At 37.8% G+C, this 243,793-nt stretch overlaps 2 protein-coding genes and 2 pseudogenes across 2 annotated transcripts; 3 read left to right on the plus strand and 1 right to left on the minus strand.

Moving 5' to 3' along the window:
• Positions 1–39,554: 39,554 nt before the first annotated feature.
• Positions 39,555–40,418, minus strand: HS6ST3 (heparan sulfate 6-O-sulfotransferase 3). Its single transcript, XM_022576915.3, has one exon. It carries the CDS (start codon positions 40,416–40,418, stop codon positions 39,555–39,557), a length of 864 nt encoding a protein of 287 aa, XP_022432623.2.
• Positions 40,243–41,570, plus strand: LOC149746824 (uncharacterized; annotated as a pseudogene).
• A 36,543-nt stretch (positions 41,571–78,113) lies between these two features.
• On the plus strand, positions 78,114–242,956 carry UGGT2 (UDP-glucose glycoprotein glucosyltransferase 2). The gene is made up of 39 exons (XM_089899419.1): positions 78,114–78,351; positions 85,517–85,599; positions 90,231–90,361; positions 90,830–90,942; positions 100,553–100,727; positions 106,153–106,249; positions 108,836–108,908; positions 111,244–111,344; positions 117,652–117,751; positions 120,180–120,240; positions 133,253–133,344; positions 138,221–138,371; positions 147,721–147,840; positions 148,715–148,800; positions 149,349–149,484; positions 159,305–159,436; positions 166,408–166,572; positions 166,925–167,048; positions 167,141–167,239; positions 169,396–169,487; positions 177,401–177,607; positions 180,949–181,080; positions 186,197–186,321; positions 188,078–188,173; positions 192,754–192,856; positions 195,071–195,150; positions 197,470–197,653; positions 201,903–202,061; positions 202,411–202,496; positions 210,470–210,554; positions 215,749–215,831; positions 218,245–218,364; positions 219,472–219,556; positions 222,805–222,987; positions 225,280–225,440; positions 226,058–226,172; positions 233,405–233,521; positions 237,990–238,116; positions 240,982–242,956. The coding sequence occupies exons 1-39, from the start codon at positions 78,200–78,202 to the stop codon at positions 241,002–241,004; spliced, it is 4,554 nt and encodes a 1,517-aa protein (XP_089755545.1). The 5' UTR covers positions 78,114–78,199; the 3' UTR covers positions 241,005–242,956.
• LOC111176451 (2-iminobutanoate/2-iminopropanoate deaminase pseudogene) lies at positions 155,856–159,304 on the plus strand (annotated as a pseudogene).
• Positions 242,957–243,793: the final 837 nt, after the last annotated feature.

The raw sequence follows: 243,793 nt of genomic DNA on the forward strand, positions 1-243,793 counted from the left end.
TCAAAACATCTACAAACAATAAATGCTGGAGAGGGTGTGGAGAAAAGGGACATTGCACTGTTGGTGGGAATGTAAATCGATACAGCCACTAATGAGAACAGTATGGAAGTTCCTTAAAAAACTAAAAATAGAACTACCATACGACCCAGCAATCCCACTACTGGGCATATACCCTGAGAAAACCATAATTCAGAAAGAGTCATGTACCAAAATATTCATTGCAGCTCTATTTACAGTAGCCAGGAGATGGAAACAATCTAAGTGTCCATCATCGGATGAATGGATAAAGAAGATGTGGCACATATATTCAATGGAATATTACTCAGCCATAAAAAGAAACGAAATTGAGCTATGTGTAATGAGGTGGATGGACCTAGAGTCTGTCATACAGAGTGAAGTAAGTCAGAAAGAGAAAGACAAATACCGTATGCTAACACATATATATGGAATTTAAGAAAAAAAATTATGTCATGGAGAACCTAGGGGCAAGACAGGAATAAAGATGCAGACGTAGACAATGGACTTGAGGACACAAGGAGGAGGAAGGGTAAGCTGGGACGAAGTGAGTGAGTGGCATGGACACATATACACTACCAAATGTAAAATAGATAGCTAGTGGGAAGCAGCCGCATAGCACAGGGAGACCAGCTCGGTGCTTTGTGACCACCTAGAGGGGTGGGATAGGGAGGGTGGGAGGGAGACGCAAGAGGGAGGAGATACGGGGATAGATGTATATGTAGAGCTGATTCACTTGGTTATAAAGCAGAAACTAACACACCACTGTAAAGCAATTATACTCCAATAAAGACGTTTTTTAAAAAAAGAAGAAAAACACTGACTCACATAGCTTCTGTTTCTTTAGGCATTTCCTCTCAATCACCCAACCCCGTTAGGATGGTGAAAACACTAATATGAACAGAAGGTAGAAAGCAGGCAGGAAAAGAAGAGAAACAGAGGATCTGAATAACCTACAAACTGGGTAAGCACCTTGCAAACAATCAGGAGTAAACTGCATTAAATGGTTTGTGCAGGGTGCGTCTAGAAAGGGAAAACAACTCATTTTCAATGCAAAGCAGTCTTCATTATTTTTTCAGTAAACTGTACTCATTTTGAAAGTGAAAAATGACCTCCAGTAGTTCTTAAATCCTACTATTTTTTTAATACATCTCTTCAACTTAAATAATTTAGGGGTTCAATTTTAGTCACTTGGCAGTAAACCACATCCAAGTATTTAAGGTTATTCTTGAAACTATCCTGTCTGTTAACGTATACATATAGGATCATCTACGTAAAGATAAAGCAGTTAAGGAATATTGATGTATCACTATTTTTACTCCAAGTTTTTGTTTTGACCTGTGAAAAGTCTGTGGGAGCTCTGTACATTCTGAAAGCTCATTATCTTATTTCATAGTGATATTAGCTCCATTATGCAATGAGAGTGAAGCATTCAATCGTTGCTATCAATAGGATCTGTGTTCATCCACACAGACGTTTCAAATGAAGTGAAAAACATCTGCAGACTACATTATGTTATGATAGTGAATGATTTTAAAAGATGTCAAGTTCTGCTTAAGGAGTTTTATATGAAATAGCATTTACATTAGAAAAAGGTTTGGGGGAGGTGAAAGATATAAGTCATCAGATTTTCATTTATGTTTAAATACAATTAAGCTCTCAGAGAGCATCAGTAGTTTAACTCTGAAATATCTTTTTTTAAAGACATTACTGAGATATCGTATTCCTGTTTCTTGATTTTCTAATGCATCCTTCAAAATGAGTTCAGTTTAATAAGTGGGAGGATTTGTGAAGAAAACCAGACCAGAAGCACAAAGGAAGGATAAAATGTTTAATTGCATTGACTGTACTTTCATGATATGCCTTTGTTTCTGACATATATCTTTACCACATTTATAAACTCCCAGAACAATTCTATAAGACGTGATCATTTGCATCAGAATTGCCCATAGTCATGATTCACACACCTTATTGCCACAGGTAAGGGGAAGTACAATACATACCCTTCCGACTGTGCAAAGTATTGGCCATTTCCTTGTGTGTATTACATTGTGTGTAATATTGGTTTACACTTTGGTTGAGGACTGAAATAACTGCCTTAGGAGTTCCTGACCTGATCCCAGATTCAGTCTTGTTTTACCTATACTAATCTGGAATTTGGATGCAAAATAATAAATTATTACTCCTCTGGAAAAAGTGTTTTCCAGAATGACTTACCCAAAGTAGTAAATAATAACACTACTAAAAATAAGTGAGTAAAAAAATGTATTGTGATTTTCATTTATTTTTTTATAGAATACATTCTTTTTTAATGACCTAAACACTAAATTTTAATAGAAATTGATAACTGTATTGATATATGCTGTCACTTTTCACTTCCTTCTGGTATACTAATGGATGAAAATAAGACTTGTAAATACTCATTTTCTTCAAACTCAAAATAGATACTTGGCTTAAAGCCTAAGTACGACACCCAAAAGAATACACTAAATTTTATGTGTCTTGTGACCAGGGACACTAGTTGCTCATTTTTATAATTTTCATAGCACTGAGTAGAAGCCTACTAACACTTGATAGGTAATTACTAGTTTGTTAAATAGAGAAGTAAAAATAAATATACAAACTTTATAATTTTTACTTATGTTACACATCCTATAAGCCCTATGGAAAATTAAAGAGGAAAAATTACTCTTTACTACAAACATTATTTATAAAAAAATGATAATTTGCTTATGTCTAACAACTTATTTTAATTTATATGTGCTTTTTTTTGCTGAATCTTTCAGGATTTCAGGAAAAAAGTTTTTATTCCCAACTGACAATCAGAAACAGCAGCTCATAATTAATTCATTAAGTGCCATTTTTTACCTGCTTACATTTGTCAAATTATAGGATTCATTATAACAGGGATGTAGAGTTACGGCTTTAGCTCTTTTTGTTCTAATCTTTTTTCACATATTCCTTCTTTTGATTTGTGACCTTCATTACCAAAAGAGCTCACTTAATGCTTTCAGTTCACTTCCAGGAGGATAAGCAGTCAGATACTGTAGGAATTATTTTACGTACCATAGTTATTAACATGATTACTCAGAGAAATTATATTAATATGCAAGGCACTCCAATACTTCCAGGAAAAAGAAAATGCTCTTTACCAGAATTTTTCCTTTAGCATAGAGAACACAATTTCAACTATTTACAGTTTAAATCCCTAAGTAAAAGCTTACTCAGCCAAGCAGAAATGCATTATAGAGTTCACTGGAGACTCAGATCACCTTGTTCATAGATTTCTTTATTTTGACTTTATTCTCACTGTAAAATAATGTATTCTGATTATACTAAATTTAGAAAGTAGACAAGTAGTATAAATTAAATAAAATCACCTGTAATCCCACACACCCAGAAATAACCATCTCATTTTAATGTTTCTTTCATCCGTTTTCTATTCATGTTAAAGGTATTTTGGGTGCGTAAATTTAAGATGATTCTATATTTATAATTTTATATCATTTTATCACCTAGTTTATGAGTACTTCCCCTATAATTAAATATTCTTCAAAAGCATTATTTTAACAGAATATAAATGTACCATAACTTATTTTAACAACCTCTTACTAAAACTCTATCAAAGGCAAATTAATATGTAGTGACAGAAATCTAATCAGCGGTTACTGAGGGTAGGAGAAAGATAGGGCAAGAGAGGAAAATTTTAAAGGGGCACAGGGAAACTTCTGTAGATAATAGATATGTTCATTATCTTGGTTGTGGTGATGGTTTCATGTTGCAAACGTATGTAAAAATGTATCAAATTTCACAGTTATTCACAGAACTAAATATTCACAGTTATTGTATGTCAACCATGCTCAATAAAGCTGATAAAAATAATTTTTATAAATTCTCTTATTGCACAGTAGGTTGGTTCCATTGTTTAGCAATTATAAATAAAGTGTTAACAAATATAACTCACCACTTTATTTCAAAGAGAACATAACTGTGTATATTTAAAGCTTATTCATGGATTTGATGAAGAGATTTCAATTCCTGTGCAATTCGCAAAGGATTTTATTAAACTTTTCTGAGACTTATTTTACTAACATATTTACTACACCATTAAAGTTTAGGACTAAAAAGTATTTGGGGCAAAATTAGGTAAACTGCTAATTGCTGTCACTAGAGCTCACATTCATTAAAGACTTTCCATAAGCTAGAGACTGTTTTAGCATTTTATATTACGCAACAATTATCTTGTTTCTTTCAATAAAAATAGCCAAAATGAAGTAAAAATATGACAATATTAAGTAATGAGGTCAGGAGGAAGCTTACTACAGAATGCAAAGTCTTCTGGAAATGTTCAACATTGTTCCTCCAGGTTTCAAAAAACAGAATCTCCGGAGGAGCAAATGGTCAATGAAATACAATAAAAAGGAACAAACTATTGATCCTGTATTAACACGAATGATGGACCTCCAAAACATTATAGTGAGTCAAGAAAGCCAGACACAAATGGTAAAGGTTCTATGACCCATTTATATGAAGCCCTAGAAGAGGCAAAACTACAGCTACGAAAGTCAGAAAATGGTTGATCTATGGGAGTGAGGATGGGGAAGAAATCAATTAAAAAGGGACGTGAAGGAATTTCCAGGAAGTGGCTACACAGGTGTAGACAATTGTCAAAATTCATCACACTAAACATTTAAAATCATGCGTTTTATCATATGTTACTTACCCTCCTTAAAGAAAATTGAGACAAAATAAATCTCCAGATAGCTAAAGATTAGCTCTAAAATTATTCCAATCCAATGCTAGTGTCTTTTCCCTCGTATGACCTGAACTTAAATTCAATGCATCCTACTGGATATCAGGACAACGACCACAACCTTGGGGGCATAGAGCCAGTGATGATGCTGAGAAGAAAGATTTCCTCCTCACTAACAAAAAAAATAAAATTAGATGAGGAGGGACTTCCCTGGTGGCACAGTGGTTAAGAATCCACCTGCCAATGCAGGGGACACAGGTTCAAGCCCTGGTCCAGGAAGATCCCACATGCCGTGGAGCAACAAAGCCCATGTGCCACAACTACTGAGTCTGTGTTCTACAGCCCACAAGCCACAACTACTGAGCCCGCATGCTGCAACTACTGAAGCCCACACGCTCTAGGGCCCGTGCTCCACAACAAGAGAAGCCACCACAAGGAGAAGCCTGCGCACCGCAATGAAGAGTAGCCCCCGCTCACCGCAACTAGAGAAAACCTGCGGGCAGCAACGAAGACCCAACGCAGCCAAAAAAAAAAAAAAAAAACAAATCAGACGAAAAAACCTATTTCAAATTCGAATACTGTGTTTGAAATAAGCTAATCAGATCATTTAAAATCTAATTTAAGGCCAGAGGTAAAAAATGAACATAAGGCCAAAGAGTCACAGAACCTTCTAACTTCCCTCTCGAATTAACCTGTCATGATCCATTTTGAAGCAGTATGGTGTGTGGTTGAACAGTTTCCATATTTAAATTGTTTTCCTTCCACAAACACAGTCAAAGCTGGCTCCCTGTAAATTTCACCCACTGCATCTACTTCTGCCCTAGTTAGCAACCCCTTCTTCCATGGCAGCCCAGGGCTATCTGCCAATAGCAGGCAAATCTCCTTTAAGTTCCTGTTATAATTAAACTAAACAACTCCCTCAACTATTCCTCATGCAGCATGCTTTTTAAGTCGCCTCACCATTCTATTTAAAGTATATGTCCCAGACCAGATTTATGATTCCATATATGGTCTAATCAGAACATAGAGCAGTAGAGTTCTATGAGACTATCCAGCTCCTTCATAAACAATTGGCCAATATGAGATTCAAGGAAAGAAAAACTTACTAATTTTAATGTAAAATGAGCCTCTTCCATAAGGAGGATCATTACTGCCTTTGGATAATAAATTTATCATATGCAATTTTGCAGGTATCAACGATAATACTATTTTTCCTGGAGTATCAACACTGAAGGGAAATGGGGAGATATTCTACGAAGGCAAAGGAGCCACTATTAGGGACAGTCAGAAGAACAACATCCGAACTCTGATTACTAAGAAAAATTTCTTAGAATTTTTGTCTCCAACAAAATGCTTATGTGTCTGTAATTTTTAAAAAATAATAATAAAAGAAATTAAAGTACTATAATAGGAAAATAAGAAATAGACAAATAATGTGAAAGGATTTGGAAGATTACAATGCAAAGAATTGCTAAAATTAAAATCTATAAAATAGATAAAATCAAAACCTCAAAATAAAAAGAGAAAGAAATATTACACTGCTAAAAATACAAATGGGTAAAAAAGTAATAATCAGGAGAAAAGAGCCAAAGAAAAAAGTATCAAAGATACAAAATTAAAGGAAGATAAATGACAAAAAAAACCAGAGCACCAAGAAAAGAGGGGGTAAAAAATAGGACAAGTGAAATATAATAATTATATAGAGAATATTGAAAGAATTTAAAAAAGAAATTCAAACATTAAAAATACATAAAACCATAAGCTGAGGCATTTAAGAGTATAAACGTGCTAAGCTAAATATAAAAGAGATTTTGACTTTTTAAAAATTAATATGATAAAACTCTCAGCAAACTAAGTATAGAAGGAATGTACTTCAACTTCAATAATAAAGGGCATATATGAGAAGCCCACAGCTAACATTATACTCAATGGTGAAAAACTGAAAATTTTTTCCCTTAGATCAGGAAAAAGGCAAGGATGCTCGCTCTCACTAGTTCATCATTGTACTGGAAGTCCTAGCCAGAACAATTAAGTAGGAAAAAGGAATAAAAGGCATTTAAATTAAAAAGAAGAGGTAAAATTGTAAAAAAGTAAAATATACATATGTATCATATGATACGTTAGACATATGACATATGATATATATGATATGTACAATGGAATACTATTCAGCCTTAAAAAAAATGAAAGGTCTCCAATATGTGATAATATGTATGAACCTTGAGGACATTATGCTAAGTGAAAATAAGCCCATCAGAGAAAGACAAATACTGCATGACTCCACTTACATAAGGTATCCAAAATTGTCAAATTCATAGAATCACAGAGCAGAATGGTGGTTTCCAGAGGCTGAGGGGAGGAGAAATGGGGAGTTACTAATCAATAGGCATAGTTTCAGTCAAACAAGAGGAATAAGCTCTAGTGACCTGCTGTACAACATTGTACCTATACTCACCAGTAATACATTGTACACTTAAAATTTGTTAAGAGGGTGGATCTCATGTTAAGTGTTCTTTCTACAATAAAATAAAATAACCAAAAATTAATATGATAAAGAAATAAAAAAATAACAAAATGGCAAGAAGATTTTTTAAGTTAAACTAGGAAGGGTTTTTTTTAATTTTTAAAAAGAAAACATCATAAGCATTAAGTGAAATAATTAAGACGAACAATGCTAAGGGGAATAAACAGAAACAGTTTAGACAAATAGAAGAGGCTCTTTACTAAAGTAAGATATACACTTCTCTTGGATGCAGTTTAGAACATGTTTTGAGTTCAATGCAACGGCAGCAGGTATCCTACAGATTTGACTTTCCAAGACTTACAGTCCCTGGCAAAGGATTTCAAGGTGGTTTCAAGGGAAAGCTGAGGTCAGTGAGCTATGATGAAGCATAGATCAGAAACAACACACTTCACTGCAGATGGTGATCCAGGCCCCGACGTCATCTGCCCCTGAAATACCCTGCTTGGGGGTAAGAAGAGGGAAATGAAGGAATGACTTTTAAAATTCAGGGAGCTGAGATGGGCTGCAGGGAAGGTGTTTTGGGGTTTGGTAAACTTGGTAAAGCTTGAACATTTTGAGTAACTGCAGGGAATAAGGCACCAGAGAGGAGAAGGTTGAAAATCTGAGAGCAGTGATAATTGAAGGAGGAAGTTCCAGACTAGATTGGATAGAGTAATGAGCTCAGTGAAAGCTGCAGAGAAATTCATTAAATGTAAATCCTTTTATAAGCAGTTTTTTATGCAATACTACAGAGCTCACTGAAAAGCACAAGGCTTAACCAATAGGGCCAATAATGAATGAAGATTTGGGGATATACTTGCTCCTGGCATAACTTCAAGAAAAAGGAATCAAAGAAAGACAAGTTCACAATGATCGGTTAGTTATTTCTCCCCATGATATTCACCCCATGTTTCAAAGACCCTAAAAGCTTCCCCAACTAGGATCTGGTAACCCCTCCCCCATTATAGCATATATAATGAATCGCTTTCCCAGAAATAATATTTTGCCTATAGGACAATATAACTTGTTTTAATGGCAGCAAATCCTAACCCATGCAAAGTCTAATTAACCCCTCAGGCAGGGTTCCTTCTGGGTCAATTCAAAGTAGTAGCCAAGCGAAGTCGCACTGTTTCTTTTCTTTTTTTTTTTTTTTACATCTTTATTGGAGTATAATTGCTTTACAATGGTGTGTTAGTTTCTGCTTTATAACAAAGTGAATCAGTTATACATATACATATGTTCCCATATCTCTTCCCTCTTGCGTCTCCCTCTCTCCCACCTCCCTATCCCACTCCTCTAGGTGGTCACAAAGCACCGAGCTGATCTCCCTGCGCTGTGCGGCTGCTTCCCACTAGCTATCTACCTTACGTTTGGTAGTGTATATATGTCCATGCCTCTCTCTCACTTCGTCACAGCTTACCCTTCTCCCTCCCCATATCCTCAAGTCCATCCTCTAGTAGGTCTGTGTCTTTATTCCTGTCTTACCCCTAGGTTCTTCATGACATTTTTTTTTCTTAAATTCCATATATATGTGTTAGCATACGGTATTTGTCTTTCTCTTTCTGACTTACTTCACTCTGTATGACAGACTCTAGGTCTATCCACCTCATTACAAATAGCTCAATTTCGTTTCTTTTTATGGCTGAGTAATATTCCATTGTATATATGTGCCACATCTTCTTTATTCATTCATCCGATGATGGACAAAGCCACTATGGAGAACAGTATGGAGGTTCCTTAAAAAACTACAAATAGAACTACCATATGACCCAGCAATCCCACTACTGGGCATATACCCTGAGTAAACCATAATTCAAAGAGTCATGTACCAAAATGTTCATTGCAGCTCTATTTACAATAGCCCGGAGATGGAAACAACCTAAGTGCCCACTGTTTCTTAAAAGGCCCAGGGTTCCAGATTGCTTAATGGGGAGAGTGGAGTCGGGGGGGCGGCGGGGGGAGGCAGGGGGGAATCACAACCAACCAGCTCCCCCCCGATACACACACATGCCCTTTCAACCAAAGCTAAGCAGTTCTGCTATTATATCTCCTTGAAAGCTCTTAAAAAAAAACAGAGATTCTCTGCCAATAAACTTTAGAAAATCCTAGGATAAGTTACTGAATTTACCGAAATTTCTCCATCCTTCTCCCCCAAATTACATACCCTTCATTTTTGGTGGAAATAGTTTTAAAACTTTGTTTTTTCCCCCCTCTCAAACTACAGAGCTAGATTAGGCCATCGAACATTCTGCGTAAGGAACCGTAATTTCAGCCATCCTCTGTTAGTCTGTTAGGGCTGTCATAACAAAGTACCAAAAACTAGGTGGCTTAAACAACAGAAATCTATTGCCTCACAGTTCTGGAGGCTTGCAGTCTGAGATCAAGGTGTAGGGAGGGCTGGTTCTTTCTGAGGGCTGTGAGGGAAGGATCTGTTCCAGGCCTCTCTCCTTGGCTGGCAGATGGCCGTCTTCATGATCACATGGTGTTCTTCCTGTATGCAAGTCTATCTCCAAATTTCCCCTAATTATAAGGCCACCAATCCTATTGGATTAGGGCCCACCATAAAATAACCTCATTTTAACTTAGAAAAGACCCCATCTCCAAATAAGCCCACATTCTGAGTCTTAACTGGGGGGTAAGAATTGCAGTATCTGAATTTTGGGGGAGACACAGTTCAACCCGTAACTATTGTACATATGACTATTACTACTACTCGTGATATTAGTTCAGGTGAATTTTTTAAAGATAGAACTAAATGCTCCAAATTAATTTTGATGCTTGCAGTCATTCTTGGTTTCATACGAACTAATGAAGACACAGATCCCAGGGACTTTAAATGATTTTACTGTAACATAACCACAAGAATCAGAATAGACTGTGTTTCGACAAATCAAACTCCAAATTATGTAAAGCAAAACTTCATGCTGCAGCTTCCACCCTCTGTAATTTAGTCATCAGATTATCTGGATGCATGCTTGCCTGCCGTAGCATCCTCCTTGAGAAGTAAAAAATGAACTTCCTGCAGAAATGGAACAATCATGGCCAGAATAAACCACTCACAATATTGGCTATAACACCACTACAGTTGTCATGTTTAAGAAACAGCTCTGAAGGAGATGTCTTAGAAAGTGAGAGAGAGAAAATGTTATTTCCAGAATTCCTCTTAGAAAGAGAACAGGAAAAAAAAAAAAAAACTCTGAAAAGCCTTTTAGGATGAAGGGAAAGTCCCAAGCACACTCAGATTTTTAAATGACCATTATTAAGCTGCATTGAACAAGGAGGGGAATGTGTAAAGCTCTTAGCAGATAGATGGAACAGGATTAGGGGAAGACAAAGAAGGGAGAAAAGCAGGGAAAGGGGAGAACTGGGAGATTAGAAAGGCTGCAGGGCACAAGATGGAATTCCCACCTGAACCCCCAAATCACCAGTGAACTCGCAAAAGCAAGCAGGGGCTCTGGAGCTTGAAAGGAGCTGAGCTTTGCACCCACGTGGGGCAAAACCATTCAGCACTTTCCCGGAGGAGCCAGGGAGGTCAGAGTTCTTCAGCTGACTTCTGGGTTATGGGAAATAACCATCTAGTTATCTCTGGATGCACTTTAAGGCTAAGCTACCCTGGGTGCATCATGATCCAGCACTGCTCCAAGTCAGCGATTGTCCGTGAGAGGACATCTATGGGACAATCAGAAAATCCCTCTGTCCTCGAAACATTCTGGGACACCATACTGCTAGTGCCTCATGACATAGAATCTAAGACTTAATCAATTCTACTAGTTATAAACACATTCGAAACCGGAAATGGGAAGAAAGGGGGATAACCTTGATGGACCTGATTTTCTTGATGCAGCAGTAAAATAATGTCGTTTACTGAGTGAGAGGTAAGAGTGAGAGGGAGAGGTTGAAAGGGGAGCCTGAAGGGAGAGGTAAGACTTTGGGCTCATTATAAATGACAGAACAAGTATGGATGATTTGAAAACACAGAGGCTCAGCTGAGACAGAATCCCATGATAATATCATGGCAACAGCCTACACAGTTGTGTGGTTTTCTCTAACAGGGCTCAGCATCAACTGTAGCATCAATCCTGATTCCAGATTTTGCAGTGCTGGGTAAGTCTAAGTCTACTTATACATTTTGCAGAAGGATAAGGATAGCACAGCTAAAGTTGCTGGTGAAAGAATAGCTTGGATGACAGAACACATGGCCTGTACTAAGCTGGAAAGGAAGAGAGGTCAAGAGGGAACTGATTGGTAGGTGCAGAGAAAGGAGAGAAGCTAAGAGATTAATGGTCTACTTGAAGTCAAGGAGCAGGCATAGCGGGAGTGGAATTATGAGAGATCAGGAAGGAAGGAAGTACACGCCCTTTCAGAACTAAAAATAAATAGCCATGGTCATTGGCCAAAATGGCCTAACAGAACATTGACGACATGCTGTTACCTGTGTAATTTTATAGTCAATTATAAATGACCACATTAAATGATTCTGCATACATTAGAAAAACTGCGATTGAAGACCCTTCCATCATGTTGCTTATCTTTATTTTGTTTACACTGTACCTTAGGCTATGAGGGATTTGGATGGTTTATAAAAAGTTATAAAAAGCATAATAGATAACTTTAAGATAAGTAACAGAGATAATAGCCACTGGACCTTTACTTAAAACTGCCACCTCCATAATTAATTTCATACACTAAAAATCATTTCTCAATTTATCCTATTCTAAAATCTTTTTTCTTACCTTTCTACATACAGCAGAATGTGACATGGTGAAATACCCTGCATGAGTCTAGTTTGGCGTATCACTACACTTATCCGTTTATTTTCAGAAGTGGAGTATCACTGATAACATACTATACATTAGACCTACAATAAGTTGTGCTGCCTATCAGCACTCTATACTACCTGCCACTATTTATCTGTGTCCTGTCATCAAAAGCAAGAATCTTTAATAGCTGGTAGTAAGACAGGTGAGTTAGGAAAGGAAAGTGCTTATTTATACCATCTCTTAATACGGATGACTCATTAGATCAGCAAAACATGTTCTTTACCTGGTTATGCCCCCAGCGTGTAACCCACGGGCCTCTGGCTCAACAGCAGAAATCCAAGGTAACCCCCAATACTATACCAAAGGATTATCCATCATCACTGCCATTAGATGCTTACAGGCCTTGTAAGTCAAAGTTCCTTACACATTCCATTATTAAAAGGGAATAAAACAATAGCTACTTTATTTTTTCTAATTTTAGTTAGTTATTTTATTTTAGTAATTTTAATGAGCCAATAACAAAGGACCACATTAAGTGATTCTGCATTTGCTATGAAAACTGCAGTTGAAAACCCTACCATCATGTTGCTTATTTTTATGTTGTTTACACTGCATCTTATGCTGTGGAGGATTTGGATGGCTTTCACATATATTCAATTAAACGAGAAATGAGAAGTGCCCAAGTTAGGAAGCAGACTGGTGGGGCCCCGTCTGCCAAAGAAGCCTGGCTAAATGATATTGTCCACTGGGACCTTTAATGCCTGAAACCAGTTCTCCAATTCAAGTCCTCAGTGGTCTCCTTGTCCTAAAGGATAGCCCTCTTGAGATGGTTAATAACTTCACACCTAAAATCGCTGTTCCTGGCAATTCAGTGGAACAATGGGCTAGAAATTGCCATCAAGAGGGCAATAAGCTCCACTTCTAAACACTGTTAAGGTAAAGCTCCTGAACGTTTCACTCTCTTTTCTTTTTAATATCTGGGATGATTCAGTCCCTGTATGACAAATACGAGAGCTTAAATCCATGATCTTCAACAGGCTTAACCTTATGGTATCAGCCAAACCCCCTAATCAGCCCGGGTATGCAACAACTAATATTTTGATAAGCTCTGCGCTTTTAATTTTCTAAAACAACCAGGTGGTCCATTTCTATAATGTTTCCAAGAGGGAGGCACAATAAAGGATCCTTATCCACACTATTTTGAATTCTCAGTAAACCAGCTTTTCTGGAATAAGCTTCAAAAGGATTTTTCCATATAAATCTTTTATCTGCATCCTTCACTCGTGAAAATTAAGAGATAGCTAGGTATAAAGGCAATCAAAGCCCTGACTGCCCTTTTCATAAAAGCTGTCATGCCAAAACTCCTTTGGTAATAAAACCCAGTTGATAATTCCAGACCCCTTCAAGGGGAGAGAATTTATATGTACTCTAGTTATACTCAATGCCAGATTTCCAGAAATGTTTTTCCTCAACAATCAAAACTAGTTGAGAAATTTCTTTAACAGTTGTATAGCTTTCAATAAGGGGGACAGAAGGTTTTCATGAGTTGACATGAAGCAGTTTAAAACAAACTAACCAGTCTGAAGAGCCTAAGAATCGGCTCCAATTCTCCTTTTGCAAAACCTTTTCTGATATTTCCACCAAAAATACCGTTCATTCACAAGACCATTTGTCTAATGTTCACTCTGTTCAAAGTACTTTTTACTCACCAGCTGACGGTAGGAGAGAAAATCTATTGCAGTTGAAGAATATGTGCTTGCCCTATTATTTAAGAATACTCAATTCTTCTAAAAAAGACAAGCAAAGCAAGCAGAATGTATGGAACTCAAGAAATGTTATGCATAGAAAATAAGTAAGCTAATAGCATAAGTGAAGAGGCAAAATTCAGAGGATGCACTAAATAGAGATAATGAGGCGCTTATGAGACACAGGCATATGATGACATAAACAGGAAGTTAGTAACCTGTAAGACGTGTTAAAGACAGAATAAATGGAACGTACGATGGAACAAACAAGAGTGTTACTTTTGGACTGGAAGGTTCAGAAAGCCCAAGTCTTAAGGTAAAATCACACCATTCTGGTCTAACAACTATGTTATCCTTAAATCAGCTGTCTAATATGGTTCAACTCTAGCCCCACAAGTGTTCTCCCCAAAAGAACACAGATAAAACCCAACACTGTTCAGCAGGCTAACTGGCAAGCAAAGTTGTTTGCAGGTGTACTTGCCCTTGTGTCTCTTTGACAGAGCAAGTTGTGTGCCCCCAGACACCTTCCATCTGTCTGTCAGGGTCCCTTTCTCAAAACACACTCATCCTCATTAACACACCACCAGTTTGGAGGCTGATTCAGCAAAGAAAGAGATAAGATATATGAACATGGTGTAGCCCCGAATTCAGGTTGTGGATTTCCTTTCACCCCAATTGAATACTATCCTAAGTGCATTAACTTACCCCACCTTTTTCCTCTTGATTCTCATTATTTATTTTATTAAAATTTTTATTTATTTTATTTATTTATTTTTGGCTGCACTGGGTCTTCGTTGCTGCACGTGGGCTTTCTCTAGTTGCGGCGAGCGGGGGCTACTCTTCGTTGCGGTGCGCGGGCTTCTCATTGCGGTGACTTCTCTTGTTGCGGAGCATGGGCTCTAGGCGCGTGGGCTTCAGTAGTTGCGGCATGCGGGCTCAGTAATGGTGGCCTGCGGGGTCTAGAGCGCAGGCTCAGTAGTTGTGGCACACGGGCTTGGCTACTCCGCGGCATGTGGGATCTTCCCGGACCAGGGCTCGAACACGTGTCCCCTGTGTTGGCAGGCGGATTCTTAACCACTGCACCACCAGGAAAGCCCTGATTATTTATTTTAAATTGATTTAATAAACCATGTGATTGCATCATCTTAATTTTTATCCATGAACCTTTCTGTTCAGTGGTCTCTGTAGTGTATTGAGAGGCTACAGTGTAATTTCCCATACAACAATGTGAGGGGGGAAATAATGAGGTTAAGCGGAAAATATATATAATATATTTGGCTACAGGGTTTGTAAAAGTATAATCATGAGATTATGTTAACAGAAATATTTATACTATAATAATAGATTTAGAAGAATACGTCTATATCTTGTAACATCAGAAGATGATGGTCAAAGACATAATTGGATAGAAACAAATACATATAGCTAAGTTTCTGGGCTATTAAGATGAAACGCAAATGCATATAGGTAAATGTACAGGCTCCTGAGCTCAAATCCTGGCTTCACCACTTCCTATCTTTTATGGCCTCGGGAAAATTTCCTCTCTGTGCCTCCATTTCCACACCTGCAAAATAGGGACAATGATAGTAATGAAATAAATAATAGTAACCCTACCTGAAGGGATTATACTGATGATTAAAGGAATTACCAGCATGTAAGTCTTTACAATAGCCAGATCATGGGAAATGCTTTGAATTTTTTAGCTATTGAAAACGAAAGGGTGAAAGTTAGAATGTGACCAAAAGGAACAAAATCTTGGCTGACAATGGGTTGCACAAACATGACTTCCCATTGACAAGACCCTCTTCTCATGCTAATGTCATTGTAATGAGTAGAAATCACAGCATATAACGCAATAGTAAGAAATCAGTACAGAGTAACATGTAGTCTTGTGAGTTCCTCTTCAGGGTTGGGTTGAATTTTGGGAGAGCATGAGTACCAGACAAACAGTAAGTTCATTTGGGGAAAAGCTTGGGTGGTAAATGAAAGGTGATTCAGGGAGTCTAGCATCTGGAAAATTTGGGGGCCAAGGGCCAGCTGCTTCTCCAAATAGAGTGACTGCAGCCAATAAAAATAAGCCAAGTTTTCATGAATATGTAATGCCCTACTCTTAACCATTGCTACCAGGAAGGGACCTTGGACTGGAGGAGAACTGAGCTCACTCTTTAGGTGGCTGTTATGAACTGGCCTGCGCCATCAGCGGTTGTGGCCACCGGCTGCCTCATTTGTTTTCTCCATTTCTTGGTGGCATCAAAGAGGTTCTAGCTGCCCAAAGGGAAGTAGAGTGGCCACAGATGTCACCGTACATTGTAGCTGAATGACAGCAATAAGAGTATGCCTTTTCTACAGACATGTCCATTCTGTACCCCTCAGGGCAACACTCACCTCACATATCCTAGCTTCTCTTTGCATGTGCTTGACTCCTTAATGAACCTCTTATAAACTGTACCAGGAAGTCCATAAAACCTACCTACTTGGAGATATCTCAATTCAGCTAAATTAAATTGGTCCAAATTCAAAATGTTAGTAAATCAGTAACTCTGAAATGGCATACATTTAAAACCCCAAAGGGAAATGAAGGCATTTTTAAAACCTTAGGGTGGTTGGGAACACACTTAACAAATAACTAAAAATATTCTTCAGATAGGTGTGCAAACGAATTTAAATCCTCTGTGACCAGTTTTAACAGTATCTATTTTTAAAAGGTCTGGGGTTTGGAAAATGAAATTCTTGGTGCCCAAGTTTTATTAGGCACTTTTCCTATCCAGCCCAGGCCGGATCATTTCATTACAGGCCAATCAATCTCCATTAGTTTCAGAACCTCCCATATTCATCCCAAACTTACCCAGTTTCCAGACAAGACTGACCTGCTACGTCTTAATGTATAACTTTCTAACTTTTTTGGTAATACATGTTCTTTAGATATGTCAGCTTCCTATATTTTATACATTCTAAATGATTTGTTAGTGTTAGGCCTCCTGCGTGCCTGAGCTGGTAACAGCTCTGCTAAGCTCCATGCATAGAAATTTAAATTTTAAAAATTGCTTATAGTTGTGTATTTTTCATGAGACAGCACAGTTGCCTAAGTCACAGAAAGATAATACCAAGTAAAAAACATTTTTCTTCAAAAAATTAACACGTACAGATTCTTCTCTCCTTATAAAATTTGAAAAATTCAGAAAAATATAATGAAAAAAATTGCCCTAATTGCCCCTTATCAGAGAAAACAAGTTTTAACAGTATGATGTATAGAATACAAACTGGAGGAATATACATAATCCATTTATGTATTTTTTAGACAATAGGAGTTAGAGCACACAGAATATTTTATAAACTGCCTTTTCAGTGATTAATATATTGTGATCATTTTTTCATATCTTTAAAATATTCAAGAATACGCTTTAAGTGACTTCAAAAACTAGTCCTTGAATTTGTTTCCTAGGGCTGCTGTAACAAAATATCACAAACTAAGGTGGCTTAAAACAACAGAAATCTATTCTCTCTCAGTTTGGGAGGCTAGAAATCTGAAATCGAGGTGTCAGGAAGGCCATGCTCCCTCTGAAACCTCCAGGGGGATCCTTCCTTGCCCTATCCTTAGTTTCTGGTGTTGCTGGGAATCTTTGCCATCCCTTGGCCTGTAGCACTGTAACTCCAATCTTTCCCTTTGCTGTCACATGTGTGTCTGTCTTCACCCAGCCATGCTCTCATAAGTACACCAGTTACCCTGGATTAGGGTCCCACCCTCTTCCAGTATGACCTCATCTTAACTAACTGCATCTGCAACCACCGTATTTCCAAATAAAGTCACATTTTGAGGCACTAGGGGTTAAGACTCCAACATATTTCCCAGGAGAGAGGACACGACTCAAACTTTTAAAGTCTGCTATGGTAGAACACAATTTCCTTTTTTTTTTTCCCGCTATTATATTTAATGCAGCTAATAGTCTGTGAAAGTAATTTTAATCATGATGTAATATTTCAGGGCTCTTTAGTCCTCACAACAACCTCATCGCCATTTCATAGAGTGAAAACTGAGCAGAAATATTAAATAACTGCCCAAGGGCATCCAGGTAATACATGGAAGAATTGCCAGGCTCTCTGGTTCCATAGACTTCGGGATTAATCATCCTGTACAGTAGGGAACGGAATAGATCCAATGCAAATCTCATTTAATCAAGGAGTCAAAATAATTGATCGCTGAGCAATCAGGCTTTCTTTTTTTTTTTTTAGATTATCTAGGAATCATAGTGGGGTTTTTTTTATTAATTTGTATTGGCGTATAGTTGCTTTACAATGTTGTGTTAATTTCTGCTGTACAGCAAAATGAATCAGCTATACATATACATATAGCCCTCTTTTTTGGATTTCCTTCCCATTTAGGTCACCAGAGTACCTTAAGTAGAGTTCCCTGTGCTATACAGTATGTTTTCATCAGTTATCTATTCTATACATAGTATCAAGAGTGCATATGCGTCAATCCCAAACTTTCAATTCCTCCCACCCCCCGGCTTGGTATCCAGACATCTGTTCTCTACATCTGTGTCTCTATTTCTGCTTTGCAAATAAGATCGCCTATACCATTTTTCTAGACTCCACATATATGCGTTAATATACATTTGTTTTTCTCTTTCTGACTTACTCCACTCTGTATGATACTCTCAAGGTCCATTCATGTCTCTACAAATGACCCAGTTTTGTTCCTTTTTATGGCTGAGTAATATTCCATTATATATTTGTACCACATCTTCTTTATCCATTCCTGTTGATGGACAGTTAGGTTGCTTCCATGTCCTGACTATTGTAAATAGTGCTGCTATGAACATTGGGGTGCATGTGTCTTTTTAATTATGGTTTTCTCCAGGTATATGCCCAGTAGTGGGATTTCTGGGACAGCCACTATGGAAAGCAGTATGGAGGTTCCTTAAAAAACTAAAAGTAGAACTACCATATGACCCAGTAATCAGGCATTCTTACTTATTTCAATCCTTAAGTATTTTAGACCATTTTAAAATCTACTTTCCCCTAAAAGTTGTCTTAAGTCTCAATTTTGATATCCTAAATTCTAATGATGAAAGAATATCTAGCATGCAAATCTTTATAATTTATAAAGTGCACCAATATCTGTATCTATTACTATATTTAATTCTATTTAATGAAGAGATATTACAATCATTAGCATACTTAGTAAGATCATTCTGAAGTAAAATATTACTCTTTTCTCTCCAGTTTTTTAAATGTTTCCCATTATTTTCAATTCCTTTAAATAGCTTTCATATCCTGGATTAAATTGATAGTTATTTAATCCAATTTTACTATTTATAAAATGATTAATTTTTACCACATTTCATAGGTGTATAAAGCACTAAAATCTATGGATTTATTTTATGTTATAATTATACTGAACTCTTATTACTATAACAGTTATTAGTTGATTTCTATATATACAATGATATCTATATTTAACAACATGAGTTATTCATCTGGTCCTTCATATTTTTTCCACTCATAGTCCTGTAGCAAGCATCTCTAAATACTGTTAATTAGGAGTATTGATAGAAAGCAGTTCAACACTTTTCCTAGTTCTCCTTTCATAATTTCTCCTTTTCCAGGTTAGAAGAAGTCTCTACTTCCTTCCTACGGTTTTCATCATCACTTTTCTTTTGGTGTCTGTATTGGTTTGCTAGGGCGGCCAGAACAAAGTACCACAGACTAGGTGAATTAAACAACAGAAATTTATTTCTTCACAGATCTGGAGGCTAGAAGTCCAAGATCAAGGTGTTGGCAGGGCTGATTTCATCCTATGGCCTTTCTCTTTAGCTAGTAGATGGCCATCTTCTCCCTTTGTCTTCACATTGTCTTCTCTCTGTGTGTATCTGTGTCCTAAGCTCTTTTATAAGGACACCAGTCATATTGAGTTAGGGCTCCCCCAATGACCTCATTTAACCTTAATTACATCTTTAAAGGCCCTATCTCAAAATACAATCGCACTTTGAAGTACCAGGATTAGGACCTCAACATATGAATTTTGGCGGGGGACATAATGCAGCCCATAATAGTGTCCCTATTCTTTACAGATTTATCTCCATCTATTTTCTAGATTCATGCAGTCTGTTACATATTTTTAATTCAATCACATAGTGTTACCGTTTATAACTAATGTAATCTGTACTCCAGTGCTCTAAGCCTATCCTTTGCATCCTGTCTTGTTTTTTTGGTATTTCTGCAGCATTTCCATGTGCTGCAGTCTTTCATCATCACTACATGTTTTTATAGATATTATACCTTCTTTTCTGTCTTCTCAAGTGGATATCATCATTCAATCTTGTCTCCTTGTAATTTTTAATATTTGTTTTCCACCTCTACCAGTGCAAATACCTGGTCCTGCAAGTATGTTCTTCCTCTATGGTGTTAAAATATTTTCACAGTGAGATATGGTTGTTTTTAAAATTTTATTTTAAATTTTCATTTATTGTTTTCAAAGGTTATTTTCCCTCCATGATACTTGTTATGATTTTTGTATTTCTTTTGCTATTATTTTGATATGCTTAGACCACAGGGGCATCTTACCATGTTAATCCTTTTAGCATTTTCCTGCAAGTCCTTGTCTTATGAAATATTCAGGCCAAAACAGTCTCTTTCATGCTACAGAAATCAAGACTCTTAAGACTCCTTTGAGAACTCTCAAAGCACTTAAGAAGGTAAGAAGCAAGGAGAGAGAAAGGGAAGGGAATTAAATTACTAACACCTACTACATCGTAGAAAATTCATTTCACAATCTCATGTAACATTCAATCCTAAAAATTGGATTAAATTATCTATTTCATTTTACAGATGAGTAAATTGAGGCTCAGAGAACTTAGTGACCTTCTCAAGTACATATATGTAGTAAATGATAAAGCTCAGGTCAAAATTAATTTGTATACTCCAAAATCCATGCTTTTCCCATGACTTCATACAAACTCCCTTAGATCCCTAAATACATTTTGACCTACCTCCAAGTTCCCCTAAGCCTTTCTGCATCAGGGGAATGATTAGAACACAAGTCAGGTGCACCAAAATCACAACAGGACAGGGGTTCTGCCACCTGCACCTCTCTAGATTTCTTTTTTTTTTTTTTTTTTTTTTTTTTTGCAGTACGCAGGCCTCTCACTGTTGTGGCCTCTCCCGTTGCGGAGCACAGGCTCCGGACGCGCAGGCTCAGCGGCCATGGCTCACGGGCCCAGCCGCTCTGCGGCATGTGGGATCTTCCCGGTCCGGGGCGCAAACCCATGTCCCCTGCATCGGCAGGTGGACTCTCAACCACTGCACCACCAGGGAAGCCCAGATTTTTTTATTTTTAAACTTATTAATTAACTTGATAAAAAACTTACAATATTTATTCTTCCATTGAGGAAACATTTCTCCATTCATGTTCAAGTATATATCCAATGAAGTGCTGTAGTTTGCTTCACATGGTTCACAGGGATCCCTAATAAAGCTAATTCCTAAGTATTTTATGCCTTTGTCAATATAGTGAATAAGATTTTTTCACTATATTCTTCAGCCACTTACTGCTGATATACCAAAATCTTTGTTTTATAGAGTTGATGTAAGTAACGGCCTTTTGAAGACTGTTCTGTATCTTCTGCAAAACTCTTGTGAAAACATTGTTCTTGGTGTCATCACATGTCCCTTTAAGCAATAAGTTCCTTCCAGAGGTCAGAAAGAAAGGTTTTTATCCCTGAGACAAACTTAACCCAATGACAAAAGCTCTCTAAGTATTTTGGTTTTTGTCTTAGCAGGAAAGATATTAAAAGCTTAAGTTCATGTTTAACTGCACAAGTGAACTAAACTTACATACCTGACACACACATTTTTCTGCTCCTTCTAAATTGTTTTGGTTTTACTCATATTTTTAACTGTCCTATTTCAATTCTGTAATCCACCTTAAATTGTCTTTGGAGGTAGGCAGTTGGCCTAGGAAGGTTATTCACATTCAAAAGTAATTAAGCTATATGCCAATTGAACAGTATTGTTCATCTGTTCCTAATTGTATATGCTAAAAACGGAGTAATCAACCTTTTTCCTTCAGGACGCACTATAAATCTACCCCTTTGTATCCTGCTCAAGAAAGTATTACAGAATACGAGAGTAATCCCACGGGTCACCTTAGGTCCTCTGTAATTTAAAAGAAAAATATAATCATTTTTCATAAACTTTGGTACTTCTAACATTTTGGGTAATAAATCACTTATGTAACTGGTCGACGTGCAGCAAACAGCATGTCATCAAGACACATCTGGACACAAATAGGTGAAGAATGGTGAGAAAATGATTTTGGAGAAGTTCCTTGACAAGGTAAAGTAAGCCGTGTGCAGTTCCTGAATCATAACTTGTGAAGTCTTCACTGTCCCCTTTAGGCAAAATCATCCACTCTTTATTCTGAGTTCTGATGACTCTTTATAGTTACTCCATTCCCTCCAGGAAAGCCTTTCCTGCAGTGCAGGCTGTGCCTTATCCCTTTACTGTGCTTGCACTGCACCTACCTTACAGCCCATCCCTCGTTATATTACAATTGCCCACCTTTTAGTCTGTCCACGGTAAGGTCCTTGAGAAAAGGGACCATGTCTCAGTCATCCTTTATCTCCAGTGCCCAGCACAGGGCCTAAGCACTTCCCACCTACTCACATTGTATCCTAGTTGTTCATACTGTTGTCTTCCATCAGGAAAGAAAGATAGAGACCTTTTTTTTTTTTTTTTTATCAGCAGGGCCTTAGCCACTTCTACATGCCCAAACCTGTCATATTACTGAACATCAAGGGGAAGGGCTTAATAAATACTGAGTGCTGTACCCTCCACCATTTCTACCTTCCTATTTAAGCTTTCTTGGGCCATTTTTGGATCTTATTCCTAGGCCCGTCCTTGGTCCCTCTAAACCTTTCTGATGCCTCAAAGTCATTAACACCAGTGTAACTATTGTACCACCTCCATCCCTTCTCCAAAAGAGACCAAGAGGATAACAGATTCTGAACAAATGTCGGTAGTTCTCCAAATGGGGAAAGAAATCAAGCTTTAGACAAAACACAAGCCAATCTATCTATGAACAAGGCCCCTTCCACGTATAAGCAATGCGTGATCTTTTGGAAACCATAATAAACATCCCTTAATGCACCCTTCTCCCAGTGCATCTCATCAAAACCTCTAGTGGGGGCTTCCCTGGTGGAGCAGTGGTTGAGAGTCCGCCTGCCGAAGCAGGGGACACGGGTTCGTGCCCCGGACCGGGAAGATCCCACATGCCGCGGAGCAGCTGGGCCCGTGAGCTATGGCCGCTGAGCCTGCGTGTCCGGAGCCTGTGCTCCGCAATGGGAGAGGCCACAACAGTGAGAGGCCTGCTTACCTCAAAAAAAAAAAAAAGCTGTCAGACAGCTTACTTCCCTAGGAAATTTGTTTCCCCAACTTCCGAGATAATTATTCATACGTTCTCTGTTCTCCTCAAATTTCCAACATTCCTTCCTCTCCTCCCCACTCTCAGCTAATGACCTTGCTTCACGACTCACAGAGAAAAGAGATGCAATCAGATTAGAACGACCTCACCCTTCAACTATCAATTCACCAACCTTCCTGTATCTGGTACTCAAATGCTCTGCCTTCGTTTCTGTTAAGAAGGGAAGAAGATAGATGAGATCCTGTGTCCTGTAATCAGATAATCTCTCATCTTCTTAAAAACACCTCTCCTACCATCACCCCTCTTTGCTTTATCACTCCTGTGAGCATTCAAACAGGGCTCAGGGTCCCTCGCAAAGTTGCAGTCGAGCAGCTGGCCAAGGCTGCAGTCTCTGAAGACTAGAGGGGGGCTGAATGACCCCCTGCCAAGCTCACTCACAGGAGGTTTCAGTTCTTTGCCATGTGGGCCTCCCCATAAGGATGCACAGAACACAGCTTCACCCAGGACAAGGGATCCGAAAGAGAGAAAGAGGAACACCTAAACAGAAGCCACAGTCCTACAACCAAACCTCAGAAGCGGCATCTCACCCTTTCAGTTGTATTTGATTCCTTAGGATCAAGTTACTGAAGTCAATACTGGGCGTGAAGACAGGAATTAGGCTTCACCTCTCGAAGAGAAGAGTACCAGAACTTACAGACATATTTGTAAAACCATCACTGTTTATAAATTTAAAGTTGTTCTAAATTTGATACTCAATCAGAATCATTTCCTCAGCCTAGCATATATTCAGGGCTCTCCATAAACTGCCATTCAACCATTCCAGTATCACTCAGCTCTTCAGCCAATTCAAACTCTTTATTCGGTGCCTTATTCACTCCTGCAGACACTCACACTCTTTCTTTTAGCACACCTTCTTCAGAATTTCTATGTCTACTTCTAATTATAATACCATGAATTGACTTAAATGTTGTGATGTAAATGTTTCCAGTTCATTGTACCTATGACTTACATACACTATGATTTCATTCCTTGAGAGCCAGGACCAAGTCTTCTGCCCAATCTGCAACCTCTGCAGTGCCTGGTATTAGGCCATGTATAACCATGAATCAACCAACCAATCAAGATGCCTAGCTATAGAAAGAAAATGACCTCAAAATAAAATTAGATACGTTATATCTCTCTTGTCAACCAGGCAATGTTTTTACAACATTGTTTAAATTATAAGGGATTGGCTGTCTCAGGTTTTGCTTGGTGTTGCAACCCTTCCCTTCTCTCCCTGCCTCTGCCTACATCCATGTCCACCTATAGCTCAGAACCATTTGGCTTGAAGACTTGCTCCCATCTCTAGAACCAATCCGTGATCCTGACCATGGATGTGTGGGCACTGATTAGTTTAATCCTGGACCTCGTCTCAACTTGACCTTGCACCTGTACTCCGACAACTGGTTTCTACACTGATTCAGAATCCACTTTTTATCACTTGTGTGCTTCTGATTAAGTAGATTCATGGTCCTATGTCTGAGTTCCGTTCTTGGTGACTGTTTTAAGGATATCTGGGATTTGCTGAATCAGGTATGGTAGGACAAGCTGACACAGAAATGACTGTCACGAAGAAGTTGTTTATACTCACAGATACCTAGAAATAGGAGGCACAGCCTGCCACACAGGGCCACACAGGGAAGCAGCAGGGTCATTCAGGAGGCAGAGGAAGCAAGGGGGAAATGTGGGCAAGAGGCCTTATTGTGGATTCCAAAGGAAAGAACAAGTGTAAATGGGTTCGGGACTGGCTAGTTTGAATAATTTCTGTGGGCTTTGGGGAATAGGGGTTGTCCCAAGTTGTCTGATACCCGGCCTGGGGTGATTAGGGCAAGGGGGATAGTGGTCTGGAGTATAAGAGCTTGAGAAAGGAAATAGTTGGGCGTATGGGCTCTGGATTGGTTGGTTTGCATATGAAGGCATGCTCACAGTCATACTCATTTACTATCGCAAAAAATTAGCTAACCCTGGGAGGAGCAATCCCTCAAGCATCAGCAAGGCCCCACATGTCAAAGCACAAAATACAAAAACTAGAAAACGAGGCTATTATAATAGTAGCCCACCTAGGTCAACCTTGGTCCTGCGTTCCTCCTGCTGATACTCTTACTACCTACCCAAACAGCTGTCAGATACACACAGTATCAGCACAAGCTAGGGATAAGAGAGATGGTCCTAAAATCAGATACGCCTGGGTTAAAATACCTGACCGCTCCACCAGTGATGAGTTCTGCAACCACGGACAAGTCACTTAATAGCCCTGAACTTCATCCTCTCATCTGTACAACGGAGATGACAGTAGTACCCACTTAATGCAGGTACTTACGTCCATAAAGCACTCTGCCTAGAGCAGAGTAAGCAATCAAAATGTGTCAGCAATAATTACTATTTCTTCTCCCTCTGATTTCCCTAAAACTGGAGTGTGATTGATACATAGTAGATACTCAATAAATGTATGTTGAAGTTGACTGAACCAACAAAAGAAGGGGAAAAAAATCAATAAATAATCCTAGCTCTTGAACCAATCATAGAAATGCAACACTTTTAGCAGACATAGGTTAGAATACTCGACAGGCTAGAACTTGGAAGTGAGACCTGGGTTGGAAGTCTAGCTTTAATATTTAATCCCATGTGACTTTCTAGGACAGGATGGAGATGCTACTGGTAGCCTCTCCAACATCCATCCCTCCTTTCCCTTGCTTGGAGAGCCCCCATTTTGTTCTGCGGTCCACATGGGACTCGGGAGGGCAATCCTATCCCCATATTCAGGGACAAACCCTGGAGGGTCCATTCCTATTGCCAGTGACTGGTTTCCAGATGGGAATGTGACCCTTTCCACTGTAGTCATTGTTCATTTGGCAAGGAAATTCTGCCTGTGTAGCTGTAGCCTTCTCGCAACCATGAGGGAGGCATCCTATGGCCCAAGTCAGCAAGCGCAGGGTGGCAGAGTAAAGATGTAAAACCACCTGGGTCCTCAGTAAAATAACAATAGCTAACATTTAATAGGTGCTTACTATGCTTCAGCTATTCTCCTAAATGTCTGTGTGCATTAACTCATACAATCCTCATCACTGACACCTGGCACGAATGTTTTTATTACTGTTTTACACAATGAAAAACCTGAAGAATTTAGCAATTTGTGCAAAGTCTCGTAGCAATACGTGGTAGAGTTGGGATCTAACCTATAGTTGGGCTTCAGGATTTATGTTTTTGCTTACCTGGATCTGGAAAATGTTACTAAGACAGAATCAACCAATTCCGTCTGGGCTTGTTATGAGATTTTAAATGTCTTATTCAGGCAATTTGAAGAGTTTTTGCTAAATGCAGCTGATGGCATCCTAACACATATTCAGATTCTTCACCTTTAAAATGGAGATACGTCTCTATGTCTCTACGTCTCCTAGGGTTGCTGTTAAGATTAAGAAGAGTTCAATAAATGAAAATACCATCCTCAGTTCTTCTGAGGACTCCGACCACAGTCATCACACCTTTCGCGGTTGTCCATAGGTTTACTGAATGGAAAGTCTTATTCCGAGACTCCACCCTAGCCCAGGAGCTATGTGTGCTTCTAGGTCTCTGCCCACGCTAATGTATATATCCTCCTGGAAGTGGCCAGGCATTGCCTCATGTATAAAAACTAACTCATTACCAAGGAAAAATATTCTCCTAACAGGTATGTATTATAATGCAAACTCTAGACGCAGGAAGATTTTATTTTCTATTCCTTTTTCATAATTAGCTGCAAAATCAAGTTATGTAGTGAAGAGCTCAGTGGATTATCACATCCTAAATCAGCTCAAATGAAGAAGAGTTACATTCTGAGCTCACTGTCATGACATATTATTAACTGATAGCCATAATTTATAGCCATCATATGAAAATAATGAAAAAGTATGAATACAAAATTTAAAATATTAACTCCTGGATAACTTTCCCAAAAGGGTAAAGCAATGGAAAAGAAAGAAAACTTTCGTACCTTGATCTGTGCCAAATCCCTGGAGAAAAAGGTCTCCTGATGCTCTAAGGAAAAGACTTACACATTTTGACAAGTCTTTTAGGATATATTATGTCCTGTTCTAAAAGAAACTGCTCATTCCTTTAACAAGTTGTTCAGCTGAATGTGTATTCTGCATATTTTTCAACTGCATCTTTGTCATTCCCAATTTTTGAAGATGTCTATAAAAGGTGAATTATCTATGCATTGCACTTTCAAAATCCAACTTCCCCTCCTTTTCCATTCTATGTCAAAAGAATTCTCACTGTCAATGTAAATTTAAATTTGTATAGTACTTTATACTTTACAAAGTGCCTTAATAGTCATTTTCCTAATCCACAACAACTCTAAAAAAAGAGATAGGACATATATTCTTATCCAAATTGTCCAATAAATTTGTGAATTTATTTATGCTTGTTTTCATTTATTCATTTATTTGACAGCCATTATGTACCAGGTACTATTCTAGGCACTGAGGATGCAGAAAGAAACAAAACAGTCACCATCTTCAGGAAACTTAAATTTTGGCAGGAAAGCCACACAATAAACAAGTAAACAAATCAATGAGGAAGCCTAGATTCAAAACCTGGTTGCTTGATCAAAACTTTAGAGCTCTTTACAGGATACCAATCTGCCTCCCTGGTCCAAATTCTCTGATGCAAATGTTCTCCCTGCCATGAATTTTGGCAGTTTGATTTCTTGGACTTGAATCTCTCCGGGTTTCCAAAAGGTCTCAGATGTTTTCCACTCCCCTAAAGTAATCCAATGGACAACAGTCAAAATGGCATTTAATAACCAACACATTCAGAGCACTATTATATTCCCCCAAACAAGAGAATCGTGGACGGAGTTAAAATTGAATTAAAAAAGAAACATATGGGGGCTTCCCTGGTGGCGCAGTGGTTGGGAGTCCTCCTGCCGTTGCAGGGGACACGGGTTCGTGCCCCGGTCCGGGAAGATCCCACATGCCACAGAGCGGCTAGGCCCGTGAGCCATGGCCACTGAGCCTGCGCGTCCGGAGCCTGTGCTCCGCAACGGGAGAGGCCACAGCAGTGAGAGGCCCGCGTACCGCAAAAAAAAAAAAGAAAGAAAAAGAAAACATATGCACACATAATTGTTTCTGTGCATTAACTCATATGATCTTCATCGCTAATTCTTGGAGGTCATCTAAAGGATGCAACAGCTGGTTGACCCAAAAGCGGGCTCGGGCAATCGGAGGCTCCTGCCCCACTCCCCTGTCCTTGGAATGAATGCTCCGTCTACCACTCTCACACTAGAAGCTGTTTCAAGAACGCAGCCTTGAGAGAATAGGGCACTGTTGAGACCACCTGGAGAGCCTACATGCCTGAACCTCGTTAAAACCTCTATGTAAACTCCTAAGATTCTAGCAGGTGGGTGCAGAGGTCTACCTTCATGTGTAAGTTCCCTTGTTTATTACACCTGCCACCTACCCACTTGGACTGATCTGCGTCTTTCTTCCGTCCCTCCCTGCCCTCTGTGTACGGAGCTACCTTCACATTTCACCAGGGGAGTCCCCAAGGTTGCAAACCCACACTAACACCAGGTAGGAATGTTTTATCACCATTTTACAGATCGAGAACTGAGACCTTGGAGAATGCACGCAATGTGTGCGAGGTCACATAGTAATACATGGTAGAGTCAGGACTTAAACCCAAAGCTAGGTTTCAGAACTTAGGTTCTTGCCTCTATGCTTTACTGGATCTAGAAAACGCTGCTGAGACAGAATCAGCCAGTGCTAAGACCATTTTTTACCTGGAAAAATAGGTTCACGTTAAGTTTTGAAGTACAAATTAATATCCTGCAAGAGTCTGCTCATTTAGTTATCAGCAGTTGTCTGGCTACACAAGGTTTCTACAGGACAGCATCTCAAATGACTGCCCTTGCCTGTTTTCCATCTCACAGCACTCACGAGCAGGTTAACTTGTCCCATGTATCATTAGTAATTCATGACTTATTTGTGAAAGTGCAGGGACAGCACTACTACAGGCCTAATACAATGAATACCTTATTAGGAAGAAATTAACAAATGAATTGTTGCTGATCAATAAGTGTTGAAGAGAAAATTACAATGATAGTAAAGCCTAAATAATTTATACACGATATTGATTTTTTCATTACATTAATTATTCTTTACAGCACACATAAGGAACTAGGAGAATAAAACTTTCAAAGCAAAGAAATTTATCTACCGTGGTGTACTGTAGGCTTAAGTCTGAATTTAAAAGACAAAGGATGGACCAGGATAGTTGACAAATATTTTTAGACTAAAAATGCATCAGGTAATCAATTTGACACTTCCAATATAGCTAAGTTCCTTTGTGTTGCCCAACGTTTTTATACACAATACTTTTAATAGTTATTTATCAAGAGAAGTACTGATAGAAATGTTTATAAATAGAACTATTAGAAATAGAACAATCCATTAATCCACCTCTTTCGTGGCTTATATGAAAGGCACAACGACAAATTCGCTGAAGCCACATGGGAAAGAAAACGTTCTCTGAAACCTCTCCCAGAATCTTTAAGTTAACTGGACTTAAATCCAGTTGAACGGAGTGCAGGTTCCTTATTGCTAATACCTTTCATAGCCAGCAGAAAACAATTCCCTAAGGCCATTTTCTCACAGCAAGTAACTTTCATACGGAGGTAAGGGCCTGAAGATGACCCTCCTGTTTACACACTATTGCTGACTTTAACCTTGTCACAAAATGCTCTCCCAGAGAACAACAAAAAAGTATTGCGCATAAGAAGGGCTGTGAAAGAGGACGGAGGTTGCTGTGTTCTTCACGGATGGCGGTGTTCCCAGCAACTCAAAATCCCCTCCTATAGATGGGAGAAACGAACTGAACACATGTGCACCAATCCCAATGGATGTTCTAGGTACAGACATTGCACTCAAAATTGCTTTTGTCATTCATATGTTGAATAGCATCTTGCTCATGGCCTTTTGACTCTAGAAATTAAAGCAGTGAATTGATGGTTCTTTTCTTATCTTTTCTCTCGGAGTTTTCTCAGATACCAACTTCACTTAACTATTTTTCAGTATCTAATATTAGGAGATTCCAGGTTCATAATGTTTTATACAGAGTTGCATGAATATATACTTTCAAGCACATCCTATCTCCCCCCAAATAAAGATGGAAATAGTGTTTCAAAAGTCCTTTAAAATTAAAACTAAAAACGTGAGCATTTTTTCCTTCCCTCACCTGTTACCTTCAGTGACTTAAAGCCACATTAATATTATTTTTAATGTGCTTAATGTTCTTGGAAGAAAATCTAAGCAACAGAAAGCATCTCATCTCGTGAATATGCTTTTGCAAACTAGAGCCAGTTTTGCAAATTATTTTGTCATGTCTTAACTAATAGTTATATAACTTCAAATTTATAAAGTACCTCACACAGATAAAATGTATATTATCCACTCTGTATCATAATACAGATCCAACTGTCCAAATGTGTAACTATCAGCAGTCAATTCTGGAGCACTACGGGGACAAGACACCCGAATCTAAGATCACTTTTATGACTCAGTGAAAAGTCCCTTGTTATGGTGGCGGCTCCACTGCTGAGTGCCCTTTGCTGCATCCACCATTCTTTGGGTGGAGACTAATGGTCCATACAGAAAATATGTGGTACAGGTACTAAAAGCAAGGGTATTTGTTCTTAGTCTCATATGTAGGATTGAAATGGGCATTCATAAAATGAATTAGAGGAAACTTCAAACTATTTCAAGTCACTGTGCAAGTTCTTCTCCATTATCCTCCCTTCTACCCCTGCAACCCCAAATCCATTCTCCACGTTTCTCTGCCTTGGTGAGCCATGTGGAATGAGAAGCTCGCTTGTCCTTTAGCTTCCTGGTAAATCCAGCCACTGGAAGACAATGGGAGGAGACGGACAGGTGGGAGGAGAAAGGAGTCAAGATACTTCCTTCCCCCCCAGCCCCCTCAGCTCCTTACTGCTGGCAGTGGCTGTCTTCTACAAACAGCTCCTATGGGGAAGCCCTTCCTACCTCCAAGACTGTAGCTCCTGTCAGGTGCCTGCAGACATGAGAGGCTGACACTGCCTGCCTGGCTCCACCACTTCGTGCCCAGGGTGGTTAACTGCTTCCCTTGTTACTAGTTGTAAGGAAACTCATGTTCAATGTCGGTGCCCTTACTCGGTCCATACCTCTGTAACTAGTCCACTGGCAACACCAGAGGTGGTTGGTACCTCTGTTTGCTGCCAGGACCTACAACACAGCTACTAATGTTTGAAACAGCAACCTGATACAGAAGAATAATGTATAAGTAAATAAAAGAACATCAGCCACATTCAAATACACCAGCACTGCGAATCAGACAGCCTCTTAGATAGGTGATTACTTCCCATAAATGTACTAATGAGACAAACCATTGCATACAAGATGCATTTCTGACCTCAACTCTCAATATCACCATCTTTCTGATTCAGTTCTTTAAGGATTTCATTCTTCACCTTGACTACTTTTGTCCTTCTCCTCTCCCTCCTCCGTAGCATCCTTCTAATTTACTCTCTGCATTATCACTGTCTGTTCTCTCTTCCTTGACATGTCACCTTTTTCTTTACTGTGTTATATGGATCCTACCTGCAGATTTCCACACACAGGCCAAGTTACCACATACCTATGTTTAAAGTCATGTTTACTTTTCCTTCTGGATCTATGTTTTCATTTTTTTAAGAAAATCTATACAATTCTACAAGTTCCTAATTAGAGTCCACAAAATACAGAAGCTATCATCCAGGTTTACAGTCATACATCCATAACCTTGAATTCTTTGAAAGAAATACTCTGTAAAATATAATAAATAAATATGGAGGACATCAAGATGTTTAGCTTTTCTACCCTCTTATGCTTATAAAAAAACTAGAATGCAGGGGCAACTGTGAACATACGGTGTTAAATGCAAGCTTCTGACAATAAATGACCCAGTACTTACCAAAAAAGCATGGTACTATATTAATAATAGCAATGAACTACAAATATTTATGTGCCCACAGGCGACTAATTCAATTTCACTGCAGGACTGCTTCATTTATGAATTTAATTGTATGTGTTTAAACATTTTTGTTGCTGTTTCATTAATATCCCATAAAAAATAAAATGACATGCTGAAGAAAAGGAAGAACACAAGTTTCTATTCACAGCATTAATTAACTGCCCACTGAGTGCCCATGGCATCCCGAGTATTAACATTTACTTTTATCATTTATGGCTCTTCTTTTGCATCACCTTGCAAGTTCATTTTTGCATTGTTCAGGATGAAAAGTTCCAGATTCAAAGAGGGAAGTACAGCTTCACACATCATTTTATTTTCACACAAAACAATGCAGATGTGTAGGATGACTCCCATGAGAGAATTAAAATAGTGACTTTGTCTGTGTCGGGCTCTGTTTGAAGAGTGCCACAGGCATTCTTAGCACTCACCATGAGATAGTACTATTATTCCTCCCATTTTCCAGAGAAGGAAACTGAAGTACAGAGCAGGTAACTGACTCATTCAGGGTTACGTGACAGCAAGTGGTTGAACTGGATTAAAATCGAGCTACCTTGACTTCACAGCCCACGCTGTAAACATGACCCTAATCACATTCACAAACTGGGCATCAGCACGATTTTCAGGAATATTCAGGGGCTGATATATTTGTCATTTTCTCCAATTTCTGTTGAGGACTTTTTTCCTAACTCGGGGTCTCCTTCCACTACTCACCAATATCACAATCCTTAACCACAACCGCCTCGACCATCGGGCTTTGACCAGTAATAATCCAGAGTCTACGTTACTGGTACTTTTCTCATCCTCCCATCCTACATCAGAGTTCTCACGCTCTTGGTTTAGGCTGATTTTTCCCTGAAGTGAGAATGAATGATGAGATTAACCTTCCCAAGAGGCAAGAACATCTGTCTGTACCCAAATGAATGTCTGATCTGTGGCATACTAAGAGGAGAAAGCTTCTAGAATGTTCTAATAAACCTTGGGCTTGATGCTTACTTTGACACTTCTTCTAGTGAACAAGGGGAGTTGACATCTTGTTAATTATGAAAGGCAATTATTAACAATTTGAAATTGCACGACAAAAGAAGAGAGGGATGACACCAAATGTTTGATAATCCCATCTTTCAAAGAACCAAAGTCTTGTCAAGTTATGACGATACTTTTTAAAGGTAATCTAGAACATAGAGCATATTTTTAGCCGACACTGATTGAACATCTATAGGTCAGTCTCTGCACTGGGAACTTTGCATATGTTTACTGACTAACTGTATTTGCTAGAGGAAGATATAAACAAATAACACTTGTCTAGGTTCAACAAGTATTTAGGATAACTCCCAACACATAGTCAAATGCTTAGCTATAATTAAAACAAAGTTATATTAGCCAATTAAAATCATCAGAGACTTATCTGTGATATCCATAATTTAACAAACTCAAAAACAAGATAATTGATTACTACAAGATATTAATTTGGGTTCCGCATTTACTTGTTTTCATACTAAACCTATTTCTTGGCCTAATAATTTAGTTCATGACTCTTAAAATCACATTAGGATTTGCCAGTCTCAATTAAACCTGTTTAATTCATTATCCAGCATGAATAACTTTCAAATGGCATAAGCTTCTGATTGTCCTTAGTCAAAATGAGACGATAATAATTAGCTTTGGGGAATAATAAGAGTCTAAGATTAAGCAAATCCATATCGCTAGTGGCTAAATTTACCTGCCTTCCAATTATTACATGAACATTTCTATTTCTCTGAAGTCAACCCTTTCAAAACTCCCAAGGTAACCAGCAAGAAAAATGCAGAAAAATAAATCATCTCTTACCATCTACCACTTCCAGTTTTATCTTCACAACTCAAAAAAAAAAAAATTATGGGTTTAGTTCAACCTCCTTCTGATTTATAGCAAATATCAGTGGTTTGAACCAGAAGCAATACTTTAAGAGACCCTGTACTGAACATATAAGTGGATTTGGCATATAGACAGAATAATCTCTTTTCTCCTTGGTTTTATACTGCACACAAACCTGATGGTGAAAATTAACCTTCTTTGCAGTTCCACATTTCTAATTAGAAGAGACATCAAAAAGATTATCCCTTAGAAAGCAGTATGGGCCATAATATTCTAGATAGGCTTGAAACAGAGCTCTGCAGCCTCCTTATATATTTTAGCCTGCTGTCTAAAGGAAAAGCAATAACCAGATGGTGTTCCAAAGTGGTTATGGCTTTTTTGTGGCAAGTTGTGTTATATTTTCTCACCTTACCTTTTTATACTTATTATGAAGAAGGAGACGTTTTAGTATACAGGACCTATTTATTGCTTTTGGCCTTGAATGTGTAAAATAGTCTATACCATCAGACTGTGCTATACTAAAAGTTTCCTTGGTAGAAATGCTGACAAATCTCTGAGAATTAACTAGTTCATTTTTATAATCCTTTCGTGTGTGTGTGGTGGAGGTTGTTTTGTTTTCTCTGTACAGGGCAAGAAAGAGGAGAAGAAAGATACTGTGAACTCAGCTTAGATTAGAACACAGAACCTTAAAATAAAAGGCCACACAGGCTAAGCCCTTCCCCAGGAAGAAATTCCTTCTACAGCATCATTGGTTAATTAGCTACATCTAAAACGTTTACTGCTGGGGAGCACGCCACTTCACAAAAGAGTTCATTCTCATTGTAGACAGTTATAAATTTTAAGAAATTCTTTCTTACTCTGAGTTGAAATCCTTATCCCATCACTTCTATCCTACTTATCCTAATTCTATCCTTTGGAGAAATACAGAACAAATCTCCTGCACCTTCCACATCTTCCTTCTTTGAGTATTTGAAAGCAATTTTTATGTCTCTCCTATTTTTCCCATCTCCATTATTAAATATTACCAGCTCCTTCAATTATTCCTCCTACGACGTGATTTCCAGATACTGCGAATAAACTGGAGTAGTAGCTTGACTCAAAATTTTTCTTAAAAGTTTTTTAAAAGAGATCTGAAGGCTTATTTACAACTATAATCGACACAATTACAAGGACTATGCAGAACCCAGTGGTCTTACAGAAGCTGTATGCTAGCTCTCCTTCTTGTGATACACACACACACACACACACACACACACTACTGATGGGATGGTTCTGTGATACAAAGTGTGTCAGAGACCCTCATTTCCCTGGCCACACTGATTGGCTGAAAAAATAGTCACAAGTTCCAAGCTGGGCTAATCTGAGTCATTCCCCAAGGTTTTAAATTGGAACTCAGAGAAGGCCTGCTTTCCTCTTAGCTGGTGGAGCTATTAGATTTGATAGCCATTTACTCATTTCATGGAATAAGCCAATTTGATACAATGAGTTCAATATGAAAAGGGGTGTGGGGAGAAAGTCCCCAAATCTCCAGTTTCAACCGTTCTTAAAACCAACTCTACCCCTATCTTTCCTGTGTTCTGGTTATTAAGTCAATAATTCCCCTCTGCCTGAATTGAGCCTGAGTCAGGTTTGTATCGTCTGCAACACAGAGGGTCCTATCTAATACAATGGTCATAAGGTTCCAAGCACTCTAACAGGACCAACAGAATGCGGTCATAAAAGGAAACAATTGCCATCCTACCCTACAAAAGGTATGGATGGAATCTCTTTCCATCATTTTAAGAATGAGAGCGATACCCACTTATTGAAGAAGAGCAAGGTCCATCTTGCCTAATGGCCCAAGCTCACAGGGCTGACACTATTTGTTCAAAACTGTATTCCTAGACCTATCACACAGTAGGTGCACACAGTAGGTGCTTAAAACACTCTCCACTATAGTTGTCATTGTGAACAGAAGAAACAGTAGGCAAAACATTGAATATAAATTATCAAAATGAAGACACGGGTCCCCTGGGGAAACTTTAGACATATTACACCTCCTTAGTATTAGATAACCCATTTGCCATATAAATTATGGAACTAGATTATCTCTTCAGTCTTTTTTAGCCATAAAATGCTACGATTTTACCCACACTCAACAATGGTAAAGAAGAGTCTTCCAAAGACCTAGGTATGCAGACAAAAAGGGGAAACATACTGCAATAATGAAGGAAGGATAAAGATAAGGAGAAAGAATATCCTACCAAATAAATAAAAGAGAAAAGAAAGAAAAGGAATGGGAAGAAATCATCACTAATATGATAAAAGAGGTCATTCAGATAAGCCGTCTTCCTCTTAGCTTCCTATCTTACTCTAACCAGTTTCTGTGGTCAGAAATGCCCTCTGTACTGGATCCAAACTACCAGCCCCAGAGCCTTGCCCCTTCCCGGCCCCTTATAACCCCTATGACAGTTCCTTCCGCTCTACCACAAACCTCCTTCCAGAGTTGGCTCCCTGCTTCTGCCTTTGGTCCTAGATGTTCCCAACTCCTCTCTCACCATTCCAACCAGTTTTTCTTGTCACCAACAGAATGTGGACCCAGTTATACTGTGTCCTCCCACCCCTGTTTCCCATCCTGTCCTCTGCAATGACTGATGCCCAAATGACCATCCATAATTTTCAATTTATTGCTTAATGTTTTGAACTTAGAATTCTGTCTCCATACAAATAATCATAAAATGGCATCTCTACGAATTAAGGTGACCCATTTACACTGAGCTGCTCTAAGGAATTGACCTCACATCCTTTCGTGGAAGAAGGCCTTGATTAGGGGAAATACTGCTATTACAATTAGCAACTAATATTTAAGTATTACTATACACCTGCATAGTAAGTATTGAGTGCTGTGTACCAGCATATTATACTATGCACAGATACTATACCAAGTATTTTACATGCATTTGCTCATTTAATTCTCATAACACCTCTAAGAGGAAAGTACCAATATTATCCATATTTAAAGATGAAGAATCTGAGGCTCAGAAAGGGCAACTTACTAACTTACACAGCTAGTAAGCACAAGAGCCACGTCCATCTGACTCGATAATCCTTGCTCTTACATATAACATGACCCACAAGGACACTGATCCCTGTGAGAAGTGGGGAAGGAGGGGACATTGGGAGAACCAAAAGCAAAGAGACTAGGGCACCAAAGTCAACATGATCTACTTCTTGATTTTGCTCAGAGTCAGCCCTATTTGAAGTAGAATCTTGTTCCCATTACATAGCAACAGATTATCTGTCATTTTGCATTGTGGAAATGGACCCTCCATTATCCAAGCTAATCTAGTTGACTGTAGAATGCTGTACACAGACATTCTCATGACAGACAACTAATTCAATCTTCTCTGTGAGGAAGGTGCAGCTGAACATCTCTTCAACTTTTTCCCTATGGCTTTTGATGCAGGGCACTTCGCATAAACCACAGCTATTCATTCCTTCCTAAAGTATCCAGAGAAGAAAAGTAATTGAGAATACCAGGAAAGAAAGAGAGGGTGAGGACCAACAGGAGGAAGGATTATAAAAAATTGTCCCAAAAAAAATACTACCACAAAATTTTAAAAATTTTTTAAAAAGCAAACCAGTGCAGGTGATAATCTGATAACTTCTGATTCTGAGAGAAATGAGTCCATCACTAAACAAAGAAAAGCACTTGACTGTGCAATATAAACCATATGTTCAAATAGCCAAGGTGGCATTTTCCTACATCACACAGCAGAGAGATACTGAGTATTTCCTATAGAAGTAAGACCTCACTGCTGTAATCTGTGCAGGGTCTGTAGCAGCAGCAGCATTTCATCACTAAGCAAAAATCCAATTATTTTTAGATTCCATAATCTCTAATTCCTCTAAAATCTTCATCTATTCACTAACAGTTTTATATACATTGATAGAAAGTAATGCCAATCCCTACTGAAGAATCACTAGATGTTTCTATGTGATAATCAGTCTCTAGTTTAAGTGAAATGGAAGCTGGGAATCAGACTAGTAAACTCTTTGGGGTCATTCAGGAATTAATACATAAAGGTGTAAATACAAAAAGTACAATTTGGGGTGAAATGTAGCAGAGACTCTCTCTCATGAAATAATAATGTCTTTTGGTAGAAAGTTTGTAAGTAATTATCAATTGAAAAATTGTCTTAAACTAAAATAGAAGGGCAGGATCTAAAACACTACACAATTAGAAATCTTTAAAAGTAAAAAGTCCTTAAAACCTAAGGAAGGAGCCTAATGCTTTCATTCCAAGTCCAACCTGTTTCTTATTCTCAGCAATTTCCATTAAACAGGGAAAGGAGGAGAGAAAGTATCTGAAAAGCTGCCAGAGTAAAAAAATCCCATAATGAAATTTTGCTCATTCTTGGAGAAATGAAGCAGAATTAGATGCTTCAGTGGTGGTGAATTCCAGAATCTGGGTAGCTTCCAGTAAATGAAGCTTTTCCATAATGTCAGGTGCAAAAGCTATCTGATATCAACAGACTGAGCTTGAGTTTTTAAAGTCCTATTTCCTTGCACCAAATTGTTTGAAACCTTTGAGACAAAAACCTCAATAAACTAGTATTCCAAGCTTTTAATATTTTAGTCCTTTGAGCAAGCATGTCAGATTAATCTTCAAATTGCAATGGGCAGAAAGAACATTCAACCAAAATTCTTAAGCCCATGCGTCTCTCAGAGGATGTTAATAAGGTGTGCAGTTTCATTGGCTATTAAGATTTCAAACTTTCCTAATTCTCAGCAGCATTACTATTTAAAAGCGGGTGTGGATGGGGGGGGAGAGGAAGCTAGTCTATCCTGAAAGGAGGGGATTTTACTTATTAAATCTTTGAATCCACCTAGCATTTACCACACTTCCAGGCACACAGTAGGCATTTAACACATACTTTCAGAATGTGTTGATGGATCGGCCTGGGGGAGAGTGGAAATCTTGCTGAGAACAGCATGAGTCCAAACCCTGGCATTGCTCAGCAACAAAGCCCATCTCCAGAATTAGGGTTATAGAGGTAGAGCAGGAATTTGAACGTGTGTCTTCAAAGTGGCATCAAGAGGACTGTTTCCTGAGCTGGAGAGCAGCCACCCAAGAGCCACTAGACTCGTCTCTGGCTTCCCCAAGCCTGGAAAACTCCTGCCCTGCCTCTCTACCTTCAGCTCCCCCTGCCTTTTACCGGGTTTGAGTTTCCACTCACAGCACTTAGTACAGGATTCGACCTCGCTAGTCTAACCCAGGCCTCCTGGCCATTGCGCGGTTCTCCGAGCATCGGCTGGGAGGGAGGCCACACCGTGCTAGGCAAAAGGAAGGACACACACACGACGATGGTTCCCATCACCTTTGGGGGGGGGGGCGGGAATCGACGGGGGGGGAGGGGGGAGCGAGTTCAAGGCCAGGGCACCATCCAAAGGTTCCTTATCGCTCTCCTAGAGCCTCTGGCCGAACCGCTGGAAGAAGCTGGGGAACCAGCAGCACGCCGCCCAGTGAGCGCGGGGCCGCCGGGGTCGGGACTTGGGGGAGCTGGGAGGGGGGTGGCAGTTGGCAGGAAGCGAGACGCGGCAGGGGACAGTACCTGGTATGGCTGTGGTTGCGGGGACAGTCTTTCTTCTCCATGATGGCCGGCACACAGTTGGTGAGCTCCGTCCAGTCGGCGTGCAGCCCGCAGCTCCAGCCGGTGGAGAAGCGGGAGAAGAGCCACGTCTCCTTCTTGCCGGGCCGGTGGCAGGTGCACTTCTTCTGGCCGGCTTTGCAGCTGCACGGCTGCTCCAGCCGGATGTTCTTCACCAGGTGCCGCCCGAACGTGGTGCCCCCGGTCTTCTGGATGTGCAGGAACACGATCACGTCGCGCCCCTTGATGTTGAAATCCACGAAGCGGGTCAGGTCCTTCAGGGTGAAGTTGAAGCGCGTCACGAACCGGGGCAGTGACCCGTTCTCCGGGGCCTCGGGGTCCGGCTCTTCTTCCTCCTCCTCTGCCTCGTCCTCCTCCGGGTCCCCCAGCTCCTCGTCCTCGTCCTCCGGCGCCGCGGGCCCCCGAGGCCCCTCGGGCGGCCCCCGGGGTGGCGGGGGCAGCTGGGGCCGTCGCTCCCAGTCCTCGAGTGGCGCCTGTGCCGGGCGGGCGGGACCCGGGGCGGCAGGCTGGCCGGCCTCCCCGGCGCGGGGCTGCTCCCCGAAGTTGGCGCAGGAGCTGGTGCAGGAGGGGGACACGTACTGGTACATGATGACCACGAAGAGAAGAGTGAGCACCGGCGTCAGCAGCCACTTGTTGAACCTTTCATCCATGGTCCCGCTCTCAGGCCGGCAGGCTAAGCGGCGGCGGCAGCGACGCTGTCGGGCTCCCGCTCGGAAGTTTCGGGGGCTCCGGGGCGCGGCTCCGAGCCCGCCGCTCCTCCATGCCCCTGACGCTGAGGCGTGCGGCTGGCTGGCGGCCCCGCGGCACACCGGCGCTCCGGGGCTGACAGAGCCGGGCCTGCGAGTCTAGCGGGGAGGCGGGCGCCGACGCGCGCGGTGGCGGCTGCGGCGCGGGGCGCCCTGCGCTCCCGGGGGCGCCCGGCTCCGCCGGCTCCGCCGGCTCCCTGCTCCCGCCCGGGCGCGGCGCGCGCTCTCAGGCGGCGCGGGGCACCCCGCCGCCGGCGCTCAGTCGCTGGGGAGCGCGGCTCGAGTCCTGGACCTGCCCCGGGGCAGCCGGGCAGCCGGGCAGCCGCGGCCGCGAGCTCGGGGGCTGCATGAGGCTCTCCAGGGCTCCGGCCAAGGGCAAAGGCGCGGCCCGGCCGCCCGCGGGCCCTGTGCCCCGCACGCGCGCCCGGCGCCTCTGCCCTCAGGTCGCGAGGCGCCGGAGCCGCGAGGACGGACGGCGCCCGCCGCAAGTTAGCAGAGAAGCTCCCCGCCCCCGTCCCGCCCCGCCCCACCCCGCCCCGCCGCGGCTGCGGACTAGGCGCCGGTGCGAAGCCGCCTCCCCGGGCGAGGCGCACTGCTGCTCCGGGTCGGTCCGCCCTGGCGCGGGCACGCAGACACACTCGCACACACTGGCTGGCGCCGCCACAACCCGCCAGCCGGTGTGACAGGAGCCCTGCTACCCGGAGCGAAAACCTGCCCTAGGTACGGAGCATGCGCCAAACCCTTCCCCAGCCCCCGAAGAGTTTCCAGGGGAGGAGTCCGCGGCTCCGCGGGGCTCGGAGCAGGCAACTGGGGGTGGGAATCTCTTCAGCCTAGAGCCAGGAGAGATTCGGGAGAAAGGCAAAGGCGGAGCGAGGACAGGATCCGAGGAGATTGTCGCTGGCGCTGATCCGAGACATCCAAATCCTCAGCTTTCTCAATCTGAGAGTGGACAGAAATCTGGCCAGTCTGTCTGCAAGGATAACACCTGCCCACTGCTGGGCAGACTCACCTAGGCAAGACTTGGCAGGAGTTGGCTGGTCCCTCGCCGGCAGGGGATGTTGGCCCTACACTGCTTTTAATCTCGACACAAGACGTTGTAACTGGTGCTCAAGTTTTATTCTGGTCCTTCCGCACGTACAGACTCGGTGTGTTCAACTCTACAACTTTATTCAACCAGCATCCATTCATCAATTACCCATGAGGCGCCTACTGTCTATCAGGCTCTGTATTCGATGCACACTTCGTTTCTTCCAGTACCAGATAAGTCCAGCCCACAACCATGCAGCACTTAGATCATAAGAGGAGTTTATGGGTCACCTCGTAAAATTCATCCTACTAACACACGCTGAGCTCCTAGATGTGCGAGATTCACCCCCTCTCCCCGCCCCATTGCGGACAATAAGACCTCTACTTACCTGTATTTCACAAGCTAAAAAGCTCTTGATTATGTGCAGATTTTAACTTTATTCTTCAAACATCTAAATTTTGCATTTTTCTGAGAAACAAATCTTTAACAACAGTTTCTCTTCTTCAGATAATGAATGGAGTAAAAAATAGGAGTAACTACCCCTCCACAATTCCTGGACTTGCTTGACCCAGGTTTAGAGTGGCAGCGTATTGAAGGTGGACACGATGCAGTTTGATTCCCTGACTCAGGTCAACATGTCCCTCCTGGGTACCCTGCCAGTCCTAGTTTCCCACACCCAACATCCCAGTCTTCGTAGCATCCAGCCTTCCCACCTGGCCTCTTTATGGATCTATGCGGTATTTGTCTCTGTAATAAACAAACAAACAAATAAATAAATCACTGTGCTGATTTATTTCATTTGTCAGACTGTCCCCTTCACAGCCATTAGTTAAGATCCAGATTTCTTTCAAGGATGCTAACGCTTGCCCAAAGGAAGTTATTTTTATTGTTCTAGGCAGGTTGGATTCTTCTAAGAAAACGTCCCTCCTCTGCTTCCTTTCCTCTTTTCAACTCTATAAACAACCACCGTGTCCTTCCTGAAACTGTATGAGACTATATTAGTAAGAAAGGTGTTAGGTAAGATAAATCAGTTTCCTTAAAGCTTACTTGATTCTATTTCTCTTTTTCTCACTTAAAGTTTAAAATCCTATTAATGGCATCACATCACTCTCCAAAGCAGGAAACTGTGATAGAACAAAATCCAACAAAATCCAACCATTATTTCCTGAATGCATCTAGTTAATGGTGTTACTTATTTTTTTAAATATGCCTTTGCTTTAGCAAAGTAAAAATCTATTATACCTTTTTGTATTACTTTATTTGAAAAGTTTCTTGTTTTCTATAAAATCACTTGATATCCGATGGATAAATACAACCTCATTAGCTACCCAAATGTATAACCTGAGTACTAGCAGCAATTTGTATAGTGGAAAGCACTTTCCTAGCCATTATCTCATTTGCTCCTCAGAACAACACTCTAAGGAGATAAGAGAAGTACAGTCCTCCCTTTTTTATGGCTGGGGGGAAAGGGACTGGTTTTAAGATCCCTCTCCCAAATCCTGGGATGCTCAAGTCCTTTATATAAAATGATGTAGTAGTTGCATATAACCTATGCACATCTTCCCATATACCTTTAAATCGCTCTAGATTACTTATAAAACCTAATACAATGTAAATGCTAGGTAAATAGTTGCTGGCACACAGAAAATTCAAGTTTTGCTTTTTGGAACTTTCCGGAATTTTTTTTCAAATGTTTTCTGTCCTTGGTTGAATCTGTGGATGCAGAACCTGGGATACAGAAGGCCAGCTGAATAATATCCCATTTTAAAGGTGAGGAAACTTAACCAAGGAAAACTAGGTGAAAGCAGTGACAATTAGAAACCACTTACATCCTTCAAATACATTCAAATCGCCATTTAAGAAATCCAATGAACATCAACACAGAGCCCATAATTTCCGCTCTCCTCTCTTGAGATCCTTTGAGTCAAGAGGCAGGAAGAGACACAGAATTGCAATAGAACAATTAAATTATTTTCCCTCTCCCTCTGGCTTTACAGGCAAAGCTGAGAAATCGCTACATCCTGCATCGTTTTGGAACCTAGTCTGTGACTTTCCAGATAAACAGGGGAAAGACAATGACAACCTTAACATGATTATAATATCATTGTTAAATTATTTAGGAGAATTTCAGGAGAAGATATTATAGCAAACAAATATAACAGCTATGTTGCTAACAAAATGTATGTTTCCATAAATAAGTGCACTTTTAACTTTTTTCAAAGAACATTATCCCAGAAGATCTGTTTCTGCTTTCAGTAAAATAACTAATGGAATGCCATAATTTCCTTGAGGTAAACACAAGGAAAGCAATTCATAGAATCAAGCAATTACGTAGATAATTCAGGGATATACCCAAATATTCTTTTTTTTAATGATAGGTAACTTTGGTTGTGTTAACGGTCTGCCTCAGGTGTGCTCTTCCTATTATAGTTGTGGAACTTGGCGTGAACCTAATCATAGCTCTTAAATCACACGCGATAAACATGCTTCCTTATCTACAAGGGCAGACCTCATGTTCAGGTGAAAATGAATAGAAAGTTTCTAAAATTGAATGCTCTCCAGGTAAAAGGAAAAACATGTTTGCATTCAGCTCACTACAGTTACTCCACAATGACACCAGCAGGCAATTGTTTCTGGCTAATAGGTCGCAGCTACTATTATTCCGACACAAATTATTAAAATAATAAAAATAACGTTTTCAAAGAGCTTTCTTCCACTTCCTTTGCCAGTCTTGCGATGAGGTTGACGCTATCTGCGAAGCAATTTCTTCACCTAATTTTATGCCTTAATAAGCTGTACCACAATTACGTTCTTGCCTGATTCCTTCTCTGCCTTAACTTCAGTACTCTTCCTCCCTGTTCTTCTCAAATATTCTCAAACACATTAACAACATTGCACTCCCCTAGGATTCAAACTTTTGATTAGAATAGTCCCCATTTAATCAAGTTCAGTTGGGAGATGAAATTGCATCTCAACCTCTCCACTTTCCCTTTGGTGCCAGAAACTGCCTTTGAGAATGCTGAGGAAACCCTGGAGAGATTAACAATCCAAACAATCACAGAGAATAGTTTCGGATCCCCTACATTTGCACACAGGAGTATATGGATATGAATGCCCTTCAGTACAGATGAAAAACAAACTAGATTGTGTAAGTCATTGGCAGCGTAAACCTCTCCTTCAAGGATACAAAGTGCTCTTATACACTGAAATGACTTTCTGTTTTCATTTTTGTAGACAAACAAAAAAAAAGACCCCCAGGGTAAGCAGTTTTGCTAATAACCAGCAAAGCAGTAGCTTTCTTTTTCTAGAGGAAGTAAAGCAGAAGAGTCTGTATAGACAGGGCAAACTGCAGAAAGAATGGCGATATTTACTGAATGTATTCCAGCTCACTACATGATTGTAACTTTGGGGCAACCATAATCCTACATACTGCTTCCCATAAAGTTCTATTTATATGAACAGTTCATTCTTTGCTTTATTGTATGATACTCTTCATCCACCACAGATAGCCGCCTAAAAGTGATGGATGGAAGCTATGCTACCTGTATGCACAATGTATTCATTAAGTCAGTATTGTGTAAGCAGATACAATAGTCTTTTCATAGTAGATATTCACTTATTTCTTTAACAAGAACTTGTTAAGCACTTAATATATACCAGGTGCTCTTCTGAGTGCTTTGGATACTGCATTAAACAAGACCAATAAGTGTAGCTTACCTTCCAACGGTGGAAAGATAAACGATGAAAAAGGAAACAAGATTCATCCATTTACTTCAAGGACTTCAAGGATATTTATTGAGCCCCTACTATGTTACCAGGTACTTCTAGGTACTTGGGATAATTTAGTGAACACTAGAGACTATAATTTTCGCCCTCAAGGGTTTAAATGTAAGCAGGGTTAAATAGTTGGGCCTGTGGGCTACTGTACGACATTTACTGTGAAAGAAATGGGGAGGCACTTGGGGGGTTTAACAGTTTTTAAAGGGTCATTTTAACTGTTTTGTTGAGAATAGACTGTAGGAGGGTCAACATAGAAGCAGGAAAACCAGTTAAGTGGTGTTCCATAACCAAGAGAGACAATATGGCTCAGACCAAGACAGGAGGCACAGGAGACACTAGGAAGTGGTCAGATTCCGTCCATTTTCAAGACAGAGCCATCAGTGTTTCCTGCTGGATTGAATATGGGGTGTTAGAGGAAGGCAGAGCCAGGGATGATGCCAAGGTTTGGGGCCCTTGCAGTCAGAAGGATGCAGCAGCCATCAACCAGGATGCCAGCTGGGACCATTGCAAGTGCTTTCAGGGTAAATAAGGAGAGTGATGTTCAAAGCATAGATGACAGGGATGGAGAGAAGGAGGCAGTCATTTCCACTGGGCAGTCAGAACAGACTGTTGCTCTGCAGAGACCAAGGGGCTGAGCCCTGAAGGATTAGAAGGAACCAGCCATGCCAAGCATCCTGGAGAAGAGCTTTCTATGCACAACAACATGTGCAAAGGTCTGGAGTGGGAAAGACGTTGGCAGGCTCAAGGGAGAAATGGGATGTTAGGGACAGCGGTTGGGGCAGATCATTCAGAGCCATGACAGCGGTGCAAAGGAGCCATCGGGGAAATTTTACAGTAAGGAAATGATATGACTGATGGATGTTAAAAGCTCACTCAGTGTAGTTTTCCAAGCAAGAGATGATGGAGACTTGGAAGAGGATGGAAGCAGTGGAGGAAATAATTTACAGTCACACAAACTCAGTGTGAAAAGAAGTACCTTTTTTCATTTTTTAATAATAGAAAGAAATTTCGCCTTAAAGATTCCATTTCCTGAGATAGAGGAAAATGAAAGCATCCAACTTAACTCAGTCACTGCTCAGTTACCCTCTGTCTCTTTACGGTAAACAGTGAAGTTGGTCCTTCTCCCCTTCCCTTTCTCTTTGCCTCTCTCTAGGGTGGCCTGAGCTGCGGGAGTTTATGTAGTATCTTCACACTGGCTGCAGGAGATGTGGTCTGTGGGGAGCATCCTGTTTCCACAGCCTTTCCTGACAATGTATAGTTAGTCTCTCCTGGACGAAGTGTAGGTCTTGATTTCTGCTGGGTCTCCTGCTGCCCTTTTATGACCTCAGCTGTCATGTCCACACGATCTGTATCTTACTCAACTGTACTATGGGGCCCTTTCTGTCTGTCAGCCCCTTTGGCTCTTCTATGGCCTTTTCTCAGGGACACATTTGCATCTAAATCAGTGGTTTTCAACCCCACCAGACCCAGCACTCATTTTTATTGAGCAGATATTTTTAAATAATCCCTTTAATAATCCAAACTTAAATATCATAGATAATAGAATCTACCCACACACATAATTAACCAAACTAACCTGAAATGCCCTAACTGTAATGTTGAGATACAAAAAGAAAGTACTTAATAATACAACACTGTATATTTTAACATGTAAATACTCAGACCTGACTACAATAGACAACAGAAAGAAGTAGTCAGATGCTTGTGTCTCTTAAATATCTTGTTTGAATACAAGAGAAGTAAAATCAGAAGCCATCCCTTTCAAGAAGAATTTGAAAGAGCAGAGATGTTAGTGGATACTAGATTTAAAATAATGTTAGAATAAGTAAGAATACTCCTGATTTATAAATATACATACAATAAGAAAAAGAAGCAAAGATAATACACCAAGACGAACTGCAGATTTTTGGAGGGAGGAAAATAGGGAAGTATGGTTTTCATAAATGAGCTAGGTTTTCTTTTTCAATGTTGGGTCAAAATACTTCTCTATAATATCAAATATCTCAAAATAACACACTTTCTATCTTGAAGTCATGCTACACATCAAGGCTAATCCGATTTCTGAATGTAGTGGAATATTTAAAAGTCATGTGGAAGCAAGACAGTTCTATCACTGCAACCACCAAATAAATGCAGTAGTTTCCCCATCATTGTGAGAAGCCCAAACACCCCCCTAAGCCTTGTTACTGCTCCCACTGAGAATCTAGTAACTCCCTTTTCTTTCCTCTAACAATATGAATCGGTTGGGGGAGATAAAGAGACCAAATCAGCACTCATTTTTTCCTCACTCAGTCAGACTTTGGTTCTTGACAGGTAAAGCCACACTTTTAGAATTTTTTTGAAATGATACCTATTTTTTCTTCAGAAAGTATGGTTTTACATTTGAAACCAAAACTTGCAGACATTAATTACCCAGAGTCTCATAGCTAGTAAGTGACGGTACTTGGATTTGAACCAAGTGGTTTGCTTCAGCTGGAGAAAGTGACTGCATTCCAGATGGATGCTGGAAGCCAAATCAATAGGACTTGCTGATAGATTGCATAAGGGGGAGTGGACAGGGGGCGGCTCAGAGATGATTCTGAGGTTTTTCATTGGAGCTACTAGTAATGCTGACATTCTATTTACTGAAAGGCTAGACATTACGGAGAAACCAGTTGGGAGGCTGGGGCTTCAGGAAAGGTGAATTCTAATTTCAGCTTTGGATAAGTAAAGTGTAAAGTACTAATGAGACAGCCAAATGGAGATATTAAATAAATGGCTGTATATAGGATCTGGAGCTCAGCTATGACTGGACAGTAGATCAAATTGTGGTGGTTTTAATAACATAGGTAGCACATAGCCATGAGTGCTCTGTAAATATTTGTTGAAGGGATCTGTGAAAGACTAAGTAAGCAATTACTATAGTCCAAGAGAGAATTGAGACACAAACAAAAGGAATGGTAGTGGAACAAAAGAGCAGAAATTTGAGAAACATTTCCCAGGTAGAATCAACAAGATCTAGTGACTAAGTCTGAAGGTGTGAGAGAGGAGGAAATGGAGGATGACTGAAAGTATCCTAGCTTGAAAAGCTACAAGAATGGTAATACCATTACTATGAGAGCAGAAATAGATAAAGGATTGGGAGTGAAATCAGTGTAGATAATTATTAATTCCTTCAGCAAATTTAAGTGTTTGCATTTTTCAAAAGGGTTTTAGCCTCAGAACATTTACATTCCACTTTAAGGAAGAAGGTTTTAAAAATTTACTTTAATTTTTCCGCAGTAAGCCAGATAAACTTAGTTTAATTACTAGCTTTGGAAACTAAAGTCTAGATAGAAGTGTATTTTGTAAAGATTATTTTCTCTTTCCTAATGTTTCATATGACGAATCAGGATGCAATGCTCCTTTTTTCCACATTGGCAATGAATTATTATCTTCAAAGCATTTTCTTAAAACTTTCAGTTCTTCCATTATTGTTTTAGTTTTATATTTCATCAAGAAAGCATATTCTAAGTGCAAAAACCAACTGTTTAATGTAGCTACAAACCTGCCTACCGAAACCCAAGTCAAGGTCTTACACACAACCTCAGAAGTGCATATCTATTTTTTTTTTAAACATCTTTATTGGGGTATAATTGCTTTACAATGGTGTGTTAGTTTCTGCTTTATAACAAAGTGAATCAGTTATACATATACATATGTTCCCATATCTCTTCCCTCTTGCGTCTCCCTCCCTCCCACCCTCCCTATCCCACCCCTCTAGGTGGTCACAAAGCACCGAGCTGATCTCCCTGTGCTATGCGGCTGCTTCCCACTAGCTATCTATTTTACGTTTGGTAGTGTATATATGTCCATGCCACTCTCTCACTTTGTCACAGCTTACCCTTCTCCCTCCCCATATCCTCAAGTCCATTCTCTAGTAGGTCTGTGTCTTTATTCCTGTCTTATCCATAGGTTCTTCTTGACATTTTTTTTTTCTTAACTTCCATATATATGTGTTAGCATACGGTATTTGTCTTTCTCTTTCTGACTTACTTCACTCTGTATGACAGACTCTAGGTCCATCCACCTCATTACAAATAGCTCAATTTCGTTTCTTTTTATGGCTGAGTAATATTCCATTGTATATATGTGCCACATCTTTATCCATTCATCCTTTGATGGACACTTAGGTTGTTTCCATCTCCTGGCTATTGAAAATAGAGCTGCAATGAACATTTTTGTACATGGCTCTTTTTGAATTATGGTTTTCTCAGGGTATAATTGTGCTCCAGGCACCCAAATTCAATATACTTTTTTTGCAGAAAAAGCCATTTCAAAACAGTTGCTCTTTCATTTTCCTCCCTCCATGGCGTGGAACTGTCTACTGATGATTCTTTCCAGTGAATTGCTCTTAAGCATTTAATGCTAATTCTTCCCAATCATTGTTAGTTAAACGTTGTTCTTGTGATTTTATAAGGCAATAATGCATCACTTAAGTGTCTAACACTAAAGTGCTGTCCTATGTCCTAATGTAGCAAATGCAGAAACATCTCATTCCCCTGAAAAAAAACAAAATTAAAACATCTGTCTTTCTGGATCTTTGTTGTGAGAAGTTCTATTTGCTAAAAGCACAAAATGACAGAGCAAGATAAAACGACCATGTGCTTCACACGATGGCTCCTTATCCAAACCAAGTGCCTCACCCACGCTTTGAGAGGAGTGCGCTGGGAGCTTTGTTTGCTGTGGAGAGTGCAAACAAACACTAGCTCTTTGACTAGGGCTCTTCCCTGGGTCTGCTTTACCAGCTCCTGTTCTAGCACTTACGTGTTTACGTTATCTGTCTAGACTGGACCATCACCTCCCTTGTCTCACCTCCCCATCACACACACACACACACACACACACACACACACTTCCTGGCAAAGGTCAATCAGGAATACTCTTCCAACTCAGGATCCATCTCACCCTTCCACATTCAGCTGAAACATCTCTTCCATAAAGCGATTTGGACACGCCACAAGCCTTCTGTTGCACGTGAAATTAATTGTCCCTTCCTCTTTTCTACCTCACGACAATTTTGTAGCCCTAGTATTGTACCATTCTGTATTTAAATTATGTTTATATGGCTGACTTTTAAGTGAGATCGTGAACTCCTCGTAGGCAGGCACTGTTGATTACTGATCGCTCTATCTATCTAGTTGAGGTAGGCAGAATTCCAAGGTGACCGCCAATGACCATTGCCCTTGTATAATCCAGTCCTGTTGAGTGTGGGCAGAAGCTGTGATTCTGTTATGTTATACGGCAAAAGGGAGATATTTCGAGTTAGACCTGAGTCCTCTAAAAGCAGAAAGTTTTCTCCAGCTGGTTGCAGAGGAAGGAGTCAGAAAACCTCATTCCCACTGACCTGGAGGAAGCAGCAGTAATCATGTTGTGAATTGTCCATGAGGAACCATGTGGAAAAGAATTGCAGGCAACCTCCAAGAGCTGAGAGGGTCCCTGACCAATAGCCAGGGAGAAATCAGGGACCTCAGTCACACAGCCTTAAGGAACCGGATTCTGTCAAAACCTGAATGAGCTTGAAAGCAGATTCTTCCTCGGTCAGGACATCGACCTAGCTGACACCTTGATTTTAGCATTGTGAGACGCTAAGTGCAAAATCCAGCCTGGACTTGTTACCTACAGAACTATGACCTACAAACTGTCTTGTTTTAGGCCAGTATGTTTGTGCTAATTTGTTACATTGCAACAGAAAAGTAATACACTAGCCCAGTGCCTGGTACATAATAAAATATTGGCTGGTTAGTTATTAGGTGGATGGTTTCAATTAATGAATGAGGTTATGGAAGGAAGGAAGGAAGGGAGGAAGGGAGGGAGGGAGGGAGGGGAAGGAAGGGAAGAGAAAGAAATATACTAATTAGAAAAAGGGCTTGTAGGGACTTCCCTGGTGGCACAGTGGTTAAGAATCCACCTGCCAATGCAGGGGACACGGGTTCAAGCCCTGGTCTGGGAAGATCCCACATGCCGCGGAGCAACTAAGCCCATGTGCCACAACTACTGAGCCTGCGCTCTAAAGCCCGTGAGCCACAACTACTGAGCCCACGTGCCACAACTACTGAAGCCCGCGCGCCTAGAGCCTGTGCTCTGCAACAAGAGAAGCCACCGCAATAAGAAGCCTGCACACCACAATGAAGAGTAGCCCCCGCTCGCCGCAACTAGAGAAAGCGCACGCACGGCGACAAAGACCCGATGCGGCAAAAAAATAATAATAATTAATTAATTAATTTTTTAAAAAAGGGCTTGTATTGTGGCCCATTCAAGGACAAGTGAATTTTCAGAGAATGAATAAAGGAATTTCTTAGAATGATTGATGGGCCTTTCTGAGCCGAACAAGTGTGGCAGACATATTATGTCTGTTTAGATTAGATTTTTTTTCTATTTGTGTTTCCTGACTTCCATCCCATTCTTCATCCTTAATCTATCCTTGACCATTTTGTCACCCCTACCCTGATCTGACCCCAACTTGTCTGGTGAGAAAGAAAAACAGCGCTGAAACCTGTCAGCCGGTAGCTGGCTTAATTGCTACAAGCTAGGCCATGGTGTTTTCCTGTTTTATATAAACAGCTTCCCATAATATCATCGTCAGATGAGGACTCCGTGATTACAAACAAGACAAAAACAAGACCACCCCATAAACAAGCCTGAACAGAGATCAAAACAAAGACACCATGCAACCACAAAATGACCAAACATCTCCTTCTCCCAGAAAATACAAATGACAGCTGCTTCTTTTCCAGTGACAGCTCTCCCCTCAACTGCACCTGCATGTAGCCACTGCCTTCTCAATACTTCTATTTGGTTGTTTTACTAGTATCTCCAACTCAACATATCTATAACCAAATTCATGATCTTTCCCTTAGGGGTGCCCCAAGTCGTGGCACAATCACCTCAAGCCAGAAACCTGAGAGTCACCCCTGATAATTCTCACCCCTGTTATTCAATCCATTTTCAAGCCCTATAGACTTTACCTTTCAAATATTTCTCAGAACACTTTTGTTTCCATTAGCATAATAAGGTAAGGTACCATTATCCACTCCTTTGGTTCACAATTCATCCTAAATGGTTTTCCTGTTTCTGTATCTGTCTGACAATCTATTCTTTACCCTGAAGTCATAATATTCTCCTTATATATCTGATCGTATCATTCCCCTGTGTACAGTGCTTCAACAGTTTCTCATTGCTTTTAGGATAATGACCTAAATCTTTAAAATAGCCCTCAAGGCCCTTCTCATGCCCACCTCACTCACCCCCCTCATTATTTGCACTATAGTCACACTGGTCTTCTTTCATTTTCTAGAATGTACCATGGATATTGTATTTTGCCTCAGGACATTTGCATATACGGTGTCTCTTCTAGAACATGGCACCCCACCCCCAATTCAGCAAGTTAATTTCTGCTTATCCTTCAGATCTCACTTCAAGTGTCACTTCTTCAGAGAAGTTCTTCTGGATTCATTCCACCACCATATCTTCTAGCACCTCCTCTTCTAGCACCATGTATCTTCATTCCACGGCATTTTAGCTGTTTTTAATTGTACATTTATTTGTATGTCACTCGATTAATTTCCCTTTTCTTTACTAGACATATGTTCCAAAGGGCGGTGATGATGCTTTTACTCATCATTGTAACTCTGTTGGCTAGCACAGTGGACACTCAATAAATATTTGCAGAATGATTGAATCTAGACTTTCTGAATATCCTTACCCTGCTAGTCTAGAGAGACAACTTTTACTCTGTCTTGATGTACATACATTAGGAAGACTGACGTTCCCTTTTTTGGCAAGAGACAGCTCAATTCACATTTGGATGAAGGACTTTAACAAAGTCTTTCTGCATTTTAAGGATGACTGTTTCTTGTGTCCTAAAGTCTCCTTTTCCTTGCTGATGGCTCTTGTGTCTTAGGTGTGTTATCTGCCCCTATAAACTCTCCAGAATCCCTCACTCACTCTGCCAGAAGTGTCACTAGTATGTCACTTGAGAACTAGAGGCTGATTTATTACTGTATGCCCAGTAACCTCTAGGGGGCACCAAAAATAATAGCTATTTCAGCAAAGAACTCTAAAGCAATTTGCTCAGTGTTCTCTAAAATAACAAAAAGGAAGCCAGCTTGTGTACCACCATATGCTACAGGGTTATATTTATAAATACCCCTTTGCTGTGTTCTGAGACAAGGCACGAGTCTACTCTCCCTGCTGGCTCAGGGGACACACCTCTCTTTGACTGCTTGGAACTTCCTAGATCGTTCCCCTGCACCATCCAATACTATGGAGGGCAATGAATGAGCATCTCACGTAGTGTGGATGGCTCACTGCATACAATGACTTTCTTGGCAAGACTTGTATTTTATCTTTGAAACCTCATGCAAATGCTTTGTTTCGTTCCATAAAATATTCCAGTATACTTTCATTTGAAAATGTTTTGCCCGCAACACTTTGACTAGAAGTGATATTGCCAAATGCTATGTCGACGTTGTACTCCTGCATAACCCCTTAACACAACTCTCTACTAGGCTGCTATATATACACCAATTTTGCAACAGGGCTGTGAAGTTACAATATATATTTATATTTAAACATTAATAATATCATATACACAAAAGTGTACATAACATATAAGTATAGTTTTACAAAGCCACCCCCCAGCTTAAGAAAGAAAATATTATCTGTATCTTTGAAGCCCCATGTTATTCCCTCCTAAATTTACCTTCCCTTCCACCCCTTCAAAAAGGTATAAGGTTCACTTCTTCAACTTGGCATTCACATTCCCTATTTTCTAAGTTTTAACACTATAAATATATTTCTCAACAACATATTGTTTTGTTTGATCTGCTTTTTAACTTTGTGTACGGGGACTCATCCCGCCCATTTTCTTCTGTGATTTGCTTTTTTACTAATCAATGTGTTTTTGGAATTCATCTGTGTTGATATATATGGCTGTCGTGCATTCATTTTCTCTGGGATCCTATTATTTCTTCCAAGCAGTGTCTCAAGTCAGAATTTCTCTTCTTACTTTTTGCCAGAGGGCACAGGGACAATATGAAAATGGAGAAATGTGCACAGCCATAAGCATCCATTCTTTCCACAAGGGAAATATGAAAACCACCTCTAATTATCACCTCAGTTTACTTACATTTTCTGACTCTGGAGTAATTTGCATTTTACAGTTCTTCTTTTAATTTAAGACAAAGATAGATAACAGCATAAACCCCCTTCCATTCTCATAAAAATCTTTAGAATGACAGTTTTGCTGTCTTTCAGTTCCACACAATTTTACTTTGTAAATACATTTCCCAAATGGATGAACACCTATTATAATTTAGTTATTGAAATACAAATAGTATCGTCTAAAGGATTTCTTGATTATTTTTTCATCTTGCCGGTTTTAGAACTATATTGACTATTGCCATTTGTTATTGCCAATGTTACCTTTCAGGGTTGTACTCTGGGAAGGAAATTTCACCCGCAAAAGAGCTTTTAAAAAATACCCATATATTATAAAAGAAGATGCAGGCAAAAAACTATAGTTGGTGAACCAGGCATGTATTCTTTTATAGATGTTCACTGAGCATCTGCTAAGTGTACTGATCCAGGGTCTAGGTGGCACGTGAATGCATAGAACAGGATCCCTTCGTAGGAGGGGTTCACATGCTCAGCAGAGAAATGACCCACCCGTGTGGCTGTAATACAAGGCAATGGATGATGAGGGAGTTACAAGAGCTGCAAACGAAGGATAGGAATTAAAGAGGAAAATAATTTCCAGCCATGGAGTCAGAGAAGGCTTTAAGGGAAAGAAGCTATTTAAACTTTGTTAAGGTTAGTAGGATTTTGACAGCCTACTGGAACGGAAGTGACAGGATATTAAGGCTGAGAGCACAAGCACCAAGAGTGCAGAGGTAAGAAGTGGCAAAAAGTTCAGGAAGCAGTGAGTAGTCTCATTTGACTGCAGTAGGTAATTTAGAGCAGCGGTCCCCTACCTGTTTGGCACCAGGGACCAGTTTCGTGGAAGACACTTCTTCCACGGACGCGGGGGCGGGGGCGTTCGGCGGTAACGCGGGTGATGGAGAGCGATGGGCAGCGGCAGGTGAAGCTTCTCTCCCTTGCGCGCCGCTCACCTCCTGCTGTGCGGCTCCGTTCCTAACAGGCTGCGGACCGGTACCGCTCCGCGGCCCAGGGCGTGGGGACCCCTGATTTAGAGGACAGTAAAGGAAGGGATTCCTATTTTTAAATAACTTTTTCATACCGTCTTCCTTGGGTCTTAGTGGGTCAGCTCTCCTTTTACCTAATGCTTAATACCTAATGACATAACAGATACACACACACACACACTCCTCTCTCTCTCTCTCACACACACACTCACACACAAGCAAAATTCAGTAGTTTGGCTGGATATACAGATATGGAGATTACATCACACATTCCATAGCAACAAATCTTTACCATGCAGTTCCTTTCCCCCCAGAAGTCCCGTCTGCCATTTAGCTCCACACTTCTGTAGACCTCTGCACCTGAACCTACCTCTTCTTCCCTCTCCCTGCCTCCTGTTGGCCATCTCTCCTCTAGCCTTCAACCCCTGAACTAGATTTTCCCTTCTGAATTTCTCCTTCCCTTTTTATCATGAAGACCCATCTGGCTTTCATTTTCTCCAGGTTCTCTTCCCACCCAGCCACAAAGAAGGCCTCATAGCTTCAGAAAAAAGAAGAGGAAGATAAGTAGAAAAAAGAGGGGGAGATGGAAAAGGAAGAGAAAAGGAAGTAAGGAAAAAAGAAAGAAAAAGAGAGACAAGAAAGGTAAGTAAAAAGAAAGATGATAGAACAAGAATACAAAAACTTACACTTTCTGTTTTCTCTGAACAGTCACAAAACTTGGTTTCGTCTCCAGCGTCCAGACAATGTAGATGAATTGGAGGTCATCAGGGTCCTCCAAGTATCCAAAAGCACTCATTGATATAACTTCGACACTGGTATCAAGATTTCATTTTGTAAAGACAAGATTTCATTTTGTCTCTACCATTATTCTGGTTTGTCCATGTTTAATTCCTACCACTCCATTTGCAATATTGCCTTTGCTGCCCATTGCTTTCTACCACGTACGTCTCTTCTTGTTGATTTTTCCCATGGGTGGCATTGTTGGGCAGACCATGTTTTGAATATTCATGGCTCAACCTGTGCAATGAAAACATAGAACAAGGAAAACAGCTGTCAAGAACTCTACAAAATTCTGTTTCTTGGATTAAGACCGCAGGATGCACCTGCAGATAAATGTTATTACATCTGGTTTTTTCCCTTTGTATACACCTATTAAGCAAAGAGATATTGTAGTCATTGACTCCACAAACTCTGTTAATAACCAACAGCATCAGGTTCATGTAAGTAGAAGATAGTTAAGCACAACCTGCTCCTGCCAGCAACAGTCCCCTGGAGCCCCTCCTGCCTAATCGTTAACTCCAACAAACACACGAGACAAGAAAGTCAGTGCAGAACTAATGTAAAACCCAGGGGGCGGAAAGTAATAGGAAACTCAACTACTTAAGCTGCCTGGATCGCTGGAGAAAATCACTTCTAAACAATTACAGTATACTTTGTTAGCACCAACTCCTCCAAGCCAAGAAACAGAATCGTTTTTGATTAATAAGCAAAAGGAAAAGCGGATATGGTAAAATTAAAATAGCGAAGTTTGCACTACATCTGTTGATTAAATAATGATCTAGTCCTTTTTCTATGATCAGCTTACTAAGATTTTCCAAATTCAAAGGGAGTGCTTCATATAATATCAACTTTTAGATAGCCTCAATGGGATCCTTATCATGATTGGTAATCATCGTTTCAAAATACGTATCATCCAGCTGCTATGCCTAAAAAGGCATTCATTGGCATAAGCTGACTTGTTAAGAATATCAAAGGCACCTAGGAAAGTTGGAAATCACCAATTAGCAGATTATCACTTTTATGACTTGTTGGGGGGGGGGGGGGTATGTGTGCGCGCATGCGCATGCGTGCGCATGTGTAACTACCCTAAGAAAAGGGGTCTTAGCTGTTGCAAGATCTGAAGGGAGCAGGATATTTATGGAAATTGTTAAACAAAAATCATTTTGTCCCTGAATAAATATTCTCTTAATATGAGAGTCTGGGTGATGTACTAGAAAAAGCAACTGGCTTGGAGTCAGAGCAAGCCCTGTCACTGGCTGAGCGATCCTGACTCAGTAAACACCTTCGCTTCTGTAACATGGAGATACTCCTACTCCCTATATATCACAGTGAGACTGAAAGAATTACAAGAATTGACCTTTGAAAAATATCTGTTCCCCTTTTTCCCTCTCTTGCCTGTCCTTGACCAGTCATGCGCATTTCCTTGGTGAAGAATGAAAACCTTGTCTCTAGAGTGGGACTAATCTCTGCATAATGTGAGAAGATGCTCAGACGAGCACAGGAGCATTTAGTATAAGAATTTGTGTTTGTTGGCTTGTTAGTTGGTTTGTCTGCTATGGGGGCAAAAGTTACAGGTTGGTGCGATTTTTATTCTACCAAAAGAAAACTAGAGGATCCTTTATCTTCCCTTCTCCTCATTCAGGAATCAAGCTTATGTCTAATATTCAATTATATTTAAGCAAATGGGACATTCAGAGAATGGGACAAAGACAGTTCGTGACAACACTGAGGTTTCCACCTTTGTTTTGAATCCTCTATTTAAGGAACAGACTGGCACCAGGGATACATAGGATGCACATAGGCTAGAAAAGTTAGATTCTTTTCTCATATTTCATGTAAACGGATGCATATTTCAGGTAAACACTATGGAACTGAATTCTGTGAGTCGTTTTAGGCAAAGTATCAAAAAGTAAAAAAGTACTTGATTGTTATCTCCTTACGTCTTTTATAATTTCATTTCCCCCAATATTTCCAAAGTATTAGATATAGTAAGACACTCTCCATTTTTTGAGCTATTCTATAAAGATCATAAAGATTAGATTATCCTAAATTTTGTTCCATTCCCTACTAGGACATTTCAGCAAAACATGCATACTACAGTAATAAAACTTCCATAGAGACAAGTCCTTCATTGGTCCAACAGGTCACATTCAATGGAGAATATGAGGTCTTTGGCACAGATCTTGTTCCAAATTCAGCCTTAAATATTCACACATATAATCCTCAATACATCCTTTTGCATTTCAAATAATTGTTTTTCTTTACTTTTTTTTTTTTTTGCCTGACTCATAATAAGCTGTGCTTTTATTTATTTTTTTAAATTGTGGTCAAATGCACATAACATAAAATTAATGCGACCTTGAGCAACTCATTTAATCTCTTCTATTTCTCAGATGTTCTCATTATGTGGATTCCAAACTCTGCCACTTACGCCCTAAATTCTTACATGGAGATATGGACTAATCAGGAATTCAGCTGACCCTGCAATTCTACAGGCCTTTGGGACCTAGTCTTTGGAGTTTCAAAAGCCCTCAAAGACTTGCCTTTGGTGTACATATTATCTAAGTATCTAGAGATAGCAGGTTATGGCTTAATGAATTCTTCCATCACCACAGACTGCAGGCTACCAGCACTTCATCCATGATATGGAGGGAACTCTCACTGCCGTTGCCGTCCCTCTTCACCATAACCAGTTCCACGTGTCCTTCGTTTCCCATCAGCCTCTGTTGCACACAGCCCTATTCCTGATTCCAACTTATACTCATATTTTAGTTGCAAGGAACTTAGAGCCGTGTTTGATGGGATTCAGAAGTCAGACAACCAGTCTTTGTGAGAGGACAGGAAAATTGGCCGAGGTGACTCCAGGAGACCGATTGGTTTCCTAGGGCTGCCAGAACAAAGTATCACAAACCGAGTGGCTTAAAGCAGCAGAAATGTATCATCTCATAGTTCTGGAGACTAGAAGTCAGAATCTAGGTGTCTGAAACCGGTAAGGGAGAATCCTTCCTTGCTTCTTCCCAGCTTCTGTTTGTTTGCTGGCCATTCCTGGCCTTCCTTGGCTTGCAGCTGCAGCATTTCAATCTCTGCCTACATCTTCACAAGACAATCTTCCCTTCCTGTGAGGACACCAGTCGTATTAGATTAGGGCCCACCCTAATGACCTCATCTTAACCTGATTACATCTGCAAAAACCCTTTTTCCAAATAAGGTCACAATCGCAGGTACCGGGTGTTAGGACTTCAGCATATGTTTTGGGGGGGAAACACAATTCAACTCATCACAGAGTCTGACCTAGAAAGTTGGGTAGGACCAGCTTTAACAACTAACTAGCTTACCTTGCTGCCACCTCAGGGAACAAAATTTTATGGACGCCCCCCCTTGCAGTATTCCACTATTGACATGTTTCAGCTTCTTTATTCTCATGGTTTTAATAATTTTGTTCCACCTACCAACTGCTCAGCTTTCTCTGAATCTCACATTCAAAATCGAATATGATTATTCTAATGAGTTATCTGCTCTTCTCTTGTGCAAAACTCTCAATTCTAATCACCACTCAGGCCTTTGACAAGTCGATTCATTGTGGAAAGCTGGGTAGGGTGCCCACCCACCCTTTATCTCACCTGTGGCCAAGGGAACAGGGTCGAGAGATGTCGCTATAGCCATTTAAACTTATGCAGTCGTCTAGAGCTACTTTGCTTGGCAGGGGACCCTGTGCAGGAAATGATTGGCTGTCTAGGACACAAAGAAAGCCTGTAAATATAGAATAGAATTATTAAACATAGAAATCTATGCCTAATACTTTAGGAATGTAAGTTATGAAATTTAAAGAATTCACCAGCTACACCATAAATCCACCTTGCCACAGAAATGTATTGTGATATAAATTTAACAAACAATGCAGTGATTCATAACTGCAGGGAATCATAATTTTTAATTACCTGAACTTTACACATTTAAATTTGCATATATATTGTTACATTATTTCAGCTTTAAAGACTGTATATGTACTATATGTATATGTGAAACATTATAATGTGTATGTGTGTAATTATAATTGAACTCAAGGGATCCCTATAATGATTCAATAACAGAGAGGAAAAAAAAAATCAAAGCCAAAAGCAATAAATCCATTTTAATTATATGTTTAACAGCTTGTGGCTGCAGTTTTTTTATACTTATTCATGTGTAACTTTTATATTTTGCATTGATTTTAAAGCTGTTTCTTGGCCCCATGACCCCATGTAAATCAACTCAGTCAAAAATTTTACATATTCAAATTAATGGGAAAAGATATGACATGTTCATTTACATTATTGAAAAGTAATTTTTACATGTTCACCATAGTTATGCTCAGTATAAGTGATTGCATGGACTCAATGATTAAATGACTGTAACTTAAATGCTATGTTTAGAATCATGAAAATAAGTTGTTATATAGACTCAATGTTTTTGAGAAGGAAGTATTTCACTCAAAACAGATTTTTCAGTCTACCAATTTGAAACGTTATAATCAGAGTGTGATTTACTCTATTTCCCAAAGCATGAATCATATATCCTGATTGCCTGATAATGTTTTGGTCTTAGTTATCAGTATATTTTTTGGTTTTATCTTACTACATTTGAAATATATGAGGATTTGATTTTAATAGGGGTATGAGCCTCAATCCTCATTTAGTTAAAGCTGAATATAATATAAGAACTGGGGCAATATGTCTTTCTTATACTCACTGGAAATTCAGCACCCAGAAATCACAGTGGCGAATTGAATAGCAGCAAATGGAGAATGATGTTATTGCCTGTTTTTGCTTGAGTCTGGTTTAGTCTCCATTTATACATGGCATGAGAGAGCCATCTACAGAAAGTTAAGAAAAGAACTGTCTCCTACAATAAGACCAAAAAGTCTGAGGATGTCTGTTAGAGACATTACCTTGTGGTGACATGTTAAACATTCTGTCACACAGCGGACATAGAATTGGAGCCTGGAGTGGGCTCAGGAGATATTAGGTGGCTCTTAGAAGGATTTAAAACCACCATGTCATGGTAATACAGGTCAACATTCACGCTGGTCTAAAGTCCAGAAAGATCTGATGTCAGGCCAGGGACAGCAGGCGGTCACAAGGAGTCTGGGATAGTAAAATCAGGAAGCAAGTCATAGGTTTGACACAGGAAGCCCTGGGCAAGCATGAAAAGGACTGTTTAAGACTCCATCTTATCTTTGAAGCAGAATCCTTCTAAGATCAGGAAGCCCCACATTCTGAGGCAGTGCCACTTTGTTTTGGTGGAAATGTGAGTACAACTTCCTCGGAACGCTGGTAGCTTCTCTGTAACGTATTACCTGCTGTCAGCAGCTCTCTCCTGGTTCCCTGAGACATTCAGTTGGGTTTTGGAGAAGTGACTCTGATCACATTTGCTTTATTAGTTATTTTTATCACTGGCTATTTATCTTTTACTCCAGCTGGACTGAACTCCCCGAAGGGAAGAGCTTTCATATTTCTTTTTGTTTGGTTTGGTTGTTAGCTTGTTTGTTTATCTATGTGGTTGGTTGGTTAGTTGGTTGATCATTGAATCCCCATGGGTTTGCTCAGGGTTTGTAGTAGGGACTCAGTAAATTTTGAATGAATGAATCCTTGCAGCACACGATGGAGGTGGCTCCCTAGTATGTCTAAAGCTCGAGTGATCCAGGACATAGACAATTTCACAGGGTAGGCATGATAGCAGTGCCAGATAAACTAAAAGCTAAACACACACAATGCCTGCTCTGTAAATTCATCTTCATGTCCCCTAGTTCTGCTTCCAGCCAGATTGCTGTCCCTCTGCCCCTTCTATGTAGAAACTCTAGAGGGGCAGAAATAATCAGAACAATGCTATTTATTGTAAATGATAGTGAACACTTAATGAGGTTTATGTGCTTGAGGTAGCAACTATTATTTTGCCTATTCTACAGATTCATTCATTTGAAAAGTATTATGTGATGTAGATTATGCATTTTTCAATGCTATTTACCTGGTTTGGATCATTGTGCTATGGTTTAATAAGAGGTTAACGTTTAAGGATTCTTGGTGAAAGGGTAAATGGAACTCTATTATTTTTGCAACTTCTTTGTAAGTCTGAAAAATTTTCAAAACTAAAAGTATTTTAAGTATTATTTGAGCACTCTCTATGGGCCAGGTGTGTTCTAAGCCCAGGGGACACAGTAGTGAAGAGAACAAAGTCCTTGTTCATGGAATTTAGAAACTGAAACAGAAAACTTACTCCAGAGCCCGCATGCATAGTCATTAAGCTACAGTGCACTCATAATACCGTATAAGAAAAATTTAGTATGCCTGTGAAGGAAAATTAAGTTGTGCAAATAGAATTCAAGAAATAACTGGTATGGATAGATGTTATGGTTCATTTATAAACATAATGAGACAGAAATGGCACCAAAATGATTTTGTTAGGATCAAATATCATTTTAAGCTCTCTCCTAGTTTATAATACTTAAAAGTTTTATTTTGAAAAATTTAATCATACAGAAAACTTGAAAGAGTAGTGCAATGAACTCCTATAAACCCTCAATTTCGTTTCAACAGTTTTGCCAAATATATACACCTTCTTTTGCTGAATCATTTGAAAGTGTGTCACAGACATTTTAAACGTCATGCATCTCCAAAGAATAAATCTATTATCCTATATAACCACAGTTTCCTTATCACAACTAAGAAAATTAACTATTTTACAATATAACTAAATATCCAGTTTATATTCAAATTTACTCCCAGTTTTCCCCAAAATGTGCTTAATAACTATTTGTTTTTTTAACAGGGATCCAATCAAGGCTCACACATTGTATTTTGTTGCTGCCTCTCTTGAGCATCTCTTTTAATCTAGGACAGTCCCATCATTTTTCCCCATAAGGCATTAACCTACAAAAATTCAGGCCAGTTTTATTGCAGAATGCCCCCTCGTCCTGAACTTGTTTGATTGTTTCTCACAACATTGTTTAACTTGTTCCTCTCTTCCCTGTACTTTCTATAAAGTGGAAATTAGGTTGAGAGGTTTGAATAGGTTCAGGTTTAACATTTTAGCCAAAAATACTCCATAAGTGATGTTGTGTACATCTGATTGCACCTCATCAGGAGGCACATGACATCACATTGTCTAACTCTGTGAGATGCTAAGTGTGATCACTCAGTTAAGGCAGTGTCCCCAGATCACTCTTATAAAGATACACTTTTCCCTTTGTAATTGATAAGTAAACTCTGGGGTGATACTTTGGCACTGTTCAAATACCACATTCTCCAAAATCATTTTATGCAGTGGCTTTAGCACCTCTTCATGAGTTGGGTCTGAATGGAATATTACACTGGGGGTTTAAAATGTTGGTTTTCTGATGTTACCATTCCTTTTACATTTTATAGCTTTCTTTCCCCCACCACTTCCACTCCTACCTCTTTTCCCCTTCTCTCTTACTTGAGAATCATTGTGAAGCTGAGGGTATTTTTTATTCAATCTACTACTATTAATTACTGTCATCTTTGACCTCAGGTTATCATAAACCTGTCTGGTAGGAGCCTCTCCAAGCTTTCCTGCCTATTTGAATTCCCACTCATCTCTCTACCCATATCTCATACCATTTTATCTGTCACGTGTTCTTTACTGGGAGTGTTACGTGCCCTCTTCTTCTGTTCTCCTATTGTATGTTGCTTGTATCTCTGTTAACATAACTAATACTTTTGCATGGTAATTATTTATAGGTTTGTCTCTCCACTAATGTATATGGACCCTGAGAGAAGAGACATATTTATACTCAGCATAGTCTCTATGAATATGAATTCCGACTAGTGGAATGAATCAGTGGTTTCTCTTCTTCAGTTTATCATTCCTCTCCAAGTTTGTTCTTTTTTTCCTTTTCTTTTTTGCTATTTCTTTTACTTTAGTTTTATTGATGTATAACTGACACATAAAATTATAAGATATTTAAAGTATACATCGTGGTAATTTGATATATGTATACATTGCCAAAGGATTCGCCCCGTCTACTTAATTAACACATACATCACCTCACATATTTATCTCTTTTCTTTTGGTGAGAACATTTAGGTTCTACTCTCTTAGCAAATTTCAATTATACAATACAGTGTTAAGCTATAGTCACTATGTTATACATTAGATCCTCAGACCTTATTCATCTTATAGCTGAAAGTCTGTACTCTTTTACCAACCTCTCCCTATTTCTTGTGCCTTTTGGCAACAACTTTTCTCCTCTCTGTTTCTATGAGTTTGACTTTCTTTTTCTTTTCTTTTCTTTTTTAAGATTCCACATACAAGTGATACCATGCAGTATTTGTTCTTCTCTGTCTGGCTTATTTCACTTAGCATAATGCCCTCAAGGTCCATTCCTGTTGTTGCAAATGGCAGGATTTCCTTCTTTCTCGTAACTGAATTTTATACATATATATATATGTACACATATATCCTATATAGAAATATCCTATACATACATTTGAGGTCGGTCTAAAACAACTAGTGATGTTCTTACAGAGATTTTTCAGATTGTTCTATTTAGTCCAAGCACTTCAAACTCAAGCACTACACTACTTTCTTATTGACGCTTCCCTGGTTTCCAGGTGAATCACCAGGATCAGAAAATGAAGGTGACAACAATGTCCTATTCTTAGTTTTTTGTGACATAGCAAAAACATTTTTTTTTAATAACAGAGTTTTTCACTCTGGACTATAGAAGAATCCTCAGTTCCAACAACTTACTGGCTCAACTACAGGCATTTTCTAGTGCCACAGTTAATAGTAACCAATTTTAAAGAATAAATTAGTATCCCTTTCTTACGGAATTGAATTGCGTCACAGTTAAAATTTAGGTGAATAATTTCTGACGAACACTGGCTAAAATGGCTTCTAAGACTGGCACGACGCCATTGTTATCGGTGACAAAATGCTGATGTCTTCTTTTACCTCCACAAAACCACAAATGATGTTTCTCTTCCAGCAATTAATCATGGACTGGACTAGTTGGATATCACATTCAGAGCCTTTTTAAACTGCGTCAACAAAAAATAATAGCCAACAGCAGTCTGTGGCGCACGCTATACTTTCCAGAGTGGTTTAAAATATCTTATTTTAATCTTCAAAAAATAATCCATGTTTCAAGCACAGATCTATATACCCAACTACCCATATCCTATCTTTATTTGGATTCCTCCCAAATCCCTCAAACGCAGCATGTCCAAAACTCATCAGTTCTCCTGGCTCAGTGATTGTCAACTTGCCCAAGCCAGAGTCCTGAGGCTCAGTGCTCACATAGTTATTTCTTTAACGTGTTCTCCCACACACATTCAACCAACAAAGATTTTGCATTCTAACATCCTAATATCTTGAATCCTACACACCTCCTTGCCACATTCCACTTCAAATTCAACATGTCCAATACTGAACTCGCCTCTTGTCCCCTAAAACCTGCTCCATCTTCTCAGGTGACTGGAAACCCCTCCATCTAGTTGTCAGAGCTAGAAAACTGTAGGTCAGTCTGGATCCCTCACACTCCACACAAACCGGACACCCACCCTTTTCCAGCCCTACTCTACCGCCTTGTTGACTCTTCATCCTCTCTTACCTGCACTATTTCAATCATCTTTTTCCTGATCTTTGGGGCTCAAGTTTGTTCTTCATATTGCTGCAGAATAACCTTTCTATTACATATGTCTGATAATATACTCTCCACTTTAAACCACTCTCAAAAGTAGCATAGAATTATGTTCAAAAACAAATGAAACAAATGTACTGTGCAAAAATTCAGGTTAGTGGCTACCTTTGGAGAGAAAGCTGTGGGTAATGAGTGTTAGGAGGCAGAAGGGCTATTGTCAATATGTACTATTTTTTGATCCTGGTGGAGTTTCCATGAATGTGATAGATATATGAAAATTTATCGACCTGTACAAGTATGATGGGTGCACTTTTCTGTACATATGTTTTCCTTCAATTAAAAGTTAATAAAATTAAAAAATGATTAATTAGCCAGTTACCTTCCTATTATGGTTGAGCAATAGTTTCAGTTTTTTACAAACACCTTCATCATGGTGAGTTTCTTTTTTTTTTTTTTTTTTTTTTTTGCGGTACACGGGCCTCTCACTGTCGTGGCCTCTCCCGTTGCCGAGCACAGGCTCCGGACGCGCAGGCTCAGCGACCATGGCTCACAGGCCCAGCCGCTTCGCGGCATGTGGGATCTTCCCGGACCGGGACACGAACCCGCGTCCCCTGCATCGGCAGGCGGACTCTCAACCACTGCGCCACCAGGGAAGCCCCATTATGGTGAGTTTCTGTTTTAATCACACTCAGAATCAAAAGTGTTCTGCTCTCAATAGTTAATCATCAATGACCAGCAGAAAGTCAAATGCTCATTTATTATAGATAGTTGGGATCTACTGATTTGTTCCATGTCATTGTGATAACGCACCGCCTCACCGTGAAACATTCTCTCTTCCAACGGGCAACCGTGCATCCACTCTACGGGATGATTCTTATCCACTCCCTTTTGTCACCACACTGTTTAATGCCGATGTGCGGCAGTTCTGTGAGACAGAGAGACATTTTGGTGTCACTAGCATCAATATGCTGACGCAGGAACGTCAATATGCTGATACAGGCTCAACTCTATGCCAGCTGGTATTACTATTCTACTCTTCCAGCCTGGCTGAACTCGAGATAAAAATGAAAGCCAAATGCTTAAACATCAATCCAGACAGGACAGCAGAAAAACTGGTGGGCAAAGAGACACCTTCTGAGTCAACGACAGACATTATTCTGACATTTTGAATTATAGGAACTTGGAACATAAATTTTAGGTGAAGGTATGACTTAAAATTCTCAATAGGGTTTAATAAAAATCCACACTAATGTAACCACTGATTAGGGACATGTATGAATAGAAAACTCTGCTATGGGAACACGAAGTTATAACAATAAGAAACTGAAAGTCTCATAAAGCACCTATTAATGATGAAGTGATATAATGCATTATAACATGATATAACTGTAATATAATATGATAAATATATAATAGGATAATATGTTTACTTATATATTTGCATTTTCGTGTCTGCCATCTGCTAGGCATGCACAAGGCATTTTATAGAGATTATTTTATTTAATGAAGTTTTACACATACTTCTTGTGATGCATTACAATGAGGTAAAAAACAGTGAGAAGTTCTCCCAAGTCAATGCCATTGTTCTTAGAGTTTTTATCCGCTCTTTATTGTTTTTTGAGTACCCATACAGTGCTCACATTGGTAGTTTAATCTTCACTATAATCACATAAGTTAACATATTAACATAATGCACAAAAATACCTAAGTCCCCAGTAGCCAAGTGTTGGGAAATTTTGCCACACATGACTAATGGTCTCCACCCAGCCAGGGTGTACCCGCTGATCCGTATTTACCTACTGCCTAGCGCCCTCTTAGATGTTTCTGAGAAGTACATTCATATGCATCTCACCTATCTTTAGAAGTCCCAGCCCCACATGTTCTGGATTCAAAATGATTCAAAATAAAAAAAATTCTGGGGCAAAAGACAAAAGTGCTAGTCCACTGGGTGTTTATACAGTTTGCGAGGAGGAAGTGGGACCACTGAGCTAAAGGTGTTGATGTGAGGAGAGAAGCCTGAACTACAGGGAAAAGCGTATAGAAGCCAAGGATGGATGAAGCGGGGACCCTGTAGAGCAGAATAACCTGTGCCCTCTCAGTCTGTGTCCAGGTCCCTTTTTCTTCCAGCATAGCTGCGAGCAGGGGCAGTGAATGACCTTTGAACACACCGAGCAGCTCTTCCAAATAGCCCTCTGGCAACTCTAGCTTAGGTTTGGAAATGCATTCACACTCAATTAAAAATGAGTAATATCAGATTAACAGTAGAAGGGAAATGAAAAGAGGGAAGAGGAAAAAAAGACATGGGGCCCCAAAGTGGAATGGAGGTAAAAAAGAAAATAAATAGAAAGGTTAACAAGCCGAAAAGACAACCCTCAGAATGGGAGAAAATATTTGCAAACGAAGCAACTGACAAAGGAGTAATCTCCAAAATATACAAACAGCTAGTGCAGCTCAATATCAAAAAAAACAAACACCCCAATCCAAAAATGGGCAGAAGACCTAAATAGACATTTCTCCAAAGAAGACATACAGATTGCCAACAAACACACGAAAGGATGCTCAACATCACTAATCATTAGAGAAATGCAAATCAAAACTACAATGAGGTATCACCTCACCCCAGTCAGAATGGCCATCACCAAAAAATCTACAAACAATAAATGCTGGAGAGGGTGTGGAGAAAAGGCAACCCTCTTGCACTGTTGGTGGGAATGTAAATCGATACAGCCACTCCGGAGAACAGTATGGAGGTTCCTTAAAAAACTAAAAATAGAAGTACCATGTGACCCAGCAATCCCACTACTGGGCATATACCCTGAGAAAACCATAATTCAAAAAGAGTCATGCACCACAGTGTTCATTGCAGCACTATTTACAATAGCCAGGACATGGATGCAACCTAAGTGTCCATCAACAGATGAATGGATAAAGAAGATATGGCACATATCTTGGCACATACAATGGAATATTACTCAGCCAAAAAAGGAAACGAAATTGAGTTATTTGTAGTGAGGTGGATGGACCTAGAGTCTATCATGCAGAGTGAAGTAAGTCAGAAAGAGAAAAACAAATACCATATGCTAATACATATATATGGAATCTAAAAAAAAAAGAAAAACAGGTTCTGAAGAACCTAGGGGCAGGACAGGAATAAAGACGCAGATGTAGAGAATGGACTTGCGGACACGGGGAGGGGGAAGGGCAAGTTGGGACGAAGTGAGAGGGTGGCATGGACACATATACACTACCAAATGTAAAATAGATAGCTAGTGGGAAGCAGCCGCATAGCACAGGGAGATCAGCTCGGTGCTTTGTGACCACCTAGAGGGGTGGGATAGGGAGGGTGGGAGGGAGACGCAAGAGGGAGGAGATATGGAGATATATGTATATGTATAGATGATTCACTTTGTTATAAAGCAGAAACTAACACACCATTGTAAAGCAATTATACTCCAATAAAGATGTTAAATTAATTAATTAATTAATAATAAAAAGGTTTACCAAGTCGGCTAATATTGTAAAATCTCCTCTCACTTTCTTTCCATCCCTGTTCCCCTCTCAGTATCTCCATTGGACACAATATACACATAATATAAATCCCCTATTTGATGTGCTATTGGAAGTGCCTCCATGCTTCTTTCTTTAATTTTCAAAATCCTTCCTTCCTAATTCTAGAGCTGAATTATACACTCAGAATAAGATGAGAAAGTAAATGGGAAGAATGAATTTCTCTGGTCTTCCTTTAGCTAGGCAAAAATAATCCTTTTGGCTTTTGAAATAAAACAAATTGTTATTTAGTTATATCTAGATTAGTTGCTGGGTCAGGAGGATTTTAAACCAAAATAACACAAATGACGTAAGTTTTCTTGGCTCATGATACTTGATACAACTAATTTTAGACAAAGTGATTTTTTAGCACTTGCAGCTGCAAATATAACCGATTCAAGATAAAAGCACTAAATTTTGATATTTTGTTACTTTTCAATTGTAGTATTTTTTAAATAAAGGCATGTCTTAACTTACTGCATTTGACTTTCAAGTGTTTCTTCAACAAATTAAACCCACATTATGGTACTTATATTAGGCTAGAAGGTATTTACTTAAGGCAGACCGTCCATTTCCTGATGTTGCCTTACAACTTGTCCTTTGGCTTCTAGAATCTAACTCCCCATAGTTTCCAGGTTAATCCATTGCCTCAAAATGAAAACAGAAGGGATACATGGTGTAGCAAACACAGCCAGCTGTCGACAGGATACATATGATGTTCTGGTTCCTTTGTAACAGAATCCCAATTTAGTTGGGAGAAATAGGGAAAATGTGCCCAGCATTTCCGACACCAAGGTGTGACCAGGTGGCAGAGAACTAGTTAATAGAGGTCAGAGAAAGTCATTTGCTAGGGCTTCCAGGAAAGTTTATTAAATATAGTCAATTCTGTTGGCATCCAGGTTTTACGTTTTGTCCTTTCTCTTTCTTCTTCCTCCTGCCAAGAAAATATAAGTGATGCCTGGAGACATAGGAGTCATCTATGACGGGTTAAAATCCACACATTAAAAATGGCAGAACAAAAAGACACAAAAGACTGGACACCTTTCAGCTGGCAAGTAGCTCTAGATTGCCTACTGCCAGTTTTATGAGAAAAACTATGATCTCTTACTGCCTTAAGCTACTCTTTTGGAGTTGTTGATATTGTCAGCCTAACTCAATCTCTTAGGTGATACATTGAGAGATAATCTGAGTGAAGCATTGACAGAGGGACAATAACAAAGGAGAGTGTCTTGTGCTCACACAATTATGGAAGTTACTTACTTGGGTACTCCTAAATTAGCTCTCGAATTAGTATCAAAACTTATATTTCAAAAATACTTTGACCAGTTAGTGAAATGTAAAACAAAACCTCAGTGAGTTATCACCTCATCCTCATTAGGATGGCTACTATAAAAAACAAAACAATCAAACAAGCAAAAAACACAGAAACCTTTGTGCACTGTTGGTGGAAATGTAAAATAGTTTAGCCACTATGGAAAAGAGTATCAGTTCCTAAAAAATTTTAAAATAGAATTTCCATATGATCCAGTTATTCCACTTCTGGGTATACATTTATATGTTCAAAAAAATTAAAAGCAGTGCATCCAAGAGACACTCATGTTCGTAGCAGCACTACTCACAAAAGATGAAAGCTTCCCAAGTATCCAAAAGATGAAAGGGTAAACAAATGTTGCATGTAAATACAATGGAATATTATTCAGACTTTAAAAGGTAGGAAATTTTGACACATGCTGCAACATGGATGAACCTTGAGTACATTAATGTAAACCAAGTAAGCCAGCCATAAGATGACAAATACTGCGTGATTCCACTTATATTAGGTATCTAGAGTAGTCAAATTCACACAGACAGAAGTAGAATGGTAGTTGAGAGGGCTTGAGGTGGGGGAGAAATGGTGAGGTGTGTTTTAATGGATAAAGAGTTTTGGTTTTCCAAGATGAAGAAGTTCTGGAAATGGGCTATACAACAATGTGACTATACTTAACGACTGAACTGCACACTTAAAAATGGTTGAGATGATTAATTTTATGTATGTGTATTTTACCACAATTAAAAAAATACTTTTACCAGTTGTAGCATCTGATAATGTACATATCCACTGAAGTGGACTTTCTAGGAGGTTTGTTTAAATAGGAAAATTCTGGAATGTTTGTCTGAAAAATTAATTTAATTGCTTTATGGTCATTTTGTGTAGTTATTTCATTGAAAGCACTGAGAATAATTGACCAAAAGAAAACTGAAATATTCTAGAGAAGTTATAATTCTAATCCATTCCTCACTTAATATTCAGGATATATTAGTTGAACACTTATTATCAGCTAAACCCCACGCAAGGAACTGGAGATACATGGTGACTAAGACGTTATCTCTACATCCTGGTATAATAGAAAAGGCATGGGCTTTGCTGTTACACCAGATGCAAAAGAATGAAAGTGAATTTAGCTAAAAGGTATAACATTCACATTAAACAGAGTACACAAAAGGACCCAGTAAGCTAAGGAAAGGGAAAATAATTTTAAGAATAAGGAACATGGTAATGAGATTGAGGACACAGGTGTATGGGTACATGGGATCAGAGTGTTAAATATTTTTAAATGTTTGTTTGCTTTTTAAACACAAGGAAAATAAAATAGCCATAGAAAGATTCTTTAAAAACTTAGCCATTCCAACAGAGGGTATTTCTAAAAAACACTGCAAGATTTAGAACATCAGCAGAGGATCTTCCAGGAAATGAAAAAACCATAGCCAATATTCAATTAAACATTATAAAAATCTAAAGTGTTTCAAGCAGTATATACATAAGGAATTTCATCTTAATTTTGTAGGCAGTGGAGAAGCGTCAGGGTTTTTTAAGGAAGACATGGACATAATTCATTTTGTGGCTTTTTATTTCACTTTGTAAAAATTATGAACCACATCACCGGCAAGTAAGTTCCATGTACCCACCACCTTTCCTAAGACTTAGACTACTACCAATATCTTTGAAGCTCTCTGTGGGTCCATCTTTGATCTCATCTTTTTTCCTTACCCAGAGATAATAAATATACTGAATTTTGTGTTAATCATTCCCTTACTTTCATTAGAGTTTATATGTCTCCCTAAAGTTTATATCATTTGGTACTATCTCTTTTTGAACCCCATGTAATAGGTTCCTAGTACACGTATGCTTTCGTGACTTGCTTTTTCACTGACATGTTTTCGAGATTCATCTATGTTTATCTATATAGCTGTGACTATTGTCACTGCTGTTAGTATTCTACTGAACGAATAAACCACAATTTATTTTGTTATTCTACTTCAATGGATATTTTGTTGTTGGTGTTATTATTATAAACAATAATTCTACGAGCTTTCTTGCATAGATTTCCCGCAAAACTTTCTTAAAAGCAAAGGTTGGCATACTATAGCTCATGGGTCAAATATGTATAGCCCGAGAGTTAAGAATTTTTTTTTTAATTTTAAAAAAAGCAAAAGAAGATTTCATGATATGTGAAAATAGGGAATTGGTGTCCTTAAGTAATGTTCTTTGGAACACATTCACATCCATTTCTTTACATATTGTCTATGGCTGCATTCATGCTGCAATGACAGCGCTGACACCTAAGTCATCTATACTTTCCTCAAAGTGTAGTCACACTACCTATTCTTTGAGGCTTTTCTTAAGACAGTCTCCTCCTTTAATTCCTCTCACAGTTATTGTACTGTGGCAGACCTTCAGATCTTGTCATATAAAACTTATGTACTTTTTATGTACTGTACTACCTTCCTAACCAAATGACAGTGTCACTTAGGGTTTGAGACCATGTTTCATGACATAAATGTAAAGTAGCTGCTTTACACATGACTATTTTTGTGGTCAATAATCATGACAGTATTTTTCAGATGCTTCCCTAGGGATTGAAAGAATTTGTACAGCTTCTCAAAGTGCTAGATTTAAACTCAGGAAATAATTTTAATTAGAAAATTTGCCTTTCATTGGTTTATTGGTTCAACAAGATTTCTTAAAAATGTGTCTTCTTCTGGACTTTTATAGAACTTTATTAACTTTTCTCTGTAATAATATATTGATATAAGTTCTTATGTTCTTACTACACTCTAAGGCCTTTGAAGACACTAACCATTTTATCTCAGTATTTTTCCCAGTTTTTGATACAGTCTTCTTCCCATAGATGATATACAATATATTTTGAAGAAAATAATGTTTGTGCACATAACTATACAAACTTCTACTAGAAGATGTAAACACAGAATATACTTTACTTTGTCTTCTACCAACACATTTCAATCCTGGGTGTTTTGCTGAAGAAATAAAACAAATAATAAAAGCAGCAGAATAGTGACTTAGCAGCTTTTGAATGCATAATTATAAAATACTGACCATGTATATAAGAACAGAAGGTTGTTACATAGCAGATTTAAAGTTCTAATATCATTCCAAATGATTAATTTAAAAATTATGTATTTCACATAGTTAATTTGCTATTTGAAAATTTCATCAAACATACCTGGAATTAAAGATTTGTGAGGCATTTGTAATCTATTTTAAATAAAATACGCAAACCTAAAAAATCAAGGTTACTGCTGATACGTAAAGGAAACTAAACCATTACTCTTTGGTTATGATTTTGGGGTAATCCGGCTAAGGGAGGAAAAGCATAACAAATTACTTAAGCCTATAAATTCTTCCCACGTGGAATGAAGAGCAGGATTTTCGTGTCCAGTAGCCCCCTCTTAACTGTGGTTTCACCTTCTGAGCTTTCAGTTACCTGCAATCAACTGTGGTCCAAAATATTAAATGGAAAATTCTAGAAATAAGCAATTCATAAGTTTTAAATCATACTCCATTCCCAACGGAGGGGTGAAATCTTGAGCCATCCCACTGGAAAAGTGAATCATCCCTTTGTTCAGTGCATCCACTGAACAAAGTCACTTAGTAACCATCTGTCTGGGTTATCAGATCAACTGTTGGGATATCGCAGTGCTTTGTGTTCAAGTAACCCTTAGCTTACTTCACAATGGCCCCGAAGCACAAGAGTAGTGATGCTGGCAAATCAGGTATGCCAAAGAGAAGCCTTAAAGTTATTTTTTTTAAGTGGAAAGGTGAAAGTTCTTGCCCTAATAAGGAAAAAAAAATCACATGCTGAGGTTGCTAAGATCTACGGTCAGAACGAATTTTCTATCTGTGAAATTGTGAAGAAGGAAAGAGAAATCTATGCTAGTTTTGCTGTCACACCTCAAGCTGCAAAATTTATGGCCACAGTGCATGATAAACAGTTAAGATGCAAAAGGCTTTATATTTGTACAATAAGGTATTTTGAGAGGGAGAGAGAGACCACCTTCACGTAACTTTTATCATAGTATGTTGTTACAATTGTTCTATTTTATTATTAGTTATAGCTGTCAATCTCTGTGTCTCATTTATCATAGGTGTGTGTGTATAGGAAAAAAAATAGTACAGACAGGGTACTATCTATGGTTTCGGGCATTCACTGGGGTTCTTGGAATATATCCCCCGAGGATAAGGGGAAATTGTTGTGTTTAAGATACTCAAATTAAAAAATGAGAATAGGGTCTTTCTTAATAAGGGATATCTGGAAGACCTAGGGGTGATAATTTTTAAAAGCCATTGCAGCTGTGAGACTTTATTTAGGTGGAGAAAATTAAAGTTTTATTCTACTGCATGATAATTTGGCAGAAACAGTAACCACTATTCTCATTAAATAGTCTATGCTGTGCCTAAAAATAATTCAAGATGATTTATTCTATTAAACACAATATTCTTATTATAAAGCATTCATTAATCACTTCTTCCACATACAGTGAAAACTGCTATCCTCATCAATTTCCATTCATATTATCCCGATGTGAATAACTTTGAATAACATTTTGCTAAGAAATATTAAAGTGCAATTGTGTCCCTGAACTACATTCAGTTCACAGCCAATCTGTGCCAAAGGATTATGGATAATAGAGGTTGGAATACTTTGTTGCTCCACTAACTTGAGTGACTTTTACTGAGTCACTTAATTTTTGCATTTTAGTTTTTCTATCTGTCCTTAGAAATGACATATAGAAGAGACCTTAGTGTTGGTTCACAGCCTCAGGAGTTCCCCAGGTGAAATTAGAATCTGGCCCCCATATACAGATGGCAAAGAGAGACCAGAGAACTAGGAAGATTACTCCAGATTGGCAGGTGGCAGTTTTCATCAGCAAGGGAAACTTATACATGAGGCTTGTTATAGGGGGCTACAAGAATAATAGAGCTCTGCACCCACCCGCCAGAATCTTAAAAGTTCATATAGAGGACTTAATGGGGTTCAGGCATGTATACAGTCCAGATTGTCTCAATAACATTATTCTCTCAGGCTGCTTCCTTGAAGTGGTTCCTAGTGCAGAAGCTGTGAGTGAAATGTACATTCCAAAGAGGGAGTAAGGAGTCTCTGATGGCCCAGGTTCTGCTCAAGGGTCAGCCTGTGGTCATGTCCTCTCAGTGACCTCTTCCAACACTTAAATATCATTCAGTCCTACTCTTTCTTTTGTTCTGCAGTAGAGGATTATGCCCAGGGATGACCAGTCTGAGGAATATTTCAAACCCATTTAAATTTCTAGAAAAATACTATATAAGCTAAAATGTATAATAATTATGTAAACAAATAGCCCTGCATTAGATTAATTTCATTATATTTAAAAGAGAAATGTATTCCTCACTATTCTGAACTCAAATGTACTGGAATGTATAATAATATACGTTTTAGTAGTGTCCTTTAATAGTGTATTGCATGTGACTTTTTAAATGGCAAATCAACCCATCAGATATGCTGACATTTAAGACATTCACTGCTAATAGTTTATTTCCTTCATCCCACAAGCTCAGTCAAAAATTCAGTCCAAAAATAAGTGGAAATGAGGAGTTAATTAAAGTACATACCTGTGAAGGATTCATAATATGTTCTTTCTTATGCTCTATGGATAGAAATGAAGCTCCTTACTCATCTGCATTAGATTGCTGCCCACCAATCCATAAAACAAGGGCTCTTCAATATTTATTGAGCCTCAGTAACGTACTGTGCTAGGTACTGCAAGGGATGCTAAAAATGAATAAGGCATGAGCCCTCAGGGAATATATCATCTCTAGTAGAATAAATAAGCACTGTGTTCAAATTCTAAAGTGAGAATTATAAGTTGTATATGACAGTTAAAATCAAGAGCTTATGGGAGTTTAAAGGAGGGATAGATCATACCAAGTGGGAGCAATCAGGAAAGGAAGGCTAATCTCAGGAAGTGAGACCTGAGTAGAATTTCCTAGAGCAAGGTCTTCCAAGAAAAGGTATATACTTACTAAGCAAATGAGGGGAAAAGAAAAAGTGTAGTGGCCATGCTTCTGCAACTTGGAGAGACCCAGATTCCCTGCAGAGCAAGGGAGTAATGGGGGAAAAAAGGAATAGATCAGTGCATCCCCTAAACTAGTTTCCCCGGCTGCTGCGTCTCTTTACCATATATTTTAATATTTACAATAAATTTCCTCTCTTCTGAATAGAAAAAGAATTCCTGACTAGCAGCCAGAATCTTGAGGCTTCACCACTGCCCAGTTAAATAAAACTGAGTATTTTGAGTTGATGAGTCATATGTACTGGAAAACCAGTTAACTCTGTTCCAAGGTTTTGTTTTTGAACCTGATGAGTTTTCGGGTCAGACAGTCCTTGGACGAAATCGAGACCCAATCACAGCTGTGTCATTTTGGCTGATAATGACAAAAACAACTATCACTTTTCTACGCATTTTCACCTGTAACCTTCTAAAACAGCTCTTCTCAAAACTTTAACGAGCAAAGCTATCACGTGGGGTGCCTGTTAATCTAGGGGCTTGGAGTCAGTAGGGCTGGGGTGGGGCTTGAGAGTCTGCATTTCTAATAAGCTCCCCGGTGATGCTGAAGCTTCTGGTCTGTGGACCACTTTTGAGAACAAAGGCTAAAAGCATAATTCCCAGCCAGCAGTATCAGCATCACCTGGGAACTTGATGGATGTGAAATGCAAATTATCAGCCCCCACACCAAACCTACTTAATCAGAAACACCGGGATGAGGCCCAGCATCCTGGGTTTTAACAAGCCCTCCAGGTGATGTCACTGGTTTTCGCATACTCGAAGCACCTGGGGGGAAGGGCGGATTAAATACTATTGATGCCTGAATCTCACCCCCAGATATTGCCCTGTAATTGGTGCGTGGTGTGGTCTCGGCATAGGACTTTTTAAAAGATCTACCAGGTGACTCGAATATGCAATACAATTTGAGAATCCCACGAGGTAGGTATTTGAACTTGATAGGCCTTTTTTCCGCCTGTGCAATGTGGATAATAACCACGCTGGTTCGTGCCTTCGCTTCCAGATTTTGCCATCTCCAGCCAGCCTTAGTCGGCCAAAATCCCACTTCAGTCTCCTGGCCGCGTGCCCCAGAGCCTCTGTCCGAGAACCAGAGGTCCCAGTTGTGGACCCGCCGGAGCATCAGCCACACTCCGCATTCCGGCGCCGCCCGCACCTACGTGGCTCAGGGCTCAGTCCTCTGCGGCTCAAGGGACTGCGCCAGAGCGCTCGGCGCATGCGCTCGGCCCAAGCCAGGCCCCGGTCCGAGTAACGGACTCGGGCTCCCTCCACCGGAAGTGGGCGGCCGCGCTGCGGGAGGAGCCGGGGGTAGCTTAGTAGCTGTGGGCTGTGGGCGCCGGGTCCGGGGGGATCGCGCTTCCTCCTCCGCGCCATGGCGAAGGCCGGCGACGTGGTGCGGCTGCTCCTGGGCTCCACCGCACTCTGGCTCTCGCTGCTCGGCGCGCGGACCGCCTCCGCGTCCAAGGCGGTGACTGCCAACTTGGCCGCGAAGTGGCCGGAGACCCCGCTGCTGCTGGAGGCCAGGTGAGTGCGGGCCGGACCGTCTGCCGAGCCGGCGCGGAGGGAGGGTCCGGGGGATCCGGGACGCACCGGCGTCCGGGACCCCGACGGCGCCTGGGACGCCGTCTCTTAGCCCGCCGGCAGTCAGCTTCTTGCACCGCCGCTGGTGCTTTGACCCCCAGAGCATCACCTCCTCCCCTGCTACCCTGTGCGTCGCACTCACTTGCAGTTTCTTTCCCCCGCCTTCGTACTTTGCCTCATCCACGGGTTTTAAAACTTTGTTTAATTCGTTTGGATTTTCTTAGCGTTTACGAAAGAGGAAAGGAAGAATGGGAGGTAGACTGTGGCGTTTAATGCAAGCTCTTCAATTGATGTAGGCAGTTCTTTTTAGGAACCGGTATTTGAAGCACCTGGTTTCAAGATGATAACATTATTCGGTCAGCTCCTAGGCTTCCTGTGGAGAAGACAGCTTCGCAAAGCCATTACTTCTTTCTGAATCTCATTCACTGGGTTTAGTGCATAAGGTTTCATTTATTGTGGAGAAACAAAACTTGGAGCTATTGAATTTTCCTCTTAGTATTCCAGGAGTTAAACAAAATTTGAAAGTTTTTTCTTTTTTTAACCGGCATGAAGTTTTAATGCCGGTTGCATTTGTAGTTCACCAAAGCAACAGCTTTTGGTTCTAAAAAGAGTCTTTGTCGCCCTACGTGACATTACATGTGTAAGATATTGATACTAAAACAGATTTTTTAATTGAGCTATAATTGATGTAGCTTATTAGTCTCAGGTGTACAACATAATGATCTGATGTATTTACATGTTGTGAAATTATCACCACGTAAGTCCAGATAACGTCTGTCACCACACGTAGTTACAAAAGTTTCTTTTCTTGTGATGAGAACTTTTAAGATCTTTCTTGGCAGCTTTGCAATCTACAGTACAGTATTAAAACTATAGTCATCATGCTGTACATTACATCCCCATGACCTATTTATTTTGTAGCAGAAAATTTGTACTGTTTGACCACCTTTACCCATTTCACCTGCATTCCTGCTTCTGGCACCCAATCTGTTCTCTGTATGTGAGCTCATTTGTTTATTGTTTTTGTATGTGTTTTAAGATTTCATAGGGTATTTGTTCTGTCTGTTATTTCACTGAGCAAAATGCCCTCAGGTCCGTCCGCGTTCTCACAAATAGCAGGATTTCCTTTCTTATGGCTGAATGATATTCGTGTGTGTGTACCACATTTTTTGTATTCGTTCATTATTCAGTGGATTCTTAGGTTGTTTCCATATCTTGGCCATTGTAAATAATGCTGCACTGAACATAGGAGTGCTTACATTTTTTCCAGTCATAGTGTTTTCACTTCCTTTGCATAAATACCCAGAAGTGGAATTGCTGGATCATGTGATAGTTGCTTTTAAAAATTTTTGACGAACCTCCATACTATTTTCCATAGTGGCTGCACCAGTTTACATTCCCCACAACAGTAAACAAGGGTTCCTTTTTCTCCACATCCTCTCCAACACTTGTTATCTCTTGTCTTTTTTTTTTTTTTTTTGCGATACGCGGGCCTCTCACTGTTTTGGCCTCTCCCGTTGCGGAGCACAGCCTCTGGACGCACAGGCTTAGCGGCCATGGCTTACGGACCCAGCCGCTCCCCGGCATGTGGGATCTTCCCAGACCGGGGCACGAACTCATGTCCCCTGCATTGGCAGACAGACTCTCAACCACTGCGCCACCAGGGAAGCCCTATCTCTTGTCTTTTTGATAATAGCCATATTCTAACAGGTGTGAGGTGATGTCTCACTGTGGTTTTGATTTGCATATTTCTGATGATTAGTGATGTTGAGCACCTTTTCATGTACCTGTTAGCATTTGTATGTCTTCTTTAGAAAAATGTCTATTCAAATGCTGTCCAGTTTTTAATTGGATTGTTTGGTGTTTTTTTTTTCCTATTGAGTTGTATGAGTTCTTTACGTATTTTGATTATTAACCCCTTATCAGATATATGATCAGATATTTTCTCCCATTCAGTAGTTGCTTTTTCATCTTGTTAATGATTTCCTTTGCTGTGCAGAGGCTTTTTAGTTTGATATAGTCCCACTTGTTTATTTTCGCATTTGTTGTCTTTGGTTTTGGTGTGAAATACAAAAAAATCATCGCCAAGAGTGATGTCAAGGAGCTACTGCCTATGTTTTCTTCTAGGAGTTTTATGGTTTCAGGTCTTATGTTCAAGTCTTTAATCTATTTTGAGTTACTTTTTGTGTATGGTGTAAGATAGTGGTCTAGTTTCATTCTTTTGCACACGGCTATCTGGTTTTCCCAAAAGCATTTATTGAAGAGACTGTCCTTTCCCTGTTGTATATTCTTGGCTCCTTCATCATAAATTTCCCTGTTGTATATTCTTGGCTCCTTCATCATAAATTAATTGACCATATATGCGTGGATTTGTTTCTGGGCGCTCTATTCTGTCCCATTGATCTATGTGTGCCAATACCATACTATTTTCATTGTATAGCTTTGTAGTATAGTTTGAAGTCAAGGAGCATTTAGCTCTAGCTTTTCTTAAGATTATTTTGAATTTGGGGGTCTTTGTGGTTCCATACAAATTTTAGGATTGTTTGTTCTATATCTGTGAAAAATGGCATTGAAATTTTGATAGGGGTTGTGTTGACCCTGGATATTGCTTTGCATTGTATGGAGACTTTAACAGTATTCTTCCAATCCATGGACATAGAATATCTTTCCATTTATTTGTCTTGTCTTCATTTATTTGTGTTGTCTTCAATTGATTTCATCATTGTCTTATAATTTTCAGTGTACAGGTCTTTCACTGCCTTGGTTAAATTTATTCCTAGGTATTTTTTTGATGCAATTGTAAACAGGATTGTTTTTTAAATTTCTCTTTCTGATAGTTCATTATTAGTGTATAGAAACCCAACAGATTTTTGTATACTGATTTTTGTATCCAGTAACTTTACTGAATTCATATATTCTCACAGTTTTTTTTGGCGGAGTCTTTAGGGTTTTCTATATATAATGTCATGTCATCTGAAAATAGTGACAGCTTGGTTTCTTCCTTTCTGATTTGGATGCGTTTAATTTCTTTTTCTTGCCTAATTGCTGTGGCTAAGACTTTAAGTACTAAACTGAACAAAAGTGGTGAGAGTGGGCATCCTTGTCTTTTTCCTGATCTTGTGCCTGACTGTGATGTTAGCTGTGGGCTTGTTGTATATGACCTTTATTATGTTGACGTACATTTCCTTTATACCCACTTTGAGTTTTTACTCTTAATGGATGTTGAAATTTTTCAAATGCTTTCTTTTTTTTTGCATCTATTGAGCTGATCATATGATTTTTATCCTTAATTTGTTAATGTGGTGTTTCACATTTATTGATTTGTCGGTGTTGAACCATCCTTGCATCCCTGGAATAACTTGCTTATGGTGTATGATCCTTTTAATGTATTACTGTATTCAGTTTGTTAATATTTTGTTAAGGATTTTTGCATTTATGTTCATCAGGAATATTGACCTGTAATTTTCTTGTGGTGTCCTTTTCTGGTTTTGGTATCAGGATGATGTTGGTCTTGTAAAATGAGTTTGGGAGTGTTCCTTCCTCTTCTCTTTTTGGAAGAGTGTGAGGATTGGTGTTAATTCTACTTTAAATGTTTGGTAGAATTCACCAATGAAGCTGTCTGGTTCTGGACTTTTATTTGTTGGGAAGCTTTTGATTACTGATTCAATCTCCTTATTAGTAATAAATCTGTTTGGATTTTTCTATTTCATGGGTCAGTCTTGATACTTTGTATATTTCTAGGAGTTTATTCATTTCTTCTAGGCTGCCCAATTTGTTGTTGTATGATTGTTCATAGTAGTCTCTTATGATCCATTGTACTTCTGTGGTATCAGATATAATAAAACAGCTTTTATTAAATAAAGTATTCTAGTTTAACATATGTCCCCTTCCTCTACCTTTTCCCCAGTTTCTCACATAGCTTACATGGATATGATCTCATGCTCAGTTCCAAATCAGTCTAACTTCTCCCAGCATTAGGCTGATAGTTGCAGTGTTTCAATTTCTGCTTGCCTCAGGAGTCTTAGAACTGGAACTCCTGTAGGATGCTCTTTAAGGCCCTTCACAATCTAGCCACACTCTGAGGTACCAACCCCATTACTTTTAGTGGGTTGAATGGTGGCTCCCAAAAAGATATGTCTATATCCTAACCCATGGAACCTGTGAATGTTACCGTATTTGGAAAAAGTATCTTTGCTGATGTAATTAAGTTAAGGGTCTTGAGACAAGATTGTTGTGGATCTGGATGGGTGCTAAATCCAATTTCCTTATAAGATACAGAAGAGGAGAAGACACATACAAGGAGGAGGAGGACATCTGAATAGAGACAGAGATTGGATTGGTGTAGCCACAAGCCAAGGAACACCTTAAGCCTCCAGAAGCTGGAAGAGGCAAGGAAAGGTTCTCCCCTAGAGCCCTTGGAGGGAGTGTAACCCTACCAATACCTTGATTTTGGACTTTTCCGGAGCTGTGAGACAGTTTCTGTTGCTTTAAGTCACCAAATTTTTGATAATTTATTACAGCAGCAATAGGAAACTAATTTGATTTTGTACCTTGAAGTGGGGATACTGCTGTAACAAATACCTAAAAATGTAGAAATACATGTTGAATCTGGAAGGAGCTGGAAGAGTTTTGAGAAACGTAGAAAAAGCCTAGATTGTCTTGAGGAGACTGTTGGCATAAATACGGACACTAAAGGCGATTCTGTTAAGGACTTAGAAGAAAGCGTGGAGCATGATAGGAAAAAGCTTCTGTCATCTTAGAGAATACTTACATGATTATGAATAAAATGTTGGTAGAAATATGAACATTAAAGGCACTTTTGGCAAGGGCTTAGAAGGAACTGAGGGATGTGTTATTGGAAATAAAGAAAGATGACCCTTGTTATATAGGCAGAAATCTAGCTGAATTAGATTCTACAGTTGTGTGGGAAGCAGAACATGTAAGCGATGAACTTGGATAGTTAAGAGGATTTCCAAGCAAAGTGTTAAAGGATTTCCAAGCAAAGTATCACCTGGTTTCTCCTTGTTGCTGTAAAATGCAAGAGGAAAGAGAGAAATTGAAAAAGGAACTGTTAAGGAAAAAGGAAGTAGCCTTTGGTAATTTGGGAGGCTCTCAGCCTATCCAGATTGCAAAGGTTGCTAAAATTAGGAAACTCGGTGTTGGGAATGCATGCTCTGTAAAGAAGGCCAAATGTGTGGCTGGATATCTTTTGTTGTATAGATTAGGTGTGCGACTTGTGGATCCACTCAGCTATCTCAGCAGATGCCAGGAATAAAGAGGGGCTTATCCAGGAGAAGGATCTGGGGAGGATCCTTGTGTAATGGCATGACCCTGGTGAGATACGTAGAAGAACCCCAAGGATTTTGATTGTTGCATCAATAGAAACACTGCCTGCTTGGATCAAAAGGGACAGAGACATGATGAAGTGAGAGAAGGCTGCCAGACTTCCAAAATTCTATAGGCAGGAAGTTGGCTGATAGAACTACATGGCTGCAAATGTGTGCTACACTTCAAGAAAAAGAGAGAATGACGCTGAGGGCAAAGCCATGGCAGGCAGCACAGAGGGTGGAGCAATAAGCCACGGAGAGTTATGCTCAAGTCTTAAAAACCTAACAGGATCTTGTGCTGCAATTTGAACTTGCTTGGGATTGATGACTCCTCTACTCTCTACTTTCCCCCTTTTGTAATTGGAATATCTGTCTTTGGGATTTGGAACGCCTATCTCACCACTGCATTTTGGAAGCATATAATTTTTTAGTTCTACAGGTCCACGTGTGGAGAAGAAGTTTGCCTCTGGGTGGATCGTACAGGGCCTCACTCATACGTAGTTTAGATAATTCACACGATGAGATTTGAGACATCTGATGATATTTACTCATATGTATAAATTCTGCCATATGGAAGAAGTCTTTTACCTGTGGATGCACAATAAACGAGCATGTCAGTAGTTGTTTGGTCAAGTCAATTAGGGAATAAGTGTTGCGCTCTACTTTTCTCAAGGTTTTGTACCATCCCTGTCCTTTTCAGGTCACATCCTATTTAGTGTTCCCCATAGTTTCCTCTGCTTTTAGCCTGTTTGTTTGTTTGTTTCAATGCCATTGAGTTGGACACCATTAATAGCAAGAGTTGCTTTGAAGTTGCTTATTGCTTTAAATCCCTATGTCTGTCCTGTTTATGTTGATGAATTAATCAGTTTTTCTCCTTTTCACCTCCTTTTCCCCCTTTAGTGACCATCTCAGACTCACAAGAATTTATCACTCGGCGTGTGTCTGGAAGTCCTCAATACTTCCCATTTATATTAAGCATTAGTTTAGGTTTACTGAGGCTTAAAAGAAAGATAAGGTGGGCAGTAACAAAGTCTGTACTGTCTGTTTGGTGGTTGTGTCTCTTCTGGTTTAAACAGTTAAATCTACTTGTTTTAGTTGTCTTGCACTTTGTTTCATACAGGACCGAATAATCTTTCACTTATTTCATTATTTCCAAAAGGCTTTATATTGCTTTGGCTATTTTTTTTTTTATTACTTACACTCTGGATAAATGGAAGTTTCTTTGGGCTTCAAGACCAAAGACCTAATGCAATACACCAATTTTCTATTAATTTTTTGATTAAGATATTTTCTGTTTTAAATAATAAAAATATTGTCTACACAAATACGTAGCTAAATGAAAATAATCGATAATATGACTTTAAAAAAATGTTTATAAAACCAGATTTTGGTTGTGAAAAATAGGCAGTCTATTTTTTAACTTTTTACTTTTATATAACACTCTCTTTATTGCCATTAAATTATACTTCTCAGTGGCATTTCACATGAAGACACAAAATAAATTATCCATTTTTTAGCTGTAGCTAATAAAGAGGAAAAGCCAAAAGTAATTCCTCATGTAGTCTTTTCCAGTCATGATTATATGCTTGTAGTTAAGAACGATACCTCAGGGAAGAATCATCAATTTGTTCTCTTTTTGCATTATAGTAAATGGAAATCAGCGACTTTTATTTGAGGAGGTTTTTGTTTTTACCAGAAGTTGTAATTTAGCTCTAAAATATAGTATTGAAACCATTTTTTATTTCCATCGATTAACTGATTACTTTTATTTTTTTTAATAGTGAATTTATGGCAGAAGAAAGTAATGAAAAATTTTGGCAGTTTTTGGAAACTGTACAAGAATTAGCAATTTATAAACAAACAGGTAGGTGATGTACATATTTCAACTTTCAAGATATGTATCAATATTTATGTGCCTATATTAGATATGTTTATTGATTTTTTGTTTATTGTTTTTTTTGTTTATTGTTTTTAATGGTAAAGTTTAAGTGTAAATGCTTAATTGGGTTAGTAAGTCTGAATATTAAATTTGAAAAAATGTTTTAATGGAAACTATTCCAAGCATCCATTTCCAAAAATATAAGGCTCTAATACGTTGTTATACAAAAACTCATATGATTAGCAGTGTTTGGATATTTCATTATAATCAAGCAGGAATAGAAATTGTTGAATTATGGTTTTCTTTTTACCTAGATTTCTTTGAAATAGTATTAGTTTTGCATCCAGTAATACTAAAATTTTTTTGCCAGAATACGTTTACTCCTGAACTCTTACAGAGATTTTTAATACTTGCTCTTATTGAGTTAGGTAACCTGTGTGCTTTCATTTCATTATTTAGAAAATTGACTTAGTTATTCCTACTTTTTTTAATATATATGAGAGTATATATCTATGCATACATACATATATTCTTAGAATGAGCTAATGTTTATTAATGTGTTTCTTAAGGAAGATGAGATGCTGAAATTAGGTTTTCATGGCAGAGGCTAAAAGGTTAATTACTAATTATTATAAAGAAAGGTTAAAGAAAAAGGTTAGTTTCCTATCTCTACAGAGAATAGACGTTTTGAATGTTTTAAGTGTTCATTTACTAGAGCCTGTTTGGCTTAAGTGGCTTTGAAGTTCAACAGTTTTATGATTTTATGAGATAGGTTTAAGATAAAGGGAGCAGACATGACTTTAATGATATTTTAAACTGAAATATTTCTAAAAACAAGTAATTTGCTCTTTGAAAAAACTTTTACTAAAAAGCTTCATTATTCATTAATCATGATTTGAGTCACGAGAGACAGTATGCACTGCTTTAGATACTGAGAATACAAAGATGAGTAAATGTGATCTGTGTTCTCCAGACCGTATAATATGATAGAGACAGCAGAACACCTACATGTATTATTAGGTGATCAGAACTTTAATGGGGAGGGATAGGTATAACCCGGACGTGCGTTAAGAGGCACCCGTCAGTATTTCAGAGAGAGCAGGACAGCCTTTTCAGCGGTGAATGCTGGAGTGGAGTTTTGGATGATAGGATCTAACAAGGTCGTAGGGAAAGGAGACGGGTAGAAGACGCCACAGGAATAGATTATGTGGAGAAACTGTGACCACTTAGGAGTCTACCTGTAAAGCAATGGGTGATTGTTGTTCGTTGGTTTTGTATTTGTCCTGGTGATTTTACTTTTGGTATTTGAGGTAAAAATAAGCTAGATTAATATGTCAGGTTTTCATGAGAGTTAAAAAATCCAACACCAGATTTCCTGGCTCTCACCTAAAAATCCTGACTGTACCTTTCCCAAACCTGTTGTTCTCAGTACGTGCTTCATGGCCTTATTTGGTGCCATTTTCATTGGAGAAGCAATCTTGAAAATTACTCTTATAAATTTTGAACCCTTTAAGTTGTTCAAATTTGTCAGCATATTTTATACCTAACTAAAACAGCATGTCTGGACAAACTGGTGGCAGATCATCAACAAGTTGGAATATAAGCTCAGAAGTACCTAAACTCTACTTTAAGCATAGGAGGTGTATGTGTTTCAGGGTTGAACCTAAAATGAAGTGTATTAAATAAGAATTACTAACACAAAACTATAATTCTGTTGAACCTGTTCATAGTGGTGAGAGCCAAATGCATATCGCTGCCTCAATGCTGACCTTGTTAGGTGTAGGAAGAAACGGTATATATGAGGAATTAAATATGACACAAGCTGTCAGATTTTACTGAATTTGTTTTCAAGGCATTATCCTAGAGGAAACATTTAGAATCCTTAGTTACTTGTAATTTTCTAGGTTGTTGAATCTCCATGAGACTCTCTAAATACTCTCCACTGAAAAATAATTTCAGTGATGTACTTGCCTAAAAAAGTTGTAAAAGTTGAACATTAACTCTTTGAATTCAGGTGCTAGTTTTCCTGCCATTTCGTGAGGACAGTTTACATTATGTGCCAGCATATTCAGACCTTTTAAACATTGAATTGCCTGTTTTTAAATCATTTTGTATGGGTCTGCCACAGAGTTATATATTTATGGATGTCTCAAGATTCAAGTGGCATGGTATTAGCTAACCTTTGTAGTTTTGTGTGATGAATCAGAAATATCAATCAAGGTTTATCTGACTCCAGAGCCCCTATTTATTTCCCCTTCTCCATGTTCTCAGCATATAAAAATCTCATTCTCAAAGTCCTTCAAGATTTTAATGGTTTCTACACAAGTAAAGTTGCTCGTATATTTTAATGGAAAGATTTTTAGAAAATGCTATGACATTTCTAACTCAGTTACTTATAATTGAGAACCAGGTTTGGGGTAGGAAGATTGCCATCTGGACATGTCACATTTGAAATGCTTGTGGAATATCCAAGTGAGGATATCCAGTAAGCTGATGTAAGTGAGAGATTTAGGTATAAAAAAAAAAAAAAAATCTAAGCTAAAAGGTAGAATTTGGGGGTTATCAACATCAAGAAGGTAATTGCAGTTATAGGGAAAAGAGAATGAGAAGAGAATAAAGAACACCAGTATTTAAGAGATAACCAGAGGAAGAACCTGCAATAGAGACTAGGGAGCACCAGTGGAGGTGCGTGAAAACCTAGAAAGTGTGATGTCATGAAAGCCAGGGGAATATTAAGTGCTAAGTGATAGACATTATCAAATACTAAAGAAGAACCAAGTAATATAAATACTAAGCTTTTAACAAAAGAAAAATTAGTGGTGACTTTGAGAGCAACTTTTACTGGTATAGTAATAAAAACTACAGTAGGTTGAGGAAGCAGAGATAACTATTGTCGAGTCTTTCAAGATTGACTATAAAGCAAATAAGGTGAATCAGTACGTGACTCATCATGTACTGCTGCCGCTCTTTTTTTTTTTTTAAGATGAGAGTGATTTATGTATATTAAATGCCAATAGGTAAGAAATCAAGTGAAAGGTGAAAGAAATCGAAAGGGCAAAATCATTATCAGCAGGTTAGTTGGTAAGCATGGATTTAGTTATTTTTAGACATTAGCTAAAATAGTCCAGTGCATCCATAATTATCTTGCAAGTTAAGCCTAAAAATACATAGATTTGGGCTTCCCTGGTGGCGCAGTGGTTGAGAGCCCGCCTGCCGATGCAGGGGACACGGGTTCGTGCCCCGGTCCGGGAAGATCCCACATGCCGCGGTGCGGCTGGGCCCGTGAGCCATGGCCGCTGAGCCTGCGCGTCTGGAGCCTGTGCTCCACAACGGGAGAGGCCACAACAGTGAGAGGCCCACGTACCGCCAAAAAAAAAAAAAAAAAAAAAAATACATAGGTTTACTTTCTGTAACCCCTGAATCCTATATCCATTACTAGATTAGAGACAACCTTAACGGTGACTTTGACAAATCTTGGTGTCTGTGGTCAGGCACTACTCACATTTGTTTCTGTTGACCCTCTTCTCTGTTTTCATGTAAAACCAATGTCCTTTTGACTGATGTAGTCTTTGTTTTTGTTATATTGTTGCATTAATTTTGACTTTTGTTGACCCTATAGCTATTATGTCTTTTTTAAGATCCATTTTTAAGATAACATCTCTTCTCAGCTTGCTTTTGTGTTGCTTTTACTATTGAAGGCAAGTCTTGCCTTACTTTTTGATTCTTGGGGGGAAACTCACCATAACTTCCTGAGAAAATCACCTATAGTTTGTTAAAGTAGAAGTGAATGAGCACACCTACTCTTATATGATGACTCTTTGAAATTACTGGATTAAGAAAGTATTATTGGCCTAGAATGAAGAGGTCTATTCACTTCTTAAATATTAATTCCAGAAATGCATTAGATGCCTGTTTTGTGTGCCAAGAGTGGAAAGGTATAATTGAAAGGCTAGAAAAGATTCTTGCCTTAACAGTTTATAGCTTAATGAGAAGGACAGCATTAAACAAATAATTATACAAATAATTTTTCATTACTGTTTGAGAATTGATCTAGGGATGGTATAGAGTCCTTTGCTATTCTTAGTCTCCTCTTAAATTGTAAGTAGGGCCTATATCTTATCTATGTATTATAACTCTACAACCTTGGAGTGAATTGGTATATGTTGGCATCTTCCAAATAGATTTTTTTTTTCCCCCGGTACGCGGGCCCCTCACTGTTGTGGCCTCTCCCGTCGTGGAGCACAGGCTCCGGACGCGCAGGCTCAGCGGCCATGGCTCACGGGCCCAGCCGCTCCGCGGCATGTGGGATCTTCCCGGACCGGGACCCGTGCCCCCTGCATCGGCGGGCAGACTCTCAACCACTGCGCCACCAGGGAAGCCCCCAAATAGATTTTAATGGCAAGATTATTTTCATCTGGACTTGTATTGATTGCCTGGACTTCACTGGAAGATAAAGATGAATAGTAAACTGGAGATCTTGATTTTCCCTTTTGCTCTAACATCTTCTATTCCAAACTTAAAATATGACATCAATTTAATTAGCTATACAGTGAGAAATATGCCAATGTGTTGAATACAAAATACTAACATCCTTTTCTTTTGAATTCTTTTTGTAGAATCAGATTATTCTTACTACAACTTAATCCTGAGGAAAGCTGGACAGTTTTTAGACAATTTACATATCAATCTCTTAAAGTTTGCTTTCTCTATAAGGGCATACTCTCCAACTATTCAGATGTTTCAACAGGTATGTAAAAATACCCAAACTATATTTGACAAAGAAGCATGCTAGCAATGTACATACATGTATCTTAATGTGAATATCTTTAGCTAAAAATCTCCAAACTTGTAATACCTGCTTCCATAGCCTATCATTGATTATATTTTCATTGTTACCATTGATTATAGTATAATTGAGTATTTTAGGTAATTTTGTAGGTATTTGGGATAAGGCAGTTACGAAGACTAATCACCAGTGAAGTGAACTGTAGTGACAATTTTAACTTAATGGGATGTTTTCAACAATTTCAAAGCATGTTTTCCTCCTGTACAGTTGATTTTGTTAAAATGTTTGATTCTGTCTATGTATTTTTACTTTAATTAGAGCAATAACTTAATAGTTGGTAAGCTATTTTAATCAAAATAATGTGTAAGTTTAAAAAATGATATTGTAATTATCAACTACTGTAGCTAAGTGTAATCTTTGAAATCTTAGATTGCAGCCGATGAGCCTCCACCAGATGGCTGTGTTGCATTTGTGGTCATCCATGAGAAACACACGTGTAAAGTTAATGAGATTAAAAAGCTGTTGAAGAAGGCTACTTCAAGGTAAATTAATGATCGGCCATAGTGAAAGAAGTGGTTTATAAAAAGAGATGAGGGGTGAAATAGAAACTTCTTCTAATAAAAGATTTTAATATTCCAAGACATTGTATATTAAAGAATGTGCTCTCAATATATCTAAATCCTTCTTTAAAGTATATAAGTACTTTCAATATTCCACCTTGATTAGCTTTTGATTTTAGAATACCAAAATACTGTAAAATATATGAGAGATGTATTTTATGTAACGTAAGTTGTTTTTGCAAATACAGGCAGACCTCAAAGATATTGTGGGTTCACTTCCAGACCACCTCAGTAAAGTGAATACTGCAATAATTGACACACATTTTTTGGTATCCCAGTGCATATAAAAGTTACGTCTACACTACACAGTAGTCTGTTGAGTGCCCAACAGCATTATGTCTAAAAAAATGTATACCTTAATGTTAAAATACTTTATTGCTAAAAACTGCTAACCATCATCTGAGCCTTCAGTGAGTCAATCTTTTTGCTGGTGGAGAGTGTGAAATATTGCAAGAATTACAAAAATGTGACATAGAGACAGCAAGTGAGCAGATGCTGTTGGAAAAATGGTGACCATAGACTTGCTGGACACCATTGCCAAAAATCTTCAATGTGTTAAAAATGAAATATCTGTGAAGCACAGCAAAGCAAAGCACAATAAAGTGAGGTATGCCTGTAAACATACAAAGCTGTGGATTTATCTAAGCTGTATCTCTTTAAATAGAAACTGAATGTATACCTTGGGAGTAAAAAATTAATAACAAAAACAGTAGTATAGAATTGCTTTTTTATAATGCATTATTCAAAACCTTTTTCTTCTTCCAAGTATTTAATACAAATGAATATGAGAAGTAGGAAGGAGATTATTAATTTAGTAGTGATTTTTACAGCGTAATGCCTGCCAGTATATGTTTTACTGCCTGATTGTTTATACTTTAAGAAGTATTAAAGTTGTTTCTCTAATTTTGAAAGAGTTCTTTATATATTAAACAGTAACTTCTTTTATTTGTCGGAAACTTTTTCTAATATTTATTTATATTAATTTTAATATAGAGAAGCTTTTATTTTTACGTAGCCAAATTTGTCCTTTATGTATGTATGTTTTTATACTTACACAGTTTTTCCCAAACCTGAGTGAGAGATTTTACTAATATTTCCCAGTAGCTTTCTTAAAGCTTTTGTTTTACCTTAAACTTTTAAACTATCTATAATTTATTTTCTTAGGAAGGCAAGGATCCAGTCAGATCTTTTTCCCCTCAGGTGGCTAGTCAGTTATTATATTCATTATATTTATATTATGGTCTATTTTATAACTTTGTTCTATACTGTTATGTTTCTTGTAACAGTACCATGTTGTTAGTATTTATTGCTTTACGATTTATTCCGGTATCTCACAGGACAGTTTCCTCTTCATTGCTGCTTGTTTATCCTCCAGAATTTCTTAGCTCTTTGCGCTTGTTGATGCTTTCAAACTAACATTAGAGTCCTTTTTCTCCTACCAAATTGCCTCCAGAAAACGCCTTGGTTGGGTTTTAATTAGAATTATATTAAACCTATTAGTTAATTTTAAAAGAATTTAAATGTTTATTATGTCAAATCTCTCAACAGATAACATAGTACGTTTTCTGTTCATTCCTTCTTTTAAAACTTTAAAGTTTTATAATTTACTGTGTTTTTAAAATCAGAAATAACTTGTTTTATCAGTTGTTTTGCATCTATTAAGATTAATTTGAAGTTTTTCTCTTTGGACGTACTGTGTATTATGGTAATATATTTTAAACTATTACACCTTTTCATTTCTAGGGAGAACTATTTGTTAATGGTGTGGGATTATCTTAATTTTTGTTGAAGTAAGATTGCTTATATCTTTATTAAGATTCATTTTTCTTCTTTAATGAGATTAGCTATTATTTAAACTATTTATGCCATTTTTTAATGTTATTCTAGCTTCATATAGTGAATTAGGCAGCCATGTCATTCTGTAAGAATTGGTGTAGCATAGCAATTACCTATTTCTCTAAAGCATTAATAGACTATGAAATTGTCAGCCCTAATGTGTTTTTCTTTTCCTAGTGCATTTTTTAAAGTTAACTTTGGTAACTTTATTTTTTAATTTAATTTAATTAATTTATTTATTTTTGGCTGCATTGGGTGTTCGTTGCTGTGCACAGGCTTTCTGTAGCTGCGGTGAGTGGGGGCTACTCTTCGTTGCCGTGCGGTGGCTTCTCTTGTTGCGGAGCACGGGCTCTAGGCATGCAGCCTTCAGTAGTTGTGGCACGTGGGCTCAGTAGTTGTGGCTTGCAGGCTCTAGAGCACAGGCTCAGTAGTTGTGGCACACGGGCTTAGTTGCTTCGCGGCATTTGTGATCTTCCTGGACCAGGGATCGAACCTGTGTTCCCTGTGTTGGCAGGTGGATTCTTAACCACTGTGCCAACAGGGAAGTCTGGTAACTTTTAAAGTTTATTATTGTTACTGTTTTCTGGCATCTGATGTCTGATGTTATAATTTTCTTAGAGAAACTAATATTAAAGTTAAATATTTAATATTTAGATATTTAATCTAAAATTAAGATTAAAAAAAGGTTAACATCAAGCCGTTTGGGAGAGCAACCTGCCATGGATGCTGTGAGTCCTTGCATGTTCTTGCCTGGTCTGACCAGTAAAAAATGCAAGACCTGCTGTATACCTGAACCATTTCTCAGGGTTGTGTTTGTAGTGAGCAACCTTGAGGAACTAGGTAACGTTTCCTTCTGGAAAGAAGAACGAACTTGTTTACTGCTTGTTATAAAACTGGTTCCCCAAGTACAATGATCCTCAGGTGCAACGTACACCCACTGTGTAGTATCCATTTAGCTCCATATTTTGTCCCACAGCCCGCCTTGTGGAACTTGGGGAGCAAGTATAATGCTCATGCTGCTTGCTATGCTTTGAGCAATAAAAGTCCTTTCTCTTTGACCCAGGAGTCTCAGGTCTTCTGCCAGAATCCATAAAATGACAAAAGCCTAACTTACTACTTTGTAAGTAGGCTAAAACCAAGCCTTAGACCTTTTATAGTTCTTGACGGTTTTAGAAACAAGAGTGGGATGTTGACAGACGCATGGCTTTCTGAAAGAGGAAGGACAAAGGCCCCCTGGGTTGGGGAGACAAAAGCTCAACACTTGGATTTCTTTGCTACTGCTCCCCTCTCTTCCGCCATTCTGCACTTCCTGTGCTCCTGGCTGGATGACAGCAGTCTTCTTCTGATACCTGCTACTGTAGCTCCTCACACAGGATGTTTGATCTTTGTTCGTACCGGAAAAGGCACCTAATCTCAATTGGTGGGCTTTGGAAGGTGCTCATAATGGGAAAGGGAATTAAAATGATCTCTCGACCAATTCATTGTACTTCTGTTTTTATTGTTTTGGCTCCCACATCTAAATCTATAACTGGTGTTGATATTGTATGTGTGTATACTTTGAATGCTGATGAAGTCTAAAGCGAGATACTCTCACTGGGAGACTACATATCTACTATCTACTCCCAGGTGGTCCAGCAGACTCAACATAGAATCCCAGGAGGAGAAGGGGGGAAATCACAACTTCAGTTACAGACCGAATGGCTGCTTGAATGCCCAGAGAGGTAGTTTCCAAGTACAATGTCGCCACCTGCCCGACTCAGCCATCAAGTACACCCATTTTTAAAAAGAGAAACTTAAAATTGTTGAGTTTTAGTTGAAACTGAACACCTGACTCAGGCAGTCTTGTGACTCTACTACCTGATGTTTACATTTTGGCACAGGTCAACTAGGATTCAGTGACTAACAGGGTAGAAGGGAGTCAGTGAGCCTCTCTGGTCAAGTGGAAATAGTATATTCAAGAGTTACTTAAACCTTGTGTGATCTTAGGGTTACATGATGAAGTGGCAGCACCTCCCCTTTGGGACAAACCCATGCCCCATTCCATTACCTGAAGTAAAATCTCTGACTCAGTGGGGCCCTCAGTTCGCAATTGTTTCCTTTAATGCCTGGATCAAGTTACTGATACACTCAGCTAAGTTACAGTCTGGTGGTGACTTAGGGCTGCTGTTGCAGTTCATCCAGGCTGCAGCTATGAAAAACCAAAAGCAGATGTGGTCAGTCCATTCAGTGGGCAGAATTCGAGGTCTGACACTTGAAGACTACCAGATTAGAGGCACCAGTCTTTGGGGCTGTGCACCGTGAGAATAAGCTGCACCTGCCCATCTGACAGTCTGGGTTACTTCTGTAGATACACACAGTCCACACCCATTATCCAATGAGTCTGAGTGGAGTCGAGCTGCATGTCAAGACTGCAGCATCCAAATTGCTGCTGTTGCTACCTGGCTCCACCACTGCGTGGAAGATGCACCATTACAGACAGGAGCACGATAAAGGACTACATGCTTCTGATGTAAGATCTACCACAGCATACCGGGCTGTGGCCTCTGCCCAGAGATGGTTTCTTTGTCTTGTGGTAAAGGCGTCCGCATTGCACTGGGCCACCACCTGCTTCTGGAAAACTGACTATGTCAGATGTTTGACCCTGCTCTTGGTGCTACCTTTGGTACCTCATCCCTGTTGAGACTTCTTTACGTTATGGTTTCGCTACTTAAGTCCAATCAGCCAACTCTGGCCACACCACTGTAGCCCTTGGATCTAAACTGTTATTTTTCTGGCTTTCCAGATCATCTATAGTCTGACAGCTATGCACCTTATTTCACAGAGGCCAGCAACACTAGATCAGTAGTCAAAAGCATTCACTGAACATTCCACATTCTCTACCACCCACAGGCATCTGGTTTCTGAGCATACTAGAATGGCCTCCTCAGAAATTAATTCGAAAAGTTTTGACTCTACCTCTCTCACCCTCTGATCCATAGGCTTTAGTAAGGCCGTTTGATCTCTGGATGTTACCATGCTCGGAAAGATTCCATCTCTTGGCCATCTCCTGTGAAATGGTTAGGATGAAAGAGGTAGGAGGTTGTATGGATTTGTTCAGGATTCTACCGTGACCATTGCTGGGTGTCATGTATCTTTCCTTCGGTCAACAGCAGCCTCAGATCATCCTGGTTGGTATGGCCTCCATGTGGTAGCCCAGCCAGAAGGGGCTTGAAGAATTCAAACTTTAATTTTGGTCTATCCCCCTGGATTGTTTAGTTGGAAAGATGTGGTCCTACATCATGAAGATAACCAGTTGGTTGAGTCCACTGCTTACCAAGTCTTTCTACAGTGACCACAGGGGCCTAGCTGGGGGCCTATAATGGGTCTTTGTAAGTTTCTTAAAAATGCTCTTGTCTCACTTGAACCTGATTCTTCCAGATGAAAGGTGTGGGTATAAATAGAGGATGATTTGAAAATAGGTAAAATTGTAGGTATTGGGATGGGACACATTGATTTCATGGCTACTGAGGTGGAAGTGCAAGTCTAGCACCTGACCTTAGGCTCTGAAGGTGTGGGAAGGGGAAACATTGTTTTCTTTGATCCTGGATCCAGCACAGCAGCCTGTCAAAATAGCCATACAGTCTGCCTGAGTCGGCCAGCAGCTGTGGCTGACAATCTGGCCTGCTGTGGGGTTTGTCATTCCTCTACATGCTGTGTGAACATGGCCAGTCCTGGGTCTGACTTGTGCCTGACTCCCATCAGTGGCAGCTCCTAAGCGTAGATTCCTCCCTCCCCCAAATTCATGTGTAAACATGTGGGCTGGACAGCCGCCTTTTAATCTTAATGATACAAATGTATATATACACTTCCATCTCCTGAGCAGCCTGGTTGATGCTGCAGCTACTAGGTGCAAGTTTAACAGTTTTGGAACTGGAGTGACACGTGCCATTTGGGGATTAAATGTTTGTATTTCTAGAAAGCAGGCACAGAATGTTTTCATTGGGGGTAGCGGTTGCTTTCTTATTATTGGGGGGGTGGATTCTGCCATAGCCCCGAGTGTCTTTCTGGGTATGGTAAGACTGTGAGGACTTGAATGGTCTGTGCCCAGGCCATTTCTCAGGGTTGTGTGCGGCAGGTGACTTTGAGGGATGAGTTAATGTCTGCCTCTGGGACAAGCAGCAGGTTGTTTACTGCTTCTTATAGGATGAGGGGCTCCCCGCATTCAGTGCTTCTTAGCTGTGGTGCGTACAGCTAAGCATTCTTGTGTAGCATTCTTGTGGGTCCATTTCCACCCTAATGGAATGCGGGGGCCACAGGGAACTGATGCAAACATGCTAAATAATGCTCATGCTGCTTATGTGCCAGGAGTAGTAAAGTTCTTTGTTTTTGACCTAAGAGTTTGTCTTCTGCCAGGATCCATGAAACAACAAAAGACAAACTTATTAGCTTGTAAGTGGGGTAAAATCAATTCCCTAACCTGACAGAAACTAAATGGGTATACATAGATATATATAGTGTCTTTTATATGTATACACACACACACACACACACACGTTGTTATATATGTGGTATATGTGTGTATGTATATGTGTATATGTATGTATGTAGTGTTAATCATTTTTTTTCTTTTTTTGTGAACCTTATGCACATAATCCTTGGTTTATGTCACACTATCAACATTGGTCCATGGTGGTGGTTTTTTCTCATTTAAGCAAATAATGTATTTACACACACACACACACACACACACACACACACAGTAATAGGAACATTTTAATTTTTTCCCTCTCTGTAGATGTTTCTCATTCCTAAGTTTTCTTCAGTTTTCATTTTTTTTCAGTTTTTCCAGATTAGATTTATATTTTTTAAAGAAATAACTGATACACTTATTATACTTTTTTTTTGTTCTAATGTATTACCATTTGCATTCATATTGTTTCTTATTTTGCCTTTGGTTGAGCTAGGAATGTGGTTTTTTTTCTTTTAATCATAACACATTTAGGGCATCAAAGTTATCTTTCTTTACTATATGGTATTCTTGTCCCAATTTCCTAAAAAACTCCTTTTATTTCCTTGTTGGGGGCAGGGGAGGAGAGAAAGTTATACTCATTTAGGACGGTGACGATTGCTGTCACTTTCTCCCAAATAAATAAATGACATTTTAGTGTAATATCTGTCAAGTTTGGGGCAGATTCAGACCATGGATCTTTGAACCATGGAACAGGAAGTAGAGAGAAAAAGAATTACGCTATCTTTCTTTTTGTCTAGTACATTGCTGTATTTCAAGTGGTAAGGTGTAGTATGTTTTAAGTAGGAAGACATCAGTTATGATTCTAAGTTAAACGGCATAGATTTTATAATTACTGGGTTTTACTCCCAAATTATAGTATAACGTTATTATTAGTTTTCAGCTTCATTAAGAGTTTTTGTTTTTTTCTGTGTCTTTGAAAATATCATTGGAGATTCTGGGAAATGTAGCATTAAGGTCTGCTCTCCAAATGCCACTTCAAATCTGTGTTACCCTCCTTTTTTTGTCCAAAGTGGAAAGCTGCATTTTTTTTTAGTTTTTACTTTTTAAAAAAATTTTATTGGAGTATAGTTGATTTACAAAAGCTGCATTTTAAAGTTAAAAATATTATATGTGGTCATTATTTAAAAAATTCAAATAATTCAGAAAAAATACAAAGTAGAAAGGGATAATGACCCATAATTCTGTTAAGTTTGGTACATTTTTTTCTTTTTAAATACATATATTCACATGCAGATATATTCTTTTTTAAAAAACCTACATGGGATTGTACTATAAAGGATGTTTTAGAACCTTCCCCCACTGAATTATACATCCCTACATTTCTTGCGTATAAATAAATATAAATATAGGTCTATGCTTTGTCATTGTGGAGCGGGACCCATTTATATAGTGTTGTATTTCCACCTGACACATAGTAGATGCTCAGATATTTATCAAATGAATGATACTGTGATTAAATGAACAAGTACATTTAATTATCCCACCCCTTGTGATAGATATAAGGTATTTTACATTTTTCCTCTATTATAAACAATATCTAGTTGAACGTCCATGTACATATATTTTTATGTACATGTATCGTTATACTGTTGATATTAGATAAATTTCTAGAACTAGAATCACAAGGTAAATAAGTGTATGCATTTAAAATTGGTACATATTTCAAAATTTTTCTTCAGAAAGCTGGTTATGTTTCATACTCCATTTCTAACATTTTCACTAATGCTAATTTGTATGACTTCCCTTTATAATCTTAGTCAATTCAAGAAATGTAATTTCCTATTTTTAAAAGTAATCTAGTCGATTTTTAAAAGCTGTTTTCCCTCTTACGAAGTAATTCTCCATACATGTAGTATAATTTTTTATTACCTATGATGTATCCATGTGATTCCTGAATTAATTAAAAAAGCAGACTTTGAAAGGTATGTGTTTTATGGTATAAGAAGGCACTCACCAGGGCTTCCCTTGTGGCGCAGTGGTTGAGAGTCCGCCTGCCGATGCAGGGGACACGGGTTCGTGCCCCGGTCTGGGAGGATCCCGCGTGTTGCGGAGCGGCTGGGCCTGTGAGCCATGGCCGCTGGGCCTGCGCGTCCGGAGCCTGTGCTCCGCAGCGGGAAAGGCCACAACAGTGAGAGGCCCGCGTACCGGAAAAAAAAAAAAAAAAAAAAGAAGGCCCTCACCATTACAGACTCATGAACAAATGTTATATTAACCTTTACCTTTGTCTCTGAAAAATCTATTTCATTTCTTCTAATTTTTTTCTTTTATATTCAACCTCAAGATTTATCTAATAGCATTAGCAGCCTTTCCAATTACCAACATTTGAAAACATTTATCTTTAATACTAATATTAATTTCATTGTGAAGATAGAATTTACTAATATGTATAAAGAATCTTGCATAGTGCCTGGAAAATAAGATGTCAAAGTCTGTTTATGATGGTAGGGCCAGACCATAGGACTGCTCTGTTTGTTTGATTATCCTTCGGGATTTAATGAGTTGTTATTCATATTAAGAACTGATAATCTTTGCATGACATAGTACCTTTGTTTTTTAAAGATTTGGAGCCCATTTTCAGGGAATGTGAGCTATAATGAAAGGTTATATTCCTCTAATTGAAGAAAATATAAATTTTATTTCATCAAAAAATATGTTGCCATTTATATTTTATTTTATTTTATTTTATTTTTTATTTTTTATTTTTTTGCGGTATGCGGGCCTCTCACTGTTGTGGCCTCTCCCGTTGCGGAGCACAGGTTCCAGACGCTCAGGCTCAGCGGCCATGGCTCACGGGCCCAGCCGCTCCGCGGCACGTGGGATCTTCCCGGACCAGGGCGCGAACCTGTGTCCCCTGCATCGGCAGGCGGACTCTCAACCACTGCGCCACCAGGGAAGCCCTATATTTTATTTTTAAAGATAGCAAACATTGATTGAAAATAAAATATTTTTAATATTCAGTGTTGGGCTAACCAAATTTATTTTTTGTCTTTTCTGTCATTCAGAAGTTCTGTTCACAGAGTCACCACAGGAAATCTAAATTCTTTTTCTGTGATTTTATGTATGTGTCTGTGTGTATGCATATACATACATTCCTATAAGTTTGATAAGTAAAAATTATAAAGTTTCACGACATGTTTCTCATATGCTCTGCTTTCAGTTCTTGTTTGTGTTTTGTTTTCATTTTAGGCCCAGACCTTATCTGTATAAAGGAGACCACAAATTTCCTGCAAACAAAGAGAACTTACCAGTGATTATCCTCTATGCAGAAATGGGTACCAGAGCATTTCGTAAATTTCACACGGTGTTGTCTGAAAAAGCTCAAAATGGGGAAATTCTTTATGTTCTTCGGCATTATGTTCAGGTACGTGTTTGTTTTGTCCAAGATTATTTTGGCTATAAAAAATACATTTTATAATTATTTCTTTACTAGATTTTACATGATAATTTCCCCTAGAATAGTTATTTAAAGATTTTTTTAAATTAACACAACTATCACATGTGAATTTTATGTGGAAAAATATATTGAGATTCTGTGTCTTTTCTGGAAGTATCATGTTTATATTTCTTTCCTTTATAATATATTTGGAACAGATTTAAAACTTGGATAAAAAACAAAACCGTACAACAATAGCATGGGTAATACCTGCTAGGATTCATAAATATAGTTATTTTGAATGAAAATGTATCATGATGAGGAGGTCTAATTTACTTGGTGTTTTGATAGTATATATTAGTTCAGAGTGCTAAGCTTGGTATGCAAATGCTCTCAAACCTATTTGTTTGAAAGGCTGATTACTTACTTATGCAAGTTTCAGATCAAATGTGTTGTGTTATCCCCGTCTCCAGAGCTCTCGTTGCAGTCACACTCTATCACATTATTCTGTTTTAATGACTTCGTAGCACTTATTACTGTGCTGTCTCTAATTTTATTTCTTTAACACCTACACACACACACACACACACACACACACACAAACACAACCAAACTGTCACCATCACACATTAAAATATAATGGCCATTAGAGGAATGACTTTGTTTTTTACTTCTATATTCTGAACATGGAAAGAGTGTTTTAATTTGCATTTCCCAAAATATTCATGATGAATTTAATGTTTAAAGTAATAAAAGCATTACAGATATACTTAATTGCCTATCCATATCTTTTGCCTGTTTTTATATCAGATTCTTTGGGGCTTTCCTCTCCCATTTACAGATTTTTAAAAACATATTCTGAATACTGGTCTTCTACACTCTACAAACATCTTCTGTGTATTTCTGGTCTCCCGGTAATAAAAAATATATATGTCATATTTCATTTAGTGCAAGTATTAATTGCAGTTGTACTCAAATTTACCCAACTTTTCCTTAATGGTTTCCTTCATGATGCCATAAAGACATTTTCTTATATTTTCTTGTGAGAATTAAAGTGCTGTTCTTTGTGTTTTGCTTTTTAATTCATCTGGATATATTTGAATTTGCTGTAAGGTAGAGACATAATTTTAGTTCCATATGGAAATTCATTGGTCTCCACATGATTCATTGGACAGTTAACTCTTTATACTAATCCATCATATGCCAAGTTTTCATAGGCATATATGTTTTTAGACTCTATTCTGTTCCAATAATACATCTAATTCTATACAAATATAGCATTATTTTAATTGTAGTAGCTTTAAAATTTAAAGCAATATTGAAAAAGAGGAACGAAGCTGGAGGCATCACACGTCCTGATTTCAAACTATATTAGAAAGCTGTAGTGATTAAGACTATATCGTATTGGCATAAAACAGATACATATAGAGCAATGGAACAGAACAGAGAGCTGAGAAATAAACCTATGCATATATGATCAACTAATATTTAACAAGGGAGCCAAGAATACTCAATGGGGAATAGATAGTCTCTTCAATAAACGGTGTTGGGAAAACTGACAGCCACATGAAAAAAATGAAACTGGACCCCTATCATATAGCACTCAAAAAGATTAAGTCAAAATGGACTAATAATCATAAAATCTGAAGCCATAAAACACCTAGAGAAAACATAAGGGAAAAGCTTCTTGACATTGGTCTTGGCAGTGAGTTTTTGGATTTGACCCTAAAAGCAAAGGCAATAGAAGCAAAAATAAACAAGTGGGACTACATCCAACTATAAAAGCCTCTGCATAACTAAGGAAACCATCAACAAAATGAAAAGGCAACTTACCGAATTGGAGGAAATATTTGCAAATCATATATATGATAAGGGGTTAATATCCAAAATACAAGAGGAACTCATACAACTGAAGAGCAAATGAAAAGAAACAGTTCAACTAGAAAATGGGCAAAGGACCTGAATAAACATTTTTCTAAAGAAGACATGCAAATAACCACCAGGTATATGAAAAGGTGCTCAGCATCACTAATTGTCAGGGAAATGCAAATTAAAACCACAGTGAGATGCCACCTCACACCTGTTAGAATAGCTATATGTCAAAAAGACAAGAGTTAACAAGCATTGGTAAGGATGTGGAGAAAAGGAAACCCTAGTGCACTGTTGGTGGGAATGTAAAATGGTACAGCCTCTCTGGAAAACAGTATAGAGGTTCCTCAAAAAGTTAAAAATAGAACTAGCATATGATACAGCAATTCCACTGATGGGTATATATCTGGAGGAAATGGAATCGCTATCTCAAAAAGCTATCTGCACCCCCGTACTTGTTGCAGCATTACTTATATAGGAGTAACCTATGTGTCCAGTGATGGATGAATAGATAAATGTGGTGTGTGTGTGCATATATACACACATGCACAATGAAATATTATTTGGCCTTAAAAAAGAAGGAAATCCTGCCATTTATAACAACATGGAAGGACTTTGAGGGCATTATGCTAAGTCAGACAGAAAAAGGCAAATATCATATGATCTCATATATGGAATGTGAAAAAAACCAAATGCATAGAAACAGAGAACTGATCGGTGGTTGCTGAAATTGAGGGGTGGGGAGGGTTGATGGGTGAAGGTGGTCAAAAGGTACAAATTTCCAGATATAAGATAAACAAGTTCTGGGGATGTAATGTACAGCATGATGACTAAGTACTCTATTGAATATTTGAAAGTTGCTAAGAGAGTGATCTTAAAGTTCTCATTACAAGAAAAAGACAACTGTAGCTATGCGAGGTATGGACATTAACTAAATTTACTGTGGTAATCATTTCATAATACAATTGACCCTGAACGACTTGGAAGTTAAGAGCTCCAACACTCTGCACATTCACAAATCTTTGTATAGCTTATAGCTGGTCCTCCGTATATACGCCATTCCTCTGTATCCACGGTTGAGCATATGCAGATTCAACCAGCCATGGGTTATGCAATAGTGTAATATTTACTATTGAAAAAAATCCATGTGTAAGTGGACCAGTGCAGTTTACGCAGTTCAAACCCATGCTGTTCAAGGGTTTGATTTGAATTGATATCAAATCATTATGTTGCACACCTTAAACTAATACAATGTTATATGTCAATTATCAGAAAAGGAATGGGAGATCAAAGTATATGTTTATCTTTTTTAAAAAAGTCCCCCAAGTGGTTTTAATATGCACCCCGCCCCCGGATGGTATAGTCATCTGTTGGGAATCAGTGTCCCAAGCTATTATTTGGAGAATGTGACCATTAAATATACTTCTGTGAAAGCATATTCACCAGCTATCTGGGTACTTTGTAGCATCAAATTATGGCCTTCTATTTAATTAATGACATATTGTACATCCAAAATAGTTATACTGTAAATCTAGTCAGCATGTAATCCTAATAAAAAATAGACTTATTTGTGCTACTTTTTAAAAAAACTTATTATTATGATTTTTTTAGTTGTGTTGGGTTTTCATTGCTGGTGCGTGGGCTTCTCACTGCGGTGGCTTTTCTTGTTGCGGAGCGCAGCCTCTAGGCGTGCAGCCTTCAGTAGTTGTGGCACGCGGGCTCTAGAGTGCAGGCTCAGTAGCTGTGGTGCACGACCTTTGTTGCTCCGCAGCATGTGGGATCTTCCCAGACCAGGGCTCGAATCCGTGTACCCTGCATTGGCAGGCGGATTCTTAACCACTGCGCCACCAGGGAAGTCCCTGTGCTACCTTCTGAACAGATGCTTTTTTGTGGGGAAAGAAGAAATAGGATAATGAAGAAAGATTTTTTTTCACCAGTTGATTTAGCCTATGAGCATTTTAGGTTTGCAAATCCAAAATTATTAAACTACAATTCAAATTTTATATCAATACCTTTCAAAAGGAGAAAGTAAATATGAAGTTAATAAACATTTATCTTTATTATTGAGGAGCTGGTAACATTCCAGAACTGATCATGGAAATTGGTTATGTGAAATTGCATTTCTTTTATGAACTATAACAAGATATGTGGACTTAGAGGTTCAGTTTGCCTAGCCACCAACTGATTGTCTTTTGAGTGGATAGTCAAAATACATTTTTAAATTGAGCTGGATGAAATTGAAAACTCTTTAAAAGATTTTCAACTTTGTCAGATTACTATAATTATAAACAACCCAGTGTCCTCATGCTATCTTTCATTATAGCATGTGCCTGAGAAATTAGCAAATTCAATTTTAGTGTGGGCAGCAATGTTAAACACTTGTCTGCATATCTGAAACTAATTCTTACATCATCTTATTTAGAAATAGAACAGTCCAGGAATAGTCACTATGGTCATATACTTATTTTGAAGGCTGAGGCAGAAGTTTAGGGAGGAAAGAAGAGACTAAAAACCGTAGTACACCATTAAGGTTTTCTTTCTGTTTGTCCTCTGCCTCTTCCTCTGTCATGTTTAGAATTGCAAAACTGCCCTCATGCAAACGTTAGTTAAGCAAAGACACATAACATCTTCACAGGAGTTTGCTGAGTGCTAGATTAAATGCGTTTTCTAACCCATGAAAGAATATGCCAAATGGTCATGATTGTAGCACAACTGGTAAGAATTTCAGTCTAGAAGCTAGAAAGAACCTTAGACATCTTCTAAAATATTACATATATTCATCCAGGTTGCTTACTTTTTTGAAAAAATGTGATGACTTCTCTTCCTTCACAGAGTAGTCTCTAGAAGTACGTTTTATGTTTGCACTTTTGGAAAGGTGAAAGAAAAATCACCAAATGCTGATCATAAATACTTCAGACAACTCAGTTTTAGGCAAATTGTTACCTCTCACTGCAAGAATAGGTATTAATTTGTGGCATTTGGTATATTTTAATCATTGAGAAGCATGAAGAAAGACTTATAGGTTGTTCAAGGCACTGAGCTTTTTTGTTTCCTTTGCCTCTACTTTCTAGTATTTGCTTTTGGGGACACTCTGGATGTCCTACATGCAGACAACTAGCAAATGAATAGCATTTACTGGTTTAGCAAATCTTGTGTAGTTCCCCCAAAAGAGTATAGTTTTGTTGAAACTCGATTGTATGGGATCCTCTGTTAATTAATTCATGGGAAAGATGGCAAAGTTACCATGGTATAACAGAAAAAGATCAGATTTTCTTTTCATTGTAAAGTAATTAAAACATCAGAGTCATGACAAGGATTTTAGAAAGTAAAGAAGTGGTAATCAACCAAATTCTAGTTCCTTGATAGACTGTCTAGAGAGAGTATAAACATCCCCCTTATATTTCACAATGATTAGTTCAATATTAGTAATTTACCCTAATGTCCTAATACACAGTCGTTCTGAATTCAAAAGCAGATGTTTGACTAAATATTTTCTCTCTCTCTCTCTCTTTTTTTTTTTTTTTAAATAAATGTGTTTGAACAGAAACCAGCCTCACAGAAAATGTACTTATCTGGCTATGGTGTGGAGCTAGCTATTAAGAGTACAGAATACAAAGTGTTGGATGATACCCAAGGCAAAAGTAAGTTTATTCTCTGTATTCGAGTAGAATGAAAATTTGGAGGCTTATACACTTCAGTTGAAAAAAGAAAATGACTATAATCCTACACACGTTAATTTGAGGCTGGAGACAGGGTAGACATGTTCCTCCTTAGTTGGAATTTAACTTTAAACTAAAAGAAATACATTTCATACTATTGTGCTCTCAGAAACTTCAAAAAGTGGAAGTAGCACATTTGCTTTTACTCAATGGCTTTCCAACCATTTTCTGCAACATATAAAAATTGATAGTATCTGTAGGGTATGTAGAAGCAATAGATGAGGCTGCTTATGGCTAGAGGTGACTGACCCAGGAGCTCAGACTGGCCATGATGTGCCCAGTCACCCCCTGGGAGCAAGGGTGGGGGGGCTCTAAGGGGATCAGTATCTCAGTAAACCTAAAACTCATTGGTAGCACTGCCTTACAAGTCTTGGTCTGAAGTATTTATAAATAGTGAAGTTAGGATGATGGTCTTGTGTTTTTGCTTTTGTTTTTGTTTTGAAGTGGGATGGAGAGGGCTGTGAGTTGATTGGTTAGATGAAGTAGATTGATTAGATTTGTGATCTACCAGTCCAGTGTCTATGTTCTGTGTACTGAATGCATGCTCTAGGTGAAGGATTCTGGAGACCTAAAAACACTAAAGAACTTTTCAGATTCTTATGGAAATCTTTTGTTACCTGGCTCATTGGAAATGTATTTGTACCTGATTCTTGGTTAAGAGTTTCTAATTCATTCGTTTATATGGTCTCAGATGTTGCTTCTGCTACAATTTTGTTTTTCTATTCAAGACCTGGTCCTGGCAGCCCTACCCTGATCACAGCTTAGCTCTAGCCCTCCTATTGAATGTGCTACAAATCAACATTTGTATTATTGTGACTGAAAATCCTGCTGGTTAAAGTGTTACTGAAAAAGTATCGTAGAAATAATAATGCCCAGATTTTATATATTTTCATATAGCTTGTATATAGCTCTACAGTGCTTTATAATGTAGTATCTTGTTTAACAGTCATGGTAGTAACATAAGGCATTTTCTAGCCATCCTTGGGCTTGTAGAACTTTTTTTAAAAAGTCATGTGATCACATGTATTTCTATATTACAAGTCGCACATTAAATTTTGTCGTACATTCGGAATATATTTTCTCTCCATTCTAGTTGCCACTCCTTTAGCTCACTTCTTTTTTTCCCTCTGTATATGGGTGTCAGGCTTCTAACTGACCTCTTCAGTACCCCTAGTCCCCTCATCCCCCAAATAGAATAATCCATCTGTTCTCCACAGTGCTTTCTGACTGCACTTCTTATGATGAAAATCTGACTTTATGATTCCACCAGTTAAAATCCCGGACTGGTTCCCTGTAACCTCCTCATAAATTCAAGTACTATATAGCATAACAGAGAAAGCTTTTCACATTCTGGCCTCTTTCTGCCTAATCACTGTCCCTCAGCCCTCTCATTTGTACACTGTGGTCCTGTAACACTAAACTACTATACAGAGTAATTTTCTGTTCCCTGGATGCCTCCATGTGTGGCTCCCTGCCCAGCCTTCGTGACCTCTGTAGAGAACTCTCATCCCTTAGCATATGCTGTTCCTGCTGCCTGAAACCTTCCTCCTTTCTCCCACCTCTTTTATTCATCTAAGGCCTATTCATCTTTTAAGGATCATGTATATCAGTCAGTACCTCTGAGATGGCTGTCCATCTTCCTGCTCTGTCAGAGGAAGGTTTTCCCTCTTCTGTATTCCACATATTTTGTGCTTTCTTTTGGAAAAGTTTTAAACAGTCTGTTAAAATTGTCTATTTGTCTCCTTTTCCACCAACTGAGGTTTGTGTCTTTTGCGTCTCTCTTCCTGGTGTCTGTCTGGCAGGCATCAGGCGTCATAGAAGGCAGTCGATAAATATTTACCTGATGAATGAATGGAAGGGAGGGAAAGGAAGACTGGATCAAAGCACCCAGTGTTTTTAGTTGCGGTCCTAGAGGTCCAGACTCTCAGACAAGTAAGAAGGGAGAAGTGTACTTGATGAGCTCTGATGGAGTGTAGCCCATACTGCTTACGGTCACAGATTCTTAGAATCCCAGAGTACCCTCACACATACCACTTACCACACAGTATGCTATAATTATTGGTAAATAAAGGAGAGGGGAAGAGAAATGAACATAAAATATATCCTTATTCTTTGAGGCCATGAGTTTTGGTGTCTTTCTAAAGATTTCTTGATTAGGTCTAAAGGTGTCAGAAATAATGTGAGAACTCCTGTATCTGTTAGGGTTTGGATTTCTTGCTGGCTTAAGAGCTAAGCCCAGGGTTCGTTGCACACCCCTTGGTTTATCATTCTGGTATAAAATAGAACTTGACTACGAAATGATCTATAGAGCACTTATGATGGTTTTAAAATATTTAATAATCAAGCTTGTTTAAAAAGAGAGCACACTCATGTCTCATTAAGCTGATCCATGAAAGAAAAACAAGGTAAAACAAATGGAATTTGATTTTATTTTGAGTTCTTCTAATTTTTTATTACATATTTTCCAGTCTGAAATATTTTCATTTTGCTTTTGTTTCCAAAATATAGCTGTGACTAATACTAGTATAGAAGATATTACAGAAACAAATGAAGTTCAAGGATTTCTCTTTGGGAAATTAAAGTAAGTTCTGAATTGAAATGAAACTATTACTATACTCTTAAATTTGTTTTTAAAGGACTTGATTCAATATTCTGGGTTGGCATATGTTTCACATTTTAAAAATATACATACTATTGTTTTTATTACAAAAGTAACACATGGTTAATGCAGAAGAGCACAAAATTGAAAAATAATCGCTAATTCCACAGGATAATGAGTGTGGTTAGAGACACTGGAATTGAAAGTGATCAGAGTTATCTCTGGCTAAAAACTAAAACAAAAATTTATGGAATCTTTTACAGATCTAATGGGTTACAAAAGTCATAGTTAATATTGGATTTTTAGCATGAAAAAAATTTCAGGTCTCGAAGAGAAAATATTTATTTCCCTAAATTTCTGTGCCACGTATTGCCATATTAAATACCTTTTAACTTCTGGTCTTAATTTCATATACACATATAAGTAACCTTTCAAAAAATTGAAGTTCTGTCCCCCTTTTTTTTTTCCTGCATCACTGATTGAGGACAAGGAATAGGATGGTGAGTGCTCTCTGAATGTTCATGGGTGGGGATTGTTGTCGTTTTATGTGTCGTTTCTCTTATTTACAAGAAGGGAAAGTTTATGATTCTATTATAAAGACAACATTAATTAAAAATAAAGAACCATTTTTATTAATATCTTTAGTTCTTATTTAGTATTACAAATATTTATAAAGGACACTTAGGTCCGTTCTCCTGGTGAGTAGATAACTGTACAGAATGAGGGGAACATTTTTCTACACTGTGCTCCTTCATACAGATGACTGAGTTATATTTCTACGGTTTACTGGACAAGTTGTATACTAGTGGCCTTAAAAAGTTAATGCATCTTGTAAAATGGATTTAAGTAAGATTTTTATTTAGTAGATAACATTTTTATTCCATTTCCAGCTGTGTCTTGCATCTTAGAATCCACAGTTCTGTTTTTTTTTGGGGGGGGGGTGGGTACACGGGCCTCTCACCGTTGTGGCCTCTCCCGTTGCGGAGCATAGGCTCTGGACGCGCAGGCTCAGCGGCCATGGCTCACGGGCCCAGCTGTGGGATCTTCCCAGACCGGGGCACGAACCCATGTCCCCTGCATCGGTAGGCGGACTCTCAACCACTGCCCCACCAGGGAAGCCCTGTTTTGTTTTAAATGTAACTATTTATGGGAATAAATTGCATGTCTTCCAGAAAGCCTTTGGAACCCTGGGATATTAGTTTTTTTAGATAGGAAATACTCAGAGTTAGTTTTTACACAACTAATTGATTTAGGCAAGAACCTTCTGCTTTGAGGTATTGTATGAATAATGTGTTTTTGCCTGAATTACATAAATGATTTTAGCTGTGAAAATTATTGTTAAGCTTATGATTAAACATGAAAAACAATATAACAGCTCTTATAAACTTAGTATTACTCTGTAACTTGAAATATTGAGAAAGGAGTGGTTAATTTAATTCATAGTGAACTTCTTTTCAAAGAAGTTCTTTTGCTTTCTCACTGAAAGAGCAGACTTGATTCATTTCCAAAATGTGGTCCCACATTGTAATAAAATTGCAAGATATGAAATTGTAGTACATTTATTATTGTTAACTATAAGATTAATCTATTTCTGTATATTTATTTTTCATCTCACATTTTAAAATATTTATTTCTCTTTACTGTTGAAAATATGTATTTGTTTATAAATTGTGCTGATAGCTACATAAAGTTTTTTTAAAACAATTCTAATAATATGAAATGGTACTGTGTTTTGATTTCATGAGAGATGGAAGAATAAAGATTATAGTTTTTATTATATGTACAGTAAAATATGCTGCATTATTTGGCACTGTCTAAAAAATACCTAGATATGTTTAATTAGGCAGAATTATTTAAGTTTTTTATAAGTTTCAAAGCTGGAACTTTTCAGAAATAGAGTAAACTCTAAAATTGTATAGGAAGCATTAATGTCTTTCCTTATAAAATAGTGTTCATTTTTAATTATAAAAGCAAGACTTGTAATTTATAAAATGTTAAATAAAAAGTGTATAACATAGAAACTAATAATGCTGCCCTCACACTTGGATCCCTTACAGGTAATGTTAACAAATGAGAGTACATCCTTCCAGATTTTGTTTCCTTTTGTTTTGTTTTATACATTGAAAAAAGTAGACATGCATATCTCCCTCATTTTTTTTTAAGTTCTGTGGATATAGCTGCCTCACTATTTATTATTATCTTGATGAACAGTTAGTGTCTAAATATTTTGAAAAGTTAATTTCAAAAATATACTGCTTGTATAGTAGTAATTTGCAGTAGGTGATGATAATTAACATTACTTAATATTCTAATACAGAGAAAGATATTCAGATCTTAGAGATAATCTGACAACATTCCAAAAATACCTGATTGAGAGTAATAACGAAATGATGCCTTTGAAAGTCTGGGAACTACAAGGTATAGTATTTAAGTCCACATTAACATAGCATATTGGTAACTTATCTCTGTTTTGTTAAATAGGCTTTTATAGAATGTGATATAAATTATTTCATAGGCACTAATAATTACTAATGATGTGACTAATATACATTATTTCTGTGGCAGTACAAATTTAATTAAAAGGTTATTCATCAAGCAAACCATATTTTATGTTTGTAAGATTTAAAATTATATAAAGTACAGTTATTTGATATCATCTAATCATTTTTAAAGTGTACACGAGTTATAGATTCATCTCAGGTATTAAATCACATTTCAGAGAATCTTTAGCATTGATTAGAAATCCTGATTAGTAAGTCAGGAGAAATCAGAACTAAATCTTAGTTTTCTTCTCTTTAAAATTTTGATCTTAACAGACCATCGCATGTTTCATTGCGAACTTAGAATAGCTCCCGTACTGACATCCTATAAGCAGGTATTTTGAGACTGAACCAAATTTTGAGAATGAACCAAAATTCCTTTTCAGTTTGTAATTTTCTTTTTTATTATTTGTAATGTTTAGTGGGTCATGGGAATATGTCACTTTTCTGTGGAATCTATAACTTTTATCACATCTCATCGACTTTTTTTTAATATAACAACTTACTGAAATATACTTGATACGCAGTTCACCCATTTAAAGAGTACAATTCAGTGGGGTTTAGTATATTTTTAGAGCTTTTTAACTGTCAGCACAGTCAATTTCAGAGACCCATAATTTAGAAAATTGTAAGTGATAGGGTGCTTCTGAAGGCTGGTAAACAGAGAACATGCAAAGTTAGCTTACTTGTAATTAACCTCACTGATGTCTGTGGAAGGTATATTTGAATGGACTAGAAACAGGAAATCTAGTTAAGACATCCTTGAATTAGTGTAGCGAGAGATAGAACTATGACTGTGGTAAAAGGCATAGAGAGGAAGGCCAGATTTAGCAAATATTTAGGAGATGAAAAGAGTCAAAGATGAATTTAAAATTTCCAGCTTGGAGCCTGAGTAGAGAGAATATAAAACATGTAAGTGGGTTTGGGGGTTGAATACGGGGCCCAGAAATAATGAGACTGGCATTAAAAAAGATAGACTTAAAGTGATGGTGACATATCCAGATGACCAGGTCCAGTGGTGGGGTGAATATAAAGTCCTTATACTAAAAGGAGAAGATTTAAAAGTTGAAAATATTAGCATAGAGGTTTTTTAAAGGTGGGGGGTGCTAACTGAAAGTGTAGGGTGCCCAAATCAGTGCCCGAGGGAGTGTCCACGTGCTCGTCCACGTGGGGAGAGTAGACACAGTGGAATGATGAGAGCTAGAAGAAAGAGCACATTACAGAAGCCAAGGAAGTAGATTCAGGAGAGGGTAAGTGATCAGGACCTTTTCCTTTTTTGATTGATTTAACAAGTGTTTATTGAATTTCTACTAGGAGTCAGTCATGTCCCTACAGCCATGGTTTTATAATTTTTGGCTGAGACCTGGAGTAGGAAGTATATTTTACATCAAGACCCATACACAAGTGTATAATGTGTGAATACACAGATATGCTTGAAACTAAATAGAAAGCTTTAGCATAGATATGTATGTTTACCACATTTTATTAATTCTGTAAGACTTTTTTTAAAAAATGTATTTATTTATTTTTGGCTGTGCTGGGTCTTCGTTGCTGCACGCGGGCTTTCTCTAGTTGTGGCGAGCAGGGGCTACTCTTTGCTGCAGTGCGCGGGCTTCTCATTGCGGTGGCTTCTCTTGGCAGAGCACGGGCTTCTAGGGTGCACGGGCTTAGTTGCTCTGCGGCACTTGGGATCTTCCTGGACCAGGGCTCGAACCCTTGTCTCCTGAATTGGCAGGTGGATTCTTAACCACTGTGCCACTAGGGAAGCCCAAGACTTTCTTTTACTCTACCCTATTTCATTTGAGAAAAAAACCCTTCACATTATCCACTAATGTGATTTCACTACTAACTAATGGGTTCCAACTGACACTTTGAAAAAGTGCTGTATTCTGAAGATAAAATAAGAGTTAAAGCAAACACCACGTTTATTCAAAGGACCTTGGACAAACATAAACAACTTTAAAAACCAATGTAAAAATTAGCATTGCAATTGCTGCAAAGTAAAGGGACATAAGATGAAGAAGGGCATATACCAGGAAGATCTGACTGGTGGGATGGGGGCAAGGAAGGGGTAACAGAAAGGGGAGGGTTCCTCAAGAAGTGGTGATTGAATTGAGATCTGAGGAAGGACTAGAATAAATTTGAGGGTGGGTTATTTAGGGAGAATATCAAAGACCCTTTCAAGGGGCTGCAAATGGAGTGTGAGGGAGAGGAGATATCAGGAACAACTGCTGGATTCATGGTTTACCCAGCTGGATGGACAGTGGTGGATTTTCTGGAAAGAGAAGACTAAAGAGGACCAGATTTGGGCAAAGATGGGTGGGAATATCACAAATTTGTTATTGAACGTGCTGCTTTTGAAGTATCCAAGTGGTAAAACCAGAAAAACAGTTAAATATGGGAATCTGGATTTCAGAGGCAAAGTGAAGGACTTAAATAATTTATGAGTCATCTAGGTAGGGAATAGTTTAGAAAGAAGCAAAAGATGTTAATAGACTATGCTAATATTATATTCATTTACTTGTTATTTACAGTTTCTCTGATTTCATGAGTGAATTTTCAGGGGCTTTTGAACAGCATATGTGAAGCAAAATTCCATTCATGTTGTAAAAAGTTTTAAAAGACTAGTTATGCTATCAGACCTGAGTAAAATATAGTTGTCCATGGTCGTGATGATGATGGTGATTGGCGGTGATAAAAATATTAGCTAATACTATTTGTCTGGCACAGTATTGGGCTCTTTATATGCATCATCCTAATTAATTTTTTAAAAAACTCATGGGGTATTGATAGATATCCTGCTTTTACAGATGAGGAAACTGAGAAACATACACACAAAATAATTAGTCCGAGGTCACCAGTCTCATAAAGCACAAATCAGCGATACCTAAAATCAGCAGGTCTCTCTCATTTTAGAGTCTAAATTCTTTCTTTACCTCTATGTTGTACTGTTTTTAAGTATAACATCATGCAGCCAAATACTCTCAGGAAAGGTCTTTCATCATATACTATCCTCAAAAGAAATACTCTTTTGAAATGCAGATCAAAACTACAGTGAGATACCACCTCCCACTGGTCAGAATGGCCATCATCAAAAAGTCTAAAAGTAACAAATGCTGGAGAGGGTGTGGAGAAAAGGGGAACCCTCCTACACTGTTGGTGGGAATGTAAGTTGGTGCAGACACTATGGAAAACAGTATGGAGGTTCCAGAAACCTAAAAATAGAATTGCCATATGATCCAGCAATCCCACTCCTGGGCATATACCCGGACAAGATTGTAATTCGAAAAGATACATGCACCCCTGTGTTCACGGCAGCACTATTCACAATAGCCAAAACGTGGAAACAACCTAAATGTCCACTGACAGATGAATGGATAAAGAAGATGCGGTACAGGTATACAATGGGATACTACTCAGCCATAAAAACGAATGAAATAATGCCATTTGCAGCAACATGGATGCAACTGGAGATTATCATACTAAGTAAGTCAGAAACAGAAAGACAAATACCAAATGATATCCCTTGTATGTGGAATCTAAAGTATGGCACAAATGAACTTATCTACAAAGTAGAAGCAGACTCACAGACAGAGATCAGACTTGTGGTTGCCAAGGGTGGGGGAAGAGAGATGGAATGGGAGTTTGGGGTTGGTGGGTGCAAACTATTACATTTAGAATGGATAAGCAACAAGGTCCTACTGTATAGCACAGGGAACTATATTCACTATCTTGTGATAAACCGTCATGGAAAAGAATATGAAAAAAAGGATGTACCTATGTGGATACCTGAGTCACTTTGCTGTACAGCAGAGATGGGCACAACACTGTAAATCAACTCTACTTCAATTTAAAAAGATACATAAACAAAACAAAACAAGAAATACTCTTTTATAAGTTGTTATATCAATCATATAAGTAATGACTTTAAGTTTTCTTATCTAAAAATGCATAAATATATACACACCAGTTAAAAATTATGTCACTTAAAATTGCCTTTAATAGCAATAGAATAAGAAGACACATAAAGGATCTTATTTGTAAGTTTACTGTTCATTCACCCATTCATTCATCAATATTGAGCACCTACTTATGTATCAGGTACTTTTTTTGAGGTTAGAACATTTAAGTTCTACTCTTTTAGTACATTTCAATTATATAATACAATGTTATCAACTATAGCCACCATGTTACACATTAAATCCTCCGATTTTATTCAGTCTTAGAGCTGAAAGTTTGTACCCTTTTACTAGCCTTTCCCTGTCTCTCCCACCCTCAGCCTCTGGCAGCTACTTTTCTACTCTCTGTTTCTATGAGTTTGACGTTTTTTAGATTCCATGTATAAGTGATGCTGTGCAGTGTTTTTTTGTTTTCTTGTCTGGCTTATTTTACTTAGCATAATGCCCACACAGTCCATCCACATTGTTGCAAATGGCAGGATTTCCTTCTTTTTTAAGGCTGAATAATATTCCATTGTGTTTATATACACCACAGTTTCTTTATCCATCCATTTGTCCACAGAGATTTAGGCGGTTTACATACCTTGGCTATTGTGACTAACGCTTCAGTGAACATGAAAGTGCAGGTATCTCTCAAGATATTGATTTCATTTCCTTTGGATGTATACCCAGAAGTGGGATTGCTGGATCATATGGTAGTTCTGTTTAATTTCTTGAGGAATCTCTGTAATGTTTTCAATTGTGGCTGTAGCAGTTTACACGAGTTACTTGTATATTTTGAATAGTAACCCCTTATCAGATATAATGATGTGCAAATATTTTCCCCCATTACATAGGTTGCCTTTTCATTTTGCTGATGATTTCCTTGCTGTGCAGAAACTTTTTAGTATGATATAGTCCCACTTGTTTATTTTTCCTTTTGTTGTCTTTGTTTTTGATGTCAAATCCAAAAATTCGCTGCCAAGACCAGTGCTAAGGAACTTACCCCCCTGTGTTTTCTTCTAGGAGTTTTATGGTTTCAGGTCATAAGTTCAAGTCTTTAAAGTATTTTGAGTTGATTTTTGTATATAGTGTAAAATAGGGGTCCAGTTTTATTCTTTTGCATGTGGACATCCAGTTTTTCCAGCACCACTTATTGAATAGAAAGTTTTACTTTTTCTTGTCAGGAAGTGATCCTATGGCAGAAGGATCCTGGTAAGATAAGGACTGAAAAGAGTCCATTGTGTTTGCAATTAGGAGATTTTAGTGAGCACTGTTAGCTCCACTAGTGCTGGGGAGTGGAAACATTCTTAGGTAGGTTAAGGAAGTTCTATTTAGAGTTATTCAGCTGGTAAGTGATGTAGAGCTGGAGTTTGAACCTTGGTCTACTAGACTTTACCAGTCCATGGGAGGCTGCCCTGGGAACATCTTTTCTAGGCTTTGACTCCAACTGGATTCGCCACTGTACACTGAAAAGGTAGAAACAAAACTAGTCTCGCTATGATAAACTGGTCATTTTACTAGTATTTGACAAGCTAGGATTCCAATTCTGGTGAGATGTTAAAGAGAAACAAAATGCTTCACTATTAGGTAATGAAAGAATTCAGTTTTAAAATCATTTCTGACTCTTGACAAAGTAATGAGACGCAGATTACTGCTTTTGTCATACTTGAGACTAATTACAGTAAGCCACACGCACTTTTCTTTCCAGAGGACTATCATTTCAGGCAAAATCATACGAAGTTTAGGATTTTATTTTTATTGTTGTATAAAGGTAAAAAAATGTTGAAAAAGCAAGTGAATGTTGCATATTTACTGAGTTAATGAACACATTAGGTCTTAAAGTTCTTCTCAGAATTGGCTCTTCAGAGCTCTTTTTTCTTTCCTCTTATTTCTTTTTGTCAAAGCTTTTTGTTGCCAGTTTCACTTAACCTAAGAAAAGATAGCTCTGCGTCAGCATTTCTTTTCATATCTCTTTTTTCACATCTCTTTCCACTGTAATTTGTGGAAAACAAAATATAGGTATTAAATGACAATTACTCATTCATAAAAGTGTAAAACTTACCTTATTGGATGTAAGTGATAGCTTTCCATTTCATTTAAAACTTTTGAATAATGCTAAATTTGAGTGTTTGTTAATGTGTCTCTAATGAATATGTGGCAAGAAGGGTTATTTAAATTACATGGAAATGTCTGTTAAGGTCTAACATTATGCTAGATTCCTTAATGATATTCTTTTCCTTCCAGATCTTAGTTTTCAAGCAGCTTCTCAAATAATGTCCACTCCAGTTTATGATGCCATAAAATTAATGAAGGACATTTCGCAGAACTTCCCCATAAAAGCCAGGTATATTAAAGTTTATTGATTTGATTATAGTCAGAACTCTTTCCGTTAAATAAATTTTATGAAAATAGCTGATTTCATTTAACATAATGATATCAGTTAATTGTAGATATACAATACTAATTGTATATAGTGTTTATGAGATCAGGGTCTCTTTTCATTATGTATATTGGGTTTTTTTTTTAACTAGAGCAGAATATTGGCTTGTGCATGCATATGTATACATACTACAAAATAGAACTCTTGAATTAGAGGCAAATGGAAAGGAAAAAATAATGTATTTAAAAATTTATTTAAACGTAAACAGTGAGAGATGGTAATCCAAGAAAAAACTGATTTAGGCAGTATATAATAAGGGGACATTTTTCTCTTTACCCTACAGAGGATGATGAAAAGTATTGCTCTAAATAGACCTATGCCCAGTGTATGGCCAAATCATGTTCTTGCCCTTTCAGATTCCAAACAATTAGTAATGTCTTAATTGTATAGAATATTTTGCGGAATACTTTTTTGCCAATAAGATATCTAATTGAACTGCTTTCAGAAATATTAATATTACATTAAATGCATCTTCCAGTTCAATAGATAATACATTTCCATATCTAGAAGTAACCAGTAGATACAATTCTGGTTACCGTGTTTTATAAGGATTTACAAAATAACAAGACTTTGATGCATTTGTAGGAATAATAGTATAAAATTATAAGCAACCAGTAAAACATAAGCTAAGTTAGCTTATATTGAAGATATACAACACGTGACAGGTGCGGCAATAGTGTTTCACTGAGAGAAATTGGAGAGCATCCTTGTGCCCTCAGCATCCCTTCTTAAGCAGTGGATAATCACTACCCCTCTATTTGTTTCAGACACTTTGGTACATTTATCCACAGCACAAATTACTGGATCCTGAATCTAGACAGTCAATACCTTTGTAAGATAAATATAAGTAGTACATGTTTGGCCACAGGATACCAAGAACCTTTTCGTGATACCCTGAAAATAGAGAGGTTTGTCACCTTATTTACAGATTAAAAATGAATACATTGACATGACTCTCAGTTTTAGTTTAAGCAAAACCAAGAATTTGAGAAGTCAGTATATGTATATTAAAACATGAAATATGTATGTGTGTATAAACATAGATGTTTAGCCACACTGCTGTTAACTAACAATAGCTTTTGAAATTACTCGATCAAATAAAGTGAAATAATTTTAGTTTTAGGAAGATAGTCGATTAGCTGTTTTGACGGTAAGTCATTATAATTATTCAGGGGTTCTGTGGCTAAACTCTGCTCTTAATTTGTGGTTGGTCGTTAAAAAAAAATTTACCAACTCTGCTAACACTGCTTAATGGCTGAACTGTAGGCTTAAGCATATCTCTACAGTTACTCTGATAAGTCGTTACTCCATGAACTTGTGGATGCTTCCTGAATCTTGGGATGAAGCGAGTTGAGTTGGTTTCCTCCAGACTCCATCAATGGTGCAACCATAATTGATACCCAAGGCTAAAAATCTCGCCTCCATATATGTTCAGACTTAATAAATGGTTTTTATTTTTCATCAAAAAAAAATAAAGTCACTCTGTAGACAGCCAGTAAATGTTCATTGAAATGAAATACTTGATAAATGAATGAAAAATTTGCATTATCAGATTTTCAGTTGCAATTAATCTCAAATGCTGCCAGATTTTAGGAGGTAATACACACTTACCGTGGGTTGTTTTAAGATACACCCTTCTGCTTGGGTTTTACTTAATGCCAGACTTTGCATTAACGATCTTTTGATTTTTAAATCATTTTCTTCTATGCATAAAATTGACAGATCAATAGCTAATTAAGCATGCTTAGTAGTTACTAGGTCAAATAAATATAATTAATAAATAAATATAATTAATATAATTAATAGACTTATTTAAAAGACAGTTTGCTCTGTTTTTAAATTATAAGGGAGTTCTAAGCTTCCTGATAGAGTGAATATATGAAGTCAACATTATCAGTATTTTAGAACTTACATACTGTGGTAAAGATCTCAGGTTAACCAAAATTCTTTATATACACATATTCCAAACATTGCCTATTTGCAGCGCTACATATAATGACATTGGTAATTTCATATAGAATTTCTCCCTATGGGCAAAACAACACAAAACAGCATTTTCAGTCAAGTATTCTTGAAAAATGCGACAGCATGTAATGTGTACAGTTTGTGCACATGAACTTTTGACAGCCTCTATTCCACCTGAATCAAATACCCTTGTCAAATGAAAGCCGTAGTACCACCTGTCAAATAGGCTATGTGGAAAATGTACACTTGTCAGTCATGATGCCTTTAGAGTTTTTAGTTTCTTGTACAAAGTATTACATCGCACTGAATCATAGATTAGTCCAAACATTTAAGGAAGAATGAATTGTATCTGTATTTATGTTCCCAGATCTCTGACCAGAACTGCTGTAAATCAACGTATGAGGGAGGAAATACAGGAAAATCAAAAGGTTTGTTCGAATTCCTTTCTTAAAAATTTTACTACACTAATAACGCTATATTTTAGACTTTGGGTCTTCAATTTTCATACAGAAAAGAAAATGTTAACTTGTACTTTTTGATTATTAAAACAGTTCAGGTTTTTCCATTTTTATATTGTCTACTCTATATAGCATACAGTTTGTGATCCTAGCCAATCTTTCCTGACATAGATCCTACTTACTTTCTCATTAACCTTATATACTCCAGATTTTCTGCCCATGCTGTATGGTTTTCTTCACAAAATAGAGATAAAGGCTATGAAATAATTCTTCTGTTTCTCATTAGTTTTGCTTAAAAGCTTGTGAGGACCAAGCCAAGTTTAGACCACTGGAACATTACTAGAGTCCTATAACATATAGTACACAGTTGATCACTCGTTTGATAAGATTCTGCTAAATGGTCTCCTAAATTACCTTAAGACCCCAAATGATTCTAACTGTGTTAATACTTAGGAAATGCTTGAGAACACTTCCTGGTTCTATTACATAGGACTGGTTTGGCTTTAAGTAATACTAATCCCAGGCACGCAGGGCCTTAAACAGTAGGAGTTCATTTTTCTCACATAAAAAGAAGTCCCTTCCCTGGTGGCGCAGTGGTTAAGAATCTGCCTGCCAGACAGGAATAAAGATGCAGACAAAGAAAATGGACTTGAGGACACAGGGAGGGGGAAGGGTAAGCTGGGATGAAGTGAGAGAGTGGCATGGACATATATACACTACCAAATGTAAAGTAGCTAGCGGGAAGCAGCCGCATAGCACAGGGAGATCAGCTCGGTGCTTTGTGTCCACCTAGAGGGGTGGGATAGGGAGGGTGGGAGGAAGGTGCAAGAGGGAGGAGAAATGGGGATACATGTATATGTATAGCTGATTCACTTTGTTATACAGCAGAAACTAACACACCATTGTAAAGCAATTATACTCCAATAATGTTTAAAAAAGAAAAAAAATCCGCCTGCCAGTGCAGGGGACACGTGTTCAATCCCTGGTCCAGGAAGATCCCACATGCCGTGGAGCAACTAAGCCCATGCACCCCAACTACTGAAGCCCGTACACCCTAGAGCCCATGCGCCGCAACAAGAGAAGCCACCACAATGAGAAGCCGGCTCACCACAACTAGAGAAAGCCTGTGCACAGCAACGAAGACCCAACGCGGCCAAAAATAAATAAAATTTTAAATATTAAAAAAAACAGAAGTGTCAAAGTAGGTTTCCACAGACATGGTTTTTTCTTTTATGGTTGCAGAATGGCTGCCACAGCTCCAGACTACTTGTCTGGATTCAAAGCAGAAAGAGGCAGGAAGATCAAACCACATTCATCCTGACTGAAGCCTTTCTGGAACACTTCAACCATCTTTGACTTCTGTCTCATTGGCCAAAATTTTGTAATGTGGATATTCCTAGCCACAAGGGAGACTAGAAAAGTTAGTGCTTGCTTTTCTAGTGATTGAGGGGAGCAGGGGCGAAATGGCTTAGAGATAGTGCCAGGTTAGCCCATCAACAGTGCCTGTTACACTGAGACAGTAAGCTCTCAGTAAATATCAGCTGTTTTGATGATGACAGACAACGACAGTGATGATAATGAAGTAGATGCACAGTTCATGGGAGACTGAGTGATAGAAGCCGCAGCACATCATCCCTACCTGGGATGTTCTTTGCCTCACTGACCACCTAACAAATTCTTGCTTATCCTTCAAAACTGAGCACTACTCCTTTCTGTAATTTTCCTAATTGCTCTTACCGTTCTTCAAGCAGAATGCATTGTTTTCTTATAAGAATTTTTGTATTTGTTTGTTTGAATAATGCCACTTGCAGTAAGAAAGGAAGAGAGGTTGGGAAAGAAAAAGGAGGGAAAAGAAAGGAATGCCAAAGTATCAGTGGCATCACATAACCCAGTTTATTTTTTGCTCCGTTAAGAGTCCAAAGGGGGTGTTCCTGGTCATCAAAGCTTTGCTCTGTGTGATGATTTTGATTCCAGAGGCTGAAGAATTTCATGAGGTTAAAGAGATATTGTGGGAATAAAAGAGATAATTGGAAGGACCAAATGGGATAGCTCCAGAGGTGAACCACTGTGATGACATAATCACAGGATGACAGTCGAAGCTAGCTGCTGAAGTAGAGTGGGAATGAAAGTCAGTGGAAATGAGTCAGTCAGGAAACTCTGAACCTAGGGGTTTGAATGAGCACAGTACCTGGCACAGAGCATTCCGTCAGAAATATTTGTTGAATTGAAAACTTTTGAATATTTAAATGTGACCTATAATACATTCTATATTTAGCAGTGTGTAGTTTTTAAGATGTTCTGTATATTATAGCAGTTGTTAATATCCTAATGTATAAACTGAGATCCAGTGATTTCTTCTAGGTCACAGAATTGGTACAAGATGGAACCAGAATTTGTGCCTTGGTTTACAGCTCATTTCAGAACAATTTAATAAGAATTGTGAGTTTTTCTATCGCCAGTCACCTTGCTAGGTGATTGGAAAGATATTTGATGAAATTAAGAAATTTGATCTAGTCTTCTAAAAAAAATTCTTCAGTGACGTCTATTTCTAAGAGAACAGCATACAAAGGGCTAGACAGATGTATTTAAATAAAACCAGGTGAGAAGGGGGAGTCTGGTGTAGACTGTCAGCTCCCCAACAAAAAGCCACCAGGGAAACTTGTTACTCAGGCAAAGCTGAGTTTGATAAACTTGCTGCAATGAGGGAGAGCAACACCTTGATAGACTCTTGTTAAGTGTCTCAAAAGGAGGACATTAGGGTAGAGTAATTAGAGGATTGGAGAGGGTCTCTGTTTAGGTGGTTTAAGTTGGGTCTTTCAAGGTGGGGAATTGTTTGGGATTGGGTAGACTTTGTAACACAATAGTTTACATTGTGTTGGTGAACATTAAAGTGATGGATTTGGTGAGCAACAGCAAGGGAATGTGAAACTAAAACTGGAAGGACTTTGCAAAGGTGTAGAAAGTAAAGATAAAACCATTTCTGAAATAAAAACTAAAGTTATAAAGTGGCACAAAGGAGAACTGACCTTATAGAAAACACAGCAGAAGACATAGTAGATAGAAATAATAAATGCAGAGATAATTTAAAAAAAAAGAAATAGAAAGGACTCAGGAGAAGATGATAAAGTAAAGCCAGGTAAAGGAAATCCAATATACCTAGACTAGAGTCCGTGAAATCGAAGAATAAAACAAATGGACAGAACGAATGCCTAAAACTACAATCAGAAAATTTTCTGAAATAAAAGAAGTTCCAAATCCACAAATAAAAAGGGTGCATTGTGCAACTTGGGAAAATTGACCAAGAGTGGTCAAATATAAGCTATTGAACTTTATAGGGAACAAAGGAAATTACTTATGCATTTAATAAGAAAGATGATAAGGAAAGAAAATCACATTGGCATCAGACTTCTCAAAAACAAATTCAACACCAAGAAACAGTGAAGCTCCATCTACAAGACATTCAAGGAAAGAAAAACTGTCCTTCAAGAAGATACGTATATACAGGCTACAAATATGTTGAACATACAAAAATTCAGGGAATATTGCTCCCAAGAACACATTCTGAGGAATTTGTCCGACCAAGAACTGATTGAAGATTCTTGGGCAGAACAACTGCCTGTTGGGCATTGAATATGTTTATGTGTAGAACTAAAAGTAAAAAGTGAGGGACAGGGTGATAGTATAGTATGTAAACAGTACCTACTCTGACAAAGATAAAATATTGCAACTAATAAATATGGCGGGTGATAGAAAATAAAATGAACTTGTTGATTGCCTTAACTGTAATACTCAGGAATCAAAGATATAATTAAAGCTGAAAAGTCAAGCAGTGGAAGCCTGAACTTATTTAAAAGTATATAGCTAACCACTAATGAATCTAAAACTATTGAATAAAATTGGGCTGTGCAAGAGGAAAGGCAGCAGAAAGAGGTTAAAGGCTAATTTTATTATTTTTTGTAACAGAAATCATTAGTTGTTGGTTAAAGAAAGAGATGACTGAGGGTATTAAATGAACATACTTTTTTTTTTTTTTTTTTTTTGCGGTACGCGGGCCTCTCACTGTTGTGGCCTCTCCCGTTGCGGAGCACAGGCTCTGGACGTGCAGGCTCAGTGGCCATGGCTCACGGGCCCAGCCGCTCCGCGGCATGTGGGATCTTCCTGGACCAGGGCACGAACCCGTGTCCCCTGCATCGGCAGGCGGACTCTCAACCACTGCGCCACCAGGGAAGCCCAACATATATGTTTAATAGTAACTAGAGGAACAAAAGTCTAAATCTTCCAAACTGTGAAAAGAACTGAATGCGCAAGAAAAGAAAGAGACATTTAAAAAATACATCTAGAAAGAGTAAATACAGCATGAAAGAATGACATTTGAGGCTAACCAGGTCTATGATATCAATAAATGTAAATAAGCTTAACTAACATATTAGCAAAAATGTTCAGTTTGTTTCATTAGGCATGTACAATGTATGTAAAATAAAAACTCTTAAAGTAATTTAGAAATGTCAAAAATTAAAGGACATGCCAAGGTATACCAAGCAAATACTGTGTGTTAAGGGTAGTGACCTTAAAATGCCATGAAGCCAAATTCAGTTCTGAAAATATTAATGAGCAAAAAATGGCCATTTATAATACTTAGGGCTATAATTCACAAGGCTACAATAGCAGTTTAAAATATTTTTACATCAAAACACTGCAGCAACATTCCTGAAACAGACTACAGGAGATGGAAGGAGAAATATAATTTACCTCTCTCAGACTAGTGAAATGGTAAGTAAAGATATAGAAGACCAAATGACATTATGATTGTATAGATAATAGGTCTTCTGGCTATATAAAAAATTTTGTGTCCTGATAATAGAAAAAATATGCCTTTCTTCAAGTTTTTATGAAGTAGTAATGGCAAAAAATCCAGAAAGTGGGTAAAATAGAAAAAAAATTCTCAATATCAATGCAAACAAGAAATCAATAACAACATCAGAAAAAAAGGGTTTATTCACTTGGAAGTTAAAAACTATTTACTCTTAAGTAGAAGGGAAAATAAAATACACATCAAGGGACTCCCTTGGTGGTGCAGTGGTAAAAAATCCACCTGCCAGTGCATGGGACCAGGTTCGATCCCTGGTCGGGGAACTAAGATCCCACATGCAGTGGGGCAACTAAGCCCGTGTGCTACAACCACTGAGCTCATGCATCTCAACAAGAGACCCCGCGTTCCACAACTACAGAGCCCACGCGCTCTGAAGCCTGTGCGCCGCAACTAGAGAGAGAAAACCCGCACACTGCAACTAGAGAGAAACCCGAGGAGACCTTGCACTGTAACGAAAAAGATCCCACATGCCTCAACAAAGATCCCATGTGCCACAACTAAGACCCGATTCAGCCAAAAAAATAAATAAATAAGGAAAATAAATAAAATAAACATTTAAAAAAATACACATCAAAATTGCAACAGTTCTTGATAACAACATTTGAATCTTTGGGACCCAAATTAAACAAAGTTCAGAGAAAAGCCTTGAAGTCTTACATCAATAAAATGAAAAAAAAGTAAATGAATTAAATATCAGACTTAAAATGTTAAGAACGGTAAAGAAAAGCAAAAGCAGAAGAAATTAATACAGGTAAAAATTAATGAGTTAAAAGGTAAAAATAGTAAAACTAATGAAATGAATATATATCATAATTGAATGGAGCTTGAGGGATGCAAGAATGTTCAATAGGTTAGGAAATCTACTCCTATACTGTCGTTAGATCTAAGTGGTAAAATTGTGTGATTATCTTTGTACATGCCGAAAAAGCATTTTATAAAATTCAAGACCTATTCCTGAATATAAAAAAACACTTTATAAGGAAATTGATTATACTTCCTTAACATGATTAAAAGTGTGCATGTGCATATGTAGTTGTGTTTATCTCAGCTTAAAAGTCAGCATCTTACTAATAGAAAATTACTAGAGGTATATTTACCGAAATCAGGAACAAGACAATGAAGCACATTATCATCACTGTAATTATTATTGGATTAGTTATTAGCCCACATCATTAGTCAAGAGAAGGATACTGGAAGTATCAAAATTGGGGAAAGGTGAGGAATATATAAGAGAATCAACTAAAAACAAAAATTAGATGTAGAAAGGTGTGTTGGTCTGCTTGGGCCGCCATAACGAAGTACCGCAGACTGGGTGGCTGACACCACAGAAATTTATTTTCTCTCAGTTCTGGAGGCTGGAAGTCCCAGATCAGAGTTTCAGAAAATTCTGTATTTGATATGGACTCTTCCTGGCTTGTCAACAGCTGCCTTTTTGCTGTGTGTTCACATGGCCTTTCCTCTGTGTGCACACCCGTGTGCCACCCTTATGACCTCATTTAACCTTAATTACCTCCTTAAGCCCCATCTCCAAATACAGTCTCATGGGGGTTTAGGGCTTCAACATATGGATTTGGGGTGGGGCAACACAATGCAGTCCATAGCAAAAGATAATAGAAGGCACAATTAAAATATATAAATCAATGGGCTCCTAATGAAACCTAAAAGCTTTTGCACAGCAAAGGAAACCATAAACAAGAGGAAAAGACAACCCTCAGAATGGGAGAAAATATTTGCAAATGAAGCAACTGACAAAGGATTACTCTGCAAAATTTACAAGCAGCTCATGCAACTCAATATCAAAAAAACAACCCAGTCCAAAAATGGGCAGGAGACCTAAATCAACATTTCTCCAAAGAAGATATACAGATTGCCAACAAACACACGAAAGAATGCTCAACATCATTAATCATTAGAGAAATGCAAATCAAAACTACAGGGGGATATCATCTCACACCAGTCAGAATGGCCATCATCAAAAAATCTAGAAACAATAAATGCTGGAGAGGATGTGGAGAAAAGGAAACCCTCTTGCACTGTTGGTGGGAATGTAAATGGATATAGCCACTGTGGAGAACAGTATGGAGGTTCCTTAAGAAACTAAAAATAGAACTACCATACGACCCAGCAATCCCACTACTGGGCCCATACCCTGAGAAAACCATAATTCATAAAGAGTCATGTACCCCAATGTTCATTGCAGCTCTATTTACAATAGCTAGGACATGGAAGCAACCTAAGTGTCCATCAACAGGTGAATGGATAAAGAAGATGTGGCACATATATAGAATGGAATATTACTCAGCCATAAAAAGAAACAAAATTGAGTTATTTGTAGTGAGGTGGATGGACCTAGAGTCTGTCATACAGAGTGAAGTCAGAAAGAGAAAAATAACATATGTTAACACATATATGTGGCATCTAAAAAAAAAAAAAAAGGTTCTGATGAACCTAGGGGCAGGACAGGAATAAAGACACAGACGTAGAAAATGGACTTGAGGACACAGGGAGGGGGAAGGGTAAGCTGGGACAAAGTGAGAGAGTGGCGTGGACATATATATACTACCAAATGTAAAATAGATAGCTATTGGGAAGCAGCCGCATAGCACAGGGAGGTCAGCTTGGTGCTTTGTGACCACCTAGAGGGGTGGGATAGGGAGGGTGGGAGGGAGGGAGACGTTAAGAGGGAAGAGATATGGGGATAAATGTATATGTATAGCTGATTCACTTTGTTATAAAGCAGAAACTAACACACCATTGTAAAGCAATTATACTCCAATAAAGATGTTAAAAAAAAAAGGCAGAAAGATAATTTTTGTAAAGAAAAGAACTCTTTGTAACATGAATAAAAGCTAATCAGTTCTATGCATCCAGAAAAAAGAAAACAAGAATAGTACCTATTTCACTGGATTATTAGGAGGATTAAATGAGAACATAAAGTGACTTAGCACAGTGTCCGCCTCAGTAACTGTGGCCCTCTGCTAAGTGTTCACATATTTATATGTAGATATACATAAACCCACATTTTTATATATATACACACACACATAGAGAAAAATACATCATACATAAATATCTATGTATATTTACATATGTAAGGCAGTTGGAGTATGTCAGAAAGAGGGAGAGGATATCATAATCTACTAGACTGATATTAGTGACTTTGAAGGAAAATAATTCTCAGTATTTTAAACTATGTCTATCATCTTGTTAAATTATTACTTTACTTGGAGTTATCATCAATTTATGGTAATAATGAGGTTTTACACTTACATTTTGAAAGACTGTTATATAAACAAAATAGTATTAAGTTCTTTTATAATGTTATTTCTGTAGTTCCAATTTTCACAGCAGTGAAGTTGCCAGACTTTTCTATAATTCTAACAATCTAGAATGTACTGTGTAGTATCAGAGGAATGGCATAAAGTTTAACAATGCAAAAAATGAAAAAAAGTCTCCAAAATAGACTTTTGGACAAGATGGTGAAACGTGAACTAGAGATATGCCCGAGATATGCCCTCAAACTTTTATACCTGGTACTCATTTCTCCATTAAAGAACCTTGGTAAAAAAAAAAAAAAAAAAAAAAAAAATCAGTAGGCTCCATATATTGCAAGCAACTAGTTAAAAGTTATAATGTAAGAAAAGACTCCATTTATAATAGCAACACAAAAAGTATATAGGAATAAACTTAACAAGTAGGTAAAGCCTATATAAAGAAAAATTTGACAGCCTACTTAAGGGCATGTAGAAGGACGTATCTTGTATTGGAAAATTACAATGAAGTCAATTCTAAGTTAATTTGTAAATATAATCAGAACCTGGAGTGTTTTTTTCCCTCTGAAACTTGACAAGATGAGTCTAAAAATTCATGTGGAAAAAGTAGACAAGGAATAATAGCCAGGATTACTCTGAAAAATTAAAGGAGCAGTAGGAACCTCTGCCCGGTGTGCACAGCAGCACAGACTGTACCTCCTGTATCTATGCTGGCCACCAGGTGCTCCAGCCTGCTCAGGGATGCTGGGGCCACCCACTGCTGTCACCTTGGCCACTTCTCATCCGCTTGGAATTAGCAGTGAAACAGTTTTGAAAGCAGCTTTGATTACTGAGCAAGGAACCTTGAATTTATTCAGTAAGTTAATCTTGACACTGTATATGGCCGTCTTGTTTACTGCCTCTTTCGGAACACACTGAGAGAAAGACAAGGGAATAATGGCTTTCATGTCACTAATCCCAGGCAAAGGTGTTGGGCTAGTAGTCCATGTTACCCACTAACACGTGGAGTGTGTGGGAGGTAACTAAACTGGGAGTTCCAACCTTGGAGAAGAAAGGGCTGATTGTGATCGGAAAGTCAAAAAATTGTGGAATGTCCCAAAATGGATGGGCTACATGAACACCCTGGAAATATGTCACTGCTCCAACATCTTATCCATACGCACCAAATATGTACAGTTCCTGTAAAACATGTCACTGTTGCAAAACATGTAAACAAAGGGTTTACACACAGAAAAGAAATAATAGTGGTCTTTAAATATACAGAAAGATGATTCATCTTTCTATAATAAGAGAAATGCAGATCAGAGTTAGACTGAGAAAGCAGATTTCAAAAATTCATATGTATGATAGTGCACTCTACTGGTGAGTCTTATTTTGCATAAGAAAACAGGGAAAACAAGATATGTGTTTGTATTATATTTGTATAAAGAAACACCAGAAGGATAAACCAGAAACTTATGGGGAAAAATTTGTCACCTCTGTGGGCCAAGGGTAGGGGCTGGTGAACAGGGTGGAAGGTGCTGGAATGAGAACAAAAATTCTTTGTGAATAGTTTTTACATAGTTTTGACTTTGGACTCATGCAAAGATTATCCCAAAAATATCATGACTATGCTGAAGTTGTATAAGTGAATTTGAGTTTGGTTTTTATTCAGGAAGCAATTGATTCAACTCCAAAGTACAGCAAGTTTCCCTTTGAAGTTCATAATTGTTGTTTTGCTCAGAGACTGGGCAGAATCTACTTTAGATTTAAAATTCAATGTCAATGCAACACGTATCTCTTATTGTTTACCATAAGAGCTGTTAAATATATTAATTAAATTGCATGACACTTATTTGTTTTGGTTGGGGGGAGATGGGGAAGGGGGTCAGGTGGTCAGGTAACTTCTTTCGCGTCAGTATTGTGAAACAGATTGTGTCAATTATGTAATTACGTAATAAACCAGAGGCAGATATTTAAGTACAAAATCCAATTAAAAGATTACACCTAATTCAGATAAAAGCTCACACTTTTCTAACTATGTCAACTAATGACTTAGAATGTGTGAAAATTTTACGGAGTTCTAGAGAAAATTCCTAGGTTAGCATATCTTCTCCAACAGTTCTTCTGTAAAATATATTTTTTCGGAATCTTTGTTTCTCTCATCACTCACCCAGAAAAAAGCAAAACCCTTCCTATATTAGATTTACATCTGATTGGACTTCAGATTTTAAGTCCGGCATGCATGTAGTTCCAGCATAGGGACCTCCAGACAAGTTTATAAACCAATTTACCACTTAAATGCTCAACCAGTCTCCTGAAATCCAATCAATTGGAATTTTTTTAGTTTCAACTAATGGCACAGCTCCATTGGTTGTTAAAGGAATACATTTCTGTACATTGTTCCCTCTTTTCTTTAATGAGGTCATATTTGTCCGTGGAGATTTGAATTTGTTTCTGCTCAAAGCTTATGAGCACTCCCAACCTAATTCCACTTTTTTTTAAATTTTTTAATTTTTTTGCCGCGCCGCAGGGCATGCGGGATCTTCGCTCCCTGACCATGGATTGAACATATGCCCCCTGCAGTGGAAGCACGGAGTCCTAACCACTGGACCACCAGGGAATTCCCCTAATTCCACTTTAAATTAAAAGTCTGTTTATGTTTTTTGGACCTTCAAAATAGTGTGAAATTGGGCCTCAAACTCATATGAAGATAAGCCAGAAGCCATGAATTCTTATGGAAGACTGTTCTTCCTCCATTAAGAACCATGGTGAACTCAGCAAGTTTCTATGCTGTTTCTGCAGGACATTTTGTTTTCTAGGTCAACTTTTCACTGTGAGTGTAGCACTTCCTTATGTGCACAAGGATAGCTCTGACCCTGCTGCCTGCCCTTGGTGGGCCCAAGGCGCTGCCTCCTGTCCTTCTGAGACTGACCTTTAAAAACTCACACTTTAGGCCACCTAGCATGAGGATGCTTGAGATTTCCTCAGGGCAGGGCCTTCAGTGTTTGTTATATCCTTGGACTCTTATTCACACTTCTTCTCTACTCTTAAGTGAAATCTTTAATTTAAAACGTTAAACCATTCTTTTAGAGGGCAATATTAATATTTTAATCTAGCATTTCTGATATTTTCTTTTAGTAGAAGGATTTCAGGATCTCTGGTTCATCATATTGCTAGAAACTAAATTCTTACTCCTTGATTTGAGAACGGCTGCCTTTAATCATACACTTGGGATAGTTTGCCAGGATTGAAGGCTACCCCCTTTGAGGGGAAGAGAAAGAATTTGTCACCACCAGTGCCAATACACATACCTCTCTTTGACATTGTTTCGGCATCAAGTTTACTGAGTTTAACTTATTACCCTTGTTTTGAGCATCTTTTCTGTTCAAGACTCTGTGCTTGGCCTAAAAATTCTTGAGGGAATTAGCAGAGAGGGAATTAGTTTAGTATAGATCAGTGTTTGACATGCTTTCTACTTTCAGTTGTGATGCCTAACACAAAGGAGGTGCTGGAGAGAGCTTGAGACAATGTGTATGATGGTTCAATGCAAATTTTGGGAAAACAGGCAGTGGATTCACTAGACCTCTATAGACTTTGAAGTTTGAATGCAAGTTTCCTAGCAAAAAGTAACTATTTGATAGAAAGGCACAGAAGTAGCTAAAGACAAATCAGAATTTCACCTTTGAATCTCTCATGTTAATCTCTTGCCAGTATTCTGCATAAAGCAAATGGAGATATTTTCTGCACTGTTACAAATTTAGTTCCTCCTCTCCCCTCTCTATATGTAGCTCACCTGTCATGGTGAGTGATAACCATACAGAAAAATTCACCTCTGTAAAGCCTCCTCTGAACTTCTTCAAGTTAGTTGCTTCATCTGTCTTTCCAGAATAATTTATACAAATCTCTCTCACTTATTGTGTGATATCATTGAAATGCACTGTTCCGAAATTGTTTTTCTTCCTAAATCAATTTGCCTACTCTGGTAATAGTCATAATGAAAGCTTCATTTGTGAGTACTTTATATGTGACTAGACACAGATATATATTACATTAAACCTTTATAACAGACTTGTGAGTATTCTATTTTACAGATGAGGAAACTGAGACTTATGGAAGATACTAAGTAAATTTGCCTAAATCTTACCACAAGTAAGTAGCAAGACTAGGGTTTAAACCAGATCTGACTCCCTCACCGTGATCTTGCTACCTATGCTGTATGGCTAAGACATTTCCTTTTTTTCTAGTGCCTGGAGTTGTTTCTAGCACTGAGTAGGCACTTGGGAAATATTTACTTAATAAAAAGTTAGTGAACATTGAAACACTGCTTTAATGAAAACTTATGAATTCATAAATGATTGCTAAATATTTACACATACACCAAGGTTTTGAGTTCTGGGATATCAAACAATAGGATTCTGCCAGCTATCAAATTCTAAGTGTTTGTGTGCACAAACACACACACAGTATAAAATGTAATAGGTAAGTAATTGTCGTAGCGTTAGAAATTTAATATCACATACTGCAAAATCAAAATCCTCAGGTATTGTGTCTTTAATCTGTTTTAAGGTTACCATCCCTTAGATCAGATGTGGGCAGTACTACCTACATATAGGCCAAATGTGGGCTGCTGCCTGTCTTTATACATATAAAAGTTTTGTTGGAACATAATCGTGCTCATTTGTTAATTATCTGTGACTGCTTTTGTGCTACAGGGGCAGAGTCGAGTGGTTCAACAGAGATGATATAGCTGGCAAAGCCTAAAATATTTACTATCTGACTCAACAGAAATAGTTGGCCAGCTCCTGACATCGATCAGCTATTGTTCTATCACTCGGTTAACTCTTTTCTGTATTTCCAGCATCTTCAAGATAGATTTGAAATTCAGCCAGGCGATGCTGGTCTCTATATAAATGGACTTCATGTTGATATGGATTCTTATGATCCTTTTAAGTAAGTATTGAATTATTGATACAAACTGTGGTTTATATATGAAGGTACACTTTTGTCCTGAATTTAGTATTTGTTAAAATGCAAATAATCACTTTAAAGGTAAAGCAAATATATCTTTTTTTTTTTTTTTTTTTTTTTTTTTTGCGGTACACGGGCCTCTCACTGCTGTGGCCTCTCTCGCTGCGGAGCACAGGCTCTGGACGCGCAGGCTCAGCGGCCATGGCTCACGGGCCCAGCCGCTCTGCGGCATGTGGGATCTTCCCGGACCAGGGCACGAACTCGTGTCCCCTGCATCGGCAGGCGGACTCTCAACCACTGCGCCACCAGGGAAGCCCCAAATATATTTTTTTGATTGTGCAGAACAACTCTGTTATTTTGGTAGAATATTCTCTTAATTGTCTTTGAATGTCAGAAATGGAAGAGACCTTGGAGAAATTTGTTCAGATGAGAAAATTGAAGTTTCTGAATCCTAGACCTATATTTGTCCTATTATTCGAAACTGTCTTTAATTGGCAAGTAGGTCCATCACTTAGCAGGGAAGTTTCTTGGGACAGAGCTGAGTAGCTAGGGAGCTGTACGCTCCAGAAAAGAACTGAAAGGAATATGAGATGCTTTCTCTGAGTAAAGAAACTAACAGGAAGAATTTTAAGAGCTTGTGTCTATCAGAAAAGAAACTTGAAATTATATATGGCTGGATGCTATCTCCTTAGGTTAAAAAGATTCCTCAAAAATGCTCTAGTGCAGAATTAGAAAGTCTTGTATTTATCATGGCCATTGACCTGTAAATTAAAGTCATGGGCCAAACAGAAGAGAAGTCAAACTGAATTTATTTTACTTTTTTTTTTTTTTTTTTTTGTGGTACATGGGCCTCTCACTGCTGTGGCCTCTCCCATTGCGGAGCACAGGCTCCGGACGCGCAGGCTCAGCGGCCATGGCTCACGGGCCCAGCCGCTCCGTGGCATGTGGGATCCTCCCGGACCGGGGCACGAACCCGTGTCCCCTGCATCGGCAGGCGGACTCTCAACCACTGCGCCACCAGGGAAGCCCTATTTTACTTTTAAAGAGAGTCATAAAACTACTTTAAAATTCATATTTAGAATATAAAATGAATTTAGTAAACACAATACTTTAGTTCAGATATTCAGTTTTAATTGAATTCAGTTTGTTTTTATTGAACTTAAATTAATTGTTCATTTGTTTCATTTTCTTAGCACCTTGGAAATATATAGGAAAACACAGGGAAGATTGAGAAGTAGGGTTCAAGTGGGGCTTTTATCTTTATTTAGTTGAATTTTTGGACCTAATCTTGGGAAAATACTAATCTGAGATATAAAGGCCAAATACTACACATAGAGAAGAGCAGTTGTCAGCTCCTGGCAGTAAACTTTAGAGGACAGAAATTACATTTGTGCTCAAGAACAGTGAAAATAGATTTAAAAGAGGGCAGAAATGGTAGGTAGATTTTGGAAAGTTCTCTGTGGCAGTGTATGGGGAAATTTTCATAACAGGAACATTGTGACGTGTAACTTGGAAAGGCTACAGGTTATTCAAGAGAGAGCCCCCTGGGCTCCTCCACCTGGTAATCAGTGATCTGCAGGGCGTGTGATACATTTTTGTTTCTTGTTGATCGGATCACTAGTTAAAACTACTATAATTCCCTTAAAGGAGAAAAAAGAAAATATGTGAGGATATTTATATCTTCTGACATTTTTAGCACAAAATAAACAATCAAAGAAAGAAGTTCTCAGGAAGGATCAGAGCATGTAGAATAAAAAGTATGAAAAGGTTGATGACTGAAAGAGAATGATTGAGGAAAGAGGAGAGGAAGAAAATGTCCTATTAAGTTATATCCTGGATCTTGAGAGAGGTGCTTTGCAACCAGTACTTTAATATTGTCGATTTGGGGAAAGAAAGTGAAGGGGGAATTATTTTTCTCTTTCTTCCTATCTCCTACCCTTGTCGCGTTTTGGGTTGTAGAGCTGGTACCAAGCCCACGCCCTAACCCTTCTTCCTCTGATTTCCAAGGAGCCAGAGCCTCCGTGCCTCAGCGTCAGGTCGGCCCAGGTTCACACAGGCTGTGTCCAAGCCCAGCTCTCACCCCCAGGGAGACTAGGACAGTAGGAGGGAGTGACAATGACCAGGGAAAAAGGCAGGTAGGACTGAGGAAATTTGAGGAGTTCCATAAATGTGTTTTATATATCTACCTTAGATGCATTTGCCTTAGAGCTACTTAATAGTCACCCCAGCCACAGAATGGACCAGACTCTGTTCAGGTCCAAGTGCTCAAGAAACTGACTCTGGTACATACTGGATGTTACTCATTTTGACAGCCAGCCTGTTCCTGCTTGAGTAATATCACTACAGTATAACTACCAGAAAGATAGAGGTAACGAAGGAGTCTTGATATTTGCACTTGTGGAGTTTTTCTATATCTTAATAAAGTTGTCTGGCTCACAGTTCTTTTGCGCTCTGGATTAAATATGTATTTGTAATGCAAGCAACATTAAAATTCAATATTATAAAATCAATTCAGTATTAAAATTCGATTTGGTTAATATCTGAATGCCTACTATGCTGTAGAGACTGCTAGATATCAGGGGTGTAGTGGTGAACAAGACAGAAACATCTTGCTTAAGCAAAATTTACAGTCTAGGAGGATAACTGATATTAAATAATTGTATTATGATAAGGTTTGTAAAAGATAAAGTGCAGTGCTTTGAGAGCTTTTAACTCCAGGGATTTAAACTTGTTCTTGATGGAACATGGGGACAGTGCATATCAGATTTCTTCAAGGAAGTGATATTTAAGGATGAATCAGGCAAAGTGGGGAGTTGAGGTTCTGCAAGCATGACATATTTGAGAAAATGCATTGTCTAGTATGGCCAGACTCTGCAGTGAGGAAGAATTAGAAGAAGCTTAGGTCGCACAGGTGGGCAAAGATCAGATTGTGAAACCAGGTTCTGGGTTTTGGCCTTTTGTCTCAAGGGCAGGAGAAGCCAGTGAAGGCTTCTAAGCAAATTTAAAGATAGTGACTATTCAAAAGGAGAAAGCATGAGAGGTTATTTAACAATCCAGAGATATAAGTTTTCCTGATAAATAAACCTAGCATATTTCAAGAACCAGATTTTTTCTATTGGTATCCAAAATTCAAGATTTGAGAAGAGCAAGGAGGAAACTAGTGCTTGTTGAGGGCAACTGTGTGCTCAGTAGGAAATTCATTTAATCGTAATACCCTATCAAGTGATTATTACTATTCTCTTTTTTATTGATGGGGAAACAAAGACTCAGATCTCACATAAAGATAGGGACATAGCTAGCAAATAGTTGCAGGATTTGAAATTTCATGCCCTTTTCAACGTACCACAGTATGTAACTCTATCTAGTTTTTCTATTGGTGGTTCTCCTTGGAAACTAGGTTGTGATAACAAAGATGATTGTTACAAAAGCTATGAGGAATATTATAATTCTGTCACACAAAAGTCAATAAGATCAATAAGCATCATAAAATTTTTTAAATGGAGAGAACATTGGCAATACCATCCAAAATTCTTATTTTACAAGCGAGAAAATTTAGACTCAAGGAATTAAGAACTTCAGGAAGCCCCACATGAAGAAGTAGTGTTATAGCTCCGACTAAATCTTACTACTGGTGATTTATGATATTCAACCTAGTACTCTTTTTATCACGCTCATCTTCTAATAGATTTGGGGGGAGGGGGTAGAAACTCTCCTTTGTAAAACAGTGGTCAGAGCTGTCTAGGATACAGACATGCTGAGCTGATGTCATACAGAGCGGCTTGAAATACTTCTAAAACAGCCTTCTTAAGAGTTTAGATATTAGATCTCTGCTTTTTAAATGTAGATCTCTATTGTCCTCCCCGAGAACTGTACTCTAAAGCCCATATATTGCTTTATTCTAATTCTTTTCATTTCCGAAAGGTGAAGTGATTTCCATGAATGGATTTTTGAATGAAGCACTTAGGTTAAATAAAATAAATATAAATTTTAACACTTGGTTTCAAAAAGTAATAATCAAAATTCCTCCTTACCTAGTAGATTTTTACCTTCTCAAACATGAACATGAACATGCTTTACCACAGTCTGTACAGCCTTATCCATCTTTGCAGATACAGGGAAGCACTGCGTTCCTATAGCCTTCACGTCCCGGCTCTTCCACTCTACTGGCTGAGTGACTGGGCAGGAGGCTTCACCTCTCTGAGCCTCATTGGTGTCGCTTGAGACTTCCTGAGGTTGTTTTGAGACACAGAATGAACTTGATAAACAGTAGTTTAAAGAATCAAACTGCCCTAACTTTTTGTCAGTAGGGTTATTTATTGATGTTGTTACTTTTAGCAGTAATACTTTCTAACATGTTTAAGAGCTATCAAATTATTATTATATATGTAATTAGAAATTTTAGTATGTATTCTCAACAGATGTGAACTTTCATACTTTAATGGGGTTTCCCCTGCATTAATATTTTATATTTTAGGTCATGTTTGATTTTACCTTGTTTTTGTAGTAGCTTTATCTAAAGAGTGACCTACTGTATTTTTTCCTTTCATTTTTGACCTGCTCAGTGGTGAGTATATCCTCACTTCTTTCGTGAAGTGTATAATAAATATACCTTGTTGTCTTATCCTTTAAATAAGAAGATTTTGTTACCACTTTAAAAAAAACCTCCGCATAAGTTTACCCTGGATAACTAGACTCCTTGTCTTATTTGTTAATGAGTTTAATAGTGTATTTTCCTGCTATTAATAAAAATACCAGTGAAACTTGTTTCTAATGCTTTGAGAAATCTATAAACTTTACAGGATTTAATAAAAATTTTTGGCAAATCAAAACAAAACATTTCTTTTCTTTAAACATAAAGTCTTTTGGATATGCTGAAACTAGAAGGAAAAGTGATGAACGGCCTTCGCAATCTTGGGATCAAAGAAGAACATATGAGCAAATTTTTAAAGTTAAGCTCGCCTGATTGGGACGATACCTATGCATTAGATATTAGACATTCTTCCATAATGGTAAGTATGCATGTAATTGCTCGCTTTAAAACCTTTAGTAGACTTCCGAGTTAACATAAAACCAAATATTGGCAGACTTTAGAGTAAATGTAAGCATTTTGAAAGATGTTGTAGGAGAACTCAGCGAGAAGAAAAAGTTAAAACTACAGACTCATCCCCTCTCACCCTTACATCTTCTTTCCCTTCCTGGTATTCTCTGTACTTCCTCATGAGAATATCTACTCAGCTCCTTCACTATCCTTTCCAGCTTTAAAGATAAAAACAAGTGAGAACAACAGAATAACCACATGAGCAACAACAAAATACCAAATGGTCAAAATCTGAGGAATATACGAATACCACCTTAATATAATGGAAATCTTGCCTAACCATTTGCAGTGGCCTCCTAACGTTCTGGTCCATGTATTATAGCCTAAGTGAATTTTTTTTGCAATCTGATCACATCCCTTTCCCTTGCTTAAAGCACAGAAATAGTCCATCATACGGCCTAATAGGTGTAAATGGCCTACTTCCTCCTCTCATATCTTAAACTATGATATATTCTTTTTTACCACTCTCCCTTATCCCGTGCTTGGAAAGCAGTTCTTCCTCTCTTTATCCAGTTGACCCCTACTCTTTTTTCAGACTTCAGCTCCAAAAAATACTTCCTGAGAGAAGCTTTCCTTAACTATCCAAAGTAGACGATTATTTCATATACGCATTGTGTCAAGGAATCCTCAAGTTCACCCTCAGGTTCAGTGGGTTTGCTAAAAGGACTGACAAGCCCTGGAAGTTGTTATACTCATGGTTACGATTTATTAGAGCAGAAGAATACCAAGCAGTATCAGAAGCAGAAAGGGCATGGGGTGAAGTCCAGAGGAAACCAAGTACAGGCTTCCAGGAGTTCCTCCTAGTGGAGCTGTGCAGGACATGCTGAACTGGATGTGTGACAGTCCGTGCAAAGTGCTGCCTACTAGGGGAGCTGACTTGAGCCTGAGAGTTCAGGGTTTTTAAGAGGGGTCTGGCACTTAAGCATATAATGGCCATGTGACTGATGTTAGTCACTGAAACTCCAGACCCTGAGAGAAAAAGCAGGTATTCATTATAAATCATATCGTTTGTAAAAACTCTGTACAAACTGCTAGAGCATGCAGCAGGCCCTCAGCGTGCAAAACACTCTTTTATCAGTCAGAACATTCCAAGAGCTCAATTCCCAGGAGCCAACCTCGAGAACCTTTATCAGGAACACAGGCCCTTCTTGGAAATGTGCAAGGTGTGGGCAACCCAGGCTTGCTGACTTAATCCTCTTTCTCTCTCTCTCTCTCTTTCTCTCTCTCTCTCTCTCTCTCTTTCTTTCTCTCTCTCTCTCTCTCTCTCTCTCTCTCACACACACACACACGTGTGTGTGTATGTATCTATATTTATTATGTTATAGCACTACCAATTGCTCTGTGTACTTAGCACAGTTATAATTTTACATTTATCTTGTGGTTCTTTGTGATGTCTTTGTTTCTTACTTGACTATATAAACTTCATGAAGGTAGGAATTTTTTCCATTTTTTCTCTCACCATTATATCCCTGGCTGTAGTAGGTACTCAATAAATATAAATATTCCTTGAATGAATAAGTAAATACTTATCTCAAACCAACATAAAACATAATTTTAACAGTGAAACTCCGGAAGCATTCCAGTCAGAACATAATATAAGTATGCTCATGTCACTGTTATGATTTAACATTATTATAAAAAGTATAACTATTAGAAATGAGAAAATAAAAATGTTGCATGACATAAGATTATGTAACTAAAACTCCTTAAGGGAAGCATTTATAATTAATAAGAGATTTTAGTAATATGGGTTTGAAGTAACTGTAAACAGATCAAAAGCTTTTTTTCCAAAAACCATTTGGAAGACAATGATTTATTCATAATAACATAAAAATTTAAATACCCTGATAATATCTTAATAACTACTATGTGATAAAATAGTCTTAATAACTAATAATAAAAACTACAACTTAACTGACGAGTTAGAAAAGAAGGATAAAAGGACACATGGAGAGTGTTAATTGGCATAGCCTTTTAAAAAATGATGGCTGCGGTGCTGTTAAGAAACTGTTCATATATACTTGAGCTAGTAATTTCACTGGAAACTTCCATAAAGAAGTAGGAAATGGAGAAAAATCATTATATCCAAAGATATCATTACTGCATATTTTTGAAACAACTAGAAATGAGTTAGCTATAAACAGAAATGTTGTAAGTTGTATAACCACACAATTATTATTCAGAGATCAAAATTATGTTTATAGATATGTTTTAATAACCAGGGATAATGACTATGTCCTCATGTAAATAAAAAATATAGATTTATATGATATCATCATGTGAAAAGATAGAGGATCAGAAGGAAATCTGTCAAAATATTAAGTTACTAATGGGTGATGTGGTTTGGTCGGTATTTTTTTTCATTCTTTTCTGTAAATTTCAGATTTTAACAATGGGCATTATTATATGATCAGGAAAAAAAGTTTTTAAGGGAAAAAAACATAACTTCACTGGACGTCATACTGTTTGTTTTCCTGTAGAAATTTAAGGGATTCGCTCTGAAGTGTAGCAGTTGTTACAGTTACTTTTGTCCTGTGGGAACAGCCGTCCCACTTATAGACCTAGTCCACCATCCAAGAATCATGGAACAATAACAGCACCAAAGAACTACCATATTCCCTGAACATCAGAGACCTCAGACTGAGGACAAACCACATATGTTATTAATTAGTTACCATCGTATTTTCTAGAACAATTTTCTAAATGATTTGTTTGTTGATACTGTTTTTTTACTACTCTTTAGACCATATTCTCTCATTAGCTAGATTTTACTCTTTCTTGGATATCTTTAAACTCTATAGCAGATATCTTTTCTAATAATGTTTTATCAGGAAAAGGAATGACCATGTTAGTAATCTTAATACTTTGTGCCTTTTATTTTAAGCATTTATGCTTTTGATCATTTCTAGAAGAATGCTGAGAGTAAGTCACACTGTTAAAATGAGGGAAGTAATTTTCAAGGCTATTCTGGACATAAGAAATAGACCTGTAAAGAAACTGTCCAGCTGCATTTATAAAGTAACATCCTGATCCTCTAAGGTTGGCCGTGGAAGACAGTCACTCACATGGGGGGAGCAGCCCTGATGCTGTTCCCATTGCCTCCACCGCCCACAGAGTCGCAAAGTCTCCTCCTATACTGCTATAAAGTCTCCTTTCTTGCCCAACTCTTCGACACCTTCGAGAGGCTTTCTTTTACAAGGAACTTCTGAGAATGCATGAAGTAATTTTTATTGAGATAAAATATAAATAGGATAATGCTTTTTTAACCATTTTAGGTGTGTAATCCATTGGCATCAAGTAGATTCACAGTCTCGTCCAACCATCACCATTATCCATTTCCAGAACTTTTTCATTATTTCAAATAGAAACCCATTCCCTTCTCCTCTAAGTCCCCGGTAACCTCTGTTCTACTTTTTGTCTCTATGAATTTCCTATTCTAAGTACTTCATGTAAGGTTAATCATACAGTATGTGTCCATTTATGCCTGGCTTATTTCACTAGGCATAATGTTTTCAGTGTTCATCCGTATTATAGCATGTATCAGAATTTCATTCCTTTTTAAAACTAATAATTTTTAAAGTATCTTTTTTACATACTATTAAGGGAAGCTTCATGTCTCAATTAAATGCTTCTGTTTTTCCACTTGGAAAGTGCCTGCCTGAGTAGAAAATTATTTCTGAGGCTTTATTCTCTAGATACCTTAAAAAAATCAACTGGCACAAATGCAGAGCTCTGAGGTCTCAGTACCCTTCAGCTTGGTCTGTTAGAGCAGCAAAATTAGCTCACACATTAGCTTTATTTTTGTTTCATAGCATTTGCTACCACCCAATATGATATGTATTTGTTTATAATAATCTTCCAGTGGAATGTAAGTGCCACAAAAACCAGGACTTTGTTAAATATCTTCAACATACATCACGTCCTATTGAATAGGAAGCACTCCAAAAAAATCATTGACTATCTTAATGTCAAAACAGAGGTATTCATGAATGCAAGCAATACTTTGCTTTTAATTCTTTTTCCCCTGGATCTGTCTCCCCACTTACTTTTTATCTTTACAGAGAAAGCTGAGGCCCTTTTTATCTTTACAGAGAAAGCTGAGGCCCTGAGTTAAATCACTTCTGACCTCTGTGTTTATACCCTCCCCTCAAAAAATCTTGGTGGTTTATTTCTTAAAAGTCTAATTGACAGTTAAGTAAGAATCTGAGGTTCATTGGTATTCTTCCATCCCTGATTTACCATTCCAGCTTTCTCTTTCTCAGACATCAGGAATCACCTCAGGTGTCACTGGAATTTTGTTAAGAGTCAGTAAAAACAATCATAGGATTATATGTTTGGCTCCTTTGGATTGTAATTTCTTTTCAGTTCACTGTGCCAGACCACGAACAGTGACAGAGGCTTTGGTCATATTCTAGCAAAACTACCCCTGCAACTGTTTTCTGTACTGTGATGTTGATGATGTAGCCGTATTCCTGGGGCGTTTATTATAACTTTCTTTAATGTTCCCAAGTCACTCTAGCCACTTGTCATTATATAAAAACAATTCTAAGTTTTTGTTATTGTCGCCAAGATGATAGTGATATGATTTTTTTAAAAAGGCACCAGTAGGCACAGGCAGAGCTTATCAGTTCTTTAGCTAAGAGTGTAACTTGCCAACCACAGTAGATTCCACAGTCATAAAGGCAAGTTTCCCTGTCCACGTCCAGTCATGATGTTGTAAATCAGTTGACTATAGACATGTGGGTTTATTTCTGGACTTTCAGTTCAATTCTGTTGATCTGTATCTTATCCTTATGCCAGCACCACACTGTTGTTTTTTTTTTTTTTTTTTTTTTTTTTACTGTAGCTTTGTAGTAACTTTAAAAATCGGGAATTTTGAGTCCTCCAACTTTATTCTTCTTTTTAAAGATTGTCTTGGCATCCTTGCACCTTTTCCTTTCATTATGAATTATGGAGTCAGCTTGTCCATTTCTGTTAAAAAGAAAAAAAAGACAGCTGGAGTTTTTATTGAGATTTTGTTGAATCTATAGATCAATTTAAGGAATATTGCTATTGAAATATATTACATCTTCCAATCCATGAACATGGGATGCCTTTCCATTTATTTAGGTCTTCTTTAATTTCGTGCAACAGTGCTTTGTAGCTTTCAGTGTAAGTCTCAGACTTTTTAAATTATTTCTAAGTATTTTACCCTTTTTTATGTCCCTATAAATGGAATTGTTTTCTTATGTTTAATTTAGGATTTTTCATTGCCTTTTTTGTTGTTGTTGAAAACTGTATTGTGGCAGTTCTGGAAGTCAGATTCTCACCCCTCCCCAGGGTTTGTTATTGCTGTTTGCTGTTGTTTTTGTTATTTGTTTAGTGACTACTTTTATAAAGTCTGTGTTCTTTTTCATGTGTGGCCACAGAAGTGTCTGTTATGTTAGCCTAGTCATCTGCTAAGTATTGGACAGAGATTTACTTACACGCCTCAAACCAGAAAATCTCCCAGTCTTTGCACAGGGGCTCTGTGTGTGTGGCACATGGAGGGAGGGGGAGCAGCACACGCTAAACATTCAATCAGGTGGTCTGCATCTCTGCATTATCCTTCAGTTCTTGTTTGCATAGAGCTTGGAAGCCAGGGGTGAGAAGAATGTAGGGCCTTCTCAGGTCTTTCCTGAGCATGCACGTGTTCCTGGGCATGCACATGGCCTTGTAGATTTCCAGGAATACGTCAGAACTTCTCAAAGCCCTGTTTCCCAAAACATCTCATTCCCCAGCCTTTCCTCACTAAGTTTGTGGTTACTCTATTGTGTGTCCCAGCTATTTTCTGTTGTCTCAGGAGTGACTAAAACATTTGCCTGTAAATGTTTTCCATAAATCAGAGTAGCAGCTGTAACACTAGGCAAATCACAAGTTAGGCAGGATAAAGGCAAGACTTTTCAGAAGGTTTTCTAGGGAGTCACCAGACAGTTCAAACAAAAAATTACAATTCGTTCAGAATAAAGTCCATTCTACTGCTTCTGGTAATATTGGTACTGGAATGTGAGCTGTCATTTTCAAGGCTACTGATTAGCTTGGGAGCAGGAGATGGGACTAAGGTAAGTTATAATGCCACACATCTCTGTTCTTACGGAGATGCAGCCATTTTTCTTGAATAAACACTCTCAGCGTTGCTGCAAGCGTTTGGTTAGTTTTCATGGTTCTGAAAATGTTCATTCCCACAGATTTTCTAGTTTTTCCATTTTCTGTATAAGGACAGAGTTTTGGAGTTCCTTGCTCAGCCATTTTAGCTAATGTCACTCCCCAAGGAGAGCCCAGAAGATGTGAACTGTAAATCTTTTAAGTTCTTTGCTTCTCTCAGAGAGAGAGTCAGCCTCTAACAGCATGACCCATTATGTGATTATTTGTTGACCTGTATAGCTCCTTGGATGTTCAGGAAATTGTCTTCCAGGTTCTAATCCATAAATGACAGTATCTTTTTTTCAGTATCTTGGAAGCCTAGTAGATAGAAAGGACCGAGTTATGACCAACAGAATGGATAGAGGTAGATCATTGGAGTGTCAGTGCCAGTTCTGCATGCGAATTTGTGAGGCGCTCTTCCAGTTACTGTTGCTGCTTTTGTGTATTCACCTGAGACTAAGGAAAGGGGCGGTTCAGTGTCTGTGGGCCTAGTCAATGTGATGTCCAGTGTTGTCTCAGTAGTTCTCCAAAATGGATCCACGTATTACCTCAATTACTTCACCCAACACCCATGGCTGTAAATTAGGCCATTTCTCTAGCTTTCTAACTTTAGTATTTGTGATAAGAATCACGTAGGGCACTTGTTTTAAATACGGATGATTTAGTAGGCCTGAAGTGGCGCCAAGGAATCTGCATATTAAATAGACACATGCAGCTGTTTTGATCCACATTAGAAGTGACTCTATCTCCAGTCATTAATTCAAGTTCAGTGGGACTGATACATAAAGCATAATGCCAGTTTCTCACTTGAAGTAAAAAATACAACTCACCACCAAGGGGATCGGATATTCACATCCTCTACATGGTGCCGCCTTCTCCTCTGACCTAGGATTCCCGCAGGAGAACAGTTAACTAATCTAGACATTGCTGACTGAGTCTACAGCAAGTTCCAGTTCTCACAGGATCCCTGGCCTATTGTGAGGGATTTAGAACCGTTCCCATTACCTTCACATCTTGGCAAGAATTACCTCAGAAACATAAATAAGAGACAATACTACTGATTTTTCCAGGGAGACTAAAGTTCTCCCTTCTATCTCAGTACCACCAAGACAAATTTTAGTGGAAAAAAGCTAATCCCAGAACCCATCGTACTTGTTAGCCACTAAAATAGAAATTGTTACAACTGTCAACTGTCATCCCCCCTCAGATGTCTTATAGACGAGGATGTCTGAAACCGAGTTAACTCCTTCTCTGCTTTCCTGGAAAAGCCTACTTCTTAAAGCTTAATGTCTCTCTGCTGATACAGTGTTCCTCTCTGAAAGCCATGAATTACCCTAGATTTCTCCCTCCTCTTCATCCCTCTTTGTGTGTGTCTCTTAATTCTGCCTTCTCTCTAAAACCACTGCCTCTGACTTAGGTAAGCCCTCCAGAAATTCATGTCTAGATTATTGCAAAAGCCTCCTCATTTCTTCAGGTATTGTGTTGTCCCATTTGTCCTCTCCTCTCTGACTTTGAGCTACAAGTACATTAGACCTTTTGCCTGTGTCACTCATCTCTCTTACACTTTGTTTTGACTTTGCATTATTTTTGTTTGCTTTAGTTAATATACATTCTGTTGATCTGTCATCCTGTTTCCTAATCCCTGTCTCTTCTTTTGTGTCCGGTCTGCAATTAAAACCACCTGATAAGTTGGTCCATTTCTTAATTACGGACACTGTTTTAAATTCTAAAATATCCCTTTGGTTCTTTTTTTTTTTTAATAGGTTTTAGTTCTCTGTTAAAAGTTGCCATCTTTCCACCTATTTTTGTTCTTTTTAAAATGTATATGAATTGTTATTTTAAAGTCCTTGCCTAAGTCCCTTTCTATTGTCTGGTTTTTTTCTCCTGCATTTTGATATTTGGTCCTTTTCTTTTGGCATGACAGTTTTTGGTAAGAACCAGAAGTTGCTGATGAAAAGTTATAGAAGCAAAGAATTGTAAGGTCTGTTCTGGCAGTCCAGGTACCAGACGCTTACTTGATTCTGTTGAGGCTTGATTTTAGGCTGTGTGAGAGTTCTTCTGTTTTGTGTCTTACTCCTAGCGTCTGGCCCTACTGGGTCTCAAATGAAAAGTGCAGTGTTTAGCAAAGTCCTTCCACCTTGAACTCCAACCTCTGTCTCTTCAGTAACATGTTATGCCTGCAGCTTCAACCTCCGCGTTTCTGTTTTCTCCTGGCCTTTTTGCGGGGGGAGGCGTGTTGCCATGTGTATGTGTAGATGAGTAGTCAGCAAATGAGAGGAGTTTCTGCGGAGATTTCTTTGGTTTCTTCTCTGCGGTTTCCTCCTCTGCTGGACTTGCCCCCATCTCACATCTCATCAGTTTGGCAGCCCTAACTTTCTCTTCTGTCTTTCCCAATATGTAGGAAATATATCTTCCCCACACTGGGACAGCGCAATATGATTGTCACTCTCTGTTGGAATTCTCTTCCTCCAGGCTGCAATTTGGAAAATGCCCCCAGCAACAAAGTTGAGGAGCTTGCCTCGTCTGCCTCCTGCTTTCAAGGATTGTAACTCCTCAGTTGTTAATTGTTGGTTGACCCCTACCTCCATGCCTCTAGACAGTGCTTTTCTCTACCTTTTGTCATTGTTTCGGGGTGGGGGGGGAAAGGCTAGTCTAATATAAGCTATTCCATCTTTATTAGAACTGGACGTCCAAAATGTCGGTTTTAAACATTTAACTTTTGTGAAGTCGTTTTATTTTCCTTATGTCCAAGCTTTTAAATTTTAGAGGAAAGGCAAATGACCTCATTGCCTCCTGTACCTTAAATGGTTTATCGGAGTAATTTTTATACAATTTTATTTTTTAGTATGAAAAACAAACATATGAGTAAATGGAGTCAATTGTTTCGGAAGGGGAAGGCTTAATGTAGAAGGCTATGGGAATATAAAATTTTTGCACATATATGTTCCTTAAAGAATGTTCAGCTAGCTTCTTATACTTAATCAGAAATGTAGAAAATCTTGTGTATATTTCACTTGCTGTTTGACAGAGTGAAATCTGGCTTTGAAAATGATTTAAGTATTAATATAGCTTTCACAGATTTCTGGATTCTTTTCTAGTGGATTAATGACTTAGAAACTGATGATTTGTATGTTATGTGGCCTTCAAGTTGCCAGGAACTCTTGAAGCCAGTGTCCCCTGGAAGTATACCTTTCATAAGGCGTAATTTTCATAATTTGGTAAGTTTTATACTTTGAAATTTTGTATACATCTTTTATAAAGATATCACCCTTCTTTTTGGACTACCCTGCTCTTGGTAAATAGGCATGTGAGTAATAAAGAAAGAAGTATTTGCCTGATGCAACAAGCTTGAGGTGGCATGGCTGACTAGGTATCAAAAGCTAGCAGTGTCACATAACCTGCCTTTTATTATTTAACCCTCATGTGCTTTTATAATACCATCATTAAATTGATGGGTTACTGTTATATTTTCTAAAAGCAATTTATGATCGAACTTTTCTTCCTTCTTTATTATAAAGAATTAATTTAAGTACGTTTCAGGGAAAAGTACATAAATACTACTATGTCATCTGTGATATAAATGTTCATTATTACAATGTTAAATAACCTTATAGAACTTTGTAATGTGGAGAAAACACCTAGGGCTTTATATTTTTTTCACATAGGAATTGAATATCTTAGTTCCTGCAGCAGATGTTAATGCTCTTATTTTTTGGATCAAAATTCAATTTCTATTTCCTTTTTAAAAAAATTCGTCACAGAAAATCCAACGAACACTTAGAATAAGGTAGTTCAGTTCTTGTACAAAATATTTACTTAGTGCTGTGCTTCAAAAAGAGGATGAATAACTGAATAACCTGATTAAATTTCGTGTATTATTACATTTTGGTGTGTAGCTTTTAGAAATTTGTAAACTGTGAAATTCTTTCTTATGTACGTTCCTCAAAATTCTTTAAAATTGCTAGAAAATTTTTAAAATTGTACCTTGAATTTCATGCTTTTAGCTACAGAAATTAGATTAACTTTCAATTTCATGAAAATTATGAAGTGTTAGAACAAAATGGTGATTATAGTCTGTCTACTTTTTTTTAGGTTCTGTTTATTGATCCGGCTCAAGAATATACCGTGGACTTTATAAAACTTGCTGAACTTTTCTTTTATCATAAAATTCCTCTTAGGTAATTATCAATTTATAACAGACTGTCAACTGAAGGAAATCCAGTGATGTTCATGTTGTGTCACACGGAGTGTCAATGTTGAATTCAAAGTGATGGTCATCTCTAGTGCCTGACACGACATAGCTGTGTGCTGTGAAAAATCATACACCTTTATGGGCGACTCCATTAATCAGAGCTGCTTGGTCGTCTTGTTCACCCTGTTACCTTCCTGAGAGAATGATTGTCACTTGGGTACTTAAGGATGGGTCCATTTTCCGTGGTCGTGTTAGGAGTACACTTCCCTCCACTTTTTCTTTCTGGAAAAAAACAGCTATTTGATAATGTCACCGCCAGAGAGAGTTTTACATTTTGGAGGGATCCAACAGAGATGAGGATTTTGGTGAAAAGGCATTACAAATCAAAGCTTTTCAAATAATAATACTCCCCTTTACCCCAGATACTAACACATTCCCTCCATCTAGATGTTCTAGTCTAATAATATTTAAAAATCGTGGTTTATTGTGGTTCAAGAGGCAGTTGTCACATCTCTCATTCATCTTCTTTCCTAGAATTGGTTTTGTGTTCATTGTTAATACAGATGATGAAGTTGATGGAAAAAATGATGCTGGAGTTGCTCTTTGGCGAGCTTTCAACTATATTGCAGAAGAGCATGATGTATCACAAGCATTTATTTCCATAGTACACGTGAGTTGATGTACTACATATAATTTCTTTAGGATGTATAGTGGTTTTTGCATTACTCTAATTATTACTATTTATTATTTTAACATTTCAAAGTTTATAAAAACTATCATGGGGATTAGTACACATGATGAATTTGATTCTTGCAGCTCCCAACAGAAGTACATAATATTGTCCCCATTTTATAAATGCGGCTCTGCCCAAATCTATGCACTTATTTAGGTTTTTACCCAACCAATAAAGGAACTTAAATTGTATGTATAAATTTAGAGGAAGCATATTAATAGAAAATAATTAGTAAGGGAAGAATCCTTGAGCTGGGTTTGGAATAAAATCATGAATAGAAAAGATTATTTCAAACTTAAATGTTCTAAATGACGAAGTATATAGAGACTTCCTAGAGAATTTCAGAGGAGGAAGAAAACTTCATAACAGCAAATTGGTGTCAAAATGGTAAGATTGATGCTGAGTCTGACAAAGAGACTATAAGAAATGTCAGAAATTGGTAAGAGCCTTATTTAGGAAAAACAAGAGGTAAGAAGATTATTTTATAATGGAGGGTTTGAAACTCTCTTATGGCTCATAATGGAAATATAAATGTATTAAAGAGCTATACTGTTGTTATCCAGAAAGTCAGGTTATAGCTTTAAACAACTATTCATTTTTATATTTATTATTCTTTGGCTTGTCAACCATTATTGTAACAGGGAATGGTTCTTCTTCAAACTGAAAATGAAATTACCGAAGCAGTGTAAATTTCCTGCCCTGTTTCTGGAGCTCCCACGAAAACCACTAAATACTTCACTGAGTCATTGTCCTGAGGTATAGAAGTTACCTACACTTCAGTGACTTGGGGATACACTGTATTCTGTAAAATAGGACCATGGAATAAGTGTCAATATTATATCTCAGTCTATTAGTTTTACTGATTGGTGTAAGAGTTTATAAGGGATTCAGTCAAATTGACTTAAATCTTTTATTAAAGTCCACCTACCTCACTGTGAAAGGATCAGTATGATATTCAACACTAAGAAACTTCAAGACCTTCCAAAATTATCTTTACCTTAATTATTTATAATTGAGACCTAAATTACCTTAATTATCTCTATTTAATCTCTCTTCTTTGAGCATTTTGTATTAGACATTAATTTGCACATGATGGCATATTTGTCAGTACCTTGCCTTTTGAATTATCTACTGTGATGTTCAGCACAGTACTGTAATCTCTTGGAAAACTGAACTGCACTCGAAACCATATGATTCCGTACAAAGCAGCATAAAAGTAAGTATTGAATATGTGCAATAGCCTATAAGTTGTGCTAAACAAAGGAAGAAGAAGAAGGAAAAATCAGTGAGGAAGAGAGATTCAGAGAAAGCAGTTAGAATCCTCTGGGGTCTGAAGGGTCAGATTGTTCATAGTTTTTCAAACTGTATATGCTGTGACCACCAAATTTCTATATCCCATAGAAAGGTAAAACGTTGAGTTAACATTCTGTTGGGAGAGTATTATGTCCATTAGATCACTTAGCTTCACTAATTTAGAATAATTTGAGCAAAATCTTGTCTTTTAGTAAAATACGTGAATTATAAATTCTCTTTAATACTGTTTCATTACTTTCAGTGAGCTAATTATTATATTTAAATTAATTTGAAAATACAGTATCAGGAGAGAGGAAGAATATAACAGAAGGCCAAAGTCATAATAACAGTGTATGAAAGTTATTGAAATATATTGGAGAATTATGGTAGAGTAAGTACATTATTTGTAGTAAAATGATCTTACTTTGTATCTCAGCTCTACTGCATAGTGACTATACAGACATACAAGTAGTTTAATTTTCTCTCCCTACCTTACAACATTCAGATTCAAAAGTATATGTTACATACTTAATGAATATTTGATGAATTCAGTTAGAGAATGTAAAAGCACTTTAAGACTTTAACTTTTGGCCACAATGGAGTAACAAACAATAGATTAGCCATCCTACAGTAAGCACTTATAAAAACTGAACAAAATGCATGATATAAGTCTGTTTTCAGATGTTCAACAAGAAGCAACAGGGACTATGATCCTTGGAAAAAGGTAAAATAATGATACTCACAGAAAAAGAATTTCTGGCCACCTAAAAAGAAACACTAAAAGGAAATGACAACAGATGGTAACTCACATCTACAGGAAGAAATGAAATGGTAACTGTAAATAAAATGTAAATATGTAGATAAATACAGAAGGCTGTATGAATATATTTTTCTCTTTAAATTATACAAGATTTAATGAAACATAAATTCTAACTTACTTAGAGGTAATACATGTGACAATAATTGTACAAAGTAGAATGAAATGGATCTATTTTAAATTCTATATTTTGTAATTAGGATTAATAGGAAGTAGATTGTGGTAAGTTCCAATGTATATTGTAATTACTGGAGTAACCACAAAGAAAATAAAAATCGTTTAAAAATCAAAAGAAGAATCGAAATGGCACTCTAAGAATTATCTCTTAAGCACAAAAGAAGACAGTAAAGGAAGAATCAATAAACAAAAGACACATATATAGAAAACAAATAGCAAAATGGCACAAGTTAATCCACCCATACCAATAATTATGTTAAGTATGAGTAAATTAAACGTAAGCATACTAGAAGAATGGATAAAGAAAGGTGGGAAATTATTCACAAGCCAAGTATTCAACAATCAAAAAGAAATGGATAAATTGCTAGAAATATACAACCTACCAAGACTGAATCATAAGGAAATAGAAAATCTGAACAGACCAATTCCTAGTAAGGAGATTGAATCAGGGATCAAAAACCTCCCAACAAAGAAAACCCAGGACCAGATGGCTTCACTGGCAAATTCTACAAAACATTTAAAGACAGGTTGACACCGATCCTTATCAAACTTTTCCAAAAAATAGAAGAGGAGGGAATACTTCCAAACTCATTTTACAATCCCAGCATTATCTTGATACCAAAGCCAGTTAAGGACACTACAAGAAAAGAAAATTACAGACCAGTATCCCTAATGAACATAGATGCAGAAATCCTCAGCAAAGTATTAAAGAAGTGAATTCAACAGTACCTTAAAAGGATCATATACCACAAGCAAGTGGGATTTATTTCTGGGATGCAAGGATGATTCAACATACACAAATCAATCAGTGTGATACACCATATTAACAAAAGGAAGAATAAAACTCATACGATCATCTCAATAGACGCAGAAGAAGCATTTGACAAAATTCACAGCCTTTTATGATTAAAAAAAAAACTCTCAACAAATTAGGTATAGAAGGAATGTACCTCAACATATAATGAAAGCTATATGTGACAAGCCCACAGCTAACATCATCCTCAACAGTGAAAAGATGAAAGCTTTTCCTCTAAGATCAGGAACAAGGTGAGGTGTCCACTCTCACCACTCTTAATCAGCATAGTATTTGAAATCCTAGCCAGAGAATTAGGCAAAAACAATAAATAAAAGGCATCCAAATTAGAAAGAAGCAAAATTATCTGTTTGCACATGACATGATCTTGTATGTAGAAAACCCTTAAAGACCCCACCAAAAATCTGTTAGAACTAATAAACAAATTCAATAAAGTTGCAACAGAAAAAATCAGTTACATTTCTATACACTAACAAAGAACTCTTGGAAAGAGAAACTAAGTAAACAGTGCCATCTACCATAGCATCAAAAAAAGTAAAATGCTTAGGACCAAATTTAACCAAGGAGGTGAAAGATCTTTACACTGAAAATTATAAAACATGGATGAAAGAAATTGAAGAGGACATAGATAAATGGAAAGATATTCCATGTTCATGGATTAGAGAATTAATACCATTAAATATTCTGTACTACCCAAAGCAATCTACAGATTTAGCGCATTTAAAATTCCAGTAGCATTTTTCACAGAAATAGAAAAAAAATCATAAAATTCATATGGAACCATGAAAGACCCCTAATAGGCAAAGCAGTCTTGAGAAAGAATAAAGTCAGAGGCATCACACTTACTGATTTCAAATATATTACAAAATTATAATAATCAAAACAGTATTATACTGGTATAAAAAGAGATAAATAGGGCTTCCCTGGTGGCGCAGTGGTTGAGAGCCCGCCTGCCGATGCAGGGGACATGGGTTCGTGCCCCGGTCCGGGAAGATCCCTCATGCCACGGAGCGGCTAGGCCCGTGAGCCATGGCTGCTGAGCCTGCGTGTCCAGAGCCTGTGCTCCGCAACGGGAGAGGCCACAACAGTGAGAGGCCCGCGTACCGCAAAAAAACAAAACAAAACAAAAAAACAGATAAATAGAATTGAGAACCGAGAAATAAACCCATTGATATGTGATCAATTAATTTGCAACAAAGGAACCAAGAATGTACAATGGGAAAAAGATAGTTTCTTCAATAAATGGTATTGGGACAGCTGGATATCCACATGCAGAATGGTGAAACTGGACCCCTATCTTATTCCATACCCCAAAATCAAGTCATAAGGGATTAAAGAGTTGAACATAAGCTCTGATGCTGTAAAAGAAAAAAAAAGAAACATTTCATAGAAGAAAACATAGGAGTTAAGCTCCTTGACATTTATCTTGGCAATAATTTTTTGGATTTGACAAAATCAAAGGCAAAAAAAACCAGAATAAACTGGGAGTCTGTATCAAACTAAAATGCTTCTGCACAGCAAAGGAAACCATCAACAAAAGCAAATGGCAGCCTGTAGAATAGGAGAAAGTATTTACAAACCGCGTATCTGATAAGGGGTTACTACCGAAATATGTAAGAAATTCGGGGGCAGGGATCAAGACGGTGGAATAGAAGGACGTGGAGCTCACCTCCTCCCTCAAATACATTAAATACATCTATTTGTGGAACAATTCTCACAGAAAACCTACTGAACTCTGGAAGAAGACCTCATACAATCAAAACTGCAAGAAAGATCACCATGTAACCGGTAGGATGAAGAAAAAAAAAAAAAAAAGAATTGGGATGGGACCTGCAACCCTGGGAGGGAGCTATGAAAGAGGAAATGCTCCCTTACCCTGGGAACCCTCTTCAGTGGCTGGGGGATCAGCCAGCTTCAGAGGGTCAGAGGAGAGTACAGAAGCTAGACTGCAACAGGAAAAACAGAGGAGACCGCCACAGATGGTTCTTGCCACCTCGCTGCATTCCCCAGCATGAGACTTCTGTCTGCTGGTGCATGCGGGGGTGGGGTGCTGAAACTCAGGCTTCAGCAGACAGACCCGGAGAGAGGACTGGGGTTGGCTGTGTGGAGACAGCCTGAAGGGGGGAGAATGCAGTACAGGCCAAAACTGGGAGTGTGTTTAAGGAGCCCAGGTCCACCATAAAAAGCCCCATTCATTGTTAATGTGCAAAGGGAGGGTGGGACCTCACCATAGCAGCAGCTTTTTTACCGTGAACAGAGCTGGCTCAGCTCTGCCTCAAGAGCTCTGGGAGCCTGCAAGTGCAGGGGGTTGCCCCCAAGTGGAGGTGGGCCTGAAATCTGAGCCCTGTCCTGGGCGGCTTTAGTGGATTTATGCCACAGGACCTTTGTAAGCTCAGAGCCTACAGGACATGTGAGCAGCTCCCTGCAGGAGCTGGGGTCTGGGCTGACTCCCTAGCTCCCACAGTGGGTCCTGGTTCCTGACTTCAGTGGAACTACACTGATGGCTTTGTGAGCACAGTACCTGAGAGACATCCAGGCTGATTGCCTGCATTCCCATGACTGAGGCAGGGTCAAGCGCAGCGCCAGCAACAGTTTACTTTGTGAGCCCGCACAACAGGTGACAGACACCACCACAGATTGCACTTCCCGGTGGGCAGCTCCTGCAGAGGCATACTCAACGTCTCCTCTACCAGTGGAAGCACTCCAGTCCTGCATACCTCACACCACAGCTTAGAAACGCATCTGAGGGCTTCTATTCCAACAGCTACGGAGCAGACCCAGCCCCCAACAGGGCTGTGACAACCACAGAGCAAAGAGGAGGCCCCACTCAACATCCAGTGCAGGCTCTGGTCACCACAACACCAGTCACACCCTCTATTAAGGAGATAACAGCCAGCACACATGGAGGAAAGACGTGGCAGACATCCATACTAAAAACAGCCCTCACACCAAAGATATTAGACTCATGCAGGATACACAGGGATGCTCCTGCATAAAAACAGCCCTTGGAGACCACAGTAGATAATTGTTACTCCCAAATTCATAGAGTCAGAGAAATATAAGTAAAGTGAAGAAGCAGAGGAACCACTCTCAACCAAAAGAACAAGAAAAGTCCTCTGAAAGAACAATGAAACAGATCTTTCCAATCTGCCAGGTCCCGAGTTCAAAAAGGGGGTAATAAAAATACTGAAGGAATTAAGAAAGACTATCGATAGAAGTGCAGATCACTGTAACAAGGAGCTAGAAACTATAAAGAGGAGCCAATTAAAATTAGAAAACTCAATTGCTGAGACGAAATCTCAGCTAAAGGCAGTAAATAGCAAACTAAATAATGCAGAAGAATGAATAAGTGATCTGGAAGATAAAATAATGGAATCACCCAATAAGAACCAGCAGACAGAAGGACAAATGAAAATAAAAGCAATATAAGAGACCTATGGAATAATATAAAGCATGCCAATCTATGCATAATAGGGATCCCAGAAGGAGAAGAAGAAAAATGGGATTGAAAATGTATTTGAAGAAACTGTTGCCGGAAACTTCCCAAACCTAAAGAAGGAAACAGATAAACAGGTAGAGGAAGCACAGAGGGTCCCAAACAAGAAAAACCAAATAAACCTACACCAAGACATGCTATAATTAAAATGTCAAAAGTTAAAGAGAGGATTGTAAAGGTAGCAAGAGAAAAAGAGGTAGAGCCTATGGGCATTCCTTTGTAGCTATCAGCCGATTTCTCTACAGAAGTGTTGGAGGCCAGAGGGGGTGGCAAGATATATTCAAAGTCCTAAAAAGGAAAGTCCTGCAACCTAGGATCCCCTCTACCCAGCAAGATGATTATTTAGAATGGAAGGTGAGATAAAGAATGTCTCAGACAAGCAAAAACTAAAAGAATACAGCAATGCTAAACCTTCTCTAAATAGAAAAGAAGGAAGAGTCTATAGAAAAGAGAAGATCACAATTGGAAATGCGATGATGACTACAATGAACAGCAAAAGAATAAACATGAAGATGTAAAAGAGGACCTCAAAATCATAAAATGTGGGGGAAGGGAATAAGAAAATTTAGATTTTTTTTTTTTTTTTTAGAATTTATTTAAACCTGTATGACTACCAGTCTAAATCAAGTAGATATAGTAATGGGATAACATAATTGAAAAACAGAGAAACCACAAATCAAACACATAAAATAGATTCACAGAAACAAAAAAAGAGGAGAACTTAAGCATAGCACAAAAGAAAATCATCAAACTGCAAAAGGGAAAATAAAAAGAAAGGAACAAAGGGGAAATACAAAATCAAGGTTTAAAATCGCAATAAATACGTATCTATCAATAATTACCTTAAATGGAAATATTTAAGGGAAACAAGGTTTAAAATGGCAATAAATACATGTCTATCAATAATCACCTTAGAGCTTCCCTGGTGGCGCAGTGGTTGAGAGTCCGCCTGTTGATGCAGGGGACACGGGTTCGTGCCCCGGTCCGGGAAGATCCCTCGTGCCATGGAGCGGCTGGGCCCATGAGCCATGGCCGCTGAGCCTGCGCGTCCGGAGCCTGTGCTCCACAACGGGAGAGGCCACAACAGTGAGAGGCCTGCGTACCGCAAAAAAGAAAAAAATAATAATAATTACCTTAAATGTCAATGGACTAAATGCTTCACTCAAAAGACATAGAGTGGCAGATTGGATAATAAAACAAGAGCCTACAATATGCTGCCTATAAGAGACACACTTTAGGGCAAAAGACACACATAGATTGAAAGTGAGGGTATGGAAAAAGATATTTCATGGAAATGGAAATGACAAGAAATCAGGGATAGCAATACTCATATTAGATGAAATAGACTTTAAAACAAAGACCATAAAGGATAAAAAAAGAACACTGCCTAATGATAAGAGGATTAATATAAGAAGAGGATATTACATTTGTTAACATATATGCACCCAATAAAGGAGCACCTAAATACATAAAAGAAATACTAACAGACATAAAGAGAGGAATTGACAGGAACACGATAATAGTAGAAGACTATAACACCCCATTGATCAGTGGACAGATCTTCCAGACAGAAAATCAGTAAGGCAACAGAGATCCTAAATGACACAATAAAACAGTTAGATTTAATTGATATTTTCTGTACATTACACCCCAAAAAACTAGAATATACATTCTTTTCAAGTGCACATGGAACATTCTCTAGGATAGAGCACACACTAGGACACAAAACAGGTCTCAAAACATTTTAAGAGGATAGAAATTATTTCAAAGATCTTTTCTGACCACAACAGCATAAAACTAGAAATCACAGAAAGAGAAATGAGAAGAAAAGCTTGCATGGCAACTAAACAACATGCTACTAAAAAAACCAATGGGCTGAGTTGTCTCCGAGGCGCGGCAAGGAAAAAGGATTAGCCATGTCGTCTTTGATCAGAAAGGTGATCAGCACCGCGAAAGCCCCAGCGGCCATTGGTCCCTACAGTCAGGCTGTGTTAGTCGACAGGACCATTTACATTTCAGGACAGCTAGGCATGGATCCTGCAAGTGGACAGCTTGTGCCAGGAGGGGTGGCAGAAGAGGCTAAACAAGCTCTTACAAACATGGGTGAAATCCTGAAAGCAGCAGGCTGTGACTTCATGAATGTGGTAAGAACAGCTGTTTTGCTGGCTGACATAAACGACTTCAATACTGTCAATGACATCTACAAACAATATTTCCAGAGTAGTTTTCCTGCAAGAGCTGCTTACCAGGTTGCTGCTTTGCCCGAAGGAGGCCGTGTTGAGATTGAAGCAGTAGCTGTCCAAGGACCTCTCGTGACGGCATCGCTCTAAGTGGGCCCAGTGTTTAGTCTGGAATTTTAATAATGTTTTTAAATTAACATCTTAATTTTTACAGTATTTGTTGGAAAGTGTAAGGTTGACTGAAATATATGAAGTTATTATGGAAATACCATATAATAAGGGGATTGAACATGAGTTGAAGATTAATGATGAATCTAGTTACTGATGTTATAAATTACACTTCTATAACACTCATTACTGGATGTGGGAAAAGAGACACACATAGTTACTCAGAAAAATAAAAGTAAAGGGAAATAGCATGTAGGAAAGATGAGTTACTATTCCTGAGAAATAATAAAGAGCACACCTAATTCAATTAAACTCTGTTAATTTAATGGTATGAACTATTTCGTTCTCATGTCAGATACATGATTCTGCTTTTACTTGAGTAAAATTAAAGCATTTAAGTTTGAATGGTAGAGGTAAAGGAGAAGAAACTGGATCAAATTTTATATAGATAATATTTTTCTAATGGAAATAAAATAGCATGCAGGTTTTCAAAAAAAATAAAGTTAACCATTATTTTATTAAGAATCATAGCATCTGGTTTGATCAAAATAGAATATACAAATATGATATGGTATTTTGAAAGCCAAAGAATATTCACAAAACCATTTTTACTATAGGATAATAGATTGTATTCTTAAAATGGTTTATTTGTGTATGTGTGGGGATCATGTGTGTATATATATGTATGTATATAGTATGCTTAGAACTTACAAAATATAAAATATGTTCTTTATTTTATAAATATGCATGCTAAGGGAAAGAAATAAAACTAATTAAGGTGAAAATTAATTATAATATCTTTATTTTCACAGATGTACCAAAAAGTAGAGAATCACAATATACTCACTGTGGACAATGTGAAGGGTGTTCTCCAAAATGAATTTCCTCATGCTAATATTTGGGATATTTTAGGAATTTATTCTAAATATGATGGTGAAAGAAAGGTAAGCTGGAATGCAAATTTTTAAAAATGTGATCAAGAAACTTTTATTATAATCTCATGAATAAATGATCTCAGTATAATTAACTCATGATTTAGATTTTAGACCCTCAGAAAAAAGGGAAATTTATACCTTTGAATGACACAAGTTGTATACAGTATTTAAGTTGCCACTATTGGCTTTTTTTAAAGTACCAAAACAGATACTTCTCAGAATTTACAGTGCAGAAAATTACAAAAACAACCTTAAAACAATTAAAAAGTGGCGATAAGTACATACCTATCAATAATTAAATGTAAATGGACTAAGTGCTCCAATCAAAAGAGTGGCTGAATGGCTCTACAAACAAGACTCTAACTTTTATGTGGAAATAAATGAATTCATTTATTCATATGTATTCTAGGTAAAGGCAACAGCAACATATGATGTGATACAAATGAATTTTTAAGTTGAGATAATTTTATATAGCCAAAACATACTATTTATATCAGTTGCCATGAAAATATCTAACACCATGTTATCCTCAGATATTGGTGTTCACAACTCAATATTACTGTTTCCTATTAACTACCTTTTTATACATAATATATACCTTTTTATACATAATATATTTGGATGTAAATTTCATTTCCAACTGTATTATAAGTACTTTAAGGAAAGGAATCTTGTCTTCTTATTCTTTTGTATTCCTCAAGTTTGCACGTCTTAATTTTTAGATATTATTTGTTGAGTCTTACAGTAATTGAAGGTTGAGCTCTCTTCCACCTCCTGACCTTCCCTTGGTCTCCTCCAGTCCCAGTGGTAGTACTTAAAATATTTTAAACCTGTTGTGGCTTCAAGAGCAAACAATCAGATGAATCAATCAAAGCACATCCTCGAACTGGAATGGAGTCTTCGAAGCCTTCATTCTGAGGCTGATACTGACTTGCTTATAGCTGAATCATGTTGACATGGATGGTCTGGGAAAGCGGTCAAGGTAGTTCTCATGTGGGGAATCGCCATCCCAAGACAGCAGTTACTTACCAACTGGTGCAAAAGTATTTCAGTACAATAAGAATTGGAAAGTCCTGTGCAGTTGCAAACCAGCTGATTATCAGATCTGTTTTTAACACATTTTGGTTAAATGAATATTTAGTTTGAGTGTGACTTTTTAAGTGTTCCTTGTTAGTAAGTCAAGTACTATGGTTGTTTTTTAACAACTTTTTTTTTGTAGCTTTAAGGGTTACTCCATTTTTACTCATTCACGTAGTTTTCTACCTATTGCAAATATATCGAGATAGTCAAGAGATTGGTCAGATAACCTATCTAGAATTTTCCTTACACAAACAAAGCCATTAACAAACCAGCACTTTGCCCCCCACACACCAGCCCCAAGAATGCCCTTCTGCAGCCACTCTGCATTTTGTCTAAACTGAACTGCTGTCCTCTGTACCTGAAGCACAGCTGTCATTTCTGGATCTGCCTCTGCTGCTTTCCTTCATTGGATCTCTGCTTTTTCTCCAGCTTCATGAACACTGTGCGTTTCCTCTTTTTGATTTATTTTGCTTTTACTTCTTTCTCAAGCAAGTATGCATGAAAAAAATTCTTTTATCTCTTTTATATAAAAGTTTTTTATTTTATATTTGCATTTTATTGATTGTTGGACTGGGTAATCATTTTTCGTGTGGATTTTGAAGGCTTTCTTTTACTCTCTCCTAGCTCCTAATAAGCTACTGAAATGAATGATACCAATCTAATTTTGACTCCTTCGTCTTTCTTTGATCTATTTATTTATATTTCCTGTTTAAAGGTTTTTAGGATCTTTTTATCCCTGTTGCTTGGAAATTTCATGATATGTCTTTGTCTTCATCCTGTTTCATTTAACACATTGGGTGTTTGGTGGGTCCCTTCTAATGGAGATACGTGTCCATCAATTCTGGGAATTTCTTTGTGTTGTTTTTCAGTGCTTTCCTTTCCTGTATTTTCTCTGTTCTTTCTGAATCTTCTGGATTGAGCAATTATTTACTTTTTCTTCTTCTTTTATTCCTTTTTGTAGTGTCCAGTTTTTCTTTCATGAGCACAGTTTTTTAATCTAAGAATGTTAGCTTTTTGATGTGTTGTTCTCTGCCCTGCGCTATCTCTGCCTTCTATAGCTTCCCTTTTTCATCCAGTTTGATTTCCTCTTTTGTGTTGGAAGCATTTGTCAAATGTATTATGATGTCTGGTTGTCTTTGACATGTAAGTATGAAACCGTAAAAAGCTGCTTACAAATAAACGGGTCTTTTCGGTTGGTGGGCCTCACTTGGGGAGTGAGTCAGTTTTTTCAGTTAGATGACCAACAAATAAATGTCTTTTCGAATGCTGGCATTCTGTTTCAGCGTTTGATTTCTTCAAATGAGAATTCTTTATTTTCCTCTTAGAAGGAGTATATGTGGCAAATGAAAGGGTGCAGATGTGGGAAACGAGGCAATAGGATATGTCCAGAAATAGGATGTGGTAATAGGCTGGGTTGAAAGAATGTGAACTTTCCTTCAATCTTCTGTCTTGTTTCCATCCCCTTTCTCAGCCTTCCACTATACCTGGAATCCCCAAATCTAGAGCCTCTGTGATTCAATTTCAACAGAGAGTAAAGGGAAGCAGAATAGTTTAGCCTTTCAGGATTGAGAGAGGGGCCTTGGTATACAACTTCTCTGCATACAGACTCTCAACAAGTTTCCACATTTCGTGCTCTGCTCCTTATCTTCTCCTTCTAACATAGTCTAGGTTTTTAGCCCTCAGGGGTTCCGAAAATGTTGATGTTCCTTTCTGTCTGCAGGGGAGTGACTTCCCTTTCTACTTTGGTCATCTACTCTATCTTTTCTCCCGTTTTTCTTTGTGGGCTCATATCTTGTTATTGTTGTTATCATCCTCATTGTCATCATGATTTTTATTATTATACTCTCATTTTAGTTGCTGACTTAAAAAAATGCACATGAGAGTCACGAGTTAAGTTTTATTGGGGGCAAAATGAGGACTATAGCCCGGGAGACGGTATTTCAGACAGCTCTGAGAAACTGCTCCGAAGAGGTAGGGGGGAAGGTCAGTATACATGTGATTTTGGTGACAGGGGAGTACATGCAATTAAGCACATTTTCTTTGCAGAAGGTTTCTGCTAGTCTAGTGAAGGTTACTGCGAGTCACGAGGAGCAGATGTCACCATGAAGGATTTTAGTGCTTTTCTAGATAAGAGGAGATGCAAGAATTGGGCTCATAAAATTGGCTCCTGAAAATATCTATCTGAAGACCTGTTCTGCCAGTGTTTCCCAGCGCACGGAGGGCCTCATTCCTGATCTCCACCTGAACTCCTCTCAGGGGTGTTGAAGGTCAGCGGCCACACCAGCTCATGATTTAATCCTTGTAGAGGTGGGTGGCAAGTGCCAATCTGTAGTTGGCGTAGTGAAACTTGCAGAATCGAGATGAGCACGTGTGATAAATCTACCATATTTATCAGAAATCCACTTTTACTCTTTATCAAGTTAAGCTGCAAAATGAATATTTTTACGGTGTTGCCAGTTTTAAGATACCTGTAGTCATATTCTCCTGAAATTATGAAACACACTGAGGATTTTTGTGAAGATTACGGATTCAGTACACTCCTCAGAAACATTGAATCCCATCTTTTGTGTGTGAGTTCAGTCTTCTGTTTTCTCCTTTTTTACTCCTCTCTCCCTGTAAGACTATCTTGTAATGACGATATCTTCATTTCTTAATTTCTGCATTTTTCTCAAGTCGACTTAATCTCCAGTTTAAATTGGACTCTGTGTTACTTACAATCCTTTAGTTGTGCCTGGTTTTATTCCTTACCTGTTCCTCCCAAGAGTTATTCTAAACATTCATCAGTCCTATAAGCCCTTTTCACCTTTCTCTTCATGCCTCAGAAATCATTCTGATTACTACGTCACAAAGAAAATAAATGTTTTAGGCCTTTATTCCCTAAACTCATGTTCCTGTAGTTTTCTGTCTGTATCCAAACTTTATTTTTTCTTTTAACAAACATTTATTGAGTACTTACAATATTCTGTCCACAAGAGGTAAAAGAATAGAGTACAAGGAAGATCTTTTGAAAATTAAAAATAAAATCAAAATTTAATAGGACAGAGACAAAAAAAGACACATGAAATGTAAGAAGGTAAACAGTCGTCAATTCACAAGATTCAGAAAGAACAGAGAAAACAAAGGAAAGCATTAGAGAAATACCACAAAGAAATTCCCCAAATTGATGGACATGAGTCTTTATTAGAAGGGGCCCACCCAATATGCAATACGTAGACATTAAAGTGACATTAAATCCGCGTCCAGAAGTAGGAGGACAGTTGGACAAAAGAAGACAAAGAAGTGGTAGGTAGTCAGCATTCCAGAGAAAAATGTTAGGATGTCCTGAATGTGAAGGAACGAAAAGAGTTGGTGTTACTACTGAGTAGATGTAGCAAGTATGTGTTTGTGTTGTAGAGGGAAGTCCCTAAGATGAGGCTGGGGGTGTAATCGAGGGGCCTGATTACACAGAGTGTGGTGAGCCGTAGTTAATTAACAAGCTTGTGAACTCAAAACAGTAGAATACCTTTGCAACAGTGAAAAACCTGAGAAGATATTAAGCAAGTGAAGTGACAGTGACATGCATTTTCTCCAAAGAGCATTCTCCGTTGTTGAGAATAGATTGTCAGAGGGTAAAAGTGTACGTAGTAAGACGGATTAGGAAGCATTTAGGTGATAGATGAGAAATGGGCTAGTAGGTTTTTGGAAGAGTAGAGGCAGAGAAAAATGGACACAATTGAGGTATTTGGGAAATACAATCCAGGACCTGCTGCTGGATTGGAAAGGGGAGAGAGGAGAAGAGAAATTGTCAAGGACGGCTCCCAGGCTTCAACTAACTCACTGGGATGGTGGTAATGCCATTGCCAAGATGGAAAGAGGTGGAAGAGAAACCAAGTGGGGAATAAGAACAGAAGTTCAGTTTTTCACATATTGAATTTGAGGTGCCTGTGAGAATTCCATAGGAGATGTGAAGTGTGTCTACAGCTCAGAATTGAGATGTAGGCTAAAAGTACAAAATTCAGTGTTATGGCTTATTTGTGGTAATTAAAGCTTTTGTAATAGACAGGTTGCCTAACTGAAAAATCACAGGGGAAAACAGAAGAAAGCCTGTATTTCTAGCAGCAATATCCTTCTTAAGGTCCAAAGCCATGTATTCAGCTGCCTGGGGGATTGCCCATAAGCGTCTTAAATGAATTTAAAACCATGCCCATCGTCTTTCTTGTTACCCCAAACCTTTTTCTCTTTTTTTGTGCCTTATCCTAGAGGGTAGCGCCATCATTCTCCCAGGGCACTCAGGCTACTAGAAGCCTGATAGTTGTCCAACTTCTTTTCCCTCACACCCTCCCGAACAGTAGATCATCAAGTTCTGTCAGTTTTGTCAACTAAATATTTCAGAAACTGCCTCATTCTCTCCTTGCTTCTCACCACTGATTTTTGTCTGGCTCTTGCTTTTCCTTTCCTGTATTTTTGCAGTAGCCCCTGACCCACCGCCCCCAGTGCATGCTCTCCCACCCTCTTCCTTCTCTTTGTCGCCACTATATTCTTTTTTTTAAAGAGCAAATCTGATCGTATTTCTTGTCATGAGCCCTCTTCCTAGGTAGAATTGACCATGCCCTCCCTAGTACCCCTGGATATCTATTCACACTTACTTTTAATGTATCCATCTCTCCCCCTGTTAAACTATGTCTTCTTAGGACAGAGTTTGCATATCATTCTTATGCATTCATTGCTTAATACACAGTAAATGTCCAATAAATGCAGAGATAATATAGTTCAGTGGTTAAGAGTTCAGACTCTTGGTCAAACAGATGTAAGTACAAAGTCTGTTTCCAAAGTGTAGTCATTATGTGGCATTGGGAGTGACTCTGTTTTATCATCTGTAAAGTGGATGTAATAGTAGTCCTCAGCTTCATAGGGTAATTGTGAATATGTTGGCTATAATGACAGTTTTAATGATTTGTAGTGTTGAGTAGCGAATGAATTAATTGTTTAGTGATGCTTTATCACTCACAAGATAAAATCCAGATGTTGAGGACCTTCATGACCTGTCCTCTCTCCCCATCCCCTCTGACTCCACATCTTCTCCCTATGTAACTCCTCCCACTGTAAACACAGAAAAGTACTTGCCATTACCTAAATATACCACATCTCTCTTCCCTTCTGTTCCTTGCAGTGCTGTCTCTTTTCACTGGGAATGTCTTTCTCCACTTTATCTCCCTAGCATATTTTTGCTCATCCTTTAAGACTTTTAGTGTCACTCCCTAACAGAGGCCTTCTGTGATCCCTCCCCTCCATGCTCAAGCTTAGTCATTCCTTTTCTGGGCTCCCATACAATCTGGTATATGCCTCAATTTTGCTTGTATATATGTGAGCCCCTTGAAGGCAGATTTTTCAGCTGTGTATTCACAAAGTCTAGCCAAATGCTTGAATTCAATAAATGTTAACTAAACAAGTGAATATAGCGAGAAATGAATCTCTTATGCAGGTAAATGCATTTTTTAAAGTAATGTCATACTCTCTATCAGGGGTCGGCAAACTACAGCCCATGAGCCAAATCCAGCCTTTCTACCACGTGTTTTTATAAATACAGGTTTTTGGAGACACAGCCACGTTCACTCATTCATGTGTTGTGTGCCACTGCTTTTGCACTATAACATCACGATTGAGTCGTTGTGTCAGAGACCAGATGGCTCACAAAGCCTAAAATATGTATCTGGCCCTTGTACAGAAAAAGTTTTCTGACTTTTTCTATGTAGGTAAATTACTTTCCTTTAAATAATGTTTGGAAAGGACAGATAAAATTAGCAAAATTAACATTTTTTCTATGGCATACAAAATGCGGCCCTGTCCCTTTCTTTCTTTATGTGTTTCTTTTTCAGACAAACATATTCTGTTTAACTCTCTGGTATTTTTTAATTGCATAGGCAGGAGCAAGCTATTACAGGATGACTGGCCTGGGTCCTTTGCCTCAAGCTCTTTATAATGGTGAATCCTTTCACCATGAAGAGCTGAATATTAGGGAACTAGAAACGGCTGTTCTTCACAGAATGATGGATGAAACTGCATATTTACAAAAGGAAGTTTTTATGGTAGGTAAGCATGTATGAGAAAATATCTGATGAATGATATTTATAGATGATTTTTATATTAAAATATCTTTTAATAGCAAAAGTTAATTGTGTAAAAGTTTCCATTCTGATCGTTTAGTAATGATTTTTAAAGTAGTAATTAAATTTATCTGTGCATAATTGCATCTAAAAAATTGCTTAATTGGAAAGAAACTTCACAGTTTTATAGGAAAATTTATTATAAGAATTCTAAATTGCATATTACTTATTGACTTATTTTAGATTCAGTAGTCTTTAAATGTGTCCTCTGCATAATTCTAAAACATCTGCATATAAATCACATGTGTTACCTAATAATACTTTATTATTTTAGGGTACATTAAGTGATCGAACAAATGCAATTGACTTCCTTATGGATAGAAATAATGTTGTGCCCCGTATAAATCCTTTGATTTTGTACAATAAATGGCAGTACCTTAATTTAATATCTACATCAGGTAATACAATCCTTCCGTATACTTTCCTATAAATGTTTATTGAGTTGTGACTGTTTTATTCATTATTTAACATTTAATATTAAAATTTTTAGTAACTGCTGATGTTGAAGATTCCTCTACTTTCTTCTTCTTGGATTCACAAGATAAGAGTGCTGTAATTGCAGAGAACATGTATTATGTAACCCAGGAAGGTAATAAGCATATTTTAGTTTCCTGAATTTATTCCTAAATAGGAAAAACTTGTAATTGTATTAAGTGCTTTGCATAATACGTTTCTAGATGTTGATATTTGACTGGCGACCTGGCTCTCAATTTGCGGATTTGAAAATTATTAGGATGTAATAAGGACTGTGATGAGAAAATGTGATGCCTCCTATCTTAGCTAACTGTATATGCAGAGGGGTTAATCTCGAGGGGTTTTTGCCTTTTTTTAAAAAAAAGCAAGCTATTCCATTTTTCTCCTTTTTAGGAAGGTAAGTAAAAACCCTTTCAAGATTAAATAAACTGATAATCTTATCAGGCATGAATAAAAGTGTAATCCCCAGATGAGAGGAGAATAGTTCTGTATCCTGATTAAACAACGTCTAAATGTTTTGCTTAAGTTAAGGGTCATAACCAAAGGAGAGGGAGCCAAGACAGGAACATGTTTGGAAATAAGGACTTAGCCTGGATAGGAAAGTCTTCAGTGTGACCACAGTTCTGTTAGAGACCATGAACTATTCAGATAGATGAAGATAATTGGAGTTTGGTTGGTTTTGGTTTCACTTTGTTTTGTTTGACCTGCTTTGCTCTAGAGAGAACAAAAAGAGCCAATGCATGAAACATAAAAGAAAGCTGATGGTTATTTCAGCATATAAAGCAGTAACTTTCTAACAATGAGTGATCTCACGATGGAATTACTGTGTAATAAGGGGTAAATTCTTATATATGAGAGATTTAAGCAGACAGCTAGTTTGTGAGAATGCTGTGGAGTGAATCCAAATTAGGACCATATGGCCCTTGAATTACTTTGGAACAGATCTATGATTTTATGTTCATAAAGTGGTCTGTCTACAAGAGAACCAACAAATAATAAAATATAATTCAGTTCCATATTATGGCAGGCTAAGGTCCTGAATGTGTCAAGTGAAGGGAAAAGGAGGCAGAGAAACAGGGAATAAAAAATAGGGGAAACATATTTATCGGGTTCTGGGTTATATTTCAAAAATTGCTTCTGGGCATCAGAATAAGTTAGGCCATAATTAATGCCCTTTGGTTAAATCTCTTGCAATCTAAAAGAAGACTTTATTAACTAAGAAACACCTGATTTCTTTATTTGCATTTATGTAAATATGTAAAGAAATAAAAGAGTTGGGAGAAATTTACTTAGCACTTTTGAAATAGTTCTGTTTACTAGCTGTAATGGTAAAAGTGATGACATTAAGAAGGCACAAGAATTCTTTCCCTTTCTTCTTTGAAAAGAATGTGCCACTGCCTTACTCTCAAATTGCTTCTGAAGGATTGCAAGTAGAATCGATGTTATCCTTCTTTTTGTTATATTTTTTTCATTAACCAAAGCCAGTTTTTGCATAGTTATATATTACTGGGTATGGTCATAACTGTAGCTTCACATCTATTCAGGTGTAGGTTTTTGGTGTAGCACACATTTTACAGTTGTTTTAAGTGGGTCATAAGATCTAAGGGACTGATTTTTCTATAGGTTTTAATGATGGCCAGACAAGTATTATTTCAGGTGTCATATGCTGAGGCTGGATGAAATTAAACCCATTTAACTGTGACTGCAGAGTTAAAAATTATTTCTTCTTGTGGCTTCCAAATTTTCAGATGTTTCTGAAACAAGAATTGCACTGATGTTGGCATAAGATGATGTGAATTAGGCCAAGTTAATAATAGCCAGAATTTTTGAAATACATGAATCATAAGCTAATAAATATTGCTGTTTTCAATATCTGCTAATAATTTATTGTATCCAGTTTTACATATATGTGAGGTACAAATACCATTATGTTTTACAAGTGAAGCTGGAAGGCAGTTTTGCTTGGCAACAGTAGAACTTCGATAAGCATGATACAGTTTCCCTACTGGCAAAAGTATCTCACAGATGTGTTTCTTGGGGACTATTCTTTCTTTTTGGTATCTGAGTTTATATAAAGGTTATTACTCTTTCAACATTTTTATGTGTATTTCACTCTGTGTGTATGTAATTTTTACCAGTATTTGCTTATTTTCAGAAAGATTCATTTTAAAAATTGTTACTGTTTTTATGTATTTTGTTAACTGGAAATGTCCCTGTCTTTAGTTTGATTTTAAGAAGGATTAGTTTGACTAAACTGTTTGAAACTTTCAGATGATGTAATTTCTTCGGTTACTTTCTGGATTATTGCTGATTTTGACAAACCATCTGGGAGAAAACTGCTTTTTAATGCATTAAATCACCTGGTGAGTATTTAGACACTCTTACTACAAAAATTCTAATTCGTTGTAATTTCGAGAAAGCAATATGAAGAACATGCATTAAATCGTTATTTCCCTTCGTGTTAACATTTTCAGTACCTTGACTTGGTTAGAACATGGTGCTAAGGAGATTAAGACAGGAATTCAAATTCTTTCTCCATGTAGAATGGGTAACCTCGCCCAGGAAAAGAAAAACCTACATGTCTTCTGTGATTCATGACCTATATATTCTTTGCTAGTCCTTGCCGTTGGACATACATTTACACGTCTAATAGTGTGTATGTACTGAATGTTTGTGTCCCCCCAAAATTTACGTGTTCAAATCTAATCCTCAATGTGATGATATTTGGAGGTGGGGCCTTTAGGAGGTAATTAGGTCAAAAGGGTGGAGTCCTCATAAATGGGATTATTGCTCTTACAAGAAGAGGTCAGAGAGGTAGCCCTCTCTCTTTCTGTCATGTGAGGATACAAGGAGAAATCGGCAGAATGTACTGCAGAAGAGGGTCCTCACCAGCACCTGACCATGCTGGCACACTGCTCTTGGACTACCAGCCCCCAGTTTGTACTATTTTTATTACATACCTCTCTCAATAACAAGTAAAGCACGTACACAGAAAATCAGTAGGGATGTATAGACTATTTGAATAATAAAGTAATCAAACCTGACCTAATGGATATTGATAGAAAAGTACACATAGTATATGTTCTTGCAAAGCACAAATGTAACGTTTAAAAAACATTTGTAGATGCTAGGCTATAAAGCAAATCTCATGAAATTTTCTTTTGCTTTTTTGCATCAGTAGTAACTATTTTTTTAAAATTTTTTATTGGAGTATAGTTGCTTTACAATGTTGTGTGAGTTTCTACTGTACAGCAAAGTGAATCAGCTTTACGTGTACATATATCCCCTCTTTTATGGATTTCCTTCCCATTTAGCTCACCACAGAGCATTGAGTAGAGTCCCCCGTGCTATACAGTAGGTTCTCATTAGTTATCTATTTTATATATAGTATCAATAGTGTATATAGGTCAATCCCAATCTCCCAATTCATCCCACCTCCCCCTTCCCCCTTAATATCCATACATTTGTTCTCTGCGTCTGTCTCTATTTCTGCTTTGTAAATAAGATTGTCTATACCAATTCTTTCAGATTCCGCATATATGAGTTAACATACGATATTTGTTTTTCTCCTTCTGACTTACTTCACTCTGTATGACAGTCTCTAGATCCATCCACATCTCTACAAATGACCCAGTTTCATTCCTTTTTATGGCTGAGTAGTATTCCATTGTATGTATGTACCACATCTTCTTTATCCATTCTTCTGTCGATGGATGTTGCCATGTCTTGGCTATTGTAAACAGTGCTGCAGTGAACATTGGGGTGCATGTATCTTTTTGAATTATGGTTTTCTCAGGGTATATGCCCAGTAGTGGGATTGCTGGGTCATATGGTAGTTCTATTTTTAGCTTTTAGGGAGCCTCCATACTGTTCTTCACAGCGGCTGTATCAATTTACATTCCTACCAACAGTGCAGAGGGTTCCCTTTTCTCCACACCCTCTCCAGCATTTATTGTTTGTAGATTTTGTGATGATGGCCATTCTGACCTGTGTGAGGTGATAGTTCATTGTAGTTTTGATTTGCATTTGTCTAATTATTAGTGATGTTGAGCATCCTTTCACGTGTTTGTTGGCCATCTGTATGTCTTCTTTGGAGAAATGTCTATTTAGGTCTTCCACCCATTTTTTGATTGGGTTGTTTGTGGGTTTTTTGATATTGAGCTGCATGTGCTGCTGTTTGTATATTTTGGAGATTAATCCTTTCTCAGTTGCTTCATTTGAAAATATTTTATCCCATCTAAGCGTTGTCTTTTCATCTTGTTTATGGTTTCCTTTGCTGTGGCTTTAAGTTTCATTAGGTCCCATTTGTTTATTTTCCTTTTTATTCTCATTACTCTAGGAGGTGGGTCAAAAAAGATCTTTCTGTGATTTATGTCAAAGAGTGTTCTTCCTATGTTTTCCTCTAAGAGTTTTACAGCATCTGGCCTTACATTTAGGTCCTTAATCCATTTTGAGTTTATTTTTGCGTATGGTGTTAGGGAGTGTTCTGACTTCTTTCTTTTACGAGTAGCTGTCCAGTTTTCCCAGCACCACTTTTTGAAGAGGCTGTCTTTGCTCCATTGTATATCCTTGCCTCCTTTGTCATAGATTAGGTGACCATAGGTGTGTGGGTTTATCTCTGGGCTTTCTGGCCTATTCCATTGATTTATATTTCTGTTTTTGTGCCAGTACCATACTGTCTTGATGACTGTCACCCTGTAGTAAAGTCTGAAGTCAGGGAGCCTGATTCCTCCAGCTCTGTTTTTTTCCCTCAATATTGCTTTTGCTATTCGAGGTCTTTTGTGTTTCCATACAAATTGTAAAATTTTTTGTTCCATTTCTGTGAAAATTGCCACTGGTAATTTGTTAGGGATTGCACTGAATCTGTAGATTGCTTTGGTAGTATAGTCATTTTCACAGTATTGATTCTTCCAGTCCAAGAACATGGTATATCTCTCCATCTGTTTGTGTCATCTTTGATTTCTTTCGTCAGTATCTTACAGTTTTCTGCGTACAGGCCTTTTGGCTCCTTAGGTAGGATTATTCCTATCTATTTTATTCTTTTTGTTGCAATGGTAAATGGGATTGTTTCCTTAATTTCTCTTTCTGATCTTTCATTGTCAGTGTATAGGAATGCAAGAGATTCCTGTGTATTAATTTTGTATCCTGTGACTTTACTAAATTCATTTATTAGCTCTAGTAGTTTTCTAGTGTATCTTTAGGATTTTCTATGGATGGTATCATGTCATCTGCAAACAGTGACAGTTTTACTTCTTCTTTTCTGATTTGGATTCCTTTTATTTCTTTTCCTTCTCTGATTGCTGTGGCTAAAACTTCCTAAACTGTGCTGAATAGTGGTGAGAGTGGGCAACTTTGTCTGGTTCCTGATCTTAGTGGAAACGGTTTCAAGTTTTCACCATTGAGAACGATGTTGGCTGTGGGTTTGTCAAATGTGGCCTTTATTACGTTGAGGTAAGTTCCCTCTATGCCTACTTCCTGGAGGGTTTTTATCATAAATGGGTGTTGAATTTTGTCGAAAGCTTTTTCTGCATCCATTGAGATGATCGTATGGTTTTTCTCCTTCAGTTTGTTAATATGGTGTATCACATTGATTGATTTGCGTATATTGAAGAATCCTTGCATTCCTGGGATAAACCCTACTTGATCATGGTGTATGACCCTTTTAATGTGCTATTGGATTCTGTTTGCTAGTATTTTGTTGAGGATTTTTGCACCTATGTTCATCAGTGATATTGGCCTGTAATTTTCCTTTTTTGGGATATCTTTGTCTGGTTTTGGTATCAGGTGGCTTTGTAGAATGAGTTTGGGAGTGTTCCTCCCTCTGCAGTTTTTTGGAAGAGTTTGAGGAGGATAGGTGTTAGCTCTTCTCTAAATGTTTGATAGAATTCACCTGTGAAGCCATCTGGTCCTGGACTTTGGTTTGTTCGAAGATTTTTAATCACAGTTTCAATTTCATTACTTGTGATTGGTCTGTTTATATTTTCTATTTCTTCCTGGTTCAGTCCTAGAAGGTTGTACCTTTCTAAGAATTTGTCCATTTCTTCCACATTGTCCATTTTATTGCCATATAGTTGCTTGTAGTAGTCTCATGATCCTTTGTATTTCTGCAGTGTCCGTTGTGACCTCTCCTTTTTCATTTCTAATTTTATTCATTTGAGTCCTCTCCCTTTTTTCCTTGATGAGTCTGGCTAAAGGTTTATCAGTTTTGTTTATCTTCTCAAAGAACCAGCTTTTAGTTTTATTGATCTTTGCTATTGTTTTCTTTGTTTCTATTTCATTTATTTCTACTCTGATCTTTATGATTTCTTTCCTTCTACTAACTTTGGGTTTTGTTTGTTCTTTCTAGTTGCTTTAGGTGTCAGTTTAGGTTGTTTGAGATTTTTCTTGTTCCTTGAGATAGGATTGTATTGCTATAAACTTCCCTCTTAGAACTTCTTTTGCTGCATCCCATAGGTTTTGGATCATCATGTTTTCTTGTCACTTGTTTCTAGGTATTTTTAAATTTCTCTTTGATTTCTTCAGTAATCTCTTGGTTATTTAGTAGCATATTGTTTAGCCTCCATGTGTTTGTGTTTTTCACAGTTTTTTTTTTTCTGTAATTGATTTCTAATTTCATAGCGTTGTGGTCCACAAAGATGCTTGATACGATTTCAGTTTTCTTAAATTTACTGAGGACTGATTTGTGACCCAAAATATGATCTACCCTGGAGAATGTTCCCTGCGCACTTGAGAAGAACCTGTATTCTGCTGCTTCGTGTGGAATGTCCTATAAATATGAATTAAGTCTGTCTGGTCTAATGTGTCATTTAAGGCTTGTGTTTCCTTATTAATTTTCAGTCTGGATGATCTATCCATTGGTGTAAGTGTAGCGTTAAAATCCCCCACGATTATTGTGTTACTCTCAATGTCCCCTTTTATGGCTGTTAGCATTTGCTTTATGTATTGAGGTGCTCCTATGTTGGGTGCATAAATATTCACAATTGTTATATCTTCTTCAATTATGCAAAGTACAGTTGACCCTTGAACAATGCAGGGGTTAGGGCCACTGACCCTCTGAGCAGTCAGAAATCCACTTATAACTTATAGTCAGCCCTCCGTATTCAAGGTTCCACATCTGCAGATTCAACCAACCACAGATCATGTAATATTGTAGTATTTACTACTGAAAAAAAATTGTTTTTAAGTGGACCCATGCTGTTCAAACCTGTGTTGTTGAAAGATCAACTGTATATTCTTTGACCACAGTGTAATTAAGTTAGAAATCAATCACGAAAAGAAAACTAGAACATCTCTGTATATTTGGAAATTAAGAAATGCTTCTGTGTAACCTGTTGATACAAAAATGCACATTTGAAAATATTTTTTGAAAGAATTAAGATTTGAATGACATTAAAACTTGACAGATACAACTAAAACTATGTTATATCTGAAAAAAAGAAAAGTTGAAAAATCAGTCATCTAAGCACAAATCTTAAAATTTAAAAACAGCAACTTAAACTTCTATCGAAGAAAGTAAAGGAAAAGGAAGATAAAGATAAGAACAAAAAGTAATGAAATAGAAGACATACAGTACTTAAGGTCCACAAAGCCAAAATTTGGTTCTTTGAAAAGACTAATAGAATTGATAGAAACACATGGTAAAACTGGTCAAGAAATATGGAGAAGCAGACCCAATCTATCTGATAGAAAGAGGAGATGTTACTCAAGATTCTGTGGACATGACAGAGGTAGGAAGAAGGCATTTTTAGTTATCAAAGGAATTAAATCTGTAATTTAAGATATTCAAAAGAGAAAACCCCGGACTTATATGACCATACTAGTAAACTGTACCAAGCATCAATCTAACACAATTTTTTTCCCAGAGAACAGAAAAATAAGCAATACATTTCAACTCATTGTACAGGGTCAGCATTACTTCAAAACCAAATGCATAAAAGGGCATTATATAAGAATGGAAAACTGTAGGCCACTCTTACTCATGGACATAGGTGCAAAAATCCTGAACAAGTGAATAAAGGAATAAACAGTATAAAAATCAAAAAGGGGGCTTCCATGGTGGCGCAGTGGTTGAGAGTCCGCCTGCCGATGCAGGGGACACGGGTTCGTGCCCCGGTCCGGGAAGATCCCACATGCCACGGAGCGGCTGGGCCTGTGAGCCATGGCCGCTGAGCCTGCGTGTCCGGAGCCTGTGCTCCGCAACGGGAGAGGCCACAACAGTGAGAGGCCCGCGTACTGCAAAAAACAAAAAAAAACCAAACAAACAAAAAAAAAAAACAAAAAAATCAAAAAGGAAAAATTAAAATTGTCATTTTTCCAAATTGTTTATACAGAAAATGCATATAAATCCACAAAAAATTATTAGAATTCATTTTTTAGTTTAACTAGGTTGCTGCCTAACAGGTCAGTATACCAGAATTAAGTCTAAGCATTGCAACAAATAAGAAATGCATTTTAAATAAAAATATCACTTATAATAGTATCAAAAATATCAAATGCTAGGAATAAATGTAACATAATATGTTTAAGACTTTTACACAATAAAATATTGAGAGAAAATTCAGAAGTCTTACATGAATGGAGAGATATACCATAATCATGAATTGAAAGAGTCAGTATTTTAAAGATGTTCTCCCCAAATTGATGTATCGGTTAGGTGCAATTCCAATATGAATCTGAGTGTGTTTTATGGAAATTGTCAAGCTGATTCTCAAATTTATGTAGAGATTCAAAGGACCAAGAATAACTAAGTTACTCTTCAAGAAGAGGAAGGTAGGATAATTGCTCCGCTGGGTATCAAGATCTTTCATAAAGCTATACAACTGAAAACAATTTGGATAGAAAAGTAGAGCAGTGAAAGAAGAATAGAGAATCCAGAAACAGACCCATGTATATACTACACGTGCTTTATGATAGAGTTGACCTTAAAGAGCAGTAAGGGTGGTCTCTTAAACTTTCTTCTTTTCACATCACACTCAGAAATCAATTCCAAATGGATAGAGATCTAAACATAGAAAGCAAAATAATAAAGGTTCTCAAAGGTAACAAAGGTTATCTTTAGGACTTGAGAGAAGAGAAAGATTTGTAAAACAGAACACAAAACCCAGTAGCAATGAAGAAGAATACCAGTAAATGCAACTACATTGAAATTAGGGACTGTTTTTTGTCAGAACACACCAGCAAGAGAATAAAAGGTCAAGCCACAGACTAGCGGAAGTTATCTGCATACGGGTAACCAAAAAAGCGCTCAAGTCTTAGAAATGAAACCCTTATAACTCAGTACATAAAAGGCAATTATCTCCAATGAAATACTGGCAAAAGATTCAACAGACAAATCAGAAAAGAGACCAATGAAAATGTTAAAGAACGTTTAATATCATTAGTGATGAGAAAAAGCAAATTAAGCCTAATGAGATATCTTTACACATCCAACAGAATGATTTAAATTTAAAAATCTGACAATACAAAATGTTTATGAGGCTCTGGGGTAGTGGGACTTTCATATGTTGCTGGTGGAGTAAAAATTAGTCTAACTATCCTGAAAAACTCTTTAACATCTTCTAAAGTTGAAGATATGTATATTGTGTTTGTAGAGTGCCAAAGTGAAAAAAATTCAAAGGTCTAGCGTCAGTAGAATGGATAAAGGAGAGCATATTCATATGGAATTCTGTATGGTACCAAAAAAAAGTAACTATAGCTACTCCAAACAGTGTTGGTGAATCTCAGTATCATGTGGAATGGAAAAAGAGTACAAAAGAATATATAGTGTATGATTACATTCATATGACGTTCAAAGTAGATTAAATGTTTAACGATGAAAATATAGGTGGTAAAATATAAAGAAAAGCAAAAATGTTATTACTATGAATGACAAGATAGTGGTTGTCTTTAGGAAAGTGGGAAGGTGAAGTAATTGGCGGGGGATATGAAAGATGTCTGGGTTGCTGGCAGTGCTCTATTTCTTGACCTGGATGATATTTTGTGGGTTAAATCACTGAGCTCTACAGTTTTACTTTGTGCATTTTTATGTGTGTTAGTTTACACACACACACATCCAAAAAGAGGCCAAAAGAATCATGATGCAAAGAGGAGAGAATTAGTTAATAAAATGATTGTTTTTAGACTATTTCAGTGGTATACCGCATTCAATACATTCAACAGGAAGGCAGTGAAAGATGTTGTATGGTAAAGCGAGCAAACTTAATTGGAAAGAAGAAAGTTCAGTTGTAAAAGGATAGGTAAGATACTGATATTTTTCACCTATAAATGTGTTTTGCAGGAAATAAGTGTTCATGGTCGGTTGGGAGTTATTTATAATCCTACATCAAAAATAGATGAAGATAACACAGCTATTTCCAGAGGAATTCTGGCAGCTTTTCTTACACTGGAAAACAGCTTTTTGAGAAACTTTCTCAGGAAACTGGCAGAGGAAGAAACTGCTACAGCTATTTACTCTGGAGATAAAATTAAAAGATTCCTTACTGAGGTCAGTAGCTATTTGTTTGAAATAATAAATAAGTATCTTGCATATTTCAAAAGTATAAGTCAGTGTGCTTGGAGATATCATGTTAAAAAAATCATTAAGTATAATCAAACGGGGATAATAAACTTTCCTTTACAGTGGGAAAAGATGCATGTTACATGATACAGCTTTGCATAGAGGCACTTAACAAATCAAATTTCATATATTTCAGCTACTACTTCATGATCCTTAAAGTTAAAGGCATTCTAGTTAGGATACGTACTTATGTGAAGCATTAGGAGTTAAAGGATTATGTGAATAATCCTCAGTTATTTCACTCAAGGGGTCCAGTACAGGGAAAATTCTGGACAGAAGCTGATCCTCTGGAAGAAAGATTCATTAATCCATTCAAAAAATATTTATTGATTGTCTACCAGACAATGGAGATAATACTTATGAACAAGGCAGATAGAGTCCCAGTTCTTATGGAGCTTACATTGTAATGGGAAAGACCAGGTAAGTGGTATTGGAAAGATATAAAGAAATATAAGAAAGTAAACAGTTTGAGGGATGCTCTTTTAGCTGGAGTGGTCAAGGGAAGTCATCTCTAAAGAGCTGATGTCTGAGCAGAGCTCTGAATGAAATGAGAAGTCAAGCCATGGAAAGTCTACAGACTTTCTTACAGAGAAGCATATACCAGGTTCAGAACACAGCAGGTCTAAAGGCCTGACACAGAGACAGCCTTGCCAGGTTTGAGGTATAGGCAGAAGGTCATCATGACCAAAGTAGAGTGATGGGGAGACTAGTAGGAAATGAGTTCGCAAACATAATCCCAGATACTTCAAGCACTCATAGGCCATGGTAAGGAATTGAATTTTTTTCTGAGTATAATGGAAAGTCATTGAGGAATCTTGTGAGATAAATAATCTTGAAAAAGATGACTCTGGGTGCCATGTGAAGATTTGATAGTAGGTAAACAAGAGTGGAAATAGGATGAACAATTAGAATGCTATTGCAACAATCCAGGTAAGAAATAATGGTGTCTTGGAGTAGATATTGGTGGTGGACATGGTGAGATGGTATATACATAATATCTGTTAAAACTGTAGTCAGCTTGAAGAGCTGCCAATTGTATGTGACATGTGAAAGTAATACTCAAGGATTTTGTCTTGAACAGCTAGAATTGCGGTGTCTTTTTTTGGAGATGCGGAGGTCTTGATGAAGAGAAGATTGGGATACATAGGGGATCGAGAGTTAAGTTTTGTATGTGTTAAGTTGGAGATGCCTGTTGGACATTCAAGTGGAGATGTTGAGTTGACAATTTAGTAAATAAGTGTAGGAATCAATGGAGGGTATAATGTTTTGTTTTGAGAGTCATCAACATTATATATAATTTAAAGCTAAGAAACTGGATGAAATACCTTGGAAGTGAGTGGGGCAGGGGTTGGAGAACAGAGGGACTGAAAAAGAGCCCTGGAACATTCCAACATATAGAGGAACGCAAGAAAAGGATGATCCAGTAGAGGGGACAGATGGAACAGCCACTGAGTTAGGAAGATAACCAGGAGAGTGTGATATCCTAGAAGCCACCTGGAGCAAGTATTTCAAGGAGGACATGATAAACTATGCCATATTTCTTGAAATTAGGCTTCATAATGGACCATTTTATTTGTTAAGGTGGTCATTGGTGGCCTTGATAAGAACAGTTTCAGTGAAGTGATAGGTATAAATGTGAACTGGATTCAAGAGAGAATAGGAAATCAGGAGACAGAGACAGCAAGTATAGGTAGCTTTTTAAAGGAATCTTCCTATATGGGGAACAGAGAAATATCCTGTAGCTAGAATAGGGCTTGAGGTCGTGGACGGATTTCACTTATTTTTGGTATGCTGATGAAAACAGCCCATCCAGAAAATGAGAAAAGATGAAACGGAGCGGAGCAAAGTGGGAGGATAGCTCTTGCGTAGCTAAGAGGTGCTGGGACCCAGTGCACAAGCTGTAAGTATTGGCTGAAGAATGGGGTAGATTTTTTTTTGGTGGTAGCGAGATGAGTACTTTACTTCTGATTGATTTTGTTCTCAAGAGAAGGTCAAGTCATTAGCTAAGTATTAGAATAGGAGTAGGTGCTCTTAGAGGTTCGAGGGTAGAGGAGAAAATGTCAAATATTTTTCTAGTATTCTGCGAGTGAGAAAGTGAATTAAAAACATTATAGTAAGATTTCTGAGGGCCCACTTGAGGTTGATGACCATAAATTGAAAGTGAGATCAATGTTGGCTGCATGTTTTTCTCCAGCTGCCCTAAAGCTGTTTGGATCCAGTTGCAGAGTAAGCAGAGATGTGTTTAACCAGAGTTGAGGTTTTGCCAGGTGAATAACTGAGGGGAAGCATCCAGGGGAGGTGAGCATGGAATGTTTCTGTTATAGTAAAGGGATCTGGGGTATAACTTGGTTAGGAGGAAAATGATAATATGGAAAGTGTGATGGACAGCAAATAAGTGGTAGGGTCAGTGGACTAAAGGGTTGAGTAATCGTTGGTCTGGTGACACTGGGATGAATGAGCTAGAAGGTCAGCAGATTGTGGTCAGAGAGGGGTTGACTGAGACAGAGGTTTTGGAAGTAAAGATCTAGAGCTACACTGTCTGATACTGTAGCCACTAACTTCATGTGGCTATTTTAAACTTAAATTTAAATTCAGTTTCTCAGTCATACTAGCCACATTTCAAGCGCTCAGTACCCATCTGTGGCTGTGTGTTAGACAGCGCAGGGGAACATTTCTGACCTTGCAGGAGTACCAGGAACGTGATAGAAAGTCAGAATGTAAGGCCCTCCCTGGATCGACACCCAGGTGATTTGTATGCATATTAAAGTTTGATACACACTGAGATGGCAAAGATTACTTTTGTATTTCAGAGTTTAAATGCACTATTACTAAATTGGTTTCATGGGATTGGTATAATGGAATGAGCAGAGTATTTCTATTTTGAAGAGTATTTTTTTTAATTGAACACACCAAAATGGAGGTACTGAATTCAGAATTTAATAAACATTGTATTTCATTGTTTAATGTTAAATTTTATTTAAATTGATGTTTCCTAGCATTTTACTTATCAGTAATCCACCCAAATTTCTCAAAGAATGAGTAGCAAACTGTATCTACTTGTAACAGGATTTACAGATATTGTAATTGCCTTGCCAAAGAAGGATTCTTTTTTTAAATGTGGTTTCAGAACAAAATAGTACTTTTTAAAATCACAGGTTAATATAATTTTAAATTTTATACTAATATATTAAAGTAGGCTATGTTTAAAAAATTATTTAATGTATTTACTGTTCTCTTGCTGGTTTTATCATTCTTAACTTATACCTTAGGGAATGAATAAAAATGCTTTTGAGAAAAAATATAATACCATTGGAGTGAATATTTTTCGAACTCACCAGTTGTTCTGTCAAGATGTACTTAAATTGCGTCCTGGAGAAATAGGTGTTGTCAGCAATGGGAAAGTAAGTAAAAAAAGCAATTGCTCACTTTTCTCAGGGACACTGTGATACGAGGGTGTCAAACGTTTTCTGTCACAACACACCTGATGCAACATACACAGAGGACAGTGCTCATGTGCTAGACACACCAGACAGGTCTCAGCGTAAATAAAATGGCCACTGAGATGTCCAGTTCGTGGCACAGTACCTGTTTCTTCACTCCTCCCTCCCATTGGTGATAACATCGAATGCGGCTAAGGATGTTCTTTGGGGATAGCTTTTATAATATAAATATTAGAACAAACAATTTTGTATACATTACAACATTGCGATTGATCACTGTTGTAAGTAGGTGTAAAAAGTACATTCTGACATCTTTTTCTTCTTGTAGTTTTTTCTACAATTGATTATGTTAAATAACAATACTGCAAGTTTTGAACTATAAAGTCGTATTTATTAATATAATCTTTTAAAATCTATAGTAAAAATCACTCTTACTCCCACCATCCTAATAAAATTTATTATTAATAGTTTGTTTTACCATCTAACCTTTTTCTACTCTACATAGCCATGTCTGTCTTTTTAAATACATAATTGTAATGCTATTATATATATATAATTTTATATCATACTTTTTTCTCTTACTATATCATAAATGTGTTTCTGATTAATTAGGGAGTTTTAATAGATACATACAAAATTAGTGGATGATAGCTACTTATTAATATTTTTTACTATGATAGTCTGGTTTTCTCAGGAATGGTTTAAGTTTTTAAAAATTGAATCTGGTGCTTAGGTATATTTAGAAATCAACTAATGCAGTGTGTTTGACATTATCTCTGCTTGAAGCATCAAATTATGTATCCCTAAATCATCTTCAAAGCTGTAGTGTTTTCTCTGTTTTCTACATTTTTATGAGCTCTATTCACCTGCATGCTTCATTCCTGTATCATCATTCCCTTAAAGTTATGCTTATTTATTCCTTCTTATCTGAATCTATAAATAATAGAAATTGGAGAATAGTGAGGGACTCATATCCACAAGCATCCACAAGTCACATATTTCAGCTTCAGTGTAACAGTTCTTGAGCTAATTGTGTTAGCTCCTAAAAATAGACGCGGGTTCATCTGTGTACAGTGCTGTTTTACAATTGGTGACCACAGTTGCCACTTATTATTACAGTAATATAAAATATTAGTGAATTTTGATAATGAGCTATGTGAAAGCCCAAAAATGGCATTGCTTTTTTTTTCAACAGTTGCTTTGGGAAGAAATCTAACTTTTTAGAACAGTTTTAAAGTATATGGCTACCTTCGGCTCTGTCAGGCATTTTAAGAGATAAAAAGAAAAAATTACAGCCTGCTGTATCTGTTACCTTGCCTTTTGGTTATGTTGATACATTACGGAAAAGCTACCCTATGTTTTCTTTTGTCATTGTTTAATATAATTCAGATATTGTTATCAATATTAGTGATAACAAATATAGTTATGTTCAACTTATTTCTCTTAGAACTGTTTTCTTCTCACTTTCCTTGAAATTGACAAAAGCATTTAGATGTAATTTTGCATCTGCCATGAACCAAACATTCTTCTAGAATCTGAGAGTATAGTAGTGAACAAACATGTTTCTGTGGCGTTTACACTTTGGTGGGCAGGGACCGAAAAAAAATAGTGTCCTTACTGATAAAGTGTTATTTGGACAGAGAACCAAAGAAGGTGAGGGAGCGAGCCATGTTGCATATCTGGAAGGGTAACGTTCTAGGTAGAGGGAACAGTACAAAGGTCCTGAGATGAGCTCACATCTGTGTGTTCTAGGAACAGCAGATATGAAGAGAACAGGAGAGAGGTACCTGGAGGCCAGGTCAGGTAGGGCTTTACTCTGAATGAGTTGAGAAGCCAATGGTTCTGGGCGGGGGATTGACATGAACTGACGTTTCATTTGGATCACTAGTGGCTGTTACATCAAGGATAGACTGTAGGTGTTAGGAAACCAGTTAGGAGCTATTACAGTAGTCCAAGTGAGATGTGATGGTGGCCTGGACCAGAATGGCTCTAGTGGAAGTAGGGAGAAGTAGACGTGAGATGTATTTTGGAGGATGACCAGGAATTGCTGACAGACTTACAGTGGGATGTAAGAGAACTACGTGACAGGCAGAATTGAGCTGCCGCTGTTTTAAGGAAAGGAAGACTGCAGGAGGAGTGGGCTTGTTCAGAAGGAGTAGAAAGGGCAGATAGAGGATTCAGTTCTGGACGTATTAAGAGTTCAGTGTTCAGTTCTGGACCTCTGAGTAGACTGGTTGAGTTGACAGCTGAACGTATGAGTTAAATTCGGGGAGAGGTTGGGGCTAGAGAGAGATAGTAAGTCAGATGACATTGACTTTTTGTGTCGACTAATGGAAAATTGTAATTTTGATTATCCTTTTATTTGTAGGACTGTGGTTTGAATACAAAAGTATGATATATTTGAAAATAAGCACTATGGTTTATGAACTATAATGTAATGCTATAGCATTGCTATGAAACACAATAATCATAACAATTGTAACATAGTTATAATTCTGAACCAGATAGTTAATGATTAAAATAATTCTGACATTTTAGAATCAATCTTCATTTTGAACCTGTCCAAATATTTACATTAGAATTGAAACATATTCAAAGTTAAAATTGTTTATAAATGATCAAAACTAGGGTGTAATGATGATCTCATACTTTCTTACTGCCATGCTAAAGAATTAAAAATCTATATATTTTAAGATTAAACAAAACCCTAAATAATGCTATTGCTATAATTATATTTATTTTTATCATGTTACATATTTACAAATTGATGAAAGACGTGGTGTGGCAGAGAGAAGGGAAACAAACAAGGCCTTTTTGTTTTAGCTAGGCGAATCTGGATTCAAATTCTGGTTGCACCATTAATTGTATAACCTTTGCAAGACTTGGTTTCCTCATTTGCACAATGGAAAAGGTAATAGTCTGTTTTAAAGTTGCCAGAGAGATTAAGTATACTTTTACACATAAAACACATAGAACAGACACAGAGTAAATTTTCAGTAAATATTAACTTCTGTTTTCTCTTTAAATATTTGAAGGCTATCATGGGAAATATGGGTACATTTATAGATTTGATTTGCGTTGTATTCATTGAGAGTCAGTATAGAATCAAGCCCAGTTGATCCAACTTCCACGAGTGGGGAGAGATTTTTAGCTCAGTATGTGGAAGAACATTCTAACAGAGTTTTCTAAAATTGTAATGATCTGTCAAATGAGGTAATGTGTTTCTGTTATAGCAGTTATTCTGTATAACTGAAAAATCACATTTCCAAAACGTTGTAAAGATTTAAACTCCAGATAGGTTTTATCGTACTATTACGTGATTTTCAAATTTAATGTTCCATTTCCCAATTTGGTCATTATGTGATTTTATACTATTTAAGTTGCTTTATTCCACAAACATCATATTCATCTTTAAGTAGAAGAACTAAGACACAGAAGAACCAAGTTTCTGCTAGCTGTTTGACACTGAACTTACATAGGTGCAATAGAGCTGGTTCTCTGGTGAATTTAATCAGTAAAGATACCCAATCTTGTTCATCCCTTAGGAAAATAATTTGAGATTTTAGTTCCTTATTCTAAGTTATTAACAAAACTACTCAAGTCACTAGAAGTGGTATAGATAAAATTCAGCTCTTTTCCAGGCCTCTCCTATCCACAGTCAAAAAAATACAGCATTAAAAGTGCTTTGAAAGTTACCTTAAAAATGATAGCAAATCTTAAGGAAATGAAATGTTTATATGTGTACTTTTAGTATTACAGTGCCCATTTTTTGTACTTTTAAGAGCCCAGGTTTTATGTTTAAAGTGAACATGGTATTTATTTAGCTGGATGCCAACATTCCAACTAATACCACCTTTGATGTGAGCAAATGAGAAAAGATTCAAGAACTATACTTCATTAATTTTTAGAAAATATTAATTGCAGAAGCATATGAAGGGGAAGTAAGAAAATGCACTGCAGGGCTTCCCTGGTGGCCCAGTGGTTAAGAATCCGCCTGCCAATGCAGGGACACAGGTTCGAGCCCTGGTCCGGGAAGATCCCACATGCTGCAGAGCAACTAAGCCCGTGCGCCACAACTACTGAGCCTGTGCTCTAGAGCCTGCAAGCCACAACTACTGAGCCTGCGTGCTACAGCTACTGAGGCCCGCGCGCCTAGACACCGCAAAGAAGAATAGCCAGCCCCCTCTCGCTGCAGCTAGAGAAAGCCCCCGTGCAGCTACGAAGACCCAACACAGCCAAAAATAAATAAATTAAATTAATTAATTAATTAAAAAAAATCCACTGCAACCATTTCATTCTGGTTGACATGTTTTCTAGTTGTTTGTCATTAAGTCTAATTGTTTAGTGCATAAGACTATGTCAGGGCTCACCTTCTACGTCAGGCTTATGTTAATAATATTATGATGGTGCACATATTAGCTTTTCCAGAAAATGATAACGGCAGTAGAGTTGGAGTGGTTGTGGTGGGATAGCCATCCTGAGAAATTCAGGTATCTGGGAATTTTACAGCTTCCCCGCTCTGTAGTTATTGATTTAAAGCTAACCTACAAGACCTTGCTGTGCTCCAAACAGTTTATACAGCATCAGTTAGATGAAGATTGGTTGGTGTTATTAAGTAATTATGGGATTTGTTTCTTGGTTTTTGCTCTTTTATGCCTTGTTTATATATTAATTCATATCTACATAGTGTAGACTACAATTTACAGATTAAATAGGAAAATACTGAAATTAAAAGACTTATGGAATATAGACATTTGCTTTGATAGCTTACTTTAGAATGAAAAGCTTTAGGTTTTTGGAAGCATTATGTCTCAAAGTAAAACTTTCAAATGGAAATAATTTGCTGGTTTTTTTGCCACATTGATTTTGGTATTGATGCAAATGTTATTTATAATATCAAAGTGAGGAAATAGTTTTCTCTTGTTTCCCAGGGGACTTAGTAAATGGTGGGATTAATAGCCACCATCTGTTTAATCTCTAATCAATATTTGCTTCAAGAAATATCTATTTGATAAGAAAATACTTGTCCCAAATTGGTATCTTATAGAAGATATGCAATAATATAACTGCTTTTAAGTTCTTAGGACCTTTAGATGAAGATTTCTGTGCAGAAGATTTTTACTTGTTGGAAAAGATAACATTGACTCATTTAGTAGAGAAAATTGAAGACATTGTTGAAAATACAGAAGTCAACTCAAAGAAGTAAGTATTTAAAATTGTAAGAGCAATTCATTTTAGAGTTTGGTATTTTGTATCCGATTTTCTCTTTTTAAGATTAGAAAATGTTTCAAATACACACAGAAGATACAATAAAAGACATGTAGAGAATATAAAAAAACAGCAGACTGTAGATGTTAATATTTCATTTTATTTGTCTTGATTGTCCCATTCTCCTCCCTCCCTAAGAGGTAACCATTTTCTCAAATGTTGTGTGCATGATTCCCATATATGTGCTTATACTTTTGCTTCATATGTAAGTATCTATTATTAGTGTTTGTGTTAAAGTCTTGACTTTTTTAGAGATATGCTATTATACATAGGCTCCTTTTGCAGTCTGCCTCCATAAGAGCTTTATCCATGTTCATGTATATAGAGCGAGCTTATTCATTTCAGTTTCTTTTTAGTATTTCATTTTGTGAATATACTGCAGTTCATTTATATACTCCATTACTGAAGTACAGTTAACTTGGCTTTAGTTTTTTACTATTATGTAAATGCTATCATGAACCTGGTTTACATGTGTCTTTGTATAATGTGTGAGTTTCTCTAGAGTAGAGGAGTGTTGTTATTGGGCTGTAGGACAGATGTACCTTCGGCTTTACCAGATGTTGCTAAATTCTGTCCTTCAAAGGAGTTGCAACAATTAACACTGCCACCAGAAATGTATAAGAGTTCATTTCCCCAGGTCGTCACCAATACTTGGTGTTACGCAGCCTGTTAATTTTTCCTATCTGATGGATGTGAAATTGCATCTTATTTTAATTTGCACTTCCTTGACTTCTAGTAAAGTTGAGTATCTTTTCATATGATTGTTTTAATTTATGTTTGCTCTTCCTCCAACGTGCCTACAATTTTACGTATTAGAGAGTGTGTGGCCTATAAATAAATACCTTAAGAAAGTTTACGAGTAGATTATGGTTTGGATTAACCCATTTATTTTATGTTTATTAAGTGGCCATTAAATGTAATGCTCTGTGAAAGATATGGTAGGTATTACAAATAAAAATAATATACAGTATACAGGACCTATAGTACAGCAAAACATGTTATAGTTTGCTGACAGTACTGACAAGGTTCTCAACCACCCTGACTCTAAATTTCTTTGTTTATAAAATGGAGATGCCTATCTTTTCTCTCTTTCTTTCTTTTTTTTTTTTTTTTTTTTGGTGGAGGGGGACATTTCTTAAAGTTCAGCTAACATTTTCTGTTCCAGCATATCATTGAACATATACCTTTTCTCCATTATGGATTTTTTAATTTGGTTATATTTAATCCAGGTATTTATTTTGTACAATTTTAGTTTTCAAATGAATTTGAAACCAAAGAAATCTGGGCTTCTTAACTATATTAAAAGTTCTTTGAAAGTAGTTATTCTATCGTTTAATTTTTGTTCTTCCTGCTCTTCTTTCTTTCCTACATGGGTCCCAGTGCTTGGATATATAACCAGCACTCAGCAAATATTGACTTGAATTGAATGATTCTCCATATTCTTATAGATACTATTAGGAACACTTATGTGTTTAAATATCATATCAATGATAAGAAAAAATAGGATGACCTTAAAAGCAGCAGTCATTTTACTTTGACAAATTATACAAGTTTGGAAGAAAGGTCATTTATATACAGTTGGCCTATTGGAGATATTTTACATTAAATTCCCCTTTCTTGAGACATTAATTGTGACATAAAATATGGACCTTTCTTTCCTCCCCAAAACTCATTTATCTTGTTTCTCCAGCCTGAGTGACCTTGTTATGAAAATTGATGCCCTTCTTTCCTCTTTACCTAAACATGCATCTCGGTATGATGTCACATTTCTTGAGGAGAATCACAGGTAAGATGTATTAGTGCTGTTTTTTTTCTGTTACTGCATCCTATACTGAATTATGGTTACCATATGTATTCACAATATAGCAAAAGTTAAAGTAGAATTAAAAGTTGTTAGAGAATAAATGTATTTGACAAGATAGGGAAAAGAAATTTGAGTTAATTATATTCTAGTAAATAAATGACATATATATATACACACACAGATACATATATAGGATATGAAGTTTCAAGTAAGTTAAATCTAGTATGATTTGTCTTATTCTCATCTTTCTTCCACATTCAAGATCATTTGGAATTTTTGCAGTATAATCTTTATAAATAATAATATCTTTATATTCTCAATGTATAAAAGGCTCAGTTACTGAAGAATTCTTAATAAAGTGTAGACATGTACAACAGAATGTCCCAAACTGTGTTTTATGGAACATTACTCTGAAGTGTTGACAGATATTTTCTGAGGGAAAAACTGTAGTCAAGTAAATTTAGAGAATACTGAATCTTTTGGGGTGGAGGAGTGAGATTTTCAGTGCGCATCAACATATTGACGATTATGAGATGTGGTGTGGCTAAAAGAAAACAAAAGAAAAGTTCATTTTTGGTAAACTCAACAGTTGGGTAACTTATTCATGGAACACTTTTTTTGTTAAAAATTTATTATTTCATAAAAATTAGGTTTCCAAAAAGAGCCATCAGAGAAATACTGTTTTAGAATAATAAACTAGTTTATACTTTTACTGTATTATACTTCCCCTCTAAGATATTTGAAATAAAATTCATCAAGTTCTATCTACGTACATAAAATAATCTGAGTCCCCAGCAGGAACTTTTTTTTTTTAATTTAAAAATTAAGGACCACTTAGAATGGGAAAAAAATAATCAGTTAGACATTATGTAACTAAACTATAGACATGTTTTATTTTCTTTTTCTAATCACTGCTCTTATAAAGCTAAAATGAGACAAATTACTTTATCGTAAACTTAAAGTGGCTGGCACTTCCTTCTAAGTTTTCTGATTTTATGGTAGATGCGATCTTATATTGCTTCTGTTTACTCTGTTACAAGGTAACACGTTCTTTGGCTGTAGAAGGTCTGTCTTTTGAGGTGTCTTCACACATGTATAGTAGTATCATTCTTAGGAAAAATTACTTTCTAAAGAGAAATTATCTAGCACTATTGGGAATGAAGTTTTTATTTTTTTTTTCAGATAACTGAACTGAGATTCAATACTTTTAATTTTAAGTATTTTAAACACTTTTAGCAGAATTCTTTTTGCAAACGTCTTTGATTTCCTAAATACCATATGCTGAAATAATTTAACACAAATTATTGACAACTGTCATTGCAAACATTAATCACTATACTGTTACATGGTTATGTTATATTTAGGAATTTTGATATGTTTGGAACTGTTTACTCCCACATTAAATGTCTGAACCATTTGGTCTTTCATAGGTTATTGTTGTTGTAGTCTCTGCTTTCTTTCTTTAGCTCTCACATCAATCAACGTGTCCTGCTGCTTTTAAGCCTTCTTTTATATAGAAGGATACGATGTGACTTTGTGACAGTGGTTTACAATTCTCCAGTTCTTTTCTATTTATTTCTGGGGCATTGTTACAAATATTTATAAATGGATATGTAGTATATGTGTATTGGTATGCATCTATGTTTATACAATAATACATACTCATCTAATGCCTGCCTTTTTTTAAATGCAAAGTCAGTAATCTTCCATTTTTCTGAGTTCATGTGTATAATTTAGGTATTTAACTTTTCCTTCTGTGTGTTTACACATGTTGGTATGATCTATTTATCCACATCAACTTTGGTTGTATGGCATAGCATGAGCTTTCTTGTCAAAAAAAAAAAAAAAAAAAAAAGAACAGCTTTTTGATCCCAGTCTACCACTTACCTAGCTATGTGACCTCTCTTAGCCTCAGTTTCTTAGTCTATAAAATATAGATGATGATCCCTACCCTTCAGGGGTTTTATGAGATTCAGGCCTACTGTCTTAAGTATAGTAGATATTTATTTAATGCATTGTAGCTATGTGTATTTGTTACACAAATAACAAGGCGCTTCTCACAACTTGGAAATAAGAGAACTAAGATTGAACCTGAAAGTTAAGCCATAAAATCAACTCGTATTAATCAGGGGAGAAATGTGAATACTTACCTTAAATGTAGGATCCATGTCAGCAAGACTTAATGATAATCTGATTGAAGGTCTTAATTTATTGAAGAAACAATGACTTTGTTGGATTTCATTTGTGTTGGAAGCCTAGAAAAAGAGAGTAGCACATTAGCAATGCTGGGCTGTGTAGTCTGGGTCAATCAGAGCAGTAGAATCACTGTTGCACACACACGTGCATGTGTGGTATATATGTATGCATATGTATATTGGGAAGTGTATAGATAAGAATTTATGTATGTACGTATGCGTGAATGAATGAATTGTTATAGGATTTGACGTTACACAATTGTGGGAGCTGGTTAAGTAGTCTCTGTAAGGCTGTTGGCTTCTGATACTGGAACTTTAAGTTCACAGGGCAGGCCATTAGGAAGAGAGGTAGCTGTCAAGAGGGGAGAGAGCAAGAGAGAGTTGTCAAGAGCAAGCTGGAATCCCACAAGTAAGGACTGAAACCTGTGTCAGTTCTTGTTGCCTCTGACCTTCGTGCATAGCAGGTGTCCTGCAGAAGATGGGAGCCCTATCACAATGCCAAACACACATACGTGACCTAGGAGTCAGAGAGTAGGAGGAGGATCTTGGGGAAGGTAGAACCAGTGGGGGCCTCATGCCAACGACGTTGAGTCAGCAGATCAGTAACAAAGTGTGTGAGCTAGAGAATGGCTGCCGCCCCCTCCTGCCCTCCAGATATCCTGAGAATCTCTCTTCTGGCCCACCCACCAGAATCGTGAAGGAAAGGGAATTCTGGAAAATGTCGCTCAGCCTAACCAACACACATACTACACAGATGATGGGAACTGTGGGCTTCTGATTCACAGAACCTCACAGAATTGGCAGTAGTCTGGGGGAAAAAACTTAAAGTAGCTGTCAACCGATGCCTACTTTAGCCATAGTAATGTCTCATGAAGCATATAGAAAACAACCAGTTTTGACTAGTGCTCCAAGTATGACAGTAATTTGTAAAATTTTCACCAAGAAAACTAAAGGAATTAACCATTGTGGATAGTCTCTTTAATTTAAAACATCTGATCTGTAGCCCTGGTTTCTAGCAGCAATTATCTACCAGGATTTGTTGTCTGATTCTGACGCTCCTGTTTAAACATTATTAACTCTTATCAACTGCATATAAAATAAAATGTCTTTCATCTCTCTAGGTCAGAAGACCCATATTTGAAGTGAATTTTACATTAGCTTTTATTTGATTGCTGAGAAATTATTTCACTGCTGAAGTCTAGATATTTATAGTCTTCTTGTACCAAAGAAGACTAAGATCCCTGTAGTCTTAGAGGGGTACAGTTTGATTTGGTAGAATCTTTTTACCTTTGTAATATGTAAGATATTTAATTTATACATCTCCAAAAAAACTGATTTCCTATGTTATTGTAGTGTTAAAACAGTAATCAATTGGACTGTTCTGTACTTTTCATTAAATATATCCTTTAAACTTTTCATTAAATTAAATATAGAATGGATTATCTCCTACTGGCCTTTTCTGTGCTTTTAATGATTTTCCCAACGTTTTCCTTTAAAGATTAGCCCGTCTTCTAACTTAGATCAGTGAAAGACAAAAACGGAAAGGTCAGAGGGGAGGAGGTGTGGAGAGGATGACTTAGGTCAAAATAACATGAAAAATTTGGGTGTTTTTCCCCTGAGCTTTCCTGTTATAATATGTTGGGCTTTTAAAACTAGTAAGTTTAATAGAAGTACTGAATAGTTAATTCTGTCATTCTCAAATCTGAGAAAATATATTTAACACAGAAGCATCTTTGTTTTATTTATTTATTTACTTTATTTATTTATTTTTGGCTGTGTTGGGTCTTCGTTTCTGTGCTAGGGCTTTCTCTAATTGCAGTGAGAGGGGGCCAGTCTTCATCGCGGTGCACGGGCCTCTCACTATCGCGGCCTCTCTTGTTGCGGAGCACAGGCTCCAGATGCGCAGGCTCAGTAGTTGTGGCTCACGGGCCCAGTTGCTGCGCGGCATGTGGGATCTTCCCAGACCAGGACTCAAAGCCGTGTCCCCTGCATTGGCAGGCAGATTCTCAACCGCTGTGCCACCAGGGAAGCCCCTGTCTTATTTTTTTACGTTGTATGATCCATGAGAATTTGGGGGGCTTAAAATTATAAAGTTTTTTCACTATAATAGTATTGTTCTTTGAAGAGTTTTTAAAAAATCATTCGTCCATAATTTCTTACTTTCATTTTCTCTAATTCTTTGCAGTTTTCTAATTTAGTGAATGCAAACATTAAACTTTTAAATTTGCATTTTCTTCTGTGAAATAACCAGGATTTTTTAATCCAGTGAAAAAGAAAGAAATTTATAAGAATGTACGTAGCTAAGATTAATTAGGCAATTGAATAAACTTAACTGATCAGTGTTCATCTTATTTTTTATTTTTCTAGCATTATAAAGATAAATTCTCAGGAGAATGATATGTCCTTTGATGTCATTGCTATTGTTGATCCATTGACAAGAGAAGCACAGAAGATGGCACAGTTATTGATTGTAAGATATCATATTTTATTAAATATTATATATATTTATTATATGATATATACTTCTTTTATTTTGAAATTTATAATCTTTTCAGGTATGTTTTCAAGTATAATCAAATGTTTGCTCTTTATTCTTTCATACAACATTCTAAATAGATTGTCATATTTCAGTGTAGAAAATGAAATGATACAAGTATGCCTATGGTGTTATGGCAGTACCAGGTTAGGTGTTAATGTGGACGTAATTTCTGTCCCCATCGCCCCCAAAATTCATATGTTAAAGCCCTATCCCCAGTGTGACTGTATTTGGAAATAGGGCCTTGGGGAAGTAGTTAAGGTTAAATGAAACCCTGTGGGTTGGGCTGTAATGCAGTAGGATCGATAGCCTTATAGGAAGAGGAGAAGAGAGATCTTTCTCTCCTCACAAACATGCCTCATTCTTTCTTTCTGCATTTGTATACCTTCAAACTTTAACTTCTTTAGACACACTATTCATATTATTCTCTAGAAAACAGAGATCAGTAATCATACCTATGAGGAATGGAGGTAGTATGATTCATTCCCTTATGAATCCTATGGGGATTCATTATCCAAAAAAAAATTGCTTACCTCTGAAGCTTTTACGTAAACATAGAATTTGGGAATAAGAAGTATGGGTTATACAGAAATATAAAATATGGAATTGCATTCCAGTTTACATCATTGGTAATAGTAGCATACTTTGTTTCTGAGCAACTCAGAACCTCACATAGCATATTATTTCTTACTATAGAGAAAATGTATGCTGTAAATTTGTGCTATAAAGCACAAATTAATTTACTGGAAAAAATGGTCAGTGTCTCATTTAACACTTGGAAGAAACAGTGGCTCAGCAGCCTCCATTGTAGCTAATAGGAGTGGTAGAATGGGAATTAAAACTCAAAGCTCTTAAATCTTTGGTCTGTACATTCTAATTTCTCCTCAAACCTGTATCCTTTCCCTTCCATATATCTGTTTTATTCTTCTCCTTTTACCTATGTCCTTTGTTGTCTAATATCTTTCAAATCTTCACTGACTTGTTGCCTGTATGGAGGTGGGGACTATCAAAATTAATAATTCTCCTACTTCAGTGCTCTCGGGCAGGGGTCCCCAACCCCGGGCCACGGACCAGTAGCGGTCCGTGGCCTGTTAGGAACCAGGCCGCACAGCAGGGGGTGAGCGGCGGGTGAGCAAGAAAAGCTTCCTCTGTATTTACAGCCGCTCCCCATCGCTCACAGTACCACCTGAGCTCCACCTCCTGTCAGGTCAGCAGTGGTATTAGATTCTCAGGAGCGCGAACCCTACTGTGAACTGCGCATGAGAGGGGTCTAGGTTGCGCACGCCTTATGAGAATCTAATGCCTGATGATCTGAGGTGGAGCTGAAGAGGTGATGCTAGTGCTGGAGAGTGGCTGCAAATACAGGTTATCACTAGCAGAGAGGTTTGACTGCACAGAGACCATAATAAATCAGTTGCTTGCAGACTCATATCAGAGCCCTACCAGTGAGTGGCAAGTGACAACAAGCTCAGGGCTCCCACTGATTCTGCATTATGGTGAGTTGTATAATTATTTCACTATATATTACAATGTAATAATAATAGAAATAAAGTGACAGTGAATGCAATGCACTTGGATCATTCCAAAACTACCCCCCACCCCGGTCTGTGGAAAAATTGTCTTCCACAAAACCAGTCCCTGTTGCCAAAAAGGTTGGCGACCGCTGCTCTAGGGAAATAAAAAGAAAAGAGAGTATTTTATCTGTATGTAGCCAAGACCTTCCTACATCTTTTACAATGTAGATGAAATTCCAAAAGGATCAGGGCACCCTTGCCATCGTTGTTGTGAGGTCACACTTTGTCTTTCAAGTCAAGGTTCTAATAATTATTTTACTTGTTCTTCAGTAGTAAGGAAATTTGGATACCAATAAAGAAAGTCACACTAGGCAAAAGGTAGGCAGCATAACCTTTGGGCAGTGAAATCAACTGTGTGGATTCAAATCTTACTTCTGCCATGACTTACTGTGTGATCTTGGGCAAATTACTATATCTGTCTGTGCCTCAGCTGTGTAAAAGTAGCTGCCTCAAAAGGCTGTTGTGTGAATCAGATGAGATAACGGATGTCAAGTATTAATGTAGTAGCTGGTAGATAGTAAATGCTCAGTAAGTGTTAGCTATTAATTTCAAATATGGAAATTTTTTCTAATAGGTACTTGGCAAGATTATCAACATGAAGATAAAATTGTTCATGAACTGTAGGGGTAAGCTTTCAGAAGCCCCTTTAAAGAGGTGGGTCTATGTGAACTTAATTTCATTTTGAAAAATTTGCAAATGCTAAAAGGAAAAAAAACATAATTACTGCATCTGTTGTTTTTTTCTTCACAAAATGTTTAACTGAAATAGATCAGAAGATCAGAGATAACTTATTAACCTTAATTGATATAAAACTAAAGTAACCTAACCAGTAAAATTGACCCAATCTAATTACAGAATTTACATGGTTTTGTGTTCATCCGTGGGTGTTTTTAAAAATGTGATCTAGGAATACCTATTTAGAAGTATACAGTGTGGGGCTTCCCTGGTGGCGCAGTGGTTGAGAATCCGCCTGCCGATGCAGGGGACACGGGGGTTCGTGCCCCGCTCCGGGAGGATCCCACATGCCGCAGAGCGGCTGGGCTCGTGAGCCATGGCCGCTGAGCCTGCGCGTCCGGAGCCTGTGCTCCGCAACGGGAGAGGCCACAGCAGTGAGAGGCCTGCGTACCGCAAAAACAAACAAACAAACAAACAAAAGAAATATACAGTGGCTCAGCAACATGGATGGACTTAGAGATTATCATACTAAGTGAAGTAAGTCAGAAAGAGAAAGACAAGTACCATATGATATCATAATATGTGGAATCTAACATATGATACAAATGAACCTATCTACAAAACATAGACAGACTCACAGATACAGAGAACAGACTTGTGGTTTTCAAGGAGGAGGAGTTGGGGGAGGGATGGATTGGGAGTTCAGGGTTAGCAGATACAAATTATTATATATGGAATGGATAAACAACAAGGTCCTACTGTGTAGCACAGGGAGCTATATTTAATATCCTGTGATAAACCAGAATGGAAAAGAATATATATACAGTATATGCATAACTGAATCACTTTGCTTTCCCGTTTGTTCTGGATCCTTGCTTTATCACATAGTCCCTGGTTCTGTATCTCTAACCTCTCTACTAGCCCTCTTCTTTCAGTCTTAAGAGTTATTCAATTTTTAAAAAGAAATAAACTTAACTTCCTCTCCTCTGGAGCCCTGGCTTTTCCTCCTCTTCTCCAGTCTTTGTCATCTCAGCTTTGCACAAGTGTGGCCAAGCCCCCTCTTCATCTCTCATTCACCGGTACCTCCACTGAAGTTGGGCTTTAACTGAATCACAAAGAAATTGCTGTTTGCAACATCCATGGGATACTTCTTACTTAATGATGTTTCTGCTGCATTTGACAGTACCAGCTACTTGGTTTGGACTGTGTTCTCTCCAGGGTCTCCTCTTACCCACTCTTCTTTTTTGACTCTGCCGGCCTGCCTGCCATAGGCAGCTTCACGGCCGCCAGTGATGAGCGCCCCTGGGGTCACACTCAGCGTAGGTTCTCCTTGAGTGCGGGCTGCACCTGGTGATATGCTTTCAGTGAACAGAATATGGCAAAAGTGATGGAATGTCTCCTCTGCAATTAGGTTGTGAGAGGCTGTGACTTTTGTCTTGCTGGCATTCTCTCTCTCTTGCTCTTGTGTGCTTCTCTGCGCTTGCTGGAGATGCCCTTGTGGCAAGGACTGAAGGAGGTCTCCAGCCAACCACTAGTGAGGAGCTACTGCCCTCGTGCCGGTGGACCTTGAGGAACTGCAGGAGCCTAGGAGTGGATCCTTCCCCCATGGAGCCTTGAGATAACCACAGCACAGCGGACACCTTGATTGTAGTCCCAGAATAGTGACAGTCAATGTTCTTAGTATTATAACTGTTTCTTATTGTGTAAGATACTAGGGGGTGAGGCTAAATACGTTAAGATTGCTGGCACTTCTAAAAGCTCTAGTAATAAGCAGTTGCTTAATTAACTCACTCCTGTTTGTTTTTAATTTTGCACTTTTTGAATTAGTACCAGAATCTTAGCTTAAATTTTACTTGCTTTCTGGTTATCATTTCTCTTCATGTTCTTAATGGTGCTAAGAGCTAATAAAAATCACTAAAAATAGACCATGCTCAAACTTTGAAGAAGGAACAATGAGTGAATACAGATCATAAACTGCTGGAACCTGCATAAGTCAGTATATCTTAAAGGGATTCTAATTGTGTTCATTAAGAAATAATTAACAAGGGTATATAATATACACAGTCTTATAATAGATAACAGTGTAAGCAGAATAATGATTGCCTACCATTTACATAAGCATTAACCTCAGTATAGCGTGTTTTTAGCCTTTAAGACTTTAGTGTGTTTTAAGTCGTTAGCGTGTTTTTAACTTAAGACTTTCTGGTCATGTTTTTAAGCCATTTTCAGTTTTAAAATATTTTAGAAGAAATCTCAGTTTTGGTCACACTATGAATTTTATTTATGTTCTACCAACAGCTTCTACCGTTTTGTTCTGGAACCGGAACTGACGTTACCACCTAATGATGTTACTGGACCAGTGGCAAAATTCTTGGATATCCCTGAATCACCCCTTCTGACCCTCAACATGATTACTCCTGAAAGCTGGTTGGTTGAAACAGTACACAGCAACTGTGACCTTGATAATATTCATTTAAAGGATGTAAGTTACAAAGAAAGAGGAATAGGATAAATTCTTATGAGCTGTTATTCCTGTACCAAGTGCATGCTCACTGCTCACCAGAATTTTCTCCTTTATGATTCTAGGTCCTGATCCAGTCTTTCCTTTGATTTTCGAGTTTCCCTAACTTCCAAATTCAGCTTCTCTGGTTTTATGGGTTCTTAAATGCCCTCACTGTTTTTGTTGCTCCAGAAGTGCTACCCTAAGATGAACAATGTAGAAACTATGGAGACAGATGAATGGCAGTTTAGGACAAAACCATTAAGTACCTTTGCCCTTCAGGTTTTGTTTTTAACTCAGAGAGGAACAGTTTCATCTGAAATTCTTTTTTGCCCCACAGCTCATAGCCAGAGAAAGCAGTTCTAATGAGATTAGGGTAGAAAGCAGGAAAAAGTTTGCTTATATACTTCGGGCTGAGTGCATTCTTTCCCACCACCTCCAGTGTGACCCTTGTCCAGTAAATGACCGGACTTCTCTTTCCCACCTGTAGTCATTCAATCCACAGCACACACACAGACAAAAAACAAAACCACCGACAGGAGACTATTTTATAATATTCGGAGTCTTTCCAAACATTCTATTCAAAATTGGAAAGGCATTCAGAAAGCACAAAAAAAAACCAGAAGCATTTTAGGAGAGTTTACCTAGAAGACATGTATCTAGAAACTGGGGTGGCTGGGGGCAGTACTTCCTTCTCACTGTCCTCCCCGTTGCCCGGTCCTGCACAGCCTCTGACCTATTTCCAGTTCTGCATTTGACAGCTCCTTCAGAAGGTAGCCATTACCTTGACCCAGGCATAAACATTTTACCTCTAATAATCTGGTTAAGGTTATTCATTATTTGTTTCTCATGCTTTTCATGTGTCACCTTTTGTCTAAAGATTTTCCTTCTAGCCAGCTTTCTTCTGATTCACTCATGTGTAGATTCTGTGGGATCCTGAGTCACTTCCCTGGAACATACTCACCTATACCACCAACTTTACCCACCCGGAGAAGAACCTAAAACTCAGTCATAGCAATCATCTGAAATCGGTCCTTCAAATTGAGGGAAAAAATAGAAAGAGAGCAAAACAATGAAATCCATGAGAGAAAGTTCAGAAGTGAATTTGGCATGAAGTAAAAAAAATCCTGTTTCCTCCATGATGAGTTGGATCTCTTTTGGCCTATTGGTTCTTCATTAAGAGAGTTCAGCAATATATATCAGTAAATAACTTGAAAGATTCTAACCAAAAGGGTAAAAAGTTTGCGGTGGGAGAATTAATGCAGCTTAAAGATTTTAAATTGAGTCTGCTGGTAAAAAAATTTTAGTTTCTACTGTACAGTTAATAGAGGTTAAACATTTTGTTGTGAGTGGCAAATATAGCAATGCCTTTTTAGAACCTATTTAAATGAACAGTATTTTAGAAGACTAAAATAAACAGAAATAATTTCCCCTATCGTCGTAGATTATATGAGTAAACAAAAGGAAATTACAAATTCTAGCAGCTGTAAAAGTTAACTACCTCTAAGGCTCTTCTCTTCCACTCTGTACTGTACATACTTACGGTATTACCTGCAACTATCCTAGAAAAGTATGAAATAACGAAGACATGTGCTCAAGTAGAAAGAAGGAGTTGTAGGTAAAGGAAAAAAGTGAGACTAGTAATGAGAGATGTGTCACTACACACTAGCTTGTATAATCAGTACTCCTTGCTACATCTAATTCCCGAACATTATATAACCACCTGAAAAAAGCTTGATCTAGAAAGATTCTTCCTTCCCAGGTCTTTGTTCACATGGTTTATTGCACAGCTGGCATTAATGCCATTATTAAAGGTGACAAAAGTGGTTCTAGGAAAACTTAAAGTGTGACAGTTACTTTTACCTGGAGTTCAGAGGTGGTTCTCAGAGCTTGTAACTAGAACTGCGTCCAAAGGCTCTCTGGTTATATTTCATCATAGCCTTTATCTGACAGATGTCAAAATACCTGAAACAATAGTGATTGTTTACCCAGTAAAGAGGAAGTGAGTAAATAAAAGATTGCTGAAGGAAAATGGTATGTGGCTATGTTAAAAGGAATTCACAGAAAAATGCATTAGCCCCTTTTGAAATATAAATAATTTAGACATCAGTTTTATTGACAAGGCATTCATTACCAATGTAAATGTCAAAGAATTCCTATTTGAATGCCATAGATAATATTAATAAACCCAAATGTTAATCTTTATAATCAAACTTATACTTTTATTAAAGGAGGAAGCTAAATTCTTAACTATTCAGTCACAGAACAATACAATAAACACTTCTATTTAGAAATACTAATATGCACCAAAGTTATATTGGAAAGATATTAAATTCATGTCTCATGTCAATAGTTAATATTTAGAACAGATAAATAAAAATATAAAGGAAATGTAAACATCAAAAAAGATCACTAGCCTTCCTATTCTTGCTAAAAATAAACCTTGATAATAGGAACTAATTTAACTCAAATCACCTTTATGAAATTATTATAAAACTCTAAATATTCACAAAATTTTAAATACTCACTAGAAAGTACTCTTTGAAAAATGAATTTGCTATTTTTAGTGTTGTGGTTTGAATAAGTCAACACAATTGATGTCTGTTATACAAATATATAAGGAAGAGAAATTTTCACATTAATGTATTATAAATGAAGATATTATTTAGTCACAAACTGATTGAATGTATTTGAACTCTGCCCTGATATCTAATTCATAATTTAAAATAGTTAAGCTTTACTTCATAACCCCTCTGGGGTAGTTTCCTTGTCTGTAAAGTGAAGGAGTTAAGCTAGATGATCTCTAGGATTTCTCATATTCTGAGACTATCCCATAGAAATCTTTCTATCCAAAATGCTGTAAGGATTGTGGATACAGGTTAATGAAGTATATGAAGTTCATCACTAGAGTAGTAATAACTCAGCAACTAATTCAGAGCTCAACTAAAGTCATTGAAACAAATGCTATTTTCAAACAAGTTACTTATTTCATGTTCTTAAAAACAGTAAAATTATAAGAACAGGGCTCAAGAAAGAAATACTGTACACAAGTGCTATAATTATTTCTGTAGTAATTATAGTCAAAGAAAAACAACTATACAGTACAGAATATTTTCAAATACTCTGTATGCTAAACACCATTAAAAGTAGTATCAAAAACCTCGTAGTGTGAAATAAAATTAGAGATAGATAGCATCATTGTCTTATCTGCTCAACAAAATTTGCCAGACTATATAAAAATCACTTACCATTTGATTTATTTTTATGTTTGGTTATGATTTTCATGTGATGTAGAGAAAATACTTTCTCCCTAAAATATTTATTATAACATTTGCAATAGAGTAAAATCTGGAAACATTTGGAATGTCCAGACATTTAAAAGGATGATTTAAAAAGAGGACATGGGGCTTCCCTGGTGGCGCAGTGGTTGAGAGTCTGCCTGCCGATGCAGGGGACGCGGGTTCGTGCCCCAGTCCGGGAAGATCCCACATGCCGCGGAGCGGCTAGGCCCGTGAGCCATGGCCGCTGAGCCTGCGCGTCCGGAGCCTGTGCACCGCAACGGGAGAGGCAACAGCAGTGAGAGGCCCGTGTACCGCAAAAATAAAAAAAAATAAATAAATAAAGGACTTGTTCTTAGAAAACTATATTTAATGAAAAAGGTTATACTTTCTTAGAAAAAAATTATGGAGCAAAAGTAGAAATCAGTGCATTGATGTGTATATGAATGTTTGGTCTGTAGGTAGTTTCTATTTTTTCCCTTTCACACTTTCTTATATTTGCTAAATTTTCTTTAATGAGCATATGTTTTTTTGAGTGCAAAACAATTCACCGTTAATTGTTTTTAATTGCAAGAAAGGTGATAATGATGACAAGTTGGCCTTCTTGCCAGGTCTGAAGCAGGAGATCTAGGGCACAGCCAACGAAGCAGATTCTTTGAGTGCTACAACTTACCGAGCCACCCATCCATTCTCACATCTCTCCTGCTTGTGATTTTGGTGCATGTATCATGATGTTGGAGTAGAGCTGATGTCATGGGAAAGGAAGAAAATTCATCTTGAGCTTTAGTGTTCAAGAAATTGATTCAGCTATTAGGTTCACTTGTCTAAAAGAAAGACTTGAGGTTGCCCCCCAAAATATATTGGCTAATATTAAAATAATCACATATATTTATTACAAAATTTACATTATGAGAATTACTAACACCAAAAACAATGACATATTTCCTCCGTAGATTGAGAAAACTGTCACAGCAGAATATGAACTAGAATATCTACTGCTCGAAGGACATTGCTTTGATATAATCACAGAAGAGCCTCCTTGGGGTCTGCAGTTTACACTGGGCACAAAAAATAAACCTGTTGTGGTTGATACAATAGTGATGGCCAATCTTGTAAGTATTATACATACTCAATGGATGATACTTAATTAGATGTTTTGGTGAAATCCTCCAAGTTTTCCTAATAATATGAAATAATTTGTATCCTACTGTTACTGAACAGCTCCCAGAAAAAAATCCTTGAATAAGGTAATTAAATAAAGCGAACATGAAGGGAGTCATACTTTCAGAATGTGCTTTTAAGGTTATTGCAAAGTCTTCTTCCTTGGAATTCATTTGTAGAAATCATTCGTTCCACAGTTAGTAAACACTTATCTTGGAGTATTCATGAATAATCTTTCTTGAACAATTGGACCTCATTTTCATTCATATAACCATGATCATGTTTTTCTCATCTTAAAAGGGATATTTTCAATTAAAAGCAAACCCAGGTGCTTGGATACTGAAATTACGCCAAGGAAAATCTGAAGACATCTATCAAATAGTTGGGTGAGTTATATAAACCACTTTCAAATTTTTATATATAAATAAGTTTTTAGTGTGATATGACCAAGATCATCAAAACAACTAAAATACTCACAAATACCATTAGTATAAAACAAAAACTTCTTATAAAACTGTGACATTTGTTCCTATCATTGTTTTATTTCAAAATATAAAAGGTATGACTAAAGTACACATCTTGTTCTTTACTCCATCTCCTAATTTTCTATAGACTTTTCCATGTGTTAACATAATGAACATCTTTATCGTTTAATGACTGTATAGTATGTATAGCATCTTATATAGCAAAGCCGTTATCTGTGAGTTATGTTCAGTTTTTCATTTTTATAAATAAGAATTGGTTTCTTTCATAGTAAATTTCCTACTCATTAATGAGACTAGTATAAAGCAGGGATCATCAAACTTTTTCTATTATAGGAGCCAATAGTAAATGTTTAATGTTTGAGGGCACATATGATTTTTGTCAATATTTTCTTTTTCAACAACCATGTTAGAATGTAAAAATCATTTTTAGCACAGGGGCCATACAAAAATAAGCCACCAACTTGATATTGCTCACCAGCCATCGTTTGCCAGCACCTGGTAAACTCTTTTTTGTACCCCTTGATATCTGTAGTGTTCATTTATTTCAATAAGCATTTATTGGGCACCTATGATTATAACAAGCAGTGTGCTTAACAAAGGTAATATATGGGCAGAGGTTATTGTACCTTTTTTCAATGCTTTTTTCCCCTTTTCCTTATAGTGCCTAGAACATAGTGTCATTCAACAAACATGCTTAATAATTTAAGCATACAAAGCTGGGAATGCTGAATTCTTCCTTTTAAATCTTTTTTTTATTATTATTGAATGAAAGATTCTTTAAATTCTATAGTGCTTTACAATTTTCAGAAGTTTCACACACACTATTTCATGTAATCCCATAATAACCCTTTTCTTCCCTATCCCTATAGTGCCCCCCTTTCCCTCTCCCCACTGGTAACCACTAGTTTGTTCTCTCTCTATATTTGTCAGTTTGCTTTTTTTAAATATTATTCACTAGTTTATTGTATTTTTTAGATGCCACATATAAGTGATATCATACAATATTTGTCTTTCTCTGGCTACTTCACTTAGCATAATGCTCTCCAGGTCCGTCCATGTGCCTGCAAATGGCGAAATTTTATTTGTTTTTAAAGGCTGAATAGTATATGTGTGTGTGTGTGTATACACACACACACAGAGAACACAGCTTCTTTATCCGTTCGTCTGTCGATGGACGCTCAGGTTGCTTCCATGTCTTGGCAATTATAAATAATGCTGCTGTGAACACTGGGGTGCCAGGACTGGAATTGCTGGATCATATGGTAGTTCTATTTTTAGTTTTCTGAGAAACCTCCATACTGTTTTCCACAGTTGGCTGCACCAATTTACTTTCCCCCCAACAGTGTAGGAGGGTTCCTTTTTCTCCACATCCTTGCCAACATTTGTTATTTGTGTTCTTTTTGATGGTGGCCATTCTGACAGGTGTGAGGTGATATCTTGTTGTGGTTTTGATTTGCATTTCCCTGGTGACAAGCGACGTTGAGCATCTTTTCATGTGCCTGTTGGCCATCTGCATTTCCTCTTTAGGAAATGTCTATTTAGTTCCTCTGCCCATTTTTTAATCGGGTTGTTTGTTTATTTGATGCTGAGTTGTATGAGCTGTTTATATATGTAGATTATTAACCCCTTATTGGTCATATCATTTGCAAGTGTTTTCTCCCATTCAGTAGGTTGTCTTGGTTTTGTTGATGGTTTCCTTTGCTGTTCAAAAGCTTTTAAGTATAATTAGGTCCCATTTGTTTATTTTTGCATTTGTTTCCTTTGCTTTAGCAGACAGATCCAAAAATTACTGCTGCAATTTATGTCAAAGAATGTTCTGCCTGTTTTCTTCTAGGAGATTTATAACATCTGGCCTTACATTTAGGTCTTTAATCCATTTTGAGGTTATTTTTATATATGGTATTAGAGAATGTTCTAACTTCATTCCTTTACAAGTAGCTGTGCAGTTTTCCCAGCACCACTTATTGAAGAGACTGTCTTTTCTTCATTGTATACTTTTGCCACCCTTGTTATAGATTAAGTGACCATAAGTGTGTGGGTTTATTTCTGGAGTCTCTGTTCTGTTCCGTTGATCTGTGTGTCTGTTTTTGTGCTAGTACCATACTCTTTTGATTACTGTAACTTTGTAGTATAGTCTGAAGTCAGGGAGCATGGGGAATGCTTAATTCTGTGATAGGGTGAAGGGTAGGGGGAAGTCAGTATTGACATTAGAAATGAGATAATACCTCAAGAGAGTTTTGAAGAATTATAGGAACTTACTGCTAGTCATACGACAGCCAGAACATTCCAGGAAGAGGATGGAGGTACAGATCTCTCATCTAAAACTCTTAGGGCCATATGTGTTTTAGAATATAGCATTTTCCAAATTTTAGAAAGTTAGTATAGTACACATATCATATATTATGATGTATTGAGCAGGACCTAAGAAAGCACTTCATTAAATATCATTTCTGTCACAAACGTGTGAAATTCACACTAAAGGAATATATAATGACTGTAAAAGAAAACAAAAAGACAAGACACAGGTGGAGAAAATATTTGCAAAGTATTATTCAACAAAGAATTATATAAAGAACTATCAAAATTCAACAATAAGAAAACTTGATAAAAAATGTGCAAAAAGCTTGAGCGGACTCTTCACCAAAGAAGATGCACGTTAAAACCAAAGTGAGATGCTGCCACACATCTATTAGAATGTGTAACATTAAAAAGACTGACACTAACAAGTGCTTATGAAAATATGGAGCAACAGGAACTGTCATACACTATCATTAGGAATGTAGAATAGCACAGCCACTTTGGTACAGTTTAGCAGGTCCATAAAAATTTAAATACACACTTACCATATGATCCAGGCATTTCACTCATAGGTATTTACCCAACATAAAAGGACATATATGTTCATACAAAGACTTGTACATTAATGTTTATAGCAGCTTTATAAGTTGTAAAACGGTAGGTAATTAAGACAAATTATGGTGACGGAAGTCAGATCACTTGTTGCTTGGAGATGGAGGGCAGCTGGGGTGGGGAAGGGGCAGGTAAGCAGGCAAAGTGTTGGAGATAAACAGGTGAATAAAACACAGTTCCTACCCTTCCACAATTCATCCCAGTAGGAAAGATAGTTAAGGAAATGAATGACAGTAAAACGTTTTAAGTGCTACAAAAGAGTGCTGTGGTGGTACAGAAAATAAGCAAAATACACTGTGACTTTATATTGACTCTTCTTATAAAAATCATGGTTTCAAAGGATAAATTTGCTTCATCTTCTTTGGTCTTTGCAAACTATACTGCCAAGGACTCTGTGTTTCTAAATCTGCCACTATTGTTTCACTGTTGTTTTTTGCAAACAATTAGGTAAGCTGTGATTCAAATTCCTTCTCTGCCACCAACTCTGTATGAGTTTGCAAAAGTTTCTGAAGTCTTTATTTCCAGATAACAAGAGGGGATAATCCTACCTGTCTTGTGGGGTCTTGATAAGGACTACATGAGATTAGTGTCTCACGTCCTGAGTAAATGTCCATTTCCTCCTCACTTACTCTTTCTTTCTTCTTTACAATTACATATATTATTGTATATTGTATATGTATGTTGTATAATATATATGCAATATGTATTATAATATGCATAGTATATATTATGTAAAACAGTTACTATATTAGGTTCTATTTTATCTTCTTTACCATTATTTGTTATTATACACAGCCTATAAATGGATGGTTTAGGGAGAAAATAGCCCCTGATTTAATATTAAGTACCACTAACAAATTAGTGCAAAACTGATTTTTCTCATTCACAGTTAGCCAACTCTTGGTGATGGAAGGAATTTCAAATTTGTTTATGTTCCTTATAAACGATAATATCATACATTTCTCTCAGTCATAATTTACTTAACTCCAAATATGATTAATATGTCACTAGATAGCCAGAGTGGAAAAAACGTAAATGATGCTACTCTTTGATTTTTTTGAAATTAAAGTTTCAGTAATGAAAAACAGGTCAATATGAAATATGACAAAAATGGAAATTCTATTTATCCAATTTATGATGTAGTTCTAATTGATATTACATTTATATTTAAGCAAAGTATTCTTGAAATATGCTGAAAAGCTAAGCTAAAGTAACATTGACATGAGTTTCTAAGTTCAGATTTTAAAACCATGACTATATAATTTGATATTTTTAAATTTGCCTTTTTGTTTATTAGGCATAATCCTCACATATGTACTTTTTATGCCTATCCATGTTTTTATAATCTTTAACTGCAAATCATCTACCCATACTCTGTGTTGACTATTATTTACCTTGAATTCAAAAATACTCAATAAAATTATTCTCCCCTAGAAAATTTTTGTAGCTCTGCTAAAATCAGACAAATGCTTCTCAGATTTTCCTAATTACAGAGAATAGCAGATACTTTACATATACATATATATTTTTATATGTGCCTTCAACATGCTAAATTATTTTGCTAGTCTTTTTCACTTGAAATCTTCAGGAAAACAGATTACCTAATTCGTAGTTATTTTACACCTTTGAAACTGATCTGCTTCTCCTGTGCTTTATATAGAAGGCAAGAGAGGTTTCAGAGCTCTGCCCACTGGCCCTGGCGGTGGTTATAGCTCACTCTTTGTGAAGCCCTTCTGTGAGCTCTTAGAAGGTCTCTAATTGCTGCACCTCACTCTCGTTTGATTCCCTGGTCCCAGTTGGTGCATCTCTATTCCAGGTGGCTTCTCTAGCATCTTCCTCGGTCTCTGGGCATCCTGGGCTATACCAACAGCGTATTTCTGCTGAGGTCTCCTCATATCTCCAGGTTGCTGTTTTGGCAGGATGCATGACTACCCCATGATAACAAAACCAAATCTCTCCTACTTGGCTACTTCTGATCCATGAGAAGTACTTACACATCACTTGCCTAGCAAACTCTAGGAGTGCAGGCCGGTCTCAAAGGCAGTAAGAGTGGTAATAAGTCAGTCCTCAAATATCAGTCCATGGTCCATTTTAACTTTCCCAGACAAGAGCCAAATGCAGTCCTCTGTGTCTCACAACTTCAGGAAAGTACATTGCAAAGTGCTTTCCCCTTAAAGCATCTGCCTTACTGAGTTTAGGATTAGAAGATAATGCTCCCCACACTTCCCCAGGGGGTGTGTAGAGGTGCACACTCACAGCCTGGCAACAGCTTTCTCCAGAGACGCTCTTCAGCCTTCATCTCACTCCTTTCCTCCTTTCAAGTGCCTCAGTTGAAGCGTTTTAGTATCTTTTTAGTACCCCACCCCCCAAACGTTTAGTTCTTTACCATCACATTGCCGTTAGTTAAATATAAGCTTGACCAAGTTCACTAGTGATCATAGGTTTTATATGTTTCTTTCATCTTTCACATTCATTTTTGGTTTGGGTGGCTGACTTTCCATATCAGAGACGGAGTTAACACAGGGAAATGGATTCTTGATTGGACTAGGAAGGATTGGAGGAGCTAGCTCTCCAGGAGAGCTGGCTCCCAGGACCAGCCCAGGAACTCACCAGCCAGAAAGAACTGCTACCTCTCCCATGATCAGAAGAGTGAGAAAGCATGAAGCTGCTCCACTAACACGTCAACTCCCTGTCAGTCCCCAGAGAGCTGAGTTTGCACACTGGAACCCTGGCATAGACAACCTCTAGGTCTCCATGACGTCGCTTGCCCAAAGAAAACAGGCATCACTGCATTGACCCTCCCTCACTTGTAAATTCCAAATCACATGCACATGTATCTGTTTAGTAGAATCTAATTATTAACCAGAACCATAGCTGTAAAAGAATCTACAAACAAAAAAGAGTTTTTAGCTTTCTAAGCTCTGCAGTATATGCTAAAAGGTGGAATGGGTATTGCCTGCCATATCACGATATGCACCAGATTTCTACAGATATTTTCTGTAGAAACTTTAGGGGTATACTCTTGATTTTAAAGGCCTGAAAATGTTTTTGCCTTTCTTTGGCTTATCTTCTAAGTCCTGATAATAGTACTGATTATAATTCTCCTCAGAATGCTTGAAACAAGACTTCATCATCATATTCTACCGTCCAGTGTTTTGGATTCGAAATGAGAGGCCGTGTGATTAACTTTTCCTTTACAAAAAATTAAATGATATTTATAGTTAGAATTCCAGGACAAATATGTATGCGTCCTTTTTTGTAAAGTAATACTTCCTGATGTGTAATGAATCCTTTCATTTTGAAGTAAATGGCTTTTACTGAGAAATATTCTCTCACGTCTCTTATTGAGAATATAAATGACTTGAGTGCTCCTTTTTTTTTCCCTGTATTAACTCCTTGTCAATGAAGCCCTTGTCCTCTGACTTCTTGGCTCGTTCCCTTCATTTCAGCGGCTGACTGTCTTCATGTATCCAGTGGGTTTTAGTTGCTTAGTGTTACTTACACAGGTGTAACAGTGCAGTCGTGAAGAGCCAGACTACTAGGGCTTAGTCTGGATCTAGGATAATTATTGTACCTTCCTCAGAGGATGGGTGTGTGGATTACATGAGTTAATATCTATAAAGTGCTTAAAATAGTGCCCGAAGTAGAACAAGAATCGTCATCACTACCCCCTCTACCATGTGGGATGGAGGAAGTTGCTTTAGATCTTGTACGGGCCTAACTGCAGTGTTGGGCTGCCTCTGTTCTGGTCTCAGTGGATGGTGGATCCGACGGCTGAAGTTGCCGATGTCCTTGAGCAACATTTGGGACTGGAAGCTCTTGCAAGTTTTTAAGAGATTTGACGTTTCTACTACATAAGTTGGAATACTTTCTTTTTTCTAGTGGTAAATGTTGGCAGGGGCTGTGCCTCGTGCTGCGGGTCAGGCACCTCATCCGAGGCACTGCGAGTGAGAGTCAGAGACGTGTTAGTCGGCATAGCCCTAGAATCCCCAGGTTTTTATTTTAGAAAAATTTTCAAGCATATGTTATGTCTGACTGAATGCAAAGTATCTACTAATTTGACATCTGATTGCTTTCCCTCTTTGAAAAAATTCAGTTTTATGGTAAATGCTTTTTACAGTAGCATTTTTCAGTTCATAGTGAAAATAGTATCAAAAAATTTTTGAGCAAAGCTGTCATGTTTGATTTATTTATGCAGTGTTGAAAATTAGTCATATAAAATAGATCCAAGTGGTGCAGATGGACATGACAGACACATTTTCAGTCTTATAAGTTTAATGATATACTTCAAATTTTGGCATTTGAAAATGGCTAGTAAATAATGAAAAGTAGTTGTATGGTGTAGATTTCCTTTGATTATGCTATATAAACAACTTATTTTAAAGTCTAGAAAATGTTTCATATTTTAATTATCATTACAATATATGAAAGATCTGACTTTTGTGATAATTTTAGTATACAGTAATAAAGATAAGCTATAATCTGCGCTTTCTGAGTGACTAGGTGATATCAAATTTAGTGAGTTATTTTTGTACGATCTTAATTTGTATTAAGTTAAAATTGGATAATTTTGAAAATTGTAGTGTATTGCAGCGTATCTTTTTTTTTTGCGGTACGCGGGCCTCTCACTGTTGTGGCCTCTCCCGCTGCGGAGCACAGGCTCCGGACGCGCAGGCTTAGCGGCCACGGCTCACGGGCCCAGCCGCTCCGCAGCATGTGGGATCCTCCCAGACCGGGGCACGAACCCGTGTCCCCTGCATCGGCAGACGGACTCTCAACCACTGCGCCACCAGGGAAGCCCTGCAGCATATTTTAATTGACTACAGAAACAGCAGATATGACATATACACAAATGATATTATACTTATGTCTATTGCAAAATGAATTTTTTCTGTTATTTGTACCATCATAATTGTATGTCTTTTCTTAAATTGATTATATTTACATGTTTTTTCTGCTTCTAGGCATGAAGAAACTGACTCTCAACCAGACCTAGGAGAAGTCGTTGTTGTGCTAAACAGCTTCAAAAGCAAAATACTGGAAGTACAAGTGTGTGAGGCCAAAGCTCTTTACAGGCTTTGTTCTTAGTATTAAGAATTCTTTTTGTGTCCTTAGTTAATTAATTTTTATTTTACTACTGATTTCGCAGTTTTAGTACCTAAAATCTCATATTGGAACTCTGGCAGTGAAAGGAAGAAGAGGATTAAATCATGAAGGGAAAGCAGAGAGCTTGAAGATAGAAGAGAAGAAACGATTTTTTTTTTAAGTTATGATGTGTCTACTGTATCTACTATATTTGTAACCAAATTATGTTATAAATTAGGCTTCAGAGATGAGATCAGGAATGCAGGTTGAAAAGTTACCCCTTTCAACAGGAAAAAAAAAAAAAAGTGACATTTCAAAAACCAGAAAAGTTTTTAATGATGGCAGGTTTAGTTCTTTTGGACAAACTCACCTACTTAAAATCAGTAAAAATGCTGGGCGAAATGTTTTTAAAAAATTTTAAAAGCACTGAGGAGCTGACAATAATGATAATAAGGAAATACAAAACCAAAATTAAAGGGAAAATGAGAGCCTAGTGAAGTAAGCAAGCACCGAAGCTTCTCTTATCCCAGGAAAGCTGTTGTTGCCCTGAAACATTTGTTCATCCTGGTACACTTGAACTATCATTTTGATTTAATTTGCAAGGTGATGGGGACAGAAATTAAAACCCTAGACCCACATAAAGTGGGTAATCTATTAGAAGACCCTCTCTGCAATAAGCTGGCTATAGCTTCAGGGTAAGGATGAACCATAGTAAAGTATACCACGCAGTCTTTTAGCTCAAATTGGTATCACCTAAGAAATCAAAGGAACCCTGAGCCTTGAATTTGCACTAAAATGGCTCCAGATTAATAAGGTTTTACAGGCATCTGACAGAAACATCCAGATATCTCTGGAATAAGACTACTATATCCAAATAAACAAAGAAAACCAACAGAAACGGCAAATAACAGAGAGCAGATGCACAAACACTCCATATGTTAGAATTATTGACACAGACACTGAAACAACTATGCCTAAAGTGTTTAAAGAAATAAAAGATTGGCTTGAAAACAATTGCAGGGAATAAAAAACTATAAAAAGTGCATATCTGATATTTTTTTTAAAGTAAAACTTCTAAAACTGAACAATACAATGACCAAAGAATTCAGTGGGTGGCTTTAACAAGGCCTCAGGAGAGAACTAGTGAGTTGGAAGATAGACCAAAAGACGTATCCCAAACGCAACTGACCTTATAAAAGAGGAAACTACAGCAGAGAGTATATAAAAGGCATAGAGAATAGAGTGAGAAATCTAAGATACCAGGATTGCATTTAAACATGGCTCTGCCACTCATTAGCTGTGTGACCTTGGACAGATTACTTAACCTCTTTCTATCTCATTTTCCTTATCCATAATAGGAGTTAATGATGAAACCCTCCTTATAGGTCTACTATAAGGATAAGATAATTTAGCTTTATGAAGTACTTTATGAGTGTTTAAAAATAAAATCCATTTAAATGGAGTTCCAGAAGGTGACGAAAGACAGAATGAGGTACAGGTATTATTTGAAGCAATAATAGCTGAGAATTTTCATGAGTGATGAAAGGTACTAATTTGCATATTCAGGAAGTCGAGTGATTCCCAAGCAAGATAATGAAAAGGAAATCTACACCTAGACTCTTGTTAATAAAACTGCAGAAAACAAAAGACAAAGAGAAATCTTGAGAGTAACCAGAAGAAAAAAGAAAAATTACCTTCAAAGAACTATAGTTAGCCTGACAGTTGGTTTCTCAGCAGTAATAATGGAAGCCAGAAGATAATGAATGATATCTAAAAGCACTGACAGAAAAAAGGAATGTCAACCTCGTATAATTCACCCTGAAAAGTATTTTTCAAGAAAAAACATAAGGTATTTTCAGACAAATAAAAAAGTGGATTTGCCACCAGCATGCTCACACTAAAGGAAATTCTAAATGGTATACTTCAGGCAGAAAAAGAATTATCTCAGATGGCAGATCTGAGTTTGAAAAAAGAATGAAGAGAAAAGAAAATGGCAACTCTGCGGATGAATCTGTGAACAGTGAATATATAAAACAACAGTTATGTGTTAGGATCTTAAAAATCAATTAAAAAATAACAATAGCATTTAAGGCATTATATAAATAAGGGTGTGTATAATAACATATAAGGTTCTTATATTGACCAGGACAAGGATTATGATTACTTTTAGACTTAAGGGCAAATCTGAATGCTTTACATGTCTAAGATAACCACTAAAAGAATAGAAACAAGGCATAATGTCATAGTGAAGAGGAAAGTGGAATGAAGCAAATTAATATAAATGGACTAAGAAACAAGAAATAAAGCAGAATACATGCGCCATTGAAGAAGCACAAAATAGTAAGTTAGAATTTAACCCAATTACATTAAATGTAAATGGACTACATGTTCCAGTCCAAAGACTAAGATTGTCAGGATGTTTTTTTAAATCCCACTCTATGTTTGCAAGAAGGAACACCTAATATATAACAATACAGTTTCAGGGTAAAGATTAAAATAAAAGTGTGGCAAAAGTATACTAGGCCAATACTAACCTAAACAAAGCTTGTATGGCTATACTAATATCAGAGATATTAAGACAACATTATTAAAGGTAATATGTGTATATAAGGCAGAAATAGAATTACCAAGAGAAACTGGCAATTCTCTATAATACTGGGATATTTTTAACATACGTCTCTCAGTACTTGATATAACAGGCAGACCAAAAACTCATTAGAGATGGAGATTTGAGCAGTGTGATTATAAATCTTGACCTAACAGATGTATATAGAACACAATAGCCAATAACACCAAATGAACAATCTTTCAGACACAGACATTAATAAAAATTAGCTTTACGTTCAGTTGAAAAGCAAGTTTCAACAGATTTCAGAAGAATGAACTCATACAGAGTATGTTCTCCATCTACAATGCAGTAGAAATTAATATGCAAAGATAACTAGAAAACACCCATTTTGCCAGAATCTCTGTGATCTAATAATGGTAGGCTACCAGAACTCAAGCCTTACATACTGCAGAGATTCTAAACCAGCAAATCATCAAAATTGACCTTGCATCCCACATCATAACCTGTTTATTATCACCTCTGCTCTTTTTCCTGTGATCAGTTATACATGTTTATACTCATCTTTGATACTGTTTTTCCTCTACTGGCTTTGGCTTCCTTTCTCAGGAAGAGAAACTTATACTGTGTCCTTCCAGATGAAAAACCCCTCAACCTCAGACCAGGTGCTTAAGTTACTAACTCATCCCAAGCCTTTTAGGACCAGCGTTCCAGCTAGTTTTATCCTAGCCCTACAAACAGGAGAGAAAAATATTATTTCTGCTGGGAGACTGGGGATGTCTTATCTTTGAGGAATTTTGATCATTGAAAAATTATTTTCTTTTTCTTGAGCTGGTTTTTTTTTCACTCTCTGTATTGGCTCTAATTTTACCTGTTGGTCTCTGGTATAGAGGAGGTCTGATTCTTTCACCAAAACCACCAAATCTTTGAGGGTGATAATCATGCCTTACCTGAAGCAAACGTTCTACAGCCTAACCTCACCTAGGTGCTTCGGTTGTTTTTTAGTAACAGTTTTGTCTGCTCACCTTCCATCTCTCAAAATTACACAAAAGGACAGGAAAAAGGGAGGAGAAAAGATAAGCAAGATAAAGGTTCAGCCCATGAACTCCATAGCCCACTAATAGGAATTCCAGGAAGGAAGAACAGAAAATGGAGGAAGGAAAGTATCCCACAGATAGAGAAATATAAACGCATCCATGTCAAGGGGTCCACAAATGAGTGAAAAATGGCCCACACGAGATCCTAAAAACTACCAAGGAGAAGAGGCAGGTCACTGCAATAGAACGACACACTAGCATCAGATGTTTCATTTTCAAGACAACAAAACAAAGATTTCAGTGTTTTGAGGAAAATTACTATGAATCTAGGATTCTTCAGGCAAATATTCTCTGAAGGGTGAAGATTTAGAAAAATTATCTTTCACACCCCTTCTTGAAGGTGTTTGCCAGCACGATGAAGATGAAGCAGAAGAAAGAGGAAAATAGGTATTGTAAGAAATGGTGAAATCAATGTGAAAACCAATGCAAAGAAAGCTCAAAAGACGCAGTTAATTGTTAAGCCCCAAGAAAAATGTCTTCAAGAAGACAGGAATTCCAGACAGTTAAGTAACAAGAATAATAAACTGGAAAATATTAGGTATATGGTAAAGAAGAAGTATATCTCACCACAAGAAAAAATAAATACAATAAAATTCCAAGAAAAATACACTTCTGTATTGGTGAAATGTGAGAAAACAGAATCCATGGGAAGCAGCAGGAGTGTCCTAGGAGGGCATGGTGGTCACATCGTCATAACTGTGTGGAGGAAATGTAACTGTAGTAGCCTTTCAGCTCTTCAGTGCGTTGCATTTACAGTGTCACAATAAGCACTTTTTACTGATTTTCAAGTTGTAGAATAAACATGGCATAGTGCAAAAGACACAGTTACGTTTACCAAGCTAAATGTAAATGTTATCCATACTTACAATGCTAAAGTAAAGTTTTAGCTAATGTAAGTTGGGAGGCAGAGGGAAAAGGTAGAGATATTAGTGTCCTTATAACAGGCCATGCAAGAGAAACTTGAATTTGTTGGAATAAAAAATACAGATTTAAGCATTATTTAAAGTTACAAAAGTACTCAGTAGAAGAACTAATGACATAGTATTATCAAAACCTCCAGACAGAGGGGAAGGGAAGGGTGATATAAGGAAGCTGTTCATCTTTTGTTACAAAGAATGAATAATGCCTAAACTCTATGAATCAGATATACAGTAGATAACATCCACGGTTGACAATTCAGTAAATACAAGTATAAGCTTTTATACTTATAAATACATGGTATTTATATATATATACTTGTATAAGTATATATATATATATATACTTGTATAAGTAAATACAAGTATTTAGCTGTATGGAGGCAGCCACTAAAAACGAGAGGCTGAACTGATAGTTGAAATCAGATTGTGTCTATAATATACTAAGATCTTTCTTGGCTTCATTTACTACAACTATCTTAGATTTACAAGGGTCACCTTGTCTATATATTTCTAACCATGCAGCATAATATTTAAATCTACAAAATTCTAAAGTTTTTCTTTACCATGCTATCTAGGTACAAAAAAAGCCAGACAAAATTCAGGAAGATATCCTTTCTGATAAAGATGAAAAAAAAGGAGTGTGGGATTCCATTAAAAGGTGATTACTAATGAATATTTTAACTATAGACCCATCAGGAGTCTAGTTTGTGGAAGCCCTGCAGATGGTAAATATTTAAGTCAAGCACAGGTCTTCTCTAGAAAGGATAAGACAAATACATAAATGTTACTGACGTAAGACAGGAAACTGGAGCTATAAGACAACTGAACATAAAGGGCTGTTCAAACCAGGGAAGGGAAAGTCTATATCCAGTTAGGAGGAACCTCAGAAAAGACTCTGGAGGAGTGTGTGGCTAAGATATGTTCTAAAGGATGGACAGGAGACAGAGTGAAGGAACCTGGTTACGTGAAGTCAAAAAGATTGGGTGTGTTTCTCAAGGAACAGGAAGTAGCCCAGGTTAGCTGGGATGTTGAATATAAGGGGGAATCTTTAAGTTAGGTTGGGACCTATATTAGTTAATCAAAAAAGGAATATTTTGGCTCACATATCTAAAGAGTCCAGGAGTAGAACTGACTTTGGGCATTCAGGTGATGTAGTCCAGAAACTCTTTCTCCAACACCTAGTTCTATTATCTGTGCTTCCTTCATTTTCAGACAAACTTTTACAAGAAAGAGCTTGCCATCTATCTCCCGTGGGAAGAAATTGCCTCTTTCCAGATAGTTACCAGCACAAGTTCCAAGCCTGACTCATTGGCCCAGCTGTTGCCTTGTATACCAGACTGAACTGATCCCTGTGACTTATTGACTAAGCTTGGGTCGTGTGGCTACCTCTAGAGCCAGCAAGAAGGCCCATCCTGCCTAAACCTCGTAGAATGAAATTAGAGGAGGAATAGCTACTCACCCACCCACCTGCCCACAGTACCAAGTTACTGTGGCTAGAAATGTAAAGGGCGTTAGGTGGGCAAACACAGAAGTGGGCTGCTGCAGATCCACATTGTAGACAACTCTGAAAGTCCATTTTAGAGATTTGAATTTAATTTGAATTATGTTAGAGAACTACTGATCATTTTTATCAAAGATAAGAAATAGAAGCTTCAGGCCAAATAGCTTCGGCAACCTATGCAGACGCACTCCCGTCATTTTGGATTTTGCCCAGTTTAGGCCTCTTTTTCTATAGCTGACTCCTTGTTTGATAGGAAGAATCGTGTTACTGTCCCAGTATGTGCATTGAACTGGTTACTGACCAAGAAAGGCTCGAACTCACTACTTTGAGAGGACTTCAGAGCAGGTTCGTTTGACAGGGGATAATGTAACAGGATCTGGGCATTTTAAAGAGTATCTGTTCATGAGCTTCCATTAAAACCAAAGGTAGAGACAAGAAGGAGTAAAGATAACTGTTAGACTATGGCTTAGCCACTTATTACACAGCGAGGATACCAAAACAAAATGCTGCTTTGTTAGAAAGAGAGAAGGTAAGTTTGGGGGATGGTAACTCCTCCAGATGCATAAGCGTATGTTACAGTGTTTTCACTTTTTTATCTTAGTTTTAATCCTAACTTCAAGTGATTTTTTTTTTTTTCCTCCCTGAATCAACTGTGTATTTTTCTTATTTGGGGGATTACAATGAGAAAACATTGCAAGAATACATCTGCCATAACAATTCTTATTTGGCAAAATATATTCCATGTCAATTGTGAATTGTTTAGTTTTCTAAAATCAGTCATTTTAAATATCTGTGCGTATAAAAATGAGATTTCTAATTAAATAAAAATTGTCAATAGGAAAAAGAAGAAACGATACACTATGAATACCCCAAATAACATTCAGTCACTTTTATATATGAGGTGGGGCATATCAAAGGCTGGTCTGGGTCCAGAAAGGGGTGACAGTGACAGCTGCGCCCAGATGAAGCTGTGGCGATGTAAACCACATCGTGAACGGACGTGGCTCCCCAGTGCTGTCTTACCCCTCCTGGAGACACGCCCAAGGCACAGAGGTCCCCGCAGCCTGTGGGGAGGCTGTCCCTGGCCAGAGGAGCTCTAAGCCGCGGGCGCCTCTTATAGCATCTTGTCCTGGGAAGGCACAGCCACAGCACTCAGGGGCCTCCCCTGTTAGCACAGACGGAAGCTCTGGTGTGCCACTGTTAACACTTGCACATTCTGTTTCTTCGCTCACGATTGGCCTTCCTAAAGCCTCAGTATGTTGCATATAGCCGTAGAATGCCACAGTTCATCCTCTGCTCTTAAAACAACTTTTGTAACTCACAAAGATTCAAAGGAATTATCTCATTAACCTAGAGAAAATAGAATTGCATTCTATGTTGTCCAATTTTAAAAAATCATAAAACTTCAGGTTACACTGTCACATGTTTAAATAATTCATAATTTTTAGGATAAGTACTTGTTTACAGTGTAATAACCATTCAGTTTGAAAAGGCTTTCTATTTTTATTATCAAATTTAATATTTTATTTAGGTATGTAAAGTTTGCAGATGTGTATTAAGAAAATGACAGTCACTTCTTTTTCATTCAAAGTTTCACAAGGAGCCTGCATAAAAAAGAAGACAATAAGGAAACAGACGTTCTAAACATTTTTTCAGTTGCTTCTGGCCATTTATATGAACGCTTTTTAAGGTAGGTATATTTTTTTATTTAATGTTTTGAAAAGTAATACATTTACATGGTCCAAAAAGAATTTTTAAAGTTTAAAAAAATAAATTACAGTGGAAAAAGAAAAGTCTCCCACCTCTGTTTCCTTGATACCCAGTTCCCTTTCCCACAGGAAACCAATGTTATTATTTTCATAGCCTGCCAAATATATGTATAGACAAGCCCAAATATGTATTTTTGCTTTTTGTAACTCCCTTTTCCCAAATAGTAACAAAGTACATAGTGCTTTTGCACCTTGCCTTTTTTATTTTATTTTTTACCTAAAATTATGAGGGAAGTATATTTTCTAAATACAGTGAAATTCCATGTGTTTGATTTGAAATATTGTTATTCTTTAAGGTTAGAAAATGGACATATTTTGTAGTAAGATGTGTGAGGAAAAAAAAGAATATATAGTAAATTTTCCTTTCCTGGTGAAGAAATACCATGTTTTATAAAAAGGGGGAGGAGTCTGAGAGAAGGAAAGCAATATTTATAAACTACAAAGGGCTATTTTTTAACTGCTTCTATAGAAGGATCACAGAGAACGCCTCAAAAATGTTTGAATATGTGTTGATATTTTAAGATGTACTTTAGATACATCTGTATCTTCTCCAACCAGAGGTCTAGGATAGCAAAACAAGTGGCCTGTCCAGTGACTTTATCAAAATACGACATGTTGTTCAGCCCTTCAAGGTTTACACACCTGCTATTAGTGACACAGTAACAGAGCCAAGATTAGACGCTAGTTTAACTAAACAAGACTGTTTCAGACTAGCTTCTTTCTCTTGTCAGCTGGACCAAACAAAAAGCAATCAATTTAGTCTATACCAGGTGTATATATATATATATATATATATATACACACACACACACATACTTACATATATACAATATATGTGTATATATACATATATTCTTATACGTTACATACTTGCTGAGCAGCCATAATATTTGAAGATACGTCACTATTTCTCCATAATTCATAGTGAAAACTACCAACTAATATCTTTAAATATTTAAAAGCCTTAAGAGAGGTAGGATGAACCCCTATTAATGTTAATTTATGGAGTTTATTGTTGTTTTATGCAGAATTATGATGCTTTCTGTTTTACGGAACACCAAAACGCCAGTGAAGTTCTGGTTTCTTAAAAATTATCTCTCACCAACATTTAAAGTAAGTACGTTAACTTTTTAATAGAGTAGTTAATATTTCAGAAGTAAATTCTTTATATCATTGTAAGTTCACATAACATTTCTCTTTTCAGAATGAGTCTTTTGAAATGTATATTTACTCAAATTACTATATGTAATCAATTTAAAACCTTGGTAATCAGTATTTTTTAATCTAGTTTAAGAAAAATTCTATGCAGCTTTTATTTAAAGAAGTGATTAAAAACACAGCAGGAGATGGTTTATGTTTAAGTAAACTCAAAATCAGGATTAGTGGGTTTTCATAACAATAAGTAAAGAAAAGTTGGCAATGAAAACTATGTACAGATTGTTAATTAAAAGAATTAGATTCTGTCATATTTTGACAAAGAAAGGCAGGAACAGTAGAAAATATGAAAACTGCACCACAGAGAATAGTTTGATAGGACCAAGAAGAGTGGGGCTCTGGTATCACATGCGGTGCCATCGGTTGGTGTGGTAATGTGGGCACTCTAGGTAGTGTCTCCAGCAATTTGTATTTAGAAGTTTTTCGACGGCCAACATCTGTTACCCTTTACTCAGCCCTACACTCTTGCCACAGAGTGTACCCCGTTTCTTCCTGTTAATCAGATTCCAGGCAAGTTAGGGTCTCATTCAACAGCAGTTCAGAGGAATTTTCTTTCTAGACCAAAACCAGCTGTGAAAGCAGAAATAAAAACAGGCAACCATGCTTTTATTCCTTGGTGTTGCCAGGCACATTGCTAAGTACTTTACCTACATTATTCAGTTGCTCTTCATAAAGTCCTATTCCCAGAAAACCACGACTCAGAAGTTACATATCTGGCCTGCACAGTTGGGAAGTATCCAGGACCACTCTTAAGTTTAGAAACCCACTAGAAGGACACACAGAACTCAGAAAAGCAATTATACTCACAATTACAGTTGATTACAGCAAAAGGATACAGATTAAAATCAGCAAAGCAAAGAGATGCATAGGGTAGAATCCAGGGGACACCACACCGAGCTTCCAGTTGTCCTTTCCCCGTGGAGTCATGTGGACAGAGCTTATGCCTCCCAGCAAAACTGTGACGGTACACATGGAGTGTTGCCAATTAGGGAAGCCCACTCAGACCTGCCGTCCAGAGTTTTTATTGGGAGTTGGGTACATAGACCCACCTGACGGCCACCATGACTGACCTTAGCATCTAGCCCCTCCAGAGCTTGAGCTGATATCTTGTGGCCCAAGGTCTCCATCATAAATCACATTGTTAGCACAGACTATCTGGTGTGGCCCTAGGTCCCCAGGTAAATACAGACATTCTCATCAGGCAGGATATTCCAAGGTTAGCATTTACTTCCCAGGAGCGAAGGGCAAAGGTCCCAACCATTCTTTGAGCAGGATTTGTCCTTTATGGCACAGGCCTTAGATCAAATAGCTAATTAGTAGCTGAGATTTGAGCCCAAGTGTTCCGACCTCAAAGCCCAGGTGCTTAACACTTATGAAACAGCTCCTCTACCCTCCCCACCACCACCAAGAGTGCCGCCTCCTGTACTTACTTGTAAACTGAAAAAGAACCCATAAATATAGACAAGAAGTCTTACTAGTTTGTTACTAAACTTTTAACATGTGATGCAACACTGCATCGGGGGATTTAACTCTGCATATACTGAGATGATACAATGTGAAGATTCTCTTAACAGGAAATTATATCATTCACTAGAAACACAATGCTATGTGTGGAAAAAAGCCTTGTTCTGCTGCATGGCCAAAGGTGATACCATATCTGAAATAACATTTTCCTTCTTTTTGTAATTTGTTCTTTTTGCTCGAAATTTTTACCTTTTATATTTTTTTCAGGGAAATATAACGTGTACAAACGGTAAATGTGCAACTTTGATGAAGTTTTACAAATTTAAAACACCTGTGTAACCAGCAGCCAGATACGGAAACAGAAATTGCTAGTACCCTAGATCTTTTCCCTTCAATTTTAAAAGCATACCTTCTTTCTTCCTTCAGATCTTCGCTGAATTATACCTACTTTGGGAATAACCCTTTCCTGACTACACTGTGTAAAATGACAGTCCCTTCTGATCTTTCATTGTATTTCCCTTCCCCTTTTATTTTTCTCCATAGCACTATCTTCTATAGATACCTTACTAATTTCACTTATTTTATCTAAAATGTAAGCCTCACGAGAGCCATGACTTGTGTCTGTTTTGTTTCATTACTGGATCCCTAGGGCCTAGCATAGTGCCTGGCACATAGTGCATTTCTCAGTGAACATATTTTAATACATATTCGTTGAATTAAAAAAAAGTTTTTCTAATTTATCCTAGTTTTTTTTTTTTTTAAGTTTGAAATGAGAGCAGTGACTCCCGGTAACTGTTCTAGCCATAAATTCAACATTTTGCAACTCACAGATAAAACCAATGCTTACAGCAAGGAACATACTTTAAATCTACATCGTTCTTACAAGAGCAGGCAGAAAATTAAACTAAGCATATAACCAGCAACTAGCTACAAGTGAGAACTGAGGAGATGAATGCAAATTCTACATTTGCTGACCCGTCTTTACCCACTCCTTTACCGTCATCCCTCTCAATATTTGGGCTCTTGAGCCAAACTTAGCTAACAGTGTACATATTTAATTAACTGCCCTGTTTTAAACAGAATAAGATACTCTAAGCCTATAAGACACTGAATCAAATATCAAATATTCATGCCACAATAACTACCTTGTATTTTTTTTTTACCTTGTATTTTTAATCCTTGAATTAAATAGTCATAAATCTCAAACATGAAACTCATATGGAGAATATAATTTATCAATTTACTACTAATTTTGTGGGTTTTGTACACCCTTTTCATCTTCCTATCTCTCTGACCAACCAGCATGGTGACATGTGCATAAAGTGTTTGATGAACAGGTGTTCCACGATCCAGAGGCTTTCCTTTCTATCATCAAGTTTTCTCAGGTCAAACATTAGTAGCAAAAGTAGAGGAACAATTATCTTATTTAATAAGCCTGCTAGTGTACCTATTTTTAACGCCTTTAAACTACAAAGTTTTTTTTCTACTTACATCTTTATGTTTGTCAGCATTGTCATATTTCTGATTAATAGGTGTAAGTTGTAGAAGTACTGTTCAGACATTTTACCGATTCATTTGTAACAACTTGTAAACTCTAACCTTTAAAATGTTAATTTTTTCTCCAAAACAAAAACTGCTTTCTGTTCCTTGAACATAGTCTTTGATTTGTGTGTGTGTTTTAGGAGGTGATCCCTCACATGGCTGAGGAGTATGGATTCCAATATGAACTAGTCCAGTACAGGTGGCCCCGGTGGCTTCATCAACAGACGGAAAAACAAAGGATTATTTGGGGTTATAAGATTCTTTTCCTTGATGTCCTTTTTCCTCTTGCGGTGGACAAAATCATTTTTGTTGATGCTGACCAGGTAATAAGATTAACTATTGTTTTTTTACACTTCTGAGTATAGGGATGCAATTTATGTTGCCGCTTCTTATTACTGTCTTTGTTGCCACGCTATGTAAACATAAGACATAATTTTGACATATAAGCAAAGTATCTTTTTTTTAAAAAAAAGTCAGCATTCCAGGGGAAAATCAAAGGTGTTGCCAGAAGTACCATTTATTCCTTAGGACGAGGCAGTTTTTTCCTCTGAAGTAGTAGTTTTTTGTTTTGAGGGGGTTTTTTGGTAATTAAAAATAAAAGAAATACTTATATTAGTCATAATAAAAGTAGCTATGTGAGTTCCTATGGATATGAGCTGAAATTTGTTTAAAGTGAACTATTTCTTCTTGCTGGAAAAGTTAGCAATTACACATACTCTCCTCTCATTTTTCCACCTTCGGCCACATTCTTTGGCAATTAGCCAATAACCAAATCCCATCATTCTCCCACTTAAAGAAAAGAGTCCTAAATTTGGCCAGAAAAAATTATGGTCCTCAGCTTTCAAAATTTATATATCCAGAAGGTTTTATGACTTCTCCCCTTTTCTCCTTGCATGCCTGTGTAATCACTAATGGTAAAAAATATTTTTAAAATACACAGAATTTCTCTTAAAAATTTAAAAAAATACACAGAATTTCTAAGAACAATAATATGTAAATATAAATATTACATAAATCAAATGTACAAGTTAGTATTTTTATTTAGGACCAAAAGTATATTTTCAAATCCTACTTTATAATTTACTTGTATTCTAAATTCTATTACTTTTGTATTATTTTTCAAATTGATAAATATGAATCATTATAATTAAAAACTAAGAAAATAGGCAAAAGCGTAATGAAGTAAGCATTTCCAAACATACTGTCTAACATAAAATTTATTTTTCCTATTCTCCCCCAATATATACAATAATATTTTTCCAGCAGGCTAGAGTCTATTAAAAAATGAAACATACTAACATTATGACATTGAAGCCACTGAGAATAATTAAGAGATTTTTCTTTATGATTCAAACTAATATTTGCCAATACATAATAATGGAGATACATCATAGAAATCATTTTGAAGTATTAATCTATACCTTGAGAAATTAAGAGCTATGTACTTGTATATTTAATTCCTTACCAAAATATATTTTGTTCAAAATACCTTGATTACAAATCAAAACCACAGTGAGATATCACCTCACACCTGTCAGAATGGCCATCATCAAAAAGAACACAAATAACAAACGTTGCCAGGGATGTGGAGGAAGGGGAGCCCTCCAGCACTGTTGGTGGGAGCGTCAACTGGTGCAGCCGCTGTGGGAAACAGTAGGGAGGCTCCTCAAAAAACTAAAAATAGAACTAGCATGTGACCCAGCAATTCCAGTCCTGGGTATATATCCGAAAGAAACAAAAACACTAATTCAAAAACATACACGCACCCCAGTGTTCATAGCAGCATTATTTACAGTTACCAAGATATGGAAGCAGCCCAAGTGTCCATCCGCAGATGAATGGATAAAGAAGACGTGAGGTGTATGTGTATGTATATAATGGAATACTACTCAGCCTAAAAAATAAAAGAAGAAAAAGAAAAAGAATAAAATGTTGCCATTTGGAGCAACATGGATGGACTTGGAGGGCATTATGCTAAGTGAAACAAGTCAGACAGAGAAAGACAAATACTGTATGATATCACTTATATGTGGCATCTAAAAAAACAAACTAGTGAATAAAACAAAAAAGAGGCAGACTCGTAGACAACAAACTAGTGGTTACCACTGGGAAGAGGGAAGGAGGGAGGGGCAATATAAGGGTAGGAGATTAAGAGATACAAACTATGAGGAATAAAATAAGCTACAAGGATATACTGCACAACACGAGGAATATAGCCAATATTTTATAATAGCTATAAATGGAATATAACCTTTAAAATTGTGAGTCACTATATTGTACACCTGTAATATATACTACAGGTGTATATCAACTGTACTTTAATTTAAAAAAGAATATTAAAAAATACCTTGATTAAAAATGATGTAACAAGCTATTCTTATTAATGAGTAAGACCACTGTCATACAGACTAGGTATGTAAATTTTAGGCTTCTTTTAATCTGTAAGGGCAAAAGGAAAAAATAGAAATTTGGTAAACTGGTGCTACATGACAGAACTGTGGGGAAAACTCAGTTCTCTGTCTTTCTACAACAAGGTGATGATGATTTGAGATTCATATTACAGGGGCTTCTATTATTTTATAGTCTTCATCAGAGAAAGTATTCTAATTATTTAGGTTGTGAGACATGACCTAAAAGAACTGCGAGATTTTGATCTGGATGGAGCTCCTTATGGGTATACTCCCTTCTGTGATAGCCGCACGGAAATGGATGGATATCGTTTCTGGAAGACGGGATACTGGGCATCACATCTTTTAAGAAGGAAATACCATATCAGGTAAGAAAAGTCATACTCTTACCTTTGAGTGAATAAATAACTTGTTGAATTACAATACTCAGTTTTCTTGGAAAATATACAATAATGGCAGCCCATTATCTAGTGCTTATTACATGCCAGTCACTCTTACAAGACTTTACATATATTAACTCATAAAATCTCTATGACAACCTTTTGAGATATTGCTATCATCTCTATTTTATAGATGTGGAAACCGAGGCATACAGCATTTGTGTACCTTGCCCAGGCTTATGCTGCTAGTACATAGCTGAGGCCGGAGTTAAACCCAAGTAATATGGCTCAGCTGTTTGTTCCTAACTACTATAGAAGATTTCAACTTGGTTTGTCGCATAACAAAATGAAGATTGTCTTCAAAGCTGTTACTGTTTTGTAGGCCCATGAGTTTCAGGAGATCTTGGAAAAACTTAAGGTGACCTTAAGAGGATGTGGATCCTAACAGCGTCATATCAAACTTCAAACTCCTTGGAAACAGTGTTAGACATCAGGAGCAAATTATGAAAGGATTCATTATTATTAGACCCAGGGATATCTAAAGTTAATACCAACACTGTAGACAATCACAACGTAGGCTCTCAAGGAGTCTTCATTTCTTGCAGTGCCTTATACGTGGTGGATCTCAAGAAGTTCAGGAGAATCGCAGCAGGTGACAGGCTCCGGGGCCAGTACCAAACGCTCAGTCAAGATCCAAACAGTCTTTCAAACCTAGATCAGGTAAGTAAAATATTCATGGAATAATTTTCAATACATAGACATAGACTGTTCTATCTCCCTGTTTATAGATGTCAAAATCTTGTATTTTTAGCCTCTTTCTTCCCTTTATGCAATTTTGTATTAGCTATCTTGACTTACATATTTTTTCACTTCAAGCCTAACATTTTCAGAATAGCGTTTGATCTTCACCTTTCCATGCTTAAACCTCTTCTTTCCACTATGTGCCCTATCTCACTTTGTTACCCTAAATTTTTCTTACTTGTTTCCATCATCATTTAAACATGTGTCTCCCTCCCTCCCTCCCTTTCTCCCATTTCTCTTTCTCTGTGATTTTTAAGATAAACTCCCTTCATCCTGTGCCCTCCCTGACTACTGCCTTACATTTTGCTTTTCTTCACAAATGCTTTTTTTCTCAAATCCCATTATTTCCTCATTATTGTATCCTGCTCATTTCCTCATTTTAGCAATTTAAACAGAAGAAAAAGACCCTGTAGCCTCTTTATTATTATTCCTCTTTCCAGTGACTAAAGAATATAGGTTCTGGATTTCCCTGGTGGCACAGTGGTTAAGAATCCGCCTGCCAATGCAGGAGACACAGGTTCGGATCCCTGGTCCAGGAAGATCCCACATGCCACGGAGCAACTAAGCCCGTGCACCACAACTACTGAGCCTGCGCTCTAGAGCCCGCGAGCCACAACTAGTGAAGCCTGCGTGCATAGAGCCCGTGCTCCGCAACAAGAGAAGCCACCGCAATGAGAAGCCCGTGTACCACAACGAAGAGTAGCCCCCGCTCTCTGCAACTAGAGAAAGCCCGCATGCAGCAACGAAGACCCAACGCAGCCAAAAATAAATAAGTAAATTAAGAATGTAGGCTCTTACTAGAACCTTACATGTTTGTTAATTCAGGAAGTATCTGTTGAATACTTACTATGTGTCAGATACTCTCCTAAGCCCTGGGACATCAGAAAACAAAACAGAGATCCTTAGCTCATGGTGCTTTCATTCTAGTGGGAAAATAACTAAATAAATTAATGAACAATATTTAAAGGTAATAAGTGCTTTAGAGAAAAAATAAAACACGAAAACATGATAGAGTTCAGAATGGTGAATAGGGGTTAGAGTTTGTTGTTGTAAGCTGAGCGGCCATATGTCTATACGCAGGTGACGTGCAGATGGAGGCTTAAGAGCTGAGCACGCAGGTATCTGTGAGAATCCCAAGCAGAGAGGATATCGAATGCAAAGGTCCCAAGGTGGGAGTGGGCCTTACATGTTTGAGGAATAGTACAGAGGGGAAAAATAGTCTGGCATAGGGAAGAGAGGTGATGGAGGGTCTAGATAATATAGAAATTTGAGGCTGTTTGTTTAAAAATTGAGCAAATGGAATATTATAGGTCAAAATACTAATGATTGATTCAGGAGCACACTGATGAAGGACTGATTTAAAAAAATCATTCTTGAAAGTTGAGAGGACTCCAAATATGTATGTGTGCAAATGCAAGGTAGCGTCTTTGCAATATTGCCAATTAGTAAAAAACAGACGTAGAGTCCTCAGTAGACCCCAATAACATTCCAGATTTAAATTATGAATATCACATTTTTATAATTCTTAGTCATTTCCCCAATGGATTATTCATAAGGAACCCTACTGGTTATCTGCATGTGGGTAACTAAGGGAAGGACCCATTTTTCAAGCAGACCAGCAAACATCTGAGGGACTCTCCCAGCGCTACATCACCACATTTGGGGGATGGTTGTCCTTCGGACGCATCTGGCTACCATTCCCGCCAGTCCACTAAACAGTTCTCACTAAAGCCAAAGTGATATCTTCTTATCCAGTGAACACTTCTTGTTTCTTCTTATTTGCCTTTCTCGTGATGTGGGCGTTTTTGACCTCTCCTTTCTTGAAACTCCCTTGGCTTTCATAATATCCAATCTTCCTGGTTCTTCTCTGATGTCCGTGACTTTCCCAGCACAGTTTATTTGAGAACTACTCTTTTTCTACCTCTTATTTAAATGTTGCTATCCTCTAAGTTTCTGCCCGTGGCCCACTTCTCATTCTGTACCCGCTCTATTGGCTTCTTACATACACTGGCTTTAATTTCCAGCTTTTCTACCAAGAATTCCCAAACCTTTATCTCGCTCTTCTCTCTCCTCTGAATGCCTAACTCATATGTTAAATCTACTGAAATAGACCCAGTAATTGCCCAGAACTTTTCTCAAAGACAAAAACCCGAGCTATATTCCTCCTCCACTGTTCTTTCCATCAGCACCTACTGCTCAGCTGCCTATTACAGGTTGGGTTATCCAGGAAACAAACTGACTCTAAAGTGGAAATTAGCCTGCAGGAAGTTTATTAGGAAGTGCTCTCAGGACTAACAGCTGTTGGAGAAGAAAAGGAAGCAGAATTAGGCGAATTCTACAAATTCAGCCAAGGCCTCAGACAACCCCCACAGGGAGTTCTGAAGCTGAGATGACCTTTCCTGGTTGTCACAGTTTGTCGAGGGGCCCAGGTCTTTATTCCTTCACCTAGATTCCCCTAACCTAGTGATACAACCCAGAACCTCCCAGTGTTATGGGGATAATAAGCACAAGTTCCCCAGGAAGGTCACTGGGAGGGATAGGCAGGGTCACTTCTACTTTGCCCCTTGGACCCATGCCCTTGTCCTTAATCTTCTTTCTGGGCCCCTGACCAATCAACCAAGCCATTCACCATTTCATATGAATTTATATATATTTTAGCCTTAGGCTGCTTCTCTTCTGTATACAAAGTGAATGATAAGGTACAGCAGTTAAAACAGTTCTTAGAAAATTCATAGCACTAAGTACATATTAGAAAAGAAAAAGGCTCTCAACCTCAGCTTCTACCTAGAAACTAGAAAAAAAGAGCAAATTTGAAACCAAAGTATGTAGAAAAGAGAATAATTAAGAATAGAGTGGAAATCAATGAAATGAAAAAAACGGAAAAATGGTATGTTTCCATAGATTTTCTTATGAACCAAAGCTGGTTCTTTGATAAAATTAAGAAAACATAAACCTCTAGCCAGACTGATCAGAAAAAAGATAAAAGACATAAATTACTAATATAGAAATGAGAGACATGACAGCACAGTATCTACAGATATTGAAAGAATAATGAGAAACTATTACAGACAACTTTATGGTAATAAATTCAACAACTTCGATGAAATGGACAAACTACTTAAAAGACACAAACTACCAAAATGCACTCAGAATGAAATAGATAACCTGAATAGCCCTATAACAATTGAAGAAATTAGTTTAAATCTCCAGGCCCAGATAGCTTCTAAATTCTACCAAACTTATGTGAATTCTACTCAACATTAAAGAAAGAAATAGTATCAATTCTACACAAGCTCTTCCAGAAAACTGACATCACATTACTTTTGCCATATTCTGTTGTTAGAAGGAAGTCACTAGGTCCAGCCACACTCCAGGAGGAATAATTGCACAAAAGAATGAATACTGGGAGGCACAGATCACCGGGAGCCGTATCAGAAACTGCCTACCACAAACCCAGATGTCTATCAAAACGAGATTGGACAGAAAGAGTGTGGTATATTTACTCAACAGTAAAAAGGAATGAGTTATTCATACATATAACAACATCGATGAATCTAAAAACCATTACGCTGATCTAAAGAAGCCAAGCCAAAAATATACATATCGTATGATTCTATTTATACAGAATTCTAGAAAATGCAAAACAGTCTACATGGACAAAAAGCAGTTCGTGTTTGCCCAGGGACTAACTGGCTTAGGTGAATGTAGAAAGGACAGGCAGGAAGGACTGCAAAAAGGCACAAGAAAACTTGAGAGTGATGGATATACTCAATGAGCTTGATTGTGATCGTTGTGTCGCAGGAATATTTGTATGTAAAACTTATCAGACTGTACCCTTTAAATAGGAACAGTGAATGGACTGGCATAAGGTTAGACATATATAGATCAACGGTCTAGAACTGAGAGTCCAGAAATAAACCCATGCATCTATGGTCACTGGCTTTTTGACAAGCATGCCAGGATAATTTAATGGAGAAAGAATAGCTTTTTCAGCAAAGGTGCCGGAACAACAGCATATCCACGTGTAAAGAATGGATTGGACCCCTTCCTAACACCATATATAAAAACTAACTCAAAATGGATCAAAGGCCTGAATGTAAGAGGGTCAAGTATAAAACTCCTAGAAAATATTGGTGTACATCTTTGTAACTTTGGATTAGGCAATGGTTTCTTAGATATGAAACAAAAAGTACCAGCAACTAAAGAAAAAATAGGACTGCATCAAAATTAAATACTTTGTGCATTAAAGGACACAAGAAAGTGAAAAGACAACCCACAGAATGGGAGAAAATATTTGCAAATCATATATCTGATAAGAGACTAGTATCCAGAACATATAAAGAACTCTTATAATTTAAAAACAAAAAGAGAACCAATTTTTTTTTTTTTTTTTTTGCGGTACGCGGGCCTCTCACTGTTGTGGCCTCTCCCGTCGCAGAGCACAGGCTCCGGACGTGCAGCCTCAGCGGCCATGGCTCACGGGCCCAGCCGCTCCACGGCATGTGGGATCCTCCCGGACTGGGGCACGAACCCATGTCCCCTGCATCGGCAGGCAGACTCTCAACCACTGCGCCACCAGGGAAGCCCAAGAGAACCAATTTTTAAATGCTCAAAGGATTTTATTTTTGTTTTTGGGTGTGCTGGGTCTTCGTTGCTGCGTGCAGGCTTTCTCTAGTTGCGGCGAGCGGTGGCTTCTCTCGTTGCAGAGCACGGGCTCTAGGTGTGCAGTCTTCAGTAGTTGCAGCATGTGGGCTCAGTAGTTGTGGTACACGGGCTTAGTTGCTCTGCAGCATGTGGGATCTTCCTGGAGCAGGGGTCAAACCCATGTCCCCTGCATTGGCAGGCGGATTCTTATCCACTGCACCACCAAGGAAGTCCTGCTCAAAGGATTTAAATAGATATTTTTCCAAAGAAGATGTGCAAATGGCCAATAAATACGTGAAAAGATGCTCAGCATCACTGGTCATTAGGAACTTCAAGTCAAAACTACAATGAGATACCACATCATACTCACTGGGATGGCTATAATAAAAAAGACAGTAAAAGCTTTGGCAAGGATATGGAGAATTTGGAACCATCATACACTGCTGATGGGAACATAAAATAGTATAGTGTAGTGTATGTGTCTGTGTGTTTCGCCAGCCATGTTTAGTTGCATGGAGGCAGGTGCAGACTTTGGATTTAACCAGGACTATAATTTTGCCAAGCGAGTACAGCTAAATGTGAGAATGGTAAGACAACTGAGAATATATTCAAGGGATTAAATATAATGATTAACCATGGAAATTAAGGAAGGGGGGGAGTGAAGACATCAGGGGGTAAAGGACAGTGAAATAGTGGTAGGATCAGTTGATTGGAGGTCCCAGTGGGGGTCAAAAGGTATTGATATCTGAGTACTTGATGGAGTAAGCTGAAAATCAAGAGGTTGTCAGAGAGTGGGAGCATGAAATTGAAATTGTAGAGGACTTGGCTAGGACATGACCATGTGAGAAAGTGGCTGAGATAAGATGGCAGACCAGGTTGTTTGAGGATTTAAAGAATGGATTCCCAGGAAAAGGGTGTTGGAAGAGGGAACAGTTAACTAGCTTTTATTTTTTTTAATTAATAGACTTTTTTTTTTAGAGCAGTGTTACATTTACAGGAAAAAATTGAGCAGAAAATAGAAAGAAGTCTCATATTTCTGGGCTCTCTATTCTGTTCCATTGCTGTATTTGTCTGTTCTTTTGCCATTACCAATCTCTTAATTACTATAGAATTTATATGAAGACTTCAAATTCAGTAGTATTGGCCCTCTGACTTTGTTATTCTTCTTCAACACTGTGTTGGCTATTCTGGGTCTTCTGCCTTTCATACAAACTTGAGAATGAGTTGGTTGATACCCACAAAATAATTTTCTGGGACTTTTATTGGGATTGCGTTGAATCTATAAATTGAGTTGGGAAGAACTGACATCTTAACACTATCAAGTCTGTCTGTGAACATGAAATATCTCTCCATTTATATAGATGTTCCTAGATTTCTTTCATCAGACTTTTATAGTTTTCCTCATGTAGAGGAACATATTTTGTTAGATTTTTTACCTAGGTTTATTTGGGGTTTTTTGTTTTTTTTGTTTTGGGGGGTGGTGTTTGGTGCTAATGTAAATGATGGTGTGCTTTTAATTTCAAATTCCAATTGTTCGTTGCTGGTATATAGCAATTGACCTTTGTATGTTAACCTTGTATCCTGAAACCTTTCTATCATTGCTTATTAGTTCCAGGAGTTTTTTTTTTTTTAACTGATTCTTAGGATTTTCTGCATAAACAATCCTGTCATCCTCAAAGAAAGACAGTTTTATTGCTTCCTTTCCAATCTTTATACCATTTATTTCTTTTTCCTGTCTTGCTGCATTGGCTAGAACTTCCAGTATGATGATTAATAGGAGTGTTGAGAGAAGAACCCTAAAATTATGAATCTTGGAACTTAGATGGGACAGCTAACACAAGTACTGCTGGGGCCCTCCGGGAGAGAGAGGAAACATGCCCTTTGCTCTGGAATGTAAACAAATATTCTCTGGGAAGGGCTCTGCAATCCCTGGCATATATAAGCAGGTATCTCTGGGAAAGTTGTCTTTAAATCTCTGCAGAGGTCTCTGTCTTTAACATACTAGGCTCATTTGCCATTTACACATCCTTATACCCAGGTGCCAGCGATCTTTGCTTAGAAAGCTCTGAGTATGCAGAAATGTGAAAATATTTGTGGAGCATAGTTTGCTGATAGGGAAATGAAAAGTCACCTCAGAATCTGGAGAGTGCGGTGTTGACTACATAAACAGTAATAGCAGACACGGTATAAGTGATTAATCCTGGTGTTTCGAGGCAGATAAGAGGTAGAGAGGGCATGTGGAATGGTGGGTTTCTGGGCCTCTCTCTCCACCTCGGATGCTGGGGGTGAAGCCCAGGGCAGGTGCGGTCTTTGTTCCAGTGCACAGGGTCATTCACGACACAAGACTGTTGGGTCAAATTAAGTATTTAAAGCTTCAAAATACAGACACACCTGAGATTTGCATGTTTTTGTAGGATCTGTTTATAATCTAAATGACATCTTCAACTTCTTTCACTCTGACCCTAATTTCTCTACCTCTATGTTTAAATCATTCTTTTTTTCTGTAGGATCTTCCCAACAATATGATTTACGAAGTTGCCATTAAGTCTCTTCCCCAAGACTGGTTGTGGTGTGAAACCTGGTGTGATGATGAATCCAAACAGAGAGCCAAAACAATCGACCTGGTGAGTGTTTGCATCTTCCTCTGTATGAGCAGATGCGGAAGTGTTCCAGTAGAAATATTTTCTGTATTACAAACGGAATGGCACACGTAGGGCACCCTGCTGCTCAGTCTGTTATTGACTGTTACATTTACCTAGGTTGGCAAGTAGAGGGCTGTGCTGGGGGCCCCCAAGACCACCCCCAGGTTTGATGATTCAATAAGAGGACTCACAGGACTCAGAATCATGGCTGTGAAGATATTACAGTGAGAGAACGCAAAGCAAAATCAGGAAAAGGCGCATGGGGTGAAGTCCAGGGCAAACCAGGTTCAAGCTTCCCAGAGTCCTCTCCCTGTGAAGTGACCCAGGACAACCCTAATTCCTTACGCTACAAGAAGTACAACAACCCGTGTGAACGGTGGTCTATCAGGGCCGCTTACCAGAAACCCAATGCCCAGGATTCTTATTGGGGGCCTGGCCACGGCAAGCCCCCCCTCTGCCTGGCACGTGCCAAGATTCCCAGCGTCCAGAAGGAAGGCCGGTGGTCACCGTAAACCACAGGTTTGCACAGTTTAGGCACAGTGAGCCATTCTTAGACGGGAATGGTGGGAACACTCCTGAAACCCAAGTTCTCAGGTGCCAGCCAAGGGCCAGCCTTGCAAACACGGGCCTAAGAGTAGTGGTCCCAGGCCTGCTGTGCTCATTCTTTTCTGCACAAGGCCTTTCGAAAGAAGGGCCATGAGCTGGCTGAAATGTTTATGGATTAGCTGCCATCTTAACATGCCATCAGTTTAGTTGCCTTGCCAATAATTTTCCCAAATAAAGACAACCAAAATAACTGTGTCTACTGAAATTATCCTATACATGTCTATTTTTCTTCATTATTTTTGAGAAGTTTTTTTCTTAGATTTTCATTTTAAGCAGTTTTTGCTACACAGTTTAAATCTAGACATGAAATATTTTAAACTAACTTAATTATCCAGCTGTCTAGACATTATATTCCAATACTATATATTATCTTTAATAGTATAAGATATTATTCTTTTTCTGACCATATTGTTTTTATGTGCTAAAAGTATAGAATAATTGTTTACAAGATTTTCACTGAAGAACAGACTGTCAAAATGTTAGAACTCATTGTTTTGAACAAAATAAGACAGGGCAATAAAATATAGGGATGTTTCTCCAGATATGTATAGAAAGGTATAGAAAGAAAGTAGCATGCCAAAATGTTAGATTGCAATCATAGGGGATAGAATGTAGCAGAAACAAGATGGCACTGGTAAGAAGAAAGCGACGGAAATTTCTAAAGAGAGGTCAAGAACATTACTTAACATAACATAAAATGTTAAGGTTATGTTGTATAAGGTGGTGACTCATATGTTAGTGACATAAGGTCTCCTTGGGTTCTTTAGTACTTAGATTAACGTGAGCTGCTCTGACAAATGCCCATGTTTCCATGGTTTCACATACACCCAGGTTCAGACCTAAGTGGGTGTCCGATCAGTGAGCAGCTTCCCTGTACGTCATGACTCAGGGACCAGTCTCCATCCATCGTGTGGCCTCTTCATCCTCTAGGGTCCGGTCATCGTCTGTGTCCATCTGGAGCTGATCCATCCAGTATAGCAGCCACATGCCACATGCAGCCATAGAGCACTTAAAATGTTGCCAGTGTAAATTGAGACGTGCCGTAAGGTGTAAAACACATCAGATTTTGAAGACTCAGTACAATAAAAAGAATGTAAAAATATCTCATTACTAATTTTTATATTGATTACATTTTGACTGATAACATTTTGGAAATATTGGGTTAAACAAAATATAGTATTAAAACTTATTTCACCGGTTCCTTTTACATTTTTATATGTGGCTGCTAGAAAATGTAGAGCTGCGTGTGTGGCTTCCATCATATTTCTATTGGATAGTGTTGATCTGGAGGGAAAGGAGAAAGGAGTGTGGAGAATACATCCTGATACTGAAGGCCTTGGCCCCGTGGTAGGAATAGGTCGTGTGGCCACATCCAGTTGTAACAGGAGCTAAGGATCGTCATTCCTCGATGGGCAGCCACTTCCTAGCAATAGGTCTACATAGAAGAAGAAGGATCGGTGACATAAATTTTGGTGGACAACATCATCTCTCCCACAGAAACATTTAAAATAAAAATGGAAGAACATGCTATTTTTGGTCATCTTCTTGGGGAAAAAGTTAACAAGAAAAATCCCAAGGAAATGGCCTAATGGAGAGGAAAAAGCATGATTCCTGGTATTGAACGTGAGGATGAGAGTCTTTGTGAAGGTCATGATACTGTCTCAATTCCCTTTCAATCAAGGTTTCTCCACTGGGGCATTATTTACATCTGGGACCAAGTAATTCCCTGTTGTGGAGGCGGACCTGTGTGCTGTACAGGAGGGTGTTTAGCAGCATCCCTGGCCTCTACCCACTAGGTGGCCATAGCCGGCCCGCCGCCCCCCCCCCCCCCCCCCCCGCCATTACAACAATCAGAAATACCTCCAGGCCTGGCCACAGTTCCCCTGTGGGGCGTGGTCACCCCACTTAAGCACCGCTGATAGAGATTGTAGCGGGGTGGGGGGGGGAATTGTAGAATACACTAAGGACAAACATAGTATTTTTGTTTTAATAGTTTCTGACATAGTTAGAAAATAGTTCCATTGTCTTCTTTATAGAACACATTGCCTGTGAAATTAATTTCTACAAAGAAAATACTGTTTTCAAGTTACTTCAGAAATATATTACTTTAGAAAATATTCCACAATGCAATGAACTGAAAATGTTGGATGAGGAAGGGATTAAGACAGCAGGCCCGGGCTTCCCTGGTGGCGCAGTGGTTAAGAATCTGCCTGCCAATGCAGGGGACACGGGTTCGAGCCCTGGTCCGGGAAGATCCCACATTGCCGCAGAGCAACTAAGCCTGTGTGCCACAACTACTGAGCCCGCAAGCCACAACTACTGAGCCTGCACTCTAGAGCCCACGAGCCACAACTACTGAGCCCGCAAGCCACAACTACTAAAGCCCACATGCCTAGAGCCCGTGCTCTGCAACAAGAGAAACCACCATAATGAGAAGCCGACGCACCGCAACAAAAACCCAACGCAGCCATAAATAAATAAGACAACAGGCTCACGGTTCATAACTTAGCTCTCCCATAAGGCACGAAGGATGAAGGGGAAAGCAAGTTGGGGCAACTATAAGAAAACGCCACGTGGAAGTGAGCTTCAGGACACATTCTTTGTTAATGCTTCGTGAAGAGCAGACAGGATGCTTGTGTAACTCTGTGAAGGTTATGCTCCTCCCGTAGTCTTTCCTGCCTCAGTCAGTGGCATCTCCATTCTTTACGTTGCTCAAGCCAAAGACACTAGGGTCATATTTGATGCCTCTCTTTTCTCACAATTCACATCCAGCCCATGAGCAAGTCTTGTCAGCAGTACCTTCAAATACATCCAGAGTCAGAACCTTCTTAAACTCCTCCTCTACTTTTTGCCTTTTAACCTTGATTTAATTTCCCAAGAAACTCTATAATAGGACCAACTGCTAATTAAAATTGATCAAATATTAGAGGAACTTTGTAGATGATCTTGTTTTAATTTCGTCCTTTGCAGATGAAAAAAACTAAGATTCTGCCACTGCCCACACCCCACCGCCACACACCCCCACCGCCACACACACACACACACACACACACACACACACGCACACACACACACACACACACACACACACACTTTAGTGACTAGGTCTTACTACCAGTAAGTGTGGACCGTCCAAGTCTACTACTAGTAAAAACTGGAACCATGAGGACTGAGGATCCAAGTCCATTGCTTTTCCACTGTGCCTATTAAGCAGGCTAGTTAAATATTTTTAAGGCGTGGAGATTTATGAGCTACTCTGAATTTCACAACTGTCAGTGTTTTGACAAATGATTTCCAGTTAACTGATTTTTAATATCATAACTGCTAATGAGAACAAAGGCATGTGAAAGAGGATGAATGCTTTTGCCAAAGAAACTCAAGACGTTTCTGAAGGCTGATAAATAGTCTTGTGTATGGAAAACATAAAGTATATAAACCCAGGTTTTAGTCTGAAGAAAAGGCAATCAAACATTTATTAATATAGTCTTCTGTGTTCTTTTACAGGATGGTCATATAATTGGGTGTTTTGTGCAAACATTTTACAGAATTGTTTGACAGACTTGTTATGAGCCATCAAAAAGTCTTTAAACAATTTTTGTTTAAAGTTCTGATTGAGGTGTTTGCATTAAATACTTACTGCTTACATAAACTATGATTTGTCATTTCACTTGATCCTTTCTCTATTAAACGAATTCCGGTATTTCAAGTACTTAGTACCTAGGGCCCTGCTTTTTATAAAATGCATTTTGTTTGCTCTAGTGACATAGCAGTGTCCTCAAGTATTTCCTTTATGTTTCCTCGAACATGGTTTTTTTTATTAACAAAGCTTTATTTAAACTTTCAGTGCAATAACCCCAAAACAAAAGAACCTAAACTAAAAGCTGCTGCCAGGATTGTCCCAGAATGGGTGGAGTATGATACTGAGATACGACAACTATTAGATCACCTTGAAAACAAGAAGAAAAATGCAAGTAAGTTATTCTGCAGCGGTGTACGAACGATATGTTGCATTAAGTGAAATTAGAATAGATTACAGACTCAGTTCTTGGTGAAGTTATCAAATGATTAGGTCAGAATTTCTTTACCGAAGTCCGTGACTTGATTACAAATTTCATTTTTATGTGGAATTAAGCTCGCAAATTTAAAACATGGATAGAGAATCTATTCCCCCATGGATACAGCTTCAGATCATCACATAGTCAGTATAGTATTAACCTCCTGACATAATGTAGAGGTGAAAAAAGTAAAAGAAACACTTGTCTTTAAGACACACTGAATTTCCTAAATATGAAAATCCAAGCCCTGAAGTTTAATAAAAGCCTTACATAGCTAACTACAGTATTACCTCCTGTCTCCTAAATTAATCTGGTACATGGTATACGTTTCCCCATGAAAAGTTGGTTCCTGGATCTAGTAGCCTTGGTCATGACTAGAGGGTGATTTGGATTAATTTGTTTCCATTTCTTAGACTTAAAAAACTGGAAAAAAAAAAAAAAAGTAAAACAAAAAACTGAGGTTACCTTAGCATTTCATCATCACCCTACATAAATCCTCAACACCAATAAATGTGTGTGGGATATTCTTTTAAAGCTGATATTAACTTCTTGATTGCTTCATAAGCACCTTTCCTGGTCAGTGCCTGTCCCTGTTGTCCTTTGCTCTTTTTTAAAAGTAGTACTGAGCTTCTATTGTGTTCCAGTCAGTAGGTTAGAGACTTTCACAGGTTAGACTAGTTAATCCTCACAGTAATTCTTTCTAGTAGTTCAGAATATAATTCTTATTTTCCTCAGCTTTACTTTTTAGGGAGGCTGAAATGATTATATATAAAATTTCTCATATAAGCATGAAATTCTGTTTCATCTTGACTCTGTTTTCCTGCACAAAATCAGTGTGTGTTGTCTGAGAAGTTCAGTATTTAAAACACACCCAAGCATTTTTAACACTGTAGTATAAAGATGCCATTTCAATTCAGAAGAAGAAAGATTATTCTCTAAGTGGTGTAACTGTTTTCAAAGGGAGAGAAGGAAAGAAGGCAAAAAAGAAAGGAGGAAAGGAAAATTCACATAATTACCTCACAAGCAATTTTAAAGGTATAAAACACTGAGACGAAATGTTTCTCTTCTCAAACTGGAAAGAGTTAAAGGATTAATAATACCCAGCATTAGCAAGGGTATTGACAAGTAAGCACTCTCGTACCTACAGTAGCTGTATAAATTAAGGACATTTTATAATATGCATAAATAATTAAAATATATGCCCTTTGACCCAGCAATTCACAAGGAACTTACATTTAAACGAGAAAAATTATGCATATATATACATATGTTTGTTACAGCATTGTTTTTAATAATGAAATAGAATCTGTCCATCAATAGAGGATCGATTGCATAAACACTGATACATACAATGAAATATAATGTAGCCTTTCAAGAGAATTGAGACAGATTTGTGCTGACAGCAAATTTTTAAGTTAAAAAATAGGTTATAGAATATTTATGTTATTGACCCACATCTTAATTAAAAAAAAATTGCATGTCTGTGTATATATGTTTTTGTATGGTTATATATATAAATAAGAGAGGTTTTACAAAAGAGATTTTTGGGTTTATTGCTTTTTTTTTTTTTTTTTTTTTTACCGGTACGCGGGCCTCTCACTGTTGTGGCCTCTCCCGTTGCGGAGCACAGGCTCCGGACGCGCAGGCTCAGTGGCCATGGCTCACAGGCCCAGCCGCACCGCGGCATGTGGGATCTTCCCGGACCGGGGCGCGAACCCGTGTCCCCTGCATCGCCAGGCGGACTCTCAACCACTGCACCACCAGGGAAGCCCAAACTGTTCAATTTTTAGCCTTCCACTTTTTATCTTGGAATAAACACCAGGCTGTTTCTTTCTGCAATGCAGAAGAAGGAATGAGAGTGGAGAGCTGACGTGCACAGATTTTCCATACAGTCCTTCAGTTAATTGCTTCACTGGGTGATGTACTCCCCACCAGTGTTTTCTGTTAGGAGGCTTTCCCAGGCTTCTCTGATCTGTTGTCTCTGATCAACTCATCATCTCAGCTGTGTATTCTGTTTTCCGCGTTTAGAAATTCGTTGATAACTCTGCTCCAGTGTTGTCTCATAACCACTTCTCCCATTGTCTTTATTGCTATTCCCTTTTATATTTCTTATCTTTCCAGTGGAGTTTAGTGGAGAGATATAGTCTGCCATCTTGAATTATGGAACAGGATCCATTTTAAATGTATATTAATTAATTTCTGCCTGAAAATATCATTTTGAATTTTCAGTGTTCTTAAATCAGTATGTGACAGCTCAGTGATGTGGAAGGTGAGGAAACCATTTTGATCTCTAAGGGTCTTCGCTAGTACTGATTCTCACATTTGTACAGTATTTGTGTCTGTTTGAATGCTCTGTCCTCCCATCTTAGATGAGGACCATATATGTCTTCTGCTTTTTGTTGTTCCGTTACATTAATAACAGGATACTTTGTACGTGGTGAGTCATCTGTCAGTACTGTTCAAGGCCTCTATTGCCAGGCAGGGTGCTATGTCCCGAAGATAACAAAGATAAATGTGTGGTCCTTGTTCTCATAGAGTCATGGGACCTGGCTTCTAGGTGGGTAAAGAGGCAAGGAGTTACGATACAATGTAACAGATACCATAACATAGAAAGAGCTATTCTTATGGCACATAATGAAGCAAGTAGGTACTAAACTAACAAACAAGAGGATCCTCAGGGAGCACCTATGCTTTTTATTATATTAATTCATACCGCAGTCAGGTTTAAGCTAATGTGATGTTTGAGATTTCAGGAGCTAAATAAACTTTCCTCCCCTACAGTTTTGACACATGATGAACTCTAGCACGGGCCTGTGTAAGAAGATGAGAAAGTATGACGAGAAATCTGCCACCTGCTGGGGAAATGTGGAACTACTGCTAAGACTTCTGAAAGTTTCATTAAGGATCAGTGACATATTCTTCAATTTAAATTAATTATTTAAAAATACATGTATTTAATGTATTGAATAAGTTTAAGTTATATAAGCAATGGCCATTGAGTATTTAAAACTAGATTGTTCCTCTTTCCTGATTGCTTAAAACAGTGTTTTCACCAGTTAAAGTGATAATTTTGCCAGATAACCACGTAGAAGAACGTATCTGACTAGCTGGTCCTCATGGGGAATTAGCAAACCATCTACATGTTTGGATATTCCAGCTTTATGTGCATCCATATTTCTTCATTCAAAAGAGGCTTTTAAATTAGAGAAATCTATTTTGTGTTTTTTCTTCTGAGAAAGGAGGACTCATGGTTATCTCCGAATAATTTTTTTTTAAAGTAAGCGCATTTACACCTTAACTGTTGTTTTAAAATGGAAGTAGTGTCACACTGTAATTATTTTGTTTATCCTAAACTATATGATGTTTTAATCCTATGCAGTATTTGTATTTTTTTAATGTTTCTAATTTTTATTTTATAAAACGATATTCATGGGCTTATGGGGTATATATGTATTCTTTTTAAAAAAGAACTGGCTAGTTTTATAGAAACTTAGTTAAGAGTGTAAACAGTTTGTTTTCCTGTTTTATATTAATAATAGATGAATAGGAATAGTAAATGTTCAAAAACTATCCAACTATTCTAGAATCATAGGATCTTGGGACTGGAGAAGACCTCAATGTCATTTGGACCCTGTCCCCTGAAGAAGCTGATTGAATAGGGCTGAGGTGAGCGTGGGAAATCATGATTGTCTAAGAAGCTCTCCAGATGACTCCGGTGATAAGTGAGGTTTGAGGAACAGCCCCCCTTACAAGGCCCTGCCAGGTGGACCCTCAAGCCATCTTGGAACCTTCCAGGGCCACATGGAACTGTCTGCCTCTGGAGACTGGCTGGTCCATCTTTGGACAACTCCGTACAGAGTTCCACAGTGAGCCCGAAGCTGTCTACTGGCAGTCTCTACTCTCGCTCCTTTGAGCTCTTCTGAACAAACCTAATCCTTCTCTATTGGATGGCACAGCCCACAGAGTATTTGAAAATAACACTTTGCCCCCAGCAGCTTCGTTCTTCCGAATGAGAGATCACAAGGCCTCTCCCTCTCCCTGTAACCTTCCCTTTGTTACTTGTTTGGGTTTGTCTGTGATAAAATGGAGTGTTCCAGGTGTGGCCTGGAATGGAAGTAGATTGTTCCTGTGGGTTCCAAGGGTCCTAAGGGATGCTGTCAGAGGCTTGAGTGGTAACTTGGCCTGGGGTGAAGACCCCAGTTCCATGGGGTCTCCGGTTCACTCCTCTTTGGAGTCGGGGCTTGGTGAGAGGGTAAGAGTCTCTGTAAGCTTCTAGCTTAGACCAGATGCTCCAGCCCAGCTACCTCAGGTCTGCTGTGGTGCTTCAGGCAGAAGCCCCAGCTGACTGTGAGATGGTACTTCACTAGGTAATGGCACCCGATTTCCACACTTATTACTAACTACCACCTCCAATATGCTAGATTCTGTACTTCACAGAATATAAGCTAAAATTGAAGAATAATGTAGTTTGTAGCTTGTGATTTGAATGGCTAAATTTTACATGTCTCATTTCCAGATGAATGATACCTTATATCTAAAAATCCAGACTTGTAAATATTTCTTTACAGGGAGATTCTTTTATAAAATGGCTAACTTTTACGTCAAGTGCATGTAGAGCGCAGCGCCATACAGAGCTCTGCCCTCCTCGGGGACGCGCTAGGGGAACTGAACCGCAGCCCACCTTGGAGCGCAGGGCAGGAGGCCACCAGCTCCGCTGCCCTGAGGGCGCTGGAAGGTAGCCCGAGGCCTCCCACATGCATTCCTGACCCTGAATTCTGGTGTTCAGGTGCAGGCCCTGTAGCAAATTTTAACAAAACTCAAATCCTAGGAGCGAGCAGAGACAAACAGTATTTCCCATTTTGAGAAGTTGCAGTCCACTTCTCCTTCCTCCTTCTCAGAGGAAAGTCAGAACAGAGCATATCTGAGAATTAGGAGGTTTTGAGTTTTAACCATGAAAAGACATTTAAGTTTGGGGTATAAGTTTTGGTATAAGGTAAACCCAGAATATAAGACTGAAGACAGTCCAAAGTCTTCATGCCTCCCAGATGCTTTGGTACAAGTGGTTAGATGTTGGAAGTGCCCATCCTTCGGCTCCAGTTATCCTCAAGTTCAGGGAACAATGAAGCTCCTAGAGGGAGAGAATAGAATACTTCCAGGAAGCACCACAGGCCGTCAGCCTGGGCTTACAGACAAAATCAGGCTTTTCTTTAATAGTAAAAATGTCGTTTGACACAAATGGGAGGCTGCCCAAAGAAACGGCTGCTCCCATGGGTCAGGTCCAGCGCCTGGGAGGCAACCAGACAGACAGCTGCTACCACCCAGGAGAAGACCCAGATGAATAGTGTTCAAGGCAATAGGTATATGTCAAGTCAGACTATCCTTCAGTAACTAAAGCATAGCTAAGAGAATTTTCTTCTCTGAGATACAGCAGCAAAGAAGTTGGTGGCATTTAACTTCCCACTGGAACACGTTAGACTGTTCGTCGAAGGGCTCTGACGTTATGTCTCAGATCCCTGGTTCAGAGATCAAACGAAAAGTGCTAACGGATCCAGGCTCAGTACCACGACGTCTCAGTCACTTCCCAGCCCCTGTC

This window comes from Delphinapterus leucas, chromosome 18 (assembly GCF_059928025.1).
Source record: "Delphinapterus leucas isolate spDelLeu-1000000601 "Yukka" chromosome 18, BTC_Dleu_Yukka2, whole genome shotgun sequence".
NCBI lineage: Eukaryota > Metazoa > Chordata > Mammalia > Artiodactyla > Monodontidae > Delphinapterus > Delphinapterus leucas.

Coding starts and splice junctions, on each gene's coding strand:
- HS6ST3 (XM_022576915.3), bottom strand. CDS start 40,418: ATGGATGAAAGGTTCAACAAGTGGCTGCTGACGCCGGTGCTCACTCTT.
- UGGT2 (XM_089899419.1), top strand. CDS start 78,200: ATGGCGAAGGCCGGCGACGTGGTGCGGCTGCTCCTGGGCTCCACCGCA. Junction 117,752..120,179: donor AACTTCCCCATAAAAGCCAG/GTATATTAAAGT, acceptor TTATGTTCCCAG/ATCTCTGACCAGAACTGCTG. Junction 210,555..215,748: donor GCAAAATACTGGAAGTACAA/GTGTGTGAGGCC, acceptor CATGCTATCTAG/GTACAAAAAAAGCCAGACAA.